Here is a 245245-nt window from a genome sequence, read left to right as displayed (position 1 = left end):
ACGATGCACCAGTTGCACTTAGCTGCTGCCCATCCAGCTCTGGTCAAATTTACCACCATCAGTTCCCTTCCTGCGGATGCCTGCAAAGGGCTAGCCTGGCCCTGAAGGATAAATTTATCCAGCCAGGTAACAGGCACCCTGCATAGCTGGGAGGAGAGAGCCTTGCTGCATGTCAGGTCTGAGTTGGTCAGAAAAATCTTGAAAAGAAGGTTTGCGTTTTCCACAGGTGGAGGATGTCAGTGTCCCTGACACAGCCCTGGGACCAGTTAATAATTCATTAGCAGAGACTCTGGGTCTCTCCCATCCTGAGATCTAGGTGTGTGTTCACTCACTCTCCCTCCCTCCCTCCAGATTGGGAGAATTTCTCTGTCAGACGGGAGAAGAATCTGCACTCAGGGTCTGTCTCTGCAGCCCCCTCACCCCGCTGCTCACAGCCCTGGTCCCCCCTTTCTCTCGAGGTGTCAAACGAGGACCAGCCAGCAGAGGGCACCATGCAACCAGCTCGGCTCCTGGTGACGGGTGTGAAATGGGAGAAGTCAGCAGAGGGCTCCAGTCCCCCACCTCTGGGCCTAGCAAGATGCATAAGGGCTGCAAAGCCCCTCCTGACTCAGTGTGTGCACCTGCCTTTCCTCCTTCCCCTTGGCCCTGGGGAGCTCACACAGCGATGGGAGAGAGACCGGGGCTCCTCTACCCAGCTGTACTCCAGCGGCAGCACAGCTCCTCTGCCGGCTCCCTCCTGCTGCTGGGAAGGGCTCACCCTGGAGATGGCACAAGCCAAGCCCCACAGCCCCCAAGCGACCCAGGGCTGAACCCTGCAGTGGGCCGCAGCCTCAAAGCCAACCCCAGGTCCAGACAGCTGGGAGTTCCTGGATACATTCAGATCCGGCCCTGAGCTTTAGGGCTCGGCGCACGTCTCCTGCTTGTGATGCTGCAATGGCACTCCCTGAAAGGAACCACCATTCTCCCAACACTGCTCTTCCCCACTGCCCCAGTCTGCTCTGCTTTCTCCCAACTCGCTGCCCCTCTCCCCTGCCCCCAGCCTGCCCCCTCTCACTCCAGCCACTCCCCTTCCCCAGCAGTGGGGGGAGCATGGAGCAGGACCAACCCCAGGGGGAAGGCAGGAGAACCCAGCAGAAGTGGATGCAGGGAGTAGTGACGGGGAACTTGGGGTTGGGTCCTGGAGGTGGGGATAGCAGTTGGAGATGTGGGGGCTGAAGGACAGGGAGATGGGGGTGCAGGAGGGGGTGCAGTGGCTGGAGGAGCCTGTTTCCAGGGCGGAATGGGGGCGGGGGAGACCCAGCTGGGATGGGATGCAGAGAGAGGTCAGGACAGAGTGTCTCAGTCAAGGGGAGCAAATGTGGGATGGGGGAGGCACAGACACCCAAGAGCCGCCCAAGGACACGGTGTCCGGAGATGCGAGTGCCCCAGGCCATGCTTCCCCTCCTTGGTGGAGCTGAGGGTGTGTTGGGGAGCAGGGTAAGGCAGCCAGGATCCCAGGAGACCGCAGAATGACTCCTCCAGGGCTGGGAGGAGCTGGCACTCCCGGCTGAGCCAAGCCAGCACTTCCCTCCCTCGGAATCAAGGCCCTGATGGCAGCAATGCAAATGGTGTGAGCAGGACCGGGTGTGGCGCCGGATGCCCAAGTCTGCAGGCAGGTGGAAACACACGGCTGGCCTTACGCTGGGGACAGGCTCAGACTGTTAGGGGCAGGAGAGTGAGCCGCTCCCAGGACGGTGACGACAGCGCTGGATGTTTCCTGGCTGACCACATTAGCAGAAGGAGCCAGCTGGTTCCAGGGCTGTGGGTGAAATCTCAGGAAGGCACCATGCACACGCACACACTGCTGCTGGCTAGGGTCACAGCCAGGGACCGCAGGGGCGAGGGACCGGGCCAGCTGATGGCCCTCGCCTGCCTGGGGGGGGGGGGCAGCATTTGGATGCTCAGCCCTGGCGTTTGGTCTCCCCCTTCTGACTGGCATTGACCCAACTAGGGAGGAAACCCCACCGGTTCTCCCCGCAGTCCCCTGGCCAAGCGGCTTGTCTGGGGGTGGGCTGGGGCCAGGCCCCCGCTCTCTTCGGAAGGCCAGTCAATCCGTGGCAGTGGGCGTGTAAGGCGCAGTGACAGATTGAGGTTCTCGGCCGCTGCCTCAGAAAGTTTGGTGGCGGGGCCTTCGCAGCGAAGTGCAAGGAAGGAGCTTGCTGCTGCCAGGCTGCATTACGACACGGCTGCTTGAGGGCCCCACGCCTGCAATGCAGGAGGGACCCCTGCCGCGCAGCCGGCCTGCAATTGGGGTCAGGCTGCTAGACTCTCCCGGCAGGGAGGAGCTTCCTGTTGTCAGCCTCCCAGCACAGCAAGATGGTTGTGCCTGGCCCTAGTGAGGGGAGGCTGCAGCTGGCTGGCTAGGGGGCGGCTTCCCTGCCCATCAGCTTCCAATCACGTTTAACCCCTTGGTGGCCAGCCTGCAAGCTTCCCCTCTGCTGGGCCTTGGAAGATGGGTCTCTCTGTGCCCTCAGGGCCTGGTTTAGGGTCCCCCCCCCCACCCACACCAGTTTCTGCCTGGTAGCAACTCGGCTCTGCCCTGCCCCAGAGTGGCTCAAGAACTCTTGGTTCTCAGGGATGGTAAGGCCCCCTCCTGGCATTGCTCAGGAAGGCGCAGGGGGGCAGAGCGTGGGCCCACGGGATACCTGTGAGACAGACATGGCTTGTGCTGAGCCCCTCGCCCCGTGAGCTGAAAGGCTGGTTGTGATCCTCCCACTGGCCCTTGCTGGGAGAGACGCCTGGGGTGGCTGGAGTCCCTGACCCTGTCACTGAGTCACAGTGCAGCTGCAGCTTCCTTGGAGCAGAGGTTTTCTGGAGCTGCATAGGGAGGTTGGATACTCCGTTCCCACTCGTTCACAGGAATTGGGCACCTGAACCCCCGAGCCTGTGCCTCCAGCTTCCCTTTCTGTACAATGCATGCAATGCTCTCTCTGGACTGCCGGGGGCGCATTAATGGGCACACCCCAAGCCCCAGGAGACAGGCAGACCAAGGGAACCCCAGTTAGTGCCAAGGCTTAGAAAAACTGCTCTTCAGAGAGCCAGGTACCGTGCACCTCTGGCCTGGAGGGCCCTTCCCAGGCTGTCTGATGCCCCTACAGGTACAGTCCAGGGTGGGGATGTGTGTGCCAGACCCCCAGCTGCTAGTGACCTGTTGTCAGATGGATGAGGGGTGTGCCCTGCAGAAGGTGGCCCTGAAACTGGGCTCCACCTGGAGGGAGGTGGAACAGCCAGGGGAGGCTATGGGTGCATGATTGGGGCAGCTTCAGAGGCGGAGCAGGAGGGAATGGGCCCTGCCCCCCATGAATGAGCGATTTCTTTGGGTCCAAAGCATGTGGCCACGTGGTGTGACTGGGCCACGCAGGGCTCTATGGAACAAGGCTAATACGCAAGTGACTTTACAGGGTGTGGAAGCAGGACTCCTGGGTTCCATTCCCCGGTCTGCCCCGCGTTCACCGCATGATCCTTGAAGAGAGTCGCTCTGTCTGTTGGTGTCTCCATCTAGAGCACGGACCCAGCTCCCAGAGGGTCAATTACTGGTTGTGAGATGCTGGGAGAGGAGGTTCTCAGAGGCCCCGAGGATTACGGTGCTTTGTAAACAAGCCAGCGGGCTGCCGGAGGGTCACTCGCTAGCAGGGCAGTCCGGGCGAAGTTAAAAGCAAGATCTTCCCCCAAAGCCAGCTCTCCCCACTAGCAGCACCACTAGCAGCTCTTTGTACAGACGCACCAGCCACCCCACTACAGGCCAGGAGAGCAGGTCTCGGCTGGTCATTTTGTTGATGAGGCAGGAGGTAGAAGAGAACGAGGCCTGCTCCTTCCTGCCTGGATCAGCCCAGTGGTGACGCCAGGAGTTAAACTGCAGCTGTGCCAGTAGGTTAAGCCATCAGGACTCAGGACAAAGGGAGGGAGCAGCTACCTGGGGGGGGAGGGGGAGGATCCGTTCCATTGGGCTGATTTACATAGTGCCCGGAATAAGAGGGGGTTGTTTTTGCAGTCATTTTTCTGAGTGTAACTGTCTCTTTAAGGTGCCTCCCTGAGGAGTGTGGTGGAGGGGAGGCGAGGGCAGGGCCTGGATACCCACCGGCTGCTGGGTGACACCACGACAGCCAATCAGAGCACTGCAATTGTGTCCTGGGTTCGAAAGCCTGGTGAGCAGGTGTCTCACAGGGTTACCCCCCACAGCACAGGTTTATCTTGGGACAAGGCACCACCCAGCATCCCTGGCAGCCTGTTACCAGACACCCAGCAGGGCTGCATCACATCCAGTCCCCATCCAGCTGTGCCAGCAGCAGCAGCAGCAGGATGTGGTGCATTCACACAGATATGGTGGCAGCTCCACTGGTCTGAATAAACCCTGTGGGTTCTAGACTCCTTGGCTGCAGGTTGCTCTTAATTAAAGTAATGCTGTATCTATCAATTAGCCCTATCACATGACCTTGGAAATGGCCGTGCTAGCAGGGCAGAGGTGGGATGAGCCTGTGCGGGATGAGCTCCAGAGAGCTGGAGTACAGCAGCAGACACCCCAGTTTTCCAGGACCCAGACTGTGCCCCCCTCTGGCTCTGCTCCCTGCCCCCAATTCCAGGTGGTGTCTCTGCAATGCCCCCCTCTCGCACCACCTGGCTTATCTAACCAATGTCACCTGCACCTGGGTCTTTCTGCCTCCGAGTCTGGGGGACATGACCACGCCACATGCTGCTTGAGAGCCCGTGGCACCAGCCGCTCCAGGCTGCTGTACCCTCCTCGCCCTGCGAGAGCAGGTGTCTGGGACTCCCCAGGCCCGAGTGGGGCAAGGCCACCAAGGAACTCCCAGCCCACCCCACCCCACCCCCCAGATCTCCCAGCATTCCCAGGGCTAAAGCAGGACACAGCACCACATGGCTCTGGCCCATCCCCTCCATAGATGGAGACAGCGGGGTGGCCTGGCCTAACCTGACTGGCGCTGCAACCCTGTGCACCGTGCCATCCAGTTTGGGGGCCCTCTCAAATGGGATGACTGGGGCAAACTGCACCCCCCCGATCTGGGCAGACCTGCCTGGGGGAAATGGTCAGTTCAACCAGGACAGGGAGCTCGTGGGGACAATTCCACGAAACCCGGGACTGCTGGCAGGTCTGCCGCTGCAGGGAGGGCACCAGGCCCCTTGTTTTCCTTTACAACTGCTGTTGCTACGGCAACTAGCTGCCTGGGCTTCGATGCTCTGCTAACCCGTCAGTCACCGAGGCAGCCAATGGGCATCGGCTGTGCTCCCCGATCCTCTCAGGCGCTCAGGCAACCAATGGGCACTTCACCTGCCCAGGGAAGCCCTCGGTCACTGAGGCAACCCGCGGGCATGTCCTGCACCCAGTGCACCAAAGCCCAAGGTGGGGGTGCTCAGTGTGGACATCTGGCAGCCCTGTCTGCGTGCCACCGTAAGCTCCTGCTGGCGTCTCCCCGCCAAGCGCGCCAGGAAAGGAATTGGGTTCCAAAATCTGCCGTTTCTATGCCTCCCCGCACTTCACCTTGGGGCTCTGTTAACCCCTCCCACGCCCTGCCTGCTGAGCTGTCCTGGGCAGGGACTGGCTCTGGGCTGAGAGCATGGGCCCCAGCGTGGAAGACTCTTGTTAGAGGGATGCGGGGCCCATGACCCACAGAGAAATACACCGTAGGCAGAACGGCCGTGCCTGTGCCCCCAGCACCGCATGCCCCAGGGAGCCAGGCAAACAGCGAAGCGTACTGCAGGGAAGTTCCCCCTTCTCAGACTGTACAGAAATGCGGGGGGGCATTGGGGAGGGGGCAGGGCTGTGCCCTTCGCTTGGAGCATGCCATCTCTTGGCAAAGTCCACCTCATTCTTTATACAGAACTTCTTCTCTCCCTGAAAAATGCCCGAACGTTTCTACCTCACCCCCAGCCCCCAGGGCCCTACAGCGCAGGGCAGCCCTGAGGAGGCAAAGGGTCTCTGTTCCGGAGGGGTCATCGAGAAAAGAGTCGGGCCTCATTTTTGTAACACATCTCCCCTTGTGACAGACCTTTGGAGAAACATCCAGCCTCCTGCTCCCCGTGCCCCAACAGCGGTGGTAACTCCCTTCCCCTTCCTGGCAACCCCTCCTCGCCTGGGCTGCCATAACCCTCCCTGGCACCATGGTCTCCCTCTCTCTTTCTGGGACTCAGGTGCTCCCTTCTGGGACTCAGCCCTCTGGCCAGGTCACTATTCAGTCCTCCCCTTCTGGGGTGCCCATACAGGCTGCCCGTATGTATGCCATGTCAGGCAGTCGTCCAGTCCAGGTTGTGTCACTTTCCCGGTGTTTGGTAGGTGACCCAGGCCTGCCCGCTACCCCGGGTTCCAGCCCAGGGGCTAGCAGGCAACCATGCTCAGCTCAGCCTCAGACCCTATTGCTGTTTCCCCAGGCTCCCTCCTACCTCACTTCCCCATCTGCAGGCCCACCTCTGGGTCCACGAGCCCAAGCTTCCTCCTCTCCAATGGCTACTCCCCCTGGACTCTACAGCCCAGGGCAGGATCCCAGGGGTTACTTGCCACCTAGAACTCCTCCTTGTCCCTAGCCACCTCCCTTTCTCTCTAGAGAATGACTGCAGAGCTCCTCCTGCAGCCCCCTCTGGCTCTCAACTTCCTGGCTTTGTACAAGCCCAGCCCAGCCCAGCCCAGCCCAGCCTGCACCTGCACCTGCACCTGTCCCTGCCCAGCTGGGCTTTATCTTCAGTTAGACAGCAGGCCCTGGCTCTCCTCCAGGTGCAGCCTATACGGTTAATTGGCCCTTTTTAACCTGCCCAGCCCTTGTCTGGGGTGGACACCCAGCATACCTTGGTTCTGTGACCATTCACACCATGTCCCTTAGCCACACTGCCATCTTCCACACGACGGGCCAATGTCCTTTCCCGGGTCCACCCCCAGCAAGGTTGCCAGCTCTCCTCCTGAGGGTGCTGTGCCCTCTCCCGCAGTGCCCACTGCACATGTAGGTTAGGTCAGTCAGACAGGTGAGCAATTCCCCAGCTTGAGCATTGTCTGAAGCGACCCCTTGGCCTTCTGCTCGGCGCTGACTCTGAGTGCTTGAGAAGAGGTGCACTCATTACATGGGGGTCATGTGGATCAAGCCGTTACAGCAGAGGACTGGGAGTCAGGACTCCTGGCTTCTACCCCCGGCTCTGCGTACCCGTGAGCCTGTTTCTTCTGCATTTGTGAAAGGAGACAGCAATAAATGCAGCATTGGCTGCCCTTCGAAGACCCCAGAATACCGCGCTCTCAAACTCTCCACCCATGGGCGAAGGGGTGCACGTCCTGACCCTGCCTGGGGGGTTGCCCCAGAGATTTGTGGATTTGCAAGATTGAGACAGATCTGGGAACGTCACTACACGATGCCTGGTGCAGTGCCACCAACCGTGGTCACTCTGGCTGGCATAACAGTCCCCAGTAGTCTGTGTCTGATGTGGTTTGCGAGCAGTAATGCTTAGCGCTTCTGTGACACTTCCAGTTCAAGAATTTCAAGAGGCTTTACAGATGTGACTGATTTAAGCCTCACAACACACCTGTGAGGCAGCTGGTATAGTTAGCCCTATTTTTCAGATAGGGAAACTGAGGTACATACTTGCTCAAGGTCATATGTTATGTGGCAGAGCCAGGGAATACAGCCCAGGAGTCTTGAGTGTAGCCACTAGACCATCCTTCCTCCAAAGTGCTTGAGTCTGACGTCCCTTGATGAAAGGCACTATATGTTCTAAGTTTAATAAAATACATAATAAAAAAATGGTTAAAGTCATATTTTACCATCACTGGCCCTGGGATCCTGGGAAATCAATTTTACAGGTAAAGAAACAATTGTCAATAGACGGTATCTTTTCATGAGAATTTTAAACTAGTTAGAGGAATCTTATTACCATATTCCTGGCATCCTCGAAGGTGTTTGTACATTTCAAAGAGCTTTGGGGTTTACATGTTCCAATGTTAGTGTCACACGTCACACTATAAAATTCTGTTTGATTTTGATATAACACCAGTGCTCTGGTACTCAGAGTGGTTACAAAGCACAGGGGAAAGGATTCCAGGATACCAAGAGAGTATAGAAAAACTGGTCCTCAAGGGCTGGGATTACAGTTTTATTTTGGGTCTGCATTTCCTGAACCACATCCTGCTCCTGTGTGTTTAACATCAGGTCGCTCTGTTTTCCAACTTCAGGGCCTGATCCCAAGGCCGACTGAAGTCTATAGGAAGGTTTCCATCGATTTCAGTGAGCTTTGGAGATGGCCCATACGCTAGAAGCTCTCCGTTTCCCACACAGAAGCTCTATTGTTAGCTTATGAAATATTAAAGGGACACAGTCAATTCATAAATCACATTTCCTTCTGAAAATTGTTTACCTACTATTGCTGTAAGAGACACTTGAGATTGCTATAACTGAAAGAGATTAGTGACAAATATCTTTCTGCTCTGTTTTCCCCCTCTCACTGTGTTTACTTTGTGCATTTGACAGCACTTGGGGCACACTTTCACTGCTTCCAGGAGGCAGGTTCTCCTGGCGTTTGTGTGGTGCGGGGTTTTTAACTCACACAGCACCAGAGCATAGGGTAAAAGCGAGCAAGGTGATCGTAACATTCCAAACACTAGCAAGGAGAGTCAGGGCATTTTAAAAAACTGATTACTCTTCCAGCATCCCTTTGAGCACCACAGGCTAAGCTTCCAAACATAGCCTGAAAAACTAGGCCTGTGATCTTGCATGTGCAAATGTATGTGTGTGTGTGTGTGTGTGTAAATGCCTGCTTCTGACCATGCCTAGTGAATGTGCAAAGTGGTGGAGACACATTGGCTTGAGAACGTACCATATAAATGTGTCCATACCAGACAGGCAGGGCCAGATTCCACTCTAGTTTCCTGGGCGTAAATCTGGAGTCGCTCTGGAAATCCGTGGGGCGATGCCAGACTATCCCAAATACAGCAGAGATTGGTGTCTGGCCAGGGTATCATAGTCTGGATTAGATTACTATCATTCATGCATCCTCCATCCATCCCACTTCCTTCCCTTCACGCAGTGAATTCCCACAGCTGGACAGAGAGTGCTGAGGACCCTCCCAGGCAGGCGCTGACCAGGCTGGGACAAGGTCAAGGTCAAGGTCACAGCCTCCCTCCTGCCTTCTGTCTAGTCACCTCCTGCAGTAACCACCAGAAGCAGGCTCCTGTGCCTTTAAGAGCCACACTCCCCTCTCTGCCCCCCTACCCATCCCCCACCCTCATGCATCGCTTGCCTCCTCATTGAAATGGCTCAGCAGCTCCCGGGAGCTCTGGATGCTGGTTGGCGTCTGTTGTTGCGTCTGCCCTGCCGCCATCGGCATTGGCAGACAAAGCCCGACCCCAGCCCTGCCCTCTCAACATTCGCCTTTCACCCTTCTCCCCCGCCACCATGGAGCCGGGCACTGGCGAGCTTCAGGGCCTGGCAGACACCATGGCACGTTTCACTGCCCTGGCCTGGCAGGAGACCTCTGCTGCACCGTCCTCCCACATCCCGGGTACGCTCACAGCCGGCCCCATGCCCATCACCTGACCAATGGAGCTTTCACCCCCTTCCCTCCCTGCCCCAGAGATCCGTCTGCCATACCCCCCTGCCCCCAACCACAAGCACATCCGTGCAAAAACTCATCCCTGACCACAGCAGCCCCCGGCTCTCTTTGCCTGTGGGACTGAGCAGAGCTAACCCCACCCACGTGGAGGGTGGCGCGTTTGCTCTCCCATGCTCTCTGCTGGAGTGGGGCGAGGCGGGGCAGAGGGGTGGCTGGCTCGCCCTGATTGTGCAGCAGGATCGACAGCTGGGACCGTTCCCAAAGGGACCTGCTTCTTCCCCAAGATACGCCTTCTCTACAGCCCCGCTCTGACTGTGTGAAATTCACCATGGCTGGGCCAACGTGCTCAGGGGGCTTGTGTGATAGATCACGTGCTAGACCTTGGTGCAGGCCTTCCCCATGGCTGGGGCAGGCTTGTCCTGGCATGGACTTTGCGCACCATAGCTAGTGCCAGTGAGACGCTCGTGTGAGCGCCCGTGTGTCGGGCTGTGGCAGAAGGGGCTGGCTGGCTCTGCTGGCACGCTGGCTAGCTGTGGAGGTGGCAGGCTCACGTGGAGGGTGGCGCGTTTGCTGGGCAGGCGTGTGCCAGCTCACAAGGATATTCTGTGGAAGATGACACAGACGTGACAGCCTAGCTTTCCTGCACACCCGTCCCAGCTGGGGGACACCCATCCCGGCTGGGGGGGGGGCGGGGGGGGCAGGGAGGGTGGCTCATGCTGTAGTGGAGTGAGGAGTTCAGACGCCCCGAGGAGCAGACAGTAGCTGTAGCCAATGCCAGGGCTTTGGGGGCAAGGTCCAGTGATTTCCACAAGGCAGGAAAGTCTCCTGCAATAGGCAGGTGCCTTGGGAATATCCCCGTTTTCCGTTCAGCCCCAGCACATTCCCGGGGTGGGCGGTTTGTCATGATTAAGGCTGAGTGTCTATCACAGAAGTCACAGATTCCGTAACTTTCCGTGACCTCTGGAACTTCTGCAGAGGCCGGTGCGACTGGCTCTGGGGCTGCCTGAGCAGCTCAGGCAGCCCCTGGGCCAGACGCATCGGCCGCTGCTGGGGCTGTTCGGTTGTGGCAGGGGGCTCAGGGCTGGGGCAGGGGTTGGGGTGAAGGATGGCGGTTACCTCGGGGGAGGCCTCCCCCAAAGTGGCTGGCATGTCCCTGCAGCTCCTAGGCAGAGGGACTAGGGGTCTCTGCGTGCTGCCCCCGCCCACAGACGCCGCCCCCACAGCTTTCATTGGCTGTGGTTCCCGGCCAATGGGAGCTGCGAAGCCGGACTTGTGGCGGGAGCAGCGAATGGAGACCCCCCGGCCTTCCCTCCCCCTAGACGCTGCAGAGGCACACGGAGACAGGTAGGAAGCCTGCCAGCCCTGCCAACCCTCCCACCCAGCACCAGCAGGGGTCCCAGGCCGCACGCTGCCACCCATCCCCCCCCCAGCACCCGCAGCGCCCCCTGACTGCCCCCTCAGAGCACCCACAGCCCCCTGGCCCAAGTTTTAGTTAGGGGTAGATAGTACAAGTCATGGACAGGTCACGGGCCATTAATTTTTTACTGCCCATGACCTGTCCATGACTTTTACTAAAAAGACCCATGACTAAAACATAGCCTTAGTCATGATAAATATTACAAACATTGTGCACATACTTAACAGCCTCATCCAAAGCTCTCAAAGCCCTTTACTTGACTGAGGCAATTGTATTATCCCCATTTTTCAGATGGAGAAACTGAGGCAGAAGCAGGCTAAGCGGCTCACTCATGGTCACATCCTGAGTCAGTGGCAGAGCTGGGAAAGAAGCAGGTGTCTGATCCCCACTCCACTGTTTAAGCTGTAAAGCAGCACCTTATTTGTGGGCACACGGCCGCCTCCCCGGCAGCACAGTCACAAGTCCCCAAGCCACAGGTCTGAGACCCACAACAAGCTAACGCTCCTCTGTTCCCAGGAATTAGCCCTCATGTGCCTACAGCTCCTGGGGAACTGTGCAGCAGAACACGGCACTGGCAGAACCTTTTTTTCAGAGGACTGGGCCCCTTTCCTCTGGTCTCCACGTGGCGCAGAGCAGGGAATTCTGGAATCACTGACTAGCCTCTCTCGGGTGGGGGAGGGGGAGCCAACGTCTCATTATACCCCAGTCACGCTCCCAGATCCATAAAAAGCTGCAATTACAGCCGGGAGCCTGTGCTGAAGGCTCTCCGCTGGAGGATGGGGGCTCTGCAGCTGATGGGTTAAGAGCTCGCTGGCAGCCAGAGTCCTCCCCACAGCCCAGCGTGCACCTGGACTTGTGCACACAGCGTTTGCACCTCGGCTACATACACTCGGGGGGGGTGTGTGGAGACGGTGCCAAAGGAGGCTGCAATGGGGCAGCCATGCTGCCTGCACAAAGCCTGCCTTTGCAAGCCAACCAGCATTGCCATATGCAAATGGGAATGGTAATAAATATGTATCAGACACCCTCCCACCTGAGCGCTCAGGCTGAGGTGCAATCACAGAATGCAAGCAGCCACTGAAAAACTCCCTAACGCAACCCCCCATCGGTCCCTCCAGCACCTACACCCACACAACATTAGCCAATACAGGCCAGATTTGCAAATGATTCCACAAGGCAATTGTGCACTGATAATGTGCGTGTAATTGTGAGCATATTATGCACGTGCAAATCTGGTCACTTCCCATGGAAATGAAGGAAACTGTCCAAGTGCAGGAGCACGTTTCCAATCTGCAAGTGTAACAGCCCTCATTGAGCATGCAATCGGGGTGCACAATTGCACACACATTTGCATGCTAAACTGTATGTTCAACTTGCTTGAAAATGGGGTGCTAAGACTTCTTCAAAGACCAGGAGGGAACAGTGCCCAAACTGAGCCTCTGGCAGGAGCTCAGTCCTATTCTTGGAGCTCACGGAGTGGATGGGTCACCAAACAGTGCTTTAAGGAAGGGTCCAAAGCCCAAGGAGGGCAATCAACGAGCCACGGAGCCTTCAGACAGGTGGGTCCTGTCCCTGCTCCCCGTAAAGCTTTGCCCACGAACAAAGCATGTTGCTGATATGTCGTTGCATAAAGTGCAAGGCAGGCGGGATATGTTCCTAAATGCTCAATTGCAAACACCGGGGCTACCATCCTAACATCCAGGGAGCTACACGGATCAAGTGCAATAAAATAGTCCTGTTGCACTCAAAGTTACCCAATTTGCGTGTGTAACCGGGAGGGAGTGGATACAAAGGCAACGTTTTTTACTAAAAGCAATGGGCCAAATTCATCCGTGGCATAACTGCACTGAAGCTGTGGTGTTACGCTGTGCATGGATTTAGCCAAATGGTTGCACGTGTGATTTTCAGGCACACTTGTTGAACCCACATTTGAAGACGTGGCTGTTGGTCCACTGTGTTCCCACGTCTCAACCCTTGTGACTCACACTCTGTGGGCTGGGTTGCCAGAGGGTTCCACAGTGGGGCCAACATTAGTGATTTTTTGCATGTTTCGTGACAGCGGGTGTTTTCCTGAAAGACACAGCTCCTGGAGTCAGGTGATTACATGAGACTCTCGGCTGTCATTTTAAAAAACTCTTTTGCGGTTGCAGAGGAAAGCTTGACCACACGAACCCCAAAGGCCCAGAACCTCGGAGGCAAAGCCAAAGAACCTAACGCTAAGTCAATTTGAAAGCTCGTGGTTGTTAAGCCAGTCTCGTGACCTTGAGGCCTGACTCATGATTTTGGAATAGCTGGGGCTGGCAATGCTGCTTACACCCATTTTATGCCCCTAAAACTCCAGAGGCCTAAAGCCTCAATATGGACTGAGCTCGTTTCTCAACACGATGCCTAAAAACAAGACGTTCTTAGGGCTCCTACAGGTAAAGGCCAAACCTTGGGGCTGGGCTGGGCTGGGCATGGGCTGGGCAGCGCCTGCAGATGACATCCAACATCTGCACGCTGTGCCTGGGTCCATCCCTGGGCGAAGGAGGGCGGCCAGGGCTGCAAGCGGCTTCCGGCAGCCAGGTCTGATCACCACTACTACCGATGCAAGCCTGGTCACATCAGGGCTGGGCCAGGGCTGCCCAAACCCCGGATCCGAGCTTCCTGAAGCACTCGGAGAGTTCAGATCCGGATCTTGACTCTGCAGCGTCGGCCTCTTTGTAAATAACAAGCCTGCAGTGGAGGCTCAAGAACAGGAGACAACTGGATTCTGTCCATGCAGTTACAACCTCAGCCTCTAGCTTCCTGGGCTGGGCTGGCTGGGGGAGTGCAACAGTGAAACCGAGCCATATCCAGGGCAGCTTACTCCTCCAGAGGGGATCAAACAGACACCAAGGAGATGAATCCTTAGAGCAGGGAACAAAAATGAATGGTGGGCAGGGGCGGCTCCAGGCACCAGTACTCCAAGCGCATGCCAGGGGTGGCAAGCCGTGGGGGGAGGCCTACCGGTTCCCAGCGGACCTCCTGCAGGTGCACCGCCGAATCCGCGTTCCCAGCAGGCCTCCCGCAGGTGCACCGCCGAATCCGCGTTCCCAGCAGGCCTCCCGCAGGCGCGCCGCCGAAAGCCGCCTGCCTGCCGTGTTTGGGGCAGCAAAATACATAGAGCCGCCCCTGCTGGTGGGCTAGAAGCAAGAGCATCGTGTGTGGTGGTTACAACACTAGGTTGCGAGTCAGGTGTTCTGGATTCCAGTCCTCACCACTGTTCCCTCGACTTTTTTCCATCCATGTGTGGAATGAATTTTGTTATGTGCACCAATATGGAGGTGAGGTGTGGTGGGGGTGGGGCTAAGGGGTTCAGATTGTGGGAGGAAGCTCAGGGCTGGGGAGAGGGTTGGGCTGCGGGGTTGGGTGAGGGCTGCGGCTGGGGGTGCAGGCTCTGGGGTGCAGCCAGGAATGAGGGATTCAGGGTGTGGGAGGGAGCTCAGGGCTGGGGCAGAGGGTTGGGGTGCAGGGGGGTGAAGGCTCCAGCTGGGGGTGTGGGCTCAGGGGTGGGGCCAGGGATGATGGGTTTGGGGTGCAGGCTGCCCTGGGGCCATGGTGGGGAGAGAGGACCCTCCCCTCAGCCCTCTCTCCTTGCAGCAGCACCTGGACTGAGGGGGAGAGCGTCTCTCCCTGCCGCGGCCCTTGATAGGCTGCTGCGCGGCCTTAGGTCCTCACTCTGCCAGAGACTCACAGTGTGACCGTGGGCAAGTCACTGCCCTGTTCCGCGCCTCAGTTTCCCCATCTGTAAAATGATGACAGGCCAAGTTCAGCCGTGGTGTAACTCACTGGCTGCGGTGACATTACCCCAGCGTGTGTGTGGCCCAGTAAGACCTCCCCCAGAGGGGTGGGGTGGGCCTGCCTGTGGCATGGTTTGTCAAGTGCGCCGAGATCTTCAGCACACGGGAAGCAGCGAGCGCTATGAGCGCGTGTCGGGGCTGAGTGCCCGCTGCTTTGATTGTGCTGAGGGCTGCCCCGCTCGCACCAGGAGACTTACAAGAGACCAGGATGATGTCGCTCTCCCAGGCCCTCTGAAACCCCTCTCTTTTCACCTCGCTCCCCGCCACCGCGCTCCTCTTCCGGGCCGTCCGCCCCTGCCCCAGGCCCCAGAAGGGGTCAGTGCTTTGCCAGCAGAACCCAACTTGCGGTGGCGGGCAGGGACCGGGCGGGTTTCTGATCTCAGGAAAGAGCCACGCCACATTAGGAGGAGGAGGCGGCAAGTCGCAAGGAGGGGACGCCAGCGACAAGGGCGATTTGCCTGCTTTCTTCTCTCACCTGTTCCCTTCCCCCAGAGCAGGGTCCCGGCGCACAGCGCTGTATAAACAGAGGCTTGGGCATTGCCCGCCAGGCTGCACCATGGATTTGAGGCTCCGTGTCCCCCAGGCCTGCGGCCACGTCAGCCCAGGGCTGGTTCAGATCCCAGGTAAGTGATGTGGGGAGCGGGGAGGGGGGGAATCAGGAGAAAGTTTGACATTCTCTCTAGCAACCCCTTCCTCGGGGAAAGCCTATTGGGGGATGCAAATCCTTCATTCCTGCCCTGCAACCAATGACGCGCCGGCCTGGGCGGAGCCTCCCATTGACAGAATAAGCACCTGGGTGTTTACACTAGAGGCGTCTGCTGGTGCAGCCCCCAGACTGCACACGAGGGGCGGAGAGCGTCTGGGGGAGCCAGCGCTGGCTGACAGCTCGGCAGAGCTGTACGGGAAGGCACCAGAGAGAGGCGGGGAGGGCGTGCAGACAGCATGCCGTGCAAGGCATTGGCTCCAGCTGGCGAGCAAGGCAGGCGCTAGGGTGCAGCGAGACAAGGAGCAGGCACAGGGAGGCAACTGCCTGGGAAAGAATAGGAGGAAAGAGCCAGGATTCTTTTTACCGATTTATTTGGTATTGATCCCCTTCCCCCTGCCCTGGGGGGCTCGTGTGCTGCAGGCTGCTGGGACCCCTGCATCGCTCCGGTGCAGTGCCAAGCCGGTGTGTAGCACAAGGAGAGTTAATCTCACAGTCCATTGATTCAGGAGCCAGCCTGCCTTTTGCAAAGGCCGCTTCCCGGCCGGCCGGCCGGCGGAGTGAAACATCTCAGGGAGGCAGGGCAGTTTTTTGTAAAGGTGCCAAGCCGCTTCCATCCATTTCCTCGCCTGCTGCTTTGACGGACTGAGTTAAAAGGGGGCGGACGGGCTGAAGAACCTTCCCCAGCCCTAAGCAAGCAGAAAATTCTTCCTCCTCTCTTCTTCCGGACAATGAAAATAACCCTGACTGGCGTTTAGCATCTGGGAGCAATTCTTCAGCAGCAGCAGCAGCAGCAGCATGGTCCAGCAGAGGAACATGAGGAGCCGTGCGATCGAGTCCAAGAGGGAGGTGTGTCCCCAGCTGGCCACCAAAGACTCCCTGCTCCTGAAGGAAGCCGGCACCAAGGGCGAGCCTGCCTGGTGCAAGACGCCGAGTGGCCACATCAAACGGCCCATGAATGCCTTCATGGTGTGGTCGCAGAACGAGAGGCGGAAGATCATGGACCAGTGGCCGGACATGCATAATGCCGAGATCTCCAAGCGCCTGGGCAGGAGGTGGCAGCTCCTGCAGGACTCGGAGAAGATCCCCTTCGTCAAGGAGGCGGAGCGCCTGCGGCTCAAGCACATGGCTGACTACCCAGACTATAAGTACCGGCCCAGGAAAAAGGGCAAAATTGGGGCCAGCAAGTCCCGGCCAAGGCTCCCTGTGAAGATAAAACCATCTGTCCTCAGCCGGGTCACCTCCAGCAGAAGGCAGCCTTCCAAGCATGACTCCAGCTGCCAGATGGGAGAGTCCACACTCAAGATGGAAGAGGACCTCCTAGAGGTGCGGCTGTCGGAGACGCCCTCTGAGGACTGCCCGAAGGCACCTGGCAAGGAGTTCTGGCACATGGTCCCTGCCGCGCGGGCAGCTGGGGAGAAAAGGAGCAAGAGGGATGACTCCGTTGAGTCCCACCAGCCGAAGGACCCAGAACCCACCGCGCAGCCCTTCCTGGAGCAGGTGAGCTCCCCAGAGAGCGGGTCCCCCTCCCCGATGTCAACCGCATCCCCGCCCTCCTCCTTCTCCTCCTCTGATGAAGAGCTGGAGGAAGAGCTCTTGGGTGTCCTGCCCGGGAAGGCCCAGCCGAGCGCAGCCTGCGGAGCCCTGGACTGGTCAGTCTTCGACAAAGACCTCGACCTTTTCCCCTTGGGAGTCACCTCTCACTTTGAGTTCCCGGACTATTGCACTCCGGAGGTGACGGAGATGATTGCTGGGGACTGGCTGATGTCCAGCATCTCGGACTTGGTCTTTACGTACTGAGTCCCGCATTCGGCAGGTAACTCTTTTCCACAATCAGGTTGTATCAAAAAACAGGAAGAAAAACCAGCTGTTTACATGCAGGAATCAGGTATTTTGCCTTGAACACATTCAAAGGCAGACACTCCCGATCATCCCATCCCCCGCTGCACACACCCACTTCTCCCAGCACTAGCACAGTCGCCCTGCTCCGGTCCAGAGCCACGGGGGCTGCAGCTCGGTGGCTGGGCTGGGCCATCACCTTTCATTCCCGAAGCCTTGGGGAGGACGGGGCTTGACACGGCCTTTATTTTGCCATGAAATGTGACTGTCTAATCAGGTTTTCATTGTGAACCTCTCTTCTCCCGTCTCCCCTTCCCCCACCCCTGCTTCCAGCTGCTGCTCAGCTCTGCCGCCATCCATCCCTCCACTGCTGAGAGACACTCCCCCCACTCCATCTCGCTTCTACCCCAGATTTTTCCCTCCTGCCCTCTCTTGCTAGCAGAGGCCACCTGCCCCCTCCCAATGCATTTTCATGCCCCTTTCCTCCTTCCCCGCTCCTTCGCATGTCTGGGAATCACCGGTTTCCTTTGCTTTTATTTCAGTGCATTGTCAAACCTGCCTTCGTTTTTCTCCTCTTCCTTCGAACAGCCCTTGGGAAGAGAGCCCAGCCGGGTCCGCCCATCCCCGGGTTTATAGGGATGCCACCCTTCCAATACCCAGTTTTATTGGGGCTCCGGCGGGACAAGCCTCCGTCCCTGCCTAGTTGCAGCGGCGCACGCACGCTCCCCGCAACTCACTTTGGGAAAGAGCGAAGTTGCACGCACGTGATTTGCACGTGGATCCGAGAGGCTGTTCCTCTCTCCAGACGCTCGTGCAGGCAACTACGCCGTGCGGGGAGCCCGTTCCGAGGAAGGACCCTGCTCCCTGTTAATACGAGAGGTGAGCCAAAGGCAGGGAAAGTGGGCACATGTTGCTTCCTTCTGCACCGCCCCCTGATTTTAGCACCGAGTGGCTGAGCCCTGAGCCCTGGCATTGCTGGCGATTCGCCCACACCAGCCCAGCGCTGCTCAAAACTCAGGCTCAAGCTCTGTCTGGTCTGCCCATGCCCCGTTCTGATGACTTGCCCAGGGTGAGGCGGCTTTGCGGGCAGTGTGCTGCTCCAGGGCTTGCTGGGGAGGGGAAGCCACAGGGAAATCTGCCTTAAGTGACCACCCAAAAGGGACCAACAACAACAGAGCCCGATGCTTGGCTGAGCTGGGTCTGTAACTGAAGGTCGAATAAAACGGTCCTGTATGCTGCATGGGGACGCTTCACAATTCACAGTGCCTGCCTCCATTTGGGGAGCTGGGCCTTAGGGCAGCTTTCCCTGCAGACTAGTGACCTGGGGCTTCCTGGCAGGGAATGCCCTGGTTGAAGGGCTCTTTGGCTCGGTTTTTCCTTGCCTTTGCTAATGTCTCCTTCCTGCAGTAAAACCGCCTCCTCCTGCTGCTGCCTGGAAACATATGGCTGCAATGGCAGGCTCGGATTTAAAGGCACGGTACAATGCTGCAGAAGGAAGGGACCTTTCTGCCCAGGTATGAATGTGCTTTGTTCGGTGGCCCTAGAAAGGGCACGAGCTGCTCCCTGGCCACAACCTGAGATTGAGGGGTGGTGCTGCAGGAAGCGGGTCCCCGAGCAAAATGAAATCCCAGTTGGCTGGAAAGGGTGAGGGGGCGGGGCAGGTCTGAGATCGCACTGTCCTGTTGATGGCTTGGGATGTGCTAGCCCTGAAGACACCCCACAGCTATCCGCCTTCGGCTCGCCAGGGAACTCTTGCTTTACGCAGCTTCTGAGGTCTCCTCTGCCCTGGATCCCACCCCCCAGTGAGGCAGCCCCTCGGACATCTCTCAGGAAGGGGAGCACCCTGAACGCAGCCATGCTGGGGTGCCGTGTTGCTGCAGAAATCGGGGCAGGGCTTGTCCCCTTGTTTCTCAGCAGCTCTGCCTCACCTGTCCTGGGCTCCTAGGGCTGTTTCTCAGGTGGCCGCTTGACTCTAGGTGAAAATTCCCCAGTTCCCACAGCTGGAAGGATTTCCATTCAGACTCGGCCAAAGCTCAGAGTCTGGAGTTGTTTGGGTATGAATGGGATCTCCTTCACTAGGAAACTGTCTAGCCGTATGAAACAACGTGATTCAAAAAGTCCAGGCTCTTAACGCCGGCATGATCTTCAGAGATGCCACGCACCTACCACCTCCGCTGGGAGCTATGGGTGAGTGGTGCCTCTGAAAATCAGGTCCTGTGCAGGGCCTCATGTAGATCACTGTTGGTTTTTGAGTCAAACCGCGATCCCAAACCGCGATCTAAGTGGCTTTAGTTTAAATGGCCCAGATGTTAGACTTTGAACGGGGACAAGTGGGCGTGTACAGGAAGTCCTTTCCCAAGGACATTCCAACCCCCTATTCCCCAGCTGATCAGCTGAGCTCTCGGGATACGTTTGAGAAATATTATAGATGTGTGTGTGTGTGTAGATATGGATTCAAATTTATAAACTAGGTTTAAAGAGCACTGAGACCATAATGCAAATATGCAAAAAGCAAGGGATCCTTCCTGAGCAGAACAAATGTTTCCCACATCAGCCTCACCTTTCCTTCTCCCGCACCAAGGCGTGCAAGCCGTTAAAATACAATGCCGTGAACAGACCTTAGCAAACCAAATAAACCCACGGAAATCCACACGAATTACAGATGGTCCCCGAGATCCCCTGCTCAAGGCAGCCCATTCACCTGCAGTGGCATGTGGACACTACAGCCCATCTGCGTCACTCAGCCTCTAATGCAGAGCTCTTCCCCCGCAGCTTCCTTCCCCCCCAGGCAGAGGCCAGACAGGCCCATTGTAATGAAAACCTCACCCCCCTTCCCTTCCCAGCAGGGCCCCTGGCAGGTCAATGATCCCAAAGGGTTTTATACCCACGCAGAGGAGGGCCTGCCTTTAAAGGACCTGGGGGGACTGGCTGTCCCATCACTTCTGATCCTCAGGAATCCTGCCGCTGAAGTGCCCTCCACACATGCTGGCTGCAGGAGGGTCTGTGCCCTCCAGCGCTTTCCAGGACACCCAGAGCCCTTTAGAATCTAGGTGCCTTCTTGGAATTTGTCTCTTTTTTTGCGCTGCATCCAAGCAAGGCATGAGACAACCTTGGTGGTGACTCCTCTGCCCAGGAGTGGCAGCCCCCGGGCGCGCCCTGCTGCCTGCCAGGCCCTATGCTGGGCTGAGTCAGAGGCGGTCGGGTCTTTACCCAGTGCTGTAAATGGACCTTTATGGGGCTGGTTCTGCCATCCTGCTTCCAGATGTCACCAGAATCCGCAGCCTGGCTGCCCTGGCGTCAGCCCTCCCAAGGCGAGGAAAGCAAGTCAGCAGCTTGAGAAAGTAACATACCCCCTGAACCCAGCCAGTGCTGGGGCTGGCCCTGGCCCAGGGAGGCCCCGGCCTTCAGTGGGAACAGGTTCGGACTTGGCTGTTTGGAAGGAGGACGTGTTGGCTGATATTCACAGCGACTGGGTGCTTTCAGCTCCCAACGCCCTCTCGTGGCAGGGACTGCAGGGTTGCCAGTACAGTGCTCCTGGGGAGGGCCTCCCTTCTCAGATGCAGGTTCTGGGTGTTTCACTCCCCAGAGCATGGCCCACGGTTCTCGTAGCTTGTAGGGATCAGACACTTCCCATGCACCAGTCCCTAGAACCATGGCAGTGGCCCAGAGGGCAACTTTTAAAATGAGCATTGACTGTTCAGGAATCCGCCCGCAAACTCCAGGCTCTGCTGTGAACTGTCCTTGCTGCCAGCACCACCACTGCCCATGACCGGTGCTGTCTTCTGAGACCCCCAGCCTGCAGGCTTTCCATACAGGCAGGTCCCCATATCCGTTCAGAGCCCCACTGCATGGGGGTTTTCTCTTGCGGAGCAGCTTGCAGGGTTGGGGCCTTGGCGTTCTGAATGTCCCACTGGCAGGTGCATGCAGTGACTGTCACCAGCAGGCCGTTCTGGTGCAGTCATGGGGCCCGACCTGGCCTCAGGGGTTTGAGTCACAGATCACAAGGCAGGCAACACACTTGGAGACAAGTGTGGCCAGAAGGGCTGTACACAGAGGGGCTCTGGGGGTGTGCTGGGCCCCCCGTTCCACAGTAAGGGGTATTTGCAGGAATAGGGTAGCTGCTAGCAGGTGACACCAGCTGGCGGCAGTAGTTTGTAGGGCAGACAGCAGGTGCGGTGCAACCAGCGAACACACAGCATCCGCCTCGCAGCCAGCCCATGGATCTCATGTTTTCTTATAGCCCCCAGGTCTGTGCCAGTGGGCTCAGAGCAGAGGGAGAGCAGAACAACCAGGTGTACCAGGCCTGATGGGCTGCATCTGTCGAAGACATTGTAGCCAGTAACAGGAGCCAGGGTTAGGAGCAGATCAGCCCCGACTAGGGACGAGCACTGCAGGGGGCAGTAACAGAGACTCAACCAGTGCCACCCTAGGGTGCATGGGCTGAGGTGGCTTGGCTGGGCGTGTGGGTGCTGGGGAGAGTGCGTGATACACGTCCCGCCTCACCAAGAGCATCTTCTGCTCTCTGCCAGCCCAGTGGCTCAGAAGGCCTGTCAGGAAGGGGAGAGGAGAATGGACAGGGCGTGGGGGCTGCATCCTCACCCCTCTCGCTTGTAGGAAGAGGTGGGTTTCATTGGCCAGCTGTTTTCCCCTCCCCCACCCCCGCAGCTCCAAGGCATGGTAGGAAGCCACTCTGCTGGGTCCCTGCGCATGCCCTCTTCGGAATTGCAGAGCCCTCCCCCTACTCAGTGTGTGTGGGGCGGGGGGGAGGGGGGCTCAGGTAGAGGGAACTCCGCTCTGGAAGGATTACTGCAAAACACAGAGCAGAGCCTGCCCTGGACCAGGCTCTCCTCTTCCTCTCAGGGGCTGCCCCCAGAGCTGGAGGCCAAAACGTGCCCTGTCCACCCCTGCATCTGTATCTGATGGAGCAGCTTCCCTCTGCCCCTCGGGGCACACAGGAGACTGGGGGGGGATGCTGGGCTCTCCCCGGCCTGGCCTGAGAGATCCCCCAGGGAAAAGCAGCCTCTGGTTCCAGTCACTTTACAAACCATCAGGCTGAACCCTCCTCAGGAGCAGGCCCTAGGTAGGATCCTCTCTAGAGGGGCCTGATCACAGCTGCAGAGCCAGGGCCCGGAAGGAGTAAGCAGGACGGTGGGGAGAGGGAAATGCTACTCTTCAGCCTCCTTCCTCCTGACTTTAAGCACAAAGAGCATTTGCTTCCTCTCCGCTGCCCCTTCCTGTCGGCTTTTCTTGTTTTCCTTTGTCAGAGGAGAAAGAGTTGTGAACCATGGTGAACTGCTGTGACATGTGGTTTTAGTGCTTTAGAGACGCCCCCGCGTTTTGACTTCTCTCTCATTCTATCGCTTGGCTAGTTTCTGCTGTGACTATCCTTTCCCCGCGTCCCTGCTGCCTGTAATTTGCTGCCGTGTGCGCGCGTGTGTGTGTGTGACACATTCGAGTCATCAATATAGATAAATAAAAACTTGTCTCAGGAACAAACTCCACGGATTGTGGCCAGCAGGGCTCTGGGGATGCGACCCCCATCCCTTTTCCCAAACCTCCTCCCAACGCTTAACAGTTGTCAGCAGGTGTCGATGGAGAAAAACTCCAGCCTGCAAACGGTGCTACAAGCGCTCTGGGTTTTCTTTTGTATTGTTGTGTTAGTGACGAGGTTCCTGTATCTGTTGTCTTGGAGAAATAGGCTTTTAGATGAGGGGAATAACGGCACTTGGTACATCCGAACAGTGTGTGTGAAATGTCCCGGACTGGTTATGTGAAAGCTCAGCTAATGGTTATACTGATTGTTGTAACTATGGAATAAAGTGTATTCTTGGTCTGCCTCAGGTGCTCTTCTCACTCGGTTTGTGCCTCTGTTTCTGACTCAGCTCACCTACACTGGCAGCCTGACACTAGTGTTCCAGCACTGGTTACAACCGAGTTACTCCTGATTTACACTGCTGTGAGAACAGAATCAGTTCCCCCTCTGTTTGCACAAGAACCCCTAGGCTAGAACAGCCTGCTCCTTCCTCTGATCCAGCCAGCTGAACCCTGGTTTACCAGCCCCACGGACACCACAAAATCAGCCAAATCCTGCAAGCCATGTGCCTACGAGTCCAAATAGCACCATCCTTCATACAGAGCCATCACCTCCAGCGGCTTTACGAACAGGACACACACACACACACACACACAGGGCAGGGAGCGAAGAAGAAAACTATCCATCTGAAAGTGCAATGGAGAATTGTAAGGAAGCAGCATGTAATGGCCTGACTTGGACTTTGGCTGGGATACTGAAACGCAAGTTTCACTAAGTTACTTGCTTACAAAATCAGGCATAAAAACACAGACGGGTCACAGCAGCACACTATTACTGAAAATTGCTGACGTTCTCATTGTTACCATAGGGTTATAAAATAAATCAATTGGAATATACATACTGTACTTACATTTCAGTGAATAACAGATAGAGCTGTATAAACAAGTCATTGCCTGAAATTTGAGTTTGTTCTGACTTCGCTAACACTTTTCCTGTAGCCTATTGTAAAACTAGTCAAATCTCTAGATGAGTTGATGTACCCCCTGGAAGATCTCTGGTTGAAACCACTGTTGTAACACACTCAGAAGGCTGATGGCCAGCCCTTTTTACTAACCACAGGAGCGCTCAGCATGCCCAGGTGCTGGGACGTCTAGTTCATGCTAGGCATGCTCCGAGACGTCATCACGGCTACTAGCATGGCTAACAGTATGGACGGGACTCGCTACCCATTCTAAGAGACTCAGGGTTAAATGCAGGGCCCAGCGACTCCTGCGCTGATCTGCAACTGACTGGAGGGAAAAGCACCAGCTAGGGAACTGCCACCAACTGCAGTGGCTAGATTTTCCTTGGCGATCTCCCATCCAAACACCAGCCAAGCCCAGCTGTGCTCAGCACAAGGCACCACCTACCCACTACCGCTGCCACCGAAAAGGGTGACTCTCACTGTAGTTCCATTGCGCAGATACTTCCAATGTAGAAGGGGCAAACCCCAGCTCTGGGTCCTGCAGCAGTGCCCTAGAGCCAGGAGCCGCACCCTCAACAGACACACCTGGAAAGCTGGGAGAACAGAAATCCCTCCCGCCCGGCCCCAAAATACATTACAAATCTCGCAGAAATGTTTTCGTGAATTTCATTGGATTCTGGGGCAAAATTCCCTTTTTGTGGAAAATTTCCTCCCCGCTCTCCGTGCCGACCGTTTCCAGTCCCCATTCATTCCCTCCCTGGAGCTGTTCACAGTAGTGCAGTAGAGCTAACTGCTCTGCTCCTGTCTTATCCCTGACTGTCCCCATGTACAGCTGTAATATGCCCCTGCTCACAAGAGAGCAGGGAGCCACATTCCCAGCCCAGCCTCTGCTTGCAGCACAGTCCCCTAACTAGGTTCAATGATGCTTTGTGCTTCCACAGCGTTTTCATCCCGGCATCTCAAAGCACTTTCCAAAGGCAGGTAGGAATTAGTATCCCCCGCTCCTACAGGCAGGGAAAGTGAGGTTCCCTTTCACATGCATACGGTGCATTTCATACCACTATATGCAGCATGACGGAAATGCAGCCACCTCTGGGGTATAGGGCAGCAGACAGAGAGCTGGCATTCCGCCAGGGTTGGGGGGTAGTTCTGCTCAAGGAAACCATTGGAACGGTGCCGGGAATTCTTTCATGCCCACACAGAGCAGACGGGACCTTGGTTTTCAAAGTCTCTGATGAGCCTTTGCATTGCACCCACCACCAGCCTCCGTCCTACGGGGCAGAGGGTGCGTTACAAGTGTCTCAAAGGAGCCAGACTGTACAGGGACCCAGCTGCCTCTAGTCTCCTCTTCTCCTTCTCTGGCACCATCCCCAAGACCTGCCTGAGCATCACAGCAGCCCAGGGCAGGGTCTCCCCACGCTTCTAGGAGACCAACAGACAGGAAAGGAGGCTGCTGCTGTGTGGTTCACAGAGACATCTGCTGGCCAGCGGGGGTAGCAGCTACTGACAGGCCAGGCCGGTACCTTGGGGGGCGGTAACAACCCTCCACCCAAGGAAAGGGGGGAGTGAAGAGGAAACTAGAACCTGAAGCAGGTCACAGGGTCCTTTATGTCCCAGAGGCTCTGACGGCGCCGCCACCCAACAGAATCACTTAAAACTCAACCCCCCGGCCCCAAAGTCCCTCCACTCTTAACTGTGCCAGAACTCTGGGACATGCCCCATTTTGAATATAGTGAAAAAGCTCATTCTCCCCCCGAGACATGTCTGGGATTTGCTCCTCCCATGCTTTGCGGGGGAGCTGAGAGAGGAATAAAGTGCGAGTTACCTTTAAAGGTGCGTGCAGTCTGCGCTGGGTATGCACACGCACACATGGTCAAGGGGGGGCTGGGGGCACTCAGCGGCCAGCAGGACTGTGTGTGTGGCAAACAGGAACTCAGTCACCAGGTCTGGCTCGAAGCTGAAATGAACACGGATGATTTTATCAAATCAGTCCCTTGACTAAAGCACGGTGCCCTGCCAAAGCGCCCTTTGGGCCTCAGTGTCCCTGGGGTCTGGGACTAACATTGGCTAGTTAGCAGCTGGCAGAGAGCCAGCAGAGGGCACAATACCTTAGTTATTGTGGGTCCCACAAATATAAACCTTTTTGGAAAGAAAAAGAAAGAGCTTAATCATGGAAAGGGACGAGGGTAGATTTTACGCACACACCAAACCCCAAACGTTTAGACTCTGCGGGACTTCCCCTGCCCTGTTGTAACAATTTGAGGCCTAGAACTCACCCCCCCTTTAAACATCCGTGTCAAACCCCAGCCCAGCTGTCGTCAGTGTCCCCTGAGTACTAGACACGAGCCCAGCCCCCCTCACCTGGTACACAAGAGAGGCTCCAGCACCGGAGAGACACCAAGGCTGGGAGCTGGGTTTGCCAGGGCAACCAGGTTAGAGCAGGCTGTGTAGTGCCAAGGGCAGTGAGTTAACCTCAGCCTCCCGGTGGCAGGCCGGAGCACAAAGGGGCTTGAGGGACCCAGGAGACACGTGGGACATACCAGGCAGATGGGGGAGCAATCCAGGGAAACAGGCAGCCCAGAGGCAGAGGGTCTGGAGCCTTTCCCTGGGTGCCGACTGAAATCAGCCCCGTGACAGCAGGGATTGGAGGTCGCTTATGTTGCCATCGGGCACCCGTCTAGCAGCCGGTGTTCTCAGTCCGCCCCACAAAAGCCACCCCTGCGGTTAGTGCTCGCTGGCAGAGAGGCCTGGATGGACTGGGCTGTGGGGAGGGCCCAGCTGTCCTGCTCCCCCGGTTCTTGGTGTGTCTCGCTGCAGCATGCAGCCACTCTCCCCAAAAGCAGCAGATGGGGAGGGTAAGAGACTTACCCACGATCACACCGTTGGAACTTGGACTAGCATCAACCTCTTGGAGGCCATGGCTGAGATCCTGGCTAGACTGAAATCTATGGCAAAGTTCCCATTGACTGCAGTGGGGCCAGGACTTCACCCCAAGCCAATAAGTACCACACTCCCCTTCCTTGGCTAGCTAGCAAGGCAGCGTTGTTGTGCCTTCTACGCTAAGCACTTCACTGAGAACTTCAACCGCTGCCATCCTTCTATGGGGACGTCTGGCTCGACTGGTGAGGGTATCAGCGGATCGGGATGGGGGTAGCCTGGCACACCTGGCTGTGGTACAGGTCTGGGACTGGGAATCACGACACCTGGGTGGGGGCAAGTCAGCTAACCCCCAGCAGTAAACTGTTCATGTTTAATGTCCCCAAAGAGCACTGAGACCCATGGGGGGAAGGCACCGTAGGTTTAATGGGGTTTATTTGCTCTCCTCCGAAGCATCGGCAGACCAGACCCGATGGCTTGAGCAGCTCCTGTAGGATCTCTTGCATGTTCATCCTTCCAGAGGGGCTCAGGACACCCCTAAATCCATTATCGTTGGGGTGGCAAGGGCCTCCCAGCTCCACCTTCCAGAACCAACGGCCTATGAATGTCAACTTCAGCATCCAGCGAAAGTTGTCTCCATGGTAACAGGGCGGTGGCGCCGGCCTATGACTCATGGTAAACGAGCCGTCCCCTGAGCCAACTGCCGAGAGACTCCGGGAAGAATTGAAAAAATCGCCCCTGCTGCAGATAAAACCCATGTGGAAATAATAGAGCCATTCAAATCCCTTTAGAACTGCTCCAAAATTCACGGCTGGATTAGGCCGGGCAGCTGGGCTCTTGTCTGTATCCAGTATTAGAAAGTTATTACACCAGCTGGGGAATTACAGGATTGGGTGAACTGCAGGGCAGCTCACGCCTCTGAGCCATGTCCCCTAATCCCACTGCATTTACATAGTAAATAAATCTGAGCACAACAACAACAACAACAACAACGAGATCCAAATACACCCCTCTGCCCCGGAAGCCTTGTCTCCAAGGCGCCCGAAGGAATTAACACCCAACTCTCTTGTTTTCATCTTCTCCTCTGCTCTCCAAGCAGCTGTTACCAAGGTGACAGCAGGACCAAACACGTAACCAGGGGGCTGAGGGTCCCTGCTTGGTTGGATCTAACGTTTGCTAGGGATAGGTCCAAACCAAATCCCTGCTACATTTTGAGGGAGCTTGGATCCAGATCAAGCCTCCAGCATCTGAATACCCCAAAACTTTACTTTTTTGGAGGGGGAAAGGGTAGATTCCAAATGTTGCATCCTGCCCCATGTTATAATAAGCCAACCCAAAGTTCTGTTTTTTTCTGTAGTCTCCCCAATCCAGTTATTTTCTCTTCCTTTTATATTTCTAGCCCCTCAGTTATTCCTTTCTCCTCATGTGCCTTGCATCTCCCCTGGATTTCACACAGATCCTTTCCCATCATCAATTCCTTCTGGGAGAATGAAGAGAAATGGGTCTTTAGATACTTGGAATTAAATCAACCATCTCTCCAACTTCCACTCACCATGACCTCCACAAAGCCCAGTTGAGCCCTGTGAGTTAGCCTCTCTATGGCTCAATTTCTGATCTCACACTGGATTAAATCCAGAGTGACTTCAGATTACACCCTTCCAACCAAAAGCAGAACTTGCCCCTAAATTTGGAAGGGTGCTAGTTAGGTCCAACCTACATTTTAGAGCTGATCCGCACCATGACAAAGCGTAAGGCACGTCTCTGTTCTGAACTCCTAGTGTGCTGGATGTTGGGCAGTGACTGAAAACTGAGGCCCAAATGATCCCGTTCGGTCAGTTTGGAAAAGCTTTTGTGCCATGATCACCTGCAGAGATCTGTCAGCCAGAAGGACCCATTAGGATCATCTCACCTGAGCTCCTGAAAAGCTCAGGCCTGAGATTCCCCCAGGGATTCCTGCACCCAGCCCCTCATTGCTGGCTGAGCCGGACCGTCTCTTTTAGAGACATCCAGTTTCAGTGTAATGGCTCGCATTAAAACTCTGTGTTCGCCTTTGAGTGGAGAGAGATGGCCCAGCTATCAGTCACCAGCCTCAGGCGTGGAGGGCTGGGCACGGCCCCTCTGCTTCTGGGAGTGCTACAAACAAGCCAGTGGGCTGGATGCTGTAAGCAAGGCAGGGAGACGGGCAGGGAGTTGGTAAAGTGGGGAGACAGTGACAGGAGCAGCAGCGTACCCTGCTCCCTGGATCCCCTCCCAACATCCCCCCAGCTCCAGGTGTGCGGGCAGGGGGCACGCAGGCAGACACAGCAGGACCTACAGCCAGAGCCGATTGTACTATCACAGCGGGTTCCCGGAGCAGCGTGGCCGGGCAGCTTTGCATGGTGACCGAGCAGCAGGCTTTGGTCCTGGTTTTCAGCCCCAAAGGGCACTGGGTTACTCTCAGTGCAGCAGCCACCATGACTAAATCCCTCCCCTGCTCACTGCCCCATGAATGCTATGCCACGTCTCTGTGCCTATGATGTGCCCACTTCCCAGTGGGCATCAGTGTCTCCGGGGTGCCCAGCCTCGTGCTGGGTCCCAGCTGCCATGGTCACGTACAGCCCAGTATCCAGGATTGCTCAGCCTCAGAGCAATGGGAGGTAGACTCCCGTGCGTGCCGTCCGCACCCCTGGGTTCACCTGAGCATCCTAGCAGCAGCTCAGTTTCCTCCGGGTTTGTTAGCAACAGAAAGTTTCCAAACCCACCGTAGGGATGTTGCTTTAGCAACCGCTGTGATCGGCTGAATGCAGGATCAGAATTCTGCCCCAGCAATGGAGCCTTTGAAAGGCCATGTGCTGCATGCTCACAGCTCCTTCGACAGACTGCTGCATCACGCCCAACTGGTGCTCCTTTGCTGCACCATCTCTGCGCAGCACTGGCTCTGCCCCAGACGATCAGAGCACAGGGAAAGTAGCTCTGATCACTCCTCTTTGCAGGGCACTCAGTCGCCAGGCAGGAACGGGGGGGGGGGGGTTGGCAGGAGGGGAGCTGAAAGAGAAGGCTGGCAGGCTGGGAAGGCAGCGCAGAAGCGTGGGGAGAATGGAAGAGAAGGACCGGGGAGAGAGAAGGGGGTGGAGAAACAGAAAGACGAGGCCTTCAGGAGAGAAAGCCATTGGGATCAAAAAGGCTCTCTGCGGCTCCAAACGTGGGACCAGGCTGGGCTCTCCGGAGAGAACTATGGCCCTGGGAAGCCCAGCAAGGGGGCTGCCGGATGCCCTGGAGGCTGGACCAGCCATCACGCCCAGAGGCCTGACGCTGGATTCTCCTCTCAGGGGTCCTAGGCCTGGGTTTACACCAGTGTCTCCGAGGGGGCAGAGTCTGATGCTGCAGGCCTGCCCTGCCCATGAACCGTAGGAGACAGCGGCTCTCTGCTCTGCCCTGCCAGTCAAGATGGGCCCTTGCTGAACCGCCAGGCTGGGGTCATGCTCTGCCTGGCAGCCCCCAGCACACCGCACTCCCCAGCGCTGCGACTGATGGCTCCTCCACATGCTCCCATCCTCTCAGACCCGCTGACACACACAGCCACGCATCCTCTCTCTTCCTCTGACTCAGACACTGCTCAGCTCCACGGCTGTGCGGAGCCAGCCTCTCACAAGCTTCTGCTGGCTGGGAAACGCCAGGCAGATGCTGGGCTAGCCGGCCACTGCAACAGGTAAACATCTCTCTCTCCATCGCCCCCTCCTCGCTGCCCTGCCTGCCCCCCGCAGCCCTGCTCCCTCCCATTTCGCACCCTCCAATTCAGCGGGTGCCGCTGAACCCTTTGGAGAAGAAAAATAACTCCAGCTCCCGCCGGCCGCCAAACCCCAGCACGAGCCGGCACCCTCTGTGTTCCAGCCAGCCAGAGAGAGGAGGCGCCCGTTGCAGTTTGGATACCGTCGGAGCAAGATCTGTCATCCCGCTACGGGTCTCGGTCTGGAGGGCGTCCCGCAAGCAAAGGGGCCATCCCCGGAGGCAGAACCCAGAGGGGAAAGGATGCGCTAGGAGCTCAGCCAGCGGTAAGGGCAGCGGGTGCAGCTCCATGAACTGCTGCAGGTCACACCATGGGGGAGGCGGCTTGGCATGGCTCAGGGCCCCCGGCTCTGCCTCAGGGCCAAGCAGGGCACAAGGGGAAATCGATGTGCTAAAATCCTGGACATGTATGGAAGTGCAGGAAGCAAGGGGGGGAGCGATCGGCGGGGAGAGGGGTGTTGGGCGTGAGTGGGGAGAATGAGACGCAGCGTTGCAGACAGTGGCGTTTACTCGCCTGTGACTCACCAACCAAGGAGCGGGGGAGATTTTCTGATGTCTGGTGCCAACAGGGCCCCCTCACAGAGCCCAGGTTTAGACACCTCTTGCCCAGACATGGGGCTTCTCGGTACAGGAGCGGGGAAGGAATGACAAACGCCCCAGTGCCAGTAACCGGGCCCCAAACCCACCATCAGGGTGTAGCCCATGCGGGTAGGGATAGAGCGACTGGCTGGAACTGGGGGCAGGGGGGTTATGCCCAGACTACTGCTCCCCAAGGATGGGAGGTGCCTTCTCGGATGACCCTGTGCTAACCACCACGGCCTGGCAGACAGGCCCTGTGGGTGCAGGATCACCCTCTGCCATGCCAGGCCCCACGGCATGTCTCTCTGGCTGGGCCATGTGTCGGTGCTGAGGGCGAGGCCGCAGTCGGGCCTGCGCTCCCTGAAATTAACACCGAGCCCAGCCCCTCAGGCCCGGGTGCGACTCCACCAGGGTTACTCCAGCGAGGAATGTGGCCCCTAGATCCCCTGGGACTGAAGGGGTCCCCCTTCTCCCCGTCCCCCGCAGGGAGGCTCTGCCATTTCTACCCCCTCCCCACACACCGGCTCTGCTGTCAGCGTCCCAGCCCCAGCTGTGGCCGTGGCCCGGAGGCAGTTCCCATGGCAATGCCCAATCAGCCCCGGGCTGCGCTGCTCAGCCCCACTGCAGGCGGACGCGGTGATTGGTGGGGAAAGGCAGGACAGGGTGGGTGTGAGCGCTATAGGAAAAGTGTGTGTGTGTTGGGGGGGGGGTGCTTCAGCATGAGGAGGCAGAGCCGAGTGGTCCCAGCCCCTCCTCCTCCACTCACACGATTGGGTAACTGGGGATACCCTGATATAGGGCCCGATTCTGCAAGCAGCTGAACACCTGCAGCCCCACTGCGCTCCTAGCGGGGGGCTGGGCCCATAGGAAGGATGGAGCCAGTCTCCGTTCAGCGGCAGGGCCGGCTGGTGTTTGGGACCCAGAAAGGGTCCCGTGATGGGTGGGTGCACCAGAGGTGTCAATCTCAGCTCCCACGAAAGCCAGTGACTCTGGAACCGATCGCCAGGGAGCACAGGCACATGAAGGTCATGCTGCCCCCCCGGCTGCCCAAGGCTTGCAAAGCACAGGCTGCAGGTTCCACCAACGTCCTGGTGGGAGGTGACCCAACAATCATCTCCTTGGCCCTTCCCAGGCCCTGCAGGCTGACTCTGCCCACAGGACAATGGGCTCTGGCCCTGGCCAAACCCTCCTTGATATCAATGGGGCAGGAACCTGACACTGAGCAAGGGAGCCGTGGGAGCAGGGTCCTGGCACAGCAAGGGCTGTCCCTGCTCTGAAGGGCCCAGTCCAGCTCCTCATGGGCCTAGGATACTAGGTGTGACCTGCTGAGAATGCCCATGTCTCCTTGGTACCAGCAGGAGGCGCTCTCAGGTGGTTCAGAGCAGTCACTCCTGTCCCCATGCCAGGGGCGGCTCCAGACCCCAGCATGCCAAGGGCGTGCTTGGGGCGGCATGCCGCGGTGGGCGCTCTGCCGGTCGCCGGGAGGGCAGCAGGCAGGCAGCCTTCAGCAGCATGCCTGCAGAGGGTCTGCTGGTCCCGCGGCTCCGGTGGACCTCCCGCAGGCGTACCTGCGGAGGGTCCGCTGGTCCCGCGGCTCCGGTGGAGCTGCGGGACCAGCAGACCCTCCGCGAGCACGCCTGCGGGAGGTCCACCGGAGCCGTGGGACCGGCGACCGGCAGAGCGCCCCCTGTGGCATGCCGCCATGCTTGGGGCGGCGAAATGTCTAGAGCCGCCCCTGCCCCATGCCTGCCCCTCGGCTCCCCCCCTCCCCGGGTACTGTTATCCCATGCCCTGGCCATTAACCCCTCAGCAGATCCTCTCTGCCCCCAGCTTTCAAACATCACGTCCTGACTGAGACGAAGGTGAAGCTGCTCCCCAGCGTCTCCAGCGGGGAGAGGGCTCTGGGAGCCCACCCTGCCATGGGAGGGAGGTGGCACCCAGCTTGGGGGTGTCCTGCCCCGCAAGACGGGTGAGGGGCACGCTCAGAAAGAGCAGGGGAACATTCTTGGCCGCTGGGTGAGAGCAGGGGAACTGAAAGCTGAGTCAGAGCTTTGCAGACTGGCTCTGACTCTCCATAACCCCGTAGCCCCTCCCTCCCCGTGGAATGTGAATGAACCAAAGCGCGCTGCCCAGGCCTCTGTGACAGGCACAAGGGTCATCACCCCCATTTCACAGCTGGGGAAACTGAGTCACGCTGAGATTAAGTGACTGGCCCAAGACTACTTGGCTAGGTATCAGCACAGCTTGGAACTGAACCCAGGAGTCCTGGGTTCTGTCTGTCTTCTAACCACTAGGGGATGCCCTCTAGCCAGACACAGGGGACAGGCGCAGGGGTACGCTGTGCTCACACCGTGGGAAAGGCAGGAGCCAGCAGTGCACTCCTGGGCGCCCCCCCAGTCACTCACCTCAGGAATGGACTGTGCTCAGCAGAAAATGAATGTCTGGCTGAGGTCGTGTCCTGGCATCCGGCTGGGGGATGGGGCCCGGACGTGTCTCGTGGGTATCCCCAATGCGCCGTGCCCACGGGGCACAGGGCTCCTGGAGGTGTTCACGTCCCCGAGCTTGGCATCAGCAGCAAAGGGACGTCCTGACAGGCGTTGTCAATCCCCTCCCCAGGCCCCATGCCTGCTCGTGACCAGTCATGCGGCTGCAGCCGGGGGCCCAATGTGGAGCATGGGAAGTGGTACGGGGTCCGCTCCTACCTGCACCTCTTCTACGAGGACTGCACCGGCGCCAGTCTGGCTGATGACATGACCGAACCCCCAGTCTCCCGTGCCCATGGCGGATGGCCCTCCCTCGTCTGGAAGGTAAGAACCATGTCAGCATCATTAGCCCCTGCTGGGAGGTGCTCTGCTCTCTGGGTGTCACCTCTGGGATGGTCATGCCCCCCCATCCCAGGATTTCCCCCCAAAACTCTCCAGCCCACTGTAAGAGCCTGGGTTCCTTCCCCTCCTCCCCAGTTTGGATCGCCTGGCTTGTCCCTTTCAGGGACCCTCTCTGGCCCCACAGTTAGGAGGCTAGAGACCCTCCCCTGGGCCAGAGGAGGATGAGGGACAGCATGCCGGAGATGCCGGGCTTTTCAGCTGTCAGCGATCACCCAGCTCTCTGGATTGCAGAGACGTCCGGCTGAGGCACCGTGCAGGCAGGTACGGCACCGGCCTCCCCCTCACAGCTCAGCCGATGCAGCCCTGGCCTGCCCCTCTCCGGGACCTCTCCCCTCCCCTCGGTGCTGGCAAGCAGCAACTCCGTCTAGCCAGCCCCGGGCTCCTGCTGAACCCAGACTCCAGGGCCACTGTGATCAGCTAGTCTGACCTGTCCAGCACAGGCCCTGGGACTTCCCCAAATAACCCCTGTTTGAACTAGAGCCGATCTGGGAGAAACCATCCCATCCAGGGAGAATCCCCGCAGCCCTCGGTAAGCTGTTCCCATGCTGAGTTACAAGCTTGCGCCTGTCTGGCTTCAGTGAGGCAGAGCCGAGCCGATGTCCGAACACTGGTCACTAGGAACCGCTGGGGACTCGGAGGAGAAACCACCCCACACCCACGCTGTCCCAATCCCAACTCCCCTTTTATCGTAGGGTCTCGACTCACTTCCCAGCACAGATATTAACTCAGCCTCGCAGCCCTGGCAGGGAGGGATCCTTGGCCCCTTTTTATAGAGGAAGAAACTGAGGCACACATAGGCGGAGACCTGCCTGTCTCAGGCCAGAGGGGGGTGCAACCCAGGAGTCTTAACTCCCTGCCCCCGGTTCCTACCCCTTGCATGCAAGCTGCCCACCACGCTACGGCCCTAAGGTGCAACGTCTCGCTCTTTCCCAGCTAGTCAGAGAGGAGGAAGGAGCTCAGCACTCAGGAGGATTTCAAGCCAGGGCTGCCCCACCTGGTCATGCAACAGTGCAGGGTCACCAGGTCAACTGTGCCCGTAGCCCAGAGATCAGCTGACACCTCCCCCAAGCACAGAATCAGAGACGCCCCATCCCCCGGTCTGCAATGAAAGCAGGAGCCCTGGGCACAGAATGAGAGATGCCCCATCCCCAGGCCTGCAATGAAAGCAGGGACCCTGGGCACAGAATGAGAGACGCCCCATCCCCAGGCCTGCAATGAAAGCGGGGGCCCTGGGCACAGAATGAGAGACGCCCCATCCCCAGGCCTGCAATGAAAGCAGGGACCCTGGGCACAGAATGAGAGACGCCCCATCCCCAGGCCTGCAATGAAAGCGGGGGCCCTGGGCACAGAATGAGAGATGCCCCATCCCCCGGTCTGCAATGAAAGCGGGGGCCCTGGGCACAGAATGAGAGACGCCCCATCCCCCGGCCTGCAATGAAAGTGGGAGCCCTGGGCACAGAATGAGAGACGCCCCATCCCCAGGCCTGCAATGAAAGCAGGGACCCTGGGCACAGAATCAGAGGGGTCCTCTCCATGGGGCTGGGGTTGTTAATTTGTCTTAGGTGCGCTGGGTGCCAGGCGCTGCAAGAGACAGTCCCTGCCCGGAAGAGCAGACAGTCTACAGGCAAGGGGTGGGAAGGGAAACAGAGGCCCAGAGAGGGGGAGGGAGCGCCCAAGGGCTGAGCCAGGACTAGAAACCCAGCTCTCGGGGGTGCCAGGCCAGTGCCTAGGCCATTCTGTCCCCATCCCCCATGGTAGAGCCTTTCCTCTCGTTAGTACCACGCTGACTGAGCCCTTTGCATCCCGGCCCCCAGGTGAGTCTCTCAGCTGGAATGCTGCTCTTGCTGATTGGAGCCGCAGCACTGGCCACAGGGTACCTGGTGCCCCCGAAGCTGGAGGGCATCGGCGAGGAAGAGTTTATGGTGCTTGACCTGCAGGCGATGGCGTATAACCATGCCCTGGTGACCTGCAGACTGGTGGGCACTGTCCTGTGCGCCGTGGCCGGGGCCCTGGGGGTGGCGGGCGTCCTGGCATGCATGCTGGGCAGGGCTGCGCAAGGGGGCAAGGAGGAGGAGGAGCAGCAGCTATCGCCCATTCTGCGGGAGAGCCCCCTGAAGAAGCACAGCATCATCATGCCACCAGCAGCAGCAGGCTCACCGGCCGTGCCCTTTGGCGCTTCGCAGATACAAAACATACAGCCAAAGAGAGAGACACAGCTCCTCCTCCTGCCTCCCTCCACCACCGCACCCGCTCCCTGAAGCTAAGAGCTCTCCTGTCTCCCCGCACGTTACTACCACACCCGATTAACAGCCCCACTGCCCCGGCTCTAAGGAGTCCCGACGTGTCACCATTCAGCGCTAGCAGGAGGAAGGTGTGTGCAGCACCTGCACCTCTTCCCGCTGCTTCATCTGCAGAACCTGGGGTGGGAGGGGAGTGTGGAGGGAGGCTGTGGCCTGGCCCCCATGGGAGAAGATCTGAGAACTGCTGGAGGTGTCTTCTGGCCAGGCCACCTGGCTCAAACCAGAACAGAAATGCCCCACCTGAGCTCAGGCTGACTCAGCCTTTAAGCCAATAGGATCATTTCATGCCACATCATCTGGAGGCTGAGCTATAATTGCAACCTATCAGCAAGAAGGAAACTGTGTTCGGAGGTAGAGGTGGAGTGTGATTGGCCATCACCTAATGGACAAAGTCCCAACTTTTCTGTGGTCCACCTTCCTCTGCCCTGCTTCCTGGTCAGCTGTAACTGACGAAAGTGTCTGAGTACCGGTCCAGCAATGTCCTCCTTCCATGCTGGTTCAATAAAGATACAAAGGAACTCAGGTTCATCATCAGTCATTTCCGGCATGACTTTGTCACAATCTCATGAGCCCTGGGTTTCACATGACAGCACCTTTCACCTTCCACCACTCTCACAACTTAATTCAATTCTATGCTTAATCAGATCACAAAATCATTTGACACAGCTTCCACCCTTTAGACCCTTGAAACGGGTTATTGGCTAATCTGATCGATGGTTACAGAGGTCAAATGCCATTCAATTACTGGTTAGAATATGTTTTTAACGAAAGGCAGATGCAGAATAAGGTTCTGTTAATTACTAGGGAGGAGAATGAAACATGCAGAAGGTAGAAGAGCCGAAGGAAAACCCCACAACAATCCTGCGGGCTCCAGCACAAGTCCAAGCAGGGCTAGTTAGACACGGCTATTGACTTTGGCCACATTCTGTTCTCAGATATGGTGAGGCCAGTCTACTGATGTCAGCAGTTTTGCATTGGTATAACTGGGAGTGGAATTTAGCCCTTTGTAAGTAGCACCCATGACTTGGGCCTGGATATTCCTATTACCTTCAATGTGCATCACCTGTTATGTACCCTGAGGGCTGGGTTTTGAGCCAGGAGATTCCTCTGAATCAACCCACTTTCAGGAACAGTTTCAGTTTTGACAAATGGTAAAAATGTTTCCTTGAAAAATTCTTGACCAGCTCTACCCAGGAGTTGAAAAAGCATGACTCAGGGCCCCCAAGATGGGGAGAATGGCTTAAAGCGTGGGATTTTAAAAATAAAAAAGTCGTGTTATTTTTATTTGCTTACTGGTTTCGGAGCCTTTAGGGATCAGGTTTACATGCTTTTCTCGGCAACGGTGCGATATAAATGTCCTTTTTTTTTTCTTCAAGTGAAAGCTGAGAGTTTCATATAATCACGTGACTCCACGAGCTGGGGATTGAAAGAAAAGACCAAATATCTTGAGACTCGCAATCAAATCACGAGAGTTGGCAGCAAGGTTAATTCAAGATATTTGTTAGGAGACTCTGTCCCATCCTGGTGGAAATGGACAATGATTTGACCTCAATGATTCAGGCCTTCGCCACCTCACAGCTGGACTACCACAAAGTAATATACCTGCCCATGAAGTATTTAGGAAAGTATTGATTTTGCAGGGCCATGGAGCAGTTCAGACCCGTAGCCCATTCATCCAACTCCCCACCCTCATCGGGGACTTCTGGGTGAATGGGCCAGGTTCAGCCCCTGTCTACCACGGATAAGCTCAGACGCTGAGTTCAGTCCAAATGACAAGAACAGACTCGAGCCGATGGCCCCATTCAGCACTTCCTGGATTGGGGCCAGCTTTTAGGATATTCCCGTGGAAGCTGCCAGTGCCCCAGTCAGAGAGATCAGGGGAATCCATGGCCTGGGGCACGACACACACACCAGGGGAGGGTGTGAGCAGGCAGGAAAGCCCAGGGGCAGGGAGCCCTGAGGGTTATGTGAGCACTCCCTGGTGAGCACAGCCTGCGCTGGGCACAGCCGCCCATGCCATGTCTGGCCCTGGAGGCGTTCATCCCCCCGTGCCCCAGACTGCCCAGCCCCATGGGCCGCTCTTCCCCTGCATGTTCCCAGGCCTCCCCCGAGCAGAGGCAGGAATCCGGGCGGCCCCTTTTCCGCATGTCACCGCCTGGTGGAGCTGTGTGCTCAGAGCTGGAGGAATGGCAGTGCCAGGGCTCACTGACAGCAGGCTCCTGAGGACACAGAGCAGCTTTCCAGCGAGCAGCAGAGATCACCTCTGCCCCATGCACCAAGCCCTGAGCTCTGGGAGTGCCTCATGCCTGTCCGCTGGGCCCAGTTCTCGCTACCACGCTGGAGCAGGGCTGTCTCAGTGCAGACCCCAGGGAGCAGCAAATCCCTCGGAGCTCAGGCTTCCCTGGCTCCCTGACCAGGGAACTGACATGGGAGAAACATCCCGTTTCTGCTCCTTATCCCTTGTTCCCTGACCAGTCGGCTCAGCTCAGGCGCAGTATCGCTGCGACGTGGGACCCGACCTCCCGGGGCAACGGATTCAGTCCTGACTGCTGTGCTGCCCGACCTGGATCCCTCCACCTCCAGCCGCCCCTGGCCTCCCGCCTCTGATAGCGTCACTTTAATGCAGGTGGGTTTTATTCATTGCTAGTGAGTAAATATGGACACCTGGGGCAACCCTTTGCCTCGTGCTGCCCTGTTGGCCAGCCCTTGCAGCCCCTCCCCTCAGTCCCCAGTAAGTACTTTGTACCATGCTAATGACTTGCTGCCACACCCCTTTCCATCCACAGGATCCCATGGAGTGGGGCAGCTTTAAGGATGTTTACAACCTGGCTGGTGCTCATGGAGTCTGCAGAGTCTATAGGGATCACTTCCAGCAACCCTTACCTGCACACATGGGGCCCAGTCTTCACTGGGGGAGGATCAGGGCCCTGCATCCCATTTTAGCAAAACTCTGCATCCTACAGAGGCCATGTGATGCCCTGTAAGATCTGGGTCAAGCTCTCCGGAGAGGGTTCGTGCAGCATGCAGTGAATTGTAGCTTCTGCGAACAGCTGTGGGAGACGCTAGGAAAGTGGGGAGAACAGGCCTGATGAGGGGGAAGGGGAAGGGGAAGGGAGCCTGCCCAGAGGTCCAGAGCGACTGCTCATCTCAGATTTCCTGCCTTCAGCTCCCTTCCCTTAAGCCTCGCCCCCAGGGTGCAGAGAGGGCTGGCGAGCCCCTGGGCGAGAAAGTGACAGGCCTAGTCCCTGAGTGACTGAATGAGGGAGGAAACAAAAAAGTGAATGAAGGAGGAAGTGAGAGAGGGCGGGGTGTGAGGGCGAGGGGAAGGTGACTTCCAGGGCATGGGAAAGAATGAATGAAGCAGCAAGTAACTGGAGGAGTGAGTGAAATAGGGAAGGAAAGAAGAAACAGAGGTGACGTGGGGGCCAGGATAGACGCAGGGTCACGTGCCCTCCCCCTCCACCCCTGATTTCTGCCAGGGTTTCTATGTCCTGCCCTGAACCCTGCTGCATCCCACCAGAATCTTTAAATTGTGCCCCACCCCACCCGGTCGTTTCTGGAAGAGAAAGAGCAGGGGAGGAGAAATCCAGAGCAGGGGCCATCCCCAAGCAGGCTGGAGTTCCTCAGAGCTTCCCCTGGCATGTGCCAGCGCTGTACACGGGCACACAGCCCAGACAGGGCCCTCAGGAGAATGGGTGAGGGAGGCAGGCAGCTCCTGGGAAGGGGGGCAGGAGGGTGAGGCAGCAGCAGTGACTGGCCATTCCCCTCCAGGGTCTGGCTCCCTCGGTGCAGACAGGACGTCCTGTGGCTCGGCCTGGATCGGGGGGAGACCCGGAGAGCGGCCTGCGGAAGGAAGCTGAGCATTTCCTCCTGCATAGGCAGCAGTAGGCAGTGGGGGAGGGAAGGGAACCAGTACCGAGGGCCCCCAGGACTGCACAGCCCTGACAGCGGCCCTTCCAAAGGGCTTTCTGCCCCGGCACCCTCCAGTCTGTTACCCAGGGAGGAGCCAAAGAGGGCCCAATGCCGCTGCAGCTCAGATCCTGCACCAGCTCTCCCCGGGATACTTCCACAGCATGCAACAAATGTGGTCACATCAACCCAGTCCCTCAGCTCCTCCGCAGCCAGCTCCCAGGCCCCATTCCCTATAGTGACCTCCATGGTGGGTGTGTGTGTGTGAGGGGGGGTGGGGGGATGCATGCGGCTCTGCGCTCCCAAATGCAGCCATTGCTCCTTCCTCATTGCAGACAGGCCAATGGTGGGAGAGGCCAGGGCTGGAGAAGAGGTGAGATCCCCCACACCACACCCTGTGCAGTGATGCCTGCTGGGAGGAGATAGGGCTAATGCAGCTGGGAGAGCCTTTGTAGCCAGTGCTCCTGCCCCATGCCCTGCAGTGCCACCCGCTGGGAGAGGCTGGGAATGCGGAAGGTGCAGCTCTCCCCTCCTCTCCGCTCCCCAAGGTGCAGGAGTTCCCAGCCATTCCCTTGAGCACCCTTCTGGTTCCGCAGCGCTACGCCATCCCGGCCGCGTGCGCGCTGCTCCCGGAGATGGCCGCTGCCTTGGGCACCGGGGGCTTCTGGAGCATGCAGACGCAGAGCCTGGCCTGAGATCAATGGGAAAGAGAGAAAGAGCTGCTGACCGAGAAGGCTGAGTCAGCCAGCAGCTCCCAGCAGCCTGGGTCATGGCAACAGCTGCGCGAGCGGAAGCCGGGCATTAGCCCTGACGCTGACATAGGCTTGACTGCGCCTCCTGCCACCAGAAGGAGAGCGGTTCTTTAACCCGGCCCGTTCTGGGAGGGCTGCATTCAGGGTCGGCAGAGCCACTGCCCGGCCTGGCCTTGGCAATGGAGGGAGGCCAATGTGCCGCGGGGTTTGTAGGTTTATTTCATTTCCCCAGTGATACTTTGGCCACGTGGTTTATTCTAACTCAGGGCACAGAGATGGACACCTGGGGCTGACGGGAAGCGCGCTGGAGTCCAAGCCCGCGTGGTGACGGTACGCAATGGCGACCTCCTTTGTGCCCTGCTTGTGGCCGGTGATGGAAGCTGTGTGCAAACTGGGTTGAAAATCTGCCCTGTTTCTATGGGTAGGTAGAGATTGGCCAGAGCCGAACCCCCACATCCAAACAGCCCACAGCTGCAGGGAAACTTGGATGCAGATTTGTATCCACATTCCGTGGGGGCCTCTTGTCTCTCTAATGGGCCAGACACAGGCCTGGGAGCCCTGGGACGTCTGAGTTCGCACCCACTGCTAGTCCCAGGGGGTTAGGAAATGGGTCCAAGTGGAACAGAAGGTTGAGTTCCAGGCAATAGCTTCACCCCTTCTGCTGCAGTCACTTTCCCAGCTGTGTCTAGTTCGCCAGGCAGGGCCATGCTCCCTGTATCGGACACACCCTCAATGACAGACCTGCCAAGCTGAGTGCCCATAAGAGAGTGAAACCGACTGGGCCCCCCTCTCCCACCACCCTGCCATGTGCTGTCAAAGGGCCACCCGTCTGAATGCAAACACCCCAGCTGGTCCTGCACCCCCCACCTTGGGCCGCGCTGCTGTGCAGGGAACAGATCTGACAGGCAGCAGGGAGCTATTTCTGGGTCCCCCACAGCACGGGGTGGGGTCCTTTCTTTGGAGAGATTCTGTTCCCCTCCTCCAGCCCCAGACAGGTGCTGTCCCTCATGTGATTCCATTGCCTGGGCCCTGCTCACAGTCTCTCCAGCATGACAGACAGGTTGTGGCCTGGATTGGCTGCAGCAGTGAGGAAGGGAGCTCTGAGTGCTGGGACGGGAGAGGGGCTCATCCCCTGGGCCGGCCTCCCCATTTCTGGAAAATAGGGTCTCTGGGAATCAGGCCTCAGGCAGGCACCTTGGGGGAGGAGGGGACCCGCTCTGGTAAACGGAGCCAAGAACTTGTCTGAAGACGCGTGGCGAAAGCCAGTGGACTGAAGGGGGGCAGTGGCTCAGCGCCGCAGCCCAGCTCCAGACTCCACCGTTGTCTCCCATGTGCAAATATGGGCTGTGGCTTCACACGTGTGTGACTGGAGGATGGACGCGCCATGCTCTGTAATGCACGGCAGGCACACCCCACAGTGCACCAGGGTCAGCGTTGGAGGTTAGCGCGTGTGCACACACCCGCTCCTATCATAGGATCATAGAACTTAAGATCAGAAGGGACCATTATGATCATCTAGTCTGACCTCCCGCAAGATGCAGGCCACAAAAGCTGACCCACCCACTCCTGAAATAATTCTCTCCCTTGACTCAGCTGTTGAAGTCCCCAAATCCTGATTTAAAGACTTCAAGTAGCAGATAATCCTCCAGCAAGCGACCCCTGCCCCATGCTGCGGAGGAAGGCGAAAAACCTCCAGGGCCACTGCCAATCTACCCTGGAGGAAAATTCCTTCCCGACCCCAAATATGGCGATCAGCTGAACCCCGAGCATGCGGGCAAGACTCTCCAGCCAGACACTCAGGAAAAAGACTTTCAATATCCCAACATTGACCCTCGGTACTAATTTCCAGTGGTCGCACGTTATTGGCCTATTGACTAAATCACGTTATCCTATCAAACCATTCCCTCCATAAACTTATCAAGCTTAATCTTAAAGCCAGAGAGGTCCTTCGCTCCCACTGTTTCCCTCGGTAGGCTGTTCCAGAATTTCACTCCCCTGATGGTTAGAAACCTTCGTCTAATTTCAAGCCTAAACTTCCCGACTGCCAATTTATATCCATTTGTTCTCGTGTCCACATTAGTACTGAGCTGAAATAATTCCTCTCCCTCCCTGGTATTTATCCCTCTGATATATTTAAAGAGAGCAATCATATCTCCTCTCAACCTTCTTTTGGTTAAGGAAAACAAACCGAGCTCCTCAAGTCTCCTTTCATATGACAGGCTTTCCATTCCTCGGATCATTCTAGTGGCCCTTCTTTGTACCCATTCCAGTTTGAATTCATCCTTCTTAAACATGGGAGACCAAAACTGCACACAGTACTCCAAATGAGGTCTCACCAACGCCTTGTATAATGGGACTAGCACCTCCTTATCTCTACTAGAAATACCTCGCCTAATGCATCCCAAGACGCATTAGCTTTTTTAACGGCCACATCACATTGCTGACTCATAGTCATCCTGTGATCAACCAGGACTCCGAGGTCCTTCTCCTCTTCCATTACTTCCAATTGGTGCATCCCCAGCTTATAACTAAAATTCCTGTTAGTCATCCCTAAATGCATAACCTTACACTTCTCACTATTGAATTTCATCCTATTACTAATACTCCAGTTTACAAGGTCATCCAAATCTCCCTGGAGGATATCCCGATCCTTCTCCGAATTGGCAATACCTCCCAACTTCGTGTCATCCGCAAACTTTATCAGCCCACTCCTACTTTTGGTTCCGAGGTCAGTGATAAATAGATTGAATAAGATCGGACCGAAAACCGAACTTTGAGGAACTCCACTGGTAACCCCCCTCCAACCCGACAGCTCACCTTTCAATACGACCCGCTGCAGTCTCCCCTTTAACCAGTTCCTTATCCACCTCTGGATTTTCATTTCAATCCCAGGTGGGGTTTCTCTCCCAGGCAGGAGCTGCGTTTCCCCAGGAGACAGCGAGCAGCCTGCGGGGCTGAAGGGGAGCCCTTAGTCAAGGACACTTGAGAAAATGCATCAACTTTCATCGCCTTGTGCCCACCCTGGTCCCTCGGGACTCCCGGAGCTGCACGCTCTCTACTGGCCTCAGCTGTGCATTGCAATCGCTCATGCCCGCTCTGTTCAGCGCCCTGGGGTTCCCGTCCCCTCTCCTGTCCCTGGGCCTGAGTCACTCGCTCATGACTCCTCAGCAGCCCAGGCTGGATCAGGGTCACTGCCAGCACATCAGCCCGTTTCCTGCCCCTTGCCCAGCGCAGGCACACTGCAAATCACTGCACAGCTCAGCTGCTTCCTGTGCCACTGCAGCACCCCCGCACCCCTCCGAGCTGCACACGGGGGGTGGGGGGGACCGCTGGCACTGTGACAGGCCCAGCTTCCTGGTGCCAGAAGGATCCTGTCCCACCAACAGCTTGGCAGGGGCCCAGGCACTCTCGGAGAACAGCCAGGGGACTGCGTAACCCTAGACGAACTCGCATGGTGTAATCACACTGGCAGTTTCGCAATGCCTCCGGTGTGCCACAGGGCAGAGGTGTCAAGCCCGGTGGAGTCAGGCCCCAGCCCTGTCAAGGCTGGGCACTGGGCAGCTGGGCGAGCTGGCGTCTGGGTACCACTCGCCATCCCTGTAATGCCTGGGCACAATAAGAACCTCCTCGCAGGCCGTGCCGGGGACTGGCAGACCCCACCCCCGTCAGCCCATTACAGGGATGGCAGCATGAGGCATCTGGCTCCCAACCCACCTATGCACGACCGTCTGGCTCCAGACCATGGCTGCCTGAGTCAAACCCGTCACCCCAGCGGCTACACACCCAGCCCCTGCCCCACCAGGCGGGTCCGATTCCAGCCCCGTGGCACCACAGCCAAGGCTCTGGGCATTGCACCCCGATGGTGCCCGTGTCTGAGTTTAGAAACCAGCGGTTCTGGCAACTGCAGCATCAGCACCAGCAGCACAGGCCTGATGCCAGCACCACTGTCCCCTGCTAGGTCCGTCCTTCCATCAGCAGGGTGATTCCAGACCCACCTCCATCTAACCTCGCAGCACCCCCGAGACAGCCCCCGTCACAGCCACTGCCCTGGCCTCCTGGAGCCAGCATGTCAGCCCCTTGGGGAATAGCTGGGCAGGGGGAGCGGTGGCCCCTCGGACGGGGGAAAACAGAAGCTGCTGCTGCTGCTGCCCTGAGCCTGGAGTGAGCTCCTGACCCCAAGTGCGTGGGAACGCGGCAGCCCAGGGGCTGCGTTGGGAAGCGGATGTAGGAGGCTGGGCGGGCAGCGTGGGAGCCAACTTCCCGGAGCAGGGAGGGGGCATTCCAGCCGCAGTGAGGAAGGCGCCTGAGGAATGCGCTCCCCGTCCTGGGGCCCCACCAGGCCAGCTCACGTTCCCCTCGGCTCTGCCCCTCGCTGGCTCCTGGGGCGAGGAGAGCAGTGGGAAACCTGCCTCCTGGGAGCCACTGCCAGGGCCGGCTTCTCTCCCACCCTCTCTCTGGTGCTGTAAGGCCAGTTGTAGTAGGCGCTGGGCCACACCCTGCGTCTCCAGCACCGTCAGCCTCCTCCCCACTGGCCCTGCCGCCTGGCCGCATGCCCATGGAGTCCATCCAGAACACGTGGCTCAGGTCTCCCCCAGAGCCTGCCCTCGGACTGTGCCCCCGCCCCTAAGCCCAGCCCTGGCTCCCCCTCCTCTACCAGGAACTTCCGAGCCTCCTCAGCTCAGCTCAGCCCTGCCCACCCTGCCTGCCCCACGGCTGCAGGGTGAGCTCCCCATTCACTCTGCCCACCATGCCAGCCTGGCTCGCCTGCTCCTCCCTTCATGCTTTGTCCCATGCCGCCCCATGTGCATGGGGATTTGGGGACCTCCCCCTCATGCCTGCAGAGCTCTGGGCCAGGGGAGGGGGCTGCTGGGACCACGGCTGCTGCTGCTCGTTGGTTAATTACACCAAGCCGCTGGGCATGCAGCCCCCCTGGGTTTAACCATTCTGTGGTCACTGTTACCCCACCCTCCTGCTCCCCCTTCCCTGCATGTTGGTTTCACCCACCTGTTAGGCCTTATTGTGAGCTCTTTGGGGCAGAGGTTATCATTCAGCGCCTGCATGGCCAGTGCCTGGCACGATGGGCCCCGATCCGGGGCTGCTGGCAGAACAACAGAGCCGGGGAGCCCCTCGGGGTTTGTGTCGCAGCATCCCAGGGGGACCCCTTACAAAAGTGGACTCTGGCCAGCTGCACCCCACAGCTCAGGATGGGCACCCTAGGAAAGCCATGGGGGGAATCCCAGGCGAGACTCACAGTGAGGAGGAGAGTTTGCCCTCCAGCTGCGTGGGGATGTGAGGGGGTGAGATCACACCTATGCAGATGACTGGCAGGAAATGTCTGAGTTTGTTCTTGTGGCTGGGAGTGCACGTGGCTGTGACTAAAGGTGCAGTAGTACGTGAAAGCCGATGGTGCGAATAACGGCACGTGGATCTGCTCAGAATTGTCTATAGACGTGGGCACAGCGCTGCTCCTGGTGCGTGTGTATTAGCCAGAGAGAGAGGGAGAGAGACTGTGTGTGTGTGTGTGCACACGCGTGTGTAAACACAGGGCTGGGTGCATTAGCTGGTGTTACATCTACTGGCACATGTGTGATGAGCTCACTCCCCTGTGGATACTGTGTATGTGTGTTTTGAATGTATCCATGGCAACGAGTGCTCCCCTGAGGGGAGCTGGTGTTTGGCAGCAGCTGTTTGCCACCAGGTAAGGGCCTGAGATTAGGAGTTGGTGGGGCCTGGCGCACAGAATGGGGAAGCACTGAATGAAATGAGCCGGTCCACGTGCCAGAACCGCGGTTGTATAATCCGCCAACCAGGCCGCAATCCTGAGAAGTTCTGGTGCAGCACAGGGGGCTTGGCTTTTTGGCTTCCCTGCTTAAACAGCACCTGCCTGCTGAGCTTGGGTTACATCCAGAAAAGGCGACACAAGCTGCTTCCTGCTCTAGCAGAGAAGGCACGAGGCTGCGGGTTCTACTCCTGCATCCGTCAGTGACCAGCTGTGACCTCAGGCAAGTCGCTGCACCTCAGTTTTGCCATCTGCAAAATGGGCACAACAGCCACCGTGTCATCAGGGCCTGGTGAAGGACCATTTGGGAAGCTCTGAGATCCTGCGGTGGGAAGGACTCCAGAAGCCTCCCCTTTGCTGTCTCTTTTCACTCAGCTGCTTGTTCAGCAGAAAGTGCAGGCCCAGACGGATGTCCCCCTGGCTCAGCATCCAGGTCCAGCAGTGTCAGGCAGGGTGGCCGGGCCAGGCACTCTCCGGAGCAGCTGAGGTTTCCTCAGTGGCTTTGCAGCATCCATGGACAGCTCTGGTTGTTGCGGAGTGAGGGAGGAGCCCGGGGCTGCCTTTAGGGATGGGTCAGATGGCTCCATCACCGATGGGTCTATCGTGGTCCCGGGGCTGGCTCCCAAAGGCGCCGGCACCCCACCCAGGCCGCAGTGGGGAGCGTGGGTTCGGAGGGCAGCAGAGGCCGTGCAGCGCTCTGTGCCCCGTGCAGTATGGTCTCGCCTGGCCCTGGGAGCTGAGCAGAGCTGTACGGGTCGAGGCTCAGAGAGATGCCTTCCAAGAATGAGCCAGGTGCTGCCAGAGGTGGTGGTAGTGACTCCAGAGGGGGCTCTCTCCCCGCTGAGCCAGCCTGCTGCTAGGAGGCGCTGTGTGACCTAGGGCCCAGCCCCTCACTCGTTCCCAGAGATCCTAGTCCCTTCTGGGGAAGGATAGGAGCCCCGGTGCCCTGGATTCCAGTGCGGGTGACTCTCCGCCTAGCTTCATCGCTGCTGCAGGCTCCATGTGACAAGTGATTCTTCACTGCTCCTCCCAGCCCCCGCTCCGCCACCGCCATGGGGCAGGGCCGCTACTGCCCCCCAGGCCTGACGAGGCCTGCACATGCAGGGCAACATCCCCTTCCCATGGAAACCCGCGGCAGCCTCCATTGCGGGGATGGGACCTGGCCACGGATGCTGTACGAGGGGGACACACGCTCGCCAATCAGCCTCTTTGCAAGCCCAAGGCTGGCGCTATTGGCACCGTGGCCTGGGAGGCAGTGGGGGGCTGAAGGAGGGGGAGGAGGCTCAGACTTGCCTGTCCCCAGGGATGGGGCATTTTCGGAGGAGCTGCTTGTGACGGGTTGGATCACAGAAACCCCTCTGGGAACTGCCAACTGATGTGCTGAGCCTGCCCCTGAGCCTGTTTCCCCTGGCAGCCTGGGACTCCAGAATCTTGCCAGACACGCCAGCCTGTTACAAACCCAGACCCAGGTCTGAACAACGTCCCCCAACAGCTGCAGGCTTAACTGAAACCAGCTTAAGAAGTGCTCCTGCCTCCAACACTCAGCTGCCCAGCTCCCAACGGGATCTAACCCCCAAATACATCCGCTTTACCCTGTATAAAGCTTATGCAGGGTAAACTCATAAATTGTTTGCCCTCTGTAACACTGATAGAGAGAGATGCACAGCTGGTTGCCCCCGCCCCCAGGTATTAATACAGACTCTGGGTTAATTAATAAGTAAAAAGTGATTGTATTAAATACAGAACGTAGGATTTAAGCGGTTCCAAGTAATAACAGACAGAACAAAATAAATTACCAAACAAAATAAAATAAAACAGGCAAGTCTAAACCTAATACAGTAAGAAAGTGATTACAGATGAAATCTTACCATGAGAGATGTTCCAATAAGCTTCTTTTACAGACTAGCCTCCTTCTAGTCTGGGTCCAGCAATCACTCCCACCTCCTGTGGTTACTGTCCTTTGTTCCAGGCTCTTTCAGGTATCCCGAAGAGGCTAACTCTTGAGCCAGCTGAAGACAAAATGGAGGGGTCTCTCAGGGGCTTAAATAGACTTTCTCTTGTGGGTGGAGACCCCCCCCTCTTATCCAGAATGTAGTTCCAAGATGGAGTTTTGGAGTCACATGGGCAGGTCACATGTCCATGCATGACTCAGTTCCTTACCAGCCAGGCCACATTTGTGGGAAAGCTCCGATGTGGACTGGCGACCCCATGTTCATTGTTAGCTTAAGTGTTTCTTGACTGGGCACTTACTGAGAATAGTGTTTTCTCAGGAACCCAACCAACTGCTTCCCTACAGCCTGCTTAGAATCAAACAAGTCCACAGCCAATATTCATAACTTCATAATAGTGACACATGCCTACAAACAGGATGAATATGTTCAGTAGATCAGAACCTTTGCAGAGAGATGTTACGTGGCGTACGCAGCATACACCATATGCCAGTTATGTCATATACACATTCATAAGCAAATTTCCGTCAAGCATTATGGGGGGCACCGTCACACTGCCCATGGGCAGAGCAGGGCCCAGCAGCACCAGCAAAGCCTTCCTGTCGTCTAGGCCTCTGCCACCGGGTTGTGGGGCCTCCCCCGATGCAGTGCAATGGGGCAGGTGTGGGTGCAAAGTGCAGCCGGCCCATTGGCCTGTGTGCGAGAGACCGAGCTGCTCCTTGCAGAGTCGGCGCGAGGCAGAAGCAGACTAAGCTATTACTTAGGGCCCCGAGCAGCTCAAAGGGGCCCCCATTTGCTTTTTATTGGGGGGCGGCGCATCCAATGGCCTAGCACTGCCTCTGGCTCCTTGCATAACCCTCCTGATGCAACCCGCATACCTCTGGCAGAGGCTTGGCTGCTGTCGGGAGAAGAGGAGGGGCTGCTCCAGGACAGCTCAGGGAGAGCGAGGTCCACACTTTAAAAGGGCAGGCGCGGCGTGGAGAGGAGCCGGGAAAGCACAGGGAGGGCGGGGGAGTGGAAGGCAAAGGGAAACTCAGGGAGGGAAGTGGGGAGTCCTACCCTGGAAAAGGCAGAGGGGTTTCCGCCCCAGCAGGCTTCTCCATTCCCCACCCCGTGCCCCCGCCCTGCTCCTTGTCTTCCCTGTCTACGCCACAGAGCAAAGGAAACATCGTCTCTCCGGCGTGCCGGACAACCGGACTTCACTGGTAGGAGAGGCAGCAGGAGTAGGGACCTGAGCAACAGGACCCAGGAGTTCTGACTCCTAATCCCAGCCGCTCCCCTGCGGCCCCGTGCCAGGCCCCAGATGTGGGCAAGGGCTCTGCGCAGGAGCTAGGGTTGGCGCTGCGCTTTGCAGGCGTGAGAGCAGAACCGCAGCCCCCTGCGGGCACAAACGTGGCCACAATTCCACGCTGCCCGTGGATGAGCAATTCGAGTGGTTGTGCGTGCAAGTGACCAGCTAGAGGTTTAACTGGCTGTTTGCACTTGCCGTTGTCTCGACCCTGAGCTGAGCAGGAAACGTGTGAGCGGCTTAGGGGTGCACAGGCAGGGATCGGAAAACGCGTCCCCCAGACGCACTAGAGGACTGGTGTGAACACCCTGCGGTGCTGTGCTCTTCTCCAGGTGAGGTCTGCTAAGGGCACAGCGAAATGAAGGCTCCCAGCCAGGGGGCTGGGCTGGCTGGACAAAGACACAAGTGAGCCCTGGGTGCACCCTGGGGGGGCTGCCTTCCTTGTTCCGCTTCTGGTTATGCCACTCCCCTGCCGTAATAAGGGACTCAGAGCCTGGATACCTGACACCCACAGAACCTGGACTGCACCGTCCAGGAGCCCTGGCCCCGGCCCCATGCGGGACAGCTCCGGCACAGAGCAGTCCTCCCAGCAGGGCGGGGCAGTGGCTTGTCTTTTTGAAAGTTGCATCTAAGTTGTGTGGCCAGCCAGGCCAAAATACAGGCTGCTTGCCAGACGGGCAGGGCGGTAAGTATGTCCACACCCATGCAGTGCCCACCCTTGCTTGTTCCCTGCTCTTGGGGGGCAGGGAGGGCACATGCATCTCTCATATCCAATGCTTGTGCCCGATGGTTCGCAGGGAGAAGGGGGAGTTTATCTCATGCCCATCATCTGGTGCTATGACGGATCCCAAGCTCTGGCCAGCAGGAGGCAGTGTCCGAGAGCGGAGTGTGTCACACTTTACTAGAGCAGCTCAGCGGGGGTCCCCGAGGGTCCCCAGGCCCTCCCAAGTGCAGCCAGGGCTAGTGGCATGACTGAGCCCACGGCAGGGCCTTTGTGGGGCGGTTCGGGCTCTGGCACCGTGCTGGGGTTCCCTGCAGGGACAGGGCTCTTCGGGAGGCTCGTGGGGTCGTTGTGGCGTTTGGAGGGCGTGGCGGCCGGGGTGAGGGGCAGCAGCACCCCTCCAGACTCAGGCGCTGTCTGCACTGACCTGAAGGCGCGCTCAGGCTGCACGAACTCCTGCGGGGAGAGCTCTCTGCTGTAATGTCCTAAGTGGAGACCAGGGCCTGGCGTTTTTACCGTGTGGTAGTTCGGGGTGGTTGGCCTATTCCCAGCAATGCTACAGGGCTGTTGCTCAGGCATCTGCCAGCCCATGGGATGAGCACCAGTGCATGTGTCGGTGCAGACAGCTGTGGGGCGGCTCTGGGGGGAGCCTTCAGTCAGGGAAGGGAACTGGCTGAGGGGCTGGAAAAGCAGGAGGCTCACCAGGGTACTGACAAGGCTCCATGCTGCAGAGCATGTCCCTTCCCCTGGAGTCTGCCTCACTCCGGCTCCCATCTGTGCTCCGAACAGCCACTGGCCTCAGCCCCCTAACCTGAGCCTGCTCACCCTCCCTGCTCCCTGCCATAGGGCCAGGCAGACAATCCACTCAGTACGGAGGAGACATGCGGTGTTCTGGACTCTGCTGACACCCTGCTGGTGCTCAGGAATAGACATCAGTGCAGCTGATTCTGGGGGACAGCTGTTTGTGCTTGGCTTTGGGCCTGGCTTTCATGTGGTTTGCACAAGTGGTGGGGGCATATGGTCCCTCCTGGGGGGCTCTCCATGGAATGTGCACAATCAAAGGCCAGGGCTGAAAATCTGACCCACACGTTTTCTATCCTTTCATTAAGGGGCCATTAGATTTGCACCGTCACAGCCTGAGCCGGACAATGCACCGGGCTGGGGTTTGGGCCCCACTGTCTGACCAGAATGCGACCGTTTTACTGTCCTGGCACCAGTGGCTGCTCCGGTGTGGCTGCGTGAACTGGTCATTGCGCTGCCGGGCTGCAGAGTGGAGACAGAACGTTCCCCAGGGCACGACTCCTGAGCCCTCCTGGGGGCCAAACGCTCACTGACCCCGCTGGAGTTTGCCTGAGCACGCGGGGAGTCGTGTTGCAGGGGGAGTTGGACAAAGGGGACTTCCCGGGCAGGGAGCTGTCTAGCTACTGCTTGAGGCCTGGCTCCTTGGGTTCATCTCTTCACTCCACAGTAAGGATGGATTCAAAACTACCTGAGAGCTTTTGGCCCAGTGGGTAAAGTGCTCTGTGCTACCAGCCACCTACCTCTGAGCACATGGTACGGCCATGCTAACTCCTCATGCTCACGCGGTTCCGACTCCCGCTGCATAACACAATGACTACAATGTGCCACTGCAACCCTGGCGGAGCTCCCACCGCTGGAACCACACAGAACAGCCGCCAAGGTAACGTGAAGAACACCGCCTGCATTCCAGCACCGACCAGAAGGGGAAGGAGCATTGTCCCTGCTTTGAAGGAGAGACACAAAGGGGTCAGGTGACTTGCCCAAGGCCCCCCAGCGGGCCAGTGGCAGAGCTGGGATTAGAAGCCAGGCCTAGGATCTCAGCCAGTGCCTGCTCCTCCTGAGTCGCCGAGGGATAGCTCTCCAGGAGCCAGGCCCTTCTGTTCCCTCTCACGGGCTGCCTGTGGAAGAATCTTCTGAAATCAGCCCTTCCCGAACTTCAGCATCAGACTGCCTGGGCCTGAGAATCCTCCTCTGGTGGGAAGTCAGAAGCAGTTCCCTTCAGCCCTCCAAGCCAGCCCTATCTCCCCTCCCTCCCCTGGGCGTTTCCAGGATGTACTGAGGCAGATACAAGTGTTTCTATTATACGTGGGAGACAGGAACGGGAGCTGCCATCCTGGGGCCTGTCCTGATGCTAAGGTTCTGCTTTCCCCACTGCAGAACTTTAAAGGCTGGGGACTCTGGAGGGATGTGGGGTGAGAACAGGGCACGAGGGTCTGAGCCATCACTCGTTGCATGAACCAAGCAGGTGTTTGAGGTTCTCCAGGATCCAGAGGGTTCTGTATGTCCCTTTGCATGTTCGGATTTGAGGCTGGGCTGGGCAGTGCCGGGGGTACCAGGAGAAAGACAGGTCTGTCTGTCCGTCCACTGACACTCCACTTCTCATGGTAGTGCCTGGATTTGTGACATTTTTGTCCCCAGCTCCGGCAGCAGGAGCTCTCCCCGGGACGTGTCTGGCCCAGCTTTCCAAGGTTGAGAATAGCAGAGGGACCCCTGAACTGCTCCCTGCCAACCCAAACACCCCCAAAGCCTGGAGGCATTTGGAGCCAAGCTCTGCAGCTGAGTCCTGGCTCTGTAACAGGCTGAACAAAACCTCAGGCTTCCGCCGCGGCTCCGGAGCCGAACATTAGAATCGTTTGCTCTGCCCAGAGTCAGGAGGCCAGACCCCTGCACCGTACCGTGGCTGTCATGGACCCGTGACCATGACTGCGTCCGAGGCTACCTTAGGGGGATTCCGGAATAGGGTGCTCGGGGAGCGCAAGCAGTTACTAGGCACCCAAGCCTTGGGCTGGCAGTGGGCATTGCCGTGCGTGGAGGTCTGGAGGCTTGTGATGGGGCAGCAGGCACTGCCAGCAGCCTGATCTCTGGTGCCCCATTAGGCAGGCGTTTCCCCCAACCCCCCTGCAATGGGAGATGGAAAAGCCTGAGGTTTGCTCTGTGCCCCTGTTGCAAGGCGACGGCTCACCCGGTGGCACCTCCTGCTGGTCGTCCAGGGAATTAGCTCACCAGCCTCCAGAGCATCCTCTGCAGGCCTGGGTCTCGCCTTGCCCCTGGCCCCCCCGGGTCCCTCCCAGACCCCAGTGCCCCTTCTCTCTGGGTTCTGCCCCCTGCAGTACCCCACAGTCTCACTGGGTCTCTCCTCCCCAGGGAACCCCCAACCCCCCTATCTCCACCTCAGTCTTTGGCTACTGCCAGTCACCATCTACCCCCCGCTCACTGGGGCGGACTGCAGTGTAACTGCCACTCATCATCGGCAAAGGGGGGTTTGAACCTGCTGCCTCTGCCTACCCTTGGGCTGCCTCTCTGCAACCCCAGTACCCTTCTTGGCCTTTAAGAAGGCCACAGCCTGGGGGTTTTCCAGGCCGGAGCTCCCCAGCTCCTCTGGCCTTTCCCCAGCCCTGCTCCCGGCTAGGTGCCCTGCTGAGCTCCCAGCAGCCAGGTCCCTCCCTCTGAAAAGGCAAGAGATAGTGTCTTCTGGCCTCTGGCCCCAGCCCTCTTATAAGGGCCAGCTGGGCCCTCATTAAGCCAGCCACAGCTGTGGTCAGCTACCCACTCAGCTTCCCCAGCCCTTCTTAATCCCTCTTACCCTGCTGCAGCCCTCCCCAGGGCAGCTTTCACCCTTCCAGGCCCAGAGCCGGGTGCTCACCCCGCTACAGCCCCGTTGCCATTTCAGAACGGACGTGGCACCACATCAAGGGGAACTCGTCAGCCCGTGGGTGGGTGAGTGTGAGCAGAGCGGGCGTTCAGGAACCAGCTGCTTCATGACCTGATGGGCCCAAGGCCTCTCCTCTGGTCTATTGAGTGTCACTTCCAGCCCCCGTGGCTGCAGGCAGCATCCTGGGACACGCTGGTGCTCTTCAAGCAGGGCTGAGCGAGGCGAGGCAGCCCTGAGAGCCCCACTCACTAGCCTGTAGCTGGGCCCTGTTGGGGCTGGTATCAGTTCTGAAGCCTTCTCTGCTCTCAGGGAGGGAGTGGGCCGGCCCTTCCTGTCTGGTGGGGAAGGGAAGTGCCCCAGACATGTGCTCATACCGCATCTCCCCACCGAGTGCAAGCTGGACAGCTTCTAACTACACCTAACCCGTCTCCCCGGGGGTCTGATCCCCCTCCCATTAGCTCGTGTGCTCTAGATAATCCCCTTTGCTCAGGTCAGTCCAACAATGATCTTGCAGCATCCAGGGCAGGGCAGTGCTCAGAAGTGCACATGCCACTGCCCTGAGCGTGCTGGCAGCAGTGCCTTGTGGGATGCCTCGGTTGCCTATGCCAGGGGGCCCAGCCTTGCTGCTGGAGCAGGGGCTTTGGGGTAGTTTGCAAATCAGTAGCACTGCATTGTGGAATGGGGCTACGGGGAGCAGCTGAGCTGCTGAAACTGCAAAGGTTGTGGTTTCCCATCTGCACCAGGTGCTCAGATGCTGTGCTGTTAGGGCCTGTATACAGCTGTGAGAGGAGAGACGAGGCCATTGTCAGTGTCACTGGTTCTGCCCCACCTGAGCTAGAGACCTCGTCCCCCTGCAGAACGATGGGGATGGCACCTGGCGCCATGCAGGAGCTGCAAGCTCAAGGCACTGCAGCCAGCAGTTTGTGGCAGTGGCTCGTCTCCTGGGCCCTGGCTACACCGAGAGAGCGTGGCCCAAATCAGAACCGGCAGGAGATGCCCCGGACAGAGCACACTCACGGGGAGGCCACATTGCGACAGTGGCAGAGAGGCACTTCCTTGGCGAGCACGGGCTGCATTCCAGACACAGGACGGGGCAGAGGGGAGCCGAGCAGCTGGACTTTCTATTTCACCAGAAACGAGACGGGAGCCTGGATTTCCCCAGGGTTTAAGAAGCTGCATAGCCTTGGAGGCCATTTGTGGCAAAACCTGGCAGTGGGCCAGCCTAGATAGGGTTTGAGGAAGTTGCGGGGTTTCCCAGCTGCACCCACGCCCTCCTGGCGGGCCGTCACTGCTTCCTCGAACGGGATTGGGAAAGGAGAAATCACACCTCAGGCAGAACTCGCCCGCCACTGGGAACACCCCAGGTCGGAGCTGCCTAGTGCCCAGCCTCAGCTCTTCTACCGCTCCCTGGCGGCCTTCCACTGTCAGACCCAGCCCTCTGCACCGGCCTGCACTGAGCTGGGGCTCCCCAGACCCGCCTTGTGAGCCCAGACCTTACATGCAGCATCTCCCGCAGCAGCTAGAACAAGCAACACTTCTGCACTTTCCTGGAATCCAACTGCTCAGAGCCTGTCTCAGTCACTTCCAGCTGCCCAGCCAGGATGGGACTGGAGGCGCCTGCACTAACGTTACCTTTGGCTAGAACGCTGGGCCCCGGCAGGCCAGAGGCCCAGAGCAGAGCAGGCAGACATGTGCCCAGTGTCTGCCTGGGGCTGCTGGGAACCGCATAGAAATACCGCGCAATGCACCATCCCTGCGGGCCCAGCACTTCGCCTTCCGCATGCAGGTTCGGACTGGGGGAGGAGTCTGGAAACCCCATGCCAAACCCCCCAGGACAGGCAAACGCTGAGCAAGGTCTGTGGTTTAGGAGGGGGAGGAGGCAGCCAGCCCAGCTCCGTCTCTCCTTTGTCAGGAAGGAGCCATCTGCTGCCTCCTGCCACCCCTCCCCAGTGGGATTCCCCTCCTGGAGGAATGATGACTTTCCCACTGACAGCTCAGTTCCTGGTAACAGCCCCGATGATGAGGCCATTTTCCGGTAAGAGCCAGAGGTGGCAAAAACACTTTCTCCGATGGAAGTGGCAAAGAGAGCGAGAAATCAGGAGAGATCCCAGGCACCTGCGAAAGACTCACTACCTGAGACACTCACTTTCCTGCCACATCCACCTGCCCCTTAGCAGAGTCTCGGGAAAGGGCACAGACCAAAGCCCCAAATCAAGGCACCCTGAATCCTGGGGAAGATCCGCGTCTTGGCCCCATGTCTGTTTGTAAAGGTCTAGTGCGCACTGGAAGGCAGTAGAAAGACAGCATGGGGGGGGGGCGGGGGTGGAGGGGACCTGAAGGAAATCAGTTGGTTTGGAGTGTTCTGAGTTCGACTTCCTGAGACCCAGCGTCCCTGTGCACCGTCAGTGAGCACTGGCTTGGCACCGCAGGCTGGCTTCCTGCTGATCTCACCCACTGCCCCCCCTGACCTCTGCCTGGGCGCCCTGCCCCTGTGCTCCCCCAGCCCTCCTGGGTCCACAATGAGCCCGCAGCAGCTCCAGCCCTTCCAGCAGGTCCCTGGGCAACATAACGGGACTTGCCTGATAAAGAGTTAAAGGAGAGTAATGTAATGAATGCTAATCAATGGGGGGTTCTGGAAAACAGCCTGTCCCACTTCATATCTGTTCTGGTGGAGACTGCAAATTTGGCTGACAAAGGTCATTGATGTAACAGACACGTTTGACTTGGGACCACACGACGTTTGGATGAAAACCCCCAAGTGTGATATAAAAACCAACGTGGCGCACCCGGCATGGATTTCAGGCCGGCTCACTCATGGGTCTCAAAATGTAACTGTAAATGGAGACACATGGCAATGCCAGGCTGGAAGGGACCTCGCAAAATCATCAAATCCAGCCCCTGCACTGCGGCCGGACCAAGGAAACTAGACCAGCCCTGACAGGGGTTTGTCCAGCTTGTCTTTAAAAGCGCCAGTGACAGGAATTGCACAGCCTCCCGTGGAAGCCTGGTCCAGAGCTTAACTGCCCTAAGAGTTGGAAAGTTTCCCCCAATATCTCACCTGAATCTCCCTGGCTGCAGATTAAGCCAATTACTTCTTGTCCTGCCTTCAGTGGATGTGGAGAACAATTCATCACCCTCCTCTTTATAACAGCCCGTAACAGTTTGGATGGTTGTGATCAGTCTCCCCTCGATCGTCTTTTCTCAAGACTAAACAGGCCCAGTTTTTTTAACCTTTCCTCATCGGTCAGGTTCTTTAAACCTTTGATCATTTTTGTCGCTCTCCTCTGGATTCTTTCCAATTTGTCCACAACTTTCGTATAGTGCGGTGCCCAGGACTGGACACAGGACTCCAGCTGCCGAGCAGAGCTGGACAATTACCTCCCGTGTCTTATGTACAACACTGCTGTTAACACACCCCAGAATCATATTAGCCCTTTTTTGCAGCTGCATCACATTGACAATTCCTATTCAGCTTGTGGTCCAGTATAACCCCAGATCCTTTTCCGCAGCACGACCACCTAGCCAGTCAGTCCCCATTTCGTAGTTGTGCATTTGATTTTTCCTTCCTAAGCGAAGTACTTCACACTTGTCTTTATTGAATTTCTTCTTGCTGATTTCAAGCCATTTCTTTAATTTGTCAGAGTCATCAAGCGGGTGACAAAACCATCACTGATAAAGTTTGCAATTGATACAAAAATTGTGGGAGTGGTAAATATCAAAGAAGACAGGCCACTGATTCAGATCTGGATGGCTTGGTAAGCTGGGTGCAAGCAAACAATATGCTTTTTGATGTGACTAAATGTAAATACGCACACCTAGGAACAAAGATCGCCGGCCGTACTTACATGATGGGGCACTCTATCCTGGGAAGCAGGGACTGGAAAAGATTTGGGGGTCCTGGGTGATAATCAGCTGAACATGAGCTCCCAGTGCAACACTGGGGCCAAAGGGCTAATGCAAACCTGGGATGCGGAAACAGGGGAATCTCAAGTAGGAGCAGAGAAGTTATTGCCCCTCTGTACAATAACAGCGGCTGGAATCCTGTGTCCAGTTCAGGTGCCCACAATTCAGGGCGGCTGTTGATAAACTGAAGCGGGTTCAGAGAAGAGCCATGAGAATGATTAAAGGGTTAGAAAACCTGCCTAATGGGGATAGATTCAGGAGCTCCGTCTATTTAGCTTAAGAAAGAGGCAATTAAGGGGTGATTTGATGCCAGTCGAAATACCGACATGGGAACAAATATTTAATAATGGGCTTTTCGATCTAGCAGAGAAAGTTATAACACGATGCACTGGCTGGAAGCGGAAGCTAGACACATTCTGATGGGAAAGCAGGTGTAACATTTTTAACCTTGGAACAATTTACCAAGGGCCGTGGTAACACCAGACTGCATGTTTTACTAATAGATTTTCTCTAGGAATTATTTTGAGGAAGTTCTCTGGCTAAGGTCCCTTCTGGCTTTGTAAATGCTGCTCCTGTCCCTATGTGATGGCTCTCCTGCCTCATCTCCAGTTCCCTCGGTCCTACAGCCTGCAGGGCTTAGCCAGGAAGCTGGTAGCAAGCCCTGATAGACTGCCCTTCTGGGAGGGAAATCCCCTCCCTGCTGCACTGCATGATTCCAAGCCTAGGGTTTGACTAGTTATCAGCTGAGTGCAGCCATGACACACCAACCACAAGCGGCTGGTCCCAGGGCTCTCTGCTGCTGCTCTGCAGTCAACTCACCATTTTTGCTGTGAAGTCACCAGCACCGTCCCCTGCCCATGTGCTTTCAAGCCTCTGCTGAAGCTTCTCTCTGCCTCACAACATTGGTTTGTTCTTCACCTGCAATACAGTGTCCCGCTCACCCCCCACATGAGAGCAGGGATGGGCCCCAAACGCCCCTGAAGCCTGGAGAGGCCAACCCCAAAGTGGGAGGTGCCCAAATGCCAGCTCTGCGTCCGCGTCTGGCAGCTTGGGCCCCATCACTGTGACGTTCCAGCCCTGCCATAGCGTGGCAAGAACCTGCCAAAGCCTCTACAGCACCAGGCATCTACTGGCTTCTCCACGTACACAGTAACTCCAGCACTTAACAAAAGCTCTGCAGGAAACCAGCCCTTCCACTGGCATGGTCCAGCAAACTGGGCAGGCAGGAGACCGGGCTTATCGCAGGCTCCACCATTGACCCACAGGACAGCCTGGGGCAAGTGGCTGCGTTTCTCTGTGCCTCAGTTTCCCCATCTGGACGTGGGGCTAGTCATACACTTAGCGAGCCACCTTCAGAAAGCGCTCTGAGTCTATGGACGGAGCGCGCGAGCCCAGTACCACACTGTTACCTGAGCAGGACCCCTCAAGGAACAGCCCCGCTCAGACCGCGATCACGGGATTTGGCTGCTGGGCCGGCTGGGATGGCTCAGAAGCTCCCGCGGGCTCTGTAGCGAAATGCAGCTGACTCCTCAGGGCTTGGATCCTGGCGGGAGTTTTGCACCCGTAGAGGCTGGAAGCCAGGGTGAGGCGCACAGGCACAAGCCCTGCTTGAGACCAAGGCAATCAGGGGCGGCTCCAGACCCCAGCACGCCAAGCACGTGCTTGGGGCGGCTGCCGCGGGGGGCGCTCTGCCGGTCGCCGGGAGGGCGGCAGGCAGCTCCGGTGGACCTCCCGCAGGCGTGCAGAGCGCCTCCCGCGGCATGCTGCCCTGCTTGGGGCGGCGAAATGTTTAGAGCCGCCCCTGAAGGCAATGCGTCTATACGGGGGAAGTGCCCCAGCATAACTATCCCGCTCCAAGCCCCCACAGGCCCCCGGGGCTGGGGGAGCAGCTGGGAGCAACTACGTTACTGGGCTCTGCTACCTTTCCATTCAAGCGCTTTGGCCAGAGATGGTAGGTCTGGAGCCGAACAACCAACCCTCCCGGAGTTTAAAATACCCTGGCTGGAGCAGGCGCCTTTGACGAGACAGTGGTGGGAAGACAGAGGGGGACTCGAACGGGAAGCCACCCTCCCACTCCCCTGCCAGCCTTGCTGCGGCGCCTGCCCTCAGGACCAAGGCGGAGGCGAAGCCCAGCCAGGGATGGCAGGAAGGGGCCAGGCTCCGTTTCTCAAGTCGCAGGGTGGGGCAGGTAGCCAGAGCCTGTCCGAGCAGGACGCTTTCCTCTCATGAAGATGAACTGTCTGAGTTTCCCAGCAGTGCAGGCTCCCAGTCCCTGCCCAATCCCTGCTGGAGCTGGGCTCATCCCACCGACAGCCCAGACCTAGAGGGTCTGACCCAGGGCTGCTCACTGCATCTCTGCCTCCAGCTCACCTTCCTGGCGGGGTGGAGTCCCTCTCGGAGGAGACTTTCCTGGCCACGCCGGATGGGACGTGCCCCGAGAACAGCCTGCAAAGGGCAGCCTTGCGCGGACACTGCGCCAGCTGAAAGGGGCCTGGGCACACGGTATCCGGGGTCAGAGACACCTGGTGACCCCTGGGCGGTAGGGGAAAGGCAGGTAGCACGGCACCGTACACAGCTCGGAAACCGGCTCCTGAAGCCTCATGACTAACCCGCCGGGCATTGGCTCGTGCTGGGAGTGTGAGCCCTCGAGCGCTGGAACGGCTGCGTCCTTAGGCCTCTTATTCCACCGGGTTGTAGTGGGCGCAGGTGATGGAGGACGGCCCTGTTCTTCCCAGGGCCAGCCCCATGGCCTAGTGGACTGAATATGGGTCTGGGAGCCAGGCACTTGCATATCTCGTCCCAGCTCAGCTACCAACTGGGCGGGTGACACGGCTCCTGGGTTCAGTTCCTGTCTCTGCCGCCGTTTCCCCAGCTGTCCCATGGGCAAAGTGTCACTCCCCTTCTTACGGAGCACTTCAGTTGTGCACTGTGCCGGGTGTTGCTGTTCTGATCCTGGGATGTATTCGGCTCATTTGTCTTGGAGACTTAGCCAGATTGTTACCTATGGCATTGCCTAGTGGTTAGAGCAAGTGACAAGAAGACATGGGTTTTATTCCTAGCTCTGCTGCTGACCAGCTGTGTGAGCTTGGGCAAGTCCCTTTCTCACGACATGCCTCAGTTTACCTAACTGTAAAATGGGGATAGAAACTTCCTCGTTGTAAAGTGCTTTGAGATCCTCCAAAGCCAGGAGAATGGCAAATGGTAGTAAGGGATTGTGCTAAAATATCCCCAAAGCTCCCACTTTAAGTATGTTCAGCTTTAGTTGGTGACCAGCTCTGGCTGGCGAATAATTTCTCTTGTCCCTAGAAGAGCTGCTTGAGAGATTTCACCCTAGTTAGTGGTGACGAGCTATTCTAGCTAGTGGTCACACCTCGCTCGACTCAAGCAGGACACTTTCCCTTAGACTGTAGTGCTAACATCTCCCCCCTGCTTCTCCCCCAAGGCCGGGGGCGGCCTTACAGCTCGATGCCCCTTGGAACCCCATGGCAACTGCCCCGAGATAAGAGCTAAATCCACGTCATCGGTTTACAGCTGGTGTCAGTCATTTACAGCGATAACTACGGGAATCTTGCCAAGCCTGGGCAGGACAAAGGCAAACAGGGGCCTGACGGGACGGGTGGTGCTCACAGGGAGGGACAGGTGGGGGGCAGAGCACCAGTGGCACTGGCAGTGCCAGAGGAGGGGGTGGGCATGGGCGCCAGGTTTGTATAATTGTTGGTGGTGCCCAGAACGGGTCCAAGCAGAGCCATCCAGTCCATAGGACGGACCAGGGCAACCGCCCCATCCCCGTGCTTTAGGGGGCCCCGCGCTTTGGGGGCTCCACATTTCAGGGGACGCGGGGGCCAGGGCAGCCTGGGGGGTTAACAGGGGGCTACTAGAAGGCTCACCAAGTATTTCAAGGGATACTGCCCGATTCGTACACACTGCAGTATGGGCCCTCTCTTTTAAAGATGAATCTCCCTCAGTTCTTTCCTACCTCCCTGGGAATATGCTGGCTCTTTCCCTGTTCCTCTGGAACTCGCTACCTTCTTGGATCTTGTCTAAGATAAATAATTTTGGGTCATCTGCATATGTTGCCACCGCCCTGCTCCCCCCTTTCCCGCTTCATTAACAAACAACATAATCAACACCAGTCCTCGTAGGAAACCTTGTGGCACTTTGATCACGATGGAAACTGACCCCTGCGCTGACACTGTCTAAGGGTCTGCTGCCCAATGGAGCGCTTGCAACCAGGGCTCGGGGCTCCCCAAAGCCCTGACTCCAGGATCAGTTCAGCCCTTGCTATTTTTCAGCGTGTAGTCAAGGGAACATTTCCGGAAGGAAACAAAGCCATTTGCTGCAGCTCATCACAACAAACCGTTCAGGATGGAGGCAAAATTCCTCTGAAAGGAACTGCACGATACAGGAAACGCTCAAATCGCACCCGGCCCGCACGTCAGGGAAGTGCCTTGCACAGCTCTTCCAATGTGCGTATTTTAAATCTACCCTGGGAGGTTTTTCCATAAAGTTGGCAGGGATTTGCGGATCCCCAAACACGCACTGCATTGCCCTGCTTTGCACCCTTTGCTCTACGTGCACAGTGCCGCAGCCTCCCAAGCCAGGAGCACTGGATGGGGGTCCCTTGGGAACCCAGCCGTGACATCTTGTAATCGGCTGGCGTGGTTGCTGAGATGTGCTCTCTCTCCCCATCTGCCCCGACCGAGCTCCTGCTGTCCCAGGGAATAAGTGAATGGGACTGGGAAACAAAGATGGGGGTCTCCCCTCCCATTGTGGCACAGTCGGAATGAAACCTACAAAGATCTGCTCTGCACGATGAAAGGAAATGCGTCCTCTGCCACCCCATCCACAGGGCTGACTGGGTAGGTCTCGTCCTGCTCCGTCGGTGAGTCCATGATCATAGCAAACTCTTTCCGCCAGATTCCAGCGGGTGTCCAGGGCCTGCCGACACCAACCCACAGCGTTCCCCACAGTGCTTGGAGGGGCTGGTCAGCTCTGGGCTGGGTCAAAGTGCCCTGTGTTTACCTGGCATTCTACAAATAAAGATCACGACAAAGCACATCCTATGGGGCAGGTGCAGCAGCCTCTGAGAACTACCTGCCAGTTCCTCCCCTGAGAGTGACTTCTGCACCCCTCATGGCAGGGTGCCTGGGAACACGTAACAGCTTCACCTTGGCATGCGATTTCATGAGAGAAACAAGGCTGCTGTCAGCAGAGGATAGGAGTCTCTCCTTCCGCCAGTTCAGTTTGATCTTGCCTTGACATGAGACGTAAACCCAAGGCGCTGAGCACTCAGGGTTCCCTCCCAACAAGACTCTCAGCAAAAGTCGGAGGGTTTGCCCTGGCGTTCTGGCCGGATTCCAATCCGGGTCGATGCTGTCTGCCTCAGCTGGAATCCGGCCTACAATCCTTGGCCCCCATGTTCAAGCAAGATGATTTCAAACTGGGGCAGGTGCAGAGAAGGGCTCCTGGGATGGTCAGGGGATTGGGGGCCTATGGTCTGAGCTTGGCAAGACGAAGGCCGAGCGGGGATCTGACCGCTCTCTACAAACACGTCCGGGCTAAACACCAGGCGGGAGAAGAGCCATTTAAGCTAAAGGGCAATGCTGGCACAAGAACAACCGGGAGAAACTGGCCATGAACACATTTCAGCAACCTATGCCCTAGTGCAGTGCCATACGCAGCGATTTGCACCGCTGCCAGGCTGGCTCACCACGGGGGTTACGACGTGTTAGCACAGCTAAAGCGGAAGGCTGGCATCTGGGACGCTGGCTGGGAGCGGAAGCTCAGGGCTCCGGGGGCTTTGCCGGGTGGCAAGCATGGAAAATAATTAGAAAGGGAATGACAAAGACAGGGGGCCTGGCGGGACGTGCCTGCTCTGATTCACCTTCAGCTGCTCTGTGCTGTGGCACTAATTGTGCAGCCACGGAGCCAGGCCTCCCCTTCACCTTACACTCAGCCCAGTGCGCTGCTGCCTGGATAATGCCGCTGCTCACACCTGCGGGGGGTGGCATGAGCGGCCCGGGAGTCCGCCCTGCCCACATCCAGTGCCTAGGCCAGTGGTTCCCAAACTTCAACAACCTGTGAACCCGTCACTAAAATGTCAAGTCTCGCGAGCCCCCTCCGAAAAATGAATCTTTCCAGGGATTTTCTCCTTTACCCGAGTCTCAATGATAAAAGCATGCTTAGTACACACGGTTAACTATTTATTAATTATCAGTACAATATTTTTATTACATTATGAAAACAGCAACACTCTGCCAAGATCTCACTTTGGCGGCTTGTATCACTTTGAATAAGCCTGTTCTAAGACAAGGCTCCTAGGTTTCATCAAGGGGCATCAGATGTGAAAGAGCAGGAAGGTATCTAAGAAGCCAACTCAGAGAGTTCCTCCGACACCAGCATTCAGGGCTTGAGCAGGCCAGGCAAACAACGCACATTACAACAAAGCTTAAACTTGTTCTTCATCATAATTTAAAAAACAAACTAGCTGCCTATTTAATTTTAAAAACAGCAAAAAATATCCACCTCCCTTTCAATTTCTTATAAGGAATCTTGCAGTGTGATAGAGATGCTTGCTTCCATCTGCTTAGCTCTTGGAAGTCCAGGGGCTCCGGGCTGCTGGCCCCGGGCTACCTGGGGTCCCCAGGGACAGCTCTGTCCGCCATCAGGGAATTTTTTCCTGAGAACCCCCTGTAACATTTCACGAACCCCAGTCTGGGAACCACTGGGGTAGGGAGAGGAGGTGGCAGGGGCAGGCCAGCACACTCCCTCCAGGGGCACAGCACCTGCTTTCCGTGTTGCAGCTGTAGAAATGCAGGCCCAGTTTTGTGCGCGCTTTTAGCGCAGCGGTGAGGGGGCCGCGAAAGGGATAATCGGACGTGCAAATGGACTCGGAGACCTCTCAGGAGCAGGACAGTTATGTGCTGCTGCATGGAAGTGTCTCCTCACTGCCCTCTGCTTTGGGGAGTCAGTTCCACAAGTGGGTGCAGACGGAGCAGCGGCCTTGCACTGCTGTTTCACCCGTGCAAGGTGCCGGGTGGGGGGGCAGTCACATTCCAGCTCATTTTGCACAGGTGCAGGACAAAGCGCAGGAGGAGGGGCAGAGCGGAATTTCTGGGCTGCAATCTCCTGATTCTGCCTGTATATGGGGCAGTGCTATGGGCAGACATGGCCCTGTCTCCCCCGGCACAGAGTTTTCTCGCACCCACCCCAGATATTTTGCTTTGAAACCAGTCACCAACTCGCTTGAGCCCGGCAGCGGGCGTCTGCATGCGGTGCTGGAGACACGAACCAGAGAGCCGGGGGCGCCCCCGATTCTCGGAGCTGGGGATGGAGCTGTGTCATCGCTGCAACCCGGCGGCGGGTCTGAGTAATCCGAGCCCGGGAGTGGCGCAATCCCGCTCGGCGGAGGGTGAACCTCCGCGTGTCGTCACGCCAGGGAAAGCGGGGGGGCGGCGCTGCAGCCGCGGCATGTTGCAATCCGGAGTGAGTCCAGCGTCAGCCGCGCCGGGCGGGGAGGGGAGGTGAGCGGCGCGGGGGCGGGGCAGCGCCGATTAGCTCCGGTTTACATCATCTGCCGGGATCTGGGACTCGGAGCCAGGGGGCCGGGCGATGTGAGCCAGCCCCGCGAACAAAGCGCCCGCCGAGCCGAGCCGCGCCGCAGCCCCGCGCTGCCCATCGATCGCCCCAGGCCCGGGCACGGGGCACGACCCCCGGAGCGGAGCAGCCCGGGACAATGGCGAGTCGGGGCGTCTGAGGCTCCGGGAACAGGATCCTCTGGGATCGCCAGCCCCGCGCCTCTCCCCCCGCCGGCCGCCCCCCGAAGGTAGGGCGCTCTGCTCCCCGGGGCGGGGTCCCCTCGGGGCGCGCTCCGGTTCCGCCCCGCCGGGCTCGGGGGGAGCTGCCTTTACCGCCCCGGCCCCCCGGGATCGGGTCGGCAAGCGGGGCCACTCTGCGGGCGGCCGAAGGCGAGCGCCGTCCCTGGGTGCCCCTGGCCTCGGGGCAGCGCGCACTGGGTAGGAGCGAGGGTGTGTTTGGCTGGCCTGGCCCAGGCTGGGAGGGCGGCGGGGTGGGGTGCCCGGTGCTGCGGGGAAGGGGGGGTGCCCGGCTCGGGGTGCCCGGTGCTGCGGTACCGGGGGGGGGGCCCGGCTCGGGGTGCCCGGTGCTGCGGGAAAGGGGGGGTGCCCGGCTCAGGGTGCCCGGTGCTGCGGGAAGGGGGTGCCCGGCTCGGGGTGCCCGGTGCTGCGGGAAGGGGGTGCCCGGTGCTGCGGGGACGGGGGGGGGTGCCCGGCTCAGGGTGCCCAGTGCTGCGGGGAAGGGGGTCCCCGGTGCTGCGGGAAGAAGGGGTGCAGGAAGTGCCCGGTGCTGCGGGGAAGGGGGGGTGCCCGGCTCGGGGTGCCCGGTGCTGCGGGGAAGGGGGGGTGCCCGGCTCGGGGTGCCCGGTGCTGCGGGGAAGGGGGGGTGCCCCCCCCCCGTTGGCAGCCGTTGTGTAGCGGTGACTCAGCGGCAGCCGCAGCAGGATGGTGCAGCGCTGGCTGGGAGGATGGAGAACAGCACAGGCTGCCCCCTAGAGCAGGCAAGGCCTGGTGCAGGCTGCCGGCCTCACCTGGCTGCCGGGGGGGCTCACAGCTGGGTGGGGGGGCTCTGTTCTGTACCTGTCCTGCAGGCTCACCCCCCACCATCAGCAGACACACACTCACCACCATTGTTACACTATGAGACACACTCACTGTCATGACATTGACACACGCACTCACCACCATCATCACATGGAGACACACACATTCACTCACCCCCCTTATTGCCCTATTAAACACACACACACATCCTCGTTACACACAGACACACACTGTCATGACACTGACACACACACTCACCCATCATTCTTACACTATGAGACACACATGCACTCACTATGGGAGAGACAAACCCCTGCTATCATGACACACACTCACCATTATTACACTGTGAGACAGTATCATTACATCATCAGACGTGAATGCACACACACGTACCCGCTGGCGCTGGCTGGAGCCTTTACTACTTTGGACAGGACGTCAGTGGGTGGCAAGTTTTGGACAGAAATACTTCTCAGCTGGCTTTGGATGAACTCCTGTTTAACTTGGGGCTTTCTTCCCTTCACTGTTGTCATTCTAGTTAATCAGAAGCAGCTGTTCTGAGTGCCTAGGTCTTCCTTGGTAGCAGGGTGGCACAAATCTCCTTCTCGGGGCATTGAAGCAGGTGCTTTCGGCCCAGGTTTGTGCAGACTGATACCCACGGAATACTTCAGGCTGTACGATTGGAAATTGAGAGCTAAACACAGCGCATGGCAGGTTGTTGCCCCACCCAGTATATGTCTGTATGGACCAGGAGCTGGGGGTGCTCGCAGCAGGCTAGAAAACAACCCTGTGTTCCCAGAGCGGCTCTGTATGGAGGAGATAGACGACCCGGCAGAGCAGGGATTTCCTGGGTTTTCTTTCTTGAAGCGACTAGTTTCGCTCTGCAGCTGCATCTTGATGTAACCCTTCCATTGTCTTGTTCTGCAGATGAGTCTAAACGTACAGGTGATCCCTGTAGTGTCTCCACTGAAGAAGAAACGGCTGGACTTCGAGGATACCCCTGACTCCGAGCCCTCAAACCCCAAGCGCCCACGGTTGGGTCCAGTGTCAGGACTCCCCCCATGCCTGCAGCCCCTTGCGCAGTCCCCTCGTGCCGTGGAACAGGACTCCAGGGACTTGCAGATTGGACCGTACATCCTTCTGGAGCCCAGGGAAGGGGGCCACTCCTACAGGGCTGTGCACAGGCACACGGAGGCGGAGTACAGCTGCAAGGTACAGCAGGGTTTCTGGTGCCAGTCTCTGCTCCTCCCCTACAAGGAAATCAGAGCCTGGTGTTACTGGAGATCATGTGCCCTGGGGAAGTCTGTGGGTTTCAGATTGTTTATGGGAAAATGCCATGGCACTTCACGCCCTGGTGGAGATGCCCCTGGGGGCAGCTCTCTGAGGAGACCTGCGCCAGCCCCCCGGCACTGTTCTGTTAGACTGGCAAAGGGGGCAGGTGGGCCTCAGGGCCAGTGTGGGCTCTGGCTGCAGAGAACAGCATTGGCAAGGGGTTTGTTTGGAAAGTTTCTCCGTTCCCAGCTGGGGTCCCCCTCAGGTTTATCAGCTCCCCTTTCCAGCCTGTTGGACGTGGGCGAGAATTGTCCTTCCGTGAGCGGACAGGGGATGGACGGACATGCGTTCTCTGATGCTGGGCAGGGAAGATACGAGACCCACACTGGGGCTAGTGGGCTCCTGGTCCAGGGGTCCCCTCTCTTTGCTCCTCGCATTCCTCCTAAGCAGTGCTGCCCCCTGGTGGCTACCCTTGGACAGCATGGCACACACGAGTGAGGTACGATACTGCAGCTCGGCATGGGCAGATCGGAGACCCCCTGCCCCCACATAGACAGAGCCTAGATCCCTTGCGGCAGCAGGACTGTAGACAAGGGGAGCGATTGCCTTGAGGCCTGTGCACCATCCCCCTGCCTGTCTTTCCGGGGTGCTTTTCCTCATGCCCAGTGTCGTTTCTCTTTTAGGTTTATCCGGCAAGGAGTTACCCAGAGACAATGGCCCCTTACGGGAACCTCTCGCCCCACCCCAACGTGGCCCAGGTTGCCGAGGTGATCCAAGGGGACCAGAACGTCTACGTCTTCTTCCAGCCCGGCAGAGGTGACATGCACAGCCACGTCCGCCGGTGCAAGCACCTGTCCGAGAGAGAGGCCGCGGGGCTCTTCCGGCAGATGGCCGAGGCGGTCGCCCACTGCCACGACCACGGGGTCATCCTCCGAGACCTCAAACTCCGCAAGTTCCTCTTCGTGGACAGGGAGAGGTGAGGGCTGGCGTCCAGCTGAACCCTTCAGCATCAGGGGCCCCGCAGCGGGCTGGATGGGGAGCAGGACTCCTGGGTCCAGGGCATGGGAGCCTAGTGCCATTTTCCTCGTCAAGACGATTGTTGTGCAGAGCCCAGCCGAGGCTCTGGGATGAGCTCTCCCTGCGTGCGGCTGCAGCAGCCTTGCTGGGACACAGGCTGTCTGACCCCAGGAAAGCCAGGGGAAGAGAGAGACGGCAGCTTATCAGTGCTAGTGGAGGGAGGGGTTCCTGGGCCTAGCAGGAGCCTCACTTCCATTTGAAACCTGCTTCTCTAGCCAGGCTGAGCCCACGTACCCCCTGCGTGTTGCAGATGCTCTTGGGGCCTCATGGGCCACTGATCACAGCAGTGAGCTAGCAGAGCCCCAGGGCATAGCTCAGGGTCATTCTGGCTTCAGCTTTCACTCTGGGCCCGGTTCTTTGCACAGATCACAGAGGTCTGCTTGTGCTGCAGGGAATTCAGACCTTTGTATCCTTCCAGAGCCACCAGGGCTCAGCTCTAAAGCCACCTCCGATGGCGACTCCCTCCAGTCCCTGTCTTGGTCACTTAAGGAGTTAGTTCCCACCTAGTTTTCTGGGGCGGTGCCATTGTCTTGTGCTGCGAGCTGCCGTCTGGGAGTCGGGACTCCTGGGGTCTAGCTCTGTGGCCTGCCTACCTAGCGCGGTTGGACTGCAGCAGCTGTCGACAGGCTGATTTACCTGGCGCTTTCCCTCTTTCTCTGCAGGACGAAGCTGGTGCTGGAGAACCTGGAGGACGCCTGTCTTCTGAGCGGCCCAGATGACTCTCTGTCGGACAAGCACGGCTGCCCGGCGTACGTGAGCCCGGAGATCCTCAGCTCCAAGAACTCGTACTCAGGGAAGGCGGCTGACGTGTGGAGCCTGGGCGTGGTGCTCTACACCATGCTGGTGGGTCGATACCCCTTCCAGGACACTGAGCCTGCCACGCTCTTCAGCAAGATCCGCCGGGGGGTCTTCTCCATCCCGGACGGCCTCTCCCCCAAGGCCAGGTGCCTCATCCGATGCCTCCTGCGCAAGACCCCCTCTGAGAGACTGACGGCCCGGGAGATTCTGCTCCACCCCTGGCTAGCGAGCGGTGGTGCTGCCTCCGAGGACTCCTGCACAAACCCCTCTGGGGAGCAGGGGATGGAGCAAGTTGTGCCAGACACCTGGAGCCAGAAGGACGAGGAGGAGGAGGAGGAGAAGGAAGATCTGCACAGTTAAGCATTCAGAGGATTCATTACCGAAGGGGCCCTCCATGCCCCCAGGGAACCTTAGACTGTCGGCTGCCCCAGGCGAGCTGGGGCTGGTGACTGTTTGTCTAAGGGGGGGGGCTGCTGCTCAGATCGGGATAACACTGTGGCTGTGTCGGCCCCAGCAGGGCCCAGAGCCAGGACTTGCAAACCCAAGTGCCTCAGAGGGGGAGCTGTGGTTGTCCAGGCGCGTGTCTGAATCCTGCAGAGCAGGAAAGTGCCTTAGCCTCGTACACAGCGATTCAGGGCGGACGTGACTAAACGGGAGTGAGCCCCCAGCGAGCCCTGGTCTAGGGGGCTCCCACTTACTCGTGCCAAAGAACTTGTTCAAACTGTGATCACCAGCAGCGCCCTCCCAGAGGGATGGTGCGTTTCCCATTCCCAGACATGGGGCTCTGGAGGCAGGGAGCAGCCAGGGAACCGAGGCAGGCCCTTGCGTCTCCGGGTTCTGCACCAGTCCCTGCGGCCGTGTAGAAGCAGGATGGGTGCAGAGGGGGCTGAGCTCTGATACCAGCTTCCTGAAGTGGGGGGGGCCCTTTCCCAGAGGGCACAGGACAGCGGGCATGGGAGGGTGTTTGAGGAGCTCCTTGTCTTGTGTCACCTGGGAACTGAACTTTGCTGCAGCCAGGGCAGTGGCTCCGTGGGGCTTGGAGGGTAGAGACGTTAATGGGCAGAGCAGAGCAGGGAGAGGGGGATGCAGCTGGGTGGGAGTGTGAACAAGGCGGGGGGTGGAGTGTTCCAAGGCCATGTCAAAGCAGAGCCCAAGAGCTGGATGCAGCCTGGGGAGCCCTGTGGGGTGCCCTTGGCCACCTCCCCTTCCTTTGTAGCTGTAGCCCATACGGACTCCAAGTCCCAGCATGCAGTGCTCACCCTGAAGCGGAGGGGAAGGGGACACACTCTGCTGGGGTGGGGCACAGGTCTAGGCTAGTAGGGCGGGCGACTACGGCCTGCCCCATTTGCCAGGCATGGCCCTTGGGCTCCTGGCAATAAAGCCCCTGCCGGAGCTGTTCCTGGTGGGGGGTAGAGAGTGAGCCCTGGCTGGGGTGGGGGCACTATGAGGTCTCTCACTATCGTGCCATGTAGCCCCTCCCCATCTTGTGCTGTGACTGCAGCAGGCTGCCTTGTCTCTCTAACCATCCCACGGGGGACCCTGCCCTCTGCTCCACCCCAGGAGCCAGTGCCAGCCCTGCGCCATCCCCTCAGGCCAGGGGGCGGGGGGCCGGCAGCAGCCCAGAAGAACTTTGACCATACGTATCTCAGGGAGTTGTGAGGCAGCTGGTTTCTGGGGAGCGGCCGGCTCCATCCCACTTAGCTCAGGCGGGCACCCGCCGCTCTCCCAGCGCAGGCCCGGGGCCTCGCCTCTCCCGGAGCTGTGCCTTCGGAGCGGGCGTTTGTACCCCCACCACGTGCTGCCACTACAGGGCCCAGGCCAGGACTCGTTTGTACACGGCACCATGTGTCTATTCTTCTGTCCTTTGACAAATAAAAGGTTTGTAATGCTGGCTCCTCGTCTGTGCGCTGCTTGGAACTTCTGCGCCGGGCCCGGGTGCAGCAGAGATGGGCTCTGGTTTGGCTTTGCAAAGGCTCCTGATTCCGTGTGAACCCAGCCCGTGCAGCTCAAGGGGATTTGGATAAAGTGTTCCTGGTCTGGCACCACCTCTAGGACTTGTATTCAGATTAAGTCATCCACACTGCCAGGATCTGAATTAACTGTAGCTGCTCAGAAGAAAGGCCTGGCCATCACTGTGATCAGGTCAGTAAAAACATCTGCTCAATGCATAGCAGGGGCAAAAAAATCAAACACGACGTTCGGATGTAAGTAGAAAGAGACTGAGAATAATCCTGCAAATAGTCTGTCATTGTCCAACTCCTCCTGTCCAGGGATAGCGTGTGCCATTCAGATCACCTACTATCACGGAGTCAGGGGAAGTCAGGGCCCCGCTCCCCTCTTCCTCAGCCAGCCAGGAAAACAGAAGGTTTATTAGACGACAGGAACACAGTCCCAAGCAGAGCGTGTAGGTACAACCAAGACCCCTCAATCAAGTCCTGGGGGGGTGAGGGAGCTTAGACCCCAGCTTTGGGGTTCCCTGCATTTCACTACCCAGCCCAAAACTGAAAGCAAAACCCCCTCTAGCCATCTCTCTTCTCCTCCCCTCCCCTTGTCCAGTTTCCTGGGCAAAGGTGTCACCTGGCACACGCACCCACTCAGGTAACTCAAGTAAAATCATCCCCTGTTCTCCCATCAATGCAGACAGTCCCAGTAAAACTAGATGACATTCCCAGGTCACTCTGCCCCGCTCCCTACTGTGTCACACCTACCTGCCTCTGTATCTCACGCTGTGTGGGCACATGTCTAGCCGCTAGCGAAGGGCAGCAGGAACAATCAGAAAGCCGCCTAAGGGAGGAGAAATTAGGAGTGTGTCATTTGAGAGAGTTGAATGAGAAAGGAAATATCCAATAATGAATGAGGCTGAGAAGAGAAAGTGGATGCTTCTAGTTAGCCCCGTCCATGGGTTGTGCTACAGGATATCTGAATAAATAAGGTGATGTATTTCAAATGGCTAAAAGGAAATATTTTAAATACTATGTATGATTAGCATGTGGAACTCACTGCTACTAGACAGTTACTGAGTCCAAGGATTTCTCAGGACTGGAAAAGGGATTAAGCATTGATACTGAGAGCGGAAACAGCTGCAGTTACATCCGAGCGGATAGCTATTCATAGGGACATAAACCCCTGTGTTACAGGGCGTCAGCCCCAAAGTGGCAGAGCTCAGAAAGAAGCTTCCCCAGGGCCAGGCTGGTCTGTAGCTATCCACCCTTCCTCTAGTAACTAGGCCTGGCTGCTGCTGGAGAAAGGACCCAATGGACCATTGGCCTGATCCTGTGGCAATTCGTGTTCATAGTACGAGAGAGCATGTTCCTTCCATCGCCAGTCTACCACTCCCTCTTCAGTGGCAACAACGCCAGCTGCTCTTCACCCAAGGTGGGCGGTGGGCCTGTGTGGATGACTAGCCAGCTGCCTCCCCGTGGAGCCAGGAGGAGGGGACTGCCCCCACTCCGGAAGAGCCCTGTGTGTGAGTCTAACAACCTGCCCCCTGCCAGCACCAGGTCTGACTGCCTCAGCAGGTAGCCGGGCTCCCCTGCACCCTGGCACGTCTGGTCGGGCAGAGCTGGTTCCAGGGCCAGGCACAGGAGAGCGTGGGGGGCGAGCGGGGGGCTGTGCTTAGACCCCTCTGCCCTGGAGAGTGGTTTTCCCCAGTCTGCAGCAGGCAGCTCAGTCAGTTGCTCACACGATCTCGCGTGGGCTGTGAAAGCTGCAGAAGGGAATTCCACTCAGCCCTTGGATGGTCTAATCCTTTTCCCAGAGAGCTGAGGAGAAGCCGCTTGTTTTCGTGCCACGCCAGGGCCTGGGGGTGTGGGGGCTGGAGAGGAGGCTGGGGGTTGTTTCCAAGCCAAGCTTTGCAGCGCTGAGGCGCACAAGCAGAGCTGCTGGGACGCAGCCGGGGAGAGATGTACCTTGCATGGGGGCTAGTGCAGGACTGAACCCCCATCCTGCTCTCAGCGGCGCCAGGAACGGACCCCGGTTGGGGCTGCAGGACAGCAGTTTGGCCTGTGGGATGGGGTGAGGGATGAAGGTTCAGAGGGTGGCCATGCAGCTGAGCAGGACGGGGAAATGGGCCGGTCCTCAGCCCAACCCTGCCGGTGCAGGAGGACAGCAGAGCCCCCTCGGAATCGCTCCCCGCTGACCCATAACCTCTTGCGTTAGGTGAGGGACATCTCCACCTGCTGCCCGGCTTCCCTGGGGCTGGTCCTGGGTTCGACCCTCTCCCCTTGCCTCACACACTTCCCTTTGTTCCTGATAAGTACGCAGCCCTGGGGCTCCCTCTAGCAGTCAGCCACTCCACCCCTCCATCCCCTGGGGCTGCCCCTCATGCAGACAGACCCAGCCCTACCAGCAGGCAGTGTTGTCTTGCTACCCACGTCCCTGGGAGCTGGGACTGAACACACCACAGTCAGGGCTTCTCCACCTGCCTGTCCCATCTGGCTCAGCGTGCGCGGGGCTGGGGGCCCGGTACGGGAAACGGGGAGAAGCCCTGATGTGATGCCCAGCGTAGAATCACAGAAACGGGGGGCTGGAAGGGACCCTGAGAGCTCAGCCCATCCAGCCCCCACGCTGCGGCAGGACCACGTAAACCCAGAGCAGCCCTGGCGGGTTTGTCCAACCTGTCCCTAGAAACCTTCAAGGAAAGCGATTCCACAGCCTCCCTCGGCTGCCTGTTCCAGAGCTTCACCGCCCTTAGAGTCAGAACTCTCCAACCATTCAACCTACACCTCCCTGGCTGCAGATTTCACCCATTCCTTCTTGTCCTGCCTTCAGGGGACGTGGAGAACAACTGATCCGGCCTCTCTAATGGCCCCTAACACATCTGAAGACTGATACCGGGTCCCTCATTCAGGCTCTTGTCTCTAGACGAAACATGCCCAGTGCGTTTAACCTGTCCGCACAGGTCGGGTTTTCTAAACCTTTTACCATTTGTGTTGCTCTTCTCTGGACTCTCCACTTTGTCCAGCGGGTGAGCCTCGGTGACCCCCAGCGGGTGAGCCTCGGTGACCCCCAGCACCACCACCTAGGCCCCATTTTGTAGCTGGGCATTTGATTTTCCTTCCTAAGTGTCAGACTTGGCATCTGTCTTCGCTGAATTTCCTCTTGTTGCAGCTCCACGGAAGGCGACCCTGGGGCTGGATGGCGCCGCAGCTCCCACTAGGCCCCCGCGAGTCCTGTCCCAGCCTGCCTCAACTCCCCGCCAACCCCTGGGACGGCGCCTTCAGGGCAGGCCTCCCCTTCCCTAGCTTCAAAGCCCAGCATGGCCCTCCCCGGGCGGCTCGCCAGTGAATGGGAATCCCTGGGAGGCCGAGCAGGTCGGAGCCCCGGCTCCGCAGCCTGTGGGTGGGGGAGCACCTAGCGATTCCTCTCGGCGGGCCATGCCGTGCCGTGCCGTGGGAGGGCTGGGGAGCTGCACTTTCAGTTTCTGAGTCCCCTGCAGCTGCTTCTGCGGTTTCGTTCCTGTTGCTCTCAGCCCTGCCCTGTTTCAAGGGCTGGGCTCCACTTCCTCATCTCTCCGCTTCTGCTTTCGGTTTTCACTTCAGTCAGTGGTGAGCTCTCAGCTGGCCCTGACCCCTGCCCAGCGTCGGGCCCCCCGTGGCAGGGCTCCGGGAGGTAAGTGAGCCAGGCAGGTCGGACACTCGGGGGGTGGCTTTTGCTCTCCAGCCTGGCGGTGTGGGGTTTTTTGTGCCTGCCGGGCTTCCCTGCTGCCGAGTTCCTCTTCCTGCTGCCGTGTGCTCGGGGGAGAGGTCTGCCAGGCCTGTGCGGAGCCACATGCAGGGATCGCTCGCTCGCTTCCCGCTCCATGGGCCAGTGGGGGCTGCGCTCGGGGCAGAGCCCCAGCTCAGCGAACGGCAGGGCCTGCCGGTGCTGACCCAGCTCGATCCCAGGGCAGCTGGCAAACGTGGCTGGGGTTGGAAGGTCAGCGGGGCAGGGAATGTACCTGCTGGGTGGTGCGCAGTGCCCAGCTCGCTGTCAGCGCTTTTCTGGCCTCGTCCGTCCAGCCTCCGGCAGGACCGGGGATCCATGTCTGAGGCATGCAGGGCAGGGACTCACCCCAGCATGGCCTGGCTGGAGGCACAATATCCTGAAAGCGCAGCCTGCACCTGGGCTGGTCCAGGGATGGGCTGACTCCTGCAGGGAAACAACAGGCCCACACGCCCCCTGGGAAAGCACTTTTAAAAAGAGGGTGAGGCAGCCGCTGGGCCCCTACGTCCGCGCCGGGACAGGCCTCGCTGTGGGAGCAGGGGGCTGCTGGGCCCGGGGTAGCCTGCAGTGGGCCGGAGCAGGCGTAATGCACACGGGAGAACACAAGAGGCAGCTCTGGGGCACGAGTGGGGAGAGCTAAGCGGGTGCCTGGCTAGTGGGAAGGGAGGGTGCACGTGACCCTACCCGGCTCGCCTGCCCTGCCCTGGCCACGCCCAGCCCAGCGCCCCGGGGAGCCCCGGACTCTCCCGCTGCCTCTGGGGGAGGCTGGCAGCACTGCGCCCTCGCCCTGGGCAGCTGGGCTCTGGGGTCCCTGAACCGGGCTCCCAGCGCCCCCGCCATCCGGCCCCGCTCCCCCAGCCCGGGTTTGACATGCTTCTGTTTGCTTTAAACAGCCCCGGGATTCTGCTGCGATGGGGACAAAATACGTGGAGGAGACGGCGAAGAAAGGTGGGGTCACGGGGGCGTCCGAGGAAGCACCTCCGTGTGGGGGTCTTGGGAAACACCCGCAGGTGCCCGGAGGTTTGGCCTGTACATCCCCAAGTGGCCATGCTGCAGGAGGCGCTGGCGGAGATGGGGGGCACAGAAAGCTGATGTCTGTCGGGAGGGGGATTCATTGTTCTGCGAGGCAGCTCAGTGTGGGGCTGCAGTTTGTTAACGGGAGCCCCCAGAGCCGTGGAGGGGCCGCTCTTAATCTTTGCATAAATCTAAATAATGATATTTGTCTATGGTAATTAGCAACTTGAGCAGCAAACAGCTCCCAGCAGCTCCCCTGCCAGGCCCTAGCTGGAGCCCACATGGCTCTTTGAGCAGGTCCTGCCCTGGCCCTGAACCAGGAGACCCCCCCAGTAGGACCCAGGCCAGCCTGGTCTCTTGTCTGTAGCAGAGGAGCTGGCCCTGAAGCTGGCTGAGGCCATCGAGGGAGGGCACAAGGAGCTGGCACTGGAGTGTGCTGGCTGGCTGGCTGAGCAGCGGGCGCCCGTCACGGTGCAGGTGAAGCCGGAGGCCTACCCCAAAACGGAAATCAGGTGGGTGCCACCCGTGGGCCTCGGGGCAATGGGAATGGTGGCCAACCGTGGTCACCGTCCCTGGAAAGGGCGTGTTAGGCCACTGCTCCGAGAGACTCGACAGCAGGAGATTCAGGGGGCTGGGGTGGGGCTGCTCAATCCCCAGGAGGTGGGGGTGGGAATCCTCACTGCAGCTCTTGGGTCTCCCTCCTGTGGCCCTGGCCCCCTTCACTCCATACCCCAGGGACAGCTCCAGGGTGAGGTGTGACCAGGCCAGGAGGCAATGGGGCTTGGCCTCCCTCTAGTGACTAGTCCACAGGAGACGTGAAGGACCTCGGGCATCCAGCCCGCGGGACCCTCCTGCCTGGCCCCTGAGCTCCTGGCCTGGGAAGCTGCCCCCGGCCCCTCCCCTGCAGCCTCAGCTCACCCCGCCGCTGGTGCAATGCTCTGGGCGGCGGGGCTGTGACTCCTGGGGCAGCGCAGCTGCAGAGCCCGGCCTGACCCGGTGTCTGTGCTGCACGGTGGCGCGGCTGCCTGGCCTGGTACTCTGGGCAGTGCGGTAAGGGGGCAGGGAGCGGGGGGGTTGGATAGAGGGCAGGGGAGTTCAGGGTGGTGGTCGGGACCGGGGGTGTGGATGGGGGTGGCACAGTTGAATGGGGGCAGTCAGCAAAGAGGGGGTTGGATGGGGCGGGAGGGGCAGTCGGGGTGGGAGGTCCTGGGGCGGTCAGGGGAGAGGAAGCAGGGGGGTTGGATGGGGCAGGAGTCCCAGGTGGGCCATCAGGGGGCGAGAAGGGGTGTGTGTGTGTCAGATAGGGGGCAGGGGCCAGGCCACGCCTGGCTGTTTGGGGAGGTACAGCCTCCCTTAACCGGCCCGCCATACAATTTCGGAAACCCGATGTGGCCCTCAGGCAGGGGTGAAAGTAAATTACAGGACTTACTGGTACTGCTGGAGTCCTGCAGGGGGTGTGGCCTCAACTGGAAGAGGCGGGGCCTGTCAAGATTTAAAGGCCCTGGGGCAGCAGCTGTGGCTGGGAGCCCCAGGGTCTTTAAATCAGCCCGGGGCTCGCAGCTGCAGAGGTGGCTGGGAGCCCCCGGGGCTCACAGGCAAATTAAAGGGCCTGGGGCTCCAGCCACTGTGGAGCTCCAGGCCCTTCAAATTCCCACTGCAGCTCCAGCTGGGATTTAAAGGCAGCTGTGGGATCCCCAAGCCTTGCCGGGCTGGGATTTAAAGGGCCCGGAGCTCCCACGACTGCAGGGAGCTCCAAGCCCTTTAAATCCCAGCCCCAGCCCGGCCGCCAGAGCTGTGGGCAGGATTTAAAGGCTGCCGCTGCGGGGAGCCCAGAGCCCTTTTAATCCTGGCTGCGGAAGCTGGTGCGGTCCGGCACAGCATACTGGCTCTTGCCGGTACGCCGTACCAGACCGTACCAGCTTACTTTCACCTCTGCCCTCAGGCCAAAAAGTGTGCCCACCCCTGACCTAGGGCTTTGGCTCCAGCGGGGGAGGCTGCACCTATTGCTCTGATGGGCCCTGGGTCAAAGCTCCTTGTCAGGTCTGCAGCTGTGTGGAACCACGAGGGCTCAGTAGGGAAGGATGAGGCGATGGCGTTTCCCTTCCCAGCTCCTTCCCCAGACCAGCAGCCGGGAGGAGGCGACTTGGGCTGCGTGAGCAGGAGGACGGGAATGACAGAAAGCAGGAGCACGTGAGCTGGAGGCTGAGCGACTGAGGCAGGCGCCGGGAGCCAGGCACACACCTTGCGGTGGGACCTCGGGGAGGGCAGGAGGGACACCAGAGCTGCTCTCACTGCCTCTCTTCTTTCAGCTTGTGGGTGGGCGTGGAGGATGCCCAGATGACCACAGTCCCCATCTACCTGCAAGTCAATCCTCATATGACTGTGGCTTCTCTGAAGGACATGGTACGGGCCTGTGCGCTGGCGCTGGGGGCACCGATGGCACAGAGTGGGGTGAGCCCTGCGGCCTCGCACAGGGGACCCTGCAGAGTGTGAGCAAGACAGCCCCACGTGTCGCCGCCTCCAGGCTACACAACGGAGCAGCAGAGTGAGCCTGGCGGTGGGCCCAGGCTTAGGGAGGGGGCTCCTGAGAGCAGGTGTGAACGCCAGGGCTGGTGGTCTCTCTCCACATGCCAGTCCACGGGCTGCTAGTGCGGTCCTGCAGCCCTCTGCTCTGTTTGCCTCGAACACTGGGGGTGTGTGTGATCACCAACCTCGCAGGCGGAGCCGCCTCGTTGGCAGCAAGTGGCCTGCCAGCTGACTGCAGTATCTGTCCTTTTACTGACACCCCCTTCCTGGGCTGCCCTCTGCTCGCCTTGGTTCGTGCGGCGTGATCTGCTGGCACCTGTTGCCGGTGGGCGCCAGCGTAAGGTCACTGAGCGACTGCCCTCAACAGCACCCGGTGGCCAGCTGGTTCTGAACGAGGCCCTCGGTGTCTCTTCATGTCTCCTGGCCCAGGTTTTCCTCCACTACGGCTTCCCACCCAGCGTTCAGCAGTGGGTGGTGGGCAAGAGGCTCCCCGGAGACCAGGAGACCCTGCACTACAACGGCATCCAGCGAGATGGTGACATGGCCTATCTCTACCTCAGGTCTGCCAAAGAGGCCAAGCTCACCAAAGAGACATTCCAGAGGGAGCGGCAGCGCCGAGTCCTGGCAGGTGAGGCTGGGGGAGCGGCCGGGGGGAGCCCCAAAGGCAGAGCCTGGCGCTGGGGAATTCCAGCGGGCAGGAAGCAGTGGGGACTGCTGGACTTGCAGCTCCCGAGGGCAGAGGGCCAGCGCTGGTCTCAGGAGGAGACGTCCCTTGCGGGGCGACGGCAAGAAAGAGGCGCTGAAATCCGGGGCTGCACCGAGTGCTGGCTCTGGAGAGACGGCCAGAGCGCGTGGGAGCAGCAGGGAGATCTGCCTCCTGTCTGCAACTCCCTCCCTCTCCCCTCCCTCTAGAACTGGGCTTCGGAGACATTAGCCTGCAGCCTCGTGGGAGCCAGGACCCGGCGGACGCAGGGCTCGGAGGGGCGCAGGACAGCCTGTGCATGGAGGAGCTGAGGCATGAGCTCTCTCAGGTGGAAGCCGCCCTGCCCCCTGAACCCCCGAAGGTAAGAGAGCCCCAGATGCGGGGCGCCAACGCCCCCCTCTGGCTCGTTTCTTTCACCTCCCGTGTTCTCACCGGGGCTGTTCCTAGGTCGGCTGGGTCTGTCCGAGCTGCACCTATGTCAACAAGCCCACCCGCCCCGGCTGCGAGATCTGCTGCAAGGAGCGGCCCAAGGACTACGCGGTGCCCGCGGCTTACCAGCCGGACGAGGAGGAGCTGGCGAGGATGAGGAACGAGGAGGAAGCCATGTGGCAGTACCAACAGGTTGGAGGCCGGGATGCTGGGGAGTCGCGGCTGCTGAGTGCCGCCACTGGCTGCCGGGGCAGATCCTGCCTTGTGCACTGTCGCCGTAATCCACTGTTGTAATGCGGCTCCCAGGGCAGCACCCTGCCCTGGCTCCACTAGGCTGGTCCCTTGGGGCGTCTCTCAGCACAGGGGTCCCTGCACAGAGACTGACCAGGAGGCGGGGATGGGGGTCACCGGTTCTTCCCCTCTTCCTCTAGGCTCAGCTGCACAGGGCCCCGGGGCGCTCGTCAGGGGCATCGGTTCTCCCCGAGGCTGATAGGGCTTGTCTAGCCTGTGGCAGGAGGACTCAGGAGCACAGCGTTACGCTAGCCTCACCCCTGCTGAGCTGGGAGGCACGGGGTGGCTAGCACTGGCCTCCGTCTGGCTCGGGAGTGAGAGTGGGGCCTGCCAGGGGGGCCCGTCGCTCCCAGGCTGCTCCGGCGAGGCACGGGCCCCACCCCCTCTCCTGGCCCCAGGCAGGTCCAGCCGCTCGCGGTGCCTGATCTCCAGCAGTGGGGCCCGAAGCCCAGACCTCGCCAGGGCCAGCCGCACTTTGCACCAGAGCCAGAAGAGCCTTATTTCTGGGTTCTTTCCAGCCTTCATGCCATGCTGCCGAGGGGCCTGCCCCAGCTGGGCCCTGCCGCGGGCCATCCCCAGTGCGGGGCAGGGAGGTGCAGCTTGCAGTGGCCAGCTGCAATGGACCTGGAAGGCTGCAGCTGCGTATTGCTCCTGGTTTTAATGAAGCAGCATGGGGCGCGGTGGGCTGGGAAAGCTCCCGTCACAGGGTGGGCACCCAAGGGAGAGCTGTGGGCGCCTGGTGATGGCAGAGGAGGCTGATCCCCTCCCTGAGCCCCTTCTCCCTCTGTTTATTTGCATGAAGCTTTTGCAGTGACTCCATAGGAGCAGGCCTGAGCGGAGGAAGGAGGGTCCAGGCCCTGCCACAGCTGCCCTGGGGGCAAGTCACTTACTGATTGGTTGAGGTGCCCAAATCATTTGGGTGATCTGGGCCTTAGTTCCCCCCTGGACAGCTCTGAAATCCATCAATGGCTGGAAGTCGCTGCTGGGATACTAATTACTTCCCCTCCCCCCATCCCACTGGCCAGGCTGGGGTGGGGCTGAGCTTGGGCACGATTTATCAGAGACAGACAGAGAGGGAGGGAGGGAGGCTGAGAGGACACTCTGAAAACAAGCCCTGGTTTGAGATGGGTTGGAGGAAGCAGTAGCCCCCCTGCCGCTGAATGGGGCTCTCCACCTAGCAGGTGAGCACTGGCTTCTTGTGGCTTTGTTCTCATAGCACCAAACCTTCCAGTGTCATGGGATGGCCAAGGGGCCGGCTTGGTTCCTGGGGTAAGTCAGAGCAGCCCAGGGACTGCTCTAACTTACACCCAGGCTGTAACCATCCCTAGGGGACAGACTGGCAGCCCAGAACAGCTGGAGCACAAAGCATGCTGGGGTCAGGTCCCTTCCCTTCCCTTCCCTGGCCACTGCTCTGGGAGGCCCTTTCACTGGCCCTGCAACCCTGGGGAATCCCCGCGGCACAGAGCATTCAGCAGTGGGGGATCCAGCTGGGGTGGTGTAGAGAGGCGAGGGCACAGCACCTTAGGGGTCAAGGTTCCTGATAGGAAATGTAAGCGAAGTGCCCCTCCCACCAGACCCTCCTGTTGACACTGGTTGGTCTGTCTACCAAGGTGAGAGAGCAGCAGAAGATCGAGAACTACCAGCACCTCCTGCAGGTGGACGGGCAGAGCCTGGTGCCTGCCGATGAAGTGATCGAATGTCCCATCTGCTTTGTGACCCTGCAGCCTGGAGAGGGGGTGACCCTCCGGGAGTGCCTGCACTCCTTCTGCAGGTGGGTCTGCCCTAACCCTGGCCCCTTTCCCACCCAGCCGAGCAGTCTCTGCCCAGCCCCTCTCCCACCCAGCCGGCCTGCGCCCAGGAGTCCCGGGCCCATTCCTGCCCAGCCTCTGCCCCGGTTCCCTCTCCTGTCTGGCTTCTGCCCTGGGAGCCTCCGCCCCTCTCCCGCCCAGCCGACCTGCACCCACCCCTGTCTGGCCTCCAACCCGGGAGCCTTACCTGCCTCAGACCCTCCTAGGCTTTGCCAGCCGGTTTGTGTGTCTGGGCTAGAGCGCCTGGTTGCACACCCTGGCTAGAAGAGCTGCCCAGCTGGGCTGGCAAAGACAGACAAAGCGTTTCCCCGGCTCGCTTGCCAACGGAGAGGGCATCGGCAAGGTGCCCCGTATGGCCAAAGATCGGTAGCACGACAGGGAACTAGCCTGGCTGAATCATGTTAACAGTCTATGCTCCTGCTCTAGCCGCCTTAGCCTGGCCCTGCTGTGTAGGGTGGACGGACTGGCCTGGGCTACCCAAAAATCTGTGGGGAGCGGGGGCTCTGCCAGACAGGAACCACTCACAGGAAGGGAAAAGCAGTAGGTCCGGGCCCCTCCCCCGCCATGGCGTTCATCACATCTTAACCCACCCCCGTGGGCCCAGGCGGGATTGTGCTCCCGCTCGACCCAAAGGCTTCAAACCGGCCCCCGAGTAGGAGAAAACGGGACTGGAGACGGTGTGCTGGGCGCTGATGGGCCCCCGTGCCGGAGCAGGGATGCAACCATCACCACCCTGCTCCATCCTCTCTGCTGCCCCTCAGCCCTCCTCCTTTACGGGCACCTGCCATCAATTAGCCACCTACCAGCCCTGTGCCCTGAAGCCACGAACCCACCTCCAGTGCTGATTGCTGGGCTGCCTGCTTCTGTACCAGTCAGTCCCACGTGGGGTGCCAGTCTGCAGGTAGGTGGAGAGGAGCCAATCGCTGTCCCCACCCAGGGACTGGGGCCCCGGGCAGGCTGCGGACGCGCCCCTGGGTTATCCAGGGGCCCGCTCTGCTGGTGGGATTCCTCTCCTTACCTCAGGCCTGGCTCTGCTGCTGCCTCGGTTGGCCCCTAGGTGACCCCGTCCAGCTCAGTCTTCAAGCAGCTTGTGCCTTGCCGGTCTCTCCTCTGACCCCTGGCTCCCTCCAGGGACTGTCTGAAGGGGACGATACTGAACAGCCCGGAGCCCGAGGTGCCCTGCCCGTACATCGACGAGAAGTACTCCTGCACAGGACAGCTGCTGGAGCGGGAGATCAAAGCGGTAGGGGCCAGGGGGCGGGAGCAGGAGCAGGAGGGGACAGAGCCAGGGGTAGGAGCTGCAGGCACAGCTGAGGCTGGACACAACCCAAGACCGCGATGGCGTGCCAGCGTGGCCGGGCTAGAGCAGGGGGATGTGAGGGAGCAGGGGGATGTGGAGGATGGGGCTGTTACGAGTCTCCGCCAGGGGACGGGCGAGAGTCTCGGTGCTGACGGAAAGGGTTGGGTCCCACTCACAGCTGCTGAGCTCTGCCGAATACCAGCACTTCCTGGACCTGGGCGTCTCCATCGCCGAGAACCGCAGCCGGTCCAGCTACCACTGCAAGACCACGGATTGCCGGGGCTGGTGCATCTTCGAGGATGACGTGAACGAGTTTGCCTGCCCCGTGTGCCAGAAGGTGAACTGCCTGCTCTGCAAGGTGAGACGCCACCTGCCTCTGCCCCAGCCTCTTTGCAGCTTCCCAGGCTGAGGCCAGAATGGCTGGAGGCGAGTTCAGAGCCCGCTGGGCTCTGCGACACCAGGTGCCATGGGGTATGGCTGTATTTGGGGAAGGGGTGGAAGGATCCTGGCACCAGCAGGAGGGGGATCCAGCTTTAAAGCAGCTGGTGGCCTTTGAACTGTGGCAGCAGTGACCAAGCTCCCGAGCCCTGCTCCGTCCTAGTGCAGCATGGCTGCCCCGGAACTGGCGAAGGCCCCGCCCAGGGCTTTAGACGAGCCCGGAAGGAGCAGCGTGTTCAAGGCACGTCCATGCAGCCCTAGAGCCATGCTGTCACATGCTGCCTGCCAGGGCCCCTCAGCCTCCCCGGGACAGTTCAGTGCAAGGGACAGAGGTAGATGGAAAAGAGACCAGCATTCCTAGAGGTGCTAACAGGCCCATCGCCACTGCCCTGTGCTCCATCCCTCTCCTGGAGCCAGCCCCAGCTCACTCTGATCTGCCCCTCAACTCTGCTCACTTCTCCTTGCCCCACAAAAGAGGCATGGAATGTGGATGCTGGCCCTGCCCTGCAGTGTGAGGGGGTACCCGGGGTCCCACTCCATCTCCGTGACCCCAGGCTTGTGTTGGAGGAGATGCGTTCCCCTAGGCACAGTTGCTGTAGCTGTGGGGAGGGGACCTGTGCTGGCCCCTGAGCTGGGGAGCAGCAGCTGGGACACACGGCCAGGCTGTAGCACCTGCTAGAGGAGGCATGTTAGAGCCTGGTGAACTACCAGCATGCTCTCCCCAGGCCATTCACGAGAACATGAACTGCAAGGAGTATCAGGACGACCTGAAGATCCGGGCTGAGAACGACCAGGCTGCCAGGCAGACCACCGAGATGCTGACGGTAAGAGCCCGCTCTGGCCTGGCCCTTTTGTGGGATGCCAGTGATACGGGGGGGCTGGGGGGGGCTGCAGGCCAGCACTGAACGCATGGCCAGGGAGGCACAGCAGATTTAACAGTAAATAAAGTTGTGTGACCATTCTCAGCCCTTGCTGCTGCTTTAGGAAATGCACTGACCAGTCAGCAGGGCTTGATCCAGGCAGATGGGGAGGGGGTTGTAGAGAGTGGGAGATAGGTGAACGCCCCGGCTTGCCACTGCCAGACCAGGGGACTGTGACGGCACCAACAGGGGCTCGCATGGCTCGGCTGCTGGGCATTCTGCTACCCGGTGGGTGCAATAGTCCAAAATGGGGGGCGTATCGGCTTTAGAGAGCCAGGTAAAGCGACCAGTCCAATGATTCTGAGCTCGGGGCAGCCCAGCCGCTGCAAAGGGCAAATCCCACGGAGTGTCTTAGGTGGCCCTGCTGGGGATCCAGGGTAGGAATGGGAAGCCAGGGCCATCAGCTCCCTCCTCTCCTTTCAGACGATGGTCCAGAGCGGGGAGGCCATGTACTGTCCCACCTGTAAGATCGTTGTCCAGAAGAAGGACGGCTGTGACTGGATCCGCTGCACTGTCTGTCACACGGAGATCTGCTGGGTGACCAAGGGGCCGCGCTGGGGGCCGGCGGTAGGTTTGGAGCATGAACCAGCACGTGCGACTGTAGGTTTGACCTGGGGAATCCTGCCATTCTGCGGAGTCGCTTGCCCCAGAATTAAAAAAACCTGCTCAACACAAGCTCCTGCGGCTCTGCCTTCTCCAGTCTGCAAACAGCCCACCCCACATGCTCAGAGAGGCATGAACCACTGGACGCAGCAGGGCTGTTCACTCTGAAGCCTAATTGTGACCATTTAAATGACTAACTGCTGCTGCACACAACTGGCCCCCAGGATGCTGGAGTGGCTGGCGGGTGCAGGAGCCATGGCTCACAGCTCAGCTGGCTGCAGGAGTGGGGAGTTGCTTCCAGTGCTCCCCCCATTACATTTTCCTTCCTCTCCCACCTCACAAAGGGAAGGGAAATGTGATTCCCCACTCCCCACCTCCAGTGCCAAGAGCCTTGCCTGCCTCCAGCCTGCCCAAAACTCAGCCCTGCCAGCAGCCTAGCACGCATGCCTCGCTCCCAGTCCCACGTCCTGACTGCCTCTTACCCCTCCCTCCACCGCCTGCGTGTGCATCATCTCTCCTCTGCTCTCCTCTCCCCAGGGCTCGGGCGATACCAGCGGTGGCTGCCGCTGCAGGCTGAACGGCGTTGCTTGCCATCCCCGCTGTCAGAACTGCCACTGAGCACACGAGCTAAGAGGAAGGAGGGGACCGCCGCTCCCTACACAGTGCTCCAGCCCCGTTGGGGGGGGGGGGCGCACAGCTCCCCTCGAGCCCCTGGCTACTCTCCCCACCATGCCTTCATAGCCTGGGGCCAGGCCTCTAGGTTTCTGGCTCCCTGAGCCCACCACAGACCCATGTGTCCACGCGGGGAAGGACTGCACAGGTCAGCAGCCGTGGGGCGAGCGGAGCATTCCTGTTTCATGGATTGGCGGTGGACTTAGAAGACAGGGTGCTGGCCGCCCCCTGCTGGGAACCGCGTGCCCTGTGAAAGTTGAGGGGGGCCTGCCTCACAAGCTGCTCCCTTCAGGTGTCCCGCCGCAGCAGCTGTGTAGAAAACGACGGGGCCGGGTTGGAACAGCAGGAACATTGGGAACATTCAGGCTCCTCTAGTTGATGGAGGTGGCAGGTACATTGGTGGCCTCAGGCCTGAAGAAGCCCTTCCTCATCCCTTAGGGACAACATGGCTCCCCCTTGCCTACAGGTCAGCATTGCAACCTGAGCCATTTTGCCAGCCACAGTGAAAAAGGGTTTTGGTGCCCCTCATCTCCCAAAGTGGCCAAGCAGAAAAAAGGGCCACCCCATCAGAGAGGAGCAAAACTGCTGAGCAGCGCAGGGGACTGCCAGGGCAACCCCAAATCCCACACCTGGCTCCAGTCACAGCTTCCAGCCTGTCCGCTGCAGCCCATGGGCACTTCTCAGTCAGCTGGTGCAGCAGGACCCAGCAGCCTCCCAGCCAGCTGGCAGGCACAGTACGCTCCAGGGCACTGGGGACAGACTGGGCAGTGTTGGTTCTTAGCAGGCAGCTTTCATTGCCCTCCACCTGGATTTACAATAAAGAGCTGCAACTTTGGGTCCAGAAGTTTGTGTGTCAATGTTGGTGCTGTGCCTGGTTATGCAGATATGGCATCTACTGAGAGGCAGGGCTAGCCTGCCCCGGCACATCAGTGGGTTGTAGACATAGATCCCAAACTAGGCCAAACGATTCCTGCTTTGGGGAATAAAAGCAGCTCCTTCGTACCGGGAGGGGCTGGTGTCTGTCAGCAATTAGAATCCCCACCCCCAAGCTGCCAAATCAGCATCGCTCCAATGCTGTCCATGCTGATTTACCCCAGCCGGGGATCCAGTTGGCTGGCTACTCCCTGAGCTGTGCACGAGACCCCCTGGGCTCCTGGTTATTCACAAGTAAATCCCACTTCCCTTTACAAGATCTGGCTACCTGGCTTCTCCTTCGGCATGAAGTCCGACTCCCTTCCTGGCCTGTGCTGCTGGATAAGAACGCTGATAACTAGCTGCTGTTGTGCCGGGGTGGGCTGCGTTTCACCAGCGGATGAAGTAATACGTCCAATTTAACATTCCTACAAGATAAACTTTAAATGCTATTATGAAAATTACTTCTTGAGAGGAAGTCACAGCATGCTGAAAATAGCACCAGCCCACTCTAGTGCTACCGCGTGCCTGAAACCCGTCATGGAGCTGGGGAGGGGCACACCAGCAGTGTCTGCAGGGCTCAGCAGAGCATGGGGGAGGGCTGCTAATGAACTCAAACCCAGCTGTAGATGGTGCTGTCAGGCTGGGGTCAATGGGTGCCCCCCAGTCTCATTTTGAGGTGGCTAAGTGACATGGGCAACATGCACAGCACCTCTGACCACGGCACTAAGTGCATTTCAGCCTCTCCCTGCTCACCCACCCATTCTCTCGTCCTTTCGCCTTCCTCAGTTCAGAAGTGAACCTGTGGCAAATAGGGAACTAGAAACAATGAAGTTCCTTGAGCAGCAACACATCTGAGTCAGTGGCAGAGCTGGAAACAGAACCACAGAGTGACTCACTCACTGCACAGCACAACCAGGTCCAGGCTCGGGGGGAGACAGAAAAGCCAATTTTGGACCACACAAGCTGCAAGCCACATGCCTGGGAAGCCAGGAGACCTGCTAGCTCGGAGGCGCACTCACACTGGGGGAGATACGTGGTAACCGGGTATTGCTGTTTATTTTACACAGTTCTGTACAAAACAGCATTTACACGTGTATACAAGTCCTTATACAGACTAAACCACCTGAAGAGAACAGTGTCTTTCAGCAGGGGCCATCCTGGCCTCCTCCGTGAAGGTGTGAAAAGAGAATGAAACTGTTGCGTTCCTGGAGAGCCTGAGTGCAGGCCAAGCGCACCTACTGCCAGTCTCCAGGGACCCTCAGCCACAGCAGGGTACTGAAGGTGCAGTAACCCCTCCAGGCGGGAATGAGTTTACACATGGGCTGGAAACTGCTCTGAGCGTGTAAGGCAGGGGTTCACACTTAGGTGTGGGAAGTCTCTGACTGGATCCCCAAGCTGTGCTGGTTTCCAGCAGCAGCTCCAGGCTACCTGCTAGGCCTTTTGATCTGTACATGCAAGGGGAAATCACACATTACACACAACACTCAGCGCCACAACAGGTCCCTGCAATGGCACCTTCTGTCGCTTTACTAGGGATACGGAAGGCAGGCAGGGATGTTTCTGTTTTTCCCTCAGGAGTCAGTAACATCAAGTCTCCTCTTCCCTGTGTGTGGTGGAGGACCAGAGAGCTGGAACAGGCACTGGCAGCCTGTAACTGAAGCATGGACAGAGGGTTTCAATCTTTAACAAACATCTTTCCTGCCAACTGCATCTGGTGTTGGAGCTAGAGCTGTTAACAGGAAAAACAATCTTAAAGGCCGACTATACCTCTCAACAGCTCAGTATTTGCTCCTCGACACTTGTGATATCAATCCTACCAGCTCTCTAGTTGCCCAGCATCTGATAAGCAAAGCAGGTGAGACAAGACCTGAATTTCTAATGCTTAAAAAAGAAAAAAAAACAGCAGATTTTCAGATGGGGGTGGGAACTCCTTTCCAGCTACCTTTACACAACAGAAAAGGCCACAACCCCCCACTGAATTTTAATTGTAGAGGTCAGGCAGGAGTTGCAGAAGCCCCTGAATTAGGAGCATAAACCCCACTGAATGGGACTTGTACTTCCAACTCATCTAAGTGCTTTGGAAAAATCCTCCCCCACACTCCCTCTCTTCTTAATTCCCTGCCTGGGCCTATCACAAACCACACCAAGTTAAACAAGGGCCAAACACTGCAGAAAGGCTCATCCCTCTTGGTAGCTATATAGGAAAGTATCTTCTGTCTCAATGAGATCAACTGCAAGCATCCAAGGTGCCCGAGGGAACCAGGGTCCTGGGTTTGTATTTAGGCAAGGAAGGTAAACCATGTGAGCAAATAACCCCGGGGTGAGTGCCCTCCTCTTCTAGCAGTGGTTTGTTTGTTTGAAATAAAGTGCTTCATTTAACAGCTCTTCAACTCCATTTATTGCGCCGCAGAGGATGCCACCAGCAACTTCCCATTGGTTGGGCAGCCCACTCCCATGCAGCTACAAATTGACAATACCTTTTAGCATGTTAGAGGACAGGCTGGCCAAGGGGAAGAGTGATTGCTTGAGTGGAAACAACCTGATCAGTGACTAGCCAGATGTCACTAGAAAGCAAGGTGCCCACAAAGAGGGGCCAGCAACAGAAAAGGGAATGGTGCAAATTTCCTCCTTCCTGTTTTGTTTTTGTTTGTTGAATCAAAACATACCACAGACATCAGCCACTCTAGAAGCAAAGGGCCATTTGTTTGCTCGGAGCCCTGCTCCCATCCAAGAAAGTTATGCTTGTATATAGGTGAACCCTGCTATGTTGTCTAGGCACTGTTACTTCCTTACGCTGCAGTTCTTAATGGCACGGTGCCTTCAGGACTGACAGCACAGTCAGAGTAACTCAGATATAAAATGGACTGTATTAAGAATGAATAAAAGGCTCTAGATTACTGCAGGGCACAAAGCTTCTAGTATATTCATATTTCCTTAACTGTTCAACCAACACCTAATTTCTAGGTGTGTAACTGCTGGAAACGGGGCCAGATGGCATTGGGTGGGATGCAGCAGGGGACAGTCAGTCACCTGGGAAGCAGTGGGGCAGGGTAAGGGCACTTGTGGAAGGGGTTAGCAGCAGTGAGGAGGAGGTAGAGATGTGTAGTGTCTATTGGCTTAGTTTAAGTTAGACAGTACTAGGTGCTTGGAGGTTTTTGGGCTGGGAGGAGGAGAAGCTGGCGGCAGATCTGGTGAGTGGCTGGGCTCTAGGCACCTGGAGTCACATTTCTGGAAAAGTCACTCACCTGCAGCATTTTAAGGGTTGATGTGAAAGTCTGAATGGTTAGTTGGAGAGACATTTTAAAGGGTCTTCCAGTGGCAATGGCTTCTGTCCTGCCACAAGCTATTTTGCATGGTGGAAAGATTTTTTTTTTTATTTTAAAGGCTGTGTTTAAAAGTTAGCAATTGAAATGGCTTCTCTAGGTGTAGTAACAGGAGCTGGTTTGGCCTGGCAAGTAACTGTTCACACCTGGGACAAATAATTCACACTCAGCCCTGTCTTATCTTGCTGAACTGAAAGAACCGACTAGCTTACCAGTCCAGTTGGTGTGGCTGGCTGAGAGCTGACCTCTCTCCAGCAGACCAGAAAAGCCCATGGATGTTCCCTCCTGTAAACATACCAGACTGGGGAGATTAGGACACTAACTTAACTCATGCAGTTATACAGTGGTGACAACCTTGAACCCTAGTGTTAGTCTAGGGGGTCTATTCCCATGAGAGGAATTTGCAAAGAGGGCTCTGCTCTACTAAAACATTGTCTGCAGAGCAAGAAAAAGATCAGAGTGTTGGTAAGACCCTGACTCTGCAGAAAGCGGAGTGCTCTGGGGGAGGGCAGAAAGGGATGCTATGGGAACCAGAAAGCTACTTACACCATTCACCAGGAGTCTAACCTCCCCCGCAACCCACTGATGTGCAGATGTGACCGCTCATCTACCTGAAAATATTTAGTCATTTCCTCTCCCATTACACTCTGGGGAGAGAACGTCAGAGTGCTTCAAGAGATCGACACACACAGAGCTCTGCAGGTGTCCAGCCAGTGTGTGTGAAACCTGACCCGCCAGGCTGTTCCAGGCACTGCCAGCTCAGGAAGTGTTCACTTCTAATTCCTCAGAGTAAGAGAGAAGGAGTTTCCTTGCTGCTCAGGGAGACAAGAACAAGGTGAGCATCCTCACATGGTGAGCACTGCTGCTGGGCCAGTCCCCCTCCACCTCGGAGACAAAGGCAGGTCGTGTTATGGAGAGCAGTAGGACTAGAAAACTCTCTACGCCAGGCATTTTTAGACAAGTCCTTTCAATAAAGGAAACACCGGCCTCTCCTGCCATGGCAGAACGTGATCTTTAAAGTGGCAGGGCACCATTCTCCCTCCATCAGGGGAAAATCTGCAGTTCGAACTTGGGTGCCCATTCTAGGGCACTCTTCACCACGGCAAGAGCAGCTGCCCCCAGTGCCACCGTCAGCCCCATCACTGCCAGCTTGACAAAGCGATTGGTCCTTGGTTTTGTCAAGATGGATTTTGTCCGTTCCTCCACTCGGAGCCGGTCCCTGAAGCGCTGTCGCAGCACAGTGTCTGGTCTCTGCTGGGCTGAAGCCAACTCAAAGTCTTTAAAGGTGGAAGCAGCGGTCCTGCAAGTGAAGAGACAGAAATAAAAAGAAAAGGAGCTGAATGGGTCCTTCTGCACCCAGACACCCTTAGCCCATGGAAAGCTGCTCCAAGCAGGATGAGCATTCCTCAGCATACTCCACCCTGCTGGCTGAATGAGAGCGATGAAGGAGCAGGGACTGCGGACCTACACTGTCCTGAAAGCAACTAACTGAAGTGCAAAGAGAAATGTTGGTAAAAACCACTGCTCCACAAGATACTGCCAACGCCACGGGGACAAAACCAGAGGGCAAGTGACTGCAAAGGATGGAAACCAGTGTTCCAGACAGAACCCGAAAGAGACATTTGTCATGGAAAAGCAGCACTCTGTAGTGAGGCCCTTTCAGCTCTGCTGGTTTGATTAGGCATGAACAGAACATTGCTAACACTTTAAAATAGTTAATGGAGGGTAGGTCCCTCAATGGCTCTTAGCCAGGCTGGGCAGGGATGGTGTCCCTAGCCTCTGTTTGCCTGAAGCTGCGAATGGGCGACAGGGGATGGATCACTTGGTGATTCCCTGTTCTGTTCATTCCCTCTGGGGCACCTGGCATTGGTCACTGGACAGGACACTGGGCTGGATGGACCTTTGGTCTGACCCAGTAGTGCCGTTCTTATGTTAGTCAGCCCCTAAGTACTGTTCTGCTGGTGTTGTATCCACCAGCCCCAAGAACAGTCCACCCAACAAAGCGAGAGTATCAGCTTAATACCACACTGAAACAAAGCTCTGTTATCCTGACCAAGTGCTGCGGGGTTTGGATTTGTGTGGGGACCAAATGGCAGAGAGGAGCTTGGGCTTTTGGACCCCAAGACGAGGAATCCCAGCCCACAGAAGAAATGGATCCAGTAGGGAGGGGGCAGCACAGGGAGTGCCAAGGGAGCGAGGAAGCTGTCAGGGAGTTTGTGCAGAAGAGGAAAAGGCAGAGCCTGATGGAATGAGCCAACCTGCATGGCTTGGTTTTCTTTTAAAGAGCTGTGACCAGGTGAAATGGAACATTCTGCCTGCCCAGGTCAGAAGCCCGAGGATTTAAAGCACACGCTCTGATCCTAGTCATACTCCATTCCTGCAAGCACTTCCTGAGATGGACACTGGGCTTCCCTCCTGAGCTGCGCTAATGCTGTGTGCTGGGAGTCGCACAGCGAAAACGCACGCCATCTGGCACTCACCTCTCAGCACGCTGCTGTGCTGCCTTCCTGGCAAGCTCCGACGGAGGAAACTGGACGAAGAGATCCCCAGCTCTGCTAATCAGGGTCTCATAGGGAAGGTCCTGTGGGATCTGGGACAAGAGATGGTGGACAGAGGCCATGTCGCATTCACAGTCCAGAACCTCCTGCTCCCGATACAACACGATCTGCAAAGGGAAGGATGCAGCAGCTCAGTGCTCTGGGGTAGGATGGTGCCCTTTCTGTTTTCATTCATGACTGCTGCCTTTAGGGCCTGGAAGGAACTCGGCCTGCCATGAAAAGGGACACCTCCCCACTCCAGTTCTTAATGAATTCCAGGATCCAGCCTGGAGGCGCATATTAAAACATCACACTTCTGAGGGAGGAGACATAGTAAGTTCCCTCTGGGAGCTGCTCTGAAGCCATGAAAAGCTCCTGCTGGAGGTGCTGTGGCTTTGAGAGCAGTCCAAGACTCCTGAGCCAGGCCCAGTCAGTATCTGAACAAGGCACCCTGGGGTGAAACTGCTTTAGAAGCAACATGTGTTTAGGTGGCACTCAGATAAATGGCACATGGACACAAATCAGAAACCTGCTTGCAACCAAGCCCTTTCTGTAAATAATGCCTTGGTAAGTCTCCATCTCAAATTGCAGTGGCAATGCCAAGACAAAGAATTCCAGTCAGTATTGCACCCAGGGTCTGCCCAACACATTCACTCATTGCTGTAGTATGAAACAACAGGCTTAAGCTTGCTGGATGTCCTGCCTCCCTCTTAGCCACACGGTGCAGCCATGACGACTGCCCTGTATGGGAATAGCAGGAAGGTGAATACAGCTGGGATTCCACTCCCAGGGTTCAGAGATCAGGGCAGTGGGCAAAGAGGGACATGTGATGTTCTTCACTAAAAACACAGTGAACTCACTAAACCATCGGAAAGGGCTTTAGGCACACCTGACACTCTAGATGGAACACGGTTAGAAGCCAGTGCTGAATTCACTAGCCTCATCTGTATAACTGTTAATGGTACATGCTGGTTTCATTCATTTACAAAGTCACAACAGCTGATACTGACCACAGCAGCAAAGTAAATGGGCATCAGTGGGTGACATGCCAGGAAGAAGTCATACAATCGCACCACATGTCGGAAGTCAGCCAGGACATGCCCAAACCAGGTGATCAGCCAACTGAGTGCAAAGATGGTCCCCACTTCAGCACTGTGCAAATAGAAAACACCCAATCAGACAGCTCATCTGCTACCAGACTCTCCTTGGCCACACCTCTCCAGTGTGGATAAAAGTACCTTCTGGTGATCCCTTAATGCCAGGGGTTCCTCCATTTCTGGTAAGGGATGGGCCATTGGCCATCAGTGAGGAGAGGTTAGGGCCCAGCCCACCACTGTAAGTGTGTCTCCCTCCCCCAGGACAGACAGATGCTATCACCATGGAAACGTACAGTTACTGCACCGCATACACTCAGGTCTTGGAATGTCACCTGTAGCTGAGGATTCCCTCAGTTCCCAGAGCACCACCGCATGGAAGCGGTTCATTCAGAGAGGACACAGTTCCATCACAAAGGTCAGGAGTTTGACCCTGAAATCTCTCTTCAGGAGGGTTTTAAAGAGTGATGTGTGCTGCACTCGTGTATAGCAAACTGCACGGCACACGTTACAACCCTTCCAGCAGGGCTCCCCACCCTGAAGAGTTACCAGCCCCCAGGAGTCTGCTGCTAACCTCACTCCAGAGATGTTGCTAGCGCAATGATCAGCGCAGCCATGGGGCTAGTGGGTAAGGGACTCTGAACAAGTTTCCCACCTCTGCTTTTCTCTGGATAGGTCCCCTGCTTTCAACCCATTGCCATTTTTGAAAGATGCCCCAATTATCCTCAGGGCCAATGATAAACTGCAGAAGACTCCAGAGGAGATGTCTCAGCACCCACAGAACTATACAAATGAGGCAATCAGAACTGACTAATTAGAACTGTGTCCCACACCAGCTGCTAATCATTTTGTCATGCAAGCACAGATGATAAGGAGCCAGGGTGGTGATGCCACAGTATGAACCAGCCCTCAAGACACAGTGTAATGGCTGAAAAAGCAAGGGGCAGTGGGGCTGCTGGAAAACGAAGGGCCACAAGGGTTTCCTCATTTATCAGCAGTGGGGCCACAGCTCCACTTTGAGGAAAGCACCGCTGTGCTGTGCAAGTCCTGAACCAGTTGAGCCACACAGTGCCTTGGAATAACACCACGAGAACGGCAGGGCTTGGCTGGGAGCTGCTGCTTAACCCCGTGAGAAAGGGAAAGGTTTGGTGAATCTTGACGTACCTTTGCATGAAGTCATGGAGTTCAGGGTTCACCTGGTCTATAATGGGCATCAGGTAATTTAAAATGTGCTTGGTGTTGTCCATTGTTGGGTCCATAAAATCCCTGTCATGAGACAAACAAAAGCTCCATCAGGCAACAGTGTCATTCTGGACCCATTCACCACCGTGGGTGCACAACACACAGAGCAAATCACCCCTGGGGTGGGACTGTCCCTACTACTGCATCTCAGGGAGTTCTCACCCTGCTGCATTCCACCCCTTCCTGAGGTCAGCCTCACAACAAGGCATCAGAAAAGAGCCAGGGACTCTGCCCTAGCACACCCTCTTCCCCGCAACAGCCACCGACCACCAGCAGTAAGAACTAACCGCTGGTCTCCACACAACCTTGCACTGAAATTACAGCACTGATTTTATTCACACCTTTTGCTACGTCCATGCACGCCTGAGTGCAGACAGGCCCAGAGTTAGGAAAATAACGTTAGCACAACCCTAATGCGTTCCCAGTGCCAAGGGTTGTAGCGAACAGCTCCCCGCTGAGGGACTGGAGAAGACTCCCTCCCATTGGCCAGAGGCTGACTTCCAGCTTGGCTGACACACACCACTCACTCAGATTCTCCCACAGTACCTGGCCATGCTCACCGCTGAGCAGGTCCAGGACAGCCTATTGCACTGCATGAAGTGAGCCATTGTGTTAGGCCACGCTGGGGGAAGCCATGGACGTGACAATGGAACAGGCGGGGCTATGAAGTGGGTTTTTAAGTTGCAGATGCAGTGCATTCCACGCTGACATTAGAACAACCAGCCCTCAGTTCAGCTGTGCCCTCGGCATGGCTCTCTGTGAAGCCATGTGCTATTCATGTCATTACCACTGCAGTTTCATAGCATCCCAGGCCTTGTTAGCACTGTCGGCTAAAAGCAGCCAGTCTATGCATGCTTTGCTTTTCGGGCTCTAGGGGCTTCTTTGTTTTCCCTACATTTCCAGACTCTTCCCTATGTGAATGGCAGGAAAGGCTTCTCCGCAACATGCGGCTTCTGACAGGAAAGGCAGGCAGGAAGCGCCTCGTCACCCCACTCTGCAGGAGACGCGCCACGCGTGCCCAGCTGAAGTACCTGAGGTGGTGGGTCGAAAGCTTTTCCACAAGAGCAGTCGCCAGTCTCTCCCCCACGACCAGCAGAAAAGTGACCACAATGTCATGGTAGCCCTGGTAGTAGTGCAGCTGGGGGTTGCGCTGTAAAACCTGCAGGATGATGTCAATCAGTTCTTCCTGGAGCCCTTCCCTCTGCTCATCTGGCATCCCTGTGGGGACAGCAGCAGATGGGCCTAGTACAAGGCTGAGTCAGAGACCAGACAAGGTACCTGCCACGTACTGCGTCAGTCCACCCACAGAATCCCAGAAGCAGTCTAATCAGCTGTGTCATGCAGAGACGGCCACAATCTCACTGTCCTGACAACTGTCAACCAACCCTATCTGAGCGTGGGGCATGGTGCATGGGACTAGAAACCAGCAACTCCTGGATATTAATAGTCACTTTGCAAGGATGGGGAGGATTTACTAGTATTTGTAAAACATCTTGAAGGCTAAATTACATTCCATGCCTGTAAGTGCTGAGGATTTTAATTATTTTTAATATTCCAGAAGTCCTAATTAAACTAACCCCCTTTCGTGGAAACTGTGCTGAGTTTGCAAAGCTCACAGAAGCCACTGCACTGCCCACCTATAGAGAGGTTTCTTCTGCCCACTGACAGAAAGCATCTTTGGAACAGAATGCTATGTGTAGAGAAAACTGTATCCACCTTTTGCCAGGACTCCTTTAAGTAGATACAGTGCCCCACGGCAGAACAAGCTTCACAAAATCCCAAGCAAGGTTCTGACAACACAAAGATCTCTTTTTTTGGTCTTATGAATTCTAAGCATTGTCAGAATATGGCCATTCAAAAGCAATATGGGGTTAGCAGAACCTCGAGCAACAGGGATCTGCATGGTATCCACGACACACTGATGAGCTGAATATACTGACTGTTTATACAAAGGAAAAAAGCAAGCAGTGAAAAGCAGTTTCTGCCCAGGAGCAACAAACAGCTGCTCTGCAAAGTCAGGTAACTGCTAGTGTAAAAGAGTTTATAAATAGCACCAAGCACCAACCAACCATATGAACTAAGCAAAAGCAAGAAGGTTTTGTTATTAAACGTTGAGAGTTGTTATAGGTTGGTGCATGACAGTCACTGGAAGGAGCAATAATTAAAAAAACCAAAATCCAAGTAAATCATTCGTGAACTCAGGCTCCAAACCCAGACATGTTTCAGCCCAGGATACATGTAGGAAAATGGTAAACCCCTCCATCGCCATACACGAGTCTGTCGCATCCTATGAACAGCAGCAGAATGGCCAGGGATGGTAATATCTGAGTCAGGCCTCTCTAGGTACAGGGCGAGTTTTAACTGTACCAGATGGGCTGGCAGAATGAATTAGCAAGTTAAAGGTGAGAATTTAGTGTGGAAAGAACATGCTGAAAAACAGCTGCAGTGCAAGCCTGCAACCATTTCTGAAATAGGTGTTGCTGCAAACAGATCGGAAAGGCCTTTCCGGAAGACTCCATTTCTATGGGCCCCTGGAGTGTTGGTCCTGCAGATCTACTGTGGCCCCTGAAGTGAGATGCATCACATGGACATGTGGGGACAGGGAGCTCCTGGTGCACATGGAGCTTCCCTGCTATAAACAGGAAGACCATCTCACCGGGTGGGAAGCGGCGCAGGGATCGCCTCACATCCAGTAACACCTGCTGGTAGTCTTCATTGTCCTCCCGCAGCTCCTGTCCTGATGGAGAAAGAAGAGCATTACAAACCCACCCAGGTCACTGAGTAGCATACAGAGTGCATTACAGGGAGCTGGTTCATAGAAGGACCCTGCACAAGTCAAGGGCATGAAATTTAGGTCCCAAACTGTTCAAGTCCCCAATTTTAGATCCCCATTTTCACTTGTTACACGTGAGCCCAGTACTGCTATACATTCTGGCACTGTCAATACCAATTTATGACATTCCAGTGCCAGAAAACAGGACACTAATTTCTTCGGTACAAACATCATTTTGAGATCCTTACATCATCATCTTTCCTTTGCCCTTTGGCATAAGTCTTTGCCCCATCACCATACCACTGGAGTAAGGCAGAATATAGCTCTAAGACATTATGTAGGGGTAGAGGCAACACCACACAGTTTAATAAATAGAAATTAAGTGAAATTAAGCATGGGTAGCTAAGATATTTAAACACATACGTGGAAGAAATCATTAGCGTGACATAAGCCACATATGCAGCTGTGTGGAGCTGAAGATTAGTCCCCAGTCTCCTGCAGCTCTGCATTTTTAATACAACCCTAGCTACTCAAGGACAACCGGGAATGCACACTTTGAACAGATACTTCTGCTCACAAAACCCCCATCTTACTCTCTGGGAGCTGTGGAAGTAAAAACCACTGCATATGGAACTCCTCCAGGTGGGTGTGTCACTAGAAAGCAAATTTTCCCTGCCTCAGATGCGACTTATTCTACATACAAGCTTCAATTTACAGAAATTTGGCCACTGATTCACCCATGCCTAGGACAGGAACCTCCATTTAGTATTCAATAAAGCCAAGCTCCCATTCACGATAAAGGTAATTAAACTAGATATGTTTGTAACATGGCAGCTTTTTGCTACTGGTTAACGTGCATTTTGCAAACAAATTACACCAGACTGCACCAGCTGTGTTCCAAACACGCTTACTTCCATCAGCGCGGCCCAAGAGTAAGAGGGCTCTTGCAGTGCAATGGAAAAATAAAAAATTCAGGTTGTTCCTGGATCTGCTATTCATATAATTAAATATGCAACGCAGGTGAAACCACGGGAATCATTCTGAGCCACAAGTATGATTCTCAGGCAAGTACAATGGAAAAGGCATCTCAATTTACATGAAGAAAATGCAAGTTAAAATCTGCCCAAAGATCACTACAGTTTTTCCCAAAGCAGCAACGAAAGGGCTTCTCTGTACCTGGAGCAGGAGGCAGATCATCCGTCTTCACATTGAGAAGCTTTGGCCATACTTTGCAACGAATCTCATCTGTCAGGAGACCCCCTTCACTGATCGCCATTCGTCTGAGTGCAGCCACATCAATGGGATCACTGTTCAGGGCCTGATAAATCTCAGCTACTTTCCTTTTCTTCTTAGAATTATACTCTGCAAGAGGAACAAAAAATAAAGGGTCAGGATTACAGCTATTGTCCAGCATGCAAAACGAAGGCACAGACTGGATTAGCTCACTGATGCAAAGACAATGTAAAAAAATTGATTGAAAAAACATGTTGGGTCACCCCAGCTAGAGATGGGAGAGGCCCAGGAGATTATTCACTCTGCTTCCCCTGCAAGGGCAGATGATATATGACCTATCATCACTGGATACCAAGAATCTTCACCAAAGGCCAAGCATAACAGCGGCACTTTCACCACTTAAAGTGCCAACTCCGCTACCCTGCTACCAGCTCTGCAATTCCTTCACACCCTGTGAGATCTCACTGGAATACAGGCTCCTGTTCTTCAGATGACATATGAATTCTGAAGTGTCAGAGAAGCAATCACTAATGTTCTACAGGATCCCTTGTCCTTCAATTCTAATGTCAACAGAACTGCCACTGCACCTGACCCAGTAGTTACTATTCAAAGCCACTTTGCAACTGTTTGTCTTCCACTGCTGGGATGGCTCAGCTTCCAGCTCAGGTGTCAAGTGTTTCATAAGACTGGTACTCTGCATTCCTACTGGCTGGCAGCTAGACTCTAGTATTGTTGAGCTGAGCCCACCCCAAATCAGTACCTAGAAATATCACATAACTGAACATTTCCCCAATGCTGCCATATGTGCACAGGGGCATTTACATTAGAATTATACTCAATTTCCATACAGATCATACCTACCCACCCCTCCGGAGTGTTGCAAGGATATGCCAATTAATATTTGTAAAGTGATTTCAGGGATAAGTACTGTCAAGCAAATATACCATGATGCCTTTATAGGATATTTGATTTTTAGGGACATTAGGTGGGGAAAAGAATGACACACACAATGCATGTAGCGAACTGCTTGTTAACAGGTTAAAGGCATTATACAGGATACAGAAATATTTCCTTAGAGCAGATTCCAGCATGGCCATATTTGCAGTGGGTTACTTGCCAGCACTATGCTATATGTGGGAAAAGAAAGGCAGCTGAGAATCAGCTGATTTCCATATCCTTTGGCAGCAAAATCCTTCAGGACACCTGAAGGTTCTGTTTGAGAGCCATAGTTCCAGTGAGTAAAATGAGAGAGTACATCTAGCCCGCCTTCAAAAGCTTTTAAAAAAAGATCATGTTTGTGTGGCTTCCAGTCTAAACCCCACTCTCAGCATGTATTATATCACCCCTTTGATTTGAACTGCATCAAACTGGTACTAAGTCAGTCTGGATGGGATTTTTTTGGGGGCGGCTGGACGGGGATGGACTAAAACTGGCCTAATGGAGAAAACGGTTGGTTTTCCCACCATGCTTTCACTCACTGCAGTTTACAGCAGCCCTTTGAACATTTGATATCAGAAGTGTTTCCTCCTCCCCACTGCTCTTGCATCCTTGTCTGCTATTAGAGAGTTGTTCCTGAGTGCTCAGGTTACAGCATTATGTTCTGAATGAGAGAAATGAACAGCATGAGAGGCTTTTCAAACACCTACAAACAAGTCAGTAGCTCAAGTGGTGGATGGTACCCATCTAAACACCATCCCTTTCGAAACTCATTTTGTGTAGCTTGTTTTTCAATCAAGATGTAGTTCTGTTAGGTTTTGATAGGTCTGCAACTCCCCCTTAAGAAACAAGTCACCTGATGCCAGTAAACAGAGAAAGTTATCAAAACCTCACCTAGTAATTCTCCTCCCTGCTGCATACCAAGGTGTTAGTGTGTGAACAGAAGTTACCTCCTTTCTACTCAGCTACTGCCTACTGAAGTCAAGCTTTAATGTCAACACAAACACTGGATTGACACATAGTGAATGAATCAGGAAGGAGGAGAGAAAGTGCAAATAATTTAGGAAGCCACACCCAGGAAAGAAAATATATGCCGCACTGGCCTCCCCCACATTACATTATTTTTAAAGTTTACCAGCTTGAAAATTGAGAACTGTTGTGTGGGGGTGGAAAGAACACATGTTTTCAAACATGTTTTTGATCCACCAACAATTTCTACTCAAGTCCCTAGCAAGTATCAATCACCACCACCTTCTCTGAGAGAAATGTGCAGCCAAAGGGATGAGGTAGGTTTTGCTACACAAGTAATTCCAGGTCCTCCATAAAATAAGGCTCAGCTGGATTTTGTTTATGTCCAGAACTAAAGATAAAAGCAGCAAAGAATCCTGTGGCACCTTATAGACTAACAGACGTTTTGCAGCATGAGCTTTCGTGGGTGAATATCCGACGAAGTGGGGATTCACCCACGAAAGCTCATGCTCCAAAACGTCTGTTAGTCTATAAGGTGCCACAGGACTCTTTGCTGCTTTTACAGATCCAGACTAACATGGCTACCCCTCTGATACAGAACTAAAGATGGAGCTCAAAGCCTGTGACAGGTGCTCTTTTACACAGCTGTACAAATAGAAAGCTACAGAAATAAAAAAACAAAGATGCAGATGATCACCTAGGATGCTAAAGGGCTATACAGAGATGGTCACCTGTACCAGTGTCTGATTTCACTTGTTATAAACACTCTTGGAGGGTAACAAACCCTTTGCCTGGGTCATCAGTGATGTAGGTTCTGCTCCTAGTTCTGCTATAGACTTGCCTACCCATGGGCAGTCGCTTTAGGATACCCCATTCAAGAACCCCCTACATATTGTAACGACAGCTACTTACAAAGCCCCTCCCGACAGAAGCATTCGAGGGGGTAAACAACTAACAAATCCCTTCCCCGGTTACTAGCGGCCCTCGGGGTTACTGCCAAGGGGCCGCTGCTGGGAAGGCGGCTGGCTTGTCACTGCGCCATGGCCCGGCCAGGCCGCCCAGCACGGGGCCCCGCCAGGGCAGAAGCGGCCGGTGGTGCTGCTGCTGTTCGAACGAGCCACGGGGAGAACCGCCGCTGCGGCCCAGCGCGGCGGGTGAGAGGCGGCGGTCGCTGCCCGGTCCCGGCGGGGCAACGGGGAGGGCCGGGGCCAGGCCCGCTACAGACCCCCCGAAACGGGGAACAAGCCGCCGAACCGTCGGCCCCGGGGGTAGGAAAGCTCGTTTGTGCGGGAGCTAGAGTGCGGCCGAGTGCCGGGGGCTTCAGGGAGCCCCGCGTCGGGGGCGGGCGGGGGGGGCACCGAGACAGGCGGCGGGGGCGGGGCCGGGACCGGGTCAGGCGGCGGAGGCCCGGGGCGGGGGCGGGGGCGGGCCGGGGGGGGGCACCGAGACAGGCGGCGGGGGCGGGGCCGGGACCGGGTCAGGCATCGGGGGCTAGGGGCGGGGGCGCGAGGCCGGGGGAGCACCGAGACAGGCGGCGGGGGCGGGGCCGGGGCCGGGTCAGGCAGCGGGGTGGGCCAGGCTGGGAACGCGGGGATGGGCCGGGCCCCCCGGCAGCGGCGGGGGAGAAGGGCCGCTGAGGCAGGAGCGGCCCCGGCCCGGCCCGGCCCGGCCGCGGGGGGAGCTGGGACACGGGCGCTCCGGAGGGGCGGGGCTTGCAGAGACCCTCCCCCCAGGCCCCCCAGTACCGTGCGGCGCGATACCGTCCAGCGACGGCCTGCGCAGGGACATGGTCTCCGGGCGCCGGAGCGCATCCCGGGCGGGCGGGGCCCGGCTCTGCTGCCTCCGCCTACGTCACCGCGCCGAGCGCTTGCGCATGAGACTCCCGTCCCGTGGCCAGGGCGGAAGAGGCCAGTAGACACCACTGCGCGTGCGCCTGACTGACGCAGCCGCCTGAGAGAGTCCTGCCTGCGCGCGCTGCCTCTCGCGCCCGGGACACGTGGCTGTGAGCAAATCGGTGCAGGGCGCAGGGCCGGGTGGAACCGCGTCACATAGCGCTGCAAGCCGGTCCCTCCCCCAGCAAACGAACTCCCTGCTGCTCGCGGAGCGGCGGCCGGCCCTGATGAGCGCAACCTGACCCTGCCCAATTTTCTGCGCTGAGACCTTGCTCCGGGTAAAGGAAAAAATGGCCAGACTGACACTAACAAAAATATGAATATTTAACACCAGCATCATGTCTGTCCTTTATGGAGCAGAGTCATGGAAATCTATAAGAAAATTGGTAAGGTCACTTCATTCCAAAGTAAATGCCTGTGAAAGTGCAGAGTGTCTTGGAAAGAGTTTCAGCAACATCAGAAGTTCTAAGGAGAGCCAACCCACCTACAGCATCAAATGATGACAACGATGATCACATTTAGGACATCCTATAAGGATGCCACCAACATGACTTCCACATCAAGTGAAGTCCATATGGACACCACCTGGAAAGAGAGGATGACCCAGAGCAAGAAGCCAAATCCATCAACTGACATTCAGAAGGGCTCCTCTCTACAGTGCAAATGAAGATGAAAATAAGCAAATTGACCATCAATGATACTGTACCAGAACAGCTGTCACAAGTAGTTGTACTAAGATCTTGTCTGAGAGACTGCTACAGCAGAGCTAGCCAGCCACCCTGGAGCTTTTTACTTCTAATTTGCTTTTAATTTTTTCCTCCCTTCTCACATTTTTCCCCCTACATTTCAGGCCCAGTTTAATAGTATCATTCATTTACATAGCACCTCATCCACTAACACCACTTTACAAATGGGAGTTCTTGCAGGTATGGACTTTCTTCAGTGTGTATTTGTACAGCTTCTGGCACAATTAGGCCCTGATCCTCACTGGGGCTTCTTGCTGTTAAAGACAAATTTTGAGATTGCATCATTTGCCATTTAAATGCAGCCAGATCTGGGTTGTAATGTGACAACTATTTAGCAGCACACCAGTAGTTTAGGCCAGGAATTAAATACCAGATCACCAGAAGCTCAACATTTGCTTTGCAAGACAAAGACCCCTTTTCAGTTAACTACATATCCTCCATCACATTGCTTGTGCTCCTGAAGTTTCATTCCATGGATTAAGATAAAAGGCTCCACACACTCCTAATTCCAGAATTTGAGTGTCACTGCCTTAATCCAGCTCAAACTGCAGGGGCAGTTTGGGTGCAAATATAATTACTTGAATTATCCCCACTCTCCTACACAAAATCTAATACTTCCGAAGACCAACATAAGGTTTTTAGTGACCACACATGACCAGGACATTTGTTTTCATCCTTCACCCAAGTGACAATATTGCCAGCAATAGCGTGCCCCTAATCGCCACAGAGACTGACTCAGAGGAAAGAATGCACCCGCCAAATCAACCCCACTTCCTGCAGCACCTACATGCTCTTTGAAGGCCTCCATCCAAGCTCTGACAAGCCAGGACTTGTTTGCCTTGTTTTTTCCAAGCTCACACAAGCACAAAGTGGACAGGTACAGAAGATAAAAAAATACTGTCTGAGCAGGGCACAAGTTTCTGCAGCATTAGAATGAATACAATAACATTTCGTCTTTATTTCCTTTTATGGAAGACACCAATGTAATTTGTGTAAAATCAAAGCAATTTAGTTTGCATGTGCAACTAGCTGCAGGTTACTGTACTGCTCACTCTGCAGGGATGTTTTTTTTCAATGTTTTTATTAAAAAAAATTAAAGACCTCCATGGCACAACTTCTTCCCAGCATGGTTAAGTTTAGTTATAACAATTACAATACAATTACAACCAATAAATCGAGAAAAGAAAGTCTAACTTCAACAAAAAAGGGCCACTTCAAACAAGATAAAAAACCTTTTTTTAAAAAAAAAAAAAGAAAAGAAAAAAAAGACCTTGAAGGTTAGTTGCCAACAGGACTAATATATTGGCATTTGATTTCCTGCCATTTAACACAATGCAGAGACAAGTAGTACTGAGAACCAAGTGTTCCAATACAAGGTATACAGATGAGGTAATCTACAACACAGAAGTTGTTACAATCTGTAAACCCCTTGCCCTCCCATCACCACTTGGACACACTATCCCAGTCTATTTAGTTGCATGCTTGTGCAGTGAGTCTGATGTAGCATTTTATATAAAGAGCTTGTGTCACGTCCAGAATGGAGTCCTTCCATTCTCATCTTGTTTTCTTGCTCTCTTTTGCAAGGCTTGATGGGCATGAGAACCTTCAGCTGTTTGTGGTTTCCTTATTATCCAGCCTTATCTACAATGATGCTCTCTTAGCTAGGAAGGAGCCAACTGTTTTGATTTACAGTCCTCCTTCCTCATTTACAAAAAATAAATTGGTTAAGTGTCCTGTGTAGCTCCCAACCTAGTGCAAACAAACCACAAGTGATATCTTTGCCATACTTGGTGCTTTTAGCTACTGCACATCAAGGAAACAGTCAACATGGTCCGATTTTCACATCATTCTAGGATATAAAAAGATTAAGTACAATACATTTCCACTGGATGACATCCTGGAGAAGAAAGCTACCCTGGTGTTCATTAAAAATTCATCTCCCATTTAGGCGATCCTAATGTAAAGGGGACTATGGGTTCCATGCTGGCCAGTTTCTCTCAATTTAATCCAGCCCATGCACTCAACTGCCTTACTTTGCAGAATTAATTGAAGCAATAAGGAAATAATGGTTGAAACCCCACCACATAAAATTAAAGTGGTAGGTGCTTATAGAACAAGCAGGGGTGAAATGCCAAGGCTTCAGGACTTGTTGCAAGAGCTAGAAGAGTACTCAATGCCCAGAACAAGCAGCTGCTGCAATGGCATTAAAATGAGGATCCAGAAGTGATGGGTGCCATTGTGCTTAAAGTCTCTCTAGTGGAGCACCTGACAAGCTTAAGTGGTTTGATTTCAGTGAACAGCAATGCACAAAAAGCTGGGAATTGTTTCCCTACCACAAATCCCAGCATGGCTGAGAAACAAAAGGAGTTCTATGGCAAAAGATCCTTATCCCAGGAGATACTTTGGCTTGTGATGCTTCTATAAGGCTTCTCTGCATTGCTCACTACAACAGATCATACAAAGGTGCATATGAATAGGAAAGCAGCCTCCCTCAATATGTGCAGGCCTGCAGGCCACTCCTGTGTAAAAGTGTGCAACACCAACCCAGTGAGACCTCTACACAGGGAACTTAAATCTAACCTTGATAAATAAAACCAAATGTTTATTTACACCAAAGAATTCCAACACTGGATCTTTCACATATGAAGGACAAAGTATATATACACAGCAAAGGGTAGCAAGGCTGTAACAAGGGTGCTTTGTCATCAATAGTAATATCTGTCCACAATTACAGTCTACCATTTCAGTTTAAGTTAGTCTACTCGCTCCTTCCTCTCAGTGCATATTTACAAGACTGTGAGGTAACCAGTATTCTCACCACATGGCACATGAGGGTGGGGGTGCTGGGTGATGACTCAATATGTGACTTGGCGCAGTCTGATTTTCCAGCTCTTTAAGTAGCCACCATTTTGAAATCTGTATAAACAATTTAAAAAAAAAACAACAATATACCCAGTAACAAATTCATTCCAGAATTCCAAGCCAAGGGACTGGCCGGAAGAACCTTATGTGGAAAAGGTACTGATTAGAGTACAGCTTACCCTACTGAAGCACCTTCAACAGGAGATGGCAAGAACGTCAACTGGATTGGTAACTTTATGCTTTAAGACTAAAATTACATGCAAGGGAGAGAGTCGGCGCTCTGGTTAGCTCCTAGAGAGACATGATTCATACAGGACAGAATTGGGTTTTAGGCCTTATCTGCGCTTATTTCTTATAAGTTTTTACCATCTCTACAAACTGAAGTTGTCTCCTCAATGTACCCCAGTTGAGCCATATGCAGAATATGGTGTTAAAGTGACTGGTACTTTAAGAATCCCCCTCCCACAGCCTTGTGAAGACTTGGTCTGGTAGACTCCAGAGAAAAGCACAAGACAATCTCCCCACGGTGTGAGCTGGTGGCGGAGTAATGGTGGGACTATGAAGAGAAGAGATTTCCAGCAGGATACAACGGCCTGGAAATGTAGTTGGTTCATCTTTGTTCTCAAGTGATGAGGAGTTTGGGAAAAAAAAATTGTCCGAGAAATATTCCATCTGCAGTATTTTCAGGGATTCCCCTGAGTTACGAAAAGTTCAAGTAAAAAAAAAAGAAAAAAAAAATCAGCCTATAATAATTTTTTTTATATAATGACTGAACTACTATAAATCCACAAGCAACTGTTCAGACACGGTGCCTCCAAAGTGTTCCATCCCCTCCCTTCCCCTGCCAGGTGCAAGCTGCAGCCTGGGGAGAGGTAGAGGGGGAACCTCTTCCCCACCTGACTCAGCTCAGGCATTCGGAGACAAAACCCATCACTACTGCTGAGCTCCTGCAGCAGCCGGAACCGGCATCCCCAGAGTATTGGTGGCAGAAATCACGGGTGAGCCTGCTAGAGGTCCAAGGGGTGAAGGTGTTGGCACTGAAGAGATCCCTGAAACAAGACAGTTCAGCATGAATTAAAGCAGGGATGGCACATCATACCTAAGGCAACCCAATATGCTTCCAAAGGCCAGCTACTTTGGGAGGCCACTTTAGTGGGAGTGTAACAAAATGCCACTACGTTCTAAAGAACAAGATGTGACTAAAGAGCTTTCATTGGCCTCTAAACAATCACCATTGGTCTCAAATGGTGGGGGCAGAATCATGTTTGTACACATCTCTTGGGGGCAGACATGTGACGCTGGAGAAGTACTATCCTCCCATCTCAACATCTTTCAACCCTGCCCCAAAGGCATTCAAAACAATAAAGCACTTTCTTGTGAAACAAGCAGGGACCATGGCAGGTTAGTGAATCTTTACTCCTGTTTCATCTCCAACTCGTTTGTACCCTCTTACATAGGTCATACCCTGGGGCTGACGGCTAGCAGCATTGCCTGCAGAATCCACTAGTCCTGATTGCTTTCCTCACCTCCCATCTCACTGTTGTACAGGAAGTTGTACAGCAATTACCAAGAAGGAACTGACCTGACATCATACTTGCGCTGCTGACAGGAGTGCTGCCACCTGGCATGCTGGATGAACCCATCCGAGCCTGGTCCTTCACAATGGGATCTAAGAACAACATACAAGGGGTTAGGTTTTGTTCTGCCAGACAGCATCGCAGAAGCACGAGGCCTGTATATGCACTGCTAACTGATATACAAGTATGCACTAAGCATTTTTATATAAAATGTCAAATTGTGCCCTCAGGTGCACAGAAGCAAGTCCCACTGACTTCAGCAGGAAATGCACACAGGTGTATGAGGGTAGCATTGGATCACTGATAAGCTGCAGTAATGCAGCACTCTAGTCTCAATGGGTGTGCTTGACATAATAAAAAAGGCAGCTGAGGGAAATGCATCCAAAATTAGTCTGGGAAGGAAAGATTAAGTGACTTTAATAATAAACTGATCTCTAAAGTGAGTTTAGTGGATCAGAGACCAAGATTTATCTCAAATTAACAGATAATTTCCAAATACAACCCTAAGTTGTTCAGTGTATTGAGGGTTTAACATGATACTATAACTGTGTTAAATTACTTTTTAGGTCTTAATCTTTCATAAAAAGCCTGTTTCATTAACTGCCCCTTTTCTTCCCAGCTGCAGACTGACAGTGCCACACCCATGGCTGATAATAAAAGACCCAGGGCCTGCTTCTGCAGCAGCAGCAGCACAAGGAACCATAAATGTTTCCCTGGTTGCTGCTGAGCTACAGCTGAGCAAATCTTGAAACCATTTTTCTGCAGATATTTGTTCATATTTGGAATAAAATTCTCTTCAGCTCTTTCTAGAAGACTTTTGCATTCGCTCTTCATGAAAGTTCTAGCACTCAAGCTTTAAAATCAATTTTTTAGCTCTAACATTTGCCAAAAGCAAACTAAGTTGTGTATTAAGTTGCAAAATTTTCATTGTAGACTGTGTTGCTTAATTGTATGAATCAATCAGGGACCAAGAAAACAACGTGACTAGTGTTACTAAGCAAATAATCAGATTTAACATTTTTGCAACTAGTCACAAAAAATCTGCGGACCAAGAATTATTTGTTGAAGAAATCACAAATAAGTTTGAACAAATGTATGAGAATTTTGCCATACTAGCAAACAAAATATAGGCAAAAACTAAACAAGTTATTCATTCAGTTACACATTAAACAACAAAATGGGATGAGATACTATTCATTTGGTTTTATTAAAACATGGGAGATAGATAAGAAATCAGGCATCTGTGCTGCAATTATCACCAAAGCAGCACCACTAAGTGTCTTCATTAACAAGCTGATTGACTGGCTTGACAATACCATATACCACAACTCATTCTCTCTCCTGGGAGTGCCCTTCCTTCCCAGAAGGGCAAGTCCAGGCTGGCTTAGGTGTAATGGACTACCCCATCTAACACAGTCAGAGGCAAACACTCTCTCAGATCCTATGCAAGTATCTGGAGAGACAAGGCTCAGTTTACAGCCACTTGCCGCATCGCCATCATCATTAACCAATAGAACCAGAGCTCAAACAGTAGCAAAACATGAGAAGGCTTCTACTTACAGAAGTAGGGGTGTTCCATGGCTTCTCTTGCTGTGAGTCGTGACTGGTGATCATACCGCAGCAACTTGTCTAAGAAATCCAGAGCTTCTGGGCTCACCAAGTGTTGGTTCTCACTGTGAACAAAGCGCTCCCATCGCTTACGGGAGTGCCTGTAGAGTGAGGAAAGTCAAATGAGTGGAGTCTGCAACACCACTGTTGAATATGGCTTTTCCTCTTTGAAACAGGGCCTGCTGGCCAGGTGTATGCCACAAGAGATACTGTCACTATTCAGTGTGGCAGCAAATATGATCAAAATTGTACTGGAGATTAGAAAGCTGAAGTACACCATGCCACCTCTTGGTGGCACAGTAGTCAATGTGACTTCAGGTTGTGAAATTAACTCCCAGCCCACACTGCGTGCTGGTCTACACTAAGGGTTTGTGTACATTACGCGCTGGATCGATGGGCAGCGATCGATCCAGCCGAGCGCTCTCCCATCGACTTACCACAGTAAGTAGATCTAAGTACATAGCTGAAGTTGCGTAACTTAGATCGATCAATCCCCACCCCTCCCAGCGTAGACCAGACCTGGGTTATGCAACTTTAGCTAAGAAGTCAACGTATTGAGATCTATTTACTGCAGTGTGTTGATGGGAGACGCTCTCCCATTGATTCCCCTTACGCTTCTCGTTGAGGTGGAGTACCGGAGTCGACGCTAGAGCGATTGGCGGTCAATTTATCGTGTCTATACTAGATGCGATAAATCGACCCCCGCTGGATCAATCGCTGCCCGTCTATCTGGCTGGTAGTGTAGACAAGCCCTCTCTCTCCCTACTCCACCTCCCCCCCAAAGGTAGTTTTGGTGAATGTCACCACTGAAAACGATCACTGTACTAGAAAAATCTACCTCCTCCTAAGCAGTGATTGATTTGCTGTAACAAAGTCAACAGCTACCTCATCAAATTCCCCTGAAGAAGAGTGGTAGCATCTGCCTAGTCACTAACTCCAACTGTACATTTATTGCCTACATCATCTCTCAGAATCTGTCAGCATCTGTCCTTAGCCACATCTGCAGAGACAGGATTCTTTTCAAGGCAGCACTGCTCTACTGGATTGATATCACACAAGAACCAGGTTAGTTTTAGGAGCCCTACAGCTGCTTTATTCCTAGACAGTGGTCTGTGTCTAGACACAGCGCTGCTGCCAGAGCATTACTTTACCTGCTCAAAGATTTTGGGTTGATCTTAAAAGGTTCCTGGCTCACCTGCCCAAGATGTCATTGAAGCGTGGATCCAGCTCAATGTTGTATTTGTCAATGTAGTCATATAGATCTTCTGTCCCCAGCACCTTGGCTATCCTCACCAACTGGTATCAAACAACAAAAGATAAGCCGCTATGAAGGGGGAAGAAGGATGTGATACAACCATCAAGAAAGTAATACAGTATATCCCCTTATTAGCACTGAAGTGCTATTCCAGAACGATGAATCCATGTTCAGGGGTGGTCTGGTGGCTCCTACTCCCCAGACTGCATAGGATCACAAATACAGCAAACATGCCCTTACCGATATTTAGTTCTTCTGGTCAGTCATGTCACTCTATTAGAGGAGGGCATGCAGTATTCTAATTCAATTTGTAGAGGAAAAGTCCCAAAATAGCAAGTGTGTGGGAAGGCAAGAATAAAAGCGGGGAAAAGGCAGAAGCCCCAGAATGAGCCACTGAAGGGCAATACAGTATCTTAGAGGGCTCAGGAATGAAGGTCTGAACAAGGCGGCCAACATTCTTTAACTTCACGTATCACTTTAGGCACCTAAATCCATGGGGATTAAGGGCTTAATTTTAGACATGTTCCATTTGAAAGTTGTGGCCCATGGTCCTAAAGCCTATGTAATTCTGGTGCATAAGTACCAAAAGGGGATAAATAATGAACCTGGTGTGAAGTCAGTCACTTTACTGACTAAGAGAAACCATGAAGATACTGGGTATGTCTGAGAGCAAGACTGAAGACTGATATCAGGAAGGGCATTTCATATAATGTTACTGGTTCATGCTGTTGTTCTGAAACACACTGTCTACTATGCTAAATAGAACCATCGCTCTTGATCAGAACAAATATCTTCAGATACACCAGCTGAGACACGGCTCAAATGATGTACTGTTCCTTCTAGCCATACATTTCCACTGAATCAGTAGATAAACATTACACATTGAATAGAGACTAAAACATGGCTTCAGATTGAGAAAAATAGTGATAAATGCTAATTCTTCAGCCCCTTGTGATGGCTGGAAATGCAAACCAGAAACCTAGACCATGGGGATTGCACCTGCCAAACTCACCTGATCATAATTGTCGTGGCCATGGAAAAATGGCTCCTTTCGGAAGATCATACTGGCCAACATGCAACCCAAGCTCCACATATCCAGACTATAGTCATACATCTGGAAAAAACAAAGACATGACTCACTCCTTCTGGCAAGATAACTTCTTAAGTGACTCCAATGCTAACGAGAGCATTGTCCAAATGATATATATAGGCCAGATGATGTTAGGAATAAAGAATGAAACGTGCTCACACAATATGATCCTAAAAAACCTTGTTTGGCTCTAAAATTCCAGTTGCTCAAACTGGGCTCTGGGAACTTAAGAGAACAGTGGCAGTTGTCCTCAGCTCCATCTTTCTATCTTGATGGAACTGTAACAAGGTGTGTGAGGGCTGCATTCACTGGAAGTAGATATTATGGAACTGATCAATTGGCAGGTTGTGTTGCCAGAGAAGTAATGTGGGGGTAAGCAAGAAAGAATAGAAGCAGGTTGTTTCTCACCTAGGAAAAATTGGCAGGTGAGAAGTTGGCTTGGCCCTGAACCAGAACAGAACCTGGGAGTGCTGGGCCCCTTGGTCAGTCAATAACATCCTTCCAACCCCAGCACGCAGTTTGTAACCCTCCACAATGGAAACAGCCTGTAGCTAAAATGAACTACAGCAATAACCTCTCTTTTTAGGATTTTAATGGCTCTATTTAGTAATTTATGCCATACATTTAGTTACCCTGAGTGTAAACATGGGTCCAGTTCAATTCTTTGTATGCTCTTCCTTAGTACAAGGCTGGTCCCCTTATCTTCCCTTGCTTCTGAAATCAAGGAAGCAGGCCTGTAAGTTTTTTGGCTCTTCTCTAGAGCCTCTTAGAAACATTAATCTCTCCAATACACTGGTGCAGAATACCCTTTGCTGCTTTTTTTTCCCTGCATTGGAGGACAGGTCCTCCAAGGTTCTTGAATTCTGTCAAGTCTTCAGATGGTCTAGTTCCTTAGTCTCCTGCTCTGGTATGGTATTGGGCTTCTGTATAAGCCAAAGTTAAGCAACTTTGGTCTGAACTTCACTTGTGATTCTTACCTGATAATCTACAAGGAGCTCAGGTCCTTTGAAGTATCGGGAAGCCACTCTGACATTGTACTCCTGGCCAGGATGATAGAATTCAGCCAGACCCCAGTCTATTAGCCTCAGCTAGAAATGGAAGAGGAAGAGGTAAGAAGGCCTGGTCTGGGCCTTGGCTCTCCAATTACTTTAGACACCATGTCTCAGAAAATTTTAGACTAAACTGGGTCTTTTTAATCCGCTAGAAGTGAGATCATGAACATCTGTGTTGATTCTTGGTAGAGGATTAGTCTAAACTTGACACTGTTACCCCTCTATCTTTGTGCTGGAAATACTTAAATAAACCCTCCCCACACCCTCCCAACACACGTGAGACTATTTGAACAAGTCAGAGCATTGCATTTCAGTTCCAAGATCTAATGTAGTAGGAAGGAAATTTCTTAGCACAAGCAGCTTCTGTCTGGGTTAACAGGGTGGGGATGTCTCATACAAGATCAGTTTTTGAGGGACAAAGGAACCACATTATAGTCACTAACATAGCTAGACTTGCAAGTAAAAGCAGTGGCCACATTCCAACCACACATAGGAATCACCTCTGAACGCATGTACACGTAATCACCCCTAGCTATACATGTTACAGTATGAACTACAACATGTGAGGAAGAGCTGTCACTTAAACAGTTGTAATTCTATATAAAGTTTTACTGTAGCTATTTAGTTAATGGCTTTTTACAGATTTTCATTTTAGATTTATTCACATGATGGAAAAGCTGCCACTTTGAGCCTTGATCTCTGGCACCACCACAGCACAGTGATGGCATGATGGAGGTGCTGTAGATCTGAAGAAAAAAGTGAAACCCAACCAGCATTCTGCTCCTTACCTTTCTGTGCTCATGGTCAATCATGACGTTGTGGGGTTTGACATCTCTGTGCATGATCCCCATGCTATGACAGTAATCTAAAGCCTGCGTATAGAACAGAGGAAAGGAAGAAGTCATTCAACACAGATTAGCAGCTTTCTTTTGCACCCACTCTGACCAAAGCAGGGGTCACAAAGGAACACCACCATTTTGTGTTCCTTGAGATCTACTCCCTTGTCAAGGCTCCCATGCACAGAAAAGGAGGAAGCTGTATGAGGAAGGATTCCAAAAATAGATAACTGCCCTACTTCAGACAGATTTATGAACCAAACCAGTTGTAAAGTTAATACTGGTTACAGGAATAATGTTTGAGATACAGCTTTCTTCAAACCCAGTAGGTGGGGAAGTGTTTTCATGCATACCCCAATCTCACCACACAGCAGACCTGACTATCATCCGAGGTCTGTTCTATACTAAAAAGAAAAGCTATAGAACTTGCTTTTCAATACCTTCTCCCCAGGAGTGGGCCCATCAATATGTTTTGGGGAGAGCCATGCTTCTAGCTTCACCGCAAATGCCTCCTAATGTAAGTGGAATTTCAATAACGGCCGTAAAAGCAGAGCTATGAGGCACCATGGACCAAACAGGTCTTGCTTCCTTCAAACTCTGAAAAGGGACACCCCCCATTTGCATAAGAAAGGGGATTTTGTGCTGCAAACGCACTCAGTTCACAGACTACATTAAGGCAGGAAGCCAGCACGTCATAGCTTCCAATCCAAGTTTTCCCCTTTCTCAGGCTGTACACACACATCTGATTTAGTATTTCTACTTGTCTCAATGTACCCAAAAATTCAAAGGCAGCAGCCCATCTATACCCAGCAGGGCTAGAATATGTGGGAACAAGGCAGGCCAGTTCTTGTAAACTTGATATGAGCCCTCTCACTTCTGTCATTCAGAGACCTGATCCTTCTCCCACCTGCATTTGTTTTCTATCACTGACTAGTCATGCCAGCCACTGGGGCAAATCCCAGATCCACACAAAACTGATAAAAAAAATAAATCAATGAACTGGAGAACATCCACTTACCTTCAAAATCTCATACATGTAGAACCTAATATCATAGTCTGTTAATGTCTGGTACAATTGCTGTGGGAGATAAAGACATCACTTCAGTGTTAAGAACACAGCAGGAAATCACATCCATGCCAATACAGAATAAAACCACCAGGTTCCCTGCAGCTATGTTCTTCCAGCTGCATTCATGGCAGTGGCAACATTTTCTCAATCCACCAGCCACTCAGCACTGCCCCCTTCCTCCTGTAATTCAGCTGTATCGTTCACCTCTAATTTTGGCCAATGTAAAGCTCACTTCCAAGAAGTACAGTTCTGATTTCATTTTCCACAGACACCCTCGAATGCAGTGTCATAAAAAGCAATGGCTTAAAGGCTGGCTCTCAGAGGTTGAAGATTTCCGCAGAATTAAGACAACTATTCAAGATGGTGTTAACAAAAGAGTGGCCATATGGGTCAGACCAATCGTCCATCTAGCCCAGTATCCTGCCTTCTAAGTAATTAAGATGTAATTCCTCCTGCTTTAAACCTTGTCCAGCTCTCATTGACTTGAACAGAAGTTGGATCTGATTCTCAAAGCACAGCTTTAAAAGAAGCGGTTAGCTATTAAATGGTAATTTGATGTCTACTAACACAGCATTCATCATTTTATATGCTCTGGTTCTACCATTCAGATAAAACTGTATGATCCCCAAATAGTCCAGCATTAAAATATTATTTAATGTGCTGCCATTTTAAAGTGCCAACGTGACTGTTTCCACATGGTTAGTACATACAGTAATAGGAGAAATGAGTGGTAGAACACAGAACTCCAGATAAATGGCAAATTGCAAATCTGCTCATCTGAAAGCTATTAGGCCAGATCCTCAGCTCTTGTAACATATCTATTAAGTGTTCTACTACTGAGTCATTATGAATGAGCATGTTACAAACTTCTGCCCCACGATTAGCCATCTTTAATATCAGGATAACATGTCAAAAGGAAACAGCGACTAAATTACCTGCCCAAGACAATGGTACTAGTCCCACCTCTCCATAAATACAAGTTAAGGGAGGTGGCTTTCAAATGGAAAAGAACACAATTACAAGCAGGTATCTCAAACTGTACCTTAAAGTCTGTGTTGTTTACATGTTCAAAAACCAACGCAGGGGTCCGGGACTAGGAAAAGAGAAAGAAGTATTTAGCTATGTTAAATCTTTGATAAGCAATCTTTGTACACAGTTATGAATCTGGTGATTTTCTATGATTATCACTAAAATCCCTTCCCCCTTGGACAATTTACATGCTTCAGTTGTTTTCTGGGATTCACAAAGAGACGGCAGAGCTGAAGTCATCACTACTTTGCATTGGCTCTGTGTTTGCAGAATGAATTCACACATTTCAGTTTAGTCCCTTAGTCTAGAAGGGTAAGGGACGGTTTACACTGAAAACTTACATCGGTATAGCTGTGCCTCTCGGGGGTGCGAAAAATCTATGCCCCTGAGAGATAGAGCTATGTCACCTGCACTCCCAGCATAGATAGCGCTAGGTTGATGGAAGAATTCTTCTGTCAACATAGTTACCCCTCCTGTTGCTGTAGTGAGTGTCTACACTGAAGCACTACAGCTATGCTGCTGTTAGTGTTTTAAGTGTAGAAAAAGCCTAAGAAATGGTCTCTGGATGGGGTAGGGCCCTCTGAAAGAAGCTAAACTGATTAGAAGGCTGATCTGATTAAGCAATTTAAAGACAGGATTTAAGAGCAGAGGGGAAAGCAGAGTGAGGACAGGTCAACACTGAAGTCAAACCCAGCAATTTGAGCACCATCCCTAGCTGTTTATACTCACCACAGGGTCTTTTACTATATCTGCAAGGGTGATTATATTGGGACCACCTCGCAAGTTCTCTAAGATCTTGATTTCACGCTTGATTTTCTTCTTTTTTACCGGCTGAAGGAAAAAACCCAAAGCATTGGTAGAATAAAACATTCCAGTGAGTAAGACGAATAGAAAAGCTGCAGCTCAGCATATCTGTCTCTCTCTCTTAAAAGTGGCTGTCAGAGCCCTTATGGAATTAGGTTAAAAAGCCAAACTTTCCAGTTTCATTATCTGATTTTGCATGCATTAGAAGGAGGGGAGTCTCAAACATTTGTTATAACAGACCATCTCTCCTTCCACTCTCAGTTGTACAACCACCTGGTGAGAGCAACAGCTAAAGCCACTTATTACCTGGAAAGGTAGCCAAAAATATAAAATGATCCTGATACTATCTATATGACCAGACAGCTGGAAATGAGTAGTAGTACCATGTGACCAGCAAGCTCTGAGTGGAACACCAGCCATACAACCAGTTTGAGAAACTCCGGATTACAACAGTTCACCAATTAAGGCTGTAAGATGTGTGCGTTCCAGTGCTAGTGATCTTTTATTAGCCAGAGACAACATGCCAGAGTCTTTAGCAGTTAGCAATTGAGAGCCTACCTCTTGAGTCTGCATTTTAGATGTAAATCTTAACTATGGTGACATTCTGTAGAGCAGAAAAGCAATGCTCTAAGGTTAGTAGTCACTAAAGTTTAGCTCGGGGTAGGCAACCTGCAGCACGCGAGCTGATTTTCAGTGGCACTCACACTGCCTGGGTCCTGGCCACCAGTCCGGGGAGGCTCTGCATTTTAATTTTAAGTGAAGCTTCTTAAACATTTTACAACCCTTATTTACTTTACATACAACAATAGTTTAGTTATGTATTATAGACTTATAGAAAGACCTTCTAAACGTTAAAATGTATTACTGGCACGTGAAACCTTAAATTAGAGTGAGTAAATGAAGACTTGGCACAGCACTGCTGAAAGGCTGCTGGTTTAGCTAATCCGTGGTCTTAAAGAGGAACAATTCCAGCTTGATTCTTGGGTGTTTTGCCTCTCTGTTCTTAAGGGGGAAATAGCCAGAGTGCTCACGGGGGAGGGAGCTCATGGCTTCACACAGGGCAAGAGAATTTTCTAATCATCCCTTTGGTGTCAACAGATTATGAGCTCAGCTCTAAAAGCTAATGTCTGGTGTACTGACATTGATCTCAAAGAAAACCTAGTTTCCTAATGCAGTGGGGAGAAAGCCATGCCAGCACACAGTGATATAGAGTAGCACCTTGGAAGGATGGATAGGCACAGAAGCGGATACTGCTACAAGCAGAAATTTCCTATAGACAGATTTGACATGGTAAGCAAGCATGGGGCTTGCACGGATGGACTGAGAATAGTGCTGAGTTACAGGAACCTCAAAGGGGTTCCAAGTACCACTGAGTGACATTTTCCATAACAGAATTATTTCAGGAGACTGAGATGTTCTATGCCAAACCTTGCACTTTATATCTACCTAAATACCCCAGGGACAGATTTCCATCTTCCACACGGTCCCTTACTCACCTTGAGGATTTTAACTACTACTTTTTCATTATTTGTGATGTTGATGGCTTCAAACACTTCGCTGTATTTGCCCCGGCCTAATTTCCGAACTAGCTGGTAGTCATCTTGATTTCTGTGGAGAGATAAAGGCACAGAGTCCCCGAAGAGCTCAGTCAGTCCTTTTTCATTCACAAAATTGTCCCTCTACAAACATCAGCTCTCTGCCTCGTCTTCTTTAAAAGCTAGGTAGTATGGCTGACTGGACTCCTCTTTCTAAAATAAAAGATCAAAGACTGATAGAGAAATGTGGAACCTCACCTTTCCACCTCGTAATTGCCTATTTGTAATGACCTGGTCTCCATGTAGTTCCTTCTCAACAGGAGTTCACAAAAAAAAACAAACCAAACACCTTCATACCTGGAGACCTTGAAGCAGTCTCATCAATAGAGGTCAAGGACTGAAGGGACTATGTAGACAGCTACCCTCACACAGAGAGGTGACCCCTCCTGTTCAGGGCTGAAGAACATTGGGAGAGGAGTGTAGGAAACCTTTCACTGTCACTACCTGTTCTGCATCTTTTCTTGGATAGGGGATTTATTTCCTGGGATGTCACAAGAACCAAGTTCACTTGAACTGATCAGCAAAAAGAATGAGGAGTACTTGTGGCACCTTACAGACTAACAAATTTATTTGACCATAAGCTTTTGTGGGCTAAAACCCACTTCATTGGATGCATGCAGTGGAAAATACAGTAGGAAGATATATATTACACATAGAACATGAAAAAATGGGTGTTGCCAAACTAACTATAATGAGAGTAATCAGTTAAGGTGTTTCTCCTCCAACAAGTGACAAGATAAGCCCAGTACCCAATCTTTTCTTTGAGTGAAGGGCTGGGAAAAATGGTGTGTTTCAGTTGAGACCATCCCAATACATTTGTTTGGTCTTTCCAGCACAGGCTTGACATGTATGACTTCCATGCACATCACAAAATCTAACAGACTGTTAACATCAATTAAAATTATTAAGGGAGACAGCACCAAAAGTGCTATAAACCCTGTTTAAAATGGACTGAGTCTGGGGCACTGCTTATGCTCAGAAGACAACATACATTTCAGAGTCAGGCAGAGGAAGGGCCTACACAGCCCAGACGCTGCTATATAAAAGCAGAAATGCTGCAATATCAGCTGGCGCCAATGCTGTCTGAATCTTGGGAGGTTTTAGTTCTAAGCTCAATTTAAACACTCCATTCCTTTGAATTAAATGTACAAAGCTCTCTGCAAGGGTCTGGAGAAGTTGACCAATGAGATTGTCACAAAGTGATATACACAGAGACACTGTAAAAAAAAAAAGTCTATTATCACCCAGTTTACAGAGGTACCTTGCCACCTTTTCAAATTATTCACCCAGAGCTAAGATCTTAGTTTCTCCATCACCACTGAAAAGCAACTAGCCTAAAGGAAGGAGGGAGCGGCTCAAAGTTTTCTTATACTGCTGTGGCTTTAAAATAGTGACACAAGAAAATCTTTCAGACACTGAAGGGGCACAGTGCTATTTCTACAATTGATGATAACAAACCTTACAACCCCAACGTACACCATTCATACTAGAACACTGGCAAAATGCAAGAAAAACCTTAAGTATTACAGGTGCTCAAACTGACAGCTTCCCACACACCACTCAGCCAGATCCAACAAGAATCAACCCCTGCCCAGCACAGTCAATACAAAGTGCAGACACTTACCCCCATTCGACAACATGTGACTCATAGTCCCAGTACTCTCGGGGTCTGTGCGTGTTTACGTCAGTGTAAACTCTGGCCCGGCTTGGCACAGGTCCTGACATGTCGGACAGGTTGCTGGGTGGAGTTATATTAGGTGTTTAGAGTTCTGGTAGCCTCTGATCTCAAAACCCGACACAGGGTGAAGGCCTTGGATGGGCCTTTGGTTTTTCCCCACTATAGAAACAAAACGAACAAAGGTTAAAACCTAAAGGCAAAATTAAAATATTTAAGTTAATCATTAAAAGCTGTCCAGCAGAACTGGAAATTGGCCATGGGCCGGAGATCATTCCTCAGGGCTTGAAAAACGTATTTGCTTGCTCACCCTAAGTAAGTGGAAAGGAGCACTACCCCATCCATTTTGGCAGATTCAAAATTTCACTTTAAAAAGTTTTCTAACTTTCATGGTTGCAAATGGGAATCAATGCAGTGTGGTCTGAATCTGCAGACAAACTCCTAGTTCAACCATGTTCTGAAAGCAGCAACATCCAACTCCTTAACCCTCCAGTAGAGAAACAATGCTCAAGTCACCGTGTGTTGAAAAGCCGAATCTACTGTATCCACATTACGAGATGACGTATATGACCGGAATACACCACCTATTTGTAATGCAGTGATAAATGATGCTGCATAATATAGGGGGATGATGGGCAGATTGACAAGTTTTCTGGAGTAGACTTTTTATAAAAACTATCTATTTTGTATTTAAATATTTCAATCTTTACTTATATTTGTGTCTCTAAGAACTATAAATGCATCGGGGCAAAAGTAGCCTATGATTTTGTTCTTTGTAGTGCAAATATGCATGAAAGAAGAGGGCTAAACATTTCTTTTCACTCTCCGTTGTCCCTATGCTTGCTTTTTATTAAACTCAAGCCCAAGAGTTTCAACCCGATTCCAGTCTAATCCCAAAGTTATTTTATGTTCAGAAAATTAGTTTTCCATCTACAGCCAAAATACCAGGGAAAACTGTAAAAAAAAAAAAAGCGATGTTTAGAAATGAAAGACCTTTTGGGTGTCTAGAAACACTTCCTTGCTTTGGCCTCTGCCAATGGCCCAAGAGATTGGTATTCAGAACAGATATCCTCAAAGAGGTCTTCTGTTGATGGGGCATTTCAAAGTGGAGAGAAACTTACCCAGCATATATTTAGTAAACACTGTCTCATCTTATCCCTGCTCTTGTGAGTACAACCACTCAACCAAGAGCAGACAACCCTTGCCCAAAGGGATCCCTACCCTATTTTAAAATAGTTTGCTACTGATTTTTCCACATCCAACAAATCCTAAATCTGCAAAAAGCAAAGAAAAAAAGTCACAGAACGTCAAGACTTGTGCACATTTCACTGATCATTCAACACAGTTTTATACCATCTAGAGTGAGAACTCCTCATGGCAGAGATTGTGGCTTTTTTACCTCTAAAGCATCTAGAACACTGTGGATGCTATGTTAATGAACAAAAATATTGATGCTTAGTGTCCTAGCCAACAATCCTGCAGTAAAACAAATCCTTCTCTACTGCTTCCTAGTGCTCGTCATCTGTAATTTACTCCATCTCCTCCACTGAGAACAGACATAAATCCAAGCATTTTATCTGGACTAACATGCAGGAGATTGCTTTTATGACCACATATATCCATTTTGTGGAATGGAAAGAATCACTGGCCTTGAGTCACTGCTGTGGCTTCTCCATGCCACTTAAGGAATTAGCTAGAAACTAGATAAACAACTTCTCTCCAATTATGTATTTAGATAAAGGTTAGTCACCTCCATAAGTGGCGTAAAAAACCCTTGAAATTTGCTTCAGAGCAAGGATCCTTCTATATCTAAGCTGGAAAGTTTGTTCTGACCACAAATCTCTTTGAAAAGGCTTGTGTCAAACAGAAATAACCAGACTTTGTAATATAGCTTACTTACTTTCTTAAGAAATAAAAGTCTAAGTTTAGTAGATTCAAAACACGCCTAGGACCTCAAATGCAACCTAACAGCAACAAAGTTACTGAAGTCAGCCCAACACTCCTTTGAATATTTTTTCTATTTTGTGGTGTAAAACTTTTCCAACTTCCTCTTGTTCTGAGAAATAGCGGAGAAGGGTCTATGTTCATATTCTTCTTCACAGACGTCCCAACACTGACAATCTCTACACACAAAAGCCAGCTTTGATACATTAACTTAAGATCAAACAAGATATACCTCTACCTCGATATAACGCTGTCCTTGGGAGCCAAAAAATCTTACCACATTATAGGTGAAACCATGTTATATTGAACTTGCTTTGATCCACGGGAGTGCGCAGCGCCCCCCCCCCCCCGAGCACTGCTTTACTGTGTTATATCGGGTGTCGTTATATCGAGATAGCGGTGTAGTAACAGCCAGTCTCTTGGTCCTCATGCTTTTAAGGGCTCGGCATGTACCTTAGGGCTTGCCTACACACAAAAGTTGAACTGCTTTAACTTTACTGGTATAGTTAAAGCAGGACATCCCCAGTGTGCATGTTGTTATATCACTATAAAGGTGCTTATACCTGTGGAGCTATTCCCATGTGGGAAAAGGAATAAACTATACCTGTATAGGACACTTTTATATTGATGTAACTGTGTCCAGACTAAGTGCTGCATCATTAAAAAAACTGCACCTGGCTGACAATTATTCCAGTACAAGAAGTGTGTAGACAAGGCCTTAGTAAGACTGATTATTGTGAGCTATCCAGAATTTTAAGCATTGGTTTGAAACTATTCTCAATAGCTTGTGACTCATCACCGGGGCCTGCTGCATTAACTAGAGGAAATTCTACAGGCAGAGGAAAATAATTTTGATCACTTGACCATAAAAAGTACTACCCTAGGTGGTAGTACTGCTGAAGAGGATTAGGGGGCTGTAGTGGATCACAAACTGAATATAAGCCAATAGTATGATGCAGCTGTGAAAAAGGCTAATATTCTGGAGTGTATTAACAAGAATGTCATATGTTAGATACCGCAGGTCACTGTCCCACTCTACTCAGCCCTGGAAAGGCCCCAGTTGGAGAACAGTCCAGTTCTGGGTGCCACACTTTAGGAAAAAAGTTGACAAATTGGAAAGAGTCCAGAGAAGAGCAACAAAAATGATAGAAGGTTTAGAAAACCTGACCTACAAAGAAAGAGTAAAAAACTGGGCGTGTTTAGTCTTGAGAAAAGAAGGCTGAGGGGAGCTCTGATGAGAGTCTTCAAATATGTTAAGGGCTGTTATAAATAGGACGGTGATCAACTGTACTCCATGTCCACTGAAGGTAGGACAAGTAGTAATCAGCTCAATCTGCAGTTAGGGAGATTTAGGTTAGCTATTAGGGAAAACTTTCAAACTATAAGGATAGTTATGCACTAGAACAAGTTACAAAGGAAGGTTGTGGAAGCCCTATCATCACTGAAGGTTTATAAGAACAGGTTAGACAAACTCCTGTCAGGGAGGGTCTAGGTATACTTGGTCCTGCCTCAGCACAGGAGGCTGGACTACATAACCTCTTGAGATCCCTTCCAGCTCTACATTTCTATGGCTTTATCAACAAGCCTTGCACAGCACCCTGAAGCATGCTAAATTTAGGTTGGGACACACAACCAGAGAGACAAGTCCCAGAGGTATAGACCCTCCACTGAGAGCATTCCATCCCCTTCCCTTAATAGATGACAAGCCAACTGCAGAAAGCAATTTACTATGTAAGGACAAAGGGAGAGGTAATTTCTTAGGTGACTCTTTTGGACTTTGTACAATGTAACTAACATCTTGAGCTATACCCAGAAACAAGCAAGTAGAATCTGTTCTCTGCACTGGTTAGGTGCTCGTAGTGGCTCATCCCTAGGGCCCCCTACCAAATTCACAGCCATAAAAACACGTAATGGACTGTGAAATCTGGTCGTTTGTGTGCTTTTACCCTACAAATTGGGGGTCCTGACCCGAAAGAGTTGCAGGGGGAGTTGCAAGGTTATTTTAGGGGGGTTGCGGTATTGCCAATGCAGGGGTAAGGGTGGCAATACCATACCATGCCATCCTTACTTCTGCATTGCTACTGACGGCAGCTTTGCCTTCAGGGCTGGGATCCCAGCCAGCAGCCGCCACTCTCTAGCTGCCCAGCTCTGAAGGCAGCACTACTGCCAGCAGCAGTGCAGAAGTAAGGGTAGCAATACTGCAACCTACCCCTACAATAATCTTGCGACACCCCCCCCCCCCCACACACACCCCACACTCCTTTTTGGGTCAAGATCCCTATAATTACAACACCATGAATTTTCAGATTTAAATAGCTGAAATCATGAAATTTATGATTTTTAAAATCCTATGACCATGAAATTGACCAAAATGGACTGTGAGTTTGGTAGGACCCTACTCATATCATGGGCTGCAGCATTTTGCGGTAACTGCAACATGCAGGTGCTTTTTAAGTGTAGCTCCAAGTAGAAGTCATTGTGATAATGCAGCCTAAAGGTTACAAAGGTGCGATGAGGATGCACACTGTCTGAATCACAGATATGATTGAAGCCTCCAATAAAATGTAGAATAAAGACTCATTTACTGGTGCATTTCAGAGCAGCTCAGCAGTGGGCCTGGAGCACCAACTGAAAATCTCTAGCAGGAGAGAGTATTATGCCTTTGCAACAAACTAATATTACTGTAGAAAACCATGCAGCAATCATCTAAGGCCTAAGGCCATGAGTGTGGCTCTGCATGACCTGCACAACAAGAAATTAGGAGTGCAGATAGATGGAAAAGCCCCTGAAATGTAATTATACACCGCAAGAATCCACACCTTTACTAAAATGCACTTAGTATACTGCAATCTATTAAGATCGTACATTTCAAGACAAAACATTCATTCCCTTGCCCTGCTCCCTCCCAGCAGAGTGACAGTGACTTTCAATTTATGCAACTAAATAGCTGAAGTTAGAAACCTAGCTGGTTGGATGCACAGAGATGCAAGACTAATTAGCAATGTTTCAGCTGATTAATTTTCTAATTTGAGATTATTTATATTATCGTACTGCCTAGGAGCCCAGCCACTGACCTGGACCCCATTGTGCTCAGCATTGTACAAACAGAATCATAGAATCTCAGGGTTGGAAGGGACCTCAGGAGGTCAAAAAGACAAAACAAGAACAAAAAAGACAGTCTCCCCCAAAGAATTTACAATCCAAGTATAAGACAAGACGGATGGAGACAGAAAGATTTGGGGGATGGGGGGCAGCGGGGGAAGAGAGAAGGAAACAATGAGAAAATATCAGTCAGCATGATATGCAGTGGTCTCTACACACCAGCAATCTAGTCATTGTCAAGTTTTGTAGGCATAATAGCAAAGGAGAGTTTTCTAGTAATACTCTTTGTAGAACTAGCTGATTCTAAGCTAGTCTAAACTGACTTGGCTGTTTTAGTTTGAACACGTACAGGGATTTAAATATCAATAAGAGTTCTAGAGTGCTCCATCTGGTCTAGCTTCTTCTAGAAGAACGATTTCATCATTTTGTTGAAAAAAGTGAGTCATACTAGTCAACGACAGGACAAATTTCACAGTAGATGGCTTCCTAAGTCATGTAATAATAGCCTGACACATGATGTACAGTATGAAGAACTCCTCTGAAAAGGCACCTCAGAAAACCACCACCCACTGGAGATTCCCCAACAATTCCACACAAACTTCTGGGACTGGAAGGATAAATATGTATTTACCTCCACAGTTCTATATGAGGAAGAATGAGAGAATTTGACAGTAGTGGTCATTTTAAATGTAACATTACTTGCATATCATCTTCCATTTCCTTTAAAACCAAAAGTGACCAGCACTGTCAAGTCTCTCATCCCTTTCGATAAGAAATGTGTTGTGGGTGGGTTGGGGAGAGTTAATGCATATTTCATCCCCAATCTCAAGAGGGCAAAATAAGATGATTTAAGTTCCTGGCCAAAATGTACTGATACCAACATGATTAGGCAGTGTGGTAGGCAGGAACATGCAAAATACAGTTCAGCCCATAGCTGTGAGGAAGAAAAGCTGCACTATGGACAATTCAAACAGCTGAGTTGTACCTAGGTCAAATGAGTGTAATGAACTGGTTACAAAACCAGTGTTACACTTGTAGTGTGGATAGAGCCTATATGTAGCATGTGACTTGTTTATTTCTGCATGAATGCTATCATCTCCACTTCCTTCTGCCATCATTTATGCTCTCAAATCTGGGTGGACACACCTCCCTTCAAAACAAACAGCAATGAAGCCAACAAAAATTAACTAAACATTCAGTATGTCAAACAAAAAATGACGGGAAAAAGCACAAGACAGAACAGAGGCCCCTGTCCACACTATTTCTGACTTGTGATTTTGTAACAGATTAAAAGGCATTATCAAAGTGGTCACAAGCAATAAAGTAAAGTTTGTTTCCACACAGCAACTTTCTAGCCTTAACAATCTTGTTTGTGCATCTGCACATACCAAATTGCCTGACATATTTACTTATTCCCATAATACAAGAACTAGGGGTCACCAAATGAAATTAATAGGCAGCAGGTTTAAAACAAATAAAAGGAAGTTCTTCTTCACGCAGCGCACAGTCAACTTGTGGAACTCCTTACCTGAGGAGGTTGTGAAGGCTAGGACTATAACAATGTTTAAAAGGGGACTGGATAAATTCATGGTGGCTAAGTCCATAAATGGCTATTAGCCAGGATGGGTAAGAATGGTGTCCCTAGCCTCTATTCGTCAGAGGATGGAGATGGATGGCAGGAGAGAGATCATTTGATCATTGCCTGTTAGGTTCACTCCCTCAGGGGCACCTGGCATTGGCCACTGTTGGTAGACAGATACTGGGCTAGATGGACCTTTGGTCTGACCCGGTACGGCCTTTCTTATGTTCTTATGACAATACTGTTCATTTAGGGAAAATTTAGCTATCCTATAGTGAATCTCAGAGACTAGAGTACATGGAGGAAATGTAGTGTGGCACCAAGGGGAATGCATTGTTCCATGTCCAGGACGTCCTACTGCACATAGAGCTAGGAGAAAGAACGAACCACCAAACTAGTCACATAAATGTGTTGGGGGTAAGGAGGAGGAAGCCTCGGTCGTGTCCACATTGCAAAATACAGTGTATGCTGAACTGGTTACAGGAAGTCAATCACGTGCCAGAGCCAACCATGCCAGTTAACTGATTCAACACAAGATGTAGCATGAATAGGGCCTAAAAGCAACAACGGTCACTGCTCCTGGTTGCGCCTGGTATTTGAACTCTCTAATCTTCAGCAGAAGCACACGCAACACTGAAAAGACAAACACATGGAACCAAGTACCAGCAGCTGGATTACTCTAATCTACAGTTCACATACTATCCTCACCAGATACTAAAACAAAATAAACAACATGCATCTGACGAAGTGGGTATTCACCCACGAAGGTTTATGCTCCAATACATCTGTTAGTCTATAAGGTGCCACAGGACTCTAGCCACATGGAATGGAAATTATCAACCTTGTTGCTTTTTACAGATCCAGACTAACACGGCCACCCCTCTGATACTTAAAACAAAATACAAAATTGTCATCCTGCCCATAGACACAAAAAACATCCTGGGGCACTAAGCACTGCAAAGCAAGGAAGCCAAGTGTCACCAAAGCAAAGCGTCATAGTACTTGAGGCCTGTAGTAACGCAGTACAGCTCTGAGGAAATCTCAGCACCTCCTCATAAGTGGTGGATGTAACCAATGATTTCTAAAGACTTGGAGAAGGCCCACCTCCGCCACAAACATGGTTTAAGTGAGAATCACAGTTTTGGGTTTCTAGGCAATGCTGTATTGGAGATCAGACAAACTGTGGTTAAAAGAGGGGTGAAGGAGGAAGAGTCTGGCTTCAGAAAGATTAACCATTGTACAATACTAAGGATTTGTCTACATGGGGAAATTGACCAGCATTGCTATAGCAGCATAATTCAGAAAGATTCTGCAATAGCTGTAATTCCCAGGTGTGAACACTACTGTGGAAACTGCTATAGCAGCAGTCTCAAACAGTGGGTCATGACCCCGTTTTAATGGGGTCGCCAAGGCTAGTGTTAGACTTGCTGGCACCAGGGCCGAAGCCCGAGCCCAAGGGCTTTAGCCCTGGGGCGGCGGAGCTCAGGTTACAGGCCTCCAGCCTGGGGCTGAAGCCCTTGGGTTTCGGCTTTGGCCCCCCCACCTAGGGCAGCAGGGCTTGGGCAGGCTTAGGTTTTGGTCTTCCCTCCTGGGGTCGTGTAGTAATTCTTGTTGTCAGAAGGAGGTCATAGAATCATAGAATATCAGGGTTGGAAGTTCCTCAGGAGGTCATCTAGTCCAACCCCCTGCTCAAAGCAGGATCAATCCCCAGACAGATCTCTAATGTCCCCCTCAAGGATTAAAGTCACAACCCTGGGTTTAGCAGGCCAAAGCTCAAACCACTGCAATGAAGTTTGAGCGCCCCTGAGCTATAACTATGCTGGTCAATTTCCCCATGCAAACAAACTCTTAGAGACCATTTGAAATTTTCCTAACAAAACTAACCAAACTGAGAATGGGCTTATCACTATTTCATATAACATCCTTATTGGAAGTACCCCACAGAACTTAATTTATCCTATGCAGAGTAAAAGCCTGAGACCACAGTTAATCAATTATACACTTCATATTTCATTTATTAATTGTATTAGAGTAGCAGCTAAAGGCACCAATCAAAGATCAGAAGCAATTGTGCTAGGCACCATGCACATTACAATCCTCTTTTCTATACCTATTAAAAGGATTAAATCAGTTCTCTAACATTCAAGTCAGTAACAAGATGCAAACAGTATGCCATCTCGAGAGCTTGACTCTGTAGGTTAGGACACAAGAAATGGAGCTCACCACTAGAATGATGAGAAAGCTGAGACTGAGATGCTTAACATTCTATTTAAAAAAAAACATTTTGATTAGTTTAAGCCAAAGTTAAATTAGCCATTTTTTTTAAAAAAAAGAAAGATCGACAGCTTTTAAAATCTGCTCTCATTAATTTCAATAGTAAGCCCCTCATATCAGAGAAGTGTTTTCTAAAGGGTGGTGTACATTAACACCACAAAAAAGTAATATTAATTAATAAGATGTATGTCAATTCCTGTGTGTCAATTTACTTCTCAGCAAAATGTCAGCAAAACATAGCTCCCTATGAGATACCAACATCTTTCCCAGTTCTGGAGACTGTTTTGAAAAGGCACTTTGTATATTTTATTGAGAGCGTAGCTAAGTTATGGGAATGCATTTTCCTTTTCAGTGGAAGTTCTTCTAGCACCAAGCTCTCCTTGCAGAAAATTCCAAGCATAGGATTCTTCAGGGCCCTACACCGAAAACAAGTGTCACACTGAGTCTGAGTGCTTACATTGACACTAATTGAACTGGAAGCCAAGAACTTCCCAGAAGACTGGTGGCCTGAGGAATGTTGCAACAGCTAACTCCTGACCTTTCTGAGTAAGTGTATAAATAAGACATCCCTGGATACAAACATCACTAAACAGTAACAATCCATAGAGTGGGTAGTAGAAGCACTGCTTACTACTTCCACCAGCAGCAGAATATTACCAGAAAGCTAAGAGTTTATCTAGACAGAGCACTGCTGAACTCTTTTCAATAGTATGTCATATGACCATTACAGACGATGACCCAGTTGTAAGAGCCAGACTAAGCTGGCAGAAAATGTCTCCAGAGGAACACGATGAGCACTGACAAGATTATCCAATTTTTTAAAAATTATTTCTTGTGGCTGCCTGTTGCCCCCAGAGATCCAGGGAAATCTTCCCCTCACTTCATCAGCCCTAGAAAGTGCATATACCGAACAGGTTTCTCTAAGAAAAGAACTAGAGCAAAGGCTGATTACTCAGATGGGTCCAAAGGCTTTCCACTCACTCCTACTTTCCCCACATAAGCTAGTTAACAGCTGTAATTGTAGCAGTGTTCATGCAGCTAGGAAAGAAAACAGCCTGCTTATTCTGAAATATCACTTTTTACCAGGTATCGGAGAGGTGCAAAATGATGATGAATCACCCTCCTCCCCTGAAGTGGCCTAAGGAGCAAGAATAAAAAAGAATCCTTTAAAAACCTGCATCTATTTGTCTACTGCACCACTGGGGGGGGGGGGGGGGAATACCACCTTTCAGAATTAAGGTTTAAGTCCATCTCTGAAATAACCAATGTTTAAAGATGTCCAGTGTAGTTACTGGAAACATTCTAAAAGCAGTTGACTTGTGGGGGGAGCTCTGGACCTGTGTCTTGTAGTGGGGTGGTGGGGTAGGGGCTTCTGCCCAGCAGGGAGGGAGGTCCTGGGGCTTCAACCCTGCGGAGTGTGCCTGCTGGGGATCAGGGCTTCAGCAGGAGCAGGCGCGCCCTGGCTCTCGAACTTCTGAAGAGTGTCATATGCAGCTCGGAGGGTTAGTAAGTTTCGCTACCCCGGTCTTGTTCTCCCACCACTGTTGCCTCCTGAGCTACATTTTGAGCCAAAGCTATCCTTCCAGTTTCCTTTTAAATGGGTGGTGATGCTCAGCTATGGAGAAATGAGGAGTCAGATTTTATAAAGCCTGAAACCCTCTCTGTCAACTCAGGCAACAAGGGAAGAGTTTACAACTTAAACTCAAAAGCAAATGTGATCAAGCTTTTATAACTGGAAATGGCAGGAAAGTTTAGTTCAGAAATTGGTAGTAAGTCTCCCAGAGTAATTCCAGCATTAGCACACTCTCTAAACTGACACTGAAGGCACTAAAAAGATACCACAAACACCCTAACAGGTCAGTGGGCTCTTCTGCTGAGCGGTCAATGCTGTATCTGGCCCTAAGAGAGTCATTCCATTAAAATGGAGCATCACTGTTTAGTGGACAATGCACAAGACTGAGAACCAGGAACACCTGAGCTGTAATCCCATACTTGATGCTAGCTTCCTCAACAGTCTAAGGAAAAAAAAGTTTTCTGCTTTTGTTCTGCCATCTGTAAAATGGAGAAAGTACCATACCTATCTGACAGGGGTGCTCACTGAGGCAATTAATCTGCTGATGTTTACAGACAACTTTATAAGGGCTACACACAGATCCCTCCAATGGTCCCCAATTTATCTGGGCAACTATCGTATGCAAAACTTGTGTAAGTATGGCAGTGACATATGCAACCTGGCCCAAACAGCTGGGAACTAGGCCTGCAACAGGAGGCTGCTAGTATCTATTGGGTTTCCGGGAAACGGGGTGGGCAGAGCCTGCCCCATGCTAACGGATCCCCCCCCAGCCTAAGGGGAGGTTCCACAGGGCCTCAGAAACCCACTAATTGTGGGGGAAAACTAATAAAAGAACAGGGACAGGAGTGCGGTCAAAGGGTCATAAGTAGCCAGGAGGTTTCCTTCCACTCTCTCCCACTCCATGCCCAACAAACACTTTATGTAGGCTGTTGACTTTGGGAGGCTCTCCTCCTCCACCCCCCCAAAAAAGTCTCACTGATCCTCTCTTAAATATTAAGGCTAGTTCTGTGCATTGTAGTGTGCTCACAGAAGTCAGTTACATTAGAGCAGTGATACTCAAACCTCAGTGATTCAGGAACCAAATTAGCAATCAACATTACCCAGAAGAATCACAGTAGTGTGAATCATTGTTTCATTTACCATTTTATTTATATAATTCTCACAGCAAAATGACCAAGTATTCTACAATTGGTTAACATCAAAAAAGCATCTTGATTGGTTAATAATTAAATGGCACAGTGTTTTACTATTAAGTGCTGCAAAGAGCCACAGAAGACACATTAAAGAGCTGTTTGTGGCTCCTGAGCCTTCATCTGAGTCTCACTGCATTAGAGGAAGGAAAACTGTCTGGATTTGTTTCATAGACCCAAAAACTCTAAGACCTGTTCTAGATTAAGTCTACTGAATTATCTCAGGTTCCCAAGTTCTATTGAGGCATCTATATCACAACTAAAAGTCCAACCCCAAGTATTCTCATTAAAGCACAGGCTCTTTCATCCCCACTTCTGAATTGGGCTGAAGGAGCTTTCATCCTATTGTTCCATGTTATCCTCAAAGTATGGCAGGTGTTAGTGCTACATGTTACTTAAGAGACTGGCAGAAGAGAAACTCAATCCAAATTTTAAAAGCTTTATTAACGTACCAGAGTAAACTAGTGTTGCCAAACTAATACATCTAGTATAAGAAGTGGTACATATTAGTGTCCTTTTCCCCACACATGCCACATTGTACCAATTGGTGCTGTGCCACTAGAATATCATAGCATACAGGATAACTGAAGGGTGCAAGTCATGCACCCAAGGCTGAAAGTCATGGAATGCATAAAAAAAAAAACCTCTGCAAATTTGTAACAGACCCCACCCAAAGCAAAAGCGCTTGCAAGAATTCCAAAGCAAAGCCAATCTCTCTCTCCTCACCAGTCTGCCAAATAGAAACCTTGTTCTGCTAGGGCTTCGGCCTGCCATACCAAAACTATAAACCTTTATCAAGCTTGTAGCTGCTGGACTTCTCCACTTGGCAACAGTAAATAACTGCTCCTTCAAGTCAGAAAGGGAGATTTTAGCACCACTATTTGCATGCAGATGTGGTTGCCCCATCTCAACAAACATATTGGAATTGGAAAAAGTTCAGAAAAGGGCAACAAAAATGATTGGGGTATGGAATGGCTTCCGCATGAGGAAGGATTAATAAGACTGGGACTTTTCAGCTTGGAAAAGACAACTGGGGGTTGCGGGGAGGATATGATAGAGGTCTATAAAATCATGACTGGTGGGGAGAAAGTAAATAAGGAAGTGTTATTTACTCCTCCTCATAACACAAGAACTAGGGGTCACCAAATGAAATTAATAGGCAGCAGATTTAAAACAAACAAAAGGAAGTATTTCTTCACACAATGCACAGTCAACCTGTGAAAGCAGCAAAGAGTCCTGTGGCACCTTATAGACTAACAGACGTATTGGAGCATGAGCTTTCGTGGGTGAAGATGTTGTGAAGGCCAAGCCTATAACAGGATTCAAAAAAGAACTAGATAAATTCATTGAGGATAGGTCCATTAATAGCTATTAAACAGGATGGGCAGGGATGGTGTCCCTAGCCTCTGTTTGCCAGAGGCAGCGAATGGGTGACAGCGAATGGATCACTTAATGATTCCCTGTTCCGTTCATTCCCTCTGGGGCACCTCACATTGACCACTGCTGGAAGACAGGATACTGGGCTAGATGGACTTTTGGTCTAACCCAGTATGGCCATTCTTATGTTCTATATTCACTTTGCAACTGATCTCAGACTGGATTAACAGTTGCCTCCCATCCAGTTGAGTTCTGGAAAATCATACCCTACCTAGAAACTAGGCTTTTCTTGTCATTAATTAGTAAACAGACTCTAAGAGAGCACTGATATGCAATCTCCTACCTGGTTCTCATGGATTATTTAAGGAGAGTGCTTTCTCTGGAGTTCACACAGCAAAGCCACAACTATTTTAACTATTTTTTTTTTGGTTTGTTTTTAAAGTTTTTAACTAGCCATGTATTGGCAGAGTTGGAAAATACCACCACCACCACCAAAAGGAAAAAGATCTCACTATCTGGATGTTTCTCCTCAGGAAATCCTCATGGCTGTCTGTTCCCGTCAAGTAGGTAACATTTGTAAACTTCGTTCAACAGAAAATTTGTGGTAACCATCAGAAATTGACAGAACTGGACTGCAAGACAAGTGACTGCAAGTCATTTCAACAACATTCCGGCAGCATCAGGAAAGAAACTAAGGCAGGAAAAGTCTGTGCCACTCCCAAATCCTAAAGCAGGAGATGCACTACATAAAAATATTTTCACCCATACAAACCTGATACTTGAACTTCAGAGAAGTTTATATATAAATACTACAAGGGGAGAAAAACAATCGTGGTCCGCATAAATCAGAGTTTGTTAAATGCCAGCTATTGTGTTACTAATACAGTATACGGGAAGGTTGCCCTGTATAAAAAATATTGTTAGACAGGGCAGCTCTCAGACAGCGCGGGCAATTGAAATATATCCTCTGAGGAATGCGTCACATGATAATTCTGCATTTCATACCAGCACTTTTGAAGACAACTAAATCCACAAGACTAGCAGTATTCAACAGTCATTACAACTCGGTAGGGATATGAATGCTGAAGTCCATCCTTAGCATACAAAATAACAAAAATAAAAATCACACAACTGTCAATTGCTGTTCTAAGGAGAATCTGTCCTCCATCTTGGCAACATTCTTCATACCCACTAACTGTAAGTGAATCCAACTGCTTCAGGTTCATTTATTCTGAAAACAGTACAAAATGTATATGCCTCTGTCAAGAGGGACATACCCAAATGCCCTAAAAAGTAGACTATAGTGGAGATCGCACTGCTGTTAGCAGTGACCAACCTCATAAGTCAACTTGTTCTGAACACCTAGGCATCTCACTAAAGTGGAAGCTGAACTCCCTTTTGTCAAGGTTCCCATACTCTGAAGCAAACTGAACCTAAAATCTGAGAGAAACATGGTGGGTGAGGTAGTATGTTTTATTGGACCAACTTCTGTTGTTGAAAGACAGGCTTTTGAGCTTATACAGTGATCTTTTTCAGGACTAAAGAAGAGCTCTGTGTAAGCTAGAAAGCTTGTTTCTTTCAGCCACAGAAGATATTACCTCACCCACCTTGTTTCTCTCACATCCTGGGATCAAGATGGCTACTACCACTCTAAAATCTGTGGCACTCTTGTGGTAGATTAAAACAAAGAAAGGAAATTTTGGTAAATAAGGTTTTTGTTGAATGAAAGTTAAAATAATCAGTACAGTGGCTCTTGTTATTAATATTAAACTTAATTTGTTCTACAGTATCCTATTAGTTATCAATATAAGCTAAAGAATTTTGTACCAATCACTCATAACTACACTGTAGAAGTCATCAAGGAAGAAGACTAAGGTTTTGGCAACTATGTATGGTGCATTTGGCACCAAGGGAGTTCATAGGAGGCAGTTTCCGATCATTGTGATGAGACTAGATGATCATAATGGTCCTTTCTGAACTTAAAAATCTAGGAGTTACTTCTCACTAGAAAGAGCTCAACCCCACCCCAAGAGCCCCATAAGGGGGACAAGTTAATATAAGCAATTCAGTATCATTGGATAAAAAGAATGACACATTTGATAACCCAGAAATAGATTCCCATGCTTCCCTAGAGATAACATGAAAGATGGAAACTAATCACACCTCCACTCTGTCACCTACTCTTACTCCTTTCATATCCTCATTTGGTTAACACACTACTCCTCTCAGTGCACCCCCTCTACCACATCCTTAACACTCAAAGTAATTTCTTCTTCTACCTTGAAAAGTACCTTTACTACAATTTTTCCCTGCACCCCAGCCCCAGGAGCTCATCTTCATTCTCAATTCACACACCTCCTGACTATGAAGTGGCAACCCTTCCCCGTCACTACTACAGCCCTCATCTCCATTGCCCCAGCTCCATCCTACAATCTAAAGTCTCCCACTTTGACCACATACCTGCCGATGGTCTAATCCCTTTTCCACACATCCATGTTCCCCCAGGATCTACTCCTCCCCTCATTTTTATTATATAACCTCTACCTTATGTTTTACCCCAACCAAAACGTATTTCCCTGTTTTCTCCACGAAATACTTCCCCTCCACATCAGCAATTTCACCACCCTTTCTCCATCCAGGACCTAGCTTCCTTCAGTTTACTACATCTAATCCTGGCCATACTACATCACCTGGTTCTCCACTGATATCAAATTCCCCTCTCTTTTTACCACAGCCATTGCCAGGACACATTCCCACCCCCTTGTTTTGGAATTCTCTTTATAACCTCCCTCACATCATTTTTAGGATTAATACCTTCCCAGAACAAACCACCCACTCCATTATGGGATTATACTTGAAAGAAAGTGATTCCTCTTCAGAGGACACATCCTACTTAGAAAAATACAGCCAGGAGAAGTTTATACTATCAGCACCCCAAGAGCTTTGCACCTCCCCATGCCAAGATTTTGGAGGATGTAGTTTCCACTAATATGTAGAAAATATCAAAACCTGTATCTACCCCTAATTATCTCCCCACCTCTGAGCTGCACCCCTGACCTCCACCCCTCAAAGGGCTACACCCCCACCTCAGAGCTGGGAAGAACTCCACCCTCACCCCTTAGGCAATACATCCCTCTCTGCTACAGGTGTGAGAAGAGGTTGACACCTAACTGTCCAAGGAACAGGTAGGCCCTCCCTCACCACAGGGGAATGTAAACCCACCCACCTCACAGATCCATCTACTCCCAAGATAACTATGAAATGAAGTTTGCCCCTCTGTCAGATGTGTGTGTCTCAACAGAAGAGGGATATATATACTGGACAGATGGTTGATACTTACCTATTACAGATGCCCATGGTCTGTGCCAGTGGAGCCAAACACTCAACCCACGGGCTAATCTTGCCTGCCTCAGTTATTACACGGCCCCATGAATATCTGATTCTGCATATTTCAAGTGTTTTAGGAGTATATTTCTAGCACCTACGTCTACAAAGACAGTCTTCTAAACATGAACTGAGGGCTTGTCTACACTTGAAATGCTATAGCAGCACAGCTGCAGCTGGGCCACTGTAGTGCTTCTGTGTAGACACTACCTATGGTGAAGGGAAAGGGTTCCCCTGTTGGTGCAAGTAATCCACCTCCCTGGGAGGTGAGAGCTAGGCTGACAGAAGAGTTTTTCCATCCATCTAGAACTATGTACACCAGGGTTTGGTCATCTTAACTATGCCACGCAAGGGTGTGGATTTTTCACACCCTTAAGCAATATAGCTGGGTCAATATAATTTTTTAGTCTAGACCAGGCCTGAGTATAAACACCTGCAAAGCTGATGTGTTGTCTCCAGATGTCTGCAAGTAGCCTGAAACAGCAACTGTAGGAGAGGTGTGAACTGTTCCCCAGTCATCTCAATGGGGTGTTGACTCTTAAGCTGATTATGACACTTTATGGGCCACTTTTTCCAAATAATGTACGTAGTATTGTGAACCAAATTTGCACAGTTACCATATTTATGTGAACAGATCTGGTAACTAGGTGTGAAACGAGCATAACAAAAGAGAACAGGAGTAGTGCGGTCCTAGCAGTGCCCTCCACCACTTACTCCCCACTAAATGATGTGGATTACAACAGTAACTTTCTTGAGCCCCTCAAACCTGCATCGTGTTCTAATAGTGCAAAGCCCTGCATCACTGTAGAGTTCCACTGCAGTCAGTGGGACTCCACATGGGCACAGAGGACTGCACTACTGGACCTTGACACAAGATCAGGGCTTAAAAGTTTAGCTAACATATAAGGAGCATATTCCATCCTCAGTCTTTGTATAAATCTCCCATTGTTTCCAGTGAAAGACTGGCTAGAAAAATGTATGTGGCCTAAACATTCTTACCCAATCGGTCCTCTTTAAACAAAAAAAATCACATGCTTGAGCAATAGTGGTATAACTTGCTATTCCAATAGAAGTATTTTGAACCAATTTTCAGCTGGAGTGAGAAGAGCAGTGATAAGTGGAGCTTTCCTCAGGACATAAACCCCTGCCATCCACAGAGCTGTGAAGAGACTGCCAACCACAGCTTCAGGGGCAAGAGCGCCCTCCCAATGAAGCTAAAAGAAGAAACAGCCTATTTCACATGGGGAGAAGATATACTCCCCTGACAGTATGAGACAGAGATGGACCCTTCCTCTTCCCGCCCCTCATCGTGGTGGGGCAAGATAGACCCTCTCAGTCAGGGGAACAGTCATCCCCCCCCCCCCCGGAACTGATAAGGGGAGTGGGGAGGATACTGCCTCTCCCGGGGGGTATATACCTTGCCAGCAGAGCTGGGATGGGGAGGGGCTCCTCTTCTCCAGGAGAATATAGACCCCCCCACCCACTTCCACCCCCCAGAGAACCGAGAGGGGGGTGGTGGGACCCTCCCTACTCCTCCCCCCCGACAGAACGAAGAAGCGGCCCACCCCCACCCAGCTGAACCCCCACCCATCAGGCAGCGCTGGGAAGGGGCTGGGCCCCTCTCCCCGGCACCCCCCCTCCATCCCTAACCCCTAGCGGGGCCGGGCAGGGGGTAGGCCCCTCCTCTGCAGAGTTACACCCCGAGGAGGGAAGGAGGAGGAGCCTCCCCTCAGGGCACCCCCCTGCCAGGCCCCCCACACAGCGGGGAGGGGCCCCTCCTCTCCAGGGGCGCCCCCTCCCCTCTCAGGACCCCTCCGCCGCGGCCCCAGTCCCGCCTGCCTCGGGGGTGGTCCCCGCCCTGCCGGGCCCCGGGAAGAGGGGTCGGGTCCGCCCGGCCCGCCGGTACCTGAAGCGACCGCCGCTCTGGCCTCCCTCCCCACCGGCCTCACACAGACAATATGGCGGAGGCACAAGGCTCGGCAGCCAGCCGCAGGGACCAGAGCGAGGCTGGCCGGAATCGGAAACCCGGCCTCTCCCCTCGCTCGCTACGTGCTGCGGCGGCAGCGGAAGCTGGGGACGCGGGGCGGGGCTTGGCGAGACAACGGGGGACGCCGAGCGCACGCGAGGAAGGCACGCATGCGCAGTATGAGACACTACGGCACTGCCTTCTGGGAATTGTAGTTCTCTTTCCTTCACGGGCGCCCTCCGGAGCTGGGGCTCAGCTCCTCTATTTAGCCAGACTCTGGTGTCACGACTTCATGACACTGAAGTGCCAACATGTTGCCTGGGCATCCTGGCAGGGCAATGGCGGCAAAGCAGTCAGCATCAATGATGTTATTCCGACACATGAACTCGCTGCGTCAGTAAGTGATGGCGTCAGACCAGAATATGATGTCGACACAACAGTCTGATGATGTCATATCAAAATATGATGTCAGCACCACAAAGCATGATGATGTCACGTCGAGCCCACCACAAAGTGATAATGGCCACTTCAGAATGTTCCGATGGCACATGCAAAAGTTACAGAGTCACAGGCAATGTCTCTTTGAAACCGCTTTGTAAGTTGGAGATGCTGTACTGAGGCAAGGTGGTGCAGTGCTGAAATGGGATGTTGAATGGAATGTTGCGTTGTCATGAAAAACATCATGTCACACTGATCGTTTCTGCAGCCCAAGTGTTCTGTCAGGATGTGTCAGTGGTGAGCAAGCTAGAAATGCAGAACTTGCCCTATAAAACATGACAGTCTGGTTGACAATACTCTTTTATAATTTTCTGTTCTTCAAAACTACTTTTGGCTCCGGTCCTGCAAAGACTTATGCATGTGCTTAATTTTATGCACGGTGATCAGGCTCCTAAAACTGCAGGTGCATAAAATTAGGCCCATGCATAAGTCCTTGCAGGATCAGGGCCTTTCCTGGTATATTTTTGTATCATCTTTTGCAAAGTGTGTGGAGGGGAGGGGAGAGGTGTTTTTTGTCTCTGTTTCAACTGTAAAAAAATGCAAGTGTAAAACCTAACGATGTCAGTCACCATGTTTTGATTTTATTCGCCTTCATCCCTCCCCGCCCCCACACACATGCATATTTGAATAACCTCAAAAAGCAGCTTGGATTTAAACTTTCTAATATGGCCTGGTCCTAGATCTCTAGGAGAAGAGTGTCTTCTTAAGATAGTCCTTTGTCCCAGTGCTGGAAGATAACTCCCACCCAAGTTCCATCATGATATTGATCATTATTTTAAAGGCTTTTTTTCAATTGTTTCAGAGTTTTATGTACTTATTTGTAAATTGTAAACAAGCTTTGTCTAATTTGTCACTCTTCCTGGATTTCCAGGGCTATTCGCAGTCTCAGCAGCCAAGACTCAGAGGCAGACTTGTATATTCCACACTGGTTGATGAAATCCTTGAAAGGAATTAGGGATCTGTTTCAATGATTGTCCATCTCTTGCCCAAATACGCGTCTGCTGCTGTAAAATAGGAGACAGCCTTTAAATCTCATGAGATCAGCCCAGTCATTCCCTCAGTCTCTGCCCTTGTTGGGAGAACAGGGCTCTGTGTAGAAATGGGGTGAGGCATTCCGTAGGCTGTGGGAAGCACAGATGGTTCTTTAAAAGTTTCTTCTTAAAACAGCACATCATCTCATGGGGCCATGGCCATGAGAGAGCAAAATATTCTGTTCACGGAGTCTGCCACCAGGTGGCAAGTTTGAGCTGTGGTTCAGAAGCTGTTACTAATCCAAGCTGTACATTCTTCCCAAATATTTTTTCTCTGGATGCGTGTTCAGAGAGCTGTCAGGTCTCTGCAGATCCTTTTATTGAAGCAGGGGGACACTCCAAGACATTTGGGGAAAATGCGTGGCCCAGCGAAGTCAGCACATACCTGCCTTTCACCTCAAAGGGGGAACTGAGATTTAAAGTGAATATTCCTATAAATACCCAAGCCCATGCATAATTTACTGATGTGAGCAGACCCATTGAAGTCAAACATGTTTTTTTGTTTGCAGGATCAGGGCCTGAATCTTCTCTCCTCATTGCAAAAGCTGTCATAGAGCTGGCATTTTCTGCTCAGCAGGGATCCACTATGGACATAGCAGAAGGGCTGAAGGTCAAGATAAAGGTACATTGACTCAGACTGGGGATGGGGACAGACTTGAAGAGTAGAGGTGCTGTGGGCCTGTTTGATGTAGATTGGCAGAGGAGTGAGGAGAGCAGGACTGGAACAGTGGAACTCTTGTCGGCCAGGATTGAGAGATACTGGCGCTAGGTGGAGGCTGTGACGGTTCTCGGGGTATCCTGGACTGTGAGTCAGCTTGTTACCCCATGATTCTAGCGAGACGTAGGCTTGCCCGTGGTGACTGGGTGTCTTCTCCCTACACCCCCAGCCTGTTAGCCACTCAAGCACTCTCCTCTGGGAAATGCAGGTTAACAAGCGGTGCACCCCAGTCCCCAAGTCCCTTTCTCCTGTGATGTCCATCCCCTGACACTGATTACTCACAGAAATCCAAGATCCTCTGCCCCACAAGGAGCAGTGTACCCCAGTTACTAGTTTTACCTTAAATCACTGCTCCTATATAATGCACAGCACTTGTGAGCACTCATAATAAAACAAAAGTAGGTTTATTTAAGAAGGAATAGAGCTTCAACTAGAAATGAGAGTCTGGTAAAAACAAATGGTTACAATACAAAAAACCCCATAGAATGCAAACTAGGGCCTACAGTTATGAATAGTTACCTTTCCTAGCTAATAAAGTAGGTTGCAGAGCTGGCTGGTATCTTAGGAACCAGGAACTAAACTTTTGATTAAAGCACCCCCATTGTACAAGATGTTTCTTCAGTGAATGCATCCAGGGTGCCTGTCTCCACTCAGGGTTATACTGAAAAAGTCTTGTCTCTGTTCATAGACAGGGCGAGCGCTCTAATCTGTTGTAATGTTCCCTTTTTATCTCCAACTGGTTTCAACTGTTTGCAGCTGTCTCTGATGGTTTTCCATTGATAGTCTTGGGATTGAGCAAGGCTGGACAACTAAGTCTTGCATTACATCACCGGCTAAACAGGGAGGGGTGACAACTCCCTCCTGCTTGAATGGCCCATCACTGAGATATGATAGCCCCTGGTGACTAACTTTAATTATAACTAACTATAAAGCAGACAAAAAAAACAGGAGTACTTGTGGCACCTTAGAGACTAACAAATTTATTTCAGCATGAGCTTTCGTGAGCTAAAGCTCACTTCTTCGGATGTTCCATAAACTTACATTGTCCTTAAATATCACCTGTACACACACCTCACAATGATTCTGAGTCTTGCCAAGTTATGAACTTTCAGTAGATACCTTATGTGTTACTCTGTATGGATAAATGCCCTGGTTTAGTGAGTTTGTCAGGTCTGAGACCAGAGTTGCTTGCAAAGAACTGGGGACCCTTTGCCAAGGTGCCAGTGTGCCCCAGGGCTGGAGTAAGACTGGTGGATTGGCTGAGCTGTATATGGTATGCTTGTAAAGTGCCTGGCCACATTGGGTACAGACGCTCCCTGGGTTACGCAAACCCAACTTACGCAAACCCGCACTTATGGAAAAAGTTCTGTAAGTTCCGTAAGCGTTTTTTGTGTGTGTAATTGTCAGTTATATGTCCCTGACTTACGCAAAATTAGACTTACGCAAGGCGTTCCGGAACAGAATGCTTGCGTAAGTCGGGGAGCGTCTGTATAACTAGACTGCACACTAAGCCTGAGTCTGTGGGAAGCGGTGTTTCCAAGCCCATGCTGAGCATCCACGCTGCATTGTAAACCTGGGTTTATAGCTGCTGGGCCAAGGTCTCACAGCCAGGCTAACTCATCCATACTGCACTACACTGACCTTCTGACTGCGGTCTGCTGCTTGACCTGTGTCCACACTGCAAAATGACAGGGCTTGGACCCGAGTCTCAGCAGGACTCAAGCTCTGACCCACTCCCTAGAAGGGTCCTAGGACCAAGGTCCTGAAGGCTTGCTGACCTGAGTCGGACTGATTTGTGTGCAAACAGAAGCGGCCCTTGGACACAAACCCGAGTCAGAGCCTGGGCTTAGTGTGTGGTGCCGGAGCTTCTGTCGCTCCCGGTCTTCGCTGGCGGGGGGGGGGTCCTTCCGGCTGCATAAGAGTTTGCCGGGCACCCCGGAGCGAGTGAGGGACCCCGCTCCAGGGGCCCCGAAAAACTCTGGTGGGGGCCCCCGTGGGGCTCAGGGCCTGGGGCAAATTGCCCCTCTTGCCCCCCCCTCTGGGCCCTGCCCAGAGGTGCCAGGCTCTGAACTACCAGGCCCAGAGGTGCCGGGGCTCTGAACTGCCAGGCCCCGAGGTGCCGGGGCTCTGAACTGCCGGGCCCAGAGGTGCCGGGCTCTGAACTGCCAGGCCCAGAGGTGCCGGGGCTCTGAACTGCCAGGCCCAGAGGTGCCGGGGCTCTGAACTGCCAGGCCCAGAGGTGCCGGGGCTCTGAACTGCCGGGCCCAGGGCTGCCGGGGCTCTGAACTGCCGGGCCCAGAGGTGCCGGGGCTCTGAACTGCCGGGCCCAGAGGTGCCGGGGCTCTGAACTGCCAGGCCTAGAGGTGCCGGGGCTCTGAACTGCCAGGCCCAGAGGTGCCGGGGCTCTGAACTGCCAGGCCCAGAGGTGCTGGGGCTCTGAACTGCCAAGCCCAGAGGTGCTGGGGCTCTGAACTGCCAGCCCAGAGGTGCCGGGGCTCTGAACTGCCAGGCCCAGAGGTGCCAGGGCTCTGAACTGCCGGGCCCAGGGCTGCCGGGGCTCTGAACTGCCAGGCCCAGAGGTGCCGGGGCTATGAACTGCCAGCCCAGAGGTGCCGGAGTTATGAACTGCCAGGCCCAGAGGTGCTGGGAGGGCTCAGCCCTGACAAGCCCTGGCACAAATTAAGCACTGGGTTTATGTCGGTAGACTGGAAATGTCATGCAAAATCCTGAGCCTGCTTCCCACCATGGAGCTAAACAAAGCCAGATAAACCAGCCTGGCTGGCTGCGGAAGGGGTTAGAAGGGTTGTCTCAGCAGGGAAGAGGAGCTGTGCTTTCTGCATCGGTCACCAGCTCCAGATTTCCCTGGATGGAACTTGAATGAAGCACATGGGTTAAGGAGGCGGGTAAGACAGGGGTCAATAATGGGGTGAGAATCCAGAAACAACACTTCCTGGGTAGTGCAAAGAGGGTCACTCTGCAATATGGCCAGACCCTCGTTCGCAGAGATCTGATGATATTACTGGATAATGTTCACTAACCAAGGCTTATGGCTTTGTCTTTGATCTTCACATGCTGATGGTTTGTAAAACTGCTAAAACTTCCTAAATAAGTAAATAGATAAATACATAATGGGGCGACTCTTTCTCAAAGGGGAGTAAACAGCTTCCTCCCTCTCCAAACTCCAGGCCTTGGATCATTGATACTTGGCAAAGGGCAGGGGAGATGGGACAGAGAGAGCCACCTGAATTCCAGTGGAATAGTTTCATCTGGTTTCTATTGGTTCCAGTTGGCCAGCGAGGAACAGAACAATGGGTCTGTTGGTCGGCTGGATACTGGTTCCTCAGTCGGAACCAACAGAAACCAGTAGAAACCAAATAGATTAACTGCAGGATTCTTGTGGTGTCTACTGGAATTTGAACTGGGGGGGAGGGGACCAAAGGAGGAAGGGAAAGAGACCACATCCCTGTTGATGGGCGGATGGTGGTTGTGTGTGAGTGATTTTCTGGTAATGCTTCCAGACAGCATCTGATTTCCCAGAATATTCCCAGGGGGAATCCGGGGCCCCCTCACTCACCTGACCAGATTTCAGACCCAGCCCGCCCGCTACCAGGAAACTCAACTTTCATCCTTTTTTCCCGTCTCTCCCTACTCCTACGCTGTGGGTTAAACCTGAATCAGCTTCAGTATCATGCCCTGCAGAGACAGCTTTGTCCCTGGACCTCAGTGGCTGTGAAGAAGATTGAATCTCATGCCCTTTTCCGGAGGCTCTTGCAAACCCACTCCTCCTTGCATGTGGCCCTGGGACTTTGCCCTGTGCTATCTCCTCAGAATCCCTATTGAGGCTTGATTTTGGAGTTAAATTACTCTCTGAGCTTTGGCATGTTAAAATCATTGTGATGGAAACACATGAGCAGTGCCTCTTTCAGTAGGGTCAGACTGGGGTGCAATCTCAGCACAGGGTGTAGGAGATCCCAAGTGTTAGACCCAATACTGTTCAGGCTCATCTGATTCCCCCAGGGCCCCTGGGATTGGATTATCCTTGGCATTGCCCAGCGTCTGCGTTCTCTTTGCCTCCAGCCGCAGGCTCTTGGTCCCCCAGTAATGCCTATTACCACAACTGCCTCGTGCAGCAAGCCCTTTTGTGACCTTTACAAACTATTTTTCGAGTTATTTCCTGTAGACTCCTAGGCTTTAAGATCAGAAGGAACCATTTTGATCATCTAGTCTGACTTCCGGCGCAGTGCAGGCCACATTTACAACTTCTGTAATAGACCCCTAACCTCTGGCTGAGTCAATGAAGGCCTCAAATCATGGTTTAAAGACTTCAAGTCACAGAGAACCCACCATTTCCACTAGTTTAAACCTGCAAGTGACCTGTGCCCCATGCTGCAGAGGAAGACAACCCCTCAAACCCCAAGGGTCTCTGCCAATCTGACCTGGGGAAAATTCCTTCCCAACCCAAAATATGGCCATCAGTTGGACCCTGAGCACATGGGCAAGACTCCCCCGGCAGACACCTGGGGAAGAATTCTCTGTCGTAACTCAGAGCCCTCTTCACCTAGTGGCCCACCACCGGCTGTTGGCAATATTTGCTGCTCGCTGTCGCAGAGTGGCTACATGCCATGCTAGGCAATCTGAACTGCCAGGCCCAGAGGTGCCGTGCGCTGAACCGCCAGGCCCAGAGGTGCCGGGCTCTGAACTGCAAAGCCCAGAGGTGCCGGGCTCTGAACTGCCAGGCCCAGAGGTGCCGGGCTCTGAACTGCCAGGCCCAGAGGTGCCGGGGTTATGAACTGCCAGGTCCAGAGGTGCCGGAGCTATGAACTGCCAGGCCCAGAGGTGCCAGGCTCTGAACTGCCAAGCCCAGAGGTGTCGGGGCTCTGAACTGCCAGCCCAGAGGTGTCGGGGCTCTGAACTGCCAGGCCTAGAGGTGCCAGGCTCTGAACTGCCAGCCCAGAGGTGCCGGGGCTCTGAACTGCCAGGCCCAGAGGTGCCGGGGCTCTGAACTGCCGGGCCCAGAGGTGCCGGGGCTCTGAACTGCCAGGCCCAGAGGTGCCGGGGCTCTGAACTGCCGGGCCCAGAGGTGCCGGGAGGGCTCAGCCCTGACAAGCCCTGGCACAAATTAAGCACTGGGTTTATGTCGGTACACTGGAAATGTCATGCAAAATCCTGAGCCTGCTTCCCACCATGGAGCTAAACAAAGCCAGATAAAGCAGCCTGGCTGGCTGTGGAAGGGGTTAGAAGGGTTGTCTCAGCAGGGAAGAGGAGCTGTGCTTTCTGCATCGGTCACCAGCTCCAGATTGCCCTGGATGGAACTTGAATGAAGCACATGGGTTAAGGAGGCGGGTAAGACGGGGTCAATAATGGGGTGAGAATCCAGAAACAACACTTCCTGGGTAGTGCAAAGAGGGTCACTCTGCAGTATGGCCAGACCCTCGTTCGCAGAGATCTGATGATATTACTGGATAATGTTCACTAACCAAGGCTTATGGCTTTGTCTTTGATCTTCACATGCTGATGGTTTGTAAAACTGCTAAAACTTCCTAAATAAGTAAATAGATAAATACATAATGGGGCGACTCTTTCTCAAAGGGGGAGTAAACAGCTTCCTCCCTCTCTCCAAACTCCAGGCCTTGGATCATTGATACTTGGCAAAGGGCAGGGGAGATGGGACAGAGAGAGCCACCTGAATTCCAGTGGAATAGTTTCATCTGGTTTCTATTGGTTCCAGTTGGCCAGCGAGGAACAGAACAATGGGTCTGTTGGTCGGCTGGATACTGGTTCCTCAGTCGGAACCAACAGAAACCAGTAGAAACCAAGTAGATTAACTGCAGGATTCTTGTGGTGTCTACTGGAATTTGAACTGGGGGGGAGGGGACCAAAGGAGGAAGGGAAAGAGACCACATCCCTGTTGATGGGCGGATGGTGGTTGTGTGTGAGTGATTTTCTGGTAATGCTTCCAGACAGCATCTGATTTCCCAGAATATTCCCAGGGGGAATCCGGGGCCCCCTCACTCACCTAACCAGATTTCAGACCCAGCCCGCCCGCTACCAGGAAACTCAACCTTCATCCTTTTTTCCCTTCTCTCCCTACTCCTACGCTGTGGGTTAAACCTGAATCAGCTTCAGTATCATGCCCTGCAGAGACAGCTTTGTCCCTGGACCTCAGTGGCTGTGAAGAAGATTGAATCTCATGCCCTTTTCTGGAGGCTCTTGCAAACCCACTCCTCCTTGCATGTGGCCCTGGGACTTTGCCCTGTGCTATCTCCTCAGAATCCCTATTGAGGCTTGATTTTGGAGTTAAATTACTCTCTGAGCTTTGGCATGTTAAAATCATTGTGATGGAAACACATGAGCAGTGCCTCTTTCTGTAGGGTCAGACTGGGGTGCAATCTCAGCACAGGGTGTAGGAGATCCCAAGTGTTAGACCCAATACTGTTCAGGCTCATCTGATTCCCCCAGGGCCCCTGGGATTGGATTATCCTTGGCATTGCCCAGCGTCTGCGTTCTCTTTGCCTCCAGCCGCAGGCTCTTGGTCCCCCAGTAATGCCTATTACCACAACTGCCCTCGTGCAGCAAGCCCTTTTGTGACCTTTACAAACTATTTTTCGAGTTATTTCCTGTAGACTCCTAGGCTTTAAGATCAGAAGGAACCATTTTGATCATCTAGTCTGACTTCCGGCGCAGTGCAGGCCACATTTACAACTTCTGTAATAGACCCCTAACCTCTGGCTGAGTCAATGAAGGCCTCAAATCATGGTTTAAAGACTTCAAGTCACAGAGAACCCACCATTTCCACTAGTTTAAACCTGCAAGTGACCTGTGCCCCATGCTGCAGAGGAAGACAACCCCTCAAACCCCAAGGGTCTCTGCCAATCTGACCTGGGAAAAATTCCTTCCCAACCCAAAATATGGCCATCAGTTGGACCCTGAGCACATGGGCAAGACTCCCCCGGCAGACACCTGGGGAAGAATTCTCTGTCGTAACTCAGAGCCCTCTCCACCTAGTGGCCCACCACCGGCTGTTGGCAATATTTGCTGCTCGCTGTCGCAGAGTGGCTACATGCCATGGTAGGCAATCTCATCACACCATCCCCTCCATAAATGTATCAATTTAAACCCCATCGTCCCCCCTGCCAACATTGATTCAGCTTAGGAAAGAACGTTATCAATCAACTGGCTGTCAGGTCCAGCCGTGAGGGTTCCTAGAGAAATTCAAGTGGAACTGGACTTGGGCACCTCTGGGTACAGTGCAAGGTGGCTCGTGCTGCGTGGCAGGGCGGGGACACAGCATGGTTAGCAGTCAACGCGAGCTTACCCTTCTGAAGTAGGGCACTGTCTGTCCATAACAAGCTGATCCCTGCACACCCCGGGCTCAGCAGCCATGAGGAGCATGAGGCGGGTTTTCAAATGCACTCACTGCTCGGCTAACTCTGCTCCCATTGACGTCCATGGGAGAGGCACCACCAGCATGCATGGGAGTGTCCAGTGGATGGAGGCTCTAGCAGGAAAAGGCAGCTCTGTTTGCCCAGCCATGCTGTCCCTGCAGTACTAGCCAGAAGAGGCCCCTGGAGCTGCACAGCAGATGGGACCCAGCTGGCCCTGACGCTGGGTGGAGGCACTCTGGGTTTATTTAGCACACTGTTCCTCTCTGCAAGGCAGATTGGTTCATGGGGAGCGAGGGCACAGGGCCCTGGCAGGGAGATACAAGCCTTCCACTGCTAGGCCACTGCTTTCAATCTGGCTCAAAATGCCGGTAACCAAAAGCCGTTGCCATCCGGAGGCTGTTCAGCAGCCTGTGTGCAATGAGCTGGTGTCTGCCTGGCCAGTCCCAAGGAGGCACAAGTGCCCATAACACCCACCATTCTGGGTCCTCAGTGGGAATTGACCCCAAGCCGTCCAGTGGGGAGAACAAGAGCCGCTGCCCCTTGAGCTGAAGAGACAACACCTTTGGCTAGGAGCTGGAGTAGACTCTTAACCTCTGTGGACCAGCCAAGAGCCGATGTGTAACATGCTGCAAGTGGTTCACATCCACGCCAGCTGGCTTTGGCTGGCTCCTTGTTGGCAGCCTCTGCAGAGAGGCCAAAGAGCGAACAGGCCATGGCAACTGAACTCCCCTCTCCCCTTCCCAGGGCTGAGTCACTCTGACCGGGCAGGGTGGCCGACAGCCCCACTACTCCTCCACTCCTGCACACGTCCAGGAGTGGGTGACCCACTCCTTCAGCTTCCTAGGTGGGCCCTGCTCACTGAGCCACGCCCCTCGCCTTGGCTCATGGAGCCCCCCATTCCCCACAGAATTGAGGTTATGTTGCCGGGTCTCTGCAGAATTCTTGCACGGTCTAGCAGACAGGCAGGAGCCAGGCCGGTGGCCCCCGCAAGCTGCTGCACGTGAGGCTCCACCAAACCTTGGCCCAGCCCTGGACCTACCTAATGGAAACCCTGCTGCACTTCACCCTGTTTTCCCACTTGTGTGGGAGCCTCACCCAAGGGAGGAGCTGGGAGAGCTCCTGCTTCCCTGCTTGCCTGGACTCTCCCAGCCCCTCACCCGGGGTCATTCCCATTAGGTAAAGGAGCAGATCGTCTTGGCTTGGGTATGTCCCTGTTTTGCTTTCCTTGTATTGTATGGACCTGGGTCATCGAGGAAACCTTACAGGTCCTTCTGCTGCCCAGTGGTCACTGGGGAAGCCCAGCCCCCTTCCCCCCATTGTCAGAGTGCTGGCCGAAGCCTCGCTCCTGGCTCCGGCAGCTAAAAATAGCTCGTTGTCAGGCAATTGTTCCGACACCTAAGCTGCAGCATTGACGTGGGGGCTAGGGTGGGACAGAGATAGAGACGGGGTAGGTGGAGATTGAAGGGGCTGAGGAGCCCCCTGGGAATTGCTACAAAACATTCAGCACCGATAACAGCTCAGCGGCTTCTCAGGATCGGCCCCTCAGATGGTTAAATAGAATATCCATAAGCGAGGAGGGCATGGCAGAGCCCCCGCCACTCTGTCTCTCCCCCCCACTCCCCGCTTTCAGCTCTCTCTTGCTCCCCTTTCCCTTGTCCTCCTCCCCCACGCCTGTCTGCCTCTGCCCCAAGTCTGCCCCCTCGCACGTAGTCCCGTCACCATTTCTCTGGCCGCACGGCTGACATGGGGGAGAGGGGGGATGAATCTCTGTCTCTCTGCTTCGCCTGTTAAAGTGGCTGCAAAGCTCTGGCCCCTTTGTTTCTCCCCGTGCGGCTGGCACGCTGCTCTGTGAGCTGGGTCAGAACCAAGCCCCTGGATCTGAATCACACCAAACTTCATCTGGGAGCTGGAGAGTGTTGGATTCCAAACCTGGACCTGGATCCAGATTTCACCACTGGTCCTCACCCAACCCCTGAACTTAGTCCTGGGTCCAAGCTTAGCAGGTCAGGCCCCTCTGTGATGGAGCGCAGAACTCGGGGGCTTCTTGCCATGCCTTGCTTCTCTGCTGATCCTTGTTGACTGTTGACTGCCGAGGGCTCCCTGGAGCTGGAGGGGGTTAGGCTTTCTTAAGGAAGTCCAGACCTGATTTCCACAGGCTGAGTTTTGGACAGATTTAATCCCTACACCCCGGAGAGGCGTTACTGATCTCCACGACACACTCAGTCAAGCTGCCTTCTGCTTCCACTCACACACACATGCAGAAATAAATGGGGGAGCAGTAGATCTTTCATCAGCCAGCCTGTTGCTCCTTCTGGGAGGGCTTGAGCCTTCAATGGCACGATCCCCGGGGTGGGTCCAGTGTCTAATCCACTCTTTTAAACTCGATCTGTGGGACTCCGTGAGCTCTGCAGGGAGGCTGGGGAGAATCCAGCTCAGATTGTGCAGGAGCAGAGTTCTAAGTCTAGTCTGCCAGGTGCCCAGAGCTATCTAGGGGCCATCTTCTAAAATAGACAAACTCTGGCTTGAGCCCCCACCCCAAGCTGGGCTCCCACTTCTGGCTCCAGGAAATTCAAATAAATAAATAAACCCTCCCTGGTCCCCTTTGCAGCAGGTGCTTCCCCTCCTGCCAGCACCCCGAGTCCTAGGGAACACAAGGACCTTGTTATTTGGGGAAGAGGGAAAATATAAAGAGACATGAAAACCCTCTCTGATGAAATGAGGATCGCAAACCCAGTCATCTAGACTTTGGTCAACTCCACCATTCTGAACAGTAACTCTCTGATTTAGTGAGGCCCAGAATGCTTAATCCTGCCACAAAAGCCACAAGCTTAAAACCCCCACTCAGGGGTCCAGCGGGAGTCATTGGTAGTCAAGGGGCAGGTCTTCTCCACCTGTCTGCTCCAGTCCAGAGAGAACACTCTGCCAGGTCCTGCTCCCATATGCAGCTTCCCAGTCCTGTTCTGATATCAGCTCTGCTGCCAGTAGCCTGGAAGGTTGGAGCGTGGTGTAATCAGCTCCAAACTGCTGCCAGATCCAGTCCAGTCCAGTCAATGCTACTTGCTCCACATCGGGTGCAAAACAGACATTGCCCACCATCCCTGCCCCTTGGGATAGCATTCCTGATCTCTAAGGGAAAGCCCTTCTCCTTCCTGGCTTGAGTTTTGTTACCAAACCAAAGTTCACTCCCATAACTCAGGGTGACCCACTGAGCCACTCAGGATATTTTTGCACAATTCCTGTTCCCGCTCATGAGTCCAGCCATCATCGTCTAGGATGACTTATACAATCAGAACTGAAACAGATTCCAACTAAAGCAACAAAACTCAGTAGATGAAATTATGGGCCCTACCAAATTCACAGCTGTGAAAAACGTGTCATGGACCATGAAATCTGGTCTCCCCCATGAAATCTTGTCTTTTGTGTACTTTTACCCTGGACTATATAGATTTCATGGAGGAGACCGGTGTTTCTCAACCCGGGGGTCCTGACCCAAAATGGCGGCTCGGGGGGCGGGGTCACAAGGTTATTGTAGAGGGGTCGCGGTATTGCCACCCTTACTTCTGTGCTGCTGCCTTCAGACCTGGGTGGCCAGAGAGTGGCAGCTGCTAGCCGGGTGACCAGCTCTGAAGGCAGCAGCACAGAAATAAATGTGGCAGTAACCGACCTTGCCATCCTTTGACCATGAAATTGACCAAAATGGAGTGTGAATTTGGTAGGCCCTAATTATAACTCATGTAAATGAAGATGGCCAGACTTGCCTTTTCCCCAGAACTCCATCCCTGAAAGTCTTCTGGCCCCAGGACTTACACAAGAGACACACCTATTCCCGGCCCGTGATGGCTGGGAAGGGAATCCCTTTGCAGGGGCTGGAGCTCTGGGTCTGTGCACAATGGCTGCCTGCTCGCTTGCTGGGTATTGTGAGAGCCCCCTGCAAGTTCTTGCATCCCAAGTCTTCTTTCCGGTGTCCCAAACCCTGCCACACCCACACTGCGTTAGCGGTGAGCTCTACTGGCAGCTCTGGACAGGGGCCAGAGCCAAGACTCAGAGTCAAGGTGAGGAATTGGAGCCGCAGGTCAGGCCCAGGTTATCTGGAGTGAGGCAAGGCAGGAGCAGGGCTGGGCCAAGGGCAGGAGTAAGGGAGGAGCAGAATTAGAACATGGCAGGAACAAGGCTGGGAACAGCAGGCGCAGGAGCCATCACACTCATGGGCAAATGCTTTGAGCAGCCGCCAAACTGCTGTTGCTGGGCTTAAAAGCTGTTCCCTTGGACTCGTCCCACCAGCCAGGCAGTGCAGCTGGTCAGGGAGCCCACCATCGGCCAGCCGTGCTCATTGGGGGCTTGGCCACAGGCTCTGCTGCAGGCCCTGATTCCTAACACCTGGTGTGGGAATGCACCGGACGTGCCCTGCCCTTGCACGCTTGGCAGCACTGCAGCCCTGGTGTGGGAATGCACTGGACGTGCCCTGCCCTTGCACGCTTGGCAGCACTGCAGCCCTGGTGTGGGAATGCACTGGACGTGCCCTGCCCTTGCACGCTTGGCAGCACTGCAGCCCTGGTGTGGGAATGCACCGGATGTGCCCTGCTCTTGCATGCTTGGCAACACAGCAGCCCTGGTGTGGGAATGCACCGGATGTGCCCTGCTCTTGCATGCTTGGCAGCACAGCAGCCCTGGTGTGGGAATGCACCGGATGTGCCCTGCTCTTGCATGCTTGGCAGCACAGCAGCCCTGGTGAGGGAATGCACCGGACGTGCCCTACCCTTCGCATGCTCAGGGAGGTTGCATTGCTCTAGCTCAGGGCTGGGGTGGGTCAGACGCCCTTTCTGTGAGTCATCCACTAATGTCTGTCTCCCTCCCAGCTGTGTATGCATTCCACAGCCATTCCAGGCATTCTGGACAGGTTCGTTGGAAATGCTGAGTCTTTCTCAGTGGACTCTCTGGGCTGCACCCCAGCAGAAAAAAAATGGACTGGAATTCCTGAAGCGTTCAGAGCAGGAGGCTGAGCTCCAAAGAGACAGGCCAGAGACTGCAGAGAGAGGGCCATAGGGAAGTCCGAGTCCAGGCCTTGTGAACCCCACCAGCAAAGTACAGAGGGAACCAGAAGCTCATGGTGGTGTGGGTGAGAAAGGGAGCCCCGCACCCTTCACCCACCCAGCCGCACCCCACAGGAACAGCTGGAGATCCCTGCAGGTCTCTGGCCTAAAGCACAAGCGTGACAACCAGCTCCCTAGTGCAATCGAGAAGGGAATCAGATGGGGCAAATGAATGAAAAGCTGCAGACAGAGGGGGCTGCCCGTGGGGCCTGGGCCAGGCTGACGTGGCAATCCCTACAGATGGGTTGACGTCAGCTCCAGTAAACAAGGGAAGGCAATTCCCTGCACTGCTCCACGTTTCTTTAAGCTCAGGGGAGCGCCACCGTAAGCCCTTTGCTGCACAAGGACGTTTGAGGGCAACAGGCCCCTCCAGTCAAGACGGACCCACCTTCTACCCCCTGTGCTCTCGTGTGCAGAGCTGCTGCCAGCCAGCATGGCAGCCGGCATGTAAAAGTGGGGCTGGCTATGGAGCAGCAATAACAACATCCGGGAATTGCTTCAGGCCATCAGCTGGTCACCATAGGGGGTCAGGAAGGAACCTTTCCTTCACACCCCCATGTGGCAGCATTGCTCGCTGGCTATGGCCCCGGGGGAGTCTGTTTTCTTACACCATCCCCTGCAGCATCATGTATTGGCCAGTGCTGGAGGCAAGACACTGGAGTTGATGAGCCACCTGTCTGATCCAGTATAACTGTCTCCAGTTTACTCTCCTGGGGTCAGTCTCCTTCGCTGAACTCAGTGGAGCGACATAGATCTACGCCAGCTGGGCCTGAAGGAGCATGGGAAATTTGCTACCTACATATCACAGCTTGCTGTATGTCCCTGGGCCGCCAGAGAATGGTCACACAGGCAGGGAAAGGGTTAAGGGGCAGGACCCCTCCCCCCATTTCCCTCCCACCTCCACTTTCACATGAGCGTCCCCCAAGCAAGGGCTATTGTCTCTAGCAGGACTTGTTCATAACCACTGAGCCTGGGGCCCAGATTCTGGTCAGGTCTGGAGCTGACTCTGGAATCCCCTTTCTAGGCTGACACTCCAGGGAGAGTGGAGGGCTTGAGCCCAGGGCAGCTCGGGGAAGGATTGCAGCCTCCTCTCCTTGTTTTCTTTGTTCTGCACTGAGGTTTGTTGCTGTTTGGAATAAGTGCGGCTCAGGTGACCTTCAGGCAGGGCTTGAGTGGCCCCAGGGGTCCCTCCTGGACAGCCCTGGAAGGAACAGGGCCAGGAATGGCTCTAATTGCCTTGAGGGTTTGGGGGTTTTTTTCTTCAATTTACTGACTGCTAAATACAAATATTACAACTTCCCCTCCTCGGGGCTGGTTTACGCAGGCAGCCCCCGGCCGGGCATTGTCTTATTGTTTTCAGAGGGAAGCTCCATTTGGAAATTAACCTGCTTTTCACCCCGCGCAGTAAGTTTCACACCCTGTCCCTACTGGGGATTAAGAGAGCGAGAGATGAAGGAAATAAGAGGGAGGCAAACATCAGGAGGGAAAGAGAGGCCAGTGAGAAGGAGTGAGAGATAAAGGGCTCCGGGAAGCAGACTGGCTGTGACTGTGGGATGCAGAGTATAGATCTACACAGTCATTCATAGAGACAATATAGACACGTAGTCAGTGCATTGTACGCTCACCCACAGGGAGATAGAAAAACAAACTTTAATTTCCCCATCTTTAAAACAAGAATAATAATTAACACCTACACCCCGATGCAAAGGATTTTAGGATCCGTCGGTGAAAAGCCCTTTCTCAGTGTACAAAGAAATATAGGAGCAGCCTGGCCAGGAACTGTGCGTGTGGATGGGAGAGCTCAGACCTCCCATGTGCCAGTGCCTAAGTGTAGGACATGATATGAGATAAATACTCACAATGAAGGAAACCAGGCCAAGAATCCCACTTCAGGGAGTTTGTTTTGTTAAGAGAATTTATTCCAGAGGTTCTATAGGTTCAGTTTCAGGATTAATTTTTCTGCGGTAAACTACAGAGTAATGCGATCGCATCCCAGCTTTTGGGGCTAAAATTACATTTGGGCGATAGAGGGGGTACAGTGCCGGGAAGGGCAAGGGGGGCGTAAAAGAAGGAAGAGAAGATGGGGTGATGCCAGAGAGAGACCGAGATGATAGAGCACATGGTGAGAAGTGCATGAGTTGCCAGGGTGAATGCACCAGAAATATTGACACCGCTCTTCCTGCCACTGCAGCATTCCATCCTCTGTCCCAAGCCCGCTGGGGAAGGGACAGCACAGGGTTGTTTTCCTTTGAGGGGAGCCAGTCGCAGGACACATGAAGTGGGGATCAGGGAGGCAGGTGCTGTGGGCCGGAATGGAGCCTGCCCTGGGGCAGTGAAGATGGGGCACGTGACAGTGAGAGACAAGGGAGAGTGTGAGGTCATTGATCTACTTAGAGGTCTCAACCGCCATTTAAAAACACCCATCCAAGGCTCCAGGCATTTATGACATCGATCGGCGCCACCAATCACCTCAACGACCAAAGGCGCCACAGCCAGACTGCTGCCAGCCCACGCAGACCCACCCCGGAGGCCAGGGGCACGAGGGGAGCACAGCACTGGCAAAGGGGACTTCACTGAGGGTAAAGGGAGGGCACTGGCTGCCCTGGTAGGAGACTGGCGAGGAATGGAGATCAGGGCCCAGCAGAGCCGCACTCAGGGCAGGAGGAGGGAAGGCAGGGCCCTTCTAACCCGGAGAGCAGAGAGCTGTAACGCCCTCTGCCTGGGGCTGCAGCTTAGATCTGCGGAGAGGGCAGCTAGTGCAAATGGCAGCAGGTCCCTCCCACTCCGATTGAGTCTCCTGCTGTGGGCATGAGGCTGGGGCTCCCTGATTTGCACTGGCTGCCTGTGGGCTTTTTGCAGAGGCTAGTTGTCCCAGGCCAGAGCAGGAGTTAAGGTTAAAGACTAACCCCATGAGGCAAGTTCAGCTGGTGTGATGAATGAGGTCCCCTGCTGATTTAAACCCACCTGAAGAAGAGACTGGCTGTGGTTGATCTCCTGCTATATGGATGCTTGGCTTGCTGCCTAGGAAAATGTAAAATTGCAGCCCCTCTGGCTTTTATTTCTGGATGACTCCCAGACAATACACTGCACTTATCAGCTGCCTTGGTGGGGGTTCTTGCAGTGTCAGTCCGCCTTCAGCTTGTAAACTGGGCTTTTGTACCTCTGCACTCTGGGATGGGCTGTGACTCCAGGACGGGCTGTGACTTTGGGGTGATCTGGGGTGGGTTGTGACTCTGGGGTCATCTGGGGTGGGCTGTGACTCCAGGACGGGCTGTGACTTTGGGGTGATCTGGGGTGGGTTGTGACTCTGGGGTCATCTGGGATGGGCTGTGACTCCAGGACGGGCTGTGACTTTGGGGTGATCTGGGGTGGGTTGTGACTCTAGGATGGGCTGTGACTGGGGTGATCTGGGACGGGTTGTGACTCCGGAATAGGCTGTGACTCTGGGGTGATCTGGGATGGGTTGTGACTCTGGGGTCATCTGGGGTGGGTTGTGACTCTAGGATGGGCTGTGACTCGGGTGGGTTGTGACTCCGGAATAGGCTGTGACTCTGGGGTGATCTGGGACGGGTTGTGACTCTGGGATAGGCTGTGACTCTGGGGTGATCTGAGACTGGTTGTGACTCTAGGATGGGCTGTGACTCGGGTGGGTTGTGACTCCGGAATAGGCTGTGACTGGGGTGATCTGGGACGGGTTGTGACTCCGGAATAGGCTGTGACTCCGGGGTGATCTGGGACGGGTTGTGACTTTGGGATAGGCTGTGACTCTGGGGTGATCTGAGGCTGATTGTGACTCGGGATGGGCTGTGACTCTTGGCTAATCAGCACTTTGCAGAATTAGTAAACCAAGGAATAGGGTGTTTACACAAGAAGAAGGACATTTCTGGATACATTTTCCATACCCTCGGCAATGGCAGAGCCGCTGCTCTGATAAGTGACCTCATGGTATGTTCTGTGTGTTCAGTATCACAGACCCATGCTCTGCCGAGGAGCCAAGGGACAACAGGGGCTGGGAAACAGCAGCCAGATGTTTTAACAAAGGGCACCTTGTAAACCAGTCTAGTGCCATAGGCCTGAACCTCCTCTCACTTGCCCTGATTGTATCCCAGGGTAACGATTTGCACCCCTGTAAGAGCACAGAGTCAGGCCCGCCCAGTGTCTTCAGTTCACAGACAGAGGCGGCACAAACTCCAGGGTGAGGGTCTGGTTCAACACCCACAGCCCTGGGTTTTGTCTGTTTGCAGAGTTGCTCATCCAGCTCAGATTTAGTCACTTCCTCCTGCTCTGTAGCCGTGTCCCTCCCCCCCGCACATAACCCCGAGTTTCGCTTTGACTCCCGGCCCCACGTTCCAGGCACTCTCCCCCTCCGAGCCATCCCGCCACAGGCTGGGGCTCGGTTTGTGCCCGGCCTCCCCACATGGCACCAGGCTGAACTCGTGCCGGGAGTTCCAGCCCCCACGTCGATGACGTGGCGCTAGGATGAGTCTGGCCCAAAGGGACTGCACGGGGCGCATGTCAGGGGAGAGCCCAGCCCACGCCAGGTTTGTTGGGTCACCGCTGAGTCCAGCATCAAACGCTGCATCTTTGCCACATCGTGCCGCCCTCCTTAGGGGCAGCCAAGTAACCTCCCGCCAAGCCCAGTCGGTTGAGCAGACCTCTGTTGTGCCGCTGGGCCCTGCCACCTGCTTGGCTACCGTCCCCCTTCTGCTCGTGCAGCACTTACCCACCGCTCTCCCTGCTGGAACAAACCCCTCTGCACATCGCCCACGGCACACACAGTGTAACAGGGGGCTTGACAGAGCCCTGGCCCCTGGGGGAGAAGACGATTCCCCAGCCCCTCTGCATTCCAGAGCCTTTGGCCCTTCAGGGTTAAAATCTCAGAAAGCCTGAAGTATTTGGGAGGGAAAAGAGAAGTTCTATAAAAAGAATGCTTAAAAACACAAGTTACAGGGGAAAAAAAAACCAGAGGAGCAAAGTGCAGCTGCAGTTCGGGTTCCAGTTCCCAGGTGATGTCAGGCTTGGAGCCCATCCAGCCTCAGCCCCTCAGAGACGGTCTTTGTGGGTTCAGCCCTGAGTGTTTTTCCTTCCTGAGACTCGGGGACACCTTCCTGTCTCAGAGAGAGCAGCCAGGAGCCGTCCAAGGGTGTCCGAGATCAGGAAGAAGGTGAGGGCAAGAGGGGCAGGCAGAGAGAGCGGCATCTCCGGGCAGCACCGAGCTGGGATGAAAGGAACACGCCCGGGGTTTGGGAGGAAGAGACTATTATGGGCCTCCACAGAAAGCATGCTGGGCCAGATCCCCTTTCCACTGCAACCCAGCGTGGGCCTGGTTTAACCCCTTCCCTGCTGGACTCCCCTGCACCAGTGGAATGTGGCTGCAGTCTTTGTACTACCGGAGTTAGCCGTCCCTAGCACGTACACAGCGCTTGCCATGTTGGCAGCACCGGGAGGGGCGTGTGCCTTGGAGTGCCCCAGGAGCTGTGCACTAGCAATACTGGTGCTGTTGGGATCCCCACTCCCAGCACGGGCGCCAGCGAGCAGCCAAGCAGCAGCGCCCCTAGCTGGGGTGCGGAGTAGCAAACCCAGCAGCGCCCCTGGGATGCGAACTCCCAGGCTACAGTCAGTAGCTGGGACTCCTCTAGGAAGCTGCGATACCGGCTCTGGGCTTGGCCGCGAGCTGCAAGTCTTGGTCCTTCCGAGGAAAACGATATCTTCCTTTAACTGTCTAGCTGTGGCTGTTTAGAGAACACAAGCCCCCCGCCCCCGCCTCCCTGGCCCCCCAATAAACCCAAGGCCGGGGATTCTGTGTCCCAGAAATGTTTAGAGAATCTCACGGCTGTTTACTGGGGTCTGGTACAGATTAGATACGCTGAGAACAAGCCTCTCCCCACCCACCCTGTCCCCAACGGGGACTTGCTCTCACAGCTGTGCCGGGCTGTCACTACATAAATCAAATCCTGGGGGAAGGGAGCTGGGAGGGAGATGTCTCTGGAGAGCAGGCAGCCAGGAGGGTGCTGCCTCTGGACCAGCCCAAGGCGCCCCCCCCCCCTTCTCTGGCTCTAGGAGATGGAGGTAGGGAAGGGGATGCTGCCGTTTCGCCTGTTCTCCCTGGCATTGCACCTCAGGTGGGCTTTGAGGGGGCAAAGGTGCAGCTGCAGTGGCAGAGTTTATCAGGGAGGGAAAAATGCATGAGCCAGAGTGAGTGAGACATCAGCATGGCAGGACTATGTGTCTGAACTGGGGGGGTCTCCCCAGCCCCCGGCCCCCTGGGATGTGTACAGGGAGGAAATGCCTTCCTCATCCCAGTGGGGCGAGAAAGGGATCTGGCCATTCTAAGGTGAATGGGGCTCAGTGCCTGGGGCCTTCCTCACACTGCTTTGCCTGTGGACCTGAGGAACCGCTGTCTCCTGGCATCCCTTTAGCTCCAGCTCTCGTCGATCATCCCCAGTGACTCAGCCAGCTGACCAGCTCCTGCATCTGTCCGACTGGAGAGACCTTGCATCTCTCTGGCTGGGGACTGAGCTGGGCTGGAGGATCCCAGAGCTCAGAGCTGTCCCTGGTGAGGGAACCCTTGCAGTGCCTGTTCTATAAAAGGGAATCCTGTGTGCTTGGGAAGCGACTCCCAGGCTGCCCAACTCCACAGCTGTGTCCGACAGCAAATGAGTCATGAGCTCACTGGACTCAGTGAGTTACCCCCGTATCTTCGTACCTTTCCCATGATCCTCCTTCCTCCCGGAGCCAAGGCCTCACCGAAGCCCATGTGGCAGCACACAGAATGACTCCTGTAGTACCAGGGTCTCTGCATTACCGCACCAGCCATGGTGATCAGCGGGCACACGGCAGCCCAGACCAGGTTGGCACCTCCAGAGCAGAAGCAAAAGGCCCCTGGGGGAAGCAGAGCCAGTCTGCTGTCAGCCCCCTCAGCGGGGAGGCCCCCAGCCCTCCACCTGTGGCTGGAGCTGTGTGTCTTGAGGATAACTGGGGGGGAAACAATGAAAAAAGAGCCACCAAGTGATCAAAAAAAATAACTTTTATTTTCAAACCTGCTGAATATGCAAAACAAAACAGTGACCATGGAGACCTGCAATAATCTTAACTCTCATAAAGCTCTGTATCGACACTGACCATTGAACGATATTTTACACTCTCGCCCTTGCCCGCTCCTCTGTCCTGCAGCCACTGGGCCAACATCCCCTTCCAGGGGTCAGTGAGCCCTGCTGCCCCCGGGCTCCTGCTGGCCGCGAGGGACAGGCACAGTGGATGGCAGAGGAGCAGTCGCTCTCTCGCTCTCCCTTATTTGCATCTAGAGCATCGTCCTGCCTTTCAGTCCAAGTCAGTGCAGCCCCAGCCCCCTGTGTCTCCGTGGAGTCCTTTGAGTGTGGGCTCATCTCACACAGGCTTTCCTTTCCTTGAGCTCCGGGGGTCCCTTGCTCCTTTCCCCACCCCGGTCTGGAATATCAAGCTCATGTGTTCTGGGGTTCAGCCACCTGGCCTGGCTCCTCGGGCAGATGCTCCTGCAGCTCGGGCTCATCTCCGCGGCACCCGCATTGGGTTCACCCCTCGCGCCTTCAGGCAGTTGCCCGCAAGCTCCCTCCGGCTGCCCTGCAAGAAAGGAAGGGGAAAGCTGGAGACACGATGCCCACACCACATTCCTGTGCCCCCAGACAGCTGGACTGTGCCCTGAGCCACTGTTCTAGCAGGAGGCAGAGAAAAGCCCAGAGACGGGTGCATCTCGGGGTGGGGGGTAGCGACGCTCAGGGGAACAGGAAAATCCTCCTGCAGAGTTTGCTGTGGGAGCTGCCTTGCTAGTGCGTCATAGGAGCATGATGGACCAGAGCAGGAAGTCCTCACTCATTTCTACCTGACTTTGCTGGGACTTTGCCTGACGAAAACCCTAGTAATGCGCTCAGGGGACAGCACAGTCCTGGTGGGATCCACCCCTTTCTCAGAGCTCTTCCCACTCCTCTGGGCTCTTGCTACAGACCGACCCCACAGCGGGTTTTGGAGGAGGGGTGATACACCACACTCCAGCTGGGATGGCTGTGCGACCATCCCAGGTGACTCTGCTAACAAGGCCTGTGCTAGCATCACTCAGGGAGGGGCCTGCTTTGGGGCTTTTCTGCCACTTGGAGTAGGTTGTGTCTCTCCATAGTTCAGCTGGGGCAGTCACGGGGAGCCCAGACAGAGGTGTGTGTTCCCACCTCTCTGGAACGGGGTGGGGAGGTGTTTGCAAAGGAAGGGTGTGGTGGAAAGTCCATCCCCCAAGCACTACAGCCCTGAGACTCAAGGCTCCGGCCATGTCGTCTTGTCACGTTTCAGGCTCCAGAGGGAGGTCTGGCTGCAGTACGGTGCTGTGACTTTCCTAGTACTCTGCCTTGTGATTGGATGACAGAAGGGCAGGTGGCAGAATGGCCACGTAGCCAGGGCAGGGAACACAGGGAGGATGGATTTGCAAGTTCTGCAGTTGAGAGAAGGGCTGGGTTTGAGAGATGGGGAAGGGCAGGAGACCAAGCTGGGCTGAAGCTGGCATGCTGACATCTCGCCTGTTCTTGGTATGGCCAAGAGGACGGGATCCTGTGTGGTGGGTGCCCAGGGATTAGCCATCAAGGTCAATGTGACATCTGAACTCTAGAGGTGGAACCTTACAAAGCACAGTTCTCTCTCCCCACTCCCTGCGCCCTGGCTACCGACTGTCTCCTGATAAGTCCCTACTTTGGAAAGTGAGGAAATTTCCGGTCTCTTTCCTGGGGACCCACCAGCTGGGAATTTAGCTCTTAAATCCGTTTGGAGTTACATTTATGCCCTCGTCTCTTGAAGTGAAGCCCCTGGGGGAAAACTGACCTGGGACTGACCCACGAGTACTGGGATCGGGGAGGGTTATCCTGACTGGTACGCGTCAGAGCAGGCTGCAGGAGAGAGAGCCACTGGCCAGGAAAACAGCTGCTTGAGAGCTTCTCCTCACAGGGGAGCCCGGAGCAGGTCACAAGCCACCCTGCAGCCTAGGGCGGCAGGAGGGGACCCTTTGGCTAAGGAACAAACTTCTGCTCTGCTGGAAAGCACCATGGGATCTTCCCATCTGACTGTGCCCCTGCCTCTGGCCCCCAGGGTGCCACCGCAACCCCCCATGGCATCCCCACTGCCCATTTAGAGAGGCCTGGAATCTCTGGGGACAATGACCCCAGAGCGGCTCCTGCCCTTCCAGAGGAGCTCTTTGCACTAACCAAAATGAGGTGTCCTGCTCTGCCACTCCTAGCGGGTGCAGTCCCCGCCCAGACCCTCTCGCCTGGGGCTCGCAGGTGCTCTGTGTTCCTTAGCCTGTCTCAGGAGTGTGAGAACGTGGGGCAGGGCCTGTGACAGGGAGAGGTCCCAGCAGATACCGTGAGCAGATGCCAATGTCCAGGAAACGAGTCCCCTGGACTGAACTTCCACCCACCACGCCATGCAGAGCGGGACCCGGGTTGGCTCTAGGCAGGGGCCTTGCCCTCAAAGGAATCCTGATTACCATGGTAACACATGACCGACCCCGGGGTCCCTGTGTGCTGTGGGAATCGGCTGGGAACACTCCACGGCGATGTGACACCAGGCCCTGCCCTCCCCTGTGCGGGGCATTTGGTGCCCGTTACATTGAGGCCGATCCCCTCTTCCAGGCTCAAGCCAGTGCTGACGGTGTTGTAGCAGCTTCTCCCACCCCAACTGCTCAGCAGCCCCAGGCCCAACCTGTGCACCTCTGCTGGGCCCTGCAGCTCTCCCGGCTCGTCCAGCCCTGCCCCAATCCTGATCTGTAGTAGCCCTCGTTTTGGGCCAGGGCCCCTCAAAGCTCTGCTGATGCAGCCTACCTGTGCTCCTCAGCCGCCCTCACATGTCGGGGGGACTTTGCGATGCAGAGACCTGACCCTGACCAGCACGGCTAGCAGTGGCAGTGAAGTCCTGTGGCTAGGGCACTTGGGAATCTGACGGCCTGGGCTCTAGTCCCAGTTTTCCCAGTGACCTGCTGAACAAGTCCCTTCCTCCCTCCGCATCTTTGCTGTGGGAAAGAAACCCCAACTGCTGCAGATGCTTGTTTCCCATTTAGAGACAGTGCCCTTCTTCCCAGAGGCTGGTGTGCAGGCCCTGCTGCAACTGTCCGTGCCAGAGCTCGCGGATCAGCTCTCAGAGCACTAAAATCGCCTTCCTTAGGGCTCAGAGCAGCGGGAGGAAATGCAGATCGGGAGGAAGCTTCCTGACGGGGGAGGTCTATCTGGCTATAGAGGGGGTGGAAGCTCCATTGCTTGGGACGTTTAAAGCTGGGCTTGCCCCGGCACTAGTAACTGTTCTGTGGGGAGCAGTCCTGCCTTGGGAGGGAGACATGGTCCTAAAGGTGGCTTCCATCGATAGCTGAATATTATCTCCGGCCCGCCCCCTTCCTGCCAGCCGCGCAAGGGGGTGAGAGGGCTTTTTGGTTATCGTCTCGGGCCGCTGAGGTTAAGGGCAAGTTTCCAAAAGGGTTGAGGTCTGGTCTCCCTCTTCCCCATGCCTGAGTCCTTGGGCCACTGAGAACAGCTGCAGACCAGAGCACCGGCAAGGGTGCTGGACCTGGGTCTGCCATTCAGGCACAGGCCCAAATGTTGGGGGTGTACAGTGCACGGGCAGGTGGGACGTGACCTCTCTTGAACATCTGTTGCGTTTTTTAAACCCATCAGCTCAAATACTTCAATAGCCAAAGAGAGGAGAGCTGGACAAGGGGCTGGGGGAAGAGACAGGAGCTGGGAAATAAAGGGAGAGAAGCTGGAACCGGGGACAAATCTCAGTGAGGATTGTGGGTGTGAGAGTGCCTGGCCCGTGTGTCGCTCAGGGGGAGCCTGCTGCAGCCACTGGAGTCACACCAGGCTCCAGCCCCAGGTACCCTCCTGGCCTGCAGAACGGTTGGATGTGTGAAGGGCTGTCTGACCTGGAGACGACGTGCAGGGACGGGGCAGCGTGCAGCATGCCGGGCAGTGTGCGGAGGGTAATCGAGCGCATCCAGAGAGCTTGCCCAGATGAGCTTTGCATTTAGGGACTCCGGACTCCCAGTCCTGACCCAGCACTAGCTCAAGCCACACGGCCGCCTTCCCAGGAGACAGTCTACAGAGGATGGAGACAGTGAACTGGCTCTGTATTTCTCTCCTCTCATTCTGCACCATTCGGGACAGAGCTGCAGCAGGGGCCAGATCCTGACTGCAGTGAACTCCCTCTGATTTCTGGGAGCTGGGACCTGAGTGGAAACTATGGATTAGGCCCAAGATTTCTGTCTCTTTTGAATTCATCTCCTCCTGCTCTTTATTCCCCACGTTATGCCAACATCCTATTTGTGACCTCACGGCTGATTGCCATGGCGAAGGTTATGATGTCACAGGCAGAAGATTATGATTAGGGCCCTACCAAATTCATGGCCATGAAAAATGCATCACAGACTGTGAAATCTGGTCTCCCCGCATGAAATCTGGTCTTTTGGGTGCTTTTACCCTATACTGTACAGATTTCACGGGGTGAGGGGGAGACCAGCGTTTCTCAAATTGGGGGTCCTGACCCAAAAGGGAGTTGGGTCACGGGGGGGGGTCACAAGGTTATTTTAGGGGGGTTGTGGTATTGCCACCCTTACTTCTGCGCTGACTTCAGAGCTGGGTGTCCAGAAAGTGGCAGCTGTTGGCTGGGCACCCAACTCTGAAGGCAGCGCCCTGCCAGCAGCAGCGCGGAAGTAAGGGTGGCAATACCATACCATGCCATCCTTACTTCTGCGCTGTTCCCTTCAGAGCTGGGTGGCCAGACAGTGGCGGCTGCTGACTGAGGGCCCAGCTCTGCAGGCAGCAGCGCAGAGATACGGGTGGCAATACCATACCATGCCAGCCTTACTTCTGTGCTGCTGCTGGCAGCGGCTCTGCCTTCAGAGCTGGGATCCCGGCCAGCAGCAGCCACCGCTCTCCAGCTGCCCAGCTCTAAAGGCAGTGCCACCATCAGCAGCAGTGCAGAAGTAAGGGTGGCAGTACTGCAACCCCCCCTACAATAACCTTGTGACCCCTCCCCACAACTCCTTTTTGGGTCAGGCCCCTACAATTACACCACCATGAAATTTCAGATTTAAATAGCTGAAATCATGAAAGTTATGATTTTTAAAATCCCATGACCATGAAATTGACCAAAATGGACAGTGAATTTGGTAGGGCCCTAGCTACGATATTAGTGGAGGAAGGTAAAGCCCGAACGTGCGTAGCCAGGAACAAACATTTGGGAAGTATCCAGATCTGCCTTTCCAAAGGTGTTAGCTCCCTCGAGCTGAATGGCAATGGAGTAACTCCAGGTGAAAGAGGACCTAGAACGTGAGAGGCGGTGAAATTACAGCCTGGCAAGCAATCACCCCCGCAGCCTGGGGCGAGGGGGCAGCTGGGAATTGAGCTCCGTCCAGACTCAATATTGGCATCTCTATTTTATTCCTACAAAGGGCTGATCTGACTCCAGGGCCCAGACACCCTCAGGCTCTGAGGGGGGTTCAATGTAACGCAGCCACAGTTTGGTCTCAGGCCTGGCTCTACCTTAAATCTAAACCAAGCACATGGAAACTAGAACAAGTTATGTGATACTGGCACAGCAGGCGTCTCCAGGAGGCCTCGCCCAGGAGGAGCCTGTGCTGCTTTAGAGTCTCTCTGCTCAGCTTCTCTGCCCAGGGGCAGGAGTTCAGCGTTTCCATGAAGAGTGGGACAGCCAAGGAGTCCAGGGAAAGCTCCTGAGACACCCCCAGTGCAGCCGCCGGAGCAGGTGTGCTGTGCAAGGCAGGGGCTTGTAGAAAGGCAGGTGGAAGACAGTGAGACCACGTCCAGTTAAGAGCCCTACATTCTCTTGACTATGCATTTAAACTAGCGTTAATGGGACAGCTAGTGCATGTTAAGGGAAACGCTCAGTGTCCAGGAGCTATTGAGTAAGTTGGATCTGCCTGTGGAGGCAGCCTGGCCCTGCTGCCGTTAGGCCTAAGACGGGGCTCAGGAGTAGCTTCCAATCCTAAGTGACTTGCTGGGTGTGAGCTTAGATGAATCACTGCACCCCTCCAGGCCTCAGTTTCCCCGTTTGTAAAAGGGCACTAATGAGATTTGCTCACTTTTGAGACCTTCAGCTGAAAGGCACGACACAAGCCCAGGTCCCTGGGGTGTTATTTCATTGGGCCAGATGTTGCTCTCCCAGGCACCCTTGTGAAGCTGGAGTGCCACGGAGCTGAGTTCCTCTGGATTTACCTGGAGTGCAGAGTTTGGCCCAGGCCGGGGACTGGCGCGGGAGCTGTGTGCGTGTAGCGAAGGGCAGAATTTGTCCGAAAGCAGGTACACCTCAGTGAATGCCCGCACACCCCAACCTGCACAAGCATCCTGCTGAGTCTGAACTACAGCCTGTGCTGTGCCAGCTGTCACCTCTTCCCCTTCACCCTTCATATCCTCCTGCCACTCGGCCATGCACTCCCCACAGAGTCCCACTGACGCCTCTGCTTGCATTCATCCCGACACCTGAAACCCAGCACCCGCCCCTCCCGCATGCACCCCAGCGACATCCCTCTACACCTAGGTAGGGCCTTTGCCAGTCCAAATGCAGAGCTCCCTTCCCAGCCTCCCTTCTCAAAGGGATCCTGTTTGCCAGGGGCTGGCTGAGCAGGGGCAGCGCCGCCCAGCTGGGAGGATGGACTTACCCCTTTCCTCTGGTTGCTGAGGCAGAAGGTGCAGATGCTGCGGGGTTGTTTGTTGTCCAGCTCCCCCTTGGAGCCATAGATGGCACTGAAGCAGGGCTGCCCGTCCTCGCAGCCCTCTCCGAGCAGCAGCACATTGGCCAGGTGGGAGATGTAACTCGAGGCCAGGCGAAGGGTCTCGATCTTGGACAGCTTCCTATCCATGGGCTCGGTGGGGATGAGGGTCCGCAGGGCCGTGAAGGCCGTGTTGACGCTCTGCGTCCGGTCCCTCTCCCTGGCGTTAGCTGCCTGCCTCTGCTTCACCATCACCACCTGGCCTGGCTTCCTGGCCACCTTCCTCCTGGTCTCCAGGTCCTCGTAGCAGCCATAGGACTGGTCCGAGGCGTCGCTCTCGCTCCGGTTCTCTTCGTCCTCGGAGAGCATGCTGAGGTCTGGGTAGAGCATGTGAGCTGCCACGGGTCTCAGCATGGTGAACGCCATGGGGATTTGCCCCCAGACCCAGGGCCCCGCTGCTCTCTGGGAGCCTTCAGCAGCAAGACACTTCTGTGCGCTCCAGGCTGGAAGGGCTCCGAGAGGCAGCCTGGCTCCTCGCTGGAGCACCGGGGACTCACTCCAGAGGCTCACCCTTGTGGCGTTCAAGGGCTCGCAATGCACGGACACAAGCAGGAAGCCCTCCCCACCCCCGCTGCAGGTCCTGACGTCTTCCCAGCTGTTGCTCCAGCTTCTCCCCTTTCGTGTCGGAGAGGGTGGGACAGTTTGCTCTAGTGGGATTCACAAGAATCTCTCTATATAAGTCCTGGGAGGGGCTAGGAACTAGGAGCCGATTCCTGGCCAGCCAATGGGGCTGCTGTGGACTTTTCCATCCAGCCAACAGGACTGTGGTGCTCTCCCAGCCCCCGGAATTTAAAGCCAGCAGACGCTGCCTGTATTCGGTACTTTACAAGGATCAGGATGGGGGCCCTTTCTGGTGCGCAGACACCTTGCAAACAGCACCCTGCAGGGGCGGCCAACGGCAATGAGTCAAACAGGCTGCAGCTGGGCACAGGCTGTGGTGGGAAGTGCTACTGCACATCCGAGATCTGCTCTCCGCTGGGGAGCTGCTGCAAATGCTGCTTCTGTACTAACTCCTCCTGACACAGACAGACCAGGCAGCTCCAGCCGATTTCACAGCTCACCCTGCCCCCTCCACAGGCTGCAAGCCCCCCCAGCCAGCACCTGACTGTCATCCCCCAGAAGAGCTTCCACAGAGCCAGCACCCAGGCACTGCTCCCTGCTGCACGTTCCCCAAGTGTGGGGCATGCAGGGTGGAAGGACTAGTTTGTGGAGGGCACAGAAGATATAGACATTAAGATGGGCGGGGCGCTTTAGCAGCACGTGGTGGGGATGGTTTCATTTTCCTGAAGAGGAGCTGAGCTTTCAAACGCTGCCCCATCAGGTCACCTCTTGGAGGGGCTGGGCCTGCTTCACCCTTGAGCTCCGCCCAGCCAGCAGCCCTGTATTGCTGCCTACCATTGGGCTTGGCCTGCAGTTTCTATTTTGTTATGATTTTGACAGACAATATCCATGCTTATGTTCAAGCGTTTTTTCCTATTTCGGTTGCTTTAAATTTTCACAGTTGTGGGAAATTATGGAGGGAGGGTCAGACTGAAATTATTTAATGGCAGCAGATGTTGAGGTTCCAAAAGTGCAAGCTTCAGAACCATTAACACACAAATTGTCAACATCACTTGTCAAGACATACTGAGTCAAGAGCCTCAAATCAGCTTATGACAAGTTCTCAACAGCAGGTTTCTTCCGGGTTCCAGGGCCTAGCTGTAAATGTCAGTGACCATCAATGCACATATTGTTTGTTGGGGTGTGTGTGCCTGGTGAAATAAGGGTGACCAGCCAGCAAGTGTGAAAAATCGGGACAGGCGGTGGGGGGTAATAGGAACCTATATAAGAAAAAGAACCCCAAATTGGTACTGACCCTATAAAATCAGGTCATCTGGTCACCCTAGGTGAAATTGGCATTTATCGCCCTTTCCTGATAAAAATGCTTGGGGGAATCTTGCACACTGTGAATGCAGAAGATATAGGATCCTCTATGGACAGTGCTCGTCTCCCATTCCCGTAAGGCCAGCTGCTGGGAGAGGCTGTGAATGGAGTCACTTTCAGCCCCCCATAGGGGCTCATTCCCTGATGTGCTCTCTGCTGGGACAGGCTTGAGAGTGGAGTAGCTGGGAGCTGCTCACACCACCATCCCCTCCAGTGCTACCCGCTGGCTGAGGCAGGGATTGGAGGAGCCGTGAGTTGCTCCCCTAGCTCTGGGTTTTCCATTAATCACATAAATCGTCCTAGCGAAAAAACAGCTTTTGCTAAGATAAAGCTCTCTGAATGCTAGGTTGGAGCATGGCTGAGCCAGAGCATTTCCTCTCACCCCAGGAGGAAGGTGTGTGCCGGCAGTGGAAAAATGAAGTTTTTTTCCCCTAAAGTGGAAAGAGATCTGAGCAGCAAAAGCCTCTGAATTCACCTGGGGTTCAGCAATTCTGCTCCTCCCAGACCCTCTGCAAACCAGCGGCCCAGCAGAGAAGAAACCCTCCAGCTGGGGTTAGCCAAAGCCTGCCACAGCCCTGAGAGATCAGAACAGCCCCTTAGACACACAGGGAGTGTTTGCCCATAGCTGGCTTCCTGAGCCAATGAGTTATTGCTGGGAGATTTCCTTTCCTGTCTGCTCCTCTTTGGTGGAGCTATTCACTCTTGTCTCACTCTCCCTTTCTATTTCCCAGCGCCACCCCGGTGTCCCTCCTCTCGTTCTCCGCCTGCAAGCACAGCACTCCAGAGAGTGAAGGCAGGAGGGGAAGTTAGCCAAATAAAGCAGGCAGAAGGCTTCCTGTGCTTCCCTTCCTCAGAGGCCTGATGCTGAGCGGAGATCGCCATTGCCTGGGATGCCATGAGCTCTGCAGGTCAAAGCAGGAAGGCAGCTTAAACAAACAGAGTGGGAACCTGCTCCCCAAACAGAGAGAATCGTTTATTTACACAGACGGGTCTTGAAACCAACAAGTGTCCTGTTGCATTTATTAAAGGAGAACCCTCCAATTACTCCTGAATTCCCTCACCAAAGGCTCCTTAGCAAAGCAAGTGCGATGTACGGACCCCCTTAAATGGAGCAGAGTGTCCCGGTGCGGGTCCTTTAGCGAGAGGGGCAGCGTGGCTAGAGCAGGTTAGAGACACAAATGAAATGATGCAGAAACCGCCTCAAGTTTTGTTTTTTGGTTGGTTGGTTTTCTCAGCTGGAAACTCCACGCTGTGATTTTAGAGCAAAAGGGTCTCCGTCCCCAGGAGCGTGGAGGCGCCCGTCTGCCAGCCTGCGACGCTGTCCCAGGAGGTGTGCGTCCTGTATTTGAGATGTCACATAGCGGTTGCTGAGCGCCTCTGACCACTACGCCATACTGCTCATCCACATGGGCAGTGATGATTCTGTCAGGTCTGACCTTGAGCAGATCAGCAGTGACTCCAGGGCTCTGGGAATGAGGGTGATGGGACCAGGGGCTCAGGTTCTGTTCTCATGCATCCTTCGGGTGGAGGGTAAGGGCCAGGCAGGGATGGGCATCCTGGTAAAGGTCTGCTGCAGACCATCAAATCAGGAAGTGAAGGTGGATGAGGCTTTTCTAGAGAAAGTAACAGAAATATCCAAAACACAAGCCCAGGGCGGGGGCTTTAACTACCCAGACATCTGCTGGAAGAGTAATATGGCAAGACACACAATGCCCCATAGCTCTTGGAATGCACTGGGGGAGGTAGTGACATGGGGAACAGCCATCTGAGATTTGATTCTGACCAACGGGGAGGAACTGGTTGAGAACCTGAAGAAGGAAGACAACCTTGGTGAAAGCCGTCATTAAATGATAGATTTCAAGATTTTAAGAAAAGGAAGGAGTGAGGGCAGCAAAATAAGGACAACAGACGTCAACAGGCTCGGAGAACGGGTAGATAAGGTCCCATGGGACGAAAACCTAAGGGAAAAAGGAGTTCAGGTGTGCTGGTGGTTTCTCAAGACGGCAATATTAGAGGCACAACTGGAAAGTATTCCGATGCGAAGGAAAGATAGGAAGAATAGTGAGGCCAATATGGCTCCATCAGGAGCTCTTTAATGACTTGAAAACCAAAAAGGAATCCTACAAAAAGTGAAAACATGGACACATTGCTAAGGAGGCGTAATTAGGGACAAAATCAGAAAGGCTAAGGCACAAAATGAGTTGCACCTAGCAAGGGACATAAAAGGAAATAAGAAGAGGTTCTTTATACACATTAGGAGCTACAGAAAGACAAAGGAAACTGTAGGTCGTCTACTTAGCAGGGAAGGAGAGCTAATAATGGGTGACATCAAGAAACCTGAGGTGTTTAATGCCTATTTTATTTCAGTCTTCATTAAAAAGGTTAATGGTGATCAGAGACTCAACACAATTAATGTTAACAAGAAGCGGGAAGGAACATGAGCCAAAATAGGGAAAGAACAGGCTAAAGAACATTTAGCTAAGTTAGATTATTCAAGTCGGCAGAGCCTGGTGAAATTCATCATAGGGTACTTAAGGAACTAGCTGAAGCAATCTTGGAACTGTTAGCGATTATCTTCGAGAACTCCAGGAGGACGGGTGAGGTCCCACAGGACTGGAGAAGGGCAAACATAGGCTAGATCTACACTGGGGGTGGGGGAGTCGACCTAAGATATGCAACTTCAGCTACATGAATATCTTAGGTTGATTTACCTGGCCATGAGGACGGCGGCGAGTCGCCCGCTGCTGCTCCCCCATCGACTCCGCTTCCGCCTCTCGCCGCGGTGGAGTTCCGGAGTCGACGGCAGAGCTATTGGGGATTGATTTTATTGTGTCTACACTAGACATGATAAATCGATCCCCAATAGATGGATCAGTACCCACCGATCCAGCGGGTAGTGTAGACATACCCATAGTTCCTACATTTAAAAAGGGGAACAAAGAGGACCAGGGGAATTATAGACCAGTCAGCCTAAGTTCAACACTTGGAAAGATACTGGACCAAATTATTAAACTATCACTTTGTAAGCATCCAGAGGATAATAAGGTTATAAAGAATAACCAGCACGGGGAGGGGGATGGACGTGTCAAGGACAAATCACGCCAAACCAACCTAATTTCCTTCTTTGATAAGGTTACTAGAGGATGAGGGGAACGGGAAGCAGTAGCCGTGATATATCTTGATTTTAGTCAGGCTTTCGATACAGCCCCACATGCCATTCTCACAAACAAACCAGGGAGATGTGGTCTAGATTAAATTACTATAAGGTGGGTGCACAACTGGTTGAAAGGTTGTACTCAAAAAGTAGTTATCAGTGGTTCACTGTCAGACTGGGAGGGCACATCTAATGGTGTCCCGCAGGCAACAGCGAGCAGGGTCCTCTTTGTGACTGGACTTCTCCAGGAAGGAGGTGCTCACCGAGCCACTGGGTGCTGCTGCTGTGGGGCTCACCTTACTCCCGGCTTTGGTGTGTGTCCGGTGGAAAGGGGCGGCTGTTGTCACAGGCTGAGCTGGGGCACCCCTCTGTCTCTCTGCAGAGCAGAGATGGGATCTTTCCAGGGTAGGGGGGGTTGCAGCAGGGATGTTTTCCTATTCCATTTGTCTGCCTGCTCGTAGCCCATAAACTGAAGTGGAATTCACACTGTAGGTCGGAGGGGTCCCAGCAGCCTTGAGATCAGCATCACTGGGCAGAAAGGGGTGTCTGGGCGGTGACCACACAGGCAGAATGGGGAGTTACACAGACTATCTTTGGAGCTGGGTGTAGCATGGGTCACTGCTCCTGCTATCCTGTCCACACTACGGCTGGAACTCGACTGGGACAGTCCCCATTAGCTTTCATGGGGTTACTCTAGATTTGTCTCTGTGTCACTGAGAGCAGAATCTGGCTCATTGTGTTTAAACAGAACCAGACCCCAGCAGAATGGTTTCCAGAGATGCCCCCGTGGTGTTAGCCACGTTTCCTTTCCCTCCCCACGAGGACGTACAATCCCCTGCACCCAGGGGCAGCTGGGACTGCACCTTTTTTCTAGGACGAGAAACGTGCCACCAAGCTGAGCCCTTCTATTTCCCTGGAGCCGAGCTGCTTGCCCTGCTTTGGAAGCACTTCATGATGCATCATTAAAATGTCTCGAGACACCAGTCACCGCTTCCTGTTCCTTGGTATTTGGTGCTGCCTGGGGCTGACGACAGGGAGGGAGGCTGCGTTGAACTAGGCCCGTCACACACACACACACGTATATAACAGGAAGATGGTCCCTGCCTCAGACAGCTTCCAATCTAAGTAATGACTCTGACGTAAATTAGGGCCCTGCCTGTCCCTCCCCATGGGTGCAGCACCCTGTCCTAGGTGACTGAGTAGATGCTGCCAGGACTCCCAGTCTGTCCCTTGCCGCCCCTGTAATGCAGTAACCCCCAAAGGCCGCCATCATCCGGCTAGTGCGTCTTCCAACCGCAGCATGGCCAGAGACGGCTTGTTAGCAATTCGGCTTCCCCACAGTCTCTCTGAGAAGGGAGCCTTCCGGGGCGGGTGGGGGGAGCCTCTGCCTGTCAGACCACACTGTGCCCACTGCCAAGTGAAACCTCATTGCAAGTAGCCCAGCTCCCTCCCTCCCCTTCGGCCTGTGACAGGTTTGCCGCTGAGGGAGGCGGGGGGCAGCAGCCATTTGGCTGTCCCGCCCCTGAGAGAGGCCTGTTCAGAGGTGCACACGGGGCAGGTGTGAATTCCTCAGGGCTCGCCACTGTAGCTGGCCAAGGACTGTCTGGGGGAGAGAGAGGGCAGGGAGGGGCTTTACAGCAGCGGGACCGGTGCAGGAGAATTCGCTCCCCAGAGCAGCTCCCTGGCTCAGTCTGAGCTGGAAGTAAATCTCCTGCATGCTGGAGCTAGTCACCTCAGTTCGTAAGGGACCCACAGACTCCCCCTGGTCCCGCAGCAAATTACTCCCGGCAGGAGCCCCTGAAACATTCGTATGTTGCGCTTTTTCTTTAGGCTCCCAGAGCCGGAACTGAGCCAACAGCAACGATACTAATGACAGGCAGGCACGCGCCTGGCAGGGCCTGCTGATGGCCACAGGGACTGGTGGGTGGCTAGAGAGGACAGACAGATGGACATTTGGGGTCGTTGCATGGCCCCAGCCCTTGGACATGGCAGATAGACACAGTTCAAAGGAGAGACGGGTAGGCCCACAGGTATGACAGACAGACAGACACCCATAGTGATAGTGATTACTATGGTGAGCATCATGCAGCCCTGAGCAGGTGGCCAATGGCAGGGGGGGGATGGGAGGTTCCATCCCCATCAGTATGTGTCTCTGCCCATCCCTCTAACGAAGCACCTGGCTTTGCCTCCTCAGACTGGAGCAGGCTCTGGCGTGTGTGGCAGAGTCACTGAGCCCTGTGGGGGCGAGTTCGCGATCAGAGGGAGCTGGGGCCTCACAGAGCAGTAGGCGCGTTTACCTGCTGGAGGTGACGGTTCCAAACCCAGGTGCTGAGGCCTGTGGGTCAGAAAACGTGTCCCAGTCCCATGCCTGCAGTTGGCTCCTCATCTGCTCTGGGGAGATGCACAAACCCACTGAGAGCAGGCGAGCCCTCCTGGGCCTCCATCTCACAAATGTGCCCCCGGACTTGCCCGTGGCCACCAAGACTGTGGATATCAGACCCCACAAGGGGCTGGTTCCCGTTGCTGTGCTCACAGCACTGGACTGTATCTCCCGGCAGAGAGTAACGCGTCACCCGAGGAGACAGTCTGCCAACAGACACACCATCCACTGCTGGCTCCTTTGGCTAGGAAGCAGGTGGAAGTCTCCCCATCAGGCTGTCCCAGGACTCCACTCAGCCCGTTGTCTCAGCCCATCCTCCCTCTTTCCAGCCACAGGTCATGGCTTTTCTCTCCCTCTTCCCCCCTCTTGGTTTTCTAAGGGGCTCTTACACGTTGGCCCCCTGCTGGGGTGTGACTCGGCTGAGCTGAAGAGCACTGATCCTCCTGACAGCAGGCAAGACGGATAGGCAGGGGCTGTGTATTCAGGTGCAGCTGTTCCCGAGCACATGGACAGCAGCTGAAGGAAAACAGGCCGGGAGAGAGGGAGGGACAGGGAGAGAGAGAGATTCGCTTTGTCCCTATGAACACCTCCAAGCCGGCCTGCGTGAAGCACGTGGTGTCTCCCATCCCGTCCTCCCATCTAGGTAGCACCATGGTGCACGAGGATTGCTCACAGGCTGGGCAGCAGTCCCTGCAGGCTTTGCACAAGGCCTGGCTCTTTCACCAGGAGGAGAGTGTAAGGGTGAAGGGAGCCTGCAGCTTGCTGTGAAGTGAGAGCCAGTGCACGTTTGAGTCCATATCCGTGCGGGGAGAGATGGATTTAGATGAGTGCGCCGAAGCGGACACGTGTGCTTGTACATCCATCCATCCTCACGCATCCTGCGTGTTTGCACATGCATGCATTCTCTGTGTGCATGCATCTATTGTGCACATCTATTCGCCTGTGCACGCACGCATCTCTGGATACACGGCTCGAGGCACTGGTGTGGGTCCAGCCATAAGGGACCTTTACTCTGGCTCTGTTCATGTTTTTGCTGGGCTTTGCCGAGCAATCAGCACAAGGCAATACCCAAGCCCACTGCAAAGGGAAGGTCACTGGAGTCGAAGCAAAAAGGCTTGCACGGCTGAGCTTTGCTCCTGCTTGGAGAGAGTCTTTCTCCTGGTCGGGGGACGGGAACTCACAGACCCAAAGCGCTCCAAGTCTGTGGCACTGCCTGTTACTCAGAGAGCAGAGAGCTGCTGCGGGGAACTGGAGAGCAACAAAATCGATTTCCATGGAGAGGCCAGAAGGACTGAGGTCAGTCAGTGCCCTAAAGGTTCAATACAGAACCATTCAGCCAGTTCTCCACAAACAGCCCCGGAGCAGCAGTCACAGGCCTGTGGTACAATTTGTGTTGCCATCAATTTTCCTACAGCTGGCAACACCTGGAAATGGTCATTTTTGGCAGCCATCCTGCCTTGTAAATCATAACCCCGACCGGCGCTCAGGGACACTCCTATGCAGAGAGGTTTATGGGTGATGCTTCCTCAGAACCTTCTGCTTCACCCTTGGGGGACTCTGAGGCACCTGCCAGCCAAGCACCTGCCACGCAGTGCTACTGGGCTGGCAGGGTTGTCACTTGCAGAGAGTTCCTCGGTTGCCTAAGAACAGGGATACGAGTGCTGCTAGCACAGGCAATGGCTAATAGCTCAGGGATGCAGGTACTAACAGCCTGAAGCCCCAGCTTTGATGATAACCCCTCGGCCCTGCTGTGGTGCTGGGAGTCTCTGGAGCAGTGACATTTCCAGGGATACAGCCTAGAAACCCCCCCTCCTCCCTCAGCTCAGCCATGGCATGTGACCCCGGCCCCACAGACGAAGCTGGGCTGCTGAATCGGCCATTGCAGCTTTGCATTCTGCTACTCAGCTAGGCAGTGTCTGTGGAGGGGCGGCGCCCTGCCCATCAGCGTGGGCTGCCCCATTCTCTGAGCCGGGCACGTCAGCTGGACCTGTGCCCGGCAGCTCTCTGACCAGAGCTTAGCAGGGTTTACAAGGCACATTTCCCTGCCCCATTTCTGCCTTTGTCCTGGACATTGGCCCAAGCTTTATTGATTCCTGACTCTTTCCCGTCAGATCTGAGTTCCCAGCTAACGCTCCTGGGGGGCAGCGAAGGATTATGGGAAAGCACGCGCTCAGGAGATGGCAGCAGTGCAAGCTGGGATTGCAAGAGTCCCTCAGTGCTCTCCAGGGCTCAGAAGCACCTGGTTCAATAGCCTTTAACCCCCAGCCCCCGCCCGCTGCCCTGGCCTTTGCAGGAATCCTCGCTTCATAAATCGGAACTAATTGCTCCCTGTTTGTTTTTGCTGCGCTGGCCTGACCTGAGCTGGAGTTGATTTGCCGGACCGTGGTCAGATGCAATCTGGGGAGCAGGAGGGCTCTCTCTCATGTAGGCACAGGGCAAGGGGTGTGGGGCTGGGGGACAGCAGGAGAAAGCAAAGCCTCATTAATGCCACAAACAGCACAACCTGCGAAAGCCAAACTGCCTGGGGAAGGCTTTTGCAGCCTCAGCGCAAAGGTCGGAACTCTCCTTCCATGGCAGGCAAGAGGGACCACCAGGATGAGAGACAAACCCAGGGGGAGACAGAGGAGAAATCAACGGACCTGCAACCTTAAAGCACCCGCTGGCCTTTTCGGGTGCTCTTGGTCTGAGCCCTGAGAAGCAGTGAGGAAGAGGACTGGATTGACCTTAGAAATGTGCAGTGGTCCATGTACTCTAATAATAACCCCGAGTTTTTCATCAGTTGATCAGTACCATTACCCCCATTTTACTGATGAGGAAACTGAGGTACCAGGCAGTGAAGTGACTTGTCCAAGGTCACCCTGTGGATGAACTGGGAACAGACCCCAGGTCTCCTGAATACCAGGCTAGTGCTTTCTCTGCTAGGCCACACTCCTCCTCCGATACAAGTGGGATTTGGGGCACGGCTGCAAGGTGTGGTGCTCAGTCCGCCAAAGAAAGCTCTCAGGAGCTGAGGAAATCAAGCAGGTCTGTGGTCCTCAAAGCAGCCAGCTGTATGCAGCACAGCATCAGGCTCCAGATAGCTGGGCAGGTCCGTGGATTAGTGCAGGGAGCCGGTCCATTCTGCTGTGGGGGGAAGCTTGCATGCCCTGGTAGGGGAGCAGAGCTAGAATATGCACTTGGCTGCTATTCGTCCCCTTAACTTGCCCTGTGCCAGACTGTGAGCCCCAAGGCAGCCCACATTACGAGGCCAGAGAGACAATAAAATCAAGCAAGTGCCTGGCACGTCTATTTCTTCAGCATTAAGTAACTGCAGAGTCACCATCCACCCTGATCTCACACTGCACTTTCCAGAACAGACTCCTCTACAAACAGGGGGCAGAGATCTACTTCACCTACAAATGGCAGGCAGCCACCTCTGAGGCGAAGCAAGGCCGCTGTTAGACACACGGCAATGCTGTGCAGTGCTTCAGGAGGGGTGAAGAAAGTCCCAGATCCCCCTGAATGTGCCGGAGAAATGGGGGAAAGGAAACGAGCTGGACAGTCGCTTCTCCTGCCACCAGCTTGTTAACAGCCCTCAGTGCTCAGGGCTGGAGCTTTCTGTCTCATCTAAAGCACCTTCAGTAGCCCAATGCCTCCAACCCTCACCTGATCCAGAGGGGAGGACGTCTTCCGCCCACAGGCTGGCGAGCGCCACTTCCAGCCGCGCTGCCGTCTCCCAGCCAAGGGATGACCCTGCACCAGCCTTCTTACCCTGGCATGTGCCTCCCACGCGGTAGCGTGGCTGCATCACCCTGACACTGAGGAGAGGGCAGCCCCAGAAGTACCAACAGCTGCCTTGAGTCTCAGCAGGCTTCAGAAATGGACATGGTACCTGCTCACCATCGAGTGACCTCCCCACGCGTGTCTTCCGCCTGTGACCTGCACATTGGGAGGTCTCCTAACCCTCCGCTGGGCCCTTCCCAGAGCTGCTGGGTTTCATTTTGGTTGCGTTGCGGAAGCAGCTTGGAGGCCCAGTCACGGACCAGGGCTGAATTGTGTCAGGTGCTGTACAAACTCAGAAGAGACCGATGGTCTCTGCTCCGAAAAGCTCACAACCTAAGTACCAGACAAGAGACCACAGCTGGCTACCGCCAGACGGAGGGGGGGGCACAGAGACGCAATAGAGCAATACTGGCTGGGCAGTGCTCTCAGCCAAGACATCCCTCCCCCCACCCCCCGTTAAAGATGCTGCACTAGAAGCAGCAGTCTGTTATTCTGCCCCTGTGCCTGGTCCGTTCTAGGACAGGATGTGCCTCCCCGCTTCTGACTCCCACTGGCCTCAGGACGGACAATGAGATCTCCCTGTCTGACTCACACAGGGGGCTGGTTTGTTTCACTCTGAGGGGAGGCTGAGATGAGCTAATCATCCCTTACACGGCCGGGGAAATGGCCTTGTGTTCAGAACGGTTTAAAACAACGTCCGTCCAGCCGGGCTCCAAGGTGAGCACGCGCCAGTTGTGTTTGCCAGAACAATAACCCCAGCGCATGCACGGCAGCCAAACAAGTGGAGCTCAGGCGGTTTTGGCAGATGATTTTGCAGCGTGATCCTTGACCTCTGATACCCTGGCAGAGGAGTGTCAGACTACAAAACCCAGGATCCAGTGGGGCTCAGGCATGGAAGTGGGTGTGGGAGGAAAGGTGGCCATGCTCTACGCATCAGAGCAGACTGGGTTATTACAACACGCAGGATGGTAACCATTAACTTCACTGGGAGCGGAGATCAGCCCCTGCTAAGCACCTTTGAAAATTCCTCCTGGATCCTGGTGAATGGGGTCCTGTTACATTAGCCAGAGGAGCTTCTGAAGGACAGTGGCTAAGATTTTGAAAACTGCCCCATGACTTGGGCTGTCTCCATTTTTGGGGGCCCAACTGGAGACTCCTTAAAGGAGCCTGATTGTCAGAAAGTGGTGAGCACCCGTCTTTGGAGAACCAGGTCCCTCTAAGGTATCTGATGTTGGGCACCCAGAATGACTAGTCAGCTTTGGAGATCTTGGCCAGTGTCTGCTGCTTCATTTCCCCCGAGAAGGAGTCAGGCCCTGTGGAACTTCAGGCAGACAAGGTCACTGGAGGGCAGTCAGGGAACCTGGTTTCTATTTCTGGCTCTGCCACTCACTTGCTTGTGACCTTGGGCGAATCCCTTCCTTTCTCTGTGCCTCTGTTTCACACGCCCCCTCTCCCTCCCTCTTCGCCGCTCTTGTCTATTCAGGCTTCGATCAAGTTGGGTGGGGGCAGCCTCTCACCCGCTATATGCCCTGCCTGCCGCAGTGGGGCCCTGATCTTGGTTGGGGCCTTTCAGGGTACGTCTACACAGCTATTAAAATCCACAGCTGGCCCATGCCAGCCGACTCGGGCTCGTGTGGCTCAGGCTGCCCGGCTGTTTCATTGCTGTGTAGCCATCTGGGCTCGGGCCCAGCTCTAGGACTCTGGGAGGTTGGAGGATCCAAGAGCTTGGGCTGCAGCCTGGGCAGAACGTTTACACTGCACTGAAACAGCCCCTTAGCCCGAGACCTGCGCGTGTGAGTCAGCTGGCACGGCCCAGCCGCGGGTGGCTAATTGCAGTGTAGACACACCCTGAGTGCTACTGAACTAATGAATAATAATGACCCTGGGACACCAAAGAGTTAGAGATTGCTGAACAACAAGGCGGAACCTGAGCTTGGGTGCTCTGCGGAACTCCAGGTTTTAATTCAGATCCTATAAAAACAAATAAGAAATGAATAAAGAGACACAGAAACCAACAGGCTAGAAATTAAGCGTATGCTGATGCACGGCCTGTGATCTGGTTGACTACCAATGTGTTCCAAGTGGCAGCTTCTGTGCATCGATACAGAGCTACGCCGAGGGCAATTCTGCAGTCTGCTGGCACCAGAATTGCCTTTGAATGCCTCCGAGAATGTTATTTTGACTCCGATTTCACAATAAGCCTGTTGGGCAAAGGGCAGCCAGGTTTTCTCTGTTTTCACTGAAGGGCCCCAGTGCAAAGCCTTGCCTCATTCCTGTGTTTGGAGAAGATGCACCGTGATCAAAGCCACCAGCCGGAGACATCCGTGAGTCACGTCACTCAACAGCTGCCTTTGGCTGGCTGTGGGGACGTCGCTGGAAGGCCGGGGGGGCACTTCCAGGCTCAACGGTGGGGCTCCGAGGGACGGCTCCCTTCAGAGAGATGCTGCGTGTCACCGGGCGCAGCTCAGCCATGCTGGTTCCCCCTTAGCGTCTCCCTGTTCCCAAGGTTCTCAGCCTGAGGAGACGCAGGCACTCACGTCTCACAGGAGGGGTGCGGGGCAGCTGGAGAGATCCCTTTAGAGGCTGAGCCAACGCACAAGCAGCTCACCCGCAGGTGGGACATGGGTTGGGGTTTCGATCTGGTGCAATTCTCAGTTCTCAAGCTTTGCCATAGCACGGCTGCTCCAAGCATTCCTGTGGCAATTCACACCCTAAAGTGTGGTCCCCAGGAAAGGCACTGGCCTGTGCTGTGTCTGTGCAGTGTCCACACTGATGGGGGTGGGGCGGGGGTGAGTGTCTCAGGCCCCTCGGTGGCTGATGCAGGACGTGGCTGCTGCTGAGGGAGAGGAGAGGGGATCTGATGGGATTTGCTGAAGGCTTCTTATTCCCCAGCTTCGCAGACTGCCTGGCTTGACCTGCTGAGCCAAACCCACCTCCTTGTTCTATGCTGACATGGGAGGGCCCCTTGGAGGGCCATGGGATCCCCTTCTAGAGAGGGACCCCTCGGCCCTGGACTGCTGTGGAGCAGGTGGGAGGCCACCTCTTGTCTCTCCCGGGGTGTGATGGGAGAAATAGCCTCTCCTTCCTCCTTCCTCCAGCAGGAGACCGGGATGGGACAGTCTCTCTCAAAGCCCCCTTCCCCAGGATCGTAGCTGCAAAAACTGGGAGGGGCCTTTTCGATGCTGATGGGGGCAGAGGGTGATCAGCCTGGGCCGGGGCAGTCGCTCACCCCTCCTGCCCTGGGCCAGGGAGGGGGCCTGAAGCGCTGAGGTGGGTGAACGCCCCCCGTATTACAGGTGGGGAAACTGAGGCACAGAGTGGGGAAGTGACCAGGTCCAAGGCCCCAGGGTTGTCAGTGGCAGAACCAGCCTGGAATTCTGGCTCCCGGCCTGTGCTCAGGCCCCGAGAGGAGAAGGCGCCATTCGGGAGCCAGGCTGCTGGAGCACGGAGAGGCCCTTATGTGGGCTGCACTCGCTGCAGGCGGGGGCGGATCCGGCACACCCCACACAAGTCGTCCCAGACATGGTGTGTGAGGCAGGGCAAGAACTGGCCCCCGAATGAGGTAGGGGGTTTTGTGGGGGCCAGGCTGGGGTTCGTGGGGTGGAAAGCCAAGGGGCACAGAGCCTCTCTCCGGGGGACATGCTAGATTAGGGCCCCTCCGCTCAGGGGCTGTTTATCTTGGAGGTGATACTTAAGTGTAAGTAAATAAACAGAATGCAGATGGCACGGAGGGCCCGGCTGGCAATTCCCTGCTCTCGGGGGTTCCTGTTGGGAAAACACGGCTGCCAGCCGAGGCAAATGGATTCCAGACCCGCCAGGGCCACATGTGGCCACCAGGATGCTGCCGGCCTGACCTCGCTGAACCTTGCTAAAGCAGCATCGTCCTTCACACGAGGGGGTCGAGGAGGGGTCCGTTCGCTCCCCCTTCCCAGGCCCGGTGGCCTGCTTTACAAGCCTGGCCTTGAGGTCTCCCACTCCCACCCCGTCGATGGGCAGGGAGAGATATTAACCCCCCAGCAGGGGGAGGGGGCTCTCCGCCAGGGTCCTGCCGCTTTCACGCACTGTCACTCTGAGCAATGGAAACGCTGCGTGCTTGCGAGCTGAGGGCGGCGGGGGAGGGCGAGGCTGAAAGGGGCTGGATTTGTCCCTTTGGACAAGAGCTCCCAGCTCCAGCACAGGGGCTGGTGCTCCAACTGGGATCTAGGCTCTCCCTGCCCAGCTGCTGAGCTTGGGGGCCCTGCCCGTCTCCTGTGCCGTTGGGTGTTACTCCAGACCCTGGTCTTGTGATCGCCTCCAGGAGCTTGTGCCAATGGCGTTCGGGCTGGCAGCTGGCTAGGTTCTGATACCTAGGTGCCCACCACTGTGGTATCTGGTCTGGGAGAGAGGGAAGTCACATGGGGGGTGCTGGCTGAGACAGGGGAGGCCACATGCTGGGAAAGCTACTGTCCTTGTCTAAACCATTTGGGAGCCTCGCTGGGAGAACATGCTCTGGATTTAAGGGGGAGATTAGCAAAAACGTTAAGCATGAAACTGTTGGCCTAGTGTGTGCGAGCACCTACCTAGCTCCTGTGTGCAAAGCAGGTGAGTGTTTGTGCCAATGGGAATTCTGATCCTTTGCAAAGGCAGCTCTGCCATTCACACGTGCAGCCGCTGGAACTGTGCATGCTCATTAGCAGCACAGCTGGGCACCATCTGGGCCTAACTCAGCATTATTGGAAAGGAATTGCTGAGGGCAAGCGGTGGCCACGATTTCCCCTGCGGGTGGGAGATTCCAGTGGGGTCTGGCTAGTTTGCAAAACCCAGAGAAACTGGCTGTTCCACGTAGCATTGGTTTTCCAGGAGTTGCTCGAAACATTTCCCCCCTTAATTTGCATCAGGGCTTTTCTAGAGACAAGTAATAAAGGAACAACCTCCCACCACGCACCTAGCTGAATGAGTCGGGTTTCAGGTTCTTTCTTCTTGTTCTTCTACAGTATTTCTGTGACAGTGTCCCTCCGAGATCGGGGCAGGGCCCCCTGAGCTGGGTACTGAACAAGCACAGAGCAAGAAAGACAGGCCCTGTCTCAAAGAGCTTCCAGTCTGCTTGCCTTGCCTCTGGGATGATAAACCAGGTAACAGCCCAGAGCTCACAATTCTCTGGAACCCCAACCTCAGCACTTATAAGCTCTGTTCTCACTCTAGAACCCTGTTTTTTCAGTGGGTTTCTGATTCAGCCACACAAGTTCTCCCCTCGCTTGCTACCATTATATTTCCACAAGACCCACACAAAATATCCCTTGCTCTTGTGCTAGGTGGTTCATTGTAACAATCGCTGTTCCCTGGGCTGATGAAACGAGGAGATAATGAACATGATTTACTTGGTATTGGTCCTGCTTTGGGCAGGGGGTGGGACTAGATGACCTCCTGAGGTCCCTTCCAGCCCTGATATTCTATGATTCTATGAAAGACCACGAGCTCTCACCTTCGCTCTCTCACACCAGTTTTACAGTGTGACTCCACTGGCTTCAGTGCAGTTAGTTTTGATTCCTCCTAGTGTGAACGAGAGCAGAATCAGGCTCTGCATTGGTTTCAGCCGCATTTGAAACACGGCAAAACAATTCCAGGGCCTGATTTAAAAAAAATCATTAGAACTGCATGAGAAATTAATGTGCAAATACGTGAGCAAAACAAGTGTGCAGTTGTTAATGTTAGCAAAAACTGTTAATTTGAATCTTAGTAAAAACCAGGCGCTCATCTTCTGTCAGATGAAAAAGAACAAACTGGTTCAGGTGTAAGAAATAACACGCTCAGGCTTGTAGAGAACGTTACAAATAACAGAATGTATTAAAACGGGTACATTTGTAGTGCTGTTTTTAACTTGTTATAGACGTAGGCTTTGTGCAGAAAAGATGTGGGAATCAGATGTGTGTGGAGGTGCATGTAGGGGTGACTGTTACATATAGCCCATACCAACGCTGATCTGTCCTGACGCGGGGAAATAATAACTGCCCTGAGTCAGCTCCCGGTGCTTCTTGGGGGGCGGAGCAGGCTTCTGAAAACCACATTAAACTGCCATAAAATGCCCCTGTGCTCCTGTGGGAATCCAATCCAGCTCTGCGCCTCCTTTCAACTGGAAACCAGATCCTGCCTCGGAAACTTGGGCCGAGGCACCAGGTTTATCTGAGTGATTTACCAGGCTGGGTGACTGAGGGGCTCGTTATGTGTTGCTCTGTGGCGTGCCAGCTCCATTAACGCTGGTATCGGCCCTCTCCCCACAGTGGGGGTGAGCCCAGCCAGCATGGCGCATGTTCTGATTCTCTGGGCACGCACCAGGGTGGAGGTGACTTCAGGGCGTGCGGGCTCTGACATGCCGGGATGAGCTGTCTTCGGAGGAGTAGCTGCTGGGGGGATGCAGAAAGGAAGCTGAGTTCTTGTCCTCGCGAGCTCCCTGGCCAGCCTACGGTTCGCTATTGGTGGGTGGAGCCGGAAAGGTCTGGGCAGTGCTGCAGCCCTTACTCACCTGAGTAGTCCCATTGACTTCAGAGGAGCTACTCCCATGAGGAGCGGCTGCAGCAGGATCCTAGTTACTAATAGACTTTAAGGCCAGAAGGAACCATCTAGCCTGACTCCTGCCCTTGGCCGGCCCCAGAACCTCACCCACCCACTCCGGCCATAGGCCCTAGCCTCTGGCTGAGTTCCTGAAGGCCACAGATCTTGATTCGAAGACTTCACAGTGCAGAGAACCCCCCATTTACTCCAGTTCACACTAGTTCCCGCTTCCCTCCATTGTATGACATGCCATGAGCCCATCCCCCGCCCTGTCAGACGAGGGCAGTGACCCAGCGGCCTTCAGAGGCCGTATTCTGGCCCCCGCGTACCAACGGGCCTCGGCCTTCAGCTTTCTGAGCGTCAAGCCCTTACTGGCCACCCAGGGTCTGCCCCGGCTTCGCGTCTCATCCCACCCATGGCAGAGCTGGTTGCACAGCGCCCCCTAGCGCAATCTGCAGCGAGAAGAGCGCCCCCTAGGGAGTCACCGACACCACGCAGCTCTCTGGTGGACGCAGTCTCCATGGTCTCAGTGGCAGTAGGTGTGACAATGCCTTGGCAGAGGCAGAGCGACAGGCCTGGTGGGGCAGGGCTCTGAGTGGGAGCTTGGAGCTGGCACTTCCTTCCCACCTCCTTTTGCTCCAGTGTAGAGCAGAGGGGGTCTCTTCTTCCAGGGACAGCAAAGAGGGGATGGGCTTCTGTCTGGCGCCTTGGCTCTGGGGGTGGGAGAGGCTCTGTTAACTACTCTGGAAGTGTGGGGTGCCTACCCCTAAAGGACAAGAGTGGGGTTGGGGGTTAAGCACAAGGTCTGGGCTCTGGGCCTATCCCATCCCTGCATCACCATCAGCTGCCGGGCAAAGGTAAGTCCCTCTCCTTGCCAACAAGCTCCATAGGCCAGGAGCTCCTCTCTCGTCTCCTACCTGCCAGGCTCCGCGAGCCGATCCCCGAGAGCCTGGAATGCATTACACGCCTGTCGGGAGGGGAAGTCTGTCCCAGTTCCGGACCTGGGGACCCTCACTAGCCAGGCGAGATTGAGAGCGAGTCCCACAAAGAGCCTTTGTTCCTCTGCTGGAACGAATGGATTGGAGACAGCTGAGGTCATTTGTCAGTCTGCGTTACCGGAGCCCTTGCAGGTCAGGCAGCGGGAAGGAGGGAAGGGGGACAGGTGGAGAGACAGCCAGCCGGACAGACAGACAGAGCAAACAGCTATAAATAACAGCAGCTCTCTCCAGAGCCTGTTCCTGGGGCATCCAGCGGGGGGTGGGACTGGCAGCCACGGGCTACGAGGGGCGAAGTTTTATCTCGGACTCTTCTGGCTAGGGGAGGGGCCTAGACTTCGGCCAGGCCTTGCGCTGGCTTGGCAGGACTCGGGGCAAGCCACCCCTGCTCACCTCTGCCAAACACAGCGTGGGCTCAGACTGCCCCACGGCTGCGTCTAGTCCTGAGCTCACCTGTAGGTCTGCATCGCTCCTGCTCTCCCAGTCTGGGGCTCCCACCTCCCACCCACCCCATCTGCCAAGGCGCGTCACTGCTGACCCGCAGCCCTGAGCAGAGATGCGTCCCAGAGCCAGAACCAAGCATGGCCTCATGCGGTCAAGCTCTGCACAGTCCTGACCTGCAACAGGCCCCGCTAGTCCAGATGGACGGGCCTGTCCTAGCACTGTCTGTCTGTCTGCCTGCGCCCAGCCGGGCGGTATCTGTCGGGTCACAAGGCAACAGTGAAAAGCAGCAGTTGCAGCTGAAGGGACCATGTCTGCCCTCTCTCCATGACCTGCTCGCTTTACCCCCGGATCCCTTTGCAGCCCTCCCCGTGCAGGGACGTCCATCTCTCCTGAACGGGGCAGTGGGGGCATGAGGCTGAGATCAGCCAAGCCAGCCCCCTGGCAGCTCAAGCGCAGCCATGGTCTGTTTGCAGAGGAAGATGGAACCATGGAAGATCAGGATTCGGCAGCAGGTCGTTTCAAGCCCGAGGCTGCTCCCTGGGGTGAGCTGGAGGAGGAAGAGCTCAGTGAGGTGTATGTGTGGGGTGGGGGATGGCTGGGGGATTAGTGCAGCTTTGTTTCATCCCTGCCTGTGGAGTTACAGTTTCATTGAGCTCCATTTCACCCCGATCCCGATGTTAAGGGGCATAAATCTAGGAAGGATTCCGGGATGAGCTGGGGTTGCTGAGGAGGGATGAAGCCAGCCCCCGGGAAGGGGCAGGGGGCCCACACACCCGGTGTCTGGAGTGAAACTGATCGTCCCAGAGGTGCTGAGTGGTGGGAGCAGCAGCGTCCCTCCCGGTGACCCCTCTGCCTCCGTTGGAGCAGTGACCAGGTGCGGGAGGTGGAGCCGAGGGCAGGGTTCCTTTGAAAGTCTCCCTCTGCAGCCACCGAAGGAGCCACCTCCTTCCCTCTCTCTAACAAGAGGAAACTTTTTAGCACGCCACAATTCTTCAGTGAAATTTATGGCCCACGAGGGAGCGGCCTGCCAGGGCTGTTCTCTGCCCGAATGGCTGCCGCGCTTCCTCCGAGGGGCCGAGAGCTGCTTTGATGCGACGCAGGCAGGCCTGCAGCTCCAGCGCCAGCTATTCGGCTCCTTCCCCTGCAGACACACACTGGCCCTGCAACCCATCCACCCCTTCCCTTCCCTTCCTCTCCAATGCCTGCTTACGGAAATGGCTCGCTCGCAAGCAGGCTGCTGGTGGCAACCGGTGGGAGCCCCCGAGGCAGCGTGGCACGGGCCTGTGGAGGCAGCGTGCCACGCCCGGCGAGCCAAAGGCCCATCTAGCTATCGTGATGAGGGGCAATATGGCAGATAGGCAGGCAGCTAATCATCTCCCTCCCCACGCGCCCGCAGCTCAGCGGGCACTGCCCAGATCTCACTTGGTAGTAAAAGATCCCTTAAAATCCAGGTGAACTGGATTAACTCCTCCTCCGGAATCACCTCCTTTTATTATTTCTGTAGCCCGCCCCAAATCAGCCTTGTTAGGCAGGCTCTGCCCAGAGGAGTATTGTCTAGTGGGCAGAGCAGGGGCCCGGGGCTAGTCCCAGCTTGGGTGAGTCAGGGCGCCCTCTCTGTGATGTGGTTTCGATACAGTCTCCCCCAGAGGGCATCGTGACGCCTGTGGGGTGTTTCTGGAGGGCTTTCTGCCCCGGGCCTGGGGTGCGCAGAAGTGGAGTGTAGGGTTTGCAGAACCCACCTTTAACCGACTTCCCTACAATCCCCCAGTTGGAGGGCAGGATGTCTCAGCCCCTGAGTGGGTCCCCCGAGCTCACGATACCCAGAGCAGAGAGCTGAGTCCAGCCAGCCCCTGGGACAGAAGCTGGGAGGGAGCAGTTGGTGCCACATTCTCTGGGAAGCACCAGCCTCAAATGTACCCCTCACCCTGCAGCCAGACGACACTCTGTCTTCCATACTCTTTGACCTGCCCCCCCGTCAGCTCCCCCCGATGTACCCTTCTCCCACAGCCAGGCAACTTCCCCTCCATCAGAGAACCCATCCTGGCTCCAGCCCCCCAGATCTTCTCCCACTGTGCCCCAGCCCCTTCTGCCCCCATCTCCTTCCTCTAGCTTCCGTGTTCTACCGCCAGCAACCCAAATCCCCTCCACCCCTTTACCATCTGCTCCTCATGGGCCGTGGGTGGGGGTTGTGTGTTTTTTGGGGAGCTATTGGCTGGCTGCACTGCCTGCAGACCCCTCTGCCCCCCATTCCTTCCCCAGCCTCCCCATTGCACCCCCATTCCTCCTGCCCCGCCATTCCTTCCTCAGCCCCCAGGACTCCCAGCTCCATCCTCATTACACCACCAGCCGCCCTGATCTCCCACGTCACCTCCAGGCCTCCAAATCCCCCCTTATCCTCTGTCCTTTCTTGGCTGTGAGTGGGTTTGTGTTTTGGGGGTGTCTTGGCTCACCACACCACCCCCAGTTGACATTGAGGGTTACACATCTGGTCTGGAGCATCTGACCAGCATCTTAGAGCATCTGGAGCATCTTAGCTCTGAGCTCCCCCTCCAATGGACCCCTGCGGGGAGGGGAGCATTGGGTCTGGTGGCATCTGAGGGGGGTCGTGACAGGCCGGCCATCAAGGTTACAAATGGGTCCTGAGCCCATAAAGGTTAAGAAACTGTTCTCAGGCCTGCCTGCTCTGCTGTCAGCATTGCTGCCAGAGCTGGAGTCAGCCTCATGACTCAGACCTGTGAATTCTCTATCATCATTTCTTTATCCCCCCCCCCCCCTCATCAGCACCACATACAAGAGCAGGGTGAGTCCGGCTGCCCGTTTCTGGCACAGTTAGTGGCACAATTGCACCTGCAAAAGGGACCCTAAAAGACATATTTCAAGCACTAAGTGGAAATACGTTAAAACTAACCAGCGGAGCGTCCCGCTCCTGGCTATTCTTGGGGCAAAGAGGTGTGTAAGCTTCCAGAAATGGAGAGACGCATAAGGCCAGATTCAATCCCTGACCTAGGGATCAAAGCAGGTGCGGAATAAGAGCTGCGCCTGCAGTTACGCTCAGCGGAATAAAAACGATCAGCTCGTCCTGCCGTGTGACTGGTGCCCAGCCGTGCTCAGGAAGAAGTTTCCACCCATGACTGCTCAATTAGGTGCTTCATGGGCGGCTCATGGCTTCCTTGAAAGCCCCCCGCAGGGACCACTCTCGAGCCAGGCTACCGGATGAGATGGACCATTTCTCTGTTCCGCTCTAGCGGTCGGTCCCTATGCTCCTAGCCCCGGCGCTTCCACGGGGGTCCCCGGTTTCTCTGCAGGGATTCCTAGGACTTGGCCAAAGGGAGAAGCAGCATCGCCCCCTCCTGGCCTCCGGCTGTCACTAAACCTCTGCAGAGTTTTACCGCTCACACAGCATTTACCAGGCCACTGTGCTTGGCTGAGTAGGAAAATTCGCCAGGCAAAGGGAAGGGGAGACGGGCTGAGGGAGGCCGAGTGGCTCTGAGTGGGTGACGTTTGGAGAGCTCACCCGAAAGCTCCTTAGGGTGGGGGTGGGGGTGGGAGGGTAGCCGTTAGCGCATCAGGCTGGGCTCCGTTTAATCCCACTCTGCCCCTGCTGGGACAGGCGCTCTGTGCGGTGGAGGGGAGACTCGCCCGGCTCCTGGGGGGATGGGCATAAAGGGGTTTGAGATCCTCAGAGAACAGAGTTTAGAGCTGCAGCACCTTAGCAGCGGCTGAGGATCCCTATGGGAGCGATGGGGCCCAGCTGAGAACTGTGCGGAGCTAGGAGCGTTCCAGAGCCGGCTCCATGCTGGGGGCGGGGCGGGGGGCAGAACACGCTGCCCTGAGCCCGGCCCCACGGCAGCCAAGTGCCATACGGCCCTTAATGAAAAGAGTCCCCCAGCGTGGCTGGGACGTGTCCCCCAAGGTCACACCCAGTGTCAGTAGCAGGGCTGGGGACAGAACCCAGGAGTCCTGGGGCTGATCTATCTAAGGTACTTCTGTAGCTCCCGTTACCATGGTATCCATGTGCTCCACAAGCATCCAGGTGTTTCTCCTCCCAGCACGCCAGCCGTGCAGGGCAGGGCTTTATCCCCACTGTACAGATGGGAGCTGAGGCCCCGGGAAGCTCTGTGACGTGCCCAGGGTTGTGCAGGAAGCCTGGGGTGGAGCAGGACAGTGACACTGGCTTTCCCAATGCCCAGGCTTGTGCCCTAACCACTGGGCTCCCCTCCCTCCCAGAGGAGACGAGCGCTGCCAGCCAGGCATCCGATCAGCTCCTTCGGGTGCCTGGGGCAGCAGGTGAGAGCTGGGTCCCTGGGCACAGTGTGTTCTAGGGGTGGGGGCAGCAGGTCAGCCTGGGAAAGCCCTGAGTGGGACAGGGCACGAGGTGATTGCTCACTCCCCAGGAGACAGGAGGAAATGGGGTCATTTGTGCCCGCCCCGGGCGGGAAGAGAAATACAAGCAGCCCAAGGCCCTGCTGCTCCTGCCATCAGTCAGCTGACAACGGGGTAAGGCTGCCATCTGCTGTCTGCTCCGGACAGCAGCAGAATCTGATAGTCCATCTATACGGACCTGTGTACACCTACTGCATACAGACACACCCGTACAGGCTCGGCTCACGCCCACCTCATACGGACACACCCGGCTCAGCTCACACCCACCGCATACGGACACACCTGTGCATGCCTGGCTCGGCCCACACCTACTGCTGACACCTGCAAGTCTGCACAGCTGCACAGGTTCAAGCCTTGGGCATATGCGTGCTCCTGTGCTGTGTGGTTCTTGCACAACGGGCAGTGTTCTCTGCCGGCTCCTGGACACATCGCCACACGGGGACACACTGGATCCCATTCCATTTTATTACATAAATAGGTTACAAGAGTTTCCCCCTGTAATAAAATAAACCCCAAGTTCCCCCTCCCCCACAGGCCCTCTTTTCCCAGCTGAGCGCTGGGACACGCCTGACCTCCCCTCCTTTCCCTTAATATCTGGGCTCTGGCCTTGCTCCTTGCCCGCCCATTGAGGCTGGGAAGCAAGGCTCCCTCATGCTTATGGGCGATAGACACTCCTGCAGCTGCAACCCCGCCCCATCCCACCTGCAGCCGGGAGCATGGCCTCTGCATAGAGGCATTTCTGCCCAGCCTGCTTCAAGGTCCCTGGCAGATCTCAGCTCCTGGGGAGACCAGCAGCAACAGAGACACAGCAAAGAAATGCAGAAAACCGTCCCGGGCTTAGCTCCCGTTGCAAGACAGGTGCCCCTGGCTGCTTCAGCCTGGGACATCCCAGGTGGCAGGTGCAGAGTCCCTGGAGTCCGGCAAAGGGCTCCCCCTGCAGGTGAGGTTGGGTGTGGAGGGGTCAAGCAGGCAGCTCCCATTCCTGGGGTTGATAGCGGGTCTCTGAGATAAGGTAGGTGGCTCTGGGCTCCAGGAATCGGGCTCCCGCCACAGGTCTGGTGCGGAAGGTCTGTTCTGACCAGCGAGCGGCTCCTAGCGCAGGTCAGGGGTGGAGGCGCCCAGGTAGGTGCGAAGGTCGCTGATGTTCGACGGGATGATTTTGGCAGGGATGGTCTCCCTGTTCAGCCGCTTGTACGCTGCGTAGCGGTGACACCCCCCAAAGGAATAGAAATAATCCCCCCCTTGGCTGCCTTTGATCCAGAGGATGTCTATGGGGGGCACCTTGTCCGCTTTCTCCTGGGGAGCAGAGAGAGAGCGTTAGAAACAGGGTCAAACAGCAGCAGGGAGCTAACGCCATCCAACCCATCCGCCAGGGTCTAAAGACTCACCCCTCCAACACCCAGTCGCCCCAGCTGTGAGCTTCCCCGCAGCAGTGCCTGCTCAAGATACAGGCTGACATTACATTCCTGGCAGTATTGGTATAACTCTGTGTTACCAGCACAATCTCAGCATTCCCAGGATGAACGCAGGAAGAGCAGGCACATGCCACTGTGCCTACTGCAGTGAAACGCTGCCATCACCCGTACAATCCCAGCATCGCTCAGCGCCCCCATCCCAGCATCGCTGGTACAATCCCAGCATCGCTCAGCGCCCCCATCCCAGCATCGCTGGTACAATCCCAGCATCGTTCAGCGCCCCCATCCCAGCATCGCTGGTACAATCCCAGCATCGCTCAGCGCCCCCATCCCAGCATCGCTGGTACAATCCCAGCATCGCTCAGCGCCCCCATCCCAGCATCGCTAGTACAATCCCAGCATCGCTCAGTGCCCCCATCCCAGCATCGCTGGTACAATCCCAGCATCGCTCAGCGCCCCCATCCCAGCATCACTGGTACAATCCCAGCATCGCTCAGCGCCCCCATCCCAGCATCGCTGGTACAATCCCAGCATCGCTCAGTGCCCTCATCCCAGCATCGCTGGTACAATCCCAGCATCGCTCAGCGCCCCCATCCCAGCATCGCTGGTACAATCCCAGCATCACTCAGTGTCCTCATCCCAGCATCGCTCAGCGCCCCCATCCCAGCATCGCTGGTACAATCCCAGCATCACTCAGCGCCCCCATCCCAGCATCGCTGGTACAATCCCAGCATCGCTCAGCGCCCCCATCCCAGCATCGCTGGTACAATCCCAGCATCGCTCAGCGCCCCCATCCCAGCATCGCTGGTACAATCCCAGCATCGCTCAGTGCCCCCATCCCAGCATCGCTGATACAATCCCAGCATCGCTCAGTGCCCCCATCCCAGCATCGCTCAGTGCCCCCATCCCAGCATCGCTGGTACAATCCCAGCATCGCTCAGTGACCCCATCCCAGCATCGCTCAGTGCCCCCATCCCAGCATCGCTCAGCGCCCCCATCCCAGCATCGCTGGTACAATCCCAGCATCGCTCAGCGCCCCCATCCCAGCATTACTGGTACAATCCCAGCATCGCTCAGTGCCCCCATCCCAGCATGGCCAGCGAAGCGCTGCCATCCCCAGGATGTCTAACCCTGGTATTACCTGGATGGTTTTCATGAGACTCGTCACCTTGCTCTCCTCCAGGGCTGAGGGGATGGGTCTGATGAGCACCCTCATGGGGACATTGTGTACGGTGGGGATGTTGTCGGAGTGGATGCTTCTGTTCCCCTGGTCTTCTTCTGCTGGGCTCGTGCTAGCCATCGCTTTGGCCCAGCCCCTGCCAAGAGCCCCTCGGAGCACACGCCACTGCCCACCTGCCCACACCTGCGGCAGCCACTCCTGCCCCAGAGCCCCACGGAGCGCTGCCGGGGAGGCCTTACGCTCAGGCGTGGATTGCACCGTTTGGGAGTGCAGAGGAATCTGTCCCCCAGCCCAGCTCCACCTGGCCTGGGTCACCGCCCCGGGTGGGTTTCTCAGTTGCACAAAGCTTTCACGCTGTGCTTGCAGCCTGGGGCCGGGTTCTGGGTCACCTCCCCGCACTGTGTGCGAGGTGCAGAGGCTGTTTCCGGGAGGGCGAGTGCAGCTGAGTCACAGTGAGTGTGCAGTGTGCAGTGTGCTTCACCCTCGCTCACAGGGCAGCCGGGAAGCCAGTTCCATCATCGCTCCCCTGGAGGCGGGGCCTGCCTTCCTCTGCCGACTCAGAATGAACCAGCAGAACGGAGTCAGGGCATCCCACGAGGAGTCCGGGGGATGGGGCAGGCCGAGGGCCTGTCTGCTCAGCATGGCCCTTAAAGATCCTAGGCTGCAAGTCCCAGGAGCCCAGTGTCTTTAACCAAATCATTAGCTCCTCGCCCCAGCCTGCCCTCCACCCCAGAGGTGGCTGCCTCTCAATGTCTCGGTTTGGGATTGTCCAGCCCCACATACACATAAACCTCTGCTCCCAGGGTGATCAATGCCCTTAGCCAGGGAGCTCCTTGCAGCAGGGGCTGCACAGCGTGTTGGGGACATGCCTGGCATGCAGCCAGCGCTACTGTAAATAAATAACCCTACAGAATGACCGTGGGCCCCAGGACTGCCTGAAAGCAGCTGGCAGTTGGGACATGCGCCTGCCGTGACAGTTCGGCAGGGTCAGCGGCCGGGTGGTTATAAGTAGGAGTCTGTCGGTCTACAGCCCCCACTCTCAGCTCACTGCCCTCTCACTTCAGGGAGCCCTGGCCTGGCCCGGCTGACTCTTACCAGAACTTTTAGGATCCTGAGGTTTACTGTGGGTGGGTCGTTAGGATGAGGCCTGTAGAACTACTGTCCTGTTTGCTGTGCAGGGACATTAAAAATCCCCTGCCACTTTCGTCCTGAGCCAGAACTTTGTTCCGGGCTGAACTTTTCCTTCCCCTGCTGCATAGGCTGTTTACATTCTCCACCCCAGAGGTGGCCGCATTCCAGTGGCACTGAATGACTCTAGCATTGATGTCCTTCCAATCCCTGAGGACGGACGGTGCTGCATTAAAACAAAACCAGAAAATGTGACTGAGCAGCAAGGAATGAACGTTGATATCCCAGTCAGGTTTCTATATGAGGGTTGGTGTAACAAGCGAGGGCACTATATTGGGATCTATCCACAGCCTGGGTCCAAATAACAGAGGTGGCCCAATTACAGCTCGGTCCTCTGTTGGGTCATCTCCCTCATCCTCCTCTTGTAAGACATCGTCCCAAACGGTGCTCAGCTGGGGCAGGCCCAGAGACACGAGGGCTCTGACGTCCCCTCCCTCTCACACCTGAAGACAAGGTGGTGCACAGCCACGTGTAATTACTCCTTGTAACGGGCACAAGTGAGAACAAAGCTGATCGAGGGCTGGTGTGCATAGCCGATGAACCAAGCCAGGCGCGGGTGCCTAGCAAGGCGGGTGTGAGTGCAAGCAGGTGAGATGGGTTTGGGTTTTGATCCTAAAGATGCACACCTGTTTAGACAGCAAATTGAGCGCAGGCCTTGTGCTCCTGGCAGATCTTGGTGTCACAAGCGGGTGCACACGCAGTGGAGACACTGGGGGGGCTCCATGGTGGCTCATTCAGCAAAGACTCCAGAGCCCACGGAAGGTACGTCTACACGGCAAAAACAAAAGGTCCCACAGCAGCAAGTCTCAGCCCGGCTCAGCTGATTCAAGCTCATGCTACAGGGCTACTATGAGCAGCGTAGCCCTTCGGGCTCGGGCTGGAGCCTGGGGTCTCAGACCTGCCCCCCTTGCTGGGTTTCAGAGCCTGGGCTCCAGCCCGAGCCCAAACAGCTACTTCTATGGGCCGTGGGTCATTTTCTGCAATGAAGACAGAGTCAGTTGGGGCTCCAGCCCCCTGGTGCCATCCAGCTGGGAAACCAACCAGGGATGATCCTGTCGCGTCACATTGCTCTTAGGAAAATCAGTCATTCCCCGACCCATTTGCACTGAACTCAGGTGGGGATTGATAAGAGGCCTGGTCTAAACGCAGGTCTAGGTGCTAGCATCTCCTGGGGTCTAATTCCCAGGCAGCTCTGACACTGACTTGCTGATGTGGCATTGTGCAAATCACCCACCCTCCCTGTCTTGTTTCCCTCCTGTAAAATGGAGATGGTCCCTACTTCCTGGTTGTGGTTAGATGTTAGGCTGCATGTGTGTGTTCTCCCTGTGTGCTGCCCCAGCTCTGTGCAGACAGCTGGCACAGCAGACCTCGAGTGAACCGCTCAATGACCACAAGATCTGTTAAGGAACGAAGGCGCCAGGCCAGGTTTATTGTCGACGAAGCACAGTACTAGCACCTGGCAGACTCTACAAGGATACTAAGACGTATGCCTGTGACAATGAATGTAGATCAGTCTATGTTGGGACTTTCCACTGCCCCCTAGGCTGGCCAAAGATACTTCCTCTGAGATCCATCTTTATACCCTGATACAAACAGGTTATCTCCTGTCATTCTGACCTTAGTTTTTAGGAGGGGCCGGTGTGTTCCTCTTATTCTTGGGGAATATTTTGTACCATCCTTGATATCGGGATGTTCTGGTACCACTTGATATCAGGATGTTCTGGTATCACTTGGTATCGGGCTGTGTTTGCATGAGTACTCTGTACTTAGCACTTCTTAGGAATGTGTATTTCTGCAATATTAGCCCTGTTCTTGCCAGATTTTGTGAGCGGGTCCTGCCTTATACCAGGCCTCTGATACAAGGGCTTATGTCTTAGGCTCTTTTCCTACTACACTGGTCATGGGGGTGTTCGGAGGATCCATTTGTAAATGCCTGGAAGAAGCTTTGAAGATGAAAAGTGCAGGAGCTGGCAGTCTTATTATCCAGAGTGGAGATACCTCCTGCCTGTGAATTCGACACACTTGTTATGATATTTAATTACTGCTCTTTGTTTATGATTGTATTTATTGTTAGTGCCCTGAGGTCCCAGTCAGTATCTGGGCCCCTTAGATTACATAAACACCCAGGAAAACGGGATCCTTGTCCTGCTTACTTAACAAGGTCAGTGATCTCTGGGTGATTGGAGAAAGACCCAGCCAACATATGGACAGTTTTACATGCATGTTTATATAGTTTAAAAACAGATGAAAACGAAAGGCCCATCAGCCTGCCTGAAGGGTGCATGGAGGCTCCCAGATCAAAAGACACAGTCCTTTCTCCAGAGGGTCCTTGGGCAACACGTCAGAAGGCAGACCAAAGCAAGAGTAAGTGGCTGTGAAAGGCGGTCCTGTACCGAGCTGGGTGAATAGTTAACCCCCCCTCCCCCGCCACCAAACCAGATTTGCAAATACTTTCATGGCTGAAAGCACCGTCCTCGTTTTGCTCTGATTTGTGGGGTTGTATTGTCGAGTCTTCGTGAGCATTTGGACGGCTGCAAGGTATTCGCAGAAAGAGTCGCAAGTCCCAAGAGTTTCATGAATTTTAGCAGCCGTGATGACTCATCTGCAAAATCAGAGCCTGATTCACAGGTCTCCTAATTAAGATGTTTCCCGGCCAGCCACCAGGAAGCAGAGACAATACATTTTGAGTCAGGTGACTAACCACATGAACAGTGAACTGCCAGAGGCAAAGTTCACTGACAACTTAGACCTGGTCTACACCTAAAACGTAGGTCACCCTAGCTTTGTTGCTCAGGGTTGTGAAAAATTCGCACCCCGTGTGACAGAGTTAGGTCGACCACCCCCACTGTAGACGCAGTGAGGTGAATGGAAGAATCCGTCCATCGCCTTAGCTACTGCCCTACATCGCTGTAGGTAGCGTCTACACTGCAGTACCTTAGCTGTGCCGCTGTGGTGTAGCCCCACCTTGAGAGGCTGCACATGATTCGCTAACTCTTCCGCCCACATTTGCAAAGAACAAAGCCACTCAAAGGGTTGGGATTGCAAATGATTTGCTTGCCACAAAGGAGCACGGCAGCTAATGAGGTTTATTCCCCAGGAGCCAGCTTGAGCGTGTGTGAGTGCAGGAGCGAATGGAAAAGCCCAGGCAGCTGGAATGTTCGGGTTTCAAATCTGCCTTCTGAATGTTTAATAAGGGCCTGGGCTCCTTCCCTGGGATTTTTTGGCAGGCGTTTGAAGATCTCAAGATCCCTGCGGGGCTGACTCTGGAAGCTTTTCGACTGGAGTGCTGCTATTTAAGACTTCACTTCTCTTTATTTTCAGGTCAGCGCTCTGCTGTTGCTCCCAGCCTCGCCGGCTCTTTAACGAGCGGGGCGGCATTAGCATAAATCTATTGCTCACCCCAGCGTGAGCTCACCGGTTTCCAGCTCCCAGAAAAAGGAACTAGGAGGACCAGCAGCAGAAGCCACAAGGACAGCAAAGATTCCACTGTCGACACCAGGAGAGTGGCCAGTGACTGAGCTGCAGGTCACGCCAGTTCCCTATCGCTCCCTTTCTGCTCTTTGCAGGCACCTCTGCTTTTGCCCCGGGTGTGCAATGAATTGGCAGCAGCAGGAGAAGAGAGCCTTCGCCTGGTTGTGCCCAGGAAGCGCCTGCTTCAGGAGGAACACTTTACACCAGCACATATTGGCAGAAGCAAGAGCGGGATAAGGCAGAGGACTGCGAGATGGGGGCATTGGTGTGTCAACCTGGAGAAAAGTGCAGGGAAGCCAGGGACAAACCCATGAGGGGCCTTTCACTTGCTCAGTGCCCATCCCACTCCCTTGTCCTGTGCCCCTGCTCTCAGAGCTCTGCCCTGCCTCACCCGAGCTGCCCGTGCTCTCATGCCAGTCACGAGACACCATTCACTTCAGAGGGTTGCACGGGCTAAGGAGGAGGGAGAGGCCCGTTTTGGTGCATTGTGGGGATTTTACATCTTCCTCTGATGGGACAGACATTGGCTGCGCTCAGACACCAGATGGACCATTGGCTTGTTCTGCTACAGCCAGTCTCATGCTTCTGCAAGGGGCAGGAGCTAAGTGAATGTGGGCTTCAAAGGGCTGACGCACGTGTGTGCCTCAAAGGCATTCTGGGAAGGCAGGCACCTCCCGGACCGTTCCCTTGTGCTTTTTGCTGTTTTGGTTTTGAGATTGTAAAGATGCCTGCAGATAAGTCAGTTCATGTGTGTTCTCTGGGTACTCTTGGAACCGGAAGGGATTCTCGCTAGCTACTGCACAGTATATGAAGAGTGGATTTTTAATTTCCTCTTCGTTCTGCAGGAAAAAAATTAACCAAAGGAATAGCTCATAAATGAAAAGTAGCCCAGGCAGGCGTCTTGCTGCTTCTTGGGACAGCATAAAAGATCCTGGCTCAGCAATGGTTGAGCAGGGAAATGACAGCTGATGCCCGAGGTATTTACAGGGATGGTTTATTAAACAAATCACTTGTCCTTGGACCTGCGGGTTCAAGTGTGATGCACCTCAGGACTTGTGACAGGTGTGTGATATTTTTCTACTAGTTTCCCCAGCTTTAGCCTGCAACCACCCCTTAGCCATATGTACAGATCTCCAGAGACAGGTGTCTGAGTAGCAGAAGTCCCTTTAATATCCCTGAATTGCATTACAAGTAATACTGCAGGTGGCCGGTTCCCGGTAGACATGTCTCACCATGGTCTGTCAAATACAAAACCTGGCAGAAAAATCAATCATGCACGGAAAATTATTGCTGTCAGATTTCCTATATACAATATAAACACGGAGCAGGGACTGGCCCTCCTGTACTGTCCCAGTGCAATCAAACCAGGGGGCTGGTTCACGCACAGCTCCCGTGGATAAACCCCAAAAGAAGGTGCTCCGCCTTCTGTCCCCAGGGGAAGGGAAGTATGGTAACGGTGGTTCCATGGAGGAAGGGCCCATCAGAGAAGAATACTCACAGCATGTGTGTGTGTGTGTATTTGTAGAAGAAAGGTCTCTCTTTATTCTGGAGCATGTCTCAGTGCTGAGCACCGCCCCGCCTGACACCTATGTGTATGTATGCGTGAATCAAGGTGTGTGCATGGCACTGCGTGAGGCTGTGTGAGTGGGGGAGTGAAGCTCTGCATGTATAACGGGGCGTGTGTTTGCGCAGACAGAGCAGTGGTGCTAGCGAGGCTACGTGTATAGAGGATGTGAGTGGGACGCAGTTCACATCTGAGGTTATGGGCAAATGCGCGGCCACGGAGGTGTGATTAGCTGTGAGTGCGTGGGGCAGGTAGGCTTGTGCCTGTGGGGTTGTGCACCTGGTGCTTACATGCAACTATGCAGGTGTGTGGAGCTGCTTGTGCAATCAAGGTGTGCATGCATGAGCATGTGCAGGTGTGTCCTGTGAGGCGAGGTGCACAGAAAAGACTGCAGACATGACAGCAGACGTGAGAACACGTGTGCAAAGGAACATGGGAGGCTGTGTATTGGAAGGACAGGGGTACATGTGTGTGCATTCCTACATACGTGAGGATCTAAGAGCTGGGCATGTTGGCAGGCCTCTGTTGCGGCTGAGCCCTGGGCTCTTGGACCAATGCTCTCTGGCACAGACAGCGCGGTGCCTGGCAGCCCATCACAGGCTCAGGATCTGAGGTAGGAAACAGGAAGTGTTGTGGTGGGATTGCACGTGATGGGGAGGAAGCGCAGCATGCCGCAGATGGTGCAGTCAGTGGTGGTGGTGAAAGGTTTGGCGCACACGGGCATGGCAAAGGGTGCTCTCCATTGGGGAAGTTGCATAGAAATGACTGTTTTATTCCCTGTGCAGCCTGGAGCCCTGGCAAAGGGCAGGGAGCCCTTCTTCGGCAGTGAGGAAGACGAGGGAGAAGAGCTTTGCTTTACCAGCTCCTCCCGATTGGCAGAGCGCAGAATCCCCCTCGAAGGGGCAATGCCCAGCTGTGGCAGGCTAGCTCTAGTTCCTCCCGCCAGCTGTGGATCTGCTACAGTCTGGGGTTGGCCCCCCTGCCCCTCAATCTGGGAATAAGGGAATTCCCCAAGGTCACCGAAGGCCCCGCATTTCTCCCACTCCGAGCTCTCGCCCTGGGAACAGCGCCGCTCTGCAGGCAGCTTCAGACCCTCAAAGGACACATGCAAAGGGGCCCCTAGGGTCCGGCGCGGCCCCTTCTGTCATGGCAAATAAATAATCGAAAGCATAAATTATAAATAATATAAATTAGAGCATTTAAATAGACCCCTCCCCACCGAACTTTGCAGTAACACTGGTTCTCTCCCTATTCACCGGCCTCTACCACAGGGAACTCCAGCTCTGTGACTGAGGGAGAGGCGGCTGGCGGTTCTAGCCCCTGAACATCCCAGACTGTCGGAATCAGCAGGATGGCCTGTTGATTGGGCAATGCGGGAAGCCCACTGGGACACAGGGGGATCGGAGCATGGTCCACAGCCAGAGACCTTCCTGTTGGGTGGACTGAAGCCCTCTTCCCCCCCCACCGCCTGACATTCTGAGTCAGATTGGGTCAGGGTGCTGCCCTCTCAGCCCAAAGGCCCAGCTCGGTGCGGCCACCTCCCAGGACAAACCCGCAGTGTGACACTGCAGCCTCAGGGGGAGTGTCGGGATGCGTGAGGAGCGGGGCTGGCCCTTCCCAAATTCAGATTGGGATTTAACGCCCTGCCACACCTCCTCTGGCACGCTCCTGGGTCTGCAGGGACAAGCGTAGGTAGCGGTAGGCTAGCAGGGGAATCTGGCTTTGTTTGACATCACAGACCAGCTCACAAAACCTGTGCCTGGGAAGGACTTTTCCCTTGGGCATGTTGGCTGAGATCTTAGGAGGTTTTTCTGCCTGTCTCTGGGGCATTGAATGGAGACCAGCTGGGCATACGCAACAGGGCTGAGAGTTCGGGCTATGGCATGTGGGCCCTGGGCACTGGTGGAGCTTAATCCTTCCTGGCATCTTGTCCTACATGGCCGTGGGATTTGGGATGGAAGGAAACCGCAGAAGTTTTAAGTTTTGTTCCAGTTCCTCTCACTGTAAGGGTCTCCCATCATAAAGCACTGGATTGTGATGGCCGCACAACTCGCCAGAGAATTGGTAACTCACTCGAACAAGGGCAACTCTCTGCCTCCCAGAATGGCCCTCCCGTCGCGGGGTGTGTGTGTACAGTATTGCCAATCCCCCAAATCCTGAGATGTGTCTTAAAAATCATGAGATTGGTTTTAAAACCTTCAGAATTTGGGGTTTTCTTTAATTTACCTTCTGGTTTTTGAACACCTAGGGGGCACTCAGGTTAGGGGGTCTAAACTTTTCTCTGCACCAATAAGGGCTAGAATCTTCCTTTATGTTTTAAATGAAAGCTGAGATTCTGACATATTCCCCTGACTCCAGGAGCTGGGGCTTGCCCCAATACCTGCACTGCTACATGGTCACTCGCTCCTAGAGCCAGGGGATAGTGAGATTTTCTGTCAGTCCCATGGCTGCAGCGGGAGGGAATTTGCCCTTGCTGGCTCGTCCCTCAGCCCTCCTGTCAGTCACAGAGCAGAGCAGCTCCAGAGAGGTACTCCTAGGGCAGCACAAACAAACCAACAACGACAGAATTCAGAGACATACCGCACATAGGCCTGCCCCCTTCCACCAGCCCAACAGCCGCACAGACACCCCTCTCAGGCCCAACAGCCGCACAGGCACCCCTCTCAGGCCCAACAGTCGCACAGGCCCCCCTTCCCCTCACAGGCTCAACAGTCACACCCCCCACCACAGGCCCAACAGTCGCACAAACACCTCTCCCCCCTCATAGGCTTGTCAGTCTCACAGAACTACCCACTTCCACAGGCCTGTCACTTACGCAGCACCTGCCCTGTCAGTCACATAGACTCCCCCATGCCCCAGCCTGTCAGTTGACTCCCCCACCCCTTCTCCACAGGCCTATCAGTCGCACAGATGCCCCTCCCCAAGGACTGTCAGTCGCACTGAACCCACATGTGTCCTGTGTGGCCTCCTCGCCTGCCTTGTTCTCTTGTCAATACTTTTACAGTTTCACAGCTGATGCATTTTGAACCAAATGAGTTTAGCTCCTGATGGAGAAGACAAGTTTCGTTTCTCCCCAGTCGATTCCCACAGGGAGAAGAAGCAGCACTAAATAAATATAGCAATAAATTAAATAAATACGCAAGGAGCTTCCCGAGGTCCCTTGGCCTGAAAAGGATCTAGGAGTGAATCCCACAGGGAGGAACTTGGCCTCGCCGGCAAAGCAGCTCCCGAGTCAATCCTGCCCCGATTCCCCCAGCCAGCCAGGAGCTGTTGCTCCCACCAGCTGCGAGGGGAAGAGCTGGGAGCGGGGCGATGCGGGTCAGAGGGCAGGAAATGGGAGAGCTGTGGAAACGCGGTTGGCATCATTTGAGATTTCCATTCAGAAACGTCACCTGGTCCCTGAAGGAAAATCCTGGGACCCCTCAGCCCCACACACCCTCTCTACTGCAGGATGCAAGTCAGTCTGAGCATCCCTGGGAAAACGCATCCTTTCAGCAAACACGGCTGGCCTGAGCTGCAAAAGTCCCTGCCGTCTCTTGCTCTCTGAGTAGCCCTGATTTCACTGGTGGGAGAGTGGCGGGGAGGGGACCCCCTTCCTCCCAGATGTCGGCGGCTCCTCTTCTGTCCTGGCCTTTCCTCTCCCCTCCCCTGGGGGGCAGGGCTCAGTTCTCTATTGCACAGCTGTGTTCGGAGCCCTTGAAGCAGGCCGACTCGTAGTGCTTGTTGAGGTACGACTTGAGGGCGAAGGTCTTCTCGCACTGCTTGCACTTGTAGTGCTTGAAGGCCGAGTGGGTCTGCATGTGGGCGCGCAGGTTGGAGCGGTCGGCGAAGGCCTTGCCGCAGTGGGAGCAGCCGAAGGGTTTCTCGCCCGTGTGCGAGCGCATGTGGCCCTGCAGCAGCCAGGGCCGGCTGAAGGCCTTGCCGCACACGTCACACTTGTGTTTGAGGTTGTGGGTCAGGATGTGCATGGCCAGGGCGGGCATGGAGACGTAGGCCTTGCCGCAGGTGGGGCACTTCCTGGCCATCTTGCTGTCCAGGCTGCGGTGAGTCTGCTTGTGCCGGCTGAGGTTGGAGGAGGTGGCGTAGGTCTTGCCGCACTCGTTACACGAGTGGCGGTGGCTCCCGCGCCGCTGGCTCTCGCTGCGTTGCCTGGAGCGGCCGTCAGTGATGAAGAAAGCGTCCATGGAGTAGCTGTCTGTGACTGCAGCTTCGCCATTGAAGTAGCGGGCAGAGAGGCTCGACTGGGGACTCTCGGGGTCGCTGTACTCCTCATGAGCCGGGGCGTAGACCGGGTCTGAAGACACCAGCTGAAACCCTTGTTTCTTGTCAGGCTCATAGTCGGAGGGCGTGAGGCAATGTTGGCTATACCCTGCAGGAGACAAACACAGATGGAGATCACCATCGATCAGGGCTTCTCCTTCCCTATTTGTGTATCCCAGCCCTTTCCTACCCACCCCTTCCCTGGGGCAGCCTTTAGTACACAGCAGACTTGCAAGAAAAGCCTAGGTGGGTTTTGGATGGAGGTGGGCAAACCAAAAGCGCCAAGTCTGGGTGCTCCTGAACTTCTGACGAGGGTTCAGGATCTGACCCTGCATCCAAACCTGGCACTGGCCTGCTGTCTCTATGATGAGCCAAATGAGAACCTTTGGTCTGGGGGTGATGACGGGACAGGAGAGTGCTGGAAACTAGATGAAGCTCCGGAGTCAATGTCTGAGGGGCATCCACTCCTGAATCCTGACAAGGACTTGGGGAGTGACTGGACCCACAGACGCTTTCCCAGCATTCTCCTCTTGCCTGTTGCAAGGTGGAGTAGGACCCGAGGGGTTTAGTCTAAGCTGTACGGCTGTCCATGCAGAACAGACATGATTAGTAGAGCTCAGTGTAAAGGACCTTGCTCTCATAGGGAGCCCCTAGCAGCCAACGCCACATTGGCCCCGTTCTGAGACTGGGGTTTCATTGCAAACTGAAATCTGGGACAGGTTCACCATTTGCTAACATCTGCGAATCTGTGGGTGCAGCCGGGCCTGGCAGAGTGCGCTGTTCTTCCGGCCTGAGAGACAGGAGTCCTCGGGTCACAATCCCAGATCTCAGTGTGCAGCCACCCTATTCTCAATAGACCTCGAGCGGGGCACCATTCCTCTGTCCCAGCCCAGCCTCCATGTATATCTCTTCATGCCACACACCATCCAACCAGCTGCTGGGAGAGCCACAAGGAAAGAATCCCCGCGCCCCCCCCCATTCACTCCACCTGCCCTTTGAACCTGTTCGGCAGCCCCAGACTGCAACCAGCCCCTTTTGGGTTCCATCACTTCCTAGGCCATTAGACAGCTGCCAGTGCTTAACTCCTTATTGTTACACTGTGGCAGACACTCACAATGAGCTGTGCTGTCTCTCAGCGCTTCCCCCCCACTCCAGAAACCTGGGGGAAACTGGACAAGCCCAAAGTGAATGATCAGGAAGGGGCTTGGCACAGAACACAGAGGTCACCCTGTCTTGCCCTCCATCCCCAGCCATTTCCCCTGGGAACACAGGCCCAGCCTGCTCTCAGCGATATCAGTGTGCAAGCAAACTCTAAATCATAGAATCTCAGGGTTGGAAGGGACCTCAGGAGGTCATCTAGTCCCACCCCCACGACTCTCTCGGAGACACAAAGGGGAGACGGATGTTGGAGATTGAGGTCAACTGACAGCAATGGTGAGAAGACAGAATGCAGCTGTAAGGAAGCTGCAGGCAGTGTACATGGGAACAAAAGACCAAACGCTCCTTGCAACAAGCAAGACACATGAACCCCCTTAGAAGGAAAGCTAGTAGGGAGAGAACCAGGCTCCGCTCATCCACTGCAGGGAGCTGGAAACTCCAGGAGGCTTGTCCTCCCACTCGGAAGAGTCAGGGAGTCTCTAGGGGAACTGCTGGAAACCAAAGCCACCCACCTGGAGGGCCTTCAGCTCTGAAACTGTTCCCGCTTTCTGTGCTGGATACCTGGCAGTGGGGCTCCAATGGAGCAAACCTGCCTTGCCTCCCAGGGGGTTTTGCTGCATGCAGCGTGCACGCAAACACTGATCCTGACTCAGTCAGTGTCTGCAGTTAGCTGGACTCCCTCTAGCTGTGTGCTGATCTCAAACCCACAGAGGGATTTCTGCAGGGTCTGGTCGGTGTGCGTGTTCACGGGGAAGCATGGCCACTGAGAAGTGCCACGCTTCGCTTCTGTGCCCCATCGGCAGGGATCCCTGGGGGTCCACCCACCGAGTGAGAGGAGAGGATCAGGACCCTACAGTGCTCGGAACGGTAAAACATTCTAATAAGGTGATTCATGAGAGGGATATTTTTGATGCACTTAGCATCCTTCTGCAGTGTATATTTCATGGTGCATCTTTAACTTAGGGGGTCTCAGCCTTTTCCAGACTGGTCCCCCATGTTAACTACAGAACAAGTTTGGGGATCCCCCCTATCGCCCTCGCTATTGAGCAATGGAGGGCAGTTTTGACTCTCAGTTTGAGAACCCAGGATCTGACTACAAACTCTCCCCATCTGCAGGAAGTAAACCTCTCTCTCCACCCTGGATATAAACATCAGAGCTTCCACTCCACGCATCCTGGGCACCTAACAAAACAGCCCGACAGACACGTGGTGTGAAACTCTAACACTCTACGCAACAGGCATCACCTGATCACTTAGTGTATTTGGTTGGTTTGATGATCTTTGACCTCTCTGAGCTGATAGAGTAGTTGATCTTTTGGGGACTTGGGATGATGTTTAGCTGTCGACTAATGACTGACACGTCCACTTAAAACACTGCGGGCTAAATCCATCAAAGGAAGCTGTACAGTGATGCAGCCACAAAGCCCCCTATTTGGGCATGCAAATTGTGCATGCAAAACAGGTAATTGGGCACACACGTGCCCCTCTGAACACACCATGAGCTGGCTCACATGTGCCTGGTGCAAGTGGCCCTGACGCAAAAGCCTTTGGAAGTGACTTCTACATCTCATCTACTGCAACACATACGTGAGGCACTGAGTTCTTTCTGGCTGTCCCATCTCTGAAATTAACATCCCGGGTCTGATGAGGCTGCGTTAGGTGCCGCTTGTGCAAACCCACCAGCACATACATCCCCCCCCGTATCGGTAAATAAAGCGCCCCAGATGTTCAGGCTACGAGCTGGGAGCACTTTCACCATTAGAAATGTGGATGCCACTGCTGAAGGCAGCGCAGGCGGCTCCTGCTGGCGTGGCATGGTAAAATATGGATGAACGAGCCAGATCCTCAGCTGGCATAAACTGGCACAACTCCATTGACTCCTAAGGTATCGTCCAGCCGAGGAGAGATAGAAAAGTGTTCTTCCACTGGCAACAGCCTCTCATCTGTATGCTCCGGCACTTAGTTCAGATAAGCCAGGGATTTCTGGGTGCATTAATATTTCAGCATGTTGATTTGAAAAGACTGAGGGCTGTCTGATGTGTACATGTCTATCAATATTCTTCTCTAATAGGGAGAGGGCCTGTTCTGTCAATTGTTTATTCTCCATTGGCTTGTGTAAACCCACCAGGAGGTGGCGCTCGTAGGCAAAGGTATTCTGATAAGCATATTCCACGCCAGGAGAAGTAACTTCATTCATGGTAGCACTCTGCTTGCAGCTTTCAGTACTAGCCGGTTGACCTAAGACTGCAGTAAGGGCCAGAGACAGACCTACTCCTATGCAGTGCAGCATGTACCAGTGATGCTCTGGTGAGGGGTTTGATCCCCACCCTGTCCTGTATATATATAAAACCCTTGAGTTTTCAAGTATAAAAAAAATTAACGGGAGGGAGCCTGGGTTTGGGCTGCTCCCCACCCTCCATGAATAAAGCCAGTTGCCAGCTGGGGAATAGAGGGGGCATTCCCCCAGAAGAGCTTGAATTTGGGGGTAAGGAGGCAATTGGGGTATAGAATTGTTTTCCAGGGTGCTGGGGGGGGGAACCAGAAAAAGGAGGGGATCTGCCCTGCAGGGGGGGGGAGGGATGCACTATATGGGGATCAGCACAATTGCAGAACCAATTCACCGCACTCAGTGCCTACTTACTATCAATGGCCATGACACGATTTCCCATTGAACAGCACTTGGAAATCACCGGTAACCTCCTCCACCACATACTCCATGTCAATGAGTTCATGTGACACTAGTGGCCCCATCCTGCCGTTACCTAATCCTAATAAATACTCAGCCTTTCTAGAGCGTGCGTCTCGTCCCTGGATTTCACAGTTTGTGAATGAACTAATTAGCTTTATTCCCATTTGACAGGTCAGGAAACTGACTCACAAGGTGAAGGGACTTGCCCCAGGTCACACAGCAAGTCAGTGGCAGGGCTAGAAACAGAACCCAGGTCTCCGGAATGCCCATGCACCAAACCACACTGTCTGTGGGGGAGCAGAGCTGGGGTTGGGCTGAGCGCTGTCAGCCTCGCTGCATGGTTTGTATGTCTGTCAATTATTTGAAACCAAGGCAGGGAGGGAGGGCCCGGACCAATGATTTTGCCTAAGTCTGCTCAGGGTTAACTGCCACCAGCACTAGCTGCTGGTCTACACGAGCACTGCCACCATTGCTAGCAGCCGGGGAATTTCACAAGCTGTTCAGTGGCTTGTCCATGGTCCCACAATTAGTCCATGGCAAAACCAGGAGCAGAACCCAGGGCTCCTGACTCTCACCCCGGTGCCTTAGCCACAAGACCTTCCTTCCTCCTTTAACACTGACATCAGGTGAGTTTGACTGTAATTGGATCAGACATTTTTCTGGCTTGGGCACTCTGTTCCTAACCGCCTTGGGGTGCCTGATGAGAAGGACCCCAGGTTTCCTCTGTGTGTGGTGACCGAAAGGCACTGGGTGGAGGAGACACACTCGGGCTTTGGTTTGAGGGAGGAATTCTGATCTTTGCTTTAACTCTGCGCAGACAGGGGATAAGGCCCTGGTGGGGATGGGAAATTCTTCTGCAAATACCCCTCACTCAGGGCAAGCGGCTGCATCTCTTAAGGCAACAGTTTTACTCCTCGCAAGTAGTTTTAGGAGCCAGTCATGCCAAGACGGGGTGGGTGCGGTGGTATCAGGCTGGGGGGGGGTCTCCCTCCTGGCCTGCTTCAGTCTAAGTGCCAGGTGACTGATTGCTTGAGTGTGACCTGCACTCTCCATTGGCCCTCAGCCTGCCTGCCTAGTTAGGATTTTGTGTCCTCTCCCAACCTAGCTTCCTTGGCTTCCCAGCTCTGGAAAGACTTGCCTTGTAAACCCTTCAAGCATATTTCTGTCATCTCCTAAGAAGCAGCATCCCCTCCTTGCCTGAACGTGGTGTAACCCCCCCTGCTCTCCGGTGGTCTTCCATCACAGCGTGTGTCTGATGGAGCTGTGCCGCCTGACATTTCCCCTGCCCCTGCTCCTTCGCCCCCACCCCCAGCTCTGCTATGGAGCTGCCTCTCCCTCCCTTCCTCTCCTTTCTCTCTCCTTGTTTACAGAGTGCAGTCACACACGCTGGGCGAAAAGCACTCTCCTCAGCAATTTTTCACACTTTCTCTGGAGCATGCAGCAAGGTTATTTCCAGGAGAGCGGCTTCAACAGCTTCTCTCCGGCTTGTGTGGATTCCTTTCCCTTACATCACCCAGTGCACAAAATATTTCACACACGTTTTGCTCCACACACACAAAAATGCAGGGAGGAGGAGGATGGAAGAGAGCAGAAAACCTCCAAAGCCATACAAGCATTTGCAGTACCGATACGGAGCCCCTAAATTCCACCCTCTGTTGGCAAGGCGCAGCCTGAATTTGCCATAACTACACCCAAGACATGAGGTGAAAATACTCCCCCATCCATCCCCTGTATTGAACCAAGAGATCCTAAGTGCCAGCCACTGGACTAAATGTGCAGCCCCTAAGTGCCATTCGCTCACTAATGCCAGCGGCAGCACCCGGTATTCCTCTTCTTTTGGGCAGTAAATCAATGTTTATTGGTCCTCTTCCAGCTGGGTCATTGGCTGGATCTGAGATGATCTGGAGGATGGAGACAAACAGACTATGTTCCGTTAGACTAAATGTACACTGAAAATACTGAATGATGAGAACTCTTTGCACTTCTGTAGGGGCTTCATGGTGAGGCGCTCCAAGAACTGACCAAGCAATAATCAGGGTAGGTAAGTGAAATGTCTCCATTTCAGGGACAGGGAAATTGAGTCACAGAGAGGAGAAGTGACTTGCACCTTGCCATACATCCTGAGTTAGTGACAGAAGTGGGATTTGAATGGCGGGCTCCTGACTCACAGGGACAGCTTTTGGCCACAGCATCCTCCTTCCCCTCCTTATTTATTTATTCAGATCTTCTTCTAGGTGCCTAGTGGTATTTACAAATAGAATTAAACCCATGCAAGGCTGTCAGGTCAGCAGTGCTGTTAGGGCCCATCAAAACTGTCCTGCAGAGAGTGCATTTGTCTCGAGACCAAACCCCATCCATGGATGTGCCAGGGCCACCTGACTAACTCAGAGGAAGCAAATTCATACGCAAGAGCTTTCTACTGAGTGGGCCTTCTGTTGACCCCAGATAGTTCCATTCTCGGATGCAATAGCCCAGTTGGCCAGATGATGGTCTGTGCATGATGAGATGGCTGGGGAAGGGGAAGTTTCTCAAGAAATGTTGGGAATCCCAGGTCCCTAATGTCGTGGTGTGAACCTGAAATGGGGGGCAGGCCTGGCGGGGCTGTGACATGCTGAATCTCAGATCATCCCGAATCTCTGCTAAGATATAGCATGGCCCTTGGTATTCCTCACTGAACCTGCAGGGAGAGGTAGAGAAGTCATCTCAAAATCACTGCCTCTTCTGGGGCAGCCCTGCAGCCTTCTCAGCGTTGTAAAGAGGTGTCCTGATGGGAGTGATTTGACTGGAACAGGCTCCAGTGAGATGACACAAGCTGTTTGCCTTCCACCCACCTGTCCTGTTAGGTGAAGCTGGGGGAGTCTTCTAATGAGGGGCTGATCTAGCACCCGTCCGTGTAAATGACAAGGCTCACATTGACTGCCTTGTGATTTGGATCGAGCCCAGTCCTGGGAATTGCTTCACAATTCCCCATAGCACCCAGGGCAGGCAGGAATGTCCCCTTGGGCTAGGTAGATTAGAGAGCAGGGCCTGGCCCCGCAATCCATTCAACACCTCCCAACTTTGCAGCTCACTTTGATGGGGATGTGACTTAACCTCCCCTGGAACCTCCAAACATCTGGAAGCAGCAGAGCTTCTCGCTACCCAACCCTCTGAGAAGATTTCTGGGGGTGCTGCATGACACAGCCCTGGGCACATCTGGGGAGCCTCGGGGGCCACCCTGCTGTGGTTTCATCTTGGAGGTACTCTGCTTCCACACCATCAGGCCTAGCATTTCTCACTCCAGCGATGGTGTTGGGTGCTCTGGTTATATGGACACAGAGCAGGGCCGTATTCATAACACTGACACATTCAGGGCCTTCTAATGGAGCTTGGAGTGCCTAGTTCAGCCTGAGCCTCCTACACTCCCACTGACCACCACGTGCCGCAGGCTGGAGCGTGGGGACACTGGCCAGGCCTTCCGTCTCCTCGTCTGTCCTTTCCCACTCCCCACCCCCCGCTCTTCCATTCCGTTCCTCATTTACATGAAGCCAACCCCAGGCAGCAGCAAACAGCTCCCTCAGGTCTAGCTGGTGAGGTGACAGCCCCTCGCCTGGCAAACCCGCTGGCAGGGCTTTGAACAACGAGGCATCCTGGGAATGACAGTGCCCCTGACCCCGGTTCCTCCCGAGATGTCCTTTCTCCCTGCCTGGGTCAGCACCTGTCTCCTGGGGAATTGCTCTCGCTTGTCAATGCCACCACTTGTTCTGCAGTGACCAAGCCAACCAGGATGTGACCCCGAGGCAAGCCCAGGGCAGGGGTTTAGCCCAGCTTCAGCCACTGGTGCTCCTGAGGAAATCTACAACACAGGGACATTTCCAGCTCGGAGGAAATCTGGGGGGCTGTCCAGGCAGAAAAGCTGCCCCCTCTCCCTTGCCCATGTGTGTCTTTGGAGGGTAATAAATTCTGGCTCAGCAAGACCCCTCAAAGGGCAGCAATACCCTTAGGAGCAGGAGCCATGGGGGAGAAATTTCACAACAGAGCAACTCTGAGCAGAGGCTGTTGGGTTCCAGGGTCACTTTCCTAAGGACAAGACACAGCTGCACATTCCAGCCCACACAGTACACAACCACGGGCACACCACCGGCAACACAATGTATGTGCCTGGCCCCCAACACAATAGACAAACACATGCCTATATACATCCAAACAACACCCCCGCATCTGTACAAACCCATGCCCATACACCACAGTGCACACACACTCCATACACCCAAAGTGTGTACTCACATGCAACAAAACACACCAGATGCACAAACATGACACAGTACAATACACATATGCTGGCACATGCATACACACAACACCCCGTTCCCAGTCCCACAGACACATGCATATGCACAATATAGAGAACTCATCCTAGTATGTGCACACACACACACACACACACACAGTCACTCACACCCACACACATGCATCTACACACAATACTACAAACACAGGTTCCCTTTGAAGTGCATTTGCCTGTGTACATCTCCCACCCCCACCTACAGAAATACCCAACACCCTCCATGGAGATGCAACTTTTCCAGTCCAGGCGGCTGCCCGGGCGCCGCTCGGCACATGACCTCTGGAGTTCGGGGTTCGAATCGCCCCACTCCGCGAAGGGAATCCTCTGGCCGGGCATTTCCTGCCCAGCTGCGAACCCAACGGGCCGGTTCTTGGTCGTAATGATGCTTTAGAGACCTCCCGGAGTCTCTCCAGCAGCTGCGGAGGTCCGGAGACTACTGCGCACAGACTCTCCAGGGCCCGGGGGGTCAGCTCCACTCCAGTCAATTATAATCCGCCGCGCCCCTATAATACGCGCTGCGGTGTACGGGGGGAGGGGGCGTAGCCTCCCAATAATACGCTCCGCTGTGTCAGGGACACAACCCCCCTTCCGACAAGCACCGCGGCGCAGAGGGGCTCCTGACCCCTTCCGAGATGCCCCGCCTGGTGCAGGGGACCCTAGTTCTCGGATAATACGCACTGCGGGGTAAAGGGGAGCCTGCCCCCGTTCCAGCTGCCGGGACGCCTCTCCGTCCTCGTCCTCAGCCACTTACCATTCTCGGCCCCGGGGCCGCTGCCCACCCGGGACCCGGCCAGCACATAAGCAGCTTCCAGGGGGTGGTAGCTGGGAGCCGGGACCTCGCAGGGCTGAAAAGCGTCTGCTTTGATCTTCTTGACCAGGAAGGAGCGGGGCATGGTGCGAGCTGGGGGGCTCCTCTCCTGCGCGCCGAGGGGATCAGCACTGGACAGCTCCCTGCGCGGACTGCAGGCAGGGAGGGAGGGGAGGGGGCTGGGGGGAGGCTGGCACACACGAGCTGAGCTCAGCACTCAGGGCCCGCGGTCTTTATACGGGACGCAGGCTGGAGATCAGGTGGTGCTTTGCAATGGAGCTGTTTAGCTCTCTAATCCATCAAACGTCCCCCAGGACAATCATCACATTACCAATGAACCGGCTGGGCAGGCAGGCGAGGCACTGGGGCGGGGTGGGGGAGAAAGGGAGGATGGAGAGAAAGGGAAAGAGACAGAGAAAGAGTGTGTGTGTGTGTGTGTGTGTGTGTGTGTGTGTGTGTGTGTGAAAGAGAGAGCGAGAGGCGAAGAGGGAGAGAGATGGGTAAAGTGTGTGAAAGAGAAAGGAAAAAGGAAAGAGACGGAGAAAAAGTGAAAGGAGGTGGGGCAAGAAGGAAGACAAGGGGGGAAATTGGGGGCGGAGAGATGGCCCACTGCCCATCTGCTTAACATTTAGACACAGCCCTTGGTCTGAGTCTCAGTTGGGGGGGGGAACAGGTGTCAGGCAGGGGCGGTGCTCAGCACTGAGACATGCTCCAAAATAAAGAGAGAACTTTCTTCAACAAATACACACACACACACTCGAAAGGCACCACACCATAGCAAGGACAATCATCTGCACGGTCGTACAACCCCATGTTCGGTGGCAGGAAATATCCAGCGACGCATTGAAACCCCCTGCACATGATCCTGCAGTTCATTCTCCCCCAGCTGGGCGGGTGGGTTTCTTTAATTCTCTTTCTTTCCTCCAGTCCACCCACAGGCAGACAATAGAGACGCGTGCATGAGGAAGAGGAGAGAGGAAGTCTGAGAAGGAGGGGTGCAGAGGGAGAGAGGCTGTTCAGATGAACTCCCTGGCTCTGTTTCCTTTGTCTTGGTGCAACCAGTGTGTTTTAAGACCCTGTGAATAATACAGTCTGGATCCATATGCTGGGGGAGGGGAGTGCATTTTGATTTCCCAGTTCAACAAAGGTGAGCAATAACCAGTGACCCAGGCAGATCTAAAACAAAAAGAGGGGCTAGGCTGTGGTACATTGTTCCCCTTCCAAGAGCTGGGTTATTTGCCTTTGCTGCTATTGCCAAGCAGGTTTCAGGCAGGCTTCTGCCTTCCGCAGAATGTGTTTGCCTTGCAGAAATGCATGCGCACGGCAGGTTAAGGACACCGGGAAAGAGATTCTGCGAGTAAGACCTTGGCGGGTCTCAGCACTAGCTGGGCAATCAGTGTTCGTTCCTGTGGCCCACAATTAGGCCAGAATCCGGGGAAGGGAGGGGGAGGAAGGAGTTCCAAACTGCCCATCAGTTTATTAAATGCTTTTGGCCTGCCCTGAATTTGTCACTGCTTGGGCCAAATTGTTGACTGGTGTCACTCCACTGAAACCAATGGAGTGACACCAGCAGCAAGTTTACTCCCCTATTCCAATAGTGAAAGAACATCCCAGCTAGGGGAGGCCCCGTCAGATCATGGTGCCCCTACAAGGAACTGGGTTAAAGTTTCCTGTTATTTCCCTCCTCCCACTGTTCCAGGAGTGTCCTCATACGACAGGTAAATAATTTGCTTCAGAAACACAATTTCAAACCAAAGTAACATAAAAGCCCTTGAAAATACTGCCCCTTCCTGCTCTACATTGAGCTGATCCAGAGGGAAATCCCACTTCAGAACTTCCGTGTTTATACGGAGAGCTGTGACGGGTACGTTTCTCTAATGGCAAACAGGAGATGCCCCAAAGAACCCATGTGACCTAGTGGCAGGGTTCTGTGGGTAAGTTTTCCACACCCCTCAGAGACACTCCTGGGGTTTATGGACGTTTCTGGACTCAAGAGAAGAGCCTGTCATCTTCTGACAATTTATCCCTGCATGTTCTAGATGGTTCACATTTAGGGAATTTTGTTTCAGAGAATTGATGGGGTAAAATAGAGGCCTTCTGATGAATCGCCTCATCTGACCTCAGCTATGAAGCCACAGCCCCTAGACTCGATTAAGTGTGGGGCTAGGAGCTGGGAGTGCCTGAAGTCTAATCCTGCATCTGCCACTGCCTTGTTCGGTGGCCTTGGGCTGCTCCCTTGTCCTTCAAATCCATTATCAAAACCAATGTCTGCTACAAACCCACCCAGCCATTAAATTAACAAACAAACAGAACAGAGCTTTCCTCTGGATCCTCCAGTGCACTGTTTTGTGTTGCCTGTGTCCTATGCTTGCAAGCTCCTTGGGAAGGGACCAGGGCGTCTTCTGCACCTTCTCAGGTGCCAGCACTTTGTCAGCACTTAACTAATACTAGTTCCTGATACATTGCCAGCAGCCATACTGAGAGCAGGGCCTGTGTGATGGGGACTCTTACACACTTCCCAGGACTTTGCAATGGAAAATGCTCAGTACTATTAGTATAACAATCAATAAGGATGCCAGCCAAATATTCCAGAGAGACAAGGTGGGTGAGAGCGGCCCGGGTACAACTGCACTGCAGGCATATTGATCCTTTCCCACGCGAGGCAGGTTAACTGCAGCACCTGGGCTAGGGAGTGCAAACAACTTCCCAGCCTTTGCTGGCCCACTTCAGGGGGCCCTCGGCTTTGTTTCCAGGGCGAGACAAGTGCTGCTCCACTCAGCACCTCGCATCTGGTTCAATGAGTTGTTTAAACTGTCCCCAGCCTGTGATAGGAGCTGGCCCAGCTGGCCCTTAGGGCCTCCCGTATGGTATCATTAGACTGAACACTCCTCTCATCCCTTTGGAGGGTGCTTTGGGCTGTCCTCTCCTGGGGTGTCGGGTCTGGTCTCTATCCAGACTGATCTAGAAAACCTGAGCTATGAGGAAAGATTGAAAAAAGTGGATTTGTTTAGTCTGGAGAAGAGAAGATTGAGAGGGGACATGACAACAGTTTTCATGTTACAAGGAGGAGGGAGATAAATTGTTCTCCTTATGCTCTGAGGATAGGACAAGAAGCAATGGGCTTAAATTGCAGCAAGGGCGGTTTAGGCTGGATGTTAGGAAAAACTTCCTACCTGTCAGGCTAGTCAAGCATTGGAATAAATTGCCTAGGGAGGTTGTGGAATCTCCATCATTGGGGATTTTTAAGAGCAGGTTGGAAAACACCTGTCATAGAATCATAGAATCATAGAATATCAGGGTTGGAAGGGACCTCAGGAGGTATCTAGTCCAACCCCCTGCTCAAAGCAGGACCAATCCCCAACTAAATCATCCCAGCCAGGGCTTTGTCAAGCCGGGCCTTAAAAACCTCTAAGGAAGGAGATTCCACCACCTCCCTAGGTAACGCATTCCAGTGCTTCACCACCCTCCTAGGGAAATAGTGCTTCCTAATATCCAACCTAAACCTCCCGCACTGCAACTTGAGACCATTACTCCTTGTTCTGTCATCTGCTACCACTGAGAACAGTCTAGATCCAGGGATGATCTAGGTAATATTTAGTCCTGCCTTGAGTGGAGGGGACTGGACGACCTCTTGAGGTCTCTTCCAGTCCTACACATCTATGATTCTATGATATAGGGACCAGTGATGGGTTTACTATTATTTCTATTACCGCAGAGGTCCAGGAACAGACTGGTCTCATTGACAGAAGTTTGGCATTTGACCTGGGCCTGGGAAATGCAGTGAAACACCTCGTACCTTCTAGTGCAAAGGATCCTCGTTGTTCTGTAGAATGGTGCGATGGCTCCAGCTGCCTAGATGGCCACATGCTCTCACCTCTCACACTTATGCTGAGAGAGGCCTGCCTCTTTTACCCACTCAGACTGGGCTTAGGGCACTAGTTGGTCACCTTCCACCTTTGGTCACCAGGCAGTGGAGAATTGCATCACTATTGGGATGGGCTAAACTCATGTGCTGGAGTCCTGTGCAGGCAAAGCAGCTGATCAACCTGGAAAACCGTGTTCAGAAAAACTCAGAGCACCATCCTCTCCACCCAACATTCTGGCATGAACCTTCCCCCACTAAAAAATTCTCTTCTTCTTCTGCAGAGTAAACTTACTTCAGAGACTCAGGGCTTGAATGTACTCCCCAGATCCAAAAGCCCTCAAACTTTGGGCTGGATTCAGATCTGAGCTTCTCAGATGCCCCTCTCTATAATGGGCCAAAGCAACGCCCAGGATTCAAACACCACCCCCCGCCCGCACTTTGGGGAAGCCTCCTACCAGGCAGGCTGAAAGAACAGTCCCGTCTCCTTGTGACATCACACCCCATCTGTCTCTCCAGCAAGGACCTGTGACATCACCGGCCTGACAAGTTCAAGGTCGCAAGTCCCCTTAGGATGAGCCAAGGTCATATCCCGACTGCATCCCTTTCAGGGCTGGGACTGGAACCTTCTGGTTATGCTGTGGCCTCCCCTGCCCCCTTCCATGCGTGGAAGGATCCCTGTGCTTTCAAGCCCTGCATCCCTTATTTATTTATGTGTGTGTGTGTGTGATTTCCTTCCTTGAAGGCACGTTAGCAGAATAGGCAATTACTCACGCCCTAGTTGTGCCGGGATGCCTGCCTGCCTGCCCAGAGTCCTGTGCTTTCTCTCTCTCTCCGGCTGTGGTGTAATAAGTGAGGTAATTAAGTGTAAAAGCCAGGGAGGGGGAAGAGGGAAGAATAGTAACTCCACTCTTTTCAGAGGCAGGGGAGTGAGATAATGTATGTTAATAACCTGCAATCAGTCCTGCTGAGCTGTGCAAATACTGCTGACTGCTCTGTAACCCACCCCCTAAAGAAAGAGAAAGAGGGAGGCAGAGAGAACCGAGAAGAAGGAAACGGATCCTTTCTTCTGAAATACCAGTGGGCGAGCTCTCCATTGGCGGCGTTCTGGGCAGCTGTATGGAAATAATTTCCCTCTCGCTCTACTTGAATCTGATTCTTTCCTGTGTCTCATCTCGGGGGCAGGGGGAAGTGGGGTGTTCCCTGTAGGGTTACAGGGAATCCTGCCAGCATGGGCAGGCGTTGGGCTTTGCAGGTGACGTGTGGAGGGAAAAGCCCCACAGGTGCTGGGCTGAAGGCGTGCACTGAAAAGAGAGGATCTTTGCTCTGGGAACGGCTGCCTGGGTGCCCCGAATGTCTGGGAGCAGCACGCGTGGGTGTGCCAGGAACTCCAGGACTTTGCATGTCTCCAGCTGGAAAGAAAAGAGCTCACGGGTCTCATCTGGGTGGACCCGGGTGACTGAGGGGAGCTGCTGACCACTTCCACCAGCCCCAGCAAGTCCACCCTGTTACAAGCCTCCCCCCACCACACACAGAGGAAATGGGGCGTTCATTTCTGCTGAGTTGGTGCCAGGGCCCAGGGCTTTGGGTGCTCTCAGAAAGGACCAGCGCTGCCTTTACCTGAAGACAAAATGACCCCACTCATGGGGCTGAAGCCCCTCCCTTCATCACTGCCATGGCCAGGGAAGAGGGGGAGACGTGAGTGCAGGCAAGGAGGGAGGGCCCAGGTACTGCAAGAGTAATGGGAGGATACTGAGCAAAGCCCACGGAGGCTGTCAGGGGAGATGACCCAGCAGGGAGGTTTTAGAAGAGCATCCCCTGGGAAATGGGTCGTCCACAGGTGGCCAGTGTGTGTTACCTGTATTCCTCTAGTGGCTCGAAGTTCCAGTCGGGGGAGGTGCCAGGTGCTGTACAGATACGCAGCACGAGGCGGTCCTTGCCCCGCAGAGCTCACACTAGGAAGGATGCTGCATTGTCAGGGCTGAACTAGATGACCCCGCTTTAATGTCTACAAGCCCAGGAAGTGCTCGATATACCCTCTTCGGTGTCCACTTCACACACTCCAGGGGCTGCAGGAACAAGCCTAAGGCCCAGACTTAGACAGTCGCACGCAGGATTTGCATGTGCAATTACTACTGTTGCTCATGCATTGGCAGTAACTGTGCCTGCAAATTGCACATGCACATTTTTTGTGGGCAATTGCAGGGATGGAAATCTGGGCCTAAGCTTTCCTGCCACAATTTGCAGTGGGGCTTGCAGGGTGAATCATTCTGCTCCTTACGTGGCAGTACATGAGTGACTTAAAAACACAAACCTTGAACACTGAGCTGCAGGGGGGACCTGAGAGAGTTCACTGGCACCAGCTCACCTGACCTCAGTGGCCTTTGCTGTATTTGCTTTTTTCCTAATTCTTAGCCTTGCTATTTTCCCTCTCAGCTTTCAGAGCTTTGCTCCGTGACTCCCATTAAAGCCCACGGGACATTTAGAGCTCGCAGCCTCCAGGGGCTAGACACGTCACTTATCAGAGGTGGTCTGTGCTGCCGATAATGGAGGGGGTGGAGTGAGGGCAGCCAGGGGGCGATCCTGCCCCCCCCCCACGTGTCCCCTCTGTCACTTAGTGTCAATATATTGACCATTGCTCATTTCTGTTTTCTGCCCAGCCTGCCTCTCCTGCTTCAGATCCCCCTTAATAGCCCACCTCTGTGAGTAATTCTGCCTCCATGCTCCTCCGCACCAGTCTCCACATCACCTGCTGCCGAACATCTGCCTTGTAGGCGTTTGTGTGATTGCACTGAGGCCTCAGCGCCTGTTGACATTGGTGAAGGCTTTTCCTGAATGAAGACTGAGTGGATATGAGGTACGGATGACAGGAGCTGGCCTTACTGCTGGAAAGCACTGCGTGAACTTTGGGTGATACGAAAACTATCGTGTCACGACCAAATGTTCAGCCCGGCCTCTGATTTTGCACATCCAATTTTGCTCATGGGTATCTATTTTGCACCCAGAAACAGCTATACACTTCAGGCTGCCCCAGTGCCTGATTTGCATATGGAGATGCAGTTTTTGCACATGTACTGTTGCAGGCACAGTCAGCTGCACATGCAAAAGTGGTCAGGCGAAATCAGAGGTGGACTAGATGCTGGCTGAAAAGTGGCTCCTGGGCCGGGGGTCTCTGGTAGCCAGGCAGATATGGGGGAGGTGATTAGGGTGTAGGCAGTCTTCAGTAAGGCAAAGGGGAGACATGGCTGGGGTTGCAGGCTGCCTCCTGGGGGCGGGTGTGTGGCCACTGCTCCTCTGGCTTGTGTCAGCCCCACTTCCTTCCCTAGTCTCTCTCTAGCAGCATGGCACCATAGGGGTCACTGCACTGCCTGACGTGCCTCCGGGCCTTACTCCATTTGCATTTCTCATGGAGGCTGGTGCTAGGAGGCTGGGCCATGGAGGCTGGGTTAAGGTCTGACCTGCCAGTCCCCATATCCCAGCTAGCACCTGACTGGCAGGTCTGGTGGGGGGCCGGGCTCCCAGGCGGAGAGGCACGTCCTCACCTGTTCCGCTGCATGGGTAGAGCAACCTGCGCGGCTCCTGCCCAGCGCCCTGAACAATGGCCAGCGAGCTAAGGCTGCAGGCGGCACCGTCCCAGGAGCATGCGCCCCGATAACTCTGTCACTCCCAGAAATGCTCTCGGAGAGGCGCTCGCCAGGGGCTGCAGCCGCAGGCCAGGGGGTGAGAGCAGCTGAGTCTGTAGGCCAGAGCAGGGAGCTGAGGCCGTGTCTGTGTGACCGGGATGGGGGCGGGGTGGAGGTGGGGGTGGTCAGCCAGCCAGCCAGCCCCAGGAGCAGGGCCCAGAGGGACGTAGTAGGAGCAGGGAAACCGTCCCTTCCTATATGTGCAACAGCTGTGCGGAGACAACGGCCACGAAAGGGGTCCCCCTTGCTACACGCTCACCAGCCAACCCGTGGGCATCTCCTGGGCTCCGTCTCTTGAACATAACATGAGGGACAAGGCCACAAGCACGTCACTCAGCTGGATTTGCGGCTGCTTCCTCTGCGCGTGGAGGGCAGCTTGGATACTCCAGATAGCCTGAGACCCCCCTCCTCCCATCCCCCCCACCCAAGAGGGAACAGGTCCTAGATCAGATGCAGCCCCCCGCCCCCACACAGTGTGCTCTCCACCTTTGGGGCTGGTTACACCTTGGCTTGGGATTCTGTGGGGCTACGATGCTTCTTGCCACCCGCCTTGGGGCTGAGGCCAGCCAAACCCATCAGGATGGTTCTGAACTGGTGCGGGGGCTGGCGTGCCACGCTGCCTGGAGGCCTGGGGGCGCAGAGAGCTGAGATGGAGCCCCAGATGCCACCTCCAGGGTGGCAGGAGGCTGTGTCACAGCACCAGGGGTGGGGTGGGGCTCTCCCCCTTGGAGATGGCCTGAGGTCATTATCTATATTTCATACACTGAGGGAGGAAACGCAGCTCCCCTGTGCCCCCGGCTCCCAGGGAATCCTGTGCCTCGCGCTGCCCTGCTGCAGAGCTGTGCCGGACCCCAGCTCATTTACCCCCATCCTGACTGTCCCTCTCCCCTCCTCCCGCTGCCCGGGCTGACAAATGGTTCCTCCCAGCCCGCCCTTTGTCCCCCTTATAAGCGTGAAATGAAACATGGTCGGGACGCGTTGCACGAGGCTGCTGCTAACACAACACCTGTCAGCGCTCAGCCGCACCAGGGAGGCCGGCCAGTTAATCACGACCGAGCCGGGATTCGTAGCCAGATGGGCACAGGGACAAGCAGACGGGCAGAGCCAAAGAAGGTGGGAGTCGCAAAGGGTGCGATAAATCTAGGCAGGGGACACAAGCGGGCTTGATAGATGGGCATTGCAGGGGGTGCATTTGGGTCCCCTGCAGGACGGGTGTCTGGCAAAGGGACAGGAATGGGAGTCAGGTGCACAGTTCCCGATTCTCCCATCGTGTGACCCTGGGCCAGTTACTTCACCCACTGGGCCTCGGTTTCAGATAAACCCAGTGCCATGGTGCTACACCGGTGTGGGGCTGTGCTGCTCGCACCAGTGCCATGGGCTCAGCCTCTCCTGCTTCCTGCTCTGCGGAGCCTGCAATGGCCTCTCCTGGTGGGAGACAGATGGTGCTCTCGGTGCTGAGGGTAACTGGGAAATCCAACGTCATCCGGGGCATGGAGGTTGATGGAGAAATGCTGGTGGCACCAGAATCGGCTTCACTGGCACTTGCTGAGGGCCAGAGGCTTGGCAGCTGCTTTCACATCTGGGACTGGGAGGCACCATGCTTAGTGAGTGTCCCGGGCTGCACCGCACTGGCCTGTGCCCTAGTGCAATGAGCAGTGCCTTCCCCAGCTGGAGTGCACCCAGCGGTGTGGCACGGCCCGAGGCCAGAAGACAACATCCAGGTGCGTTGCAAGACACAGCAAGGCCAAAACAAATGGGACGGACTTCCCAGCCCCGCCCTGCTGTGCAATACACAAAGCATCTGACTGGCCCGCCTGGGACAGGGTGAGGGGTCCTGCGCCGTTCAACGCTGTGATGGGATGAGGTGCCCCATGCTGCCCCAGGCTGCAATGGGCTGGGGTGAAACTGGGCTCAGGACACGGCCCGAAGGGGCCCTGTGAGGGGTTCAGTCACAGAGATCCCCTTGGGACTGTCACCTGATGTGCTGAGGCTACCTCGGAGCCCGTTTTCCCTGGCAGCTTGGGACTTCAGAACCCTGCCTTGTTGAGCCAGACACGCCAGCCTGCTGCAGACACAGATCCTGGGTCTGACCCACGCCCCCAAAGCTGAAAATGGCTTAGCAAGTGTTCCTGTCTCTAGCACCCACACCCAGCTCCCAATGGGATCTAAATCCCAAATAAATCTGATGTACTCTGTATAAAGCTTATACAGGGTAAACTCACACATTGTCCACCCTCTAGAACACTGATAGAGAGAGATGCACAGCTGTTTGTCCCCCCACCCGGGTGTTAATACTTACTCTGGGTTAATTAATAAGCAAAAAATGACTTTATTAAGAATAAAAAGTAGGATTTAAGTGGTTACAAGTAATAACAGACAGAACAGAGTAAGTCTGTTCTTACCCAGCAAAATAAAACAAAACACGCAAGTCCAAGCCTAATACATTAAGAAACTGAACATGGGTAAATCTCACCTGCAGAGAGGTTCCAATAAGCTTCTTCCACAGACTAGACTCCTTCCTAGTCTGGGCCCAGTCCTGTCCCCTGGTGCAGCCCTTGTTAGCGCCAGCTCAGGTGGTAACTAGGGGATTTCTCATGACTGGCAGCCCCCTTTGTTCTGTTCCACCCCCTTATACAGCTTTGGCACAAGGAGGGAATCCTTTGTCTCTCTGGGTCCCCACCCCTCCTTCTAAATGGAAAAGCACCAGGTGTAAGATGGATTCCAGTAGCAGGTGACATGGCCACATGTCCTGTGAGACCCCCAAGCCTTCATTCTTCCTGGCCTGACTCACAGGAAGGCTTGCAAGGAAACAGCCATTTACAACAAATTATCCTGGTTAATGGGAGCCATCAAGATTCCAAACCACCATTAATGGCCCACCCTTTGCATAATTACAATAGGACCTCAGAGTTATATTTCAAGTTTCAGATACAAGAGTGGTACATTTATACAAATAGGATGATCACACTCAGTAGATTATAAGCTTTGCAGTGATTCCTTACAAGAGACCTTTTGCATGAAGCATGTTCCAGTTACGTTATATTCACACTCATTAGCATGTTTTCATAAAATCATATGGAGTGCAACGACACAGGCCCAATGCCAGCACGATGGACATGTCTCCAGAGAGCAGGGGAAGGGAGAGAGCAGGAGCTGTGGAGTCATGCATCATCCTTGCAGTGCAGATCAGGGCTAGGCCAGAGGTGGAATGGGTTAAGTTGTCCTCCCCAGGCAGACATGCCAGTGCCCATATCCCAGCTAGCACCTGCCTGGCAGGTTCTGTTGGGGAGCCTAGGAGCAGGGCTGGAATCCCAGCTCAGCACTGAGGTGCACTGGCAGAGCTCGGTGGCATGAGAGCAGGGGCCGAGGAAGGATGCTGGCAGAGGGCACGGGGTTGGTGCACACGGCAGGATTTAGGTGCCTCAGCAGAGCTGGGCAGAGGGCCCGGTTGGTGGAGCTGGAGTGCAATGCAGGACAGAGGGCCACTGGCAGAGGAGCAGGGAGCCACAGGGCTGGCATAACCAGGGCAGTGCTGCTCAGGGTGGAGGTTTGCTGAAGAGTGGTGTGTGGGGAAGTTTGCACAGCAGCACCTGCCTGCACGATGCCTGGTATCCGACTCACATTTCATGAATGCTTCAATTCGCTGAAAGAGGGGACAGCATCCGTCCCCTCCTCCGCTGCCTGCGGCTGGCACGTTAATCAGCCCATCTTTGTGTTGCATTTCCCTCTCTTGGGCACACCTGGCCCTGCACCAGCCTTCCCTGCCTCACTCAGGCTCCTGGTAGCCTTGATTTAAGAGCTGTTACCAGCCCCCAGCACTGCTCGGGATGGGGTCTCCCCTTTACATCTCACCAGCTGGAGGGAAAACCTGGCTCTGTGGCTGAGCTGAAAAGAAACAGAGGTGCCTTTAAATGAGAGCAAACCACCCCCCTCTTTGTAGGGGCAGCTGGAGAGAGCTGCTCGCGGGACCCCTCCAGCGACAACCTGCACAGCACGCAGAGGAAGTGCCAGCGAGCCAGACCAGCAGCCCAGCTAGCCCAGAGCCTTGGCTCTGACATTGGCCAGCACCTGCTGCTTCAGAGTGCAAGGACCCTTGCAGGAGGCAGCGATGGGAGAACCTTCCCTTCTAATGCCCGAGAGCTACAGGCTGGCTCATTCCCTGAAGCGGCCTTTCCTGAACTCCTGCTTATTTGGACTTTACGTTTAGAACTCTGGATGCTCTCGTTATCCAGGCAAATATCCAAGCTTTTTTTCAGTCCAGCTAAGCTCTTGACTTTGATTAAATCTTGTGGCAGAGAGTTCCACATACTAATGGTGCACAGTATGAAAGAGCATTTCCTTTGCTCAGTTTTACACAACCATTTAAAGGTGCTGTAGGAATAACAGCACCCCGCTTTATGCCCCTCACTCCCCCCTGCTTTCCAATGCCTCTCACACCCCACAGATACCTCCAGTCCAGACTGGATGCTGCCTCTCTTGAGCACTTAGTGGTTAGAGCATGGGGGAAGGGGCAGACTTAGCAGTTGCTAAGGTTGGGCGTGGGAGTGCAGCAAGTCTTTTTGGTGAACACCTTGAAGAAGGAGTTTGAACTCCAAACCTGGCTCTGGATCACAATTTTGCAGATGGCTTCCATCTTTGTAAACCAAAAAAGCCAGTTCAGATCAGCCCCAAGCGAATGGGGGTGGGCGTGTATGTTAGTAAATCTGTCTCTGAACACGGCTTGCTCGCTTTGTCTGGCATCATGTCAATTACACATCCCTGCCAGGGACTCTGGGTACAATATGGTGGTCCCCGAAGCCCGGCTACACTTCTGGCTCCACTTAGACTAGGTTAACTGTGCTAACCCAGGCTGCAGCCTTGGTATGAAGCATGGTCACGGATCAGTCTACGCTGCAGGGTGCAACCACATAGTTAGATGCTGGTAACAGGGTTAGGGAGCCACTTCCCTGGCATGGCTGTATCTACAGTGCAGCCACTGCCTCTGAGAGCAGCACGGAGCCTGCGGCCGTTCTTTCCCAGCCTGCCCCGATGTGGGGACCCCCCTCACTGCACTAAACTATTGCTCCCCACTGCTCTCCCTCTGGGAGATAACCCCAAGCAGGTCTGCCGGGACTCTAGCACCGTCTCAGGCAGGAATCTCTCTCAGATACGTTGCTCTTGGCAGCAAGTTGGATGCTTTGGTCTCTTTTCTAATTGAACCTGAATCCTGTCCTGCCTGTGGCTGGGGAGGGCTCCCTGCAGGGCTCAGCACTCAGAGCCTCTCGTCCCTGTGTTGCTCCAGCCCACCCCTCTGGAGCCGCTGGAGATCACGGGGTACAGACTGTCCAGCTGGGGTGCCGTTAGCCTCTGCTATCCACGCTGACACTCTGGACTCGCTCCTTCGGGGCCTGACATCATACTTGTCTGCAGGCAGGGCTGCCCCAATTGAACTAGAGGTGTGATGTTAAACCAGTGCCAAGGGCTGTGTGGATGCTCTGAGTTTGGTTTAAACTAGACTTATTTTGGTTTAGCTGAAGTGGGTGAGGAAGAGGGTTAAGCCACACCGGAATCAGCTAGGCTGCAGAGAGGAAGGACGGGCCAGTGATGAGGGCCCTAACCTAGAAGAGGTGGGGTCAGTTCCCTTGTCTGCCAGACTCTCACAAAAGTAGGCAGGCTCCTAAATTCCACTGCTTTCAATTAACTGCCTCAGTGCCTCAGTTTCCCATCGTACAATGGGGATAGCAGCACTGCCCTGCCTCATGGGGGTGCTGGGAGGCTAGAAATGGTTGTGAGGCCCTCAGGTGCTACAGCGCTGGGGCCAGAGAAGAGCATTTAGATAAATTAAACCAAAATAAGACCAGGTGCACAGAGCTTCAGGCCAGTGCAGACCATGCCTGGAGCTGGGGTCAGCAGCTACAGCGCATTGGCTCTTCTGGAGCTCCAGCCACCCACTCTGACCCTTGTCTTTCCCTTGTGAACATTTCCTTCCCATGGAGGGATGCGGATGATTCTTGCTGTCCATCAGGCTCTTGGCTCCAGCCTGCCCCAGCTTGGTTCTGCTCTGGAGAGCACTTTCCATGCCAAAAACCTTTCAAAACCAAACGGGGCCCAGGCAAGGGCTCGCTCAGAACTGACTCATCCAAGGAGCCTGACAGACGCCCTCTGTGCCAAGCCAGCCTCGCTCCTGCACCTCTCGGGGCTCTGTCTCTTGGCGGCTGCCGGCACCTTCTCCGCCAAGTCATGACAAAGAGGAGGTGGCCTGACTTGCGATCTATCCACACGCCACAGCCACAGGCCTAAAATCAGACTCAGGATTGTCATTTCGTCAATACAGGAAATGTTCCCGCCTTCCAAATCCACTGAGGGCTGCGCATTACACGGAGACGTCTAATAAGATTCATTACGCCGAGCCCTTGGACAGGGCCGGGTCTTTGCACCTGAGAATCCCGCAGCCCCTGGCTGTGGTGGGCCAAGGGTGTCAGCCCCGATCTACACAAGTGGGAACTGAGCTGCAGATTGATTCAGTGACTAGCTCCAGGCTGTGCGGTGAGTTGGGGGCAGAGCTCCGGCTCCTAGTCCCTTGTTCGAACCGTTTGCTTAGGCTGCTGCCCAGAGTCCATGCTGTGCAAAAGGCTCATTTGGCAGGGGAATCATGGGCACTGCCAGAGAGGGCCCTCTGGGCATTTGCATGGTGCCATTTTGGCTACCAGGAGTAGCAGTGCAGTGAGGGCCCATGGACTAGCAGGTGAGTGGGATTTAAGGGTCAGCAGTGAAGAGGGATATGTGGCATAGTGGGGTCCCAGCAGATGGCAGTATAATGGGGTACAGTGGGGAGCTGCATAGTGGAGTTTTGATGGGGAACAGTATAGTGGGATCCCACTAGGGGGCAGTAGAGTGGGGACCCAGTAGGGGGCAGTATAGTGGAGTCCCAGCAAATGGCAGTATAGTGGGGACCCAGCAGGGGGCAGTAGAGTGGGGACCCAGCGATTGCAGTGTAGTGGGGACCCAGTAGGGGGCAGTAGAGTGGGGTCCCAGCGATTGCAGTGTAGCGGGGACCCAGTAGGGGGCAGTAGAGTGGGGTCCCAGCGATTGCAGTGTAGTGGGGTCCCAGCAGGGGGCAGTGTAGTGGGGTCCCAGCAAATGGCAGTGTAGCGGGGTCCCAGCAGGGGGCAGTAGAGCAGGGTCCCAGTGAATGGCAGTGTAGTGGGGTCCCAGCAGGGGGCAGTAGAGTGGGGTCCCAGCAATTGCAGTGTAGTGGGGTCCCAGCAGGGGGCAGTGTAGTGGGGTCCCAGCGATTGCAGTGTAGTGGGGTCCCAGTAGGGGGCAGTGTAGTGGGGTCCCAGCGATTGCAGTGTAGTGGGGTCCCAGTAGGGGGCAGTGTAGTGGGGTCCCAGCAAATGGCAGTGTAGTGGGGACCCAGTAGGGGGCAGTAGAGCAGGGTCCCAGCGATTGCAGTGTAGTGGGGTCCCAGCGAATGGCAGTGTAGTGGGGTCCCAGCGATTGCAGTGTAGTGGGGTCCCAGTAGGGGGCAGTGTAGTGGGGTCCCAGCGATTGCAGTGTAGTGGGGCCCCAGTAGGGGGCAGTGTAGTGGGGTCCCAGCAAATGGCAGTGTAGTGGGGACTCAGTAGGGGGCAGTAGAGCAGGGTCCCAACGATTGCAGTGTAGTGGGGTCCCAGCGAATGGCAGTGTAGTGGGGACCCAGTAGGGGGCAGTAGAGCAGAGTCCCAGCAAATGGCAGTGTAGCGGGGTCCCAGCAGGGGGCAGTAGAGCAGGGTCCCAGGGAATGGCAGTGTAGTGGGGACCCAGTAGGGGGCAGTAGAGTGGGGTCCCAGCAATTGCAGTGTAGTGGGGTCCCAGCAGGGGGCAGTGTAGTGGGGTCCCAGCGAATGGCAGTGTAGTGGGGACCCAGCAGAGGGCGCTAGCCTGCCTGTGGGTAGAAGTGCAGAATTCCATTTTCAGCACCTTCCTGGGCTGTTTTCCGTTGCGCTCCCTCCCCTCGGAGGTCCCAGTTCCCCCTTTCAGCCTCGCCAGGCAATGAGCCTGGCCAGCCCCAGCCCAGGGCCCATGCGGCGGCCGCCAGCACTGGCTGGAGTGAAACTCTTTCAATGACGCTGCAAAGACGCACCCGTATTGTTGGCCCTTTTGACAAACAGCGAGTCAAGGATCAAATTAACTTTTGCTCACTTCATTATCCCCTCCCCCGGCTCCCCCTGCAGCCGGATCCCACACTCCTGGTTATTGGGCAATTAATCTTAGCACCTTACAAGCCAACTGGCTATTGTGTGCCCGTGAATGGGGGGAGCGTGGGGCGCAGGCGCGGGCGGGCCGGGCTGCGGGTCTGGTCCGTGCGATAAGGAGCAGGACAAAGTCCCTGAACTGCAAAGCAAACGGCTTCCCCTTTGTGCAGAGCTCAGAGAGACGGGCCCAGCTCGCTGGCTCCCCCCACCCCCTTCCCTCTCTGTCCATCTGTTTGCACAGGACAATCCCCCGGAGTGCGGGGGGAGGGGGAGGCCAGGAGAGTGCCTGATCTATGGCGTTTGAATGGAGTCTCCAGATGAAAGCTTCATGACTGAGGGCTATGGAGCCCGTCGCTAGACCCGGCTGATCTCAGCATCCCCCAGCTGTGGGGTGCGGGATCGGGGGGTGGGGGGGGAACTTGGCAGCTCCATCCCATCCCTAGGTAGGAATGATGGAAAAGCTTCCTGGCCCTGCCAGAAAAGCTCTGATTGCCTGGCCCTGGCCTCCCAGGTTTCCAAAGCAGCACCCTGGGTTTAGCTAAGCAACTGCCATTGAAACCGCAGGCAACCTCCACTCCTCCACCGGCTACCTGCAGGGCTGAGGGGTCACTGCCAAAGCTGCCTGTGTTATTCTCAGTGGGTTGGGGGAGCCATCGATTGCCTCCTCTCCACTCCCTTCCTGCAAGCACAGCTCCAGCTAAGGGCGTGGGGATCATCCTTCCAAGCCAGCAGCAGCCTGCAGGCCCACGGCACCACGGTCCGTGTAGGAGAGTCCTACAGAGTGGGGGACCCCCCAGCAATATCCTACAGAGTGGGGGACCCCCTCAGCTCTGGGTCTGACCCCCCAAAGCCAGTTCTGCATATTGGCCTAACACGGGTTCGAGAGCACAGGCCGACCAGCCAGGAAAGTGGCTAAGTAAGCAGGTTGCCCCGGGATAGGCTCTGGGTTTAGATGATCTGAGGCAATGGAGAGGGAAAGAACCGAACTGAGACCCTCAGCTCAGTGACAGGGGAGGGGGCAGAGCACAGACCCTTCCATTCAGTATCCGGACAGCGGGTGCAGCGCCATGACCCACATCATCTATGAAAACGCCTGTGGCACCTTTTGCTGTGCAGGCTGCCAGGCATCACCTTTCACCAGCATTTCCTGCAGCCCGCCTGGTTTTGCAGGATCCCTCTTGGTTGCTGAGGCAGGGCGGGGAGGGGAAGCGGGAGGGAGATGGGCAGTGGAGGGGACAAATCTCCTCCCGTTCCCCGCATGAACCCCTGCCCAGGACTTAGCAGATGACCGGCCGCAGGTGGGGCCAGCAATGCAGCCCCCGGGGCAATCGATTTGGAGTTGCCCTGTAATAACTGTATGATGGTTGTGGGGATGTTTGCTGTGTGGATTCGTTGCTTTAATAGGGGGCTGCTGGGAAGAGCAAACAGGAAGGGAAAGATTGGCTCAAGATAAGGCATTTCACTGCAGACACTGGTCGGCTGTTTAAAGACGATGCCAGGCCAGGGCCAGGCCTGGGAAGACATGAGATCAGAAGAGCTTTCGCCGGGTTTAACAAGGGACTCTCTTTCAGAGGAGAGGGTAGGGGTTTGAGAGAGCCAGCGCCAGCCTGATACCCCAGGCCCACTGGGTGTCTGGAGAAGTCAGGCCTGCCTAGGGGAGGGGATGAGAGATGCATACAGACCCTTTCTTGTTTTAAATCCTTTCTTTTGTGCTTTGCTTCTGTTGTCAAATAAACAAGACTGGTTTTAAAAGGCACATCCACGCTGAGCAGAGGCTCCTGAAGGGAAGAACCACAGGTGTCAAATTCAGCTGGACCAGTTGTGTAAGCATGGTTGAGACACAGCCTGGGAGAACCGTGTAATTCCACCGGGGCCAGGTGGAGGCATGAGGCCTAAGACCCGAGGGGGGCACATTTAGAGAGATCAGAAAAGGGACAGAGGTGCAGCCAGCCCTCTAACAATGTACCAAGCTTCTCGCCTCCCATGGCCCAGCTATGGACACATAGGAATCATTTGCCAGGACCATGAGAGCTGCACCTGTGTCCAGCCCCCGCAACACTTCGGGGCAGTCAGTACCAGAGCTGAATGCTGTCATGTGAGCCCATCTTCCAAAGCAATGGGTGGCTTGGGCTTTGCCTAACATGGTCAGTTTGTAATTCCCAAACTGGCAGAGCGTGTGGGGTGGATCCAGGTCCCCAGCCCCGATCTCATTCCCCTGGGGTGCGGCTCAGATCAATGGTTTCCACTCTGGTCCATCTCAGTGTGGAGTCCCCCTGGGGTCAGGGCTGTGCCTCAGCCCAGAGGGGATCAGCTGGGTGCTGGAGGGCTGGGCTCTCGAGAGGGAGAGCAGCAAGCAGCAGCAGGGAAGTGCCGTGGTGGGCTGGGATGTACAGCCACGTGCCGCCTGATTACAGCTGATGGGCAGAGAAAACGTGCAGCGGCACAAGCCCTGCTCCTGCCTTGCTGGGTGGAGAACTGCAGCAATCGCTACAGTGCCGAGCAGGGCAGAGCACCAGTCCTGCAGCACCAGCCCAGTGGCAGAGGGGGAAAACGTCTATTCAAGGCTAGACTCTGCTCTCTGGTCTGCCACGGAGAACCCAGAGTCACTTCATGAGATCAGAGGAGAGGAGGCTCTCGCCTCCCATAGGCGCAGTACAAACTGGGCCTTTCCTGTCCTTCCCTAGTCTCTGGTTCAGCACAAGAGTGAGGCCAGCCACACACACACTCCTCACATGCATTGAGACGTTCCTGAATTCATGGATTGCGTGGGATCACGAACCACCCAGCTGGACGCTGCAGCGTCAGGTCTGAACTCGTGCGCATGTGGACTGCCTCGGAAGATCAGGTTCCCTAATTTTGTTCAGGACAGCAGGGCCCCATCTTGCAGCCGGATCTGTGATCAATAACTCTGCAACGTGGGCCTAGGAGAGAGCTAATGGAATTAGCAAGCTCTTGTGCAAACTCCCTGCGCCTCCCGAAATAGATCTGGCAGTACTGACGTCCCCACATTGCGCACTGGGTGTTCCTTGCTCAGTAGCTCAAATGTAACGCTGCTGTAAGGGTGAGCTGTGTGTGTGTCTCCCCTCGCCGTCCCCTCTGTTTGAAAGCACGGCTGGCTGGTAGGTGGGAGCCCAGAGACAGCAGGTGAAGGGGGGTGGGGGCTCTGAGCGCTGGTTTGTTTGCAGCTGCGTTATGAAGTTCATAATAACCTTGTACATGTCAGTAGTGGCTGGGGGGAGCTCACAGCATCTCCGTCTCCAGCTTCTCAGCAGGGATTGGAAAAGGAGCCTGGGGAGATCCCAGCTGTCAGCGCCAGCAGGCGGTGCTGCAGGAGGTTCTGTGTACGTGGCTCTGCGTGGCAGCGAATATCACCGTGTGCCCTGGCATGTCAGTACACACGGGCTGTGTGCGCTGCAGTGTCTCTCACACGGCGCATACACAGGCATGGGTGTGTCTCACCTCATGTCAGTGCATGGATGTGGATGTGGCGGGGAGGGAGATCTGGGTGCGTCATTCCTTAGATTCTTGGTGTTTTGAGTAACTCCCCCCTGTCGATTGTAGGAGTGTGCTGAGCTGACGCGAATGTTTACGAGACTAGCGCTCAGACCACAGGACTGGGAGCCAGGAACCCTTGAGTTCTGGCCCTGACCCCAATGCTCATTTATTGTGGAATCTTGAGCAAGTCACTTAGGCCCATGTTTTAAATGCTCCCCTAACCCCACGCCCCCCTTTGTGTGCTCAAGCTGGGTCTGCTCAGAGGCAAATTCCTGATCTGTAGGCATGCTTTGGGCATTCTCGGTGTGCAACTCTGAGCCGAGCTCCCATGCACACCCTCACTTCTCAGAGGGGCTTAACCAATCTGTCTCGCATCTGCTCTGAGACTCCCCTGCTGCATGGGGATGCTGGGAGGATTCTTTAGACCATTTCCCAAGATGAGAGGCAGGAGGCACTGACACAAGTCAGCATGATGTCAGTCTTCACTCCTAGGGGAGTTTTGTTTTGCTCTCACCACGCTTTTCCTATGCACAAAGAGCAGGTTACTTCTCTAACTGGGTTCTGGTCTCCTGCACACCACCTCCTCAGGGGATGGGTGGCCCTGCACAATCCCTGCTTCAGTTTCCCTCCCTTCAGGGCACCTCAATAACCCCTCCCCCCATAGCCTTTTCTCATTTATTATCCCAAACCAGCCCAAATAAAGTCCATATATTCATGCTTCCCTGCTCTTCATCAAGCCCCTCGCAGGCTTGCCTGCCACGCCTTTCCCTGTTTTGGCAGGCTGCCCCCAGGCCTACCAAGCTGGGCTCTTTTCTCTCCTGCCTTCTACTCACTGTGCTAAAATCTCTACCTCCCCAGGAGCGCTCACAACCCTTATCCACCCCAGCAACCGGATTGAGCCACGGCACCCTCGTCATCATATATGACCATCTTCATTCTTCCACACCTGGGGAGGGGAGGTGGCTATCACAGGTGGGGCTGAGACTCATTTCCTTTTAAAGGGCCAGCGATCCCGCAACAGCCTCATTTTCAGTCTGGATGATACTTACTTAAGATGAAGGAAGCCAACATGCAAAGAAAGACTCAATGTAAAGTCTCCGAGGGAGAGAGATGCAGTGATTCACTCGTACAGTCTGCATCTGGACTGAACATCAAATGGCAGCTGCTTAGCAGCACGGGGCCAAGGGCGGGGGACGGATATAGGGAAACTGAAAGCCAAGGTGCTGCACACAGAGAACAGAATGATACAATCTCCTTTCAGTGACATGGCTACACAGAGCGGTCAGGGGTTGTACCACGCCCAGGATCACGGGGTCCTGGTCAGGGACTAAGGCTCCCAGGTGCTACGGTGACACAAATCACAATAACAACTAGCCTTGGGGCAGGGGGCTGACGGGCAAGATGAGAAAGCTCAGGACTGGATCTCGTTCTAAAAGCTCCGCTTTAGCTCCGACACCAGCTCTGGGCTGGATGCCGGGATCCATGGGGGAGGGTCTCTGGCCTGGGCTATGCCATAGCCCAGATTAGGTGATCCTAATGGCCCCTTCTGGCTGAATGCGTTTCGAGATCAGCTTCATAATCAGCGGGGAGATGGGGAGCCCCCGTGGCTGGAATGTGGCTTGAGGGGTCTGGCTGTATCTCCCCCTTGCTTCCTGTCTCTCAGGGCATGAGGGGTCTGGCTGTATCCCCCCGTTGCTCCCTGTCTCTCAGGGCATGAGGGGGTCTGGCTGTATCCCCCCGTTGCTCCCTGTCTCTCAGGGCATGAGGGGTCTGGCTGTATCCCCCCTTGCTCCCTGTCTCTCAGGGCATGAGGGGTCTGGCTGTATCCCCCCTTGCTCCCTGTCCCTCAGGGCATGAGGGGTCTGGCTGTATCCCCCCATTGCTCCCTGTCTCTCAGGGCATGAAGGGGTCTGGCTGTATCCCCCTGTTGCTCCCTGTCTCTCAGGGCATGAGGGGTCTGGCTGTATCCCCCCATGCTCCCTGCCCTTTGGCATGAGGGGTCGGCTGACCCCCCCACTCCCTGGGAGAGAGGTGACGGGGTTGGGGGGAAGGGGCTGACGTTTCACATGGGCCCCGGGATAATGAGCCATGGGGCGGCTGTGTGCAGGGCAGGGGCTGCCGAGGAGAAGGCTCTGTGCCAGGGATGGGCAGGCTGGCTGCAGGGAGAGGCGCAGAGGGGGCAGCCTTGCGTGACAAGGAACGGGAAGGTGAGGGATTGGGGATGAGGCCTGCGGGGTTGGCTGGAGCGAAGCCAGGGAGCCTTTAGGAACTGGAGGGTGGGTTTGCAGAGGATGCTGCAGCCAGGATCTCCCTCCTCCTTCCTCCCGGTCTGCAGAGCCAGCAGCCCCCGTGCCCTGGCAGCAGAGAGTGCCCCGGGCTCTGCGAGGTGTTCCGGGGGGAGCAGCCTGCCTGAAATTAGCCCCTCGCTCTGCCCCCTTCCCACAGGCAGCATGGGAACAGCTGGAGCCCCCCCAAGTCGCCTGTATCCTGTGTCTTTAAGGTAAAACAACAGACTGTCAGCTCCCAGCAGCTCATCTCCTGGAGGAGAAACAGATTGTGAGACAAAGAGCCAGGGACAAAGGCTGAGCTGCCTGACGCCCCCTGGGGAAGGGTGTGTGTGAAAGTGGAGGGGTGTGAAGGAGTGTGTTGTGTGTGTGTGTGTCTGGGAGGGGTTGGTGGTGTGTGTGTGTTGTGAGGATTCTCTCTCTCCATGTGGAAGGTTGAATCTATATCAAGCCACAGGATTTAGCGGCCCCAGACAGGGAAGCCCAGGCAAGCACTGCGCTCTGGGCTGTTATGTGTCATGGTGGCGCTGCCTATCTGGGAGTGAGAGGGGCTTGCCCCTGCGAGCGGGTAGCACCAGGCCCACAGGAGGGACTGCAGCCGAGGGCCCTGGCAAAGAGCTGCAGGCCTGGACTATGTCACCTGGGACGAGCTGGAGCCGGGCGTGCGTTTGCGCCTCCCTGCTAACGCCCTGGATGATTGTGCTAAGGCCCAGCCGTTCTGCCTCCCGCTGCTTCACCGAGATTCTCCTAATGCCCCTGTGAACTTGGACCCTTCCCCCCCAGTTCATAGCGGAGGAAACTGAGGCACATGAAGGTAAGTGACTTGCCCAAGGTCCCCTTGCGAGTCCGTGGCAGAGCTGGCTCCTGTCCCATTGCCTGAGTCTGATGCACCAGCCTGCACAGCAGCTCTGAGGGAGGGGTCCCTGGCAGCGCTGGCACCTGCCGGCACTAGCTCCAGGCACGGGCAGGGCTAGGAAGCCATCAGCTCGGCCGGCCCGCACTGCTGCACACTCACCAATAGAGCCCAGCAGTGTGGGCACCCGGGGCAGGTTACCCCAGAACAGGGGCAGCAATGGACACACACGCTCGGCGAGGCTTTAGCAATAGAAACCATCCCAGGGCTGCTTGTGTGTGTGGCCAGGGCCCAAGCGACCGGACCGGCAAAGCCCACGAGAGTTTCCTTTTCTATCCCAAACTCGTCATCTCTCCAGGAGTCCTCCCCACGGCCCGAGTCTGCACCCAAGTCAGTGAGCAGAGGAGTAACCTGCACCTACCAACCCCCCCTTGGTGCTGGCATTGTGGATCACTGCAGGTGCCAGGGGCCGGGACAGGAATGGGCCAAGATACATTTTGTGAAGGCACCTTTAGCAGGCACCGCTTGGCCCGGAGATTTCAGGCTGCTTGTGAGACACCAAGGCCCTGGCAGGGCACTGCCATGAGGAAACGTGCAGCGGTGGAGTCCTGGCTGGCGCTGCTTGGGCACTGCCACGCAGGGGCTGGCACTGCAGAGACTGGACAGTGGAAGTGCTTTGCCCGCAGTTGCAGTAACTGTCTTGGCATGGCTGCCACCGGGGCCCCGGGTCTCTGTGTGCTGTGTGCCCTCCTCTGCCTGCCGACCCGTATCCTCTGACTGGACACCCTGTAAATAGCCGACTCGGTGCCCTGACGCACTGCGGCCAGGCAGAGGGTCAGAGCTGGTCCCACACCCGACAGGCACAGAGGGCGACAGAAGACTCCAGTATGGAGTTGGGGACACTGGTCCCTCGCAGGGGTCGGCACTGGGCCTGCAAGCTTCCCTCCTGCATGTACAGGACCTGAGCTCCGTCTCCAGCCCCCGGAGAGTTCTGGGCAGTGAACTCCCTGCTTGTCCCACCCCCAGCCTGGCACGGACCCGCTCCACCCCCCGCCCCCTGAGGATGCTCGGGGTAAAGATCCCGGTGGGTGGCGGACTGGCTCACGTCTCCTGGCTGCTCAGCATTGATTCTGCCCCCGCTTCCTACAACCCTGTGTCAGCCTTTTCCATCCAAATCCAGAGCCCAGGACTGAGCCGCAGCTGCCTCCTGGCCCATGGAACCCTGCCCCTGCGGGCCACATCCTGCCAGGTCCCCCCTTCTCTCCCTGAGGTGGTCCCCAGCCGTCCTTCCCTTCTGCCTGACGCCCCCCGAGGGGCACATGCCGTGTGCCTGTGCTGCCGAGGAGCAGTTGGAATGCCAGGTGTCCCAGCACTGGCACGGCGCACTCGCTGCCCCCAGCCTGCACAGCGTGCGAGCACCAGCCTGTTGTGCCACAGGGTGACAGCCGATCCTGGCACCTCGCTTGGCAAAGGAGCAAAGTCTCAGCAGCCCGGGCAGAGCTTCCTTCTACTGCTGCGCACGTCCTGGCTAACGGCATCTCTGCCCCAAGGGCAGCTCCTCTGTGTAGCATGTGGGTGGGTGGGGCTGGGCACGGCCGGGGGGCCCTGCACATATGGAGTTTAGAGCAAACGTACAGGGGTGTGGGGGTGTGTGTAGCAAAGGGTGGGAGCCTAGGATGTGGCTGGGGACCTGGGTTTCTAGGCTTATCTCTGCCTGTGGTCACCCCGCTCCTGCCTGAAGGCGGTAAAGCAGCCCTGCAGAGGGCTGCAGCACGGAAAGCTGGGCTGATTGGGGGAAAGCAGCCACAGCTGTGGTCAGCTCAGTCACGGCCCAGCTGGGCCCTATAAGAGGGCTGGGGCCAGAAAAGAGGAGACAGTCTCTCTAGCTTCTCAGAGAGAGAAGGTGCTTGGCCTACCTGTGCTTAGACTGCTACAGGACCCCTTGTTCTGTGCTCCTTGTGCCACCCACGTACCGCTCAAGCACACAGGGTGTTACAGGGCTGTGCACCCGGCAGACAACCGCTCTCCACTTCTGCCAGGCACTGACATGTGCCTGAAGCTGCTGGAACGGTCCCATCCCAGCAGCCAGGTCAGTCCAGCGTGCTGGCCGCTTAGAGCAACAAGCCAAGCTTGCTTCAAACACCAGCTCTGCAGCTGCAGGGCCGTCACCTGGAGTCCCGCTGTAGCGCGTGGGACTAGCGGCTCAGGTCAGCCAGCTGCAGAGCAGTCGGGACGCAAAGGCCCGTCTGTTGCTGGATCAGTCGCCTGATGCTCATCCGTTGCCTGTATCAGCTCCTGTGCAGTGCAAACCCCAGGCCACATTCTGCTCTGTGTGACATGAGGGACCCGCTAATTGCCCTGTGCGACAGGGCAAAGTCGGGTCCGTAGTGTGTCTCCCCAGACAGCAGGTTAGTGCCCGGATGCTGGGTGTGACTGTGTGTGTGCGCCTGTAGTTACACACACACACACACTCCCTCTCTCTCTGAAGCCAGTGGAGTCACCCCAGAATTACATCAGGTGCGGTAATGGCAGGCAGGGATCCCAAACCTGGATTTCACATGGGTCTGGGGCATCTGAGACCATCCTCGTGGCTGGTCTACATAGAACCAGGTGCATGGCAGAGCTTTGGGCTGGAAGAGAGATGAGGGGGCAGGGCAGGGCAGGGGCTTTATGGCGGGGCTCATGCCTGGGGTGGGGGCACAGGGCTCATGCCTGAGCACTGGGGTTCTGACTCCAAGTCAATCAGTGGCTTTGGGAAAAACGTGCTGCATGATCAAAACGCCAGCAACCCCCCAGCGCTTTGCTGCAGCCAGGATGTCGCCTGCCTTCCCCCTGCTGAGCCAGGTGATTTGTAAGGCAGGGGGGTTCCCTTCCTCTGGGGAGTCCATCCCTGCTGCTGACCCGTCCCCGCCACCGTGATGCCCAGGCTTGCTCTGAGGGTGGGCACTCTGCCATTGCAATGTAGCAGGTTGCACCAAAGGGCCTGGGTGAGCATAGGGTCCCCAGGGGAGGCTCGCCCAGGTACCCCCGCACCAGAGTGTTACCCCCCCCAACCCCTGCACAGGGCTCCCTGGGGATCAGACCCTTCCCTCCCTGGCATGGTCTCCCGGTGCTCAGGGCTGTTTCCTCTGGCCCTACCCCTTGCCGGTTGGGATTTCCGAGCCCCAGCCCCCGTCCGCCCCCGCAGCACGACCCGGCCTGATGCCAGAGGAGCGGCTGGAGTTGCTCCCCAGGTTCAGGCGCGGTGCACAAGGCCACCCTGGGCCTGCTCGCTGGGTGGGGGACACGTCGGCCCACAGGGGTGCATGTGAGACTGCAGCCAGCTCCCACTCCTGCCCCGTACGCTCTCCGGCTGGAGCAGGCTGAAGGGGAGGGGGCCGGCCTGAGAGCAGATGGGAGAGCAGCCAGGCGGCTCCCTCGCTGCTTGAGGCCGCAGGGGGATCTCTGCCCCGAAACTGGGATGTCCAGGTGGTGCCGGTCCTTTCTAGCCAGCTGCAGCCTGGGATCCGTGTGACAGAGCGGGGGGCTGCGGGGAGGCCCCGGCCCTGAGCACTTTGCATCTCAATGCCGCCCGCCACAGGGGCACAAAGGAGGCTGAGTCGGCAGCTTATTAGCTCTGAGTTAATTAGCCAAGAAGCCCCCATTTGGGGGAGGGTTGCAAGGCGCCCCCTGGTGGCGGGAGGCGTAGCAGGAACGCGTTCCTCCCTCTGAGCCGGGAGGTGCAGTGCCTGTTCGTACCCTCCCTGCCAGAGGCAAACGACGGGATCCCTTGCACGTGGGGCACGAAGCAATAGCAGGATATAGGCAAAGTGCCCCACTGGGCCAGGGGTGTCAAGGGGGGATGTAAAAGCAGCAAAGAGTCCTGTGGCACCTTATAGACTAACAGACGTTTTGCAGCATGAGCTTTCGTGGGTGAATCCCCACTTCGTCGGATGCAAGTAGTGGAAAGGGGGGGATGTGACAGAGGCGGGACTCCCCTTCCTTCCACCAGAGGTGCCCGTCTGTCCCATATTGTAAAGAGTGGGACTCTCCACACTGAAATACTGAACTCCCCTACTGCCTTTAGCAACCGGTGCAATACGGCCCCTGAGGCTGGGGGGCACCTGGGCAGGTGCCCCCGCCCACTCCAAAAAGGCACCACTGTCCACAGGTTTCTACTGCCCCCCAGTGGCTAGCAGGGAGTAGGGCCCTGCCACCCAGGCCGGAGCGAGGGGTGAGCGTGCTGGGGGGATGTGCTCTGCTCCCCAGCCTGGGGAAGGGAGGCTGCTGGGTGCATGCTCAGGGCACGCAGCAAACCCGCCTGCACAGCCGACGCCAGCTTTCTGCTGGAAGGGAATTGTGCGCTGCTGGGGAAGTGGCTGGCGCGGGGCCCTCGCCTCCCATTCATTCTGAGGGTTTGCACGGCAGAAGCCGCTGGGCGAGGGGCACATCCATACCTAGCCCAAAGAGCAGACAGCTGCACTCAGGCAGGGGGTGCACAGGGCACTGGCTGGCTCTGCTGAGCATGTGGCTGAGCCGCTGCCCATGTTTGGGGGCATCGTGGCAGGATTGATCTGCCAGCACACACGGCTGCAGTACATCCCTGACCCCATCCCCTCCGAGCTGCCTCCTGGGCCCAGGCTCATGAGAGGCTGGTGCAACAGTGTGGAGAGGTGGGGGCCCTTTCGCCTTTCCCCCCGTCCTGTGAGCAGCAATCTCCTGGCTGCTGCACTGCTCCTATGGTAACTGGGTCACCCCGTGTCTCTCTTTGCTGGGGCTGCTGCTGCTGCCAGCTCCCCTCCCCACCCTGTGATTGATGATCTGAGCAATGCAGCTGACACCCCGCTCCCTAATTGTGATTAACTGCAAGGGGGGATGGGGCTCCCTCCGCCATTGTCTAGCTCCCTCTCCCCCTTTCCAAGGAGCAGGGAGTCCATCCGCTGTCAGGGGGTGGGGGAGTCAGTGGTAGGACAGCTGCACGCTGTTAGGGGAGGGGAAGGGATGCCCCTCTGTGCCTCGTTCCCAGAGGACTGCTGCTGCTGCTGATCAACCATGAAAGAGTTAACGTGTGCACCCTCCATCTGCCGGATTCCAGGGGCTGAGCTGCTGGGCACTGGCTCTCAGAACCCAGGCTGGCAGGGGCATGGGGCAGGGCTTGCTGCCAGCACTCGGCTGCCCACGTGCTCTGACAGCAGGACTAGAGGGGTTAAGTGCCCCTTCCCTTGCAGTCACAGCTCACCGTTTTCTGGCCTCCTGCACGTGGGTGACAGGGAAGGTTCGCGGATCAGGGGAGACGTGATTAATTAAGCCCCTGAGCTTGGCTCTCCTCTCCCAGCCACCAGCACAGCGCTAGCTCATTTGCAGCTCCTTGGAGGCTAAAATGCAGCCAGCTCTGGGTAGGATCTCCCAGTCCCAGCAGCAGTGTTTGGGACAGGAAGAGTTCCAAATATACGCCATGCAAAAGGCAGAGACTGGCCATTACCGGAGCCAGGGCACTGGGCTCAGGTGAGCTCTTGAATGACCAGGACCCCCCCGGTTCATTTCCAGCCCCTCTGAGCACACAGACCAGGGCTCTGAATCATCTGGGACTCAATATCACTTTCCTTAGCAGTGTCCCATGCAAGAATTGACCAGGCCTGGCCCAGCTTAGCTACAAACCCAGCCAGCCCCCAGCCCAAGGTGGCAATGGCCATTTATTCTCCTGCAGGCCTGCACCCTGCTCGACCTCTGTAACCAGCATTGTTGTAGCCGTGAGGGTCTCTCCATAACCAGCCCACCGCTGCCTTCTCTCTCTGCTCTCACGGGCTGCAGTGACGCCTGGTGGAAGAAAGCTGCGCTGTGCGTACCGAGGTTGTTCCCGTATGCAAAGCCCATGTCCTATTCAGAGTCAGGAAGGCCTCTCCCTTATGCTTGCAAACCTACAGGATTCTTGCAAGTGCTTGGCTGGCATGGCTGGCACAGTACGGGTCAGGCAAGTGCCTGCCATTCCTAGCACAGGGCTGCCCTCCGTATCCGTCACCTTGTCCTTTGCACAGGGATGTTTGTGGGATGCAGCTCCTGGCAGGGCTGGATTCACCCCATACGACGTGGCCAAGGCAGAACCACCTGAAGCAGCTTTCACCTGGCAGATGCAGTGCGACTCAGGGGAGTGGAGTGACCTGGGGGCGGAGGGTACTGGTCGAGACAGCATCTTTCACAAGTTTAAGGCGCTCCACAGAATTACAAATGATGCCAGAGAAATGCAGCCATCTCTGGGGTGAGAAATAACAATACCAACAACACTACGCAACAGTTCAGGACAGGAAGTGAAGAAGAATATATCCCACTGAAATGAGAGTGGCGTTTAGGTAGGAATCTGGCCAGGATGCCAAGGTTGGCAAATGCATTGGGCTTTTCAGTGGCTACAAGGGGTCAAGGCCTGACTTTTCCATCTCCTCTGCAAGCTGGTACCATCCACATCGTGCCATCCACTAACTAAGCATCCCTTACTCTGACTGGGATTTACAGAGGAATACCACTAGCGTCACTTAGGTTTTTCGGGCTAGAGGTCTCCATCCTGCTACTTGCCCATCCTGGCTCAGCTTAGCTAGCAACAAAGCTCTGAACAGCTCCCAGCGTGTGGCAGTCTGGCGTCCTCCCCTGTGGCTCTCGGATGGCTGTGTTCAAAGAGGAGATGGAATTGTTTGAGCTGCTTTTGGGACATGCTTTAAGTCCTAGCAGAGACAGGCCTGACCCCCAGGGGGCAGCACACACTGTCTGGCTGCGCCAATAATCTTGTAAATTACAGACCCTGAGCTCCCAAGGTTGCTGTTGTTGCCCCATGAAGTGGGAATTGCAGAGACTTGCACAGGTCCAGGTCTGATCTGGTTCCAGATCTAAATTTATCTGACCAGTCTGAGCAAATGGTTCCCACTCTGACACCTCCCTTGCAAAGGAGAGACGTTCCATTCGACACCTGGAAAGATACTGGACCAAATTCTGAAACAATCCATTTGTAACCACCTAGCGGATAACAGGGTGGGAAGGAATAGCCAACACGGATTTGTCAAGAACAAATCAGGCCAAACCAACCTAATTTCCTTCTTTGACTGGGTTACTGGCCGAGTGGATGGGGGAAGCTTGTCAACATGATGTATCTTGATTTTAGTGAGGCATTTGACACAGTCCCACACGACCAGTCTCTTAAGCAAACTAGGGAAATGTGCTCTAGATGAAATTACTGTAAAATGGGTACAAAACTGCTTGCAGGCTCGTACTCAGAGTAGTTATCAGTGGTCTGCTGTCAAACTGGGTGTGGCGGGGATGTATTTAGTGGGGTCCCGTGGGGTTCTGGTACTATTCAATATTTCAATGTACAGCTTGGCTAACAGAGTGGAGAGTACGCTTATAAAATGTGCGGATGACACCAAACTGCAAGGGGGTTGCTAGCTCTTTGGAGGACAAGATTAGAATTCAAAATGACCATGACAAATTGGAGAATTGGTCTGAAATCAACAAGATGAAATTCAGTAAAGACAAATGCAAAGTACTACACGTAGGAAGGAAAAATCAAATGCACAACTACAAAATAACAGCCAGGGAATAGCCAGCGAGGTGGTCGTACTGCTGAAAAGGACCCGGGGGTTACAGTAGATCACAAAGTGAATGAGTCAGCAATGTGCTGCAGTTGTGGAAAAGGGCAAGGCTAATATCGTTCTGGGGTGTATTAGCAGGCGTGTCATGTGTAATTGTCCCGCTCTACGTGGCACTCGGGAGGCCTCAGCTGGAGTCCTGTGCCCAGTTCTGGGTACCCCGCTTTGGGAGAGATGTGGACAAACTGGAGAGTGTTCAGAGGAGAGCAAAAAAAATGACCAAAGGTTTAGAAAACCTGATCTGTGAGGAAAAGTTAATAAAACTGGGTGTTTAGTGTTGAGAAAAGATGACTGAGGGGTGACCTGATAAGTCTTCAAATCTGTGAAGGGCTCCTATGAACAGGACAATGCTCAATTGTTCCCCATGCCCACGGAAGGTAGGACAAGAGGAAATGGGCTTAATCTGGAGGCAGGGGGATTAGGTTAGATATGGGGAAAACTTTCTAACTGTAGAGGTAGTTAAATTATGGAACAGGCTTCCACGGGAGGCTGTGGAATCCCTGGCATTGGAGGTTTTTAAGAGCAGGTGGGACAAACACCTGTCAGGGATGGTCTAGGTTTACTTGGTCCTGTCTCAGTCCAGGGGCCTGGTCTCGATGACCTCTCCAGCCCCTACATTTCTATAGTCCCAGCAGGAAAGTCGTGAGTATCTCAGAACTATAGAATGGAAACTACTCGGTAAAACCCCAAATGAAAGGGACCTGGGACAGGAGGAGATGGGGCGAGGGAGAAGAAAGAAGTGATCCATCTAAATCAATAGGGAAAAATACAAGTTGACTCCAGCTGCTCTATCAAGGCAGGTGGCACAGACCCAGGGCACGCCACAGGGAGCAGAGTCCATGTGAGCAAACAAATGTCAGGCTTGAGAGGAGCTGGAACAAGGAAAGAGTCACCTGCCTCCCAAAAAGCACAGACTGGGTTACCCTGGGTACAGCACCTGAACTGTGGGGAATGCTGCAGCCAGAGCCTGCCGGCAGCACAGGATGGAGATGGATACCCTGGTTTGGTAGAGGGACCTGTTAGTGCACAAGAGACCCCTTGAGTACAATGTGTCCATGCACCGGGCAGAGCTGAGAGCCAGTTGCTTCCTCCCAGATCACCTGTACTGACCCGTTTTGCTTTAAACTTCCCAAGAGAAACCACCACTCCCCGAGCCTGTCAGGGAGGGGCAGCTGTGTTGTCTGTTCAGCTGTGTGGGTCCCTGACTCCATTCTTCTTGTGGAGCCAAAGCACTGTTTGCGTAACTGATAGGGCCGTGCTTTGGCACGTGGTGGTTGCAGACTATGGGCTGCAGCATGGAGATCCATCAAGCTAATGGGATTGGGGTGGAGGTGTTTTCTGCCCAGTCTGGAAGTCACTGGAGCCCATGATGTCCTTGGCCAGCAAGTCCCTTGCCACAGCTCCTCCCCAGAGCACCTCCCCTGGCCCAGGCTCACGCTGGACACTGCAGGCTGCAATAGTCAGCAGATCTGAAGAAGCTATAGACATTCACCAGGGGGAACATGATGAGGGCCCCCGTCAGAGACCCCAGCTGCTCTACTGCCCCATACCACACGAGGGCGCTGTGGCTCTGGCTCCGCAGGGTCACCCCGGTCATCACCTTCACGTAACTGAGGCTCCCTGTGAAGAACACCCAGGAGATGACCTGTCAGAACAGAAAGAGAATCCCCGGGTTGGGTAGCGGATTCCTGGCAGCCGCAGTTTGGACAGGGACGGGGGCTGGGAGTGGGGACATGCCGAGAGGGGGAGCAGGGGAAGGCACCGGTGCGGGATCCTGGAGCCGAAGCAGAAGGGAGGGCAGCAAAGATCCTTCCACCGGGGGCGGGGGGAGACGTCAGTGCCAGCTACTTACAATGATGGCGTGCCCCCACGCCGAGTGCTGCAGGAGGGGGCACGGGCTCATGACACCCATAGCCATGTTATAGGCCCCAAAGCCTGTCCCGGCCACGGAGAGCGCCCCCAGCAGGGCCAGAGACCTGTGTGAGACACAGAAAGAGTGACTCCCAGCTGGGCATCCGCACAGCTGCCCCGGCTCAGCCCTCCCTGCCCTGCCCACGCTGCAGTCGCTGCTCCCAGAGCTTGCTGGGCACGGACGAGTCTCACCCGCCGCATGGGACACTGAGAACTGCCTCGGGCTGCCTGTCCGGCATCTGGGCAGCTCCGAGGGCCTGCAGGCAGGAGAGCAAAGGGTTAAG

At 54.6% G+C, this 245245-nt stretch overlaps 10 protein-coding genes and 1 long non-coding RNA gene across 22 annotated transcripts in view; 5 read left to right on the top strand and 6 right to left on the bottom strand.

Moving 5' to 3' along the window:
- The first annotated feature begins 15952 nt into the window (after nt 1-15952).
- On the top strand, nt 15953-17317 carry SOX12 (SRY-box transcription factor 12). Its single transcript, XM_039497308.1, has one exon. It carries the CDS (start codon nt 16316-16318, stop codon nt 17315-17317), a length of 1002 nt encoding a protein of 333 aa, XP_039353242.1. The 5' UTR covers nt 15953-16315.
- A 10411-nt stretch (nt 17318-27728) lies between these two features.
- On the top strand, nt 27729-36769 carry NRSN2 (neurensin 2). Of its 2 annotated transcripts, XM_039497307.1 has the most exons (5): nt 27729-27840; nt 30319-30418; nt 30574-30761; nt 33691-33881; nt 35774-36769. In XM_039497307.1, the coding sequence occupies exons 4-5, from the start codon at nt 33696-33698 to the stop codon at nt 36215-36217; spliced, it is 630 nt and encodes a 209-aa protein (XP_039353241.1). In that variant the 5' UTR covers nt 27729-27840; nt 30319-30418; nt 30574-30761; nt 33691-33695; the 3' UTR covers nt 36218-36769. The 2 variants fall into 2 exon arrangements, with proteins under 2 accessions (XP_039353241.1, XP_039353240.1); XM_039497306.1 differs by lacking the exon at nt 27729-27840 and having other exon boundaries at nt 30018-30418.
- Nucleotides 36770-65487: 28718 nt separating this feature from the next.
- Nucleotides 65488-71889, top strand: TRIB3 (tribbles pseudokinase 3). 2 transcript variants are annotated; one of them, XM_039498791.1, is made up of 4 exons: nt 65488-65718; nt 67779-68063; nt 68807-69099; nt 69863-71889. In XM_039498791.1, exons 1-4 carry the CDS (start codon nt 65503-65505, stop codon nt 70356-70358), a joined length of 1290 nt encoding a protein of 429 aa, XP_039354725.1. In that variant the 5' UTR covers nt 65488-65502; the 3' UTR covers nt 70359-71889. The 2 variants fall into 2 exon arrangements, with proteins under 2 accessions (XP_039354725.1, XP_039354726.1); XM_039498792.1 differs by lacking the exon at nt 65488-65718 and adding an exon at nt 65755-66058.
- A 3553-nt stretch (nt 71890-75442) lies between these two features.
- RBCK1 (RANBP2-type and C3HC4-type zinc finger containing 1) lies at nt 75443-89220 on the top strand. Of its 3 annotated transcripts, none has more exons than XM_039498788.1 (13): nt 75443-75608; nt 76595-76649; nt 77083-77227; nt 79025-79166; nt 79671-79869; nt 80154-80305; nt 80392-80565; nt 82275-82435; nt 83604-83715; nt 83951-84130; nt 84936-85034; nt 85554-85697; nt 86271-89220. In XM_039498788.1, the coding sequence occupies exons 2-13, from the start codon at nt 76613-76615 to the stop codon at nt 86349-86351; spliced, it is 1626 nt and encodes a 541-aa protein (XP_039354722.1). In that variant the 5' UTR covers nt 75443-75608; nt 76595-76612; the 3' UTR covers nt 86352-89220. The 3 variants fall into 3 exon arrangements, with proteins under 3 accessions (XP_039354722.1, XP_039354723.1, XP_039354724.1); XM_039498789.1 differs by having other exon boundaries at nt 75444-75608; nt 79025-79118; XM_039498790.1 differs by lacking the exons at nt 75443-75608; nt 76595-76649; nt 77083-77227 and adding an exon at nt 78505-78930.
- TBC1D20 (TBC1 domain family member 20) lies at nt 88358-103325 on the bottom strand. Of its 5 annotated transcripts, none has more exons than XR_005587870.1 (8): nt 99466-99703; nt 98173-98253; nt 96548-96734; nt 95439-95540; nt 94191-94332; nt 93124-93308; nt 91190-91943; nt 88358-89049 (listed from the first exon to the last, which is right to left on the bottom strand). XR_005587870.1 is itself a non-coding variant. In XM_039498795.1 (8 exons), exons 1-8 carry the CDS (start codon nt 103213-103215, stop codon nt 91688-91690), a joined length of 1182 nt encoding a protein of 393 aa, XP_039354729.1. In that variant the 5' UTR covers nt 103216-103325; the 3' UTR covers nt 88358-91687. The 5 variants fall into 5 exon arrangements, 3 of the variants coding, with proteins under 3 accessions (XP_039354729.1, XP_039354730.1, XP_039354727.1); XR_005587871.1 differs by having other exon boundaries at nt 91255-91943; XM_039498795.1 differs by adding an exon at nt 103173-103325 and having other exon boundaries at nt 88358-91943; nt 99466-99651.
- On the top strand, nt 102582-170722 carry LOC120380899. Of its 3 annotated transcripts, none has more exons than XR_005587873.1 (3): nt 102583-102695; nt 140945-141057; nt 170072-170722. It is a non-coding gene; the product is annotated as an uncharacterized LOC120380899 (long non-coding RNA). The 3 variants fall into 3 exon arrangements; XR_005587874.1 differs by lacking the exon at nt 102583-102695 and adding an exon at nt 139336-139641; XR_005587872.1 differs by lacking the exons at nt 140945-141057; nt 170072-170722 and adding an exon at nt 108385-109309 and having other exon boundaries at nt 102582-102695.
- CSNK2A1 (casein kinase 2 alpha 1) lies at nt 105128-138999 on the bottom strand. 2 transcript variants are annotated; one of them, XM_039498798.1, is made up of 14 exons: nt 138847-138996; nt 137940-138154; nt 120467-120679; nt 118744-118855; nt 117173-117274; nt 116457-116507; nt 115364-115423; nt 114298-114381; nt 113435-113545; nt 112380-112481; nt 111308-111408; nt 110065-110213; nt 108510-108596; nt 105128-107976 (listed from the first exon to the last, which is right to left on the bottom strand). In XM_039498798.1, exons 3-14 carry the CDS (start codon nt 120565-120567, stop codon nt 107861-107863), a joined length of 1176 nt encoding a protein of 391 aa, XP_039354732.1. In that variant the 5' UTR covers nt 120568-120679; nt 137940-138154; nt 138847-138996; the 3' UTR covers nt 105128-107860. The 2 variants fall into 2 exon arrangements, with proteins under 2 accessions (XP_039354732.1, XP_039354731.1); XM_039498797.1 differs by lacking the exon at nt 137940-138154 and having other exon boundaries at nt 138847-138999.
- On the bottom strand, nt 160730-168038 carry TCF15 (transcription factor 15). Its single transcript, XM_039498799.1, has 2 exons — nt 167307-168038; nt 160730-161227 (listed from the first exon to the last, which is right to left on the bottom strand). The coding sequence occupies exons 1-2, from the start codon at nt 167781-167783 to the stop codon at nt 161153-161155; spliced, it is 552 nt and encodes a 183-aa protein (XP_039354733.1). The 5' UTR covers nt 167784-168038; the 3' UTR covers nt 160730-161152.
- Nucleotides 170723-191534: 20812 nt separating the features above from the next.
- Nucleotides 191535-194037, bottom strand: SRXN1 (sulfiredoxin 1). Its single transcript, XM_039498850.1, has 2 exons — nt 193543-194037; nt 191535-192282 (listed from the first exon to the last, which is right to left on the bottom strand). The coding sequence occupies exons 1-2, from the start codon at nt 193699-193701 to the stop codon at nt 192079-192081; spliced, it is 363 nt and encodes a 120-aa protein (XP_039354784.1). The 5' UTR covers nt 193702-194037; the 3' UTR covers nt 191535-192078.
- A 9429-nt stretch (nt 194038-203466) lies between these two features.
- On the bottom strand, nt 203467-213138 carry SCRT2 (scratch family transcriptional repressor 2). Its single transcript, XM_039499496.1, has 2 exons — nt 212990-213138; nt 203467-204173 (listed from the first exon to the last, which is right to left on the bottom strand). The coding sequence occupies exons 1-2, from the start codon at nt 213129-213131 to the stop codon at nt 203467-203469; spliced, it is 849 nt and encodes a 282-aa protein (XP_039355430.1). The 5' UTR covers nt 213132-213138.
- Nucleotides 213139-244482: 31344 nt separating this feature from the next.
- The window catches only part of SLC52A3 (solute carrier family 52 member 3), a 2553-nt gene continuing 1790 nt past the window's right edge, over nt 244483-245245 (bottom strand). Inside the window, exons 2-3 of the mRNA XM_039499156.1 lie at nt 244903-245026; nt 244483-244695 (exon numbers count right to left, since the gene is read on the bottom strand). Of these exons, the coding sequence (XP_039355090.1) occupies nt 244483-244695; nt 244903-245026 (337 nt within the window). The remainder of the gene's footprint in view (nt 244696-244902; nt 245027-245245) is intronic.

Source organism: Mauremys reevesii, linkage group 13 (assembly GCF_016161935.1).
Source record: "Mauremys reevesii isolate NIE-2019 linkage group 13, ASM1616193v1, whole genome shotgun sequence".
In the NCBI taxonomy this organism is placed as follows: Eukaryota; Metazoa; Chordata; order Testudines; family Geoemydidae; genus Mauremys; species Mauremys reevesii.
This window is presented reverse-complemented; position numbering and strand designations above follow the sequence as displayed.

Excerpts from the sequence above, each read along its gene's own strand:
- SOX12 (XM_039497308.1), top strand. The coding sequence starts at position 16,316 with ATGGTCCAGCAGAGGAACATGAGGAGCCGTGCGATCGAGTCCAAGAGG.
- NRSN2 (XM_039497306.1), top strand. The coding sequence starts at position 30,189 with ATGCTCTGCCTGGCAGCCCCCAGCACACCGCACTCCCCAGCGCTGCGA. Across the intron at positions 30,762-33,690 it reads CGCTAGGAGCTCAGCCAGCG|GCCCCATGCCTGCTCGTGAC; the intron begins GTAAGGGCAGCG and ends TCCCCTCCCCAG. Across the intron at positions 33,882-35,773 it reads GGCCCTCCCTCGTCTGGAAG|GTGAGTCTCTCAGCTGGAAT; the intron begins GTAAGAACCATG and ends CCCGGCCCCCAG.
- TRIB3 (XM_039498791.1), top strand. The coding sequence starts at position 65,503 with ATGCGGTGCTGGAGACACGAACCAGAGAGCCGGGGGCGCCCCCGATTC. Across the intron at positions 65,719-67,778 it reads GCGGCATGTTGCAATCCGGA|ATGAGTCTAAACGTACAGGT; the intron begins GTGAGTCCAGCG and ends CTTGTTCTGCAG. Across the intron at positions 68,064-68,806 it reads AGGCGGAGTACAGCTGCAAG|GTTTATCCGGCAAGGAGTTA; the intron begins GTACAGCAGGGT and ends TTTCTCTTTTAG.
- RBCK1 (XM_039498788.1), top strand. The coding sequence starts at position 76,613 with ATGGGGACAAAATACGTGGAGGAGACGGCGAAGAAAG. Across the intron at positions 80,306-80,391 it reads TGCCCCCTGAACCCCCGAAG|GTCGGCTGGGTCTGTCCGAG; the intron begins GTAAGAGAGCCC and ends GGCTGTTCCTAG. Across the intron at positions 85,698-86,270 it reads GGCCGCGCTGGGGGCCGGCG|GGCTCGGGCGATACCAGCGG; the intron begins GTAGGTTTGGAG and ends TCCTCTCCCCAG.
- TBC1D20 (XM_039498793.1), bottom strand. The coding sequence starts at position 99,703 with ATGCTGGACAATAGCTGTAATCCTGACCCTTTATTTTTTGTTCCTCTT. Across the intron at positions 93,309-94,190 it reads CCATTTACTTTGCTGCTGTG|ATCGTGTTGTATCGGGAGCA; the intron begins GTCAGTATCAGC and ends TTCCCTTTGCAG. Across the intron at positions 91,944-93,123 it reads GCACAGCAGCGTGCTGAGAG|GACCGCTGCTTCCACCTTTA; the intron begins GTGAGTGCCAGA and ends CTTCACTTGCAG.
- CSNK2A1 (XM_039498797.1), bottom strand. The coding sequence starts at position 120,567 with ATGTCAGGACCTGTGCCAAGCCGGGCCAGAGTTTACACTGACGTAAAC. Across the intron at positions 113,546-114,297 it reads TTGACCATGAGCACAGAAAG|CTGAGGCTAATAGACTGGGG; the intron begins GTAAGGAGCAGA and ends TTCCATTTCTAG. Across the intron at positions 110,214-111,307 it reads TTCAATGACATCTTGGGCAG|GCACTCCCGTAAGCGATGGG; the intron begins GTGAGCCAGGAA and ends CTCACTCTACAG.
- TCF15 (XM_039498799.1), bottom strand. The coding sequence starts at position 167,783 with ATGGCGTTCACCATGCTGAGACCCGTGGCAGCTCACATGCTCTACCCA. Across the intron at positions 161,228-167,306 it reads TCAGCAACCAGAGGAAAGGG|GGCAGCCGGAGGGAGCTTGC; the intron begins GTAAGTCCATCC and ends CCTTTCTTGCAG.
- SRXN1 (XM_039498850.1), bottom strand. The coding sequence starts at position 193,701 with ATGGCTAGCACGAGCCCAGCAGAAGAAGACCAGGGGAACAGAAGCATC. Across the intron at positions 192,283-193,542 it reads GTCTCATGAAAACCATCCAG|GAGAAAGCGGACAAGGTGCC; the intron begins GTAATACCAGGG and ends TCTGCTCCCCAG.
- SCRT2 (XM_039499496.1), bottom strand. The coding sequence starts at position 213,131 with ATGCCCCGCTCCTTCCTGGTCAAGAAGATCAAAGCAGACGCTTTTCAG. Across the intron at positions 204,174-212,989 it reads CGGCCCCGGGGCCGAGAATG|GGTATAGCCAACATTGCCTC; the intron begins GTAAGTGGCTGA and ends TGTCTCCTGCAG.